Here is a 276,277-nt window from a genome sequence, read left to right as displayed (position 1 = left end):
TAAAGTTCTTTCCTGCCTCGAGGTTTTAACATTGTGAGTTAGAAGGAAAGAGGAACTTCTTATGCTCCCAGGGCACAAATAAAAGGAGTCAGAGTCCTTAGTAACAGTGGTGTTTATTGCCCTCAGAGAGCCAGGCCTGGCTTGGGCTTCGCTGTGACTGTGTGATGCTGGGTCAGTGGATCAGCAGTCACTTGGGTGCCTCACACCTTGGGCTCTTCTACCCATACATGTGGGCTGGGAGGGCAGTGGGTGGGGCGCTCGTGAGGTTTTCCCCCCAAGTTATAGTCTCCCCCCCACACATAGTATCTCCCAATCTTCTACCGTCCCTCTCCTGTGGAGACACTGCCTACAGAAGGAGGCTGCTTCTAGCTCATGACTCCTTTCTTGCAGCAGGAGGAATGGGAGCTAGAAAAGGACTTCCTAATAGTGGCCAATCATCCTCTAAAAGGAGCACATCCTCTCGGGCTGGCAGCAGGTTAGGCCTGAGTGTCGGGTTCCTCCACCCTCAGAGGCTCCTGGGCTGTATCCTCATGCTCCCCAGGCACCTGGAAGGCAGGAGGGGATGGCAGGGGTAAAGGGGCAGCTCCAGGGGGCTGGAGGCCATGGCTCAGGGGTGTACCCTAGAGAAGGAGCAGGCAAGGAAGGAAGAGGGCAGGTTGGGCCACAGGAAGTGAGGCAGGGAAGGGAGGGTCAGAGGGTCCAATGGCTGCAGCTGTGCTTCACCTCCCAGTAAACCTGGTCCTCGTAGCACTGGGAGTCTGAGGGGTAGTCCAGGCAGGGCAGCTTCAGCAGGAGCCCTGGTGTCAGTAGGGGAAGAGGGATATGTGAGGCTTCTCCACCCCCTACCGTGGGGATATTTCCACCCACACAACAGGGCACAGAGGGGCTGGGATGCATGAGGTCAACATGGTGCCTGGTGCAGGCAAAACACAGCTGTATTTGTTGAGCACCTACTATGTGCCAGGCCCTGTGCAAACAGCTTGCCCAGCACTGCCTTCCTGAGAAATCACAGCAACCCTGCCAGGTGAGTATTATTCCTGTATTACAGACAAAGAAACCAAGACTCAGAGAAGTTAAATAATTTGCTCAAGTTTGTATAGTCAGTAATAGACCAAATCATGATTCCGTCATGAACCACAGCTGTTGAGCATTCTGTGGCCTTGCACACAAGACGAGTACAGAAAATGTTTATTGAATAAATCAATTACTAAGTGAATGAATGAACTGAACCTGGTTAGAGAAGGAAAATCTCTGGATGAAAGCAGGAGGGTGGGGATGCTGAATCAGGTTTTGTTTTGAAGGTCAAAAAGAATAAGGCCAAACTTGAGGAAGGACTGCCTGACCCGGGTCCTGGGGACAGTCTGCCTCTGTGTAAGGTTTCTGTGCTCGGGTCTAGTGGTGAGCCAGGCAGCCCTCTTCCCGCCCTGTGCTGGTGGGGTATAGCGCAGCCTACCCCGGCTAGGCCTCAGCCTGAGGCTGGGCTGCCCTCTAATGGGTAGAGGGAGCAGCACAGGGGAGCCACAGATTGGGAAGGGAGGGTCTCACTCAGCTCCTAGTGGCTCCCCAGCCTCCCTTGGCACCTAGAAGGAACAGGCACCAACCTGCATCTCCCCACTGAAAGGAGATTACCCCTGAACCCAAAACCCAACCCCTCACCTGGCACAATGTAAGTGCTCAATAAAAATCTGTGAGTGAATGAATCAGTATGGGGCGTAGGGTCCAATGGTCCATCCTCCAGAGATTCCCCTTCCTCTGTCTTCTCCTCTCCCTGGAGCTCCTGCCAGCCCCCCACCAACAGCCAAGATCACTCAGGTCACTCACCTCCAAGGCCCCCACCCACAGAGGCAAATATCAGTGTGACAAACAGCCCAAACAGCTGGTGCATGGCCTGTGACGTGGCACTGCGCTGGCCCTCAGCTATGAGTGAAAACACATTCTTCAGGCTGCAGGGAGACCAGATTGCGGAGAGCTGGGAGTAGGAGGGTGCAGGGTAGGGGAAGACAGGGATGGAGCACAGGGCCAGGGCTGGTCATTGCACTGGCACTCGCACAAGTGGACATGAAGCAGCCGAAAGGCCTCAAGGGAGTCTGAGTCTCACCTCCAGGCCTTGGTCAAGCCAGGCCCACAGCCTGGAACACCCTCCCACCCCCATATCCCAGCAGACACCCACACACCTTTCAAGACTCAGTTTGAGGGTCGCTTTTGCCCACCCACTCCTCTGAGCCCTGATATGCAAAAATAGACCTGAAGGGTCATCATCTGTAACTGACCATGTAGTAACACTTAACACTCTTGAAATCATTTGTTCAATGACCTTCTACCGCACTTGACTGAGGACCAGGAGGGCAGTCCCTGGGTTGATCTTGTTCACTCCAGTTTCCGTGGCTCTCAGAATGTGGATGAATGAATGAATGAAAATACACACTGCTTTTTTTGTTGTCCCATGGAGAAGGAAAGTGAGGGCAGTCATTCCAAAGGGAAAATGACTGCAGTGTTGGTTGGGGGAAACTCACCCATCTCCATAAGCTTCATGGGTGGCCAGCCCAGCCACAAGGACCCCCACGAGGGCCCCCAGGATCCCTGGCATCCCATGGAGGTTGTGGACACCACATGTGTCTTGGACTTTGAATTTTGATTCAAGGATGGGCTGGAGGACAAGAAAGATGATGAGTCCCCTGTGCCCCCTCCCACCTGTTGGGCCTGTTGGAGAGGTGGGAGGAAAGGTACTGAAGCCTCCATGTTCTTCCCAGGGCCCAAGAGGCATCTATACCGTGAAGAACTTGTACCCCAGTGTGGAGACCATCCCAGCCAAGAAGCCAGCTGCCAGAGCCCCAAAAGGTGTCAGCATCATTTCACTTGATGTCCCCACTACAACCCCTCCGGCCAGCGCTGCATTCTGGATGTGGACCTAAGGGAATAGGGGAGAGCAAGGCATTGGTGGCCCTTTCAGATCATCACTCCACCCACACAGCCCAGTCCCATCCAACCACAGTGACACCTACTACTTCTGGATGTCTCCCTGCAATCTAATCTCTAACTGTCCTATCATATCATCTCCTCCCACTCTGAACCCCTCCCCCCCACCAGTACCCTTACCTTTTCCCCTGGAAGATCTTCCTTGCAGGGTCTCAGGCCTCTCCTCCCCCCACCCAGGCCATCCCTCTGCCTCTCCCAAGACCTCCCCCCAATACCATGTCGAGCCGCCCATCCCTGCTGACGAGGGCTGACAAGGCGAAGGTGCTGAGGGTGCTCGAGGTCAGGGAGTAGTATGTGTTGAGGGCCGTCCGATGCTGCCCGTCCCCCAGCGACGTGGGTGCAGAATTGAAGCTGGGCCAGAAGATCCACAGGAAGATGGTCCCTAAGTGGTCGGCGGGCAGAGGGAGAGGGAGTGAGTGGCTCTCCCACAAGGTATGAACTGTATAACTGCAGACAAGTCACCTGCCCCCAGGAGCCTCAGTTTCCTCATCTATAAAGTGGGATTGATAATAATACCACTTCATAAAGTGAGGATTAAGGAAGGCAATGATTAAATGTATAGTCCACAGCCCAGCAGGTGCTAAATGCCGACAAATGGCAGCTATCAAAGGCACTGGCACAGAGTGTTGAGAGAAGGGAAGGAAAAAAGCAAAGGCCACTGCATGTCAGGCACCACGCTGGGTATTTGATATATGTATCAGGAAAACAATGTGTTTTATAACCTCAATCGCCTCCTAGAAAGGGTGGATCCTGCAGTGTTCCAGAGAGGCCTCTGTTTGCTGAGCACCAGATGGGCTGGCTGGGCCTGCATGTTTTCAGGTAAGAACTGGGAGTCCATATACCCTGCCTGCCTGTGTGAGGTTCCCAGGTCAGTCCTGGAGGGAGAGGGAGAAGAAGCCAAAGGACAGGTGAGGGAGAAGGCTAGGGAACCTGTAGAGTACGCCAGCAAGGTGGGAGGCTTGGGGACTACTCCTTAGTCCTGAGTGGTTCGTGGGGGGTGGGTGTGATTTCTCCCTACAACCCCACACTCTTTTTTTTTTTTTTTTTTTTTGAGACAGAGTCTCGCTCTGTTGCCCAGGCTAGAGTGCGTGGCATCAGCCTAGCTCACAACAACCACAAACTTCTGGGCTCAAGTGATCCTCCTGCCTCAGCCTACCAAGTAGCTGGGACTACAGGCATGTGCCACCATGCCCAGCTAATTTTTCTATTTTTAGTAGAGATGGGGTCTCACTCTTGCTCAGGCTGGTCTCAAACTCCTGATCTCAAGCGATCTTCCCACCTCAGCCTCCCAGAGTGCTAGGATTACAGGCGTGAGCCACCGTGCCCAGCCAACCCCACAGTCTTGTGTGAACTCTACCACACACACATATGCATTCTATAGGTGGAGAGTTTGTGGGAAACTCAAGGAAGACTGCGTGAAGTACACACTAAAAAACAGGAGCTGGCAGGCAGAGATTGGAGAATATAGATCTCCAGGAAATGCATGGAAATCTTGCTGAGGCCTTTGGACTTCAAAGCAAATTTATCTGGGTCTCAAAGTGCAAGGAGGCCTCAGCTGACCTAGGGTTACTTGTGCTCTATTTCACAACAAGCCCAGAGGTGGGTGAGAAATACAAAACCAGCCTCTTTTTTCAAATATAAGAATAGGTAGCTCAGTCCCTATTCAATACCCTCTATGAAAAAGTGAAATATGGATTTCCTTTCCTGCCTGAAGTTTGGGAAGGTAGGGAGAGGAGCCAAGGCCAAGGTGGAGGTACATGCTTAGAAGAAACAAGTGGTGGTGATGGGGCTCCCAGGTCAGACCCTACTGCTTTGCAAAGTGACCCAAGACCCACACCCCAACCCCATGCCTGAGAGTACAGGGGCTTCCTGGGGAATTGCATGAGAGGAAGTGTCCTCAGGAGGTGAAAGGCAGGCAGAGGTCATCTGTTTGCTGGGAAGCAAACATGCAAAGGCCTGGAGGCAAGGGGCGGGCAGAAGCTGAGGCTGGCTGGAGCCCAGAGTGAGGGGACAGTGGGTGAGGAGGAGAGGGAGAGTGGCCAAGACCTGCTGGAGCCAGTGTGCTGGGCAGAGGAGGCTGGTTCCTATCACGTGGGTGATGGGGGCTCAGGAAGGTTTTAAACCGGGATTGAAGTGGATTTAGAAAGGCCTCTAGGAATGAATGTGGGGCATGTGCGTACCCCAGGGCTGAGTTCTAAGAGCCTGTCTCAATGAGGAGCACGGATCCCAGGCTCTCCCAGCAGAATCCAGTGGGAAGAGAGTGCTCAGCCAGAACCCTGAGGACGCAGAGGAATCTAGAACGAGCCCCCATGCTACCCGACCTCAGCAGGCCTCACCAATCATGGCGAAGAGGTCTGAGTGGTAGACAGAGCCCTGACGGTGCTTGCTCTTCTCCAGCCGGGGCCTGTAGAGGACCCGTGAGAGGACCAGCCCGAAGTAGGCACCAAACGTGTGGATAGTCATGGAGCCGCCTGCATCCCGCACCTGCGGGGGTGGAACACAGCTGGACAGCAGCCCCCAGCCTGGCACTGACCACCCCACACCCAGCCCTGCCCAGACTCTTACCCCCAGGAGACCGAGAAGCACAAACTCGTTGACACCGAACAGCACCACCTCCAGCAGGGCCATGAGCAGCAGCTGTGCAGGCCCTGTCTTGCCCAGGACGGCACCAAAGGAGATGAGCACAGCCCCAGCACAGAAGTCAGCGTTGATCATGCTAGGGGGATGGGGCAGGGAGGGGGAAGGGTGGCTTCTGGGCTTCTGCCAGGCAGGAATTGGAGGCAGCACGAGCGGGGGAGTGGGAGGGAGATCCCGAGAAGAGGCAAGAAGCTCAAGCTCTGCCCCAGGAGTCAGAAGGGATGACCTGGCCCTTTTTTCAGATTAGGAAACCAAGTCTCGGGGAGGTTCTGTGACTTGGCTGACAAAGCCCATAGTAGGTGGAAGAGCCAGAACTTGAGCCAAGAGCTCCTGGAAACTCTGCCCTTCCCATTAGGCTATCAAGCCTCACAGCTCTCGGGTAACGGGGGCCCTAAAGAATGAGGGGGTGGGGCTGAGCGTGTGGGTCAAGGATGGGAGAAGAAACCAGGCAATGGGAATAGGCAGGGCACCTAGAGAAATCAATTGATGGGTCAAAAACATGGCTCTGGAAGCAGACATGAAGGACAGGGTTTGAGGGGCCTCTCAAGTGGGTCTGGGGGAGCCAGGGAGGCTGCTGCTGCCCACCTCTCCACGCCAACATGGATGTGGCCACCATGGAAGGCATGGAGAAAGCCCTGAATCAGTGTGGACCACTGCAGGGCAAAGGCAGCCAGGAAGAAGGTGAAGCCCACACTGCTGAAGCCGTATCGCTGCAGGAAGGCCATGAGGAAGCCGAAGCCCACGAAGATCATGACGTGCACATCCTGGAAGCCTGCAGCGGGCAGGGGCACGCGGGAGCATTCAGGGGCTGCTCTGGCCACAACCTATAAATTAATCAGCCACCCTGCCACAACCAGTGTCCCCAGCTCTCACTAGCTAGGGCTGCCTTGAGCCGACCCTATAAAACTCTCCAGGCATGGCAGGGCCTTCCAGCCCTGAGCCAGCCAGCTTGGATCAGTGGGACCCAGACAGTCCCTGCTGTCCCCATGTTGGAGCAAGGGAGTAGAGCCTTCTGGTTACTCATTTGCTCATTCTCTGCCTCACTCACTTGCCCCATCCCCAAGTCTCTTACAACTGACTGGCTGAAAATGCAGCTTATGCTCTTTACCACTGCAGTCCCTGCCTCTCCATGCTCAGAGTTCTCTTCCCTACAGGCTTCTTTTCAACTTTTCCTTTCTTCTGGAAAGTCCTTCTTGATGTCTAACCTCCACACCTCATATTTTAGAGTCTATACCTCTTTGAGAATTTTTATTTTTAAAAAAATAACTTAGGTAATAGCTTTAAAATGTTAACAGAGATGACCTTAGGGAAAAGAAATTGAAGGAAGGGGGCAAGGTTGCTGTGTTGCACAACTTCAATAACAATGACGCCCCCTGGAGTTGTACAATATGGCGACTCTGGGAAGGAGAATTTTACTTTTTAGTTTGTTTTCTTCCATAGTCAGAATATTTAGCTTTATAGATGAATCACTTGAATTTTTTTAAAGACTCAGTGGGGTTTATGGGCAGGAAGATTTGGGGTCTTTTGTGTTTGCTTTCTATTCTGTACCATTCTGCATAAAAAGCTAAGCCAATAAAAATAACATACAGTAATACTGAAAATGAGATAAATACAAATAATTGCTTTAGTTTGTTCTATAACAGCTCTCCTCCCCCATCTCTTGTAAATGGGGTTTGAAACAACCCAGTCTCACATTCAGCCAGTCCCTCTGGTCCTATCTCCTTTGTCGTAAGCCTATGTATGTAGCAATGCCATGCTATACTTTTGGCTTCAATCAAGAAACACTAGAGAAAGAATATCATGAGTGCTGTTATCACATTTGTTGAAAATTTGTTATTGAGAAACAGGGTCCATCATTACCCTAAACTCCCGGCTTAGGGCTCCACACGAGAAATTTCTCTTGCAACTTAGTACTAGGAAATTTCGCTTCCCCTGGAGGAACCTGTCTATTTTCCACATTCATGGGACAGATGTGCAGAGTACCCGTGGACCAGGCTCTGGGAATGTAGCTGGCATCAAGGCAGTCGCAGTCTCTGCTCTCACAGAGCATGGAAGACAGACATTGAAGAATCAGAGAATCACAAGTGTGAGGCTCTCTTAGTTCTGATGAGAACAACATAACTGTTCATATCTCCCTCTTTTCTTGACTTCCTGGAAGCTCAGAGTGACACTGGAATCTCAACCACAACGACCATTGGCCCTTATGGAGTTCATTATTTGTGTCTGCTTTGCTGCTTTTCTTTTATTATATACACATTTTTGTTGTAAATGATCTCAAATCTCTTGTAGAAAAAGGTACATAATTAAATAAAAATCGTGGTCACCTTTTTTGTTTAATCTGAAGAGGCATCAACAAGTCAGATAATTATTATTGAACTTTGGAATGCAATCAATAACTGAAACACACTTTCGTGCTTTTTTGTGCCATATATATGGACAGATAGGAAATGATTTTGCAAGCCCCTGGCAGAGCGTTGGGTGTGTGCTGAAATTACAGATCTGCAGCTCAGCTGCCAGCCCCCATGGCTGAGGGGCATGAGGGTATAGAGGCCCACTGGCCTCACCAAATGTCCCCAACCCTGCTTCTCTAGTCCGCCCACTCCCCAGATCACCCAGATCTTAAAACCCAACAGTAACAGATGAAAGGAGAAAGCAAATGTGGAACATAGACACAAAGGAGTATTATTCAGGCATAAAAAGGAATGAAAGCTGTCATTCGTGGCAACATGGATGGAATTAGAAGACATGATGTTAAGGGAAATAAGCTAAGAATGGAAAGTTAAACACTGCATGTTCTCACTCATGTGGAACCTTAAAAAAATTGATCTCATGGAAGTAAAAAGTAGAATAGAGGATTCTAGAGGCTGAAAAGAATAAGGGGAAGGGAGAATAGGGAGAGATTTGTTAAAGGATACAAAATCACATTGAGATAGGAGGAATAAGTTCTAGTGTTCTATACCACTGCAGGATGACTATAGTTAACAATAATACATTAGTTTCAAATAGCTAGAGGGAGGATGTTGAATGTTCCAAACACAAAGAAATGACAAATGTTTGAGATGGTAGGGGGGAAAATCCCCAACAGAAAGGGAGAGGCATCACTTAAAACTCAGTTTAGCCGGGCATGGTGGCACAAGCCTGTAGTCGCAGCTACTCAGGAGGCTGAGGCGGGAAGATCACTTGAGCCCAGGAATCTGGGTTGCTGTGAGCTAGGCTGACGCCATGGCACTCTAGCCCAGGCAACTGAGCAACACTCTGTTGCAAAAAAAAAAAAAAAAAAAAAAACCTCAGCCTGCACCCTAACTTCTTTTGGGTCTCACTACCTGACTTCTTTTCTCCTTGTACAAACAGTAAAGGGAATCCATGTCTATTCTTGTGCTCAAGGACAGCAAGATAACAAAGCACGCTGGGTCGAAGGGCTCTTGTCCATTACATGCCAAAACCACTCTAAAACTTGTCTTAAATGGCAGTAATCTTTACATCTCCCACCAGGTTTGTTTGGAATCAAAACTCAATCCCTTGCCCTTTCAGCTGGAGTCTAAACATCAAGAAATCTCCTTCCTTGGGGAACATTCCACACAGAGAGATTCTGCTTGGGCTCTGATGAGTGAGGGGCTATTCCAGCTGGAGGCAGGGGGATGGATAAGATGACCTCTCAACATTCCCTTTAGAGGGTCCCTATGGGGGTGGGAAGGAACCTGTTGCCCACCCTGTCCCACCCCCACCAGACCCATGCACCTTTGATTGGAGAGAAGACACAGCCCTCTAAAGCCACCTATTACCCACCTCCCTTCCCTTACAGCCCCTTCCCAACCCTACTAGATGACTCCTGGACAAGACAAGATTATGGGACAAGGCAGCAGTTAAATCTGGGGCTTTAGCATCTGACAGAGTTGGATCCAAACCCCAGGTCTCCTCGCCCCCTTCTGACCCTATAACCTTCGACAAGCCACTTAACTTTTCTGAGCCTGGATTCCTCATCTGTAGTGTGCGGATATAAAAATATTAATATGATGAGCAAGGAAAAGAGAAGGGGAGCTGCGGAGGTCATCTTCCCCAACTCCCACCCACCGCACCCACCCCTAGGAGGACAGTGGGGCTGCACTCTCCTGGAAGAGGTCACAAGCCACTCTCATCCTGGTCACATCCCCCATGGCCCCCTCTTCCAAGAAGATTCTGATTCCATCTATCCTAAATCCCCTCCCTGCAAGTAAGGTCTCTGAGATGTATAAAAAGGACCTGTCCACATTTTTTTCTTAGAACATTTTCTCATGTTTGCATCTGTGCCGCTTGTAGCCCTGGCTCTTTTCCTCTCTTTCGTATTTTCCATCGCTTGCCTCATGGCATTAGAGGCTTGTAGTGTAGGGAAAAGGCCTCAGATGGAGAATCAGGAGACCTGGTTCTAGCTTGGCTCCTTCTGTATCTTGCTGTGTGAACTTGGACTCTCTCTCTGTACCTGAGAGGGGTAGACCAGATAGGCTCTGAGGGCCCTTCCTGTAAACAGACAGACCATCAGAGCAGCCATGCCCTTGGCATTGGCCAGTCCCAGAGCTCAACAACAGCCACAGAACTCCCTTTCATCTCCCGAATCAAAGGGCAGTGGCTACACCTCCCTCTGGCCCTGACCCCTTCCCCTGGACAAAGGGACAGGTAAGGACCCGGCTCATCAAAGGCCCAGGCTCTAGGGACCTCACATCTCCCTCCTCCCCTAACTCTTCTCCCACAGCACAAAGTCCACAGGGATGGAAACCTAGGGCAGAAAAAGAGGTAGGAATCCCACCTCTTACATCCCTCTTATTGCAATCCAGGAATGGAAAGCCGTATATCCGAGGAGAGCCCACCACTGCAGGAGAGAGGGGCGAGAAGTTGGACTCCAGGTAGGGCTTTGTAACAAGCAGGGATTTGAAGCCCTGAGTGAAACCCGTGGGAGAAGCAAGTGTAGGCTTCATGACAAGCATCCAGGTCAGACCCTTGGACAAGGGCTACTTCTTTCAGCTACTTCTTTCAGGCTACTACTTGTTCCTTCCCAACTCCCTACCTCTCCAGACAAATGAGTGACCCCTGCCATTCCAGCCCTGTGGCTCTGATTTTGATCCCAGCTTCCATGGCTCATCTTTTCTAGCCAGGGCTGGAGATAAAATATGGGGAGGGAAGAACCATAGTCCCTTCTGCCTACGACGGCTGGGGGATCTGGTGCTTCATGCCTAAGTCCAAGTTTTCACCTCACCCTCTACATCCTTAGTATTGTGAGCTTCATTTTGTTGGGTCTGGAAGAGGGCAAGGTGGAGTCAGCCTGCCATCAGCTCTGCACATAGAAAGTAGACTAATAACAGCCTGGGTTTGTTTTTTTTTTTTTTTACAAGAGACTAACACTCTAGGCCTCATTGAATGTATAGCCTTCGAACTGAGGCATCCTTTTTTCTGTTGCTCAGATGGAGAAAACTAATGCTCAGAAGTATTTGTGATGAATTTTGGGAGGTCAGGTGTTCTTGGTTCCAGCTGCCTAGGTCCTAAGTTACAAGGCAGGGCCCACAACCTTGAAGGAGAGGCTCTGTTCCCATGGTTGGGGGTTAGGGGGAAGGAGGGGAAGGTTAACTCTCTCCCTCTTGTACCTTGTCAGCAAGAGGTGACTTGTGAAGCAGGAAGTTTAAGGTGCCTGAGTCCTAAGCTCTACCACTCACGTGATGGGTGATCATGAACAAGTCACAACCCCTCTGAGACTCAGCTTCCTCCTTTGTGAAATGGGCTAATGACCCTGCCGTGCTTTCTGTCAGGTCTAGGAGCTGCTGCTCTGTGGTTAGCTGGTAGGTAGTTGCATCATTTTCTCTCTGATTTTGGAAGGTCCAAATTTGGAGGATCGGGGAAGAAATGTCTGATCTCGCCCAGTCTTGGCTGCCTCAGGTATGAGGGCTTCATACCTAACAGCTGCCATTACTGCCTTTAGCACCCCCTCCACCTGTGGTCAGGATGGAGCCCCCACCCCCCAGGAAAGGCAAGTCCAGTTAGGCCAACTGGGAGGTGGGACAAGGGAGTGGTTAAAGCTAGGGCTTCAGATCTGGATTTGAATCCCAGCTCCCTCACTTCTGACTGTGTGACCCTGAATCAGCCACTTAACCTCTCTGAGCCTCAGTTTCCCCACCTTTGTTTATCTCATAGACTAAATGAAATAATGTATGGGCCGCCCTTAGCACTGTACCTGGGATATGGCAGACACTAGTGAAAGGGTTTCGTTTTAAATCAGGGGCCCCTTCACCTCAGAGGGAGAGGGTTGCCCACCTAGACCCAGGCAGATCCGGGCACCCAAGTGCCCCCTCCCAAGACACCAGAGAGCTTGAGGTCTTGGCTTCCCGCACGCCCTCACCCCGCACTCACTTGGGTAGCGAAAGTAAAATTCATTGGCCGCACTGCTGTGGTTGCCCCAGTGCCAGAGGGCAGCGTCGGTTTCGTGGTTGTAGCGGACGAAGACGGCAAAGAGGATGGCGGTGGCGCCCTGGAAGAAGAGGCACAGCAGGGGCAGCAGCAGCCGCCGGCCTGCGGCGCGGCGGGGAGACCCAGCCATGGGACAGGGACTGCGAGTTGCCGGCTCCCTGGGCTCCAGGCTCCGGCTGACAGTCCTGGGGCTGCCGGGCAGGGTTGGCCCGAGCTAGGCCCCGCCCAGCGGAGGCCCCGCCCACACGGAGGGCCCGCCCACACGGAGGCTTCGCCCTCTCCCGCCACAGGCCAGCGCCCTGGGTGTGAGGAGGGGGCCACGAATGCCTGGGCCCTCGGCCTGAGGTGGGGATGTGTCAGCCCAGGCCATGTCTCCCTTGGCCCAGCTGACCCTGGTGCTGTTCCAGTTGGGACAGATCCTTGGAAGTGACCCTGGAAAGGTGCCCTGTGTTCTGTCCTGCTGTGGCACAGTTGCAGGACTGGTGGTTGGAGCAGGGGGTGTGAGGGAGGGGACGCACCCCCTCGCACAGGTGTTAGTTTACAGAGGGTCTCCCAAGAAAGAAGGGGCCCTTAAAGGCCCCGGCCTGGCCCCTCCACAGTTAACACGGGAGTTGAGGGATTACTCAATCTTTCCCTACTGAAAAAGCAGAGATGAAGAATGGAGATAAGCAGCTCTCCTGGCATTGATGATTAACCCGGCTGGGCTCTCTGGGCCTCCGCAGTGGAGTCTCTTACCCACTCTGAGCCTCCTCTGCCACCCCAGCCCCAATCTGTGCCCACCACAGTGCAGCAGGCTGGACAGGGGCCACACCCACACCTGGGCTCCCTGCAGCCCCAGGGTGGATGTGAGAGGGCCTGGGCTGCCTCTGCAGCTGGAGAGAAGGGCAGCTGGATGGAAGGAGTGTCTTCTCAGTTAGGAGTCAAGAGTCCCTCTTTACACAAGCAAGATCTGCATGCACTGGGGTCCTGGTAGGCAGACAAGGAGACAGACATGTATTGAGCACTCACTGTGAGCCAGGCTGTGAAGATGGACCAGTTGGCCTCGCCCTCCAGAAGCCACTGTCTAGTCCAGAGACAGACACTTAGGAGGGAATCTAATTACCACTGGGGTAAGTGTGTGACCCAGAGAAGCACAGGGGCCGTGGGAGTCCAGGAGACGGCTGCAGAGTCCCCAGGGATGGGGGTAAAGGAGGGGATGGAGATGGAGAATTGCTTCCTGGGAAGGTAATGTATGAAGGCAATCTGTAAGGACAATCAAGGAACTGAGTGAGCGAAGGAGAGGGGACAGTACAAGAAGTGGGAGCCCCCGAGCCTGGCAGTGTAAGCACCCAGTGTGTTTGGGAACTGAGGCTGGGGGTGGGGGAGTCCGGGGAGGCCTTGAAGGCCCTGCTGAGGCACATGGCCTCTACTGCTAGACCACTGGAGGGCTCTGAACAGGTGGGGGACCTTCATGTTATTGGTTCTGACACCTGACACCTGTAGTCCACAAGGGGCTTCAAAGAATAAAAGCAGAAGGCAGTTTCAGTAGGGCTGGTGGGAGGGGAGGCCTCTGTCTAAACTGCTGCCCACCCCAGTCCCACCTGTCTGAGGGGGCTGTTGTGTGGGAGGGGCCCGAAGGTGTTTGCAATGATGATGTCCCAAACCCTGCCCTGAAGGAAAAACTGCCACTCCCAGCAGGCATGGTCTCCGTTCATAGGGGCCAATCACTCCTCAGAACAGACTCAGGGTAGGGCTCCTCCTAGGAACTGGGCTTGCCTCTTCTCAGGAATGGGCAGGGTTGGGGTCAACAGTGGAGTCCCTAACTCTCCTCCTTTTCTCCCTTTTGCCCCTTCCCCAGTTCACCTCCCCCCCACCTCCTCTCAGAGCTTGAGCCTCCAGCCCAGCTATGGGGTTGGATTCTAGTTGGATTCTAGGAATCCAGTTTTCCTCACTTTAACACCCAGCCAGGGCACAGTGGGGAGCAGGGGTCAGCCTGTGGGTAGCAGCCTCCAGCAGCCCTGCTCCCAGACGGATGAGCGGGCTGTTGGGACCTCCGTAGCCGCTCTCCCAGAGACTCTCTGTCCTTACTTGGTCAGCAGGAAGTTTGTTTTCCAGCCCCTCCTGGGACAAGGGGGGATGTCTGGTCAGCAGCCTTTGGAAAATGATTCAGCATTTGGGAGCTCCACCCAGGCCTGGGCTTCAGCCCCAGAGATGCTTCCGGAGTCCCGTCTGGGACCGGACAGGCCCAGGAGGGAAAGAGCCATCAAGAGCTGCAGAACCACGGGCGGGCGTGCGGGTGGATTGTTTGAGCTCAAGAGTTCGAGACCAGCCTGAGCAAGAGTGAGACCCCGTCTCTACTAAAAATAGAAACAAATTAGCTGGACAGCTAAAAATATATATAGAAAAATTTAGCCGGGCATGGTGGTGCATGCCTGTGGTCCCTGCTACTCAGAAGGCTGAGTCAGAGTTTGAGGTTGCTGTGAGCTAGGCTGACGCCACAGCACTCTAGCCTGGGGAACAGAGTGAGACTCTGTCTCAAAAAAAAAAAAAAAAAAAAAGAGCTGCAGAACCAGGGAGGACAAGGAAGAGTGAGCTGGCCCTTCCCAGGGTCTTCTGGGAATTGCCTCCCTGATGCCAGCCTCCTGCATCTTTGTCTCACCTCTTGTCTCCCTTAGTATCGCTGAATTTCTCTGGGTCTCTGATAGTCCCTCTCCTCCATTGCGTTCATTTGTTCAACAAATATTCTTTTAGTGCCAACCCTGGGGCTACAACCATAGGTTCTAGTCAAGGTTGTTACAGGCCTGGGTTCTGGAGGTCCCCTGCCTGTCAAGTGTTAATCCTTTAGTTGCTGGATTGTGGGGAGGTCTAGAGGAGCCCCCCTGGAAGGGCCAGGAGAGCTGGGCCACTCTCTGGAGAGTACAGTTAGAGACCTTTGGACAAAGCTATTTACCAACCTATACAGTATGATCTTGACATTTTAACAACCAGTGGATACCAGCTGGTATCAGCCCTGGTCCAGCACAGAGCAGGACCCTGACAGCCCTCCCCTTCTCAGGGTCCCCCCTGGGTCACCTTCCCCCTCTGAGGGCTCACCTGCCAGGCTGCCACCTGAGAGGGAAGGGCTCCCCTGGGCCCCCACCCACCAAGCAATATGGAGAGGCTCAGTCCATGGTTTTCCTTTGGATCGCCAAGTGATGTCAGAGCCCTTGGTCCTCCCTCCTGCCTCCTCCAGTCCTGGAATCTCTGATGGAATGGTGGAGTGGGGCTCCATCTCTCACTCCTCCCTCCACTCCAGGCCTCCTCTGAGGGGGCCCTGACTCCATCATCAGCTCTCATGCTGCCTGGCCTAAGGTTTGCCCAATCTTTGCCCTTCCATCTCCAGTTTCCAGCTGTGACCAGCTGAGTGCCTGAAGGGTAGCCAAGGAGAACCAGTGTCTGCTGCCTGCCCTGGCCCAGGCTGGCCAGGTTGTCCCTGGGGACCAAGTATCTGAGGTTACTGAGTAACTTCGGGTTGCTCGGAGGTGATCTCTACTGCGGTCAACTTCTGCTTACTCCCTGCTCCCTTGGCTCAGGAGACACTTGGCTCCTTTAGTTCCATGGAGCCATCCCCAGTGTTTATGGGAGAAAAAAAGAGAAGAATAGCAAAGCACCAGAGTTATCAAAGCACTTGTTTGTTCATTCATTCATTCATCCACCTACCACATCGTTACTGTATGACCTCTGGCAAGTTACTGAGCCCTCTTTGAGTCTGTTTTCTTATATTTTGGCATAATAATATTTCCTTTGTGGAATTGTTATGAGGATTCCAAATAATTGATATAGATCGCTGGCATTTTTGTAAGCATTCAACAGATGTGGTGATTATTATTGTTCTGATTGGCTGAGCAGGAAGGGCAAATGGGTCACTGGCTCCAAAACACTACAGGGTGCACGGTGTCTCTGAGGACAGGAACAGATGAAGGAGACAGGCCCATCTCCATGTGTTCTCCTGTCACTGGCTGGAGAGGGTGGGCAGCAGGGCCTGGGGTCCTGGGATAGGTACATTCAGGAAGGGCCATCAGACCAGCAGTCCCAATGATGTAACAACTGTTGAACAGAGGAGATTTGGAAAAAGGCAAAGCCTTCCTTTATTCAACACACATATATTGAGCATCTACTGTGTGCAAGACACTGTGCTACGCACTGGGGATTCAATGGAACAAGATGTATCCCCTGCCCTGGGCAGAGGTTCCACCCAGGGCAGATGTTCATACTGCAGAGGGCTATAATGGCAGAGACAGGTCCACGTGGGGACACTCAGGAGCAGCTCTTAACCTATGATGGGGGTGGTCAGGGAAGGCTTCCCAGAGGAAGTGATGCTTATACTGAGACCTGGCCTAATTTCATAGCTAGGGTAGAGAGGAGAACAACTTTTTGTCTGAACACTCTGGTGTGAAAATAGAAAAGAGGCTATACTACAGAGTTCCACCTTCTAGGGGTAGACAAACCCCAGACTTTAATTTCCCCTGAAAACCACAGCTACTGCAGTACTATGCAAAATATTGTTATATTAACATACTTGACATGGTAAAAATTTAATATGCCTTTTTCTCTCCAAGGGTTCACCACATTAGCCTCCATGTAAAAGTTTGTCAGAATCAGATTACTTGTGTTCGTTAAGCTTTCTTCATCTGTAAAATAAAAATGACAGTATCTTAGGGAAAAGAAGTTTGTCAGAAGGCAATTATCTCAAAGCAACTTCTTTCCCATTCCCTTATTCATTGAACACAGTCTGTTTGCGTTCCTGGTATATGCCAGGTGCTGTGCTAAAGTCTGGGGAAACGTCCTCCACACTCTGTCACCATCAAATGGAACAGAACCACGCTCTGTTTTCAGGACATCAACATGAATGAGACGTAGTCTCAGTTCCTGAGCCCCAACAGCAGCCCTGCTTCAGTGATAAAAACTCACCTGTCCTGTTGAGGGTCTGTAGACAATTCCTGACCAGTAAAAGTTTGGAAAGACAGCAAAGTCCAGAAGGTAAGAGCATGGCCTCAGGGTGAGAGGAACGTAAGTCAGAGTCCCAGCTCTGTCCCAGAGAGATTCTGGACAAGTTGCTTAACATACCTTGAACCTCAGTTTCCTCATCTGTTACATGGAGAGAATAATAGTACTTACCTCATAGGAGTTGTTGAGGGGAGTGATGTCCACAAAGCACATGATGTGTAGTAATAAATGACTTGCGGCCATTTCTTTCTTTCCTTTCCATTCCTCTTGGCCTCTGTTAGTCTTTAGCTGAGTGGATTTTAAGGGTCGGGTTGTTTTTATGTCCCTGAGAGGCTACTGGCCTTAGAAGAATTGTGTTAACTTCCTAGGCAGTAGGAAATCTGGGCCTCAGTCCTTAGTTTTGTTTTTTGTGTGTGTGTGGTTTTTGTTTTGGCAGAGTCTCGCTCTGTTGCTCTGGCTAGAGTGCAGTGGCATTGTCACAGCTCACCACAACCTCAAACTCCTGGGCTCAAGCAATCCTCCTTCCTCAGCCTCTCGGGTAGCTGGGACTACAGGTGCTCACCATGACGCTTGGCTAATGGTTTTGTTATTTTTGGTAGAGACAGGGTCTCACTCTTGCTCAGGCTGGTCTCAAACTCCTGACCTTAGGTGATCCTCCTACCTTGGCCTCCCAGAGTGCTAGGATTAGAGGCATGAGCCACCACACCCAGCCTCGTCCATAGTTTTGAACATAAAAAGAAGTGTGTTTGGTTAATTCTGCAGTGCCTGACTGGGGCCCCTTCGGGGAAGAACAGGAAGGAGTACCAGGGTGTGGTGGGCTGCTTCTAGGAGTGGGTTACATGGACATGACAGCAGCCAAAGGGGAGCAGGCCACAGCTCCACCCCAGGGTCTCTTCTCCAGTTCTCAGGATCCCTGAGCCACTGTCCCTGGCCTATACTATACTTTCTATCATTATTTTAGAGTGTATTCCTTCTACTTATTAAAAAAAAAGTTAACTGTAAAAATAGCCTCAGGCAGGTCCTTCAGAAGGTATTCCAGAAGGCACTGTTATCATAGAAGATGAAGCTCCATGTGTGTTATTGTCCCTGAAGACCTTCCAGTGGGACAAGATATGGACTTGGAAGACAGTGATATTGATCACTGTGACTCTGCGTATGTGGCTAATGTGTGCGTTTGTGTCTTTGTTTTTAAGAAAATAGTTTTAAAAATTTAAATAGAAAAAAGCTTATAGAAAAGGATATAAAGAAGGAAAATATTTTTGTACAGCAATATAATGTATTTGTGTTTTAAGCTAAGTGTTATTTGAAAAGAGTCAAAAAGTTGTAAAATTTTAAAGTTTATAGAGTAAAAAAGTTACAGTAAGCTAAGGTTAATTTATTTTTTATTTTTATTTTATTTTTTTATCTTTTTGAGACAGAGTCTCACTCTGTTGCCCAGTCTAGAGTGCCATGGCATCAACCCAGTTCACAGCAACCTCAAACTCCTGGGCTCAAGCAATCTTTCTGCCTCAGCCTCCCGAGAAGCTGGGACTACAGGCATGTGCCACCATGCCTGGCTAAATTTTTCTATATATATTTTTAGTTGGCCAGATAATTTCTTTCTATTTTTAGTAGAGACGGGGTCTCACTCTTGCTCAGACTGGTCTCAAACTCCTGAGCTCAAACGATCCACCTGCCTCGGCTTCCCAGAGTGCTAGGATTACAGGCGTGAGCCACCATGCCCAGCCAATTCATTATTGAAGAAAGAAAAAGGTTTTTCTGTTTGTTTGTTTTTTTGTTTGTTTTTTGAGACAGAGTCTCACTCTGTTGCCCGGGCTAGAGTGAGTGCCGTGGCATCAGCCTAGCTCACAGCAACTTCAAACTGCTGGGCTCAAGCAATCCTTCTGCCTCAGCCTCCCGAGTAGCTGGGACTACAGGCATGTGCCACCATGCCCAGCTAATTTTTTCTATATATATTTTTAGTTGGCCAGATAATTTCTTTCTATTTTTAGTAGAGACAGGGTCTCGCTCTTGCTCAGGCTGGTCTCGAATTCCTGACCTCAAGCGATCCACCCGCCTTGGCATCCCAGAGGGCTAGGATTGAAAGAAAAAGTTTTAAAATAAATTTAGTGTAGCCTAAGTGTACAGTGTTTATAAAGCCTACAGTATTGTACAGTAATGTACTTCACATTCATTCACCACTCACTCAATAACTTACCTAGATCAACTTCCAGTCCTGCAAGCTCTATTCATGGTGAGTGCCCTATACAGGTGTACCATATTTTATATTTTATGCCATATTGTTGTTACTGTATCTTTTTTTTTTTTTAAGAGACAGGGTCTCTCTGTCACCCACGCTGGAATGCAGTGGTGCAATCATCGTTCACTGCAATCTTGAATTGCAAGGGATCAAGGGATCCTCCCACCTCAGCCTCTGGAGTAGCTGGGACTACAGGCTCATGCTACCATGCCCAGCTAATTTTTATGTTTTTTGTAGAGATGGTGGTTCGCTACATTGCCCGGGCTAGTCTCGAATTCCTGGGCTTAAGCAATCCTTTGGCCTCCCAAAGTGCTAGGATTACAGGTGTGAGCCACCACACCTGTTCTCTTTTCTGTGTTTGGATATCTGTAATTTGTGTTATAGTTGCCTATATTGTTCAGTACAGTAACATGCTGTACAGGTTTGTAGCTTAGGAGCAATAGGCTGTACCATATAGCCTAGATGTGTAGTGGGCTATACCACCTTGGTTTGTGTAAATAACTCTATGATGTTAGCACAGTGACAAAATCACCTAATGATGCATTTCTCAGAACATTTCCCTGTCGTTAAGTGACACATAACTGTATTTTGTTATGGCAGCCTGAGCTAATATGAGTCAAAGATGGTACCCAAGGTTTCTGCCTGAGCCGCTGGTGGAATGGTGATGCCAATTGCCAAGCTTGGGGAGCACTGAGAGAGAAGCAGTTCTGGGGGCCATCAGGAGTTCCATTTCAGCATGTACAGTTTGAGATGTCTAATAGATGTCCACATGGAGATGGACAGTAGGCAGTCAGATACAGGAGTCTGGAGTTTGGGAGAGAGGTCTGGGCTGGGATAGAAATGTGGCAGTCGTCAGTGTGGAGCTGGCATTTAGTACTGAGACTGGGTGAGAACTTGAAGGTGAGCAGAGAGAGAGAAAAGAAAAGAGGGGGCACCCCAAAACTTAGAGATCAGGAAGAGAGGCAGGCTCAGCCCAGGAGACTGAGAAGCAGCAGCCTGTGAGATAGGAAGAAAATCAGGAGAGGGTAGGGGTCACAGAAGGCCACACGGGACAAGTATTTCAAGAAGGGGATGATCAGCTGCTTAGAGTGAAGACTGAGAACTGCCCATTGGATTTGACAAGATACTGGGTCTGGAAACCTTGGAATGAACGTGGGCTGGTGATGGTAAAACCCTCATGGCAATGAGTTCAAGGGAGGATGGGATGAGAGAAGGGGAAACAGAGAGCTTAATCATCTTTTTTAAGGAGTTCTGCTGTAAGGGGAACAGAGAAATGAGGCAGTACGGGAATGAGGTGTCATGGAATTCTTTTCTTTTTTTAAAGATGGACAATGCTTTAGCAACTAGCTAATGGACTAAGGGAAATACAGCTAGTCCTGAAAGAAACCAAATGCAAAAAAAGAAGGATGAAAAATACAGTATGAATCTGCAGTTCAGCTGGAAAAAAAAAAAAAAAGAAAAAAGAAAAATCCAGTGTAGTGCACTGGTGCCTGTGGTTTTTTGTTTTTTTCTCATTTGTCAAGTGAATTGTTACACACTCCTTAGCAGATTCCAACTTCCATGGGCACCAGCCTGCTTGGTGCCTGTATTTTTGTTTGTCTTTTTAATTAATTAATTTTATTTACTTATTCATTTTTTTAGAGGCAGGGTCTTCCTCTGTCACCCTGGTTGAAGTGCAGTGGTGCAATCATAGCTCACTATAGCCTTGAACTCCCAGCTTCAAGCAATCCTCCTGCCTCAGCCTCCCAAAGTGCTGGGATTACAGGCGTGAGCCACCGCACCCGGCCAGGCTTGTGTTTCTTTCATGTGGAACATAGCCAAGAAGTGCTTTTGAACTGGTAAAATGCTAGAATTTATCAAAACCATTGTTCATAAACTTGGTTACTGAACAAATGAGAGCAATAAAGACTAGTCAGCAGAAATGTTGGAGGAAAACATTTTCTGAGTAGTTTACATACGGCAGCATGAGTTATGGGCCTAAAATCTTTAAATCCTAGTCATGAATTTGGGAGTAAAGTAGCAAAGGCTTAAATCTCCACAACTTCCCCAGATCCTAAGGATCCTGATGACACACCATATAGGAAGATGCAGTGCAACTGCAAATACTCAGAAAATATTTCTGTTCCTTGAAGCATATATACCAGTGGCTAAAGAGGAAAGTAACTTCCAAATAGAAATTATGAAGATAAATGAGCCTGTTGGTGGCTCTTGGGGGAAGAGCCGGTCTGAGTGGATACAGCAAACAATCAGGAAGAGGAAGAGGCCTGGGAAACAGCCGGCTCCTCTCTCAGAAAGAAAGAAAGGGGAGTATATATTCAGGTCAACTTGAATCTATGCTCCCGAGAAATAAAAATTTCCTTTTAAATTTTTAAAAAATAAAAATAATTTTAAAAGAATTTTCCTAAGAAAGAGGCCGGGCGTGGTGGCTCACGCCTGTAATCCTAGCACTCTGGGATGCCAAGGCGGGCGGATTGTTTGAGCTCAGGAGTTTGAGACCAGCCTGAGCAAGAGCGAGACCCCATTTCTACTAAAAATAGAAAGAAATTAAATGGACAGCTAACAATATATATATATATATATATGTATATATATATATATATATATATATATATATATATATATATAAAGTTAGCCGGGCATGGTGGCGCGTGCCTGTAGTCCCAGCTACTCAGGAGGCTGAGGCAGGAGGATTGCTTGAGCCCAGGAGTTTGAGGTTGCTGTGAGCTAGGCTAATGCCACGGCACTCTAGCCTGGGCAACAAAGTGAGACTCTGTCTGAAAAAATAAGAAAGGAAAGGAAAGAAAGAAAGAAAGAAAGAAAGAAAGAAAAGAAAGAAAGGAAGGAAGGAAGGAAGGAAGGAAGGAAGGAAGGAAGGAAGGAAGGAAGGAAGGAAGGAAGGAAGGAAGGAAGAGAAAGAAAGAACTTTCCTAAAAAAGAAAGAAAGATAGCCCCTGCCTCTGCTGGGTCAATTCCAGGCAAAAAGATTTCCAAAGACCTGGGTGAGCCTATTGCCATGGAGACCACTGGGCTGAGTGGCTGAGGGACTAGATGGTCCCTGAACACGTGAGGTTATTTGCTTTTCCTGAAATACAGGGCACCTGGCCTCTGATGTCCTTTCTTTGGCTTGGAATCCCCCTTCTCCACCTGCCTCCAACTCATTCTCCAAGCCTTCTCACCCCCTTGGAGAATCGTCCACTGACGCCCATTCCTGTGCCTTCTTCCCAAGCGTGGACTCCTTAGGTAGGAACTTATGGTACAGTGGAAAGAGCACAGTTTGGGGGCCAAACAGAACTGGATTTGAATCCTGGCTCTATGCAAATAAACTAGATGACCTTGAACTAACTACTTAATCTCTCTGAGCCTCAATTTCTCTATTTGTTAAAAGAGGATACTACACACACACACAAAGGAGATATCAATACAGGGTTAACCAGTTGGTTGTGACTCTAAGATGACATGTGTAAAGTATCCAGCATAAAAGAAACAATGAACAGAACTGTTGCTATTATAGTTTATTATGTAGTAGTATAAGGAATACTACATAATATGAATTGAATTGTTTGTATATCTTTCTGGGTAGACTGTGAACCCTTCAAGGGTAGGAGCCCTCTCTGATTTACCTCTATCTGGTGCCTAGTGCAATGCCAGATGGAGGTAGACGCCCAGTGAATGTCTGTGGAATGAATGAATGAATGAAGCAACTGGTGGGGGATGCAGAACCACACCATCCGGTCCCCAGGTCTTCCATGACCATTTTGGAACGTTCCTTCCACCTCTCATTCCTAGAGATGCTAAAGAGCCAGCCACGGTCAAGGTGCAGCTGGAAAGCAAGGTCTGCCTCCACGCCCCTTCTTTGCTGCTCTGACACATGCCACACACAGCCCCACCACCACCACCTTCCCACCTCCAGCCACCAAACCTCTTCCGACCGAAGCCTGTGGGCAGGCCCATCTCCAGCAGGGAACTGAGAAGGCCCCTCTCAAAAGCAGCCCGTTTCTCCTTCCAGGTTGAGAGATTCACTTACCTCAGGCTCCGTACTTTAGTTCATACTACTACCTGCATGCCCTTTCTTCTGCTAAAGGACTCCGTCTTAAGGCCCACCTCAAGTACGATTCCCTTAGAAAATGACCCCTGCCTTTGGACCCCTTGCTGTATTTTCCCCAAAATTAGAGCATAGGATGCCCCATTGGGAATTATACGGCCATCCCTTTCCCTTGACTGGGGCACCTTGAGGGTGACACCGCCTCATCCCCCAACCCCGCCCAATACTGAGCGTCCACTGAGCATAGCATGGTCCCTGCTCCCAATTCCTGAATGAAATATTTGGCTGAGAGGCTGCAACCTCAACTCCACCCAAGTGAAGCATCCCCCAGCGTTTTGGGGAGTCCTACGCAGACCTCCACGCTGCCCCTCCCTGCTAGGTTCCTTTCCTCCCGCTTTCGCTGCGGGGCCCACCCACCTTGAGGCAGCCCGCCACCTGGCGGCGGAGCGGAGTCAACACACCGCTCTCCGTCCCCCAACACCTTCACCTCAGGCAGCAGCCGCTCAGCCCACGGCAGGTGAGCTGGCGGCGGGGGGAGGGGAAACGGGTGCACCTCACACCGTTGGCTGGGCTGTGCTCCCTTGCTGGCTCTCTGTTACGCCTTCACCTTCCTTTCTTCAGGTTAATTTGTAAGCAATTATCCTTCCCACTTATTCAGTCAATATCTTTAAATATTTAATTTTATTAGTCATCTTAATATGCAGCAACTATTTGTTGAGCGACAACTATGTGCCAGGCTACGTTCTATGCTGTATTGGTTATACAACAATAGAAAAAACTGTCAAGAACAGGAGAAAAAGTCAGGTGTGGTAGCCTGTGCATGTAGTCACAGCTACTTGGGAGGCTGAGACAGGAGGATCCCTTGAGCCCAGGAGTTTAGGTTGTAGTGAATTGCGGTGATGCCACTGCACTCTAGCCCAGGCAACAGAGGGAGACCCTGTCTCAAGAAAAAAAAAAGAACGGGGATAAAAAAAAAATCTCTGATTTTTCATTAATGTTAAACTTATTAATGAAAGTTTTTAAATTTTTTTTTTAAATGTGTCACTCCTTGAAACTGGTGATCTGACTTTACACCATACTCCCACCAAGTGGTTTACAAATGTTAGAAAATGAAAAGTCCCAGAAGATCCTGTTTTCAGAAAGGGCTGGGGGTGGGGCTGGACCCTAGACCGAAGGGAAGATGCTCCCTGGAACATGCCTCCAGGGTTCTGAATCTCTCCCTTCAAATTCCGTTTCTTCCAAACTCTGAATATACCTGGAGCTGTGGACTCAGTACTGCCACATCTGATTTGGGCAATAAACAGAGAGGCAGGTTTGGATGAAAACTATAGGAGGGTGTTAAAGGAACTGGAGCTGCTTAATCTGGAAAGCCCTTGGATGGGAGCGGGGAACACAACTGGTCCCTGTCTTCATGATGGAATTGGTTCACCAAGAGCTTGGAGAAAGCTGTGGGAAACAGACCTGGGTCCAGGTATGGGAAGAGCCTTCTCACCCAGACCTGTCCTGGCTGAGAGCCAGTGACTCCCGGCAGGAGAACCATGGACCCAGAGGGGTAGGGGCCCTAAAGCACACTCGCCAGAACCACTGGGGGCATGCTGAAAAAGCTCAGCCGATGATTCTGAGAGATCCCACATAACAGCACCCACTCTCCCAAATGAACCACACTGGCCTGGCAGACTCTGGATCAGGGTCCTCAACCCTGACTGCACGTTAGAATCACCTGGATTGGGGGAAAGTACTTCGAAAAAATACCAACACTTAGCCCCACCCCCAGTAATTTTGATTTAACAGGTTTGGGTGGAGTCTCAGCACCAGTATTTTTTTTTTTAATCTCTCCAGACAATTGCAACGTGTAGCCAGAGTTGCAGATCACAAACCTAGAGTAGCAGCAGCAGCCCACCCCCGGCCTCCACCCGGGAGCTTGTTAGAAAACAGAGTTCTCGGCCCCATCCCAGTTCCACTGGATCAGAAACTTTAAGAGCATGGTCCAATGGTCTGCTTTTTAAGAAACCCTCTGGGTGATTCTGATCCATGTCAAAGTTTGAGAACCACAAATCTAGAGGAACTTTGAGGCCCTTTTAGCTTTGAGAGTCTAGGAACCTCTGGGAAACAAAAATCCATAATTGCCTACTCTCTTAACCAAGAGTATGTATGCATGGCTCAACCTGTGTACAGGACAAACCAGTCAAACCTGAGATCACAGAATGGTTTCACTTCTTTATTATAGGGTCATACATCATTAAAAAGCAAAACAAAACAAAACTACCTGTCTTCAGACTTTCTCAGTAAGTGTTCAGTTTGGCAGTAAGCAGCAGTACTTGAGTTGGGCTTACCCCTAGCCTGTCTCAGAAAATCTACTGCTTGGGCTTTGGGTCCTACTGTCCGCTTAATGAGGTCCTCACCTGTGATACCTTGATATTCCCTTGGTTTTCATCCCATCACCAAGAGTTAGGCTTCAGTGCAAGGAGAGAAGGACCCGCCCAGAGGAGAGTTGGCTCAGCTCAGCAGGGAAGAAAATGGTGGTGAAGTGAGCTTGAGCAGTAGTCCAGTCCCTGGGGTACAGTTTCATGCAGTGGCAAAAAGCCGATGTGGGATGGGAAAACCAAACCCCCATGTCAGAGAGAGCCCAAAGCAGAGGGCTTATTTGGGAGGGAGGTAGTTTAGAACCTGGCCCTGGAGGCTCTGGGTGAGGCTAGCAGGCTGTGAGGATCCCAGGGTTTCCAACCATGGGTCATGGATTCCACCAGGAGACACAGCAGAGGAGGAGAGAGCTGGGCTTCTCTCAGAGCTTTTCTCTGGGCCTTTCTCTCAGCCTCAGAGCAATTAGAAAGCCCCCAGAACTGGAAAAGAAGTCAGGACCTAGAAAGGAAGGAGTGGCAAAACCTGGGACTTCTAAGATAACACATTCAGGTAAGAGGAAGAGGAACAGTCATTAATGAAATCTCAGCTTCATTGAGGGGAAGACCAGGAGGAGAAGGACACTGTCCAGGAATCCTGCCTGGGCACAGCAGCCATCTTCTCTCTTCCATAACCCTCCTTGCAATTAATTCCCTCTGACACACTGCCATGAGGATGTCTCAAAGGTACTATCACGCATTATAACAGACACCTATTCTGTAAATTCTCTGGACTCAAAAAGCCTCAAACTCCTGGGCTTGAGCAGTCCTCCTGCCTCAGCCTCCCGAGTAGCTGGGACTACAGGCATGCACCACCATGCCCAGCTAACTTTTTTTTTTATTTTTTATTTTTGTAGAGACATGGTCTTGTTCTTACTCAAGGCTGGTCTTGAACTCCTGGCCTCAAGTGATCCTCCTGCCTTGGCCTTCCGAAGTGCTAGGATTACAGGTGTGTGCCACCAAGCCTGGCCTGCACTATGTACTTTCTCTCTCCTGCCCTGGGGTTTCTTTGCAAGAACCCACAAAGACTCATGCATGTACAACCTGGAAGCATGGAAGAGTTAACAATAGTGGGACCACTCTTGCCCAGTGGGGGTCAGGAGCCAATAGATAAACTTTCCCTTTTTCATTCCCCTTGGCTGGTGGTTCTGAGATGCATTTCATAAAGCCCCTGAGAAGGTCCTGTGGGATGAAACACCAGTCACCTATGGTGGTAGCCAACTCAGTGACACATCTTTATAACATCTTTCCCTTATTTCCTATGCCTCTTCCCTTGTTCTGTATATCTGCTCCCTTGATTGCATTCCCAAATAAACTAATGCATGCAAACCTTTGACTCAGGTTTTCCTTTGGGGAGAATCTGAGTAAAGCAATTGGTTCTAGACTTTCAGGATGGGAATTTGGAACTGGATCACTCTTTAGTCAGATGGCAGAAAAAGACTCCATTGCTGATAATTCCTGGTGTATGATAGCATCAGGTAACTAAGATTCTCACCAGTGGTGGATTAGAATGAGGTAGAAGTTCAAGTGTTGGGAAATATCATAGCTATGACTCTTAAATGGCATAGAGACAATGGTAATTATAAGGATCTACTGACTTTTGTTAATTGCTTTGGAAGTCTTGAAAAAAAAGAAAATTACAGGCTCAGGTCAGCCTGCTATTAACTCAAGCCATGCTGTGAAAGCCACAGAGCCTCTATGGCAATGTTTAAGGAGACTCTCTTCTCAGTTGCAAGGCAAACTGCACTGAAAATCAGATATGGGATCTAATTGATAGGTGTCAGAATTACAAAGAAGACTGAATGCACAGTGTCAACAGGTCTCCTATATCAAAGTCAGGACTCTGACAGGAGGAGTAAGACCAAAAAACCTGGGAGGAGACATTTGGGTGCATGAACCTGAGAATCTTGAACCTCCAGATTCTTTTTAATATTCCAGGTCAGCAGAAGCAACCCTCTCTCCTTGCTAGAGAAAAGCAGCCTTCCCTTGCATGGAGACCCTGCAAAGACCTCACATGAGAAAGATGTCTCAAATATGTTACTTGTTTTTATCAAGTACCCCCTCTGCCATTCTTTTTTATCTCCAAGGAGATAACTAAAATTAGACCTCAACACAGCTCAGAGATATGCAGTTCCATGAAGAAGTAGTTACATATCAAAAGAATTCCATGACCTGGCTAATATGAACCAGTTGGAGCTTGGAGAGCACATGGAGTGAATCTGGAATGAGGGGGAGGGTATAGAACATGATGATGGATAGGGGAGAATTTACTGACATGAAACACTCACCTATATTTTGGGGTTCAATGTGCTGGCAAGCACATCTGGAGCCAGTACTAATCAAGGAGATGGTTCCTTGGAGCTTGGACTCAATGACAGCCTACAGTAGGTGAGGTAGAAATGCCAGAACTATCTTGACATGCTGTTGAGGGTTAGGGTTAGGGTTAGGGTTAGGGTTAGGGTTAGGGTTAGGGTTGAAGGTTGAAGGGTTGAGAAAGCTCAAAGAGGTGGGAGTTTTATAATGGATTTGTTATGTGAGACCCCGAGGACCACCACCTGACTATATTCTCCTAAAGGGCCCAGCATGCCCTTTACTAAGACAAGATGAAATGTGACAGGGGCCTCAGCACCTCTGTGAAACTTGATGGTTGCTGTCATCCATATGCCAGAGTTGACAGTAGGAGATACTTAAATGGAACCAGGATTTCTAGTATTAATCAGTATTAATTAGAATGATGGACTTCCAGAAAGTCAAAGCCATAGAGCCCTTAACCTTCAGAGACAAAATAAACAAAAGTATCATAATGTTCAACAAAGCTAGGATAATAATCAGGGTGCCTTAATGTACAGGTATCTATGGCAATGGCTTGTAGGTAAACAAGTTTCAAGGGGCATAAACAGGTATCAGAGAGATAAACAGATGTTACTTGTAGAATTGGGGAAAAAATCACAAGAAGTAATCAGAAGTCACCACAGTGGAAAATCACAGTCCTTCCCTTTATTTTCAGAAGTAAGTCATTTCACAGATCCAGAGTCCATTAGCTGAAGGGGAGACAAAATTCCTCTGAGCAAAGACCCTACAACATCATCACAAGTATTTCTGACAAATTTTCCTTGATCCTTCCCCAAAGTAGCCTGCATCCATTTACAAGGATAACTGTGCACTAGAAAAGGGGGGAATGCCCAGACATTTTGAGATTTATTATACATGAGGTTTCAGCTAACACCAATACCCAAGGACCTAAAATGTCATTCATAGTTGTCTGGTTAGAATGGGAGCTTATAGATTCTGGGCGGTAAGTGGAATTCTGGTCCAAGTCTGCCTTAGTGTGTCAAATGGGTTCATGGATCCATCCTGTGGTTTCTCACCAGTTTCGGAAGGTACAATTGGGATAAATATATTTAGTAGCTGGAGTAAGGGCCATCATGGTAGGAAGAGCCAAGAAGAAGTTCCAGAAACTGGCCTCCCCAGTTGGAGACTGACAATAGGAGATACTTAAATAGAACTAGGATTTCTAGTATTAATTCGTAGAAGACAATAAATCAAAAGAACCACTTGTCCTGGGAAAAACTGCAGAAATTAACACCACCACAAAATACAGGGATGGTGGTTTTGTTGCGACTGAGCAAGGGATACATAAGGGACTGAGCAGGTCCAGAAGACACATGTTAACTGCATGAACTGGTGGTCCAGACATCCACGGCACCTATCTCCCTTGCACCAGTGCTTTTCCTCAACTCACACCTATGGTCTCGTGGGAAACTTTTCCAGACCAACTGCCAGAAGAAGAAAAATTCAGGCCTGATTTTGAACACTCCCTAGATATTTGATATTAAGGTATTATTGTTATTTTCAGGCATAACCATGATTTTTAAAAATAATTCCTAGGCTGGGCGCAGTGGCTCACGCCTGTAATCCTAGCACTCTGGGAGGCCGAGGCAGGTGGATCGCTTGAGGTCAGGAATTCAAGACCAGCCGGAGAAAGAGCGAGACCCCGTCTCTACTAAAAAATAGAAAGAAATTATCTGGACAACTAAAAATATATATAGAAAAAATTAACCGGGCATGGTGGAGCATGTCTATAGCCCCAGGAGGCTGAGGCAGAAGGATTGCTTAAGCCCAGGAGTTTGAGGTTGCTGTGAGCTAGGCTGACGCCACGGCACTCACTCTAGCCTGGGCAACAGAGCGAGACTGTCTCAAAAAAATAAATAAATAAAATAATAATAATAATTCCTTGTCTTTTAGAGATACACATTAAAATATTTTCAGTGAAATTATATGTCTGGGACTTGTTTCAAGGTAATATGGGTGGGGAAAATGAATGGGACAGAAATGGCTGTGGTTTTAAGTCTGAGTTATGGATAGATGGGGGTTCATATAACTATTCTGTTTAATTACATGTATGTTCTAAATTCTCTGCAAATCAAAGTCAAAACCAACAAGTCAGTCTGGTCCATAGACAGGTCAGCATGATGTATTTGCCTTCACTGTAAACAGGCTGCTGCAGCCTTATAGCCTCATTCAGCATGGCCCTAAGGGACAGGGGTGAGGGGAGACGCTCCCAGGGGCAGGCTGGAGCATTACACTTGGTTGTCCACTTTGTATGGTGGGAAAAGTGGCCTGAGGTAAGACTGTATGTGGCATTCTGGAGAGTAGTAGTGAATGGCTGATTGGCCAGGGGCCTGGAAGAAGAAAGATTGGAAAATTAGAGGCAAAGAAGTATGAGAAAGAAATTATTGTCATCTCTAACCTGCAGGGAATAAAAAAAAAAAGAAATTATTGGTGGCCATTATGGAAAAATAATTAAGGTGACATTTTCTCTCAGTAATCAAATTATATTTCTAACAGTGAAAGAAATGTGATTTGGCTCTTGCATTCGTGAACATGTTCTCATCTAACACTACCCTAGTTTTTCCAACCAAAGCTTGGGAGATGAGAGACAGAGAGTGCCTCTTCCTCTCATGGAACTCTTAACATTGTGGTGCCCAGAGCTCAGTTCTTTCTCTCCTCATTCCCTAGATGATCTCCAGTTTTGTGGCTTTAAATATTATCAATATACTGATATCTACCAAATTTTTACCTCCTGCCCAGGCCTCCCATTGTATTCAAGTCATGTATCTAACTACTTGGTGGACATCTCCACTTAAATATCTAACGGGCATCAAAAACCTAACATGTTAAAAAACTAACCTCTGTATCCCCACCCCTACCTCCTCCCTGAGGTTTCTGCATCTCATAAATGAAAACACCATCATTCCAGATATTCCAGGAATGATTTTTTCCATGTAAAAATCTTGGGGTCATCCTTGTCTTCTCTTTCTCTCACATATTACATCCATTCATCACCAAATCCTGAGAGCTATACTTCCAAAATATATTCAGATTCCAAGTATTTTTCACCATCTCTGTGGCTCTACCACCCTGGTCCCAGCCCAGATTATTGAAGAAGCCTCTTCCTTCTTCCTTTGCCTCTATACAATCTACTCTCAACACAGCAGCTAGAATGAGCCTATTAAAAAGTTTTTCTGGCTGGGTGCGACGGCTCATGCCTGTAATCCCAGCATTTTGGGAGGCTGAGGCAGGAGGATAGCTTGGGCCCAGGAGTTTGAAATCAGCCTGGTCAACATAGCTCAAAAAAAAAAAAAAAAAAACTCAGCCAGGCATGATGGTGCACATCTGTAGTCCCAGCTACTGGGGAGGCTGAGGTGGGAGGATCTCTTGAGCCCAGGAGTTCAAGGCTGCAGTGAGCTATGATCATGCCACTGCACTATAGCCTGGGTGACAGAGCGAGACTCTTTTTTAAAAAAAAAAGAGTATTTCTGATTACCTAACTCTTTCTTATAATTCTCCAATGTTCCAATAGCTTCCCATTTCACTCAAAGTAAAAGCCAAAGTCCTTAAAATATCTTAAAATATCCTGCAATGCCCTACATATGACTTGGCATCCTCACCACCTTTCTGATCTCATCTTCGCAGTCACACCATTGCAACCATAGTGACTTCTTTGTTCTTCCAGAATTCCAGACAGTCTTGTGCCTCGTGTCCTTTACATTTACTGTTTCTTTGGCCTGGAATGCTCCATTCCCAGAAATTCATATGGCTCATTCCCTCTCTTCAGGTCTCTGCTCAAATGTTACCTTATCAGCAAGGCCTCCCTGCCTCCCATAATCTCCTCCCTCCCCCCACTACACTACACTGGTGGTTCTCACAGGCTTTGGTTTTAGGACCTCTTTACAATCTTAAAAATTATGACAGTGCTCACTTTGGCAGTACATATACTAAAATTGGAACGATACAGAGAAGATTAGCATGGCCCCTCCACAAGGATGACACGCAAATTCGTGAAGCATTCCATATTTTTTTTTAAAAAAAAAAAAGTGTAAAAAAAAAAATTATGACAGATCCCAAAGAGCTCTTGTCTATGTGGGTTATGTCTATCAATATATTTCTTATTAGAAATTTGAACATTGAAAATATTCATATGTTCATTTAAGAAACAATAAACCCATGACATGGTAACATAAAATATTTTTAATAAAAAATTTGATATTAGACTAAACTGGCCAAGGAAAAAAAAGTTTAAAAAAATAGCTATATTATCCAAAATAAAACACAATTAGTAAGAGCACTACTTTACATTTTCACAAATTTCTTTAATGTCTGGCTTATTAGAAAATACTGAATTCTCACATCTGCTTCTACATCCAATCTCTTATACATCACATGCCATGTAGTCTCTGGAAAACACTGTATACTCATGAGCGAATGAGAGTGGGGGCAAATGATGTCTTAGCATTATTATAAAAATTGTTTTGACTTCATGAACCCCCTAAAAGGGTTTTAGGAACACCCAGGAATATCTGGCCCCATTTTGGGAACTACTGTACTATGCTATTTTTTTAATAATCATGCCACTGCACTCCAGCCTGGGTGACAGTGAATCTGTCTCAAAAAGTAAATTAAAAATAAGAAAATAAAAACTATTCTTTCTCCACTGGATTGCCTTTGTTCCTTCATTGTGTGAGTCTTTTTCTGGACTCTCTATTCTGTTCCATTGATCTATGTCTATTCTTTTATGAATACTACACTGTCTTGATTAGTGTAGCTTTATATCATATTATATTATATTATTATTTATTACATTAAAGTCTTGAAGTTGGGAAGTGTCAGTCCTCCAACTTTGTTCTTCTTCTCCAACATTGTGTTGGCTAATCTGTGGTTTTTGCCTTTCCATATACACTTTTTTTTTATTTTATTTTGTTCAGAGACAGGGTTCTCACTGTCACCGAGGCTGGAGTACAGTGGCACAATCATATTAATAGCTCACTGTAGCCTTGAACTCCTGGCCTCAAGCAATGCTCCCATCTTGGCCTCCCAGAGAGCTGAGATTACAGGCGTGAGCCACCACCCTAGGCCCTCACATAAACTTTAGAATCAGTTTGTCAGTATCCACGAAGTACTTGCTGGGATTTTGACTGGGATTGCACTGAATCTATAGATCAAGTTGGGAAGACAAAGGGAAAAAAACACACCATAACTTTGTTCCACAATTCATTTACTGAATTGGGGCAGGTGATTTAACAACAGATGATGAGATGAAGATGGGAGAGAAGGGTAAGTATGAATAGCAAGATCATCAGACAAGTGAAGAGGGGATCCAGTTAAGATTTTATTCAAAAACTGCATTTTAATGAAAGTGATGGGATAATGGGACTAACAGAAATTTCCAGATATAACTTAACTTTCCCTTTGCATCCAAGCACAGTTAGGTCCACACTTATCTACAAATATGGGGACCTCTTCCATTATAAAATTATTTTAATTACCTCCTTTTCTTCCTCCATGAGCAATAACCTAGATAACCAGAATTTCTTCCTAAGTGCCAAGCTCTAATTCCTCAAGCTTCACTGTCAGCCTCATTCTTGCTCTGTTCTCTTTAATGGTACAGAATAAAGAGGTCTCTCTGGAAATCCTTTCAAAGAGTTGAAGGCCAATGTAAAGTTCTCTTCTCCATCACTGCTTTCTCACTTCTTCCTCACCTCCTCCTCACCTTTGTATTCAAGCCTAACTTGCGTTTCATCTTCACATTCCACATAAAAATATGGCCTCTGTGGAAAGAAAGACTAATTTGCCAATAAACCTATAAGAGAAAGTGGTGTCCTAATGTATCTCAAATTGCTAAGTCAACCTGAGTTGTCTTCTCAAACACTGAAAACTTACCACTGAACTTGAACCCTCATTAAATTCACTTCACAACTTAGAAATTTCAGGACTCTGTCTCTTGGTGTTTCAAGCTCAAGACTAATCCTTCTCGAAAATATAGCTCAGATTTACCCATTGCCTATTTTCATTTCTAACCCCTTTATCCAGACCATGGTGGTTTCACATCAGATTACTATTATTACTTTATGCAGATCTCTCAACTTCCATTTTCCCTCCACGCCAAAATGTTTTGCCCACAGTGTTTCTACTATCTTATGTGTGTCTCACTGCTATCCAAAAGCTCCAATGGTTTTCCAAAGCTTCTAAAATTTGCTATCTGAATAATTCTGCAGGGAAAGCTGACTTGCCTGCCCTCAGCTCCTCTACATTCTACTTCATGCTCTATATACAAGGGGATAAAGTTTTTCCCCTTACTTCTGATGACTTATTCTCCTAACTCTAGGTCTTTGTCCAAGATTCCCAACTGACATGGAACTATGTACATGACTCCATCTGTCCATGCCACCCAATCCCTCCCTTCTTCAAGTAGCATCATATGGTCACTTTCTTCAGCAAGATTCCAAGATTGATCCAGTTGTATCTTAGTAACTTCCATGTTACCTCTTAACCTCCATCCCACCTCAGAACACCACTAAATTTTGCAATGAATTATCTGTCTTATCTGCCTTGGTAGACAGTAAATCCCACAAACCTGTCCCATCTGTAATATGTAACCACAAGTGCCTTGTATAATGCTTTACACTCAAGGAGCACTTATTATGAACTTGTAAACTACCCATATGTAGAATATACATACCTAAATTCCAACAAAGGCTCACTGAGAAGACAAAGGGAAAAAACACACCATAACTTTGTTCCACAATTCATTTACTGAATTGGGGCAGGTGATTTAACAACAGATGATGAGATAAAGATGGGAGAGAGGAGTTCTTACTTTCCCTCTCAGGAGCCAGTTGTGTCATGGATGCTTGCAAATTTTCCAAAATAGCCATCTGTTGTTGGGCGAGCTGAGTCTGAAGCTGGAGATTGGCATACATACATTCTAGGAGTCCTAGGCATTCCTTGGGCTTGTGGCCAACTCCTGAAGGAAGAGCAATGGAGGTGCAAGGGGACAAAGGAGAGAGATTTTATAATTGTATGAGGTTGGAAGAGCTCTAATAAAATGACCTCTCTAATCCTTCCAGGCACAACCAAATCCAGACACCTTTCCTCAGCTATCACCTTCTCAGTGATGCCTAGCTGGCTATCCTATTTTAATCTGAAACCAATCGTTGAAACTCCTTATCCCTCTCCCTTGTTTTATTTTTCCCATAGTATTTATGATCATATGGTATATTCTGTAATTGCTTCTTTAATTTTTGTCTAAGTCCCCCTTCTAGAATACAAGCTCCAGGAAGGCAAGCAAGGATTTTTGTCTGATTTGTGTACTGCTTTATCCTCTGCACCTAGAAGAGTGCCTAGCACATAAGTATTCAACAAATATTTGATGAATGAATGAAATGGCCTGGAAGTGAGGCCTAACTTCCCTTTCAAGAGCTCAGGGATTACCTTAGCCTCTTTCTCTTACCTGACATAGTGTTTCATTAGCAGTGACTTGAAGTTCTTCCTGTTGTCTAACTTCAACCACTCTCGCAGCACTTTTTCTGATGTTTTCAACTACATTATACACAACCAGCTCTTAGTTAACCTTGGTAATTATATTATCTGTTGTTTGTATATTTATTCATCTTGGCTTCTTTTTTCAATTTTTTTTGAGACAGTCTCTCTCTGTCACCCTGGCTAAAGTACAGTGGCATCATCATAGCTCACTGCAACCTCAAACTCCTGGGCTTAAGGGATCTTCCTGCCTCAGCCTCCCGAATAGCTGGGACTACAGGCACTCACCATGATGCCTGGCTAATTATTTCTATTTTTAGTAGATGGGGTCTCACTTTTGCTCAGGCTGGTCTTGAACTCCTGACCTCAAGCAATCCTCCTTCCTGGGCCTCCCAGAGTGCTAGGATTACAGGCATGAGCCACCGTGCCCAACCCATCTTCACTTCTTTGTTAGAATCTAAGGTCCTCAAAAACTGCCTGGTGCCCTGTTGGGCTCCCCATAGGTCATCCAAATACCCATGACTTCCCCAGGGGAAGATGAATAATGGAAATCAAAGAAACTGAGCCTCCTTCCTTTTAACAGGCCCTCTTTTCCTAACATTACTAGCAAGCAACAAAAGTTTCATTTGACTTCTGCCTAGTCTAGCAAAGATGCCAATAAGCAAGGAAGCAACACAAACTGGTAGAACTGGGAAGAAAACGAAATCAATAGACCTGAACAATCAACAAGCTACCAATGAAAAACCTAGAGGTCTCTTGACACAGAGCTGGCACTAGATCAACAGCAGAAAGCTCAGGTCACCTTCTCCATGCAACCCCTCCCTCTGCTGAGTCCCTTTGGGAAACACTCCCTACATCCTTACCTGAGGGCAGCTTTGTTGTCTGGATGTTCAAGAAAGTAGCTGGTGGGGAACTTGCTTGAAGATTAATATAGCTGGGGGAGGGTTTTGCTTTACAAAGAGGCACAGCATTACCCTCCTCTTTGGCTGGAACTAAATCAGAGGTAACTAAATCAGAGCTCATTCCAACAGGGATAGCCTTTCTAATTAGATCCCTGTACGTGGTCTATGAAAGCAGGTGCTGAGGCCCTGCCCTGAATGCCTTATATATCAGAAAGATACATAAGACAAAAAGAAATCATAGTGGGATTAAGTAGGAGTTGAATAAGCTAATAAAGCTAATAAAATCTCATTTGCTTACATTTTACAAGTCCTTATTGATAGGCACTACATGTTTACTATTGTACTAGATGCTAGGGCATAAATGAGATGTGTAAGACATAGTTTCTTAGGTGCTTATTATCTAGTTAGGGAGACAAATCCGACACAGGTGAAACAGTGATAAAACAACACAAGGACATAAACAATGAGTCTGATGGTCTAGGGTAAAAATAAGCCTTTCATCTGTTAGTTATACCAAGTATGGCATTAAATGTAAAAACAAATGTTTTTGAAAAGGGAGAAGAGATCAATATGAGTGCAATACTCAGAGAAGGCTCCATGCAGGTGGAGGATATTTATTGAACCCTGAAAACTTGGGAAGTTTTGATAAACAAAAAAGATACTTCAAGTGGGAGGAAAAAGGATGCCTTAAGCAAAGTTAAGGAAGCAAGAATATGGCTGGAATGTTGAGAAGCCCTGGAAAACTGGCCAGAATTAGGAGTGGGGAGAGTGGGAAGGCAGGATGGGCCATGGAAGACTTTTTACAATAGCAAATCTGAGATGTTTAAGCTTTCTCTTCAATACAATGGAAAGCCATTGAGCATTTTAGGATTAGAAAATACAATTAAGATGGTATTTTGATTAATCTATAGGTATTAAATATAATGGGTTGGACATGGAGGAGATTCTTAAATGGGTGAATAGATTACCTTTGGCAAAAATAGTTAAGTGAGAAGAAAAAGCTCATCTGTAGGAAGCTGATGAGTCCTGCAGTAGACATATATTATTTTTGTCTACTGAGCAACCTTTCCTCAGGGAAACTACTGTTTCTCCAGATTTCAGGACATACTAGTGAGACTGCAATCAAGGCTGCCTCCCCAACAAGGATGGGCCTGTGACCCAGTACAGGCCAATCATGGTATCCTGCCCCCTTTGGCAACTGTGACTGATCCAAGGGGGTAAGCACATGAGGTAAGTTGGGCCAGAGTCATTCTTGGGATCAGTATATAGATTCTTTGTCAAACAAACATTCTTTCTTTTGATTTGCTATGTTGGGAAAATGTAAAATTGGGCCCAATGAAAGCTACCGAATTGGACAGCATACCATAAGAAGTGGATAAAAGCAAGAGATTAGGCACAAGAGAGAGGGTAAGAGAGATAGATGTATAGACAAATATTAATACCAATAGGCACGCGATCCACAGTTCTAGTCCCTGAGACCCTGTTTTTTGCAGCTCCTCTTCCTATTCTGTGAGCTCCCTCAGCGTCTCTCCCAACTGCACAAGCCCCTGAATTACTTTTGTTACTCAAGGGAATTTGAGCTGGGGTTCTGTCATATTAACATAATCACATTTGAATACATTGAATCTGAGTTAATTGTAGGAAATCCAAATAGAAATGCCTAGAAAAACAGCCAGAGAAATGGCACTGAGCTCAGGTGAAAGGTCAGCTGCCAGGCCAGCCCCCAAAAAGGACGAAGAAGCTGCAAAAATAAATTTGGTCTTCAAGGTAAAAAACTGAGAGAGAAAACTGGACCTTTGAAGAAGTCCTGCTCAGGAGTCTGGGAAATGAAAAGGAAGTGGCAAAGTAGACAGAACAGCAACGGATGGAAAGTCAGACAGCTGGGCTAGGAGAGAATTAAAGGGCTTAGGACAGTGGGGAGTCAATGATCCAACTGTCATAATGAATGAATGTCTCATTCACACACATAAGAGACAGCTAAGTGCCTACTATGTGTCAGTCACTGAGGATACCACAGTGAGCTAAACAGATGTGGTTGCTACTCTGCTGGAATTGTCAGTCTTGCAGTGTGGACAGTCATTAAGTGATCAAGTACGCACCTTATTACACTCCAGTAAGTGCTATGAGAGCACCTGACCTAGTCTGTGGAGCCAGGGAATGTGTCCTTGAGGAAGTGATATCTCAACTGGGATCTGAAGGATGAAGATAAAGAGGGGGCCTCTTCATGACAACAAGTCTGGGGGCAGAGGTGTGACAAGTAGGTTGTATGAAGGAAGATGTCTCATTCTTGTCTTTTACTCAGAGTGCCACCAAAGGAATGGCCTGGTAAGAGGATGAAGTGCTCATATGTGGGTGCCAGGGTGAGGTGCTTTCTGTCTGGAAGGTCAATGAGCCTATGAAAATTGAAATCTGTTAAGTTCCCTGGCAGTTACTCTTGGTGAAAGAAATCTGGATTTTTTTCCCCCACTAGGTTTGTGGATTTTCCAAGCTACTGTGGGTCCTCCATCTTCTCCTCCCTCCTGCTCCAGAGTCATCAGTCATTTGATGGCTCATGCAGAGTGTGGTAAGGAGACAGAACCTGAAACTCAGGTCTCAAGATGCTTCTTACCATTTGAAAAATGTGTTAATTTCCCTGCAAATGCACTTCTAAATAATTTGAGCCCTTCCTGGACATATGAAGATGCATTTTCTACTGAGTCACTAATATAAGGTTTGAAGAATACACACAATCTATACTAAAGGAACCATATTTCTGACTAGAGAATGTATAACAGAGGATGAGGCTGGGAGCAGCAAAAGGAGGCAGAATAGAGAAAATAATAATAAAAGTTGCTTTACATACATTCTCTTATATATTTCTCACAATGACCCTGAGAAGTAGGTAGCTTTTTTTTTTTTTTTTTTTTTTGAGACAGAGTCTCACTCTGTTGCCCAGGCTAGAGTGCCGTGGCGGCAGCCTAGCTCACAGCAACCTCAAACTCCTCAAAGTGATCCTTCTGCCTCACCCTCCCGAGTAGCTGGGACTACAGGCATGTGCCACTATGCCCGGCTAATTTTTTGTATATATTTTAGTTGTTTGGCTAATTTCTTTCTATTTTTAGTAGAGATGGGGTCTTGCTGTTGCTCAGGCTGGCCTCGAACTCCTGAGCTCAAATGATCCTCCCGCCTCAGCCTCCCAGAGTGCTAGTATTACAGGTGTGAGCTACTGCGCCCGGCCAGAAATAGGTAGCTTTATCCACATTTTATTTGAGGAAACTTCAGCTAGGAAATTTGTTCAAGATCCCACAATTAGTATGTGTCAATGCTGGAATTAAATTCAGGCCCTGTAGACTCCAAAGTCATGCTCTTTACCACTGTACTATATACTCTGTGAAAACAGCTAGTTAATTTATGTCCAGCTGTAGTATAGTAGGTCTCTCACATAAAATAATCACTCCACCTATAATTAAGTGGATAGGCTCTAGAGTCAGAAGGTCTCAGGCATTTCCCTGGCCCAGTGCAACTGTCCCACTCAAACTGAGTATCTGTTCACTCTAGTTAATACCATGTCTTCTAAGTCCCTGTCTTGTTCTAAGTATTAAGAAGAAATACAAAGAAAGAATGAATTCATTCAACAAATAATTATTGAGCATCTACAAATTTAACAGAGTTCTAGGCACTGGGAACACAGCAATGTTCCCACTTAGTGGGTAATGCAGAACAAACACACATACTTCCAATTAAGTTTCCAAGTACTTTCCAAGTAATAGGAAAAAATATATGTACAACTAGAATAATTTTCCCAAATGCTGAGCAATTAGGGAGGTCTGGCATTTAAGGGAGGGGAAGCAGGGCCTCTGACACACACCTTTTCTGTTAGTTGGATGACTAGTGTCCTGCTCCATCTGAACACCAACAGGTGTGGTGCCTGGGGAAAAATCATAGCATCACATGATCAACAACCCACGCTATTATTTGTACCATGGACAATTTCATAAGTTCTCTCCAGCAGATCTCCAATTTGGGTAGGAAAAAGGAAGAAAGGGTGTACTCTATTTCATGGCCAAACATAAGTGACTATTCTTGAATTGTTTGTGCTCTCATGGACCCTTCACTAGTTAGGAAAAGTTATTTTTATTATTATGGTTTCCTTTCCTTCTGGACAAAATAGTTATTTAACCAAACCCAAACCTTAAGAGTGTCCTACGAAAGGGCAATTACTCTCCGTCCTCCCTCCATGCTTAATTTCTCCATTATCCGTCCTTTTCCTATCCTGTTTGGTAATTTTAAAACTCTGGCTCCCCATTATCTCTAACAACGAAGAGTTGAGTGAGGAGAGCAGGAGAGAGATGGGTGTGGGTAAAGAAAATTTCAAAACACTACAGGAAATACTTGAGAAAATGTTTTGGATGGGATAACTTAGGGAGAATGCAAGCCACCATCCTCTGGTACTGCTCACAGCTTCAACAGAAAGTATTTGCCTAAGAAGGTAAAAGTACACACACAGCAACTAGTCCAGAGAGAATAAACCACAATTCCCAGTGTGCCCAGGAAAAAAAAAAAAATCGTTGCCACCCAGCCCTGCCCGACGGGACTACAACTCCCATTTCACCTTGCATCTAGCCAGCCAGGTCTTTCCTCAACTGCCGGCTGAATTCCCGCCCCTCTATTCCACCCCGTAGCTAAGGCTGGAATAAAAGAATAGAAACTGTCATGCCTTTCTTGACTTTCACAGTCCCATAAGAGCCGAGGAGCAACGCAGATTTTAATGTCCTCACCTACGGTATTAATCGAAAGCCTCAACCCCAGCACCCACCCCTGTAGTTGATACGCATGCGCAATAGCGCTCCAGCCAACTGCCCGAGCCTTAGCGCTTGCGCTGATGTTCGCGTCGCACGCGGCCGGGAGCGGCCACCATATTGCGCAAGCGCGTATGCCTTCCTACGGCCATCATCGCGCTCTCTCTATCTAGCTTGCCTGGCCGGGTTTTTTTTTTTTAGTTGGGGGCGGGGCTATGGTAGCCATTGGTCTGTTTTCGTGCCGGTCAATGAGGTGGGTGCGGTGATTGGCGGCAAGTCCGAGAGTAGCGGGTTTAGGTGTAAGCCCTGAGGAGGTAGTGTTTCCTGGGCTTCTGTCTGGTTCTCTCTCTCCAGAAGGTTCTGCCGGTTCCCCCAGCTCCGGGTACCCGGCTCTGCATCGCGCCGCCATGATGGGCCATCGTCCCGTTCTCGTCCTTAGTGAGTTCTGGGGAAGCTTGGGGAAGGGACCCCCTCCTTTTCGCCCTCCCTCCACACTTTGCAGTGCTGCCTCAGCCCTGTCCCACCCTGACCCAGCCTCTGAGCCTTTCAGTCATCGTCTTCGTTTTGGAAGACTCTTCTCCCGCTTTCTTCTCTTCCCTTAACCTATTCCCTTCTCTTCACAAACGCAAACTGACTTTCCCCTCGCAAACCTCTTTACATGTGCTCATCTTGGGAAGCGCTTTCCCACTCCGTGTTCCGTTTCTCAGCCCCCACCCTTCCCCCTGCCCCTGCACCCTTTCTAGCATTATTTTCAACGTGTAGCTGAATGAATAATGCTTTTTTAGTTAGGCCTGGCTTTATGTCCTTGGCCCATCCCTTAGTAGCGGTAATTTAAGTGCTTCCTTGTGTGTTATAGAGTTAATAGTATTTTCTTGTAGAATTGTGAGAATTAAATGAGATAAGTAGGCAAACTGCTTAAATAGAGGGTCTGACAAATAGCAGGTGGTATCCTTGGCCGTTTTACTTTACATTTCTTTTCAGTAACAGTCGTTCAGTAACCTCTTGTTCCTGAAGTAACCATATTTCAGCACTGATCTTAGATGTAATCCATTCCCTCAGTGTCTCCCACGTTGTAATCTTTCCCATTAACCAGTTGAGTTTTCCCAAATTTCTCGACTGGTTATCTTTCCCTTTGGGAATATCCCTTATTTCTTTCTAATGAGCACCACCTCCATTGTCTTCCCTTGATATGTTTCTGTTCTGTGTGTAATTTCTGTACCTCATCTGCAGGATCACCTAGGATGCCTGACTAGCCATTTCCCCTCCTTTGCCTTCTGTATACCGAATGCTGTTCCGAGTTTTTATGCATTATCTCTGCACCTGGGAAATAACTCTCAGGGAAAAAAAGATTTCCTTAACTCTCGAAAAAAAAAATCCCGATTCTGATGAATTGTAGGTCTTTGCAGGTTTTGAGTTACCACTGCCTGAGATAGAAGTGTGAATCCTGAGAGTTGTGGGTATTAGATTTGATGGGACTGTGTTGAAAGATTTACAGACTTAAATTATAGGGGAATGTAAGGGGAGGGAGATAAGCATCGTGTTGGGTTGACTATAACCACTGGCTTGTCTCTACTGAGAGGGCCCTGGGATAAGTGGTGCATTGACAAAGCTTTTTTGGGGTCTGCATTAATCTCTCCCATTAGTGTCTGTAACCAGTTTAGGATTCCTATTAAAATATGTAGTCAGCTATTACTGATAGTGAATGGGTTACTGAGACTTTCTTATTACATCCAAGTATGGGGTGACCATATATAATTTGTCATGCAAACTTGGACTCTCTTGAAAGTGTATTGTAATTCCACAGTACGCTCTGGGGGCACTGTCAGTGATTATGCATGGTAAACTGTCAGAGTATGATCCTCCTATCCAAGCAGGAAAATGTGAACCCCCAAACTCTTTCCCTGTTTACATAAAGCAATGATTGATACTTTCTTAGGGTCATGTGCCCTTTGAGAATCTGATGATGACTATGGATCCTCTTCCCAGAAAAAAAATTGCAGGCTCTCATTTTCTCACACAATCTCAAGGAGTTTGCTATCCCATTGAGGCCCATTCATGAATCAAAGTTATGAATCCCTGCTGTAAACACATGAATGTTTAGTTAGAGGGAAGGTGTTGACCAAGGTTCCAAAGTTGAGGCATTGTGGGTTATTTGTTAATATACCAGGGGTTGAAATAAAGAAAGAAGTAGATAGCCATAAGTACGTACATACAGGAACACCAGGCACAGTGATTCATGTCTGTAATCCCAGCACTTTGAGAGACCAAGGCAGGAGGAACACTTGAGGCCAGGAGCTCCAGACTAGCTTGGCCAACATAGCAAGACCTCATTTCTACAAAAAAATTTAAAAATTAACCAGGCATAGTGGCACATGTCTGCAGTCCTAGCTACTAGGGAGCCTGAAGCAGGATGATCACTTGAACCATAAGTACAAACGTTAAGTTTTTTTGAGGTATAATTGACATATATAATAAGCTTTGCATATTTAAAGTGTACAATTTGATAAGCTTTGATCTATGTATACACCATGTGTGCTTTTTTTATTTTCAAAGGTCAGAGAGTAAATAGCTTGTGTACAGTGGGGCATTTCTGGGTGGTGTTGACTTCTGTTTTTATCTGCTTTAGGCCAGAACACAAAGCGTGAATCCGGAAGAAAAGTTCAATCTGGAAACATCAATGCTGCCAAGGTAGCATACCTTTTAAGTGTTTATTTAGTTTGCCTCCAGCTGTCTTCCCTATTATATTCATATTTGGTCATAGCTGTGTTTCCCATGCATGTAGACTTTAGAATGTGAAATTAGACAGAGGAAAAAGTTGACTTCTCTTCTTTCAGGACATCTCCCTGATGGTGGCAGGAGGAAGGAAACCCTACCCATCTGAAGACTAATAATCTCATATTAACCCACACAGAATTCTATTGCTGTATATTGTTTTATAATCTATTTGTGTTTGTCTCTCATACGGGACTGAGATACATATCTACCTGAAAGCATTCCCAAGCTGGGGGAGGGGTGTGGGGACAAAAAAAGGAGCTAGCCACATAGTGTGCTACATGTAAAGTGGTTGCCAACCCTACTTTAGAGGTGTCATTGTTTTTTGTGGTTGCTTTTATTTTTTTTTTTTTTTTGGGAGACAGGGCTGTTGCCCAGGCTAGAGTGAGTGCCGTGGCGTCAGCCTAGCTCACAGCAACCTCAAGCAACCTCGCTTAAGCGATCCTACTGCCTCAGACTCCCGAGTAGCTGGGCCTACAGGCATGCACCACCATGCCCGGCTAATTTTTTCTATATATATTTTTAGTTGGCCAGATAATTTCTTTCTATTTTTAGTAGAGATGAGGTCTCGTTCTTGCTCAGGCTGGTCTCGAACTCCTGACCTCAAGTGATCCACCTGCCTCAGCCTCCCAGAGTGCTAGGACTACAGGCGTGAGCCACCGCGCCCGGCCTAGAGGTGTCGTTGTTAAATTGGCTCTGTAGGTTGCTCATGCCCTTCTCCCCTAACACTCCAGCGTACACTATTCTGATTTATGCTTACACGTTTTATGTTCCCTTTCCATTAGACTATTGCAGATATTATCCGAACATGTTTGGGACCCAAGTCCATGATGAAGGTAGGCTTATCTTTTGTTGAAATTCTTAGACTACGTATTTTTCCCTTCTGTTATCTAGGTCACTTAAATACAACTTTTGCTTTTGTCTTAGATGCTTTTGGACCCAATGGGAGGCATTGTGATGACCAATGATGGCAATGCCATTCTTCGAGAGGTATGATTGTTTTTTGTTTTTTGTTTTTTTTTTCCTTTCTAACAGTTTTAAAAACTTAAAAGGCCCATTAAGGTATATGTAGACAGTGATTAGTTTCTAAGGGCTGCTGTAACAAATTACCACAAACTGATTGGCTTAAAACAATAGAAATTTATTATCATATAGAATGAAGCTAGAAGTCTGAATTCAAGGTGTCAGCCGGGCCATGCTCCTTCTGAAGGCTCTAAGGAAGAATCCTGTTTTGCCTTTTCTAGCTTCTGATGGTTGCCACCAATCCTTAGCATAAACTCAGTCTCTGCCTCATTTTTCATATGGCATTCTCCTGGTGTGTCTCTTACTATGACATGAATGATTGGATTTGGGGCCCACCCTAATCCAGTACAACCTTATCTTGACTTGATTGCATCTGCAAAGATCCTATTGCCAAATAAAGTCAAATTCATAGGTTTGGGGGGTTAGGACTTCAGCATATCTTTTTGAAGGACATATTTCAACCACAGTGGTGCTTCAAGTAAATAAGATACTGTTCTGTCTTCAAGAAATTTTAATAGTTAAGTTTGTGTGATTCATTTTTTCCCAAAAGAAGAGGACATGGAAAGGTGGTTTACTTAAGATATTTTGGGTACCATTTTTAATTTTTCAAAGTATGATAAAACAATAAAGGGAAAGGAAATAATGTGTGGAAGCAAGAAGCTCAAGAGTTAAGGCCGAGCAAAATGAGTTAAGAGGTCTTTGAATAGTGTTTATTCAGCGGTGATCTTTTTTTTTTTTTTTTTTTTTTTTTAGATTCAAGTCCAGCACCCAGCAGCCAAGTCCATGATTGAAATTAGCCGGACCCAAGATGAAGAGGTTGGAGACGGGACCACATCAGTAATTATTCTTGGTAAGAGGAGAATGGAAGGTTGATAAGGAAATATAAAACGTCCGTATCACATTTTAAGAAGGAAATTCTGGCCAGGCGCAGTGGCTCACGCCTATAATCCTAGCACTCTGGGAGGCTGAGGTGGGTGGATTGCTCAAGGTCAGCCTGAGTAAGAGCGAGACCCCGTCTCTACTAAAAAAAAAAAAAAAAAAAAAACAGAAAGAAATTATCTGGCCAACTAAAATATATATAGAAAAAATTAGCCGGGCATGGTGTCACATGCCTGTAGTCCCAGCTACTCGGGAGGCTGAGGCAGTAGGATCGCTGAAGCCCAGGAGTTTGAGGTTGCTGTGAGCTAGGCTGACGCCATGGCACTCACTCTAGCCCGGGCAACAGAGCAAGACTCTGTCTCAAAAAAAAAAAAAAAAACTAATCTGTTTTTAAAGATCTTTTAGAGTGGCTGGGCGCAGTGGCTCTTGCCTGTAATCCTAGCACTCTAGGCCGAGGCGGGAGGATTGCTTGAGCTCAGGAGTTGGAGACCAGCCTGAGCAAGAACAAGACACCGTCTCTATTAAAAATAGAAAGAAACTAGCCAAAACAACTAAAAACAGAAAAAATTAGCCGGGCATGGTGGCGTGTGCCTGTGGTCCCAGCTTCCAGTGAGGCTGAGGCAGGAGGATCACTTGAGCCCAGGAATTTGAGGTTGCTGTGAGCTAGGCTGACTCCATGGCACTCTAGCCCAGGCAAGAGACTGAGACTGTCTCAAAAAAAAAATCTTAAAGTGACTGGGCTCAGTGCCTCATGCCTGTGTTCCCAACACTTTGGGAGGCCAAGGTGGAAGGGTCGCTTGAGACCAACCTAGACAACATAACAAGACCTGATTTCTACAAAAAATTAGTCATGATGGCATGCACCTGTAGTCCCAACTACTTGGGAGGCTGAGGTGGGAGGATCACTTGAGCCCAGGAGTTGAAGGCTGCAGTGAGCTATGATCATGCCACTGCCCTCCATCCTAGACAACAAATCAAGACCTTGTCTCTTTAAAAGAAAAATCTTTAAAAGTGACTTTTTTTTTTTTTTTTTTTTGAGACAGCCTCGCTCTGTTGCCTGGCTGGGCTAGAATGCCGTGGTGTCAGCCTAGCTCACAGCAACCTCAAACTCCTGGGCTCAAGCAAGCCTCCTGCCTCAGCCTCCTGAGTGGCAGGGACTACAGGTGCCCACCACTATGCCTGGCTGATTTTTTCTATTTTTAGTTGACACGGGGTTTCTTGCTCAGGCTGGTCTCGAACTCCTGAGGTGAACCGATCCTCCCACCTTGGCCTCCGAGAGTGCTAGGATTACAGGCTTGAGCCACTGTGCCTGGCCCTAAATGATTTTTAGAATGCTTTTGTCCTTCATTTTGAGAATGGTGAGTTGGATAGAAATTTGAGAGTCACAACCAACTAATCACATCCTTAGATCCAGTTCTCTTAGGGATTAAAAATACATATGGCTAGTTCTGGACTTTAAAGAAAAAGTTGGAGGATGAAGAGGGAGGAAAGATTTTATATACTTTTTCACTCATTTTGGTAGAACATGAGCTTTAGATACCAGGCAGAATTTTCTAGTTGATATAATTTTAGTTGAATCACCTGGAGATACTAGGTATGTTAAATTGCCATGAGTCTAAGTATCTTGGAAGTAGATGGCTTTAAGAAAGAAAAAACAAGGCCGGGCGCGGTGGCTCACGCCTGTAATCCTAGCACTCTGGGAGGCCGAGGCGGGTGGATCGCTCGAGGTCAGGAGTTCAAGACCAGCCTGAGCGAGATCCCGTCTCTACTAAAAATAGAAATAAAAATTATCTGGACAACTAAAAGTATATATACAAAAAATTAGCTGGGCATGGTGGCGCATGCCTGTAGTCCCAGCTACTCGGGAGGCTGAGGCAGTAGGATCGCTTAAGCCCAGGAGTTTGAGGTTGCTGTGAGCTAGGCTGACGCCACGGCACTCACTCTAGCCCGGGCAACAGAGCAAGACTCTGTCTCAAAAAAAAATAAATAAATAAGAAAGAAAAAACAACAAAAGTTGGCATCCCTAGAGGTAATCGTCAATTACAGTGCTTAGTATTTCTTAACAGGGCATGTCCTTTTATCTAAGTATATGTAAACATAGGAAAGGTCCTTTAAAAAACAGTATTAAAATCCTAAGGGACCACCATGGTATATGTGGTCCATTGTTAATTGAAACATATTATGGGGTGCATGACTATTCTTACTGATTGACTTTCTGTTTATGTATGTTGGGCACTTAGGAATGGAAGTAAAGTGTTGAATTTAAACATTGGAGCGCATGCTAAAGCGTATAACATGAACTCGGGTACCTTTGTGTACATTTTAAAAATTAGTGTCAGAAAGCAGGTAGTACAAGCAATTTCTGCAAAAGGCTTTTGACAAGAGGGATATTTACATTTTTCTAACCTTTTTTTAAAACTTGGTGTTTGTATCTATTAATATTTTGTATATATTACTTATAAAATGAAGACAAATTTTGAAAGGTGACCATTCTTTCATCTAGAAGATAATTTTTGTAGATATTCTTCCAGGTGTATAAGGTTTTATGTGTTTTGTACAAAATGTAAAACTTGGAATAGTATTAGCCAAATGGTATATCTTTTGTGAGAATCTGTTTTAGGAAAAAGGGGTACTTTTTAGAAGTATAATGACGTTGCTTTGATATCTAGGTGCTTTTAAAAACATTACTGTGGTGCTTATATCTCTTTTCAGCAGGGGAAATGTTGTCTGTAGCTGAGCACTTCCTAGAGCAGCAGATGCACCCAACAGTGGTGATCAGTGCTTACCGTAAGGCATTGGATGATATGATCAGCACCCTGAAGAAAATCAGGTATTGAGTGGGGCCAGAAATGGGTAGTATCAAATAAAACAAGCCTAGAAAACTCACTGATCTATTCTTAGGTTGTAAAAAGGTCCGCACATCTCTCTTGCACACATGTGCATGTGCACACACACACAGTGGCTTATACCCTGGTGTCATTTTGTGAAAAGGAGAAACAGAAGAGAAATGTGAAGAGGAGGACATGGAAATAAAAGTTGAGAAAATGGCAAAGGATACAAAATAGACATATTAAAGTAACTGCTAGAATCAACTCTCATGTTTTGGGCTGGGCATGGTGGCTCACGCCTATAATTCTTGAATTTTGGGAGGCTGAGGCCAGGAGTTCAAGGGATACCCCGTCTCTACAAAAAATTTTAAAAATTAGCTGTGTGTACTGTGCGAGTGCCTATAGTCACAGCTACAAGGCTTGGGCATTGTTTAATCCCAGGAGTTTGAGGTTGCAGTGAGCTATGATAACACTACTGCACTCTAGGCTGGACAACAGAGTGAGACCCTGTCTCAAAATATATATTTGGTGGAGGAGGGGAAGGTTACATGCTATCTACATATTCCCGTGTTAGGTGCTGCTGTGGGAAATGTAAATAAGTCTACTTCCAAGATTTCAGATTCTAGCAGGGGGAATAAGTTAAGGAATTAAATAACTATAATTATTCAGGACTTAGTATTAAAATATCCTACCATCATGTATGCTTGTAGCCAATTCAGTACTCTGATAAAGTGCTATGAGGATGTTAGCCAGTAGTTTTCCACTGAAATCAAAAGGACTAGGACTGAGAGTGGCCACTTGAACCTGGTAATCAAAGAACTTGCTGTTAGTCTATATTTGCTAAGTGCTAATAGGGCAGTGAAGGGGGTATAAGAATGTGTGACTTCTAACCTTAGGGAATTTTAGTTAAGTTGTGACATAATGCAGAATCACAAGTGTTTTGAATAAAAAAATTTTGTTCAAAAAGTAAAAGTCTGTGATATTCTACTCTTTTATATGGTTGGGTGATTGGGTGTATGAGTAATTAGTGATTTGGTGACCTTTATATTGTACTGCCTGCTGTTAAGAAACAGCATTCAGTAATATCTTTGGCACATTTAGGGAATGAAGTGTTTGACTTAATTAATGAAATAAGCTCTACAAGAATATACAGACACCCGAAAGTTTTATTTGAGCGTGTGGTGCTGAATCATTAGAAAGTTGTTCTTATTTTTTCAAGCAATAACTGCTTGCCGGGAACCCTTTATCTTAGATAATGCTTTTGAAGTAATTGCCTCTTCCCTAAAGCCCATAATTCAACAACTATTTAATAATTGTATGTTATGTACCTTACACTGTTATAAGAGGGGTTTTAGCTATGTGAAAATATCTTGTGAGGGGAGACTAAAGTAACACATAAAAACAATGGATACTGTGTGGCACACCGTGAGTTACAGTGCTAGATAGAATAGAATTTGGTTTTCTGAGTATTCAGAATGGATAGTGAGACTATGATTTGCTATGAAGAGAAACTCTTAAAATTGTCTAGTTATGGGAGAAGGTGTCAAAGAAAAAATGTGTCTTGACCCAAGTTGTAAAAGTGGAAGAGTTTGTTTTTGGTTGAAGCAGAAGATGAGGTACAGATTACTTCACTGCAAGCTTTGTATGTAAGTGTGGAGAGTTGTCAGACATGGGAACAGATCGCTCAGAGAATTAAGGCACCTTTCAGGGATGGGTTAGTTGTAATCTTGGCAGAGGCATGGACAAAGATTATTTCTTGGTGTCCGTTTTAGTTTTCTACAAAAGAACAGATCCCCATATTCTTCCTCTTGGTCCATTATTATAGACATCAAGATATAGATGAGGGACTTCTTCATCCAATATGCCTGCTGAGCATATTAACTCGTTTTGTCTACTCTAGTACCCCTGTTGACGTCAATAACCGTGATATGATGCTAAACATCATCAACAGCTCCATTACTACCAAAGCAATCAGTCGGTGGTCCTCTTTGGCTTGCAACATTGCCCTGGATGCTGTCAAGACTGTACAGTTTGAGGAGAATGGTCGGAAGGAGATTGACATCAAAAAATATGCAAGGGTAGAAAAGGTAAACCTTTTCAGTGTGTATTTTGCAGACAAATTATTCTCTAGCATGAATCATTTCACTTGTGGAGGAAGTAGTTTTAAATCAGAGCCAAGATATCTTTTAGAAATATGAAGAACTGTATTGATATCTGGAAAATAAAAACCTAAAGAGGCTACCGAGGAGAAATTCCTGAAATAATTTTGATACTTTCACTGCTGTCCCTATACAAAGTTTACAAGGGCAAGGGAAAGGCTTATTGGAAAGCTTTCGCCCATCTCTACTAATTTTTTTGGTTTTGTCTTTTTTTTTTTTTTTTTTTTTTTTTAAGAGAGAGTCTCGCTCTGTTGCCCGGGCTAGAGTGAGTGCCGTGGCATCAGCCTAGCTCACAGCAACCTCAAACTCCTGGGCTTAAGCGATCCTACTGCCTCAGCCTCCCAAGTAGCTGGGACTACAGGCATGCGCCACCATGCCCGGCTAATTTTTTTTTTTCTCTATATTTTTTTAGTTGGCCAGATAATTTGTTTCTATTTTTAGTAGAGACGGGTCTCGCTCTTGCTCAGGCTGGTCTCGAACTCCTGACCTCGAGCGATCTGCCCGCCTCGGCCTCCCAGAGGGCTAGGATTACAGGCGTGAGGCACCGCGCCTGGCCTAATTTTTTTGTTTTTTAAGAGAGAGGGGTCTCACTACGTTGTCCAGGCTGGTGTTGAACTCCTGGCCTCAAGCGATCCTCCTGCCATGGTTTCCCAAAGTACTGGAATTACAGGCATAAGTCACTGCACCCAGCCTCTACTGAATTTTTTTTTAAATCAAAAAGTAAAAGTAACTAAAAACACTAACATAGTGGCCTACACCTGTAGTCTTAGCTACTCTGGAGGTTGAGGTAGGAGGATCGCTTGAGCCCAGGAGTTTGAGGTTACTGTGAGCTATGATGATGGCTACTGCACTCTAGTCCTAGTGAAACCGTGTCTCAAAAAAAAAAAAAAGGTTAACGTTTATGGCCTGTAGGTGGAGCCCCAAGCCTAAAATGCTGTGGGAATATCTTTAAGGAAGTAGGAGAGACCTAAGCCCTTTAAATCTTTGGTTAAGTCACTAAATTTCTGTGGGTCTTATCTAACCTTCAAATTGAGTGATCCAAGATTGATGTGTTTTCTAGAGGGAAAAAAATACAGTTGCAACCAAATTTTGTTTTTGAGCTTCATGGAAGAAAGCAACTTTAGAAACTTGAAATATTGGTCATTTGGGAAACATGAACATATGGGAAGGGAGTTGAGAGATTGTCTCCTATTAGTTGTGAGTTAAACTGGATTTTCTTTTGCTCAGATACCTGGGGGTATCATTGAAGACTCATGTGTCTTACGTGGAGTCATGATCAACAAGGATGTGACCCATCCACGAATGCGACGCTATATCAAGAACCCTCGCATTGTGCTGCTGGATTCTTCTCTGGAATACAAGAAAGGAGAAAGCCAGGTAAGGTTCCTGGCCCTGTTCCTTAAGGTGGATGCAAGAATCTTGGGACATTAAAGGTATGTTTATTGCATGCGTACTTTATGCTGTTTACTGTTCTCTTACTCATAGAACAATCCTTTAAAATAATTGACTCTATTTTATAGATGAGGCATCTGAAGCTCAGAGAAGTTAGGTTATAAACTCAGAATTTCCATGCACACTGGTAGGACAGAGATAATGCTGAACTGGGTGGTCAGAGATCTCAGAAGGCCAAACTCACCACTAATTGCCATTTGACTTTGAATTCCAGTTGTTTGGTATTGAAGAAGTTAAACTAGATGATACCTAGAGCTAAACTGGCTTATGGAGGTGTGAGGTCATGGCTTTAGCAATTCTGACTCTTTTGGGGATACATAGGAGGGCTGGGTAGAAGGAATATAGTATGAAACTGAAGAGCTTATCCAGTCCAGGAATTTTTAAATCAGAATGACTTTTCTTTGCCACACAGACTGACATTGAGATTACACGGGAGGAAGACTTCACCCGAATCCTCCAAATGGAAGAAGAGTACATCCAACAGCTCTGTGAGGACATTATCCAACTGAAGCCCGATGTGGTCATCACAGAAAAGGGCATCTCAGGTAGGACATTGTTAATTTTTCCAGCCTTTGAGAGGTTGATGAGGGTGGGTGATATTTTTTCCCCCTCATGTTTGCGTAGACATAATAAACATGATGGTTAGAGTACTTTGAGGATCAAATTAGTTCAGAACCCAGCTTGATAGCCCTACTCTTGGATTTGCAGATTTAGCTCAGCACTACCTCATGTGGGCCAATATCACAGCCATCCGCAGAGTCCGGAAGACAGACAATAATCGCATTGCTAGGTGAGTAGGCCAGGTAAACATAAGATTCTTAATCCCTTCCCACCCACCCCCAGTGTGTTCCTCTTGGTAGCTTTGTAATGTAGTTATCATTACTTGAAAAGGTGTAATACATGGTACAGTAACAGATAAAAATAACCTGGGCTTGGCTGTCTGCCCTCTTCAGAAGTCCTCTAGTCCAGCATTTACTTCTGCATGAATCTCTTCTATACTGCCTTTAACCATTAGTGAGCAACTTGTACTTAGACATCTGTGATTGCTATCTTGGTAGGTGTCCCTTACATGTCTAAATAACTACTTATCAAAGAGTTCTTTTTTTTATTGTCATCCTGATGATTTTGAATGAACATTTCCACTGTAGTCTGTTTCTATTTTTTGTAGAGATGGGGGTCTTGCTGTGTTTCCCAGGCTGGTCTTGAACTCCTGACCTCAAGCAGTCCTCCTCCCTTGGTCTTCCAAAGTACTGGGGTTACAGACATGAGCCATAGTGCTGGACCCCCACAGTAGTTTGTTTTAACTGGCTCAGATTATAGCAGAACCTTCAGTTTCCTTGATTGGGTTTCTCAGCTGCTGTTAATGCAACTCTAGATTATATTCACTACTTATGCACTAATGTCTGTGCTCAGAGACGTTTTTATTTTACTTATTTTTTTTTAAAGAGACAAGATCTCACTATAGTATCCAGGCTGGTCTCAGACTCCTGGGCTCAAGCAGTCCTCCTACCTCAGCTTCCCATGTAGCTGGAATTACAAGTGTGCACCACTGTGCCTGACATAGACCATTCATTTTTAATACTATTTATTAAAAAGCAGATAAATTCTGCCCCAACATATATCACAGATCCAAATTGAATTTTATACTTCTGCTCCCTGTGAAATGGTTCTGAGCATACATGCATGCATGTAGTTGACTCCACATGCCTATGAGTTGGGGGGAAAAGTGAAACATAAGCCATTAGCCCTACATTCATTAAAATTTGGTCAGGCATATACAGTTGTCCCTTGGTATCCACAGGGGACTGGTTCTAGGACCTCGTCTTGGATACCCAAATCCAAAGATGTTCAAGTCCTTTATGGAAAACGGCGTGCTGTTTGCATATAACCTACAAACATCATTCTGTACATTTTAAATCATTTCTAGATTACTTACAATACTTAATAGAATGTGTTATATAAATAGTTGTTATACTGTGGTTCTTGCATTTTAATATAATATTATCTATAACTACCTACCCCTGGATATTTTTGATCCATGGTTGGTTGAACCCATGGATATAGAGAGATAACTGTACCTTATGTACTCATTCACCATCCTCTTTGCTTAACATTTGCATCTTTTATACAGTCCTATTGACCTTGAGACCTAACTGGGTAGTACAGGATGGGTTATATCTAGAAATGACTATTATGTTAGATGTACATAAGAACTCATTTGTCCACATTTTAGTAACCACAAAGTATACTTTGAATTCAACTCTGGTTTTAGTAGCAATGACTAGTTGACTTAGGTATACAGTTGACCATTGAACAACACCCATACAGTTGAAAATCCACACATAACTTTTGACTCCCTAAAAATTAAACTAGAATCCTCACCAATAACATAAATAGTTATACATTTTGTATGTTATATGTATTATACGCTGTGTTCTTACAGTAAAGTAAGCTAGAGAAAAACATGTTAAAATCATATGGAAAATATATTTACTATACATTAAGTGGAAGTGTATAAAGGTCTTCATCCTCATCCTCACATTGAGAAGGCTGAGGAGGAAGTGGAAGGGTTGGTCTAGCTGTCTTAGGGGTGGCAGAGGCAGAGGAGGTAGAAGGGAAGGCAAGACAAGCAGGTATACTCAGTGTAATGGAAATACATCATAATCCGTATCTGAGTTTTTGCTGCTTCATTTCTCTAAAAATGTTTCTATTCAATACCAATCCTACTTCTAACGTTTACTTCAGTTACATGGCCCCTGTCATAGAAGGATCCATGTCATAAAAGAGTCAAAGCCGTCTAGAATACTTAGAACCCTCTGCCAGATTAATGTCAGTTTGTTTTCTCACTGCTTCTTCTACGTCTTCCTCATCTTTTGCTACTGATTCAGAGGCACTCATCTCCATCAAGTTGTATTCCATTACTTCCTTTGGTGTGGTGTCTATTAGCTCTTAAATTTCTTCAAGGTCTACATCTTGAAACCGTTCACCTCCCTCTCTACCTTTTTTTGCCATATCCATAATCCCTTTCATTATTCCCTTGATTGACTCTGTTTTAAATCCTGTGAAGTCATGTACAACATCTGGACAGTTTTCTCCTGCAGGCATTTGTTTCAGACTTGATGGCTCTCACAGATTTTTCTATGATGATGGCATCTTCAGTGGTACAATTCTTCCAGATTTTCATGATGATTTTCTGTCTGTTAGGGTTCTCTTCCATAGCGTTGAAAATCCTTTACATGGACTACCATGTGTAATGAGCTTTACAGGTCCTTATGACCCCTTGATCTAGACACTGAATTAGAGATAGTATGTTTCGGGGCAAGTAGACCACTTGGATGCTTTGAATGTTGAACTCTTGGGGTTTTGGGTGGCTAGGGGCATTGTCCAGTCTCAAAAGAACTTTGGTTCTGCTGTGGAATGTGACTTGGCTACAAAAAAAAGAACTTTTGGAAGGCAATCCCTTTCTGTCAAGATACTTCTTGACTTCAGGGAAAGAGCATCAGTGGAATCAATTCAGAAAATGGGTTCTCGTCCAGGCCTTCTTATGCAACCAGAAGACTGACAGCTGGTATTTATCTTTTCCCTTCAAGGTTCCTTTCAACTCAGTAATTTTCTTAGTGGTGTCTGGGAACTCATCTGCTGCCTCTTGGTCAGCAGAAGCTGTTTCTCCTGTTATCTTGACATTTTTTTAAACTAGACCTCTTTCTATAATTATCAAACCATCCTTTGCTGGCATTGAATTCTCCAGCTTTAGATCCTTCGCCTTCCTTTTGCTTTGTTATGTGAGGACTTTGCTTTTTCTTGAATCAGATTAGAGTCTGTAGGCATGCCTTTCTTACGGTGATCCTGTACCTACATAAAAGCTGCATTTTCAGTACAAGATAAAAAGGTAGTTTTGCAAAAAGTGCAAGGTTTTGGCACGTGCTGGCATAGCTACAATGATAGCTTCACTTTTTTTTTTTTTTTTTTTAAATAGTGCTCCTTACACTGGATTCATTTATCTTGAAATGGCGGGCAACTATAGCCGCAGATCTCAATCTATAGTACATATAAGCAATTCAGGTTTTTCTTAATAATGACATGACTTTTCTCTGTTTCTTGGGAGCACTTCCAGCATCACTAGTGGCACTAGGTATGGGTCTCATGGTGTTATCCAAGGTTTACAGTATTGCACTAAACACAGTGAAAAACACATGAGAACCACAAGAAATTACTTTTTATTGCAATATGCAATTTACTGCAGAGATGAATTATTCACATAGAGATGATTAGCATCACATTATTTTAAGCAGATACTTGCAACATGTGAGCTCACCACAATAGCAACGGGATAGCTACAAAATTATAGTAGTACAGAGTATTACTACAGTTAATTTTCTGCAGTTATGATTTAATACTGCATCATTTTATGCATTTGTGACATACCTTTTTCTTAATTTTTTCAGTATTACTAGGCTACACAGTGTGTAAGTTTTTTCTAATTGTCACAAATCTCATAAATTTTCCCATATATTGGGAAAAATCCACATAAAAGTAGACCTGTGCAGTTCACATCCATGTTGTTCAAGGTCAGCTATGCAGTTTCATTTATTAACAAAGCCTTACTACTTTAAGGAAACTTCACCTGTTTATGTTTGAGAATCTTTCACCATGTAGGCAAGACCTCTCAAACGATGTTTCTAGCAATCTACTTTTGCCCTTATCCCCAGCTATGGACCCTAGGAATTAGGGAGATGGGTAAGTATCTGAAATCATCTGGTTCTCCCCACCCCCTTCCACCTGACAGAGCCTGTGGGGCCCGGATAGTCAGCCGACCAGAGGAACTTAGAGAAGATGATGTTGGAACAGGAGCAGGCCTGCTGGAAATCAAAAAAATTGGAGATGAGTACTTTACATTCATCACTGAGTGCAAAGACCCCAAGGCCTGCACCATTCTCCTCCGAGGGGCCAGCAAAGAGATTCTCTCGGTAAGTCAGCCTTGGAAATGTGACCAGATGGAAGTAGGTCATTCTACTTTAGAGTTTTCTAGAGGGCCTAAAATCATCCTATTGCCCATTTATAGCTATTGAATTTGGATCTGTAACCACAAATGCCTCTCCTGCTTCCTTTTTTATTATTTTAAAAAAATTTTTTTAATTGTGGCAAAAACAAAAAATTGCCATCTTAACCATTTTTAAGTGTTCAAGTGTGCGGTTCACTAATGTTAAGTATATTCATATCCTTGTGCAAGAGATCTGCAGAACTTTTTCATCTTGCAAAACTGAGACACTATATCTCTTGAACAAGACCCCTCATTTCCTCCCTGGAAACTACTGCTTCCTTCCCCACCCCCAAGACAGAGTCTTGTTCTGACATCCAGGCTAGAGTGCCGTGGCATCAGCCTAGCTCACAGAAACCCCAAACTCTTGGGCTCAAGTGATCCTACTGCCTCAGCCTCCCAAGTAGCTGGGACTATAGACTTGCACCACCATGCCTGGCTAATTTTTTCTATTTTTAATAGAGAGGAAGTCTCATGCTGGTCTCAAACTCCTGACCTCAAGTGATCCTCCCACCTGGGCCTCCCAGAGTGCTAGGATTACAGGTGTGAGCCACCACGCCTGGCCTGCTTCCTTATTTTTTATGTTGAAATTACAAATAATGCTTTTTTTTCTCAGTGAAGTTAGGGAACTTTCCCAAAGGCACATAGCTAGTAAGTTTCCGTAACACCGTGTAGCCTCTGAAAGGACACAACTAGAAAGGGACAAAATAGGGTATAGCTCCAAAGACCTAACTTCGTGGTCAGAGTGACACCTCCCTGCTCTCTTCCAGTTATGAGTTACACATTCTTCCCAGCTAAATAGCATCTGCCCTGCACAATAGGTTCCAAGGACCTGTCCTAGTTGCCCTCCTTGATGGTTTACTAACCTTGGCAGTCAGGAAGTCCTTTGGTACCTTTGATTTCTCCATGAGTCATTGAGATTTGGCTTCATACTGTCTGTCTGCTTTTCCAAGGAAGTAGAGCGCAACCTCCAGGATGCCATGCAAGTCTGTCGCAATGTTCTTCTGGACCCCCAGCTGGTGCCAGGTGGTGGGGCCTCTGAGATGGCTGTGGCCCATGCCTTGACAGAAAAATCAAAGGCCATGACTGGTGTGGAACAATGGCCATACAGGGCTGTTGCACAGGCCCTAGAGGTCATTCCCCGTACCCTGATCCAGAACTGCGGGGCCAGCACCATCCGTCTGCTTACCTCCCTTCGGGTAAGTTCCTCTTCATGCCATTACCTTGATGGGATAGGGAAAGCTGTGTTTGGTTAGTTTGCATTTGTCTATCCAAGTTCTCCTTCTAGTTTGTTCTCTTAAAATCTTTTTCTCCTTTTGATCTTTGACTTGTTTCCAGTCACTGCCATTTTCCTTTAACTACTTCTGCTTCCTCCATTTGCAGGCCAAGCATACCCAAGAGAACTGTGAGACCTGGGGTGTAAATGGTGAGACAGGTACTTTGGTGGACATGAAAGAACTAGGCATATGGGAGCCATTGGCTGTGAAGCTGCAGACATATAAGACCGCAGTGGAGGTGAGGCACCTTAAGACGTGTGCATGCTATTTATTTTCCGATAACCAGAAACTAGTAGTTTGGTCTAGTCTTGAAGGGAGGAGTATAGAAGGCAGAGTATTCCACAAAGGTCTCCTAAGGAATTCTTTAGGGGAATTCTTTAGGAGATTTCCTAAAGAATGCTTATCTTTAGCTCATACTAAAAGCACGGTAACATAGCACAAGCTGCATCTCTTGCTTAGGGAGAACTCCATTTACATTCAAGACTCTAAAAAGGTAGATTTCAGATGAAACAGTAATTCTATGGGAGTAGCTAGGTGATACGTCTGAAAGAAAACAGAATCCTTCCCTTCTCTGCTGACCTTATTGAATCTGTTTTTTTTTCCTAGACGGCAGTTCTGCTGCTGCGGATTGATGACATTGTCTCAGGCCACAAAAAGAAGGGCGATGACCATAGCCGGCAAGGCGGGGCTCCTGATGCTGGCCAGGAATGAGTGCTGGGCGAGGTGACTTCAACGCACAAAACCAGCGAAGTCTCCCCCTTTCCTGAGCTAGAGTGCCAGGAACACTGTGGACGTCTTTGTTGGGAAGGGATCAAGTTGAGGGGCAATCCCAGTCCCTTTCTGTCCCAGCTCAGTTTGCAAAAAGCCACTGACATGTAATTCTTCTCTATTGTAAGGTTTCCATTTAGTTTGCTTCCGATGATTAAATCTAAGTCATTTGAGAGAGTTGTGTGTTTTTCAACCTTGAGTCATATCTCTACCTCCTGACAGAAAACCTTACTAGGGAGGAAGAGAGATGAGAATGAGGTCATTCAGTCTCTCTTTTTTGCCTTCTTGAAGGGGTATTCTTCAGACTTCTCAGTAGGTCTTGGTTGGGAAACCCTTTTGGAGTTCAGAGGATGATGCTGTAAAGTTTATGAAGCACCACTTTCCATTCGCCACCCAAAGAACAAGAGGAACCTGGCTAAACCATGGGTGTTCCCTATCTGTGGTTGTACGTAGAACAACATTCAATATGTGCTAGGGCTCTGGCATCTAAAGGACATACAACATCTTTTTTTGTATGGCATAATTTTCAGAATTCTCCCTACCTTACCTGGAGTTCTTTTTCTCTGCCCTCTCCCAGTGTTTCTGATTCCAGTCTATATTTTGGCTTGCTGGCTTATTCTCATGCCAGGATTATGTCACAGTCAGACCTCTGCCTTTCCTGATAGCAGAAACAAAATTCAATCTCATTTTATGCTTTGCTTTTATCAAGGGGGGAAGGGAGAAATCTGAATAGTGGCTGTGGGATGGTAGAAGCTAGGTGGGGCCAGCCTTTAATTTCTTCTGTGTCCTTCCTCTTAGTTACTGGGCCTTCCACCCTACCCTTTGTCCCTATGATTCATACATTCAGCCTTGTTTATGACCACAGGACTTAGTCAGACTAAGTTGAATACTTGGTGGTAGAATAACAGTAAGTACTGTATAACAGATGTGTTCTAGTCACTTTGCCTATGTTAACTAACTGATCCTTACAACGACCCTGTAAAATAGGTATTAATATCCCCCATTTTGTGAGGAGGAATCTAAAGCTTAAAGTAAGCTGTTCAAGGGTCTCAGCTGGTAAGTGACACACCTGGAATTCATATGTAGGTGGTCTGGCTCTGGAAGCTGTGCTTTTACAGCTGGCTGTCCTGACTGAACTCAAATAGGGGATAGAAAAGGGCTTGTGAGAGTGCCCCTGGAGACCCTTTCTGCTCAGTCTAAAACCCTCAGCTTTTACTCTTTTACAAGGGGCTCAAGATTAAGCCTGCCTGCCTTTTGCTGAAATCCCTGCCTCTTGTAGTGTTAATTCCCTTGGAGCTCTAACTCTTTAAAGAGAGATGATGAGTTAATTCTCAAATAAATTAGTAAACAAATAAGATCTTGAAGAAATACTGTTCATAAGACCTGAGAAATGGAGGTCCTAAGGAAGCTATGGATTCTTTCCTCCCGTTTGTCCCTTGTATAGGTTAGTTCTGGTTTCAGCAATAATGTTAGACACTTGGATAGCATAGTTGTCTTTCCTATCATTGATAACCTTTTTTTTCTTAAAGCGCCTATAATATTTTCTAAACCTACATAAATAATGTGTACTCAGTCTAGCTTTCAAAGCCCCTCTTTGCTTTTAAAAATTTAACTTAGTAAATAAAGGTCACCCAGGCCACCTTTTTGTATTCTCCCTTATCGGGTCCAAGAATTGATACCTTAGAAGGTACAAGTATAGTAGTCCATCAGTATCTGAGAGATTAGTTTCAGGACATTCCCGCATATCAAAATCTGTGACTGATCAAGTCCCTAATATAGATAAAATGGTGTAGTATTTGTATATAACCTATGTACATCATCCCATATACTTTTTTTTTTTTTTTTTTTTTTTTTTGAGACAGAGTGTCACCTTGTTGCCCTGGGTAGAGTGAGTGCCGTGGCGTCAGCCTAGCTCACAGCAACCTCAAACTCCTGGGCTTAAGCAATCCTACCGCCTCAGCCTCCCGAGTAGCTGGGACTACAGACATGTGCCACCATGCCCGGCTAATTTTTTCTATATATATTTTAGTTGGCCAGATAATTTGTTTCTATTTTTAGTAGAGACGGGGTCTTGCTCTTGCTCAGGCTGGTCTCAAACTCCTGACCTTGAGCGATCCACCCTCCTTGGCCTCCCAGAGTGCTAGGATTACAGTTGTGAGCCACTGCGCCCGGCCGATCCCATATACTTTAAATTCACCAGGCGTGGTGGGTCATGCCCATAATCCTAGCGCTCTAGGAGGCTGAGGTAGGAGTATTGCTTGAGCTCAGAAGTTCGAGACCAGCCTGAGCAAGAGCGAGACCCCATCCCTACTAAAAATAGAAAAATTAGGTGGGTGTTGTGTGTGCCTATAGTCTCAGCTACTTGGAGGCTGAGGCAGGAGGATCACTTTAGCCCAGGAGTTGAGGTTGCAGTGAGCTGTGATGACGCCACTGCACTCTACCCAGGGCAACAGAGCAAAAAAACTCTTGTCTCAAAATAAAAAAGGAGGCCGGGCGCGGTGGCTCACGCCTGTAATCCTAGCACTCTGGGAGGCCGAGGCAGGAGGATCGCTTAAGGTCAGAAGTTCGAGACCAGCCTGAGCAAGAGCGAGACCCCCGTCTCTACTAAAAATAGAAAGAAATGATTTGGACAACTAAAAACATATAGAAAAAATTAGCTGGGCATGGTGGCACATGCCTGTAGTCCCAGCTACTCGGGAGGCTGAGGCAGAAGGATTGCTTGAGTCCAGCAGTTTGAGGTTGCTGTGAGCTCGGCTGACGCCACGGCACTCTAGCCAGGGCAAAAGAGCGAGACTCTGTCTCAAAAAAAAAAAAAAAAAAGGAAACCCATATACTTTAAATCATCTCCAGATTTCTGATGACCTAATACAATGTAAGTGCTATACTGTTGTATTTTCTATTTTTTTTCCTCACATATTTTCAATCCCTGGTTGGTTGAATCGGTGGATATTGAACCAGCAGTACAGAGGGTTGACTGTACTTTTTTCTCAAGAAAAATGAATTTTTGAGGAAGCTTCTGAGAGTATATAATTCCTAGAGTAGCCATTTAGGAGAAAAAAAATAAAATTGGATCCCTACTTTATTTTTTTATTTTTTTTGAGACAGAGTCTCACTCTTTTGCCTGGGCTAGAGTGCTGTGTCGTCAGCTTAGCTCACAGCAACCTCAAACTTCCTGGGCTCAAGCAATCCTGCCTCAGCCTCCCGAGTAGCTGGCACTATAGGCATGTGTCACCATGCCCAGCTAATTTTTTCTATGTATATTTTTAGTTGTCTGGCTAATTTCTTTCTATTTTTAGTAGAGACGGGGTCTCGCTCTTTCTCAGGCTGGTCTCGAACTCCTGACCTCGAGCGATCCTCCTGCCTCCGCCTCCCAGCGTGCTAGGATTACAGGCGTGGGCCACCGCGTCCGGCCCCTACTTTATTTTTTTTTTAAGAGAAAGGGTCTTGCAAAATTGCCAGGCTGAGCTTGAACTCCTGGCCTTGAGTGATCCTCCCACCTCAGCCACCCAAAGTGTTGGCATTACAGGGGTGAGCCAACCTGGCAGGATCCCCACTTTATTACAGCAAAATTAATTCCAGGCAGCTGAAAGCTTTAAATAGAAAATTAAATCATAAGAGTATTAGAAAATTGTATTTAAAATGTGTCAGTGAGGGGTGGGAACCACATACATAATTTGCATGGCAAAAGACGGGAAGGAGAATGTTAGCAACAACACAAGAGTTAATTTCCTTAAAGGACTTTTAGAACTTGGCAAGAAGAAAAGGCCTATAGAAAAATAGACAAGGTATAAATACCTTCAAATACATGAAAATTAATGACTAAAATATGAAAATATACTTAACCTTTTTCATAGGGAAATATAAGCTAAGTTTGGTAAACACTTGCAATGGACATGCACATGGGTTGAGTGTCAATTGATAAACCTCATAAAAAGGGCAATTTAACCTGGTGATTCCACTCCTGGTTATTTATCCTACAGAACTGGTTCAAATATATGAAGTGGGATTGCAGCATTTCTCGTTGGCTGAGTCCATTTCAGTCAGGACCAGTACTGTTTGCCACAGGAAAATACTACTTTATCAACAGAATTCTGGTTAAATAGATCCATGAAAAGTTTGAGGTTACAGTGTGCTATGGTCACACCACTGCAATACAGCCTGGGGGACAACAAGACCCTGTCTCTAAAATAGATCAATCCATGGAACATGCCACTACAAGGAGAATGAGACAACTCCAAGGGCATTCATAAGGAACGGTCTTTATATATGAGTGAAAAGCAAATGAGAACAGTGTTTGGATACCAAATGTGCAATATTATATACAGTATTCTTAAGTAGAATATCTTCAGAAGGATATATAAGAGCTGGGCATGGTGGCTTATGCCTGTAATACCAGGACTTTGGGAGGCTGAAGAGAGAGGATTGCTTGAGGCCAGGAGTTTGAGACTGGCCTGGGCAACATAGTAAAGACCCCTGTCTCTACAAAATATTTTAAAAATTAGCCTGGCATGGTGGTGCACACCTGTAGTGCCAGCTACTCTGAGGCTGAGTGAGGAGGATTGCTTGAACCCAGGAGTTTGAGGCTGCAGTGAGCTATGGTTGCACCACTGCACTCCAGCCTGGATGACAGGGCAAGACGCTGTTTCTTTAAAAGAAAAAAAGGACACATAAGAAACTGGTAATGGTGGTTGTCTTGGGGAGGAACCAGTTGCTGGGGAATATGGGTAATACCTTTTGAATTTTGTACCATATGCGTTTATCAGTAAATACAATTTAAGATTAAACAAAAACAAAATTTGCATTCAACCAGACTTGACCTCTGTCTTTTTTTTTTTTTTGGAGACAGAGTCTCGCTCTGTTGCCTGGGCAAGAGTGCCGTGGCGTCAGCCTAGCTCACAGCAACCTCAAACTCCTGGGCTCAAGCAATCCTTCTGCCTCAGCCTCCCGAGTAGCTGGGACTACAGGCATGCGCCACCATGCCCAGCTAATTTTTTCTATATATTGTTAGTTGTCCAGCTAATTTCTTTCTATTTTCAGTAGAGACGGGGTCTCGCTTTTGCTCAGGCTGGTCTAAAACTCCTGAGCTCAAACGATCCTCCTGCCTCGGCCTCCCAGAGTGCTAGGCTTACAGGCGTGAGCCACCGCGCCCAGCCGACCTCTGTCTTCTGACAAATACTTGTATTGTTCTCATATCCTATTTTCTGAGGTATCTTTTCTCCACAATAAAATTGTGGACTCTTTTAGGACAAGAATCTGCATACCTAGGTGTTCAATAAATATTAGATTGACAAAAAGAACCCTCCGGTGCACTGTCTCATGTAATTCCTTCAAATTCCTCTCTGGACCTTTCAACCACAAAGTTGTATTATTGGGATCCCGTTTGAATCTTGCCTAAGATCCGTAACTGTTCAGAGGGACCAGCTGGGTAGGAGAGGCTGGAAGTATGTCTGCACATGTGATCTTGATGTCTTGCTTGCCAGCCCAGTTAGGGATGACATACTCCCAACCTTTCTGATTCTTCGATTCTAATTTATGCTGGAATCTGGGTTAAGGGAAGCGGTCTCTTTAAGAACTGGTGTGGGGGCCCCGCCCTTGAAGGGGATCAGCTGAATCTGAGTCACATGACTCTCTGGTGTCTCTCTTCCGCCAACTGAAGTTGGGGCCGCATGTGCAGCCATGGCCAGCGATGCTGGGGTTAGGGGTCATCGTGCCCCCAGCCCCATGCTCCTCTTGAGTCTACTTCTGTCTGCAGCCCCATTTGGCCTGCTGGGGGAGGAAACCCGCCAGGTGAGAGCTCTGGAACTGGAGCAATAGAGGTTTCAGGAAATGCTAACCTTACAGCGTGGCTAGAATCTGGGGAATCCAAAGGGTGGCGGTGGAGGGTGGCTGCCAAAAGGAGGGTGCTTCAACCAGGGGGAGGCGCGGGGGGACAGCCATGTGTTCTGGGACGGGATCGTGGAGTAGGGCAAATGTGAGGGTAAAGTCTGGATCCTGACACAGCCTTGGGTGACCTAGGTCTAGGCAAATGTTGATTTTTTCTTCTTCCCAGCTCTGTGTCCTGACCTCCTCCTCATCAGGGTCAGGGCAGTCTTGGCTCTACACCCACCCCTCTTCTCCATCCCGCCACTGCCCCTTACCCCAGGATTCCTTTAGCTCCTTCTTTCCTAGAACCCCAAGGTCTAGGTAAGACTTTCTTACCTTTCCCCAGCATTTCCCAGACCCTCTGCCCCCAACCCTCAAGTTTCTCCTTTGCCTGTGTCTCTCCCTGATCCTGTTCCCTCCACCCTCCACTATTCCATGTTCCAGGTGTCTCTGGAGGTCATCCCTGGCTGGCTGGGTAACCCCCAGAACCTGCTTCATATCCGGGCAGTAGGCACCAATTCCACACTGCACTATGTGTGGAGCAGCCTGGGGCCTCCAGCAGTGGTGCTGGTGGCCACCAACACTCCCCACAGCACCCTGAGTGTCAACTGGAGCCGCCTGCTATCCCCTGAGCCTGATGGAGGCCTGATGGTGCTCCCCAAGGACAGCATCCAGTTTTCTTCTGCCCTTGTCTTTACCAGGGTGAGGAGGTTGGGGAGCTCCATGAAGAGTGCAGAGAAGGGAGTTCATCCCAATCAGAGGGAGGAATTGAAGAGGGGGGTGGGTGAAATAAATATGAAAGCCCTGGTGGTGGGGGAAGGTGAGTGGGAGGGGTGATTCAGGAGAAAGCTAGATCAAGGTAAGCCCAGTTCCACCCTACCCCCACCTTCCAGCTGCTTGAGTTTGATGGCACCAACGTGTCCAATATGGCACCAGAGCCCCCAGGAAAACCGTATCCTCCGTACTCCTTGGCCGAGTTCTTCTGGAACAACATCACTGACTCATTGGATCCTGCCACCCTGAGTGCCACATTTCAAGGTCGCCCCACGCACGACCCTACCAGGGCTTTTGCCAACGGCAGCCTGGCCTTCAGGGTAAGGGATGGGGAATTAGAAGGAACTCAAAAGGCTGACCTATGAGGGTGGGAATTAATGATGGGGTGGCCCTCAACCACGAGCATCCAGCTGTTTCCCATATCTCCCATGCTTCCTTCCTAGGTCCAGGCCTTTTCCAGATCCGGCCGACCAGCCCAACCCCCTCGCCTCCTGCACACGGCAGATACCTGCCAGCTAGAGGTGGCCCTGGTTGGGGCCTCTCCCCAGGGAAACTGCTCCTTGTTTGGGCTAGAGGTAGCCACCTTGGGCCAGGGCCCTGATTGCCCCTCAATACAGGAGCAGCACTCTATTGACGATGAATATGCACCTGCTATCTTCCAGGTCAGGCTTCCAGTGGAGAGGCAGATGGGTGGGGAATGTGGGTGTAACTCCATTAGGACCTGACAGAATGGTTTGACCATTTACCATTTAGCAAGTCCTTTTAAGTGTGGACACTGTACTAATGAATCTGACCCAGTCACTGCCCTCCGTGGAGACAGAAGGCAGTACAGTATGAGTCATGCTCTGGCAGGTAGGGATCTGCAAGGCCTGGGGGCCCTAAGGGGGGAGCTGGGTGCAAATTTGCAGGGCTAGAAAAGCACTCAATGCCCACCCAGTCCAACTCTCCCCTCTTACAGAGGGAAGATTAAGGCTCTGCCTAGGACTCAGGACTCCTCTGCCCTTAGCACACTGCCTGTCAGTACTAGTGACAGATGGAGGCTGGGAGAGGTGGGGAAGGGAGGGTTGGGCACAGGTTGGTCCTCCTCACTCTGTCTTGTTTGCCTTTCTCCCCAGTTGGATCAGCTGCTCTGGGGCTCCCTCCCACCAGGCTTCGTGCAGTGGCGACCAGTGGCTTACTCCCAGAAGCAAGGGAGCCGAGAATCAGCCCTTCCCTGCCATGCTTCCCCTCTTCACCCCACCTTGGCATACCCTCTCCCCCAGTCACCCATTGTCCGAGCCTTCTTTGGGCCCCAGAACAACTTCTGTGCCTTCAATCTGACATTCGGGGCTTCCACAGGCCCTGGCTACTGGGACCAACACTACCTCAGCTGGTGAGATCCAGGGCCCGGCCGAGGGCTTGGGGGCTGAAGTGGAGGGCTGAGCCTCCCAGCCTTCCCTCCTAAGCCTGCTTACGTCTCTCTCTCACTCTGCTTGCTCTAGGTCGATGCTCGTGGGTGTGGGCCCCCCTCCAATGGATGCCTTGTCCCCACTAGTCCTGGGCATCATGGCGGTGGCCCTGGGTGCCCCAGGACTCATACTACTGGGAGGAGGCCTGGTTCTGCTTCTGCGCCACAAGCAGTCTTCAGAGTACCAGTCCATCAACTGAGGCCCACTCTCTGGACGTAAGGACATTACTGGACCTGCCTTGCTGTGACTGAGACCTCTGGAGGTTGGAGGGTTAGTGTTCCAGCCAGCCCCTCCCCTCTCCCATCTTGCTTTTCTTAGACCCTCATGGACCAGCCTCAACTTCCTGGGGACCCCCAGGTGGGGCTTCCTTCATACCTTGGGGAGGGGCCCGTGACGGGGTTATTGCTAAAGGAAGGAAAGAAGGGTCCCTTGGTGTTTCTTTCCTGTATACCCAACACCCCTGTTTCCTTTGGATGGGATTCAAGGCCTCAAGGAGAGGTCTTCTGACTGGGTGGCTGGCTGCCCTGGAGGGCATGAAATAGACTTATTTTTTTCACAGGGCTCCAGTCTCTTAATGTGTGAATGTTGATGGGCTGGTTTGGAGCTGGTTCCAGGGAATGGAAGCGCTAAGTTTCTGTTTGAGACTCCATTTCCTCACCAGGACTTGTTCTCTCCCTCATCATGGAACCAAGCCTTCTGTCAGCCCTCCACCATGTGGAGCTGGGAGGTTTCTGTTGTAGTGTGAATCAAACAAGGAAGGGACGCTTGAGACCAGGGTACAAACTGGAAAAAAGAGTCAACAAAGACTGTGGTAGTAATTTATTCTTACACATACACACTCACACTGGGTTAACGTCAGCCACTGTGCCTTCCAGCCACTCCCCAGCCACCACATGCGGGCACACGTTTGCACACACACACACACACACACACACACACACACAGACACCACCCCCAACCCCTCTTGGGAGGCAGATTTCCTTGTCTACTCCTCTCACCTGTGGGAGGGGTGTGACTTCTGGGCAGTTTAAAGGTGGGAAGTTAGAAAGGCCTAAATAGATTGGAAGAGAGAAGGCAGCAGCCAGGACTGGGGCAGCTATAATAGTCTTGAGTGAGGCTAAAGGGCCCTTATTGCCAGTCGTGAGGGTCCTAAACCCAGACTCCCAAGGAAAGTTTTCACCAAACGTGAAAGTCCTATTTGATCTGATGCCCAGCCTCTATCCTGGGGCCTCTATACTGGCATGGGCAGTATTTCCAGTCTCCTTGAGGTCCTCTGCTTAGACAAATGACACAGAAATGATCAGGGTTTTGGCTGTGGCCCTGCCGCACAGAAAGCTGGGGGGAGTCTGGGGGGTGGGGCAGAGTCCAGCATTAGTGAGCCCTAATGGCCGTGGTGGGAGGCTGCTCAGCAAGGAACCATGCCTCTCCCCCGGTCCTGGCCCCTGCCCTCAGCGTCCTTAAGGGACATGGGTGTCCACCTCTTTCCCTGCAAGAAAACTAAGGCCATCCTCTATGACTGTCCCGGGCCCCACTGATGAAGGGCAGCCTGGCTAGGAAAGAGCTCCGATTGGATGGGTCCCCTGTTGGGTCAGCAGCAGGGTTCCCCCTACCAAGGTCCCAGGGCTGGGGGCAAAGTCCAGATCTGCAACCAGGTTCAGAGAAGTGTCCCGAGCCCACCCGGCTCGCCCCGCCCCGAGGCCGAGAGGGCGGAGCGGCTCAGCCCCAGGGGCGGGGCCTGTAGTCGGAGGCCGAGCGGGCGTGGTCTGGGTAGTCCAGGCGGCTCTCGGCGGCAGTGAGCATGCGCTCGGGTTCCACGACGAACATGTAGTAGAGGTTCCACACCAGCATGGACAGCAGCGGCAGGAACGTCAGGCCGTACCCAAAGCCACGGAAGGAGCGGCCCACGGCGAAGGTCAGCCAGTATATCAGCCTGTGGAGGCAAGAAAAGAGTCTGGCTACTCTGAGGGAAGCGGTCAGCTGATTGGCAATAGGCTGACGGTGGGGTAAATAGGGAGGCAGATGGGAGGGTGGATATGGCTGGTACTTCTGAAAATCGCCAAAGTTTACGCATTTAATATGTGCCAGGCATGGTGCTAATTGCTGTAAGTGAACTATTTAATTTTGACTTCCCCACATCTCTATGAGGTTGAGTACACTATTCCCTTTCATTTATTTACTTTTCAAATTTTAATTAAACAATTTTGAGTGGGCAATATACATTCACATGGTTCCAGATTCAGTAAGTAGAGTAAAATATCTTCCTCTACTGATTCCCACCCTATTCTCCTTCCCCACCCACCCCCAGGCATACAACACTATGGCTTCTTGTGCATTGGGTGATTTTTTGGCATATATGAGCAAAAAGTTTTCTTTTCCCATTTTTTGAAGTATGGTAGCATACAATATAGAGTGCTCTGCATGTCGATTTTCCCCCCATTTAATATATCTTGGAGATCATTTTATATCGGATATAAAGTTTTCTCATTCTTTTACAGTTGCAGTGTGTTCCATTGTATTTATTTTACAGTTTTGCAGATGAAGAAACTAAGATTCCAAAGGGATTAAGTAAGACTGGTCCAAGGTTACACATCTGAAAAATAGCAAAGCCATGATTTGAACCCAAGCCTGTTCATCACCCCCTCTTCTGCCATTTTAAAGCAGTAGAAGGAGAGAGGAGAGTAAGGAAGGCAGCTTCAAGAGGGCTTGAAGCCCAGAGGAATGGGTCAACCACAACCAAATTTCTCCACTTGGAAAACTCACTCAAAATCCACACCCTGCCAGGCACAGTGGCTTGAGGCTGTAATCCCAGCTACTCAGGAGGCTGAGGTGGGAGGATTTCTTGAGCTCAGGAGTTCAAGGCTTTTCAGCTATGATCAGGCCACTGCACTCTAGCCTGGGCAATAGGGCGAGACCACGTCTCTAAAGAAATAAAATAAAATACACACCCTTCAATGGAAGGAGGGGGAGGAACTTCCTCTTAATACATGAAGGACCACTTATTACATAATTGACATGCCTCTACTCTTTTTACCTGCGAAAGGGAGGGAAAAGGGAGTAACTGCTGCTCCTCTACTGTACCAGGAAGCAACATGGCATAGTAAGAGTGAACTCTTACCACAATGCCAGATTGTTTTTTTTTTTCCTGGTGCCAACAGTTAAAGCTGAAGTGCCAGATTGTTTTAAGCACTCTACATGAATTAACTCAATCCTCACAACTCCATTTTAGAGATGGTGAAACTGAGGCACAAACTGCTTAAGAAACTTGCCCATGAGGCCAGGCGCGGTGGCTCACGCCTGTAATCCTAGCCCTCTGGGAGGCCGAGGCGGGTGGATCGCTCGAGGTCAGGAGTTCAAGATCAGCCTGAGCGAGACCCCGTCTCTACTAAAAATAGAAATAAAAATTATCTGGGCAACTAAAAATATATATGGAGAAAATTAGCCGGGCATGGTGGCGCATTCCTGTAGTCCCAGCTACTCGGGAGGCTGAGGCAGTAGGATCACTTAAGCCCCGGAGTTTGAGGTTGCTGTGAGCTAGGCTGACGCCACGGCACTCACTCTAGCCCGGGCAACAAAGTGGGACTCTGTCTCAAAAAAAAAAAAGAAACTTGCCCATAGTAGAGAAGAAAGGACCCTGGATGGGAGAGGCAAGGGACCTGGATTCTAGTCCTACCACTGTTGCTGACTAACCTGATCAGCTCCTGTCCCCCAATCTGTTGTGGTTTCCTCTCTCTAAAATGGGAAGTCTGGGCCGGGTGCAGTGGCTCACAGCTGTAATCCTAGCATTCTGGGAGGCCAAGGTGGAAGGATTGCTTGAGCCCAGGAGTTTGAGACCACCCTGGCAATAGCAAGACCTCATCTCTACAAAATATAAGAAAATTAGCCAGGCACGGTGGTGTGCACCTGTAGTCCCAGCTACTCAAGAGGCTGAGATTGGCTGGGCACAGTGGCTCACACCTGTAATCCTAGCACTCTGGGAGGCCGAGGTGGGAGGATCATTTGAGCTCAGGAGTTCGAAACCAGCCTGAGCAAGAGCGAGACCCCATCTCTACTAAAAAACAGAAATTAGCTGGACAACTAAAAATATATAGAAAAAATTAGCTGGGCATGGTGGTGTATGCCTGTAGTCCCAGCTACTCGGGAGGCTGAGGCAGAAGGATTGCTTGAGCCCAAGAGTTTGAGGTTGCTGGGAGCTAGGCTGATGCCATGGCACTCTAGCCAGGGTGACAGAGCGGGACTCTGCCTCAAAAAAAGAAAAAAAGAGGCTGAGATTGCTTGAGCCCAGAAGTTTGAGGTTGCAGTGAGCTGTGATGACGATACTGCACTCTAGCCAGGCCAGCAGAGCAAGACCCTGTCTCAAAATAAATAAATCAAATAAAATGGGAAGTGTGGACCAGACAATCACTGAGTCTTCCTTTAGCTCCTTGCTGCTCCTTACTGCGTAAGCTAACTTCTATCTGAGACCAGTATTCCCCACAGACAGAGATGGGAGTCTCAGTTACCTGAATAGGAACATATTTATCTTTGCAAAATCTACTGGGAGAAAATACAAGACTGCATAATGGTCAGGAAGGAGGCTGGTGGGATAGTCAACTACTAGACTGCAATCAGAAGTAACATGAAGACTAATTTTAGCTCAATAGGAAGAATGTTTTAGCAATTAAAGCAACCTGGAATCCTGTATTGAAAGTAAGAAGAGGAAATGTGTTAGGGAAAAGTGGAAGACCTACATTTGGGTTCAGAAATTCAAAGGAGCCTTCTGGGTTATCAGTAGTTCACATGAAAACACCCCTAAGGATTTAGGTGACAGCAAACTCTGAATGAAAGGAGAGTAAGGAGGCTGCCATGAGAGCCAATGTGGCCTTGATTTGTAGGAAGAGGACAGTACCCTTGGACTAGGGCCTCCCCATTGACAAGAGGAAGAGAAGAGCAGTACCCTCAACCAGCCCCTTCCCGTTGTGAAGCAGGAGAATTTTCTGCCCAGAGGGGAGAAGCCAGGACAGTGAAGGGAGGAGGGCGATTTAACAAAGTAGAGACTAGGGGAGTGGGGGGAATTGAGGGCTGTTTCCACATATCTGAATTTGTCCTAGGCAATTCTGGCGGGCAGAGTCAGGGCAGAAGCACAATATAAAGAACTGTCTAACAATAAGGACCTTAAGAAACTGAAACATATTGCTTTATATAAAGAATTGAGCATTTGGTCACAGGAGGTGTTCAGCTAAAAGCGAAAAAAGCTACCTGACCAGAGTGCCACACAGGAGTGGCTGCAATGGGTGCATTGATTTAGATGACACCTGAAAGCCTTCCAGTTAGACAGTGGTATATATGTCTCTGAAATCAACTTCCTATGGGAAGACATGCAGCTGACCTCCTGCTACCAGGTGAGGTAAAGTGCAAGAGAGAAAGTGGACTCATCTCTCTAGGGCACACATTTGGGCCAGTGTGGAATCCAGAAAGCCCCTGACCCAATCTCTCCAAACATTCAGATTCCTGGGTCCTCTAGTATCATCACCTCTCCCGTCCCCCATCCCCAGCCCCAACTCACCGGGAGATGGCAAAGAGACCAGTGAGCAGAGGGAGCAGCTTGAGGGCATCCTGGGGCAGGTAGGTGGAAAGCACGGCCAGGTTGAAGAAGTAGAGGATGAAGAGCTGGACCGACTGGGACACATATCGCCGGTGGATCTCCACCTCCCGCCGTGGCTCCCCAAAGGGCCGAAGAGCAGAAAAGCATAACAGGCTCAGCCCATACACCAGGAGCCCTGGGTGGGGTTGGGGAACACAGGGTCAGAATAGGCAGGAGGGTGCAAGAGGCTATAAGCTGGGGGCAGGGTTCATGGTGGATGGTGCACAGGAATGGGCTATCTACATAGTGGGGCGGAGGTGGTCCTGGGAGGAGATGGGTATGCAGAGGGGCAGGGTACAAGAGGCCCTGAGGGGCCCAGGCCGAGTGAAGGGAAGCCCTCCTCCCCAAGCCAGGCAGGCCCTGCCCACCTCAAGTCCACTTCCCAGATGCTCCCTTTCTTCTCACGGGCCCAGGCTCACCCAGGATGATGGGGAAGGTGGCAAAGACCCCACAGCGCAGCGTGTAGACCAGGCGGGAACTCATGGTGGGCAGCCGTGGGGCATCAAAGGGCAGGAAGGCATATGCCCCGTACAGTAGGCAGGGAAAGAGGATGAGTGCAGCTCCCACAGACGCCACAGCCCTCAGCCCCTCACGGCCTCCACAGATCCCGCAGCCGCCACAGGAACGGCCAGGTGGCCTCACCACTGCCTCGGCCCACTTGCACTCGGGGGGCTCAGGATGGGTGACCCGGGTGGGCAGGAAGGTCCGGCGCTCGCCCTCGCCCGCCTCACAGCACACAATGAGGTCTTCCTGGGGCCGCCGCTCAATGCACTGTAGGTCGATGGGCACGAAGGCACGGGCTGCCTTCTCAGGCAGCAGGTTGGCATCATCTTCGGGCAGCTCCTCTAGCTTGGTAGTGGGTTCTGACTTAAGGGGCTCTGGCTCAATCTCCCGCCAGCCAGGGGGATCCGGGAATGGAGCGCTGGGCTGGGGGCCAGCCCCCCAGGGCAAGGTGGCAGCCTCGCTTACTGTACTATCCAAACCATCCTCGGTCCCCTCTATGGCCGTGGGAGACCCAGCTGAAGACTCCACTCTGAGGGACTCAGCCCCAGGGGACTCTCCTCCAATTTCCCCTTCTGGCTGCCGGCCATTGGGGACCAAGGCCTCGGGTGGGCTCTTCTCCGGGGCCTCAGACCCCTTCACTTCCAGCAGGGCCAGGCTCTCAGGTTCTGTCATCCTGGAACCTCTGTTCTGGGGTCTACCACAAGGTCATGTCATCCTGGAGGGAGGAGAGGAAAGCTGTTAGAAACCCCTGTCTTCTGGCCCATAGGACGGGTTGACAGAACTGGAACTCTCCAGGGCAACTGGCCTTATGGGCTTTAGCTCCTTCTGGAACCTTAGAGAGAACACGGTGCAGAGGAAGGTGTTGAAACAGGAAGGTGGAGGGAAATGAGCTGCTGAAATGGAGGCAGCCTTTCAACATCAAATGCCGCCCAGCAGGAGAAGGTGAGTCAGGGGGCACAGGCCCTGGCAGCTGTGACCTCAGTCAGTCCCCACCCATGCCTTCTACCCCCTCCACCAAAACCCCTGGAGTCATGGCCACCCTAATGCAGAAATGGGAGGAAGAGGAGGTGTCTACAACTTTGCCAAGAGTTTCTTTCCCACCAAGGATCTTCCTGTGGACAGAGAAGTTACCCCTCCACCATCCCATTTCCCCTTCTTTCTGCAGATCCTCACCTGGAACCCTCCTGGCAACTGATACCAGTGATCTGCCCACAGATCTGTCCCAAGGAGCTGAGAGTTGCAGGGTACCCTGTCCTTTCATCAGTACTTGGTCAGTTTCCAAACTCCTCACTAGCCCACCTCATCCATCTCCGCAGGGCCTGGGTCTGTTCATTCTGACTTTTAGGTCTAATCATGGCTGTTTCCCATGCCTTCTCTCCTGTTTTTCTCCCCTCCCTGCCGCCCTCCACCTCACTGCTTCTGGATGGGGCTGATTCCCCTCCCTTGTCTCCTCAAAGGCCCTCCTACCCTTGCCATTTGGACCCATGACACCCTCTTACTTTTCATCTGGAGAGAGGCGAAGGGTCCCCAGTGTCCGGGAAGGAGCTGCCCAGCTCCCTGCTAGCTCTGTAAGTATTTCTCTCCGTCTCCCTCCCTTTATTTACCTGTGTCTCCAAACCTGTCTGACCAGAGCAGGTGGGGCCCAGATTAAAGGGGCAGGCCCCGCCCTGCTGAATCTGCCGACAGAAAAAGCATTGGAGGAGGACGTCATCCTTTCTGAAAGTGGGGCTGCAGCTGGGTATAAATGCAAGTTCATATTCTAGGCACCTGGAATGCTTAAAAACTCCCAGCCCAGGAAAGCAGAGGGGGAAAAGTGGGTTTGTGCACCAAAGGGTGCTTGGTGTAGGTTGGGAGACCCAGAAAAGAGATGGAATTTGTATATTTATTGAACATCAGATTTTAGATAGGCACAGACACAGAAAAGAACAAAATGACAGTCAAGGTTTCTGCCCTCAAGGAGCTTATGTTCTATTGGGGTAACATAATAAAGAAGCCTAGCAACTAAATCACCAGACAATTTCAGTAGGAAAGACCACTTTGATAAAATGATATTTGAGCTGAGACCTGAAGGGAAATCAGGAGTATGAGTGTTTCAGGCAAAGCAACAGCAAGTAAAGACTAACGGATGGGAAAGACTTAGGCTGTTTCAACAACAGAAAGAAGGTGGGTGGCCAGAGCCAGGAGCATAGTGGTAGAAGACAAATTTATATTCCTGTTACAATGTGTACAAAGGCACAAAAACCCCTTGCTTTTTAGCTCAGGTTTAAGGGTAAGAGAGCAATAGGAATCCAAGTTAAACAGGAGGTGATCTTTCCAATGTGAGGATCAACGGTCAGAAATGTGAGGGAGGGCTGGGCGTGGTGGCTCACGCCTGTAATCCTAGCGCTTGGGAGGCCGAGGCATACAGATCATTTGAGCTCAGGAGTTTGAGACCAGCCTGAGCAAGAGCGAGACCCCGTCTCTACTAAAAAAAAAAAAAATAGAAAGAAATTAGCTGGACAACTAAAATATATATATATATATATATATATATATATATATATATATATATATATATATATATATATATATATATATATACAAAACTAGCCGGGCATGGTGGTGCATGCCTGTAGTCCCAGCTACTCGGGAGGCTGAGGCAGGAGGATCGCTTGAGCCCAGGAGTTTGAGGTTGCTGTGAGCTAGGCTGACGTCACGGCACTCTAGCCCGGGCAACAGAGTGAGACTCTGTCTCAAAAAAATAAAAAAAAAGAAATGCGAGGGAGTAGTTTCTCATTCCTATGAGACCTTATACCTAAAGTCATTTGAGCTTTGTGAGGGCAGGGACAGTGTCTAGCTTGATCATCTCTGTGTCTCCAGAATCAAACACTGTGGGTGGAAGACAGCAGGAGTTCAATAAATGTTTGCTAGGCTGGTGAGAGATGGACATATAAGCTGGAAATCTTTGGGAGGAGCTGAAGGGCGGAGGCGCTTGTACAAGAGGCATGTCTTCCAAGGCTTTAGTCCTATATGATGCTTAAACCTTTCCAAGGAAACTGTCACATGCATTTTTTTGTTTGTTCAAATTATGGGGAAAAGGGAGAACTGGAGTCATTTTCGCCCGTAACCTGAAAGAGGCTTGGCTCAAATGAGGGAATGGGGCGGTGACGGAGCAGAAGGATGGACCAAATGACCACTATAGCGCAAAGCAATGTCACGCTCCTAACTGTGAGCATCTGCCCCGATATACTTTAGCTTCGGCCGCCTCATTGGGTCCACTGTCAGGTTTTTGACAGCTTTGCCAATAAAGTTTTACGCAAGGGCTTGGAGAAGCCGGAAAGAGGCCACTCTGCCCAGAGTTAGTTCTGGCAACTTCCCGAGAGGGAAAACTAGTTTCGCGAGATTTGGTAGCAGCAAGCCACTGGCCAGCAACTGTGCGGCTGGTGTCGCGAGATTTGGCAGGCAGAGGAGGAGCTGTCGCGGGCAGCCGCCTCACAGCGATGGCGGCCGAGCAGGGCCGGCGGCGGCGGTGGCGGCTGCGGCTCCGGCCGGAGACGGCAGTGGTGGCGGTAGTGGTGGGTGGCGGGGGCCTGTGACCGGGACCTGCCCCCGGATCCGGGCACCATGAGCCAAGGCCCCCCCCCAGGGGAGAGCAGTGAGCCCGAAGCAAAGGTCCTCCACACTAAGCGGCTTTACCGGTGAGAGGGGCCAGGGCGTGAGTGCAGGCGCCGAGGGAAGTGGGGGGACGGCAAGGGGCGGGGCCTTACGGACGGGCGGGCGGGGCGCGGGTGCCCGGCGGGGGTGCCAGCGAGGAAGGAGGGTGCAATTTTTGAGGAGGGCGTAGGGCACTGTAACCCGGGCTGGAGCTGAAAGGAGCAATTGGGTGGGTGGGAGGTTTGGAGAGAAGCACGTGCAGGAATCTTCTCCGCAGTGAGCTTGGGGCGGCACGAAGCTGTGCGGAGTTGGGGTAATGGTGTGGGAATTGGGGCTGGAAAGATTGGGTAGGTGAGGTGGCGGTCACAGATGGAGGAAAACCTGGAAGGGAACGGTGCTTAGAACTCTGTAGAATTTACGGGGAAGAGTCCTGGACTGAAGTCAAGAGAGCCTGGTTCAGGTCCTTGCTTTTCCCCCCTCTCACTGTATGACCTTGGGCCTCAGTTTCCTTATCCTTAAAAGCAGAGATTTGAGTTGAATGTGCTCTGATGTCCCATACGGCTCTAATTTTTGCGAGTCTGAATGAGAAGAAGGAAGCTAGAAGACTAACTGTGTTGGCCTGGAGAGCCATGAAGGCCTTTGGGTCCAGAGTGTTCTTAGGACAAGGGAGCCTATTGCAGGGCACCTGGGGACTCCTAAGTCCTGCCTTCCTCCCAGCCTCATGACTACAGTCTCTTGCCAGGCAACTTCCATTCCTGGTTTCTGATTTCCATAGTGCCACCCACACTCCTCAAGTCACATCTTCAGTCCTTCAGCCCTCTGTTGGGAACAGGCCAGTAGGAGCTCCTCCCACCCTGGGTGGAGGATTTTTTTTGTGTAGGTCAACTAGAACATGGGCTCCAGAACTAGATCAAAATAGGATGAAACATAGAGATTAAAGTGAATTTTTTGCCTTCTAGTAGGGAGTGAGGTTTGGGGTTTTCATTTCGCTCAGTCTATATAGAACAGGGTGTTCACATGAGAAGACTACCCTCAGAGCCTTGGGCCCCATCTTGGCAGTGAAAGAGTCAAGAGCATATTGTCTTTTACTCCTTGAGTAGACATCCTGCCTGTTCTGGCTTTGTAAGCTAGAAGGCAGAGGGGACTATAGGCTGCTCCAAAAATAGAAAAGTGATCCAATCCAGCAGCCCCTGAGCTCCCACTGTGGGATGCCCCAAGCAGTCCCCAGGCGGGTGAGGAGTTGGCTGGGGGTGGCACGTGTGCCGTGTCAGTGCTGCCTGTCAGACAGAGCGAGGGCAGTGTCTGCAATGTTCCTTACTTGTTTATAGCTTTTGGGGCTGGCTCTGGTCATCCTTCTAATTGTCCTCAAATCTAGTTCTTTCTCAAACCAGTCACAGAACTGACTGACCTGAGCTGGCATGTGTGTATAAATGGCTTACCTGTGTGAACATGGGTATCTGCCTGTAATTGTGTGTTGTTGGCTTTGAGTAGGGTAGGAATTTGAGGTAGCCAGTCTCTGTTTTTATTATTTATTGTAGCAGTGGTGATTGGTGGAAGGAACTGGGAGAAAGGTCTGATTTCTCTCCCCAAGATAATTGTATTGTTAGACTATAGACTTGTCACTCTGAGCTTCATAAATTTGGGAAACTCCCACACCCTGCTGTTTACAGATATGAGATTCTGAAATGTTTTAAGCCAGTCAGAAGAGAAGGCAGCAGGAGAAGGGATGCTGTTAGGGACACAAGCACCAATTAGTTAATTAGGCCAGTTAATTAGTTATTTGTTTTTAAAAATATTTTTTTCAACACTGTGCTAGGCCTGGAATTACAGTAGTGAATGAGACACAAGACTAGTTTTTGTAGTTTTTGTTTAAAGGCAATTATAGTTTAGTGGAGGAGCTTATAGTCTGATGGAAAATGGAGGGAAAAAGTGCTGAGCCCACTCAGATTTAAGCATTTGCCATTAGAACTTCCTAGAGTAGTGGTTATTAACCTGTTTTTGGATTGAGAATCTAAGGAGGGCTCTGGAGCCTGTCCGTAAAAATACACACACTCCCATTAGACCTGTCCATGGCACTAAAGTTAAAAGCTCTGCCCTGGGGACTAAGCTGGCATAGAATAAATCACCGATGCTGCTCCTGGCATGGAGGGCCAGGCTGCTGAAAGGGCCTGGCTCCCATTTCTAGGTCGCCCAGAAGGTGATCGGAAAAGTGCTGAGCTCTCCACATTGCCTGTAAGAAGGCCTCGAATACCACCCCACTCAGCTGGGTGCTGGGGCCCACCTTCCCTGGCCCAGGAGCACATCTTGGTTTGTTCTGGAAATCATTACTCCCTGTCTTTTGTTGGTTTTATGTCCACAGCTGTGCCTGATGCACCTGTTCTTATAGCTGCTGCCTGGTGTCCTCTGGGTTTTACCCTTCCAGATATGACACCTACCTCTGGGACTTCTTGGCCATTCATTATAGAGTTTCTGTGGTTTTTTTCTTTGCTGTAATGATAGACTTACTTCTTAGTGTCTGGAGTTTCCCCCTCAGCCTTAAAACAAGAAAGATGGAGACTAACACTTGTTGAACGCTCTCTGTGTACCAGGCACTGTCTTGGGTGCTTAATGCATTAGCTATTATGACTTAATCCTCAGAAAGTAGATGGTAATATTCCCATTTTATAGTTGGGTGAATTGATACATAAGGAAGTTAAATATTTTGCCCAAAACCACATAGCTGAAGAAGTAGAGCTAGGATCTGAACCCAAGCAGTCTGGTTCCAAGTCTACACTCTTAACCACTATGCTAAATAGTTTCTTCAGCAGAATCCAGGAGACCTTACAACTAAGAAGCTTAGGAGTTCCCTCTACTTTCCCATACCCCACAATTCCAAAGCAGAATTTTATACTAGGAATGCCTTTCCTTTATGTCAGAGATAATAAGCCCTTACAGAATAGTAATTCACTCATTCCACTATTATTTATTGATTGCTTACCATATACCAAAGCTGTACATAAATTATTTCATTTAATCTTAACAACAATTCTCTGAAGTAGCTGTTGTTATTGTCTCCATTTTTATTGACTTGATAACTAAGGCTTTACAGTGTTAGGTAATTTGCCCAAAGTCACAGAGTTAGTAAGACACAACCAGGGTTCAAACCCTAGATTTTGTGCCTGGCATCACAACCTGCGATCTTTGCATTAGGAGAGTCTACCCTCCCATATTGCAGTTTCTCTGCCTTGACACTGTTGACATTTTGGGCAGGGTAATTCTTTATTGTGGTAGGCTGTCCTGTGCATGATAGGATGTTGAGCAGTACCCACTAAATGCCAGTAGCAACCCCCTTTCTCCCCAGTTGTGACAACCAAAAATGTTTCCATCATTGCCAAATGTCCCCTGGTGGAAGGAGGGTGCTGTATCAGGATGGCAACTGTGTTCGTCTTGTTTTGTACAGAGCTCAGCTTCCAGCCTTCTCCTGGAAGGCTTCTCTTAGGAAGGCTTCTCCTCACCTCTAATTCTTTAGCTTTTTCTCTATAATCGGTGCCCTAAGCATCCTGGTAGACCATGCACGTGGCTCGCTCAGGGGTCGTTTGCCTGTATTTCCCTGCAGGGCTGTGGTGGAGGCTGTGCATCGACTTGACCTCATCCTTTGCAACAAAACCGCTTATCAAGAAGTGTTCAAACCAGAGAACATTAGCCTGAGGAACAAGTAAGCTGGAGACTCTAAACCACAGATCCTTACTGTTTCCCTGCCCGTTTCCACCAGAAACCCTGTCAGATACATAAACACACGTTCTCTCTTAGCTCATGGGGCCATAATGGACTGTAAAGTCTCTGGCCTTCCTAAGAGAGGAGATGGGGCTCCCTCACTCCATCTGCAGCTTCTATGTCAAATAAACTGGTGCCATAAGAATGGCATCTGAGTTGAGGGAGTTGGCAGTACTGCAAAATGAAGGGAAAGGAGGGGATAAAAAGCAGAGAAGGAAGCAAAGAGTTCAGGAGAAAAAGACATGAAGATTATTAAAATTCTTACTGATTCCTGCTTCTAGCTTTTGGGGCTCCCACTGCCTTCTTAGACTGCTGTTGTCCTGGGTTATATTGACCCTGGATGTCTCTTGAGAAGCACAGAGATCTGTTGGTGGGGTTATTGGCACATGACTCCTTGCCCTTAATTCTGTGTCCCCCACCAAGGGATGGTCAGTCTGTCTCATGCTCCCCTGCCACCCTCCCAGGCTGCGTGAGCTCTGCGTCAAGCTTATGTTCCTGCACCCGGTGGACTATGGGAGGAAGGCTGAGGAGCTGCTGTGGAGAAAGGTATACTATGAAGTTATCCAGCTTATCAAGACTAACAAAAAGGTAAGGGGAGGTCCTAGAACTTGGGAAGAAACTTGTCTAAAGAGGGGAAGCCAAGGATGTAAGAGCTAGGAAAGTGGGCCCAGAGCATGGTTGGAAGTAGGAGAGCCAAGGAAGAGATGGCAGAAAGGAGGGAGGAAGTTAAACGTAATTAGGATTGGAGAAGGAGGAGAGCCTGGTCCCAGATGGGAAGACCAGAGAGGTAGATCTAAGAGTGTGAGGGTAACTTGTGAGTGAGAGGAGATGTAGATGGAGTTTCAGAGCTAAGAAGATACGTTTATTTCCTCAGTGAGATGAACAGGGTAGGGAAGGGAGAGTGGGACTCTGAGCTTTTTGCTTAGCCAGCCCCTTTCCTTTCCCAAACTCCAGCACATCCACAGCCGGAGCACTTTGGAATGTGCCTACAGGACACACTTGGTTGCTGGTATTGGCTTCTACCAGCATCTCCTTCTCTACATCCAGTCGCACTACCAGCTGGAACTGCAATGTTGCATCGACTGGACCCATGTCACCGACCCCCTCATAGGTCAGTGAAACCTGAAAGGAGGACTTGAGCAGGCTCTTAGTAGTAGTTTTCTCTTCAGCTCAGCCACCCTTTAGAGCTCCTTCCCCAGCTCTCCTTGCTCTCTGTGTCTCCTTTCTCCACCTATATTCATGCCCCTGTCCCTCACCAGGACAGATATTCTAGGTAAGAGATGGAGGTTGTGTCCATGCCACCACATGGCAGCATTCTCTGGCCAGAAGCAGAGCATCTGGGTTTTATGCATTTTACATTATCCAAAAACAAAACATTATTCTAAGACTGTGTCCATAGGCTTTACCAGATAGCCAGAGGCGTCCACATAGCTCAGAAAAAAGATTACTTCAAAGGATCAATTCCCCAAACCACTTTAGTTTTTCTCTTCATTAATGTTTTCTCCATTCAGCCAACTGCCAAGTGTCTGTAGAGAACATTAGGAAGGGCTTCTCAGAGTGGGAGCTGTACACCTAGGAGAGAGGCTATAAGGTGGAGTGGGTAAGAGGATGGTCTCCGAAGCCTCTTGGATGTTGGCTCTGCCACTCACCAGCTGTGTGACTTTGATTTCTTCAACTGTAAAATGGGAGTAATAAGAGTAACCTCATAGGGTTGCTGTGAGGATTAATTAGTTTTAATACTATAGAACACTTAGACCTGACACATGGGAAAACTGCCTCCCAAAGAGCTCAAGCTCTCTGAACTGAAGTTACAAGGAAGTTTGAGTGAAGGGAGAGATGAGAGCTCAGGCATATTTGACTTTGGCCATCACCAGTCCTCAGGCAAGGCAAGCTCACTTTTCTCCTTTATGGCCAGACTCTCCAATGGGCTGCCTTCTCCAGGGCCCTCCTCCACTAGGCAGAAGCAGGAGCATGTGCACTGGCCTCATTCATACTCCATTCCTCTCGGGCAAGTTAGTTTTCCATCTTTACCCGCACCTTTTACCGCTATGTAGGTAGCTTCTACCCAAGGGACTCATGACCTTCTCAACACTTGAGCCTTATCTCTTCCTCCTTTCTGGAATCCTTCTGACGATGACCTTCTCCCAGGGTGCTGTCCTGGGTTGAGGGCTCTAGCCCTCCTCTTTCAGTTCCTTCTTGTCCTGTGATTGAATCCTACCTGTGAATCTGTGTCCCTGTCTATGTCCACCTGTGATCGTCTGTGTTTCTATGTCCTGGATGAGTGTCTTCTCTGCCCCAGAAGACAGTGTTCCAGAGCTGGCCTAGGATTCCTGATTGCCTTTCTCTGCTTAGGAGAGGTATTCCCTGTAGGTTGGGGGCAGAAGAATGGGCTCATAAATGTTGTTCTCTTTCTCTCTCAGGTTGCAAGAAGCCTGTGTCTGCCTCAGGGAAGGAGATGGATTGGGCACAGATGGCATGCCACCGATGTCTAGTGTACCTGGGTGATTTGTGTAAGAATCTGAACTTTCGGTTTTCTCTTTAGGCTACGGGACAGGCCAAGCTGCTTCAGTTGTTGGTACCACCCTTTACATGATTAGAGAGCAGGAGGAATAGCTTGGCCCCTGGTAACTTTTTCCCTCCAGTCTGCCTGTGATCCCTTCTTTTCACTGCCCTTCTGCCAGTCAGAGAGGATCAGTGAATACAAAAAGAGGGAAATGTCTTTGAGTTTTAAGAAAGTGAGGATGATATCTCCATTTCACTAATGGGTTAGGAAGATTTTAATTTGATATCACTCTCCTTCTTTGAGGGTTTCTTTTGTCTTTATGGACTCCTAGATGAATAGGAACTTCAGCAGGACAGGAATTGAAGTTAGACCTCAGGAAGGATTTATCTGCCTGACAAATATTGCTAAGGATGGAAAAGTACTCTCTTGCCTTATGGCTCCTGGGTCTACAGTCCTGACAGACAGTGGTTCCTCATTAGACTGCTAGTGTGTGGCTGCTGGGTGCATTATCTTTTATTGACTTGAGAATCCTATCCCTGCCCCCAGCCCACTCCTGGACCTCTCATGGCAGTGTTTGCAGAGAGTCAGCTGTTTCATGTTAGATGGACCAAAGCGTCATTAGTAATGTCTTCTTTCTAGAACTGAGCAGTTGCATTCCAGAACCAAATATCAGAGGTCTCTGCAAGTAATTACATATACTGCAGCTCCCCTTTATTAGGAGGAAGTAATCAAGAGAGCCTGTTTACAAACACTAAATATTCTTTACATTTTGAACCTACCAGCAAGGAAGAGTTGAACAATTTGCCCATAGTCATGCAGATTTAGGACTGTGCCAGAGACCCCAGCAATCTGCCTCCTAGCTCAGGTACTTTCTTCCAGGCTCTTGTTATAGCTCCTCAGAGTGGACTCCCAGATGAGGGGGTGAGGGTTTTCTGAAACTTGAAATCATGACATTTTCCTTCCCTCTCTTCTGCAGCGCGATATCAGAATGAATTAGCTGGTGTAGACACTGAGCTGCTAGCCGAGAGATTTTACTACCAAGCCCTGTCAGTAGCTCCCCAGATTGGTAAGTGGACCCACTTTGGGGCCTCCCAAACCAGCAGGATTTTCCAAGAGGAAGACAGTGTTGTTTTTTAGATGGCAGACAGGTCATGTTCACTTCCCCCAGCTCCTCCTCACCCTCAGCTCTTGTACTTCACCTTGGTTACACATTTTCCCCCTTGTAACACACTCAGAAGATGGTGGAAGGGAAAGAGAAATGGGAAAGTTTTGAACTAAGAAGGAGGGAGGCAGAAGAGAAGGAAGAGAGAAAATAGCTTCCTTCTCCCTAAAGTCTCTGTACAAAGAGGAGCAAATACAGCTGCCTCACAGGACATGCAGTGAGTGAGAGAAGGGGTAAGATTCCTTTACCAGGAGAGGTGGGAGTTTGCATGTTGAAGGAGCATCCAGAGGTGAGAAACTGAGCTGGGATAGAGGAGAGGGCTCCATGGAGTTCTGTCAACCTTGGAAGAGCCATAATGGAAGCTGAAGGGGTGGCACCTAATCAGTGCAGGTAACCCCTGGCAGACCAAGCAGACACAAGCTGATGGGAAGTAAGAAGCAGTCAGTAATCCCCTAAAGGAACAAGACTAAGCTGCTTGTCACCTGAGACACCAGTGTCACCTGCAGACCCAGCATTTTCCCCACGAGTTTTCTGATGGTTAGCATTGGTTGGGCCCGGCATCTTTGAATGAGTTGTGTCCTCAGACTGCATGGATTCTCTTTCTCACCAGGAATGCCCTTCAACCAGCTGGGCACCCTGGCCGGCAGCAAGTACTATAATGTGGAAGCCATGTATTGCTACCTGCGCTGGTGAGTATTTGCCAGCTCTTTCCCCAGCCCTGCTTTCGTGTCCGTATCATTCCTACTTTGTCTTCAGTCTTTGCTTCCTCCCTTCTCCAGCTCCTGGCTGAGACAGATAGGAGAATGCTGCAATTGAGGGGGCCCTCCACTCGGGGACCTTGACACAGTCCTGCTGCTGTTCACGTAGCCACTTGGAATTGTAGGCATTGTGGCAGCTAAAATAGCTATTCAGTATCATGTGCAATATACAGGATTGCTGTCTTCCTGAAGAAGGAAGTAAATTTGATATAGTTGGTAAAATGTTACCAAAGTGGCCTCTGACAAGAACCTCAGAATTCTAGAGTTCCATTGTCTTAATGTGCTGTCAAGCACATGGAAGGACCAGTTAGCAGGCTAGGTCACTGCTTGCGTGGGTCTGACCTTCAGCTTTTAGAATAAAAAAAGTTTTCAGAGCACCCAAAATCCATTAGGCTTAGGGTACTTAGTCACTGTAACCAAGTGCACATGAGGCTGATAGGTAAACCAGAATACTGTTAAGTAATAGTGATTCAGGCCGGGCACAGTGGCTCACTCCTGTAACCCCAGCACTTTGGGAGGCCAAGGTGGGAGGATTGTTAGAGGCCAGGAATTCAAAACCAGCCCGGGCAACGTAGTGAGACTCCATCCCTACAAAAAATACAAAAATTAGCCAGGTGTGGTGACATGCATCTGTAGTCCCAGCTATGCAGGAGGATCCCCCTGAGCCCAGGTGTTTGAGGCTGCAGTGAGCTATGATTGCACCACTGCACTCCAGCCTGGGTGACAGAGCAAGACCCTGTCTCAAAAATAAGTAAGTAAATGAAACAATTTGTGGCTATCTTCAATTTACCATGAACATATTTCTTTTTTTTGTTTTTGTTTTGTTTTGTTTGAGACAAGGTATCACTCTGTCACCCTGGATAGAGTGCAGTGCAGTGGCATCATCGTAGCTCATGGCAACCTCAAATTCTGGGCTCAGCCTCAAAGTCTGGGCTCCTGCCTTGCTGAATAGCTGGAACTACAGGCACACACCACCATGCCTGGCCTATTTTTTATACCTTGCTTTTTAAATTAAAAACTTGTCTTTAAAAAACAAGGCACAAAAAGACAGTGTCAGATAGTGTTAAGGTCACTGGTTTTGTAATAAGGCGGAGTTAGGTTGTAGATTCAGCTCTTCTATGTGTCAGCTGTGTGACCACGATCAATGTAAAACCTGACACAGTGGGTGCTCGCTCAATACATGTTAGTGTTTGGGTGTTGGGAGGATTAACTGAAATAGTGCATGTAAATATTCTTGCACATGGTAAATGCTTGTTAAGTGCTATCTATTGGCCGGGCGCGGTGGCTCACGCCTGTAATCCTAGCACTCCGGGAGGCCAAGGCGGGAGGATCACTGGAGGTCAGGAGTTCGAGACCAGCCTGAGCAAGAGCGAGACCCTGTCTCTACTAAAAATAGAAAGAAATTAGCTGTACAACTAAAAATATATAGAAAAAATTAGCTGGGCATGGTGGCGCATGCCTGTAGTCCCAGCTACTCGGGAGGCTGAGGCAGTAGGGTCACTTAAGCCCAGGAGTTTGAGGTTGCTGTGAGCTAGGCTGACACCATGGCACTCTAGCCCAGGCAGAGTGACACTCTCAAAAAAAAAAATGCCATCTATTATAAAATGCTCTATGCTTAAAAAAAGATAGATAATGTATTTTGAGGTTAGTAACTAAGTTAAGTTTTTAACATAGAGCAGGATTGTCTCCTTTCTAGATACAGAGGAGAGTAATACATCATCTGTACTCAAATTAATCTGGAAGTTTTGTGTGTGTGTGTTTTATCAGGAAAGATAGCTCAGGAGTCTTTTACCCTGAGTGTGCTTGTAGAAGGTGAGGCAAGGGGTGGCCTATATGTACTAGTAATGTTCCTTAAAGCCTCAGCAGAGTGACATTTCCCATCTCCACCTCTTCCCCTGCCAAGACTCAATACCTCACCTCTGTATCTCCTTCAGCATCCAGTCAGAAGTGTCCTTTGAGGGGGCCTATGGGAACCTCAAGCGGCTGTATGACAAGGCAGCCAAAATGTACCACCAACTAAAGAAGTGTGAGACTCGGAAACTCTCTCCCAGCAAAAAGCGGTGAGTGGGGCCTGTGGGAGGGAGGGGAGAGGGTCTTTCTGCAGTTGGTGCAGTAAGACCATAGGGACTTTGGAGGCGTTCAGCGTTTACTTTGGGCTCCTTTCATTTCAGATGTAAAGACATTAAGAGGTTGCTGGTGAACTTCATGTATCTTCAAAGCCTCCTGCAGCCCAAAAGTAGGTAAGTAGAAGCCTAGAAGAACTGTCTTATGAGCCCCAGCCATAATGGTTCCTTTACTACCTTGAAGGGAGTAGACTGTTGAGTTCTGCCCTCATTTGGAAATTCTCTAGCCAGTTGGTCCTTCCTTGGCATCCCTCGTGGTTTCACTCAAGGGTTCTCTGCCCATCCTCCTCCCAGCACCTCTCCCTCTGGCACAAAATGGGTGCTTAAGAGATGCTGAGGAGGGAGGGACTGAATGGGAAGCCCACCCACACCCCGTCCTGTGTTTTGACTATTGTGGGGATCAGTCCAGCACTGCCCTTCCCTGCTGCTCTCTCTGAGGTCTCCCTGCAGGATCCTATAGTTCTTTCTCTGAATCTTGTATTCTCCACTCCTGCCCTTCCATAGCTCCGTGGACTCAGAGCTCACTGCACTTTGCCAGTCGGTCCTAGAGGATTTCAACCTCTGTCTCTTCTACCTGCCCTCCTCACCCAACCTCAGCCTGGCCAGTGAGGATGAGGAGGAGTATGAGAGTGGATATGCTTTCCTCCCGGACCTTCTCATCTTTCAGATGGTCATCATCTGCCTTATGGGTGTGCACAGCTTGAAGAGAGCAGGTAACCTTCCCCGTGTTCCTCTTCTCTCTGCTGGCTTCTGGGATCCTCACTACCCTTCTCTGTAGTTCCTTATTCATAAACTTGCTTCCACAAGCAGTCCCTTCACTGCCCGTGTCACTGCCTGGCTATGGGAGCGTAAGGGCCAAGGAGCCTTACCGTAAAGGAGCTCCTGGTGAATGAGCACAGGCCACGGCACATTCTGTTCCCCACTCCCTCCCCACTTCCCACAGACTTGCACACCTTTGGCCAGGACCCAGGCAGAGAGCAGGGTCAGGATGTTTAGCCATCATCCATACAGAATTCAGACCTTGCTGTTGGGAGCACTTAGGCAGTTCTGGAAACTTTTCTGGCCAAGGTGTATGTAGAGCAAGATTGGAAAGGAGGCAGGTAGGAGCAGGCTGGGTGTGAAGGCACTTGTGGTACGGGAAGGAGCCTCAAAGCCAGAAAGGATAAGACAGGACAAGAGGATATGCTTACATGAGGGAGCACAAGGTGAGCTGGTACACGGTAGATTACAGGAGGGATAAAAGAGCAGAGACCTGGGAAATTTACCGATAATTTTTACTTAAGAAGCTTTGAGGGGTAGCTGGATCCTTGGAAGAGTTGAGAATGGGTAAGCGGGGGTTGGAGTTGATGGTGCTTACTCTTCATCAGGGCCCCGGGCCCCTAATGCCTGGCTTTCCTGGCTTCAGGATCCAAGCAGTACAGTGCAGCCATTGCCTTTACCCTGGCCCTCTTTTCTCACCTCGTCAATCATGTCAACATACGACTCCAGGCTGAGCTGGAAGAGGGCGAGAACCCCGTCCCTGCATTCCAGAGCGATGGCACAGGTGGGAGAATGGTGGAGGTCGTGGCTGGGAAGGCATGGGGCATGGGAACAAGGAAGGGAACAGACTTGGGGCGGAAGTGTTGGAGAGCACGGTCCCGCCTTGAGGCTCCACCTGCTTGTTCCCTAGGCCCCACCTGACTTTCCTCTTTCCACAGATGAACCGGAGTCCAAGGAACCTCTGGAGAAAGAGGAGGAACCAGATCCTGAGCCACCTCCCTCAGCACCCCAAGCAAGTGAGGGCCGAAAGAGCCGTAAGTTCTCCCGCCTCTCCTGCCTTCGCCGCCGCCGCCACCCACCCAAAGCTGGTGATGACAGTGATTTGAGTGAAGGCTTTGAATCAGACTCAAGCCATGATTCAGCTCGGGCCAGTGAGGGCTCGGACAGTGGCTCCGATAAGAGTCTTGAAGGTGGAGGAACAGCCTTTGATGCCGAGACAGACTCGGAAATGAACAGCCAGGAGTCCCGATCAGATCTGGAAGATATGGAGGAGGAGGAGGGGACACGATCTCCAGCCCTGGAGCCCCCTCGGGCCAGATCAGAGGCTCCCGATTCCCTCAATGGCCCCCTGGGCTCCAGTGAGGCTAGCATTGCCAGCAATCTACAAGCCATGTCCACCCAGATGTTCCAGACCAAGCGCTGCTTCCGGCTGGCCCCCACCTTCAGCAACCTGCTCCTCCAGCCCACCACGGAACCTCACACCGTGGCCAGCTGCAGGCCCTGCGTCAATGGAGATGTGGACAAGCCCTCAGAGCCAGGTATTTGGGCCTCTTCTTCATCTTGCTCTGGTACACACCTTCATGCTATAGGCACTCACCTGAGAGAGATTGCTTCCTCTCTATGTGAGTGGCCTCTCGTCTCTACCCTTGCTGTCGTGCCTTTGGCACTCTGCTGTAGTGTACCCCAGAGTTTTTTCCCCAACTATCCCTCTCCTGCTTACGTCCTCATTCCTAGCTCCCAACCCATTTCTTGGTTTTATTACTTTCCCACTCCACCCTGTCCTGTGGGTTTGGAGCTTTCCTCCCCACACAACAATTGCAGCTGCAGTTTCCTCCCCTGGTGCCATCCTAGATCCCTCCAGGGCTCCTAGAAGCTAGAAAAACCGGCACCTGCCCAGGCAGGTGAATTAGAATGAGACTTCTCTCCTCAGCATCTTGCCTGCAAAGGAAGTACCTGTTCAGTAGCAGCAACCATTTGTTAAGCCTACTCTATGCCAGGCGCTAGGCTGGATTGTTCTATAGTATTATTTAACTTTCATGGCAACCTTGTGGTAGAAGAGTTTTTTTTGTTTGTTTGTTTTGTTTTGTTTTTGGACAAAGTCTCACTCTGTCGCCCGGGCTAGAGTGCCTTGGCGTCAGCCTAGCTCATAGCAACCTCAAACTCCTGGGCTTAAGTGATCCTACTGCATCAGCCTCCCGAGTAGCTGGGACTACAGGCATGCGCCACTATGCGCAGCTAATTTTTTCTATATATTTTTGGTTGTGCAGCTAATTTCTTTCTATTTTTTACTAGAGATGGGGTCTCACTCTTGCTCAGGCTGGTCTTGAACTCCTGAGCTCAAACCATCCGCCCACCTTGGCCTCCCGGAGTGCTAGGATTACAGGCATGAGGCACTGCACCCGGCCGAAGAGTTATTGTTAAATATTACTTTAAATGCTGTCTTTTACCTCCAAACTTTTTTTTTTTTTTTTTTTTTTTTTTGGTGAGACAGGTCTTACTCTGTTGCCCAGGCTGTAGTGCAGTGGTGTGATCACAGTTCACTGCAACCTCCAACTCCCAGGCTCAAGTGGTCCTCCTGCCTCAGCCTCCTAAGTAGCTGGGACTACAGGCATGAGCCACCACTCCTGGCTAATTCTTTTATTTTTTTGTAGAGACAAAGTCTCATTGTATTGTCCAGACTGGTCTCTAGCCCCTGGGCTCCAGTGATCCCTCCACCTCGGCCTCCCAGAGTGCCGGGATTGCTGGTGTGAGCCACGCACCCAGCCCCTCCAAACTTTTGTGTGTGGTACTCCCTGTTTGGAACATACTTCTCCCTTGACCAAAACCTGTCACTTGGCTAATTATTAATTATTACTTGCCCCCAGATTTTAGCTTAAAAGTTAACTTGGTCTAGGACTCCTTCAAAGACAGGTTAGATTTGCTTCCTGTGGGCTCCTGTGGGTGTGTGTAGCCTCCAGCCCTTTTCCACTTCAGGGAGGTTTATTGACTCATCTGTCTTCCCAGCTAGACTGTGGGCTTCTTTTTTTTTTTTTGAGACAGAGTCTCACTCTGTTGCCTGGGCTAGAGTGAGTGCCGTGGCGTCAGCCTAGCTCGCAGCAACCTCAAACTCCTGGGCTTAAGTGATCCTACTGCCTCAGACTCCCGAGTAGCTGGGACTACAGGCATGCACCACCATGCCCGGCTAATTTTTTCTATTTATATTTTTAGTTGTCCAGATAATTTTTATTTCTATTTTTAGTAGAGATGGGGTCTCGCTCAGGCTGATCTCGAACTCCTGACCTCGAGCGATCCACCTGCCTTGGCCTCCCAGAGTGCTAAGATTACAGGCGTGAGCCACCGCGCCCAGCTGACTGTGGGCTTCTTGAGGGCAGGACAGAATATGTCTTGTCTATTGCTGTATCCCCAGTACCTAACACAGTACCTGGCACATAGGTGGGACTTAAGAAATATTGAATGAATGAAAGAAATGAGGAAGCTGATGCTCGGGGAGGTGAAGTGACCTGCCCAGTGTTCTGACTTACAAAGTAGAAGAGCTAGGAACTCTGTCCCCCTGGGTTTTCTCCCTCTCCATATAGCTCCCCTCTGTTTGCCCTGCCTTCCAGCACAGAGTAGGCACTTGATAAATGTCAGTTGAATGAATAGCTATAGACCAACCTCATTTAGCTTGAGTCTGAAAGAATCACACTGAAGAGGCACTAGGCTCTTGGTTTAAAAGCAGTTAGTGGGCCTGGAAAAGTTGGGCAAGGGTCTGTAAGTGAATTCCCCACCTCTGTCATATCAGAATTCCTCTGAAGAGTCCAGGCGAGGTGGGGGCATGCTCCTCCCATAGAACGAGGCCTGTTGGTTGTTTATCCTGGTTCTCTCTCCTCACCCACCCCCAGCATCTGAGGAGGGCTCTGAGTCGGAAGGGAGTGAGTCCAGTGGGCGCTCCTGTCGGAATGAGCGCAGCATCCAGGAGAAGCTGCAGGTCCTGATGGCTGAAGGCTTGCTTCCTGCTGTGAAAGTCTTCCTGGACTGGCTGCGGACCAACCCCGACCTCATCATTGTGTGTGCACAGGTGTGTTAGTCCTCCACTGCCCCGCAGGTCCCACGGTGGTGGAGGAGGGGATGAGCCAGGGTGGGGCCTGTGAATCCCCTCAGATGGTTTGATCAAGACAAGAGTTGTTGCCAAGCACTTGTCTGTGCTGGGCCCTTATGCTTTTTATAGGGAAGGGTTAGGCGTGACCTTTGTCCTCAGAGAGCTTGTGGCCAGGGAACAGTGAGAAAGCTGTTTATTCTGCTTTGTGTCCCCAACGTCGAGCATAATACCTGCCATTATGAGCAATGCCAATGAAAGTATGAGTTCAAGGGCTAAACTTGATAGATAAATACCGAAAATCCAGAGAAGGGAGAGAGCATTGAGTAGAGGATAGTGACAGAAGAGACGGGAACGTGTGACAAGGGCTGTGAAGGTGTGCTAGGCAGGGGAACGGTGTAAGGAGAGTCATACGGCAGGACTGTGGGGTCAGGCCAGCTGCTGTGCCGGCTGGATGGTGCCGTGGCAGCTTTCTCGTCCTTGGGCCTAGAGTCTCAGTCTTCAGCCTCTAATTTCTAAGGCATTTACTCAGAGTGGTGTTTTCTTCTAGTAGCACACCTGCCCTTCTGTGGAAGACTCTCTTCCATGAGGGTTGCCCCCTTCCCCAGAGAGTTTGGGTCAGGGCCAGGCACACCCCTGGGTGTGTGTGTCTGATGACAGCTGGTTACTCAGTCGTTAGTCATTGAGGGAGGTGTGGGAAGATGGAGATGCTGGGTCACATCCCCAGAGAGGTGCCCCAGTATGGGCACGTGGAGGTCTGAAGGGAAAGGTTTCTGCTAGACGTGGAGAAGCCACCTCTTCCTGCACTCTAGCTTTGCCCACTGCCCACATCCAGAAAGTCTTTCTTGTGGTCTCACTGCCTTCTCCTTTCATGAAGCATTCGGCTGATGAAGAAGTTCGGCAAGGCTCCGTGGTCTCCTTGTTCATTCCTCATAGGAGCAGCCTAAGTCTTCATGCGTTCTGTGACCTCTTTTGTTAATTTTTTTTGGTCAAATCCCTCCAGGCCTCTGAACATAGCCCCAGATCTCCCAGTATGGTGCTTTTCTTGCTCACAGAGTTCTCCAACACTGCCCCTGGCTAAAGGCCTCCTCTTCCCTCTCTTTGCCCAGAGCTCTCAAAGTTTGTGGAACCGCCTGTCTGTGTTGCTGAATCTGTTGCCAGCTGCTGGCGAACTCCAGGAGTCTGGTGAGTGGGTCCCTGGCACCGCCCTCCCATCCCCTCTTCCTTTTTGACCCCTCTAAGCCCATCCCCCTCCTGGTAACCTGGCCCTTGGGGTAAGGAGGTTAATGGGATTCACTGCCCAGCTTCCTGAGCACACAGCAGTCATTGTGTGGTCTGGGCCTCTCCGGTTTCCCACCCCAATACTGCCCCACTGTGGGCGGGTAGCCTGGCCTGCAAGGGAGTGTGCTCCCTGGGGAAGGTAGCAGGGTGGGCAAGCGCAGAGTAAGAGGAACCTGGGAGCCAGGCCCAAGCACTGCTGTCACACGGATGCCTGTGGTCACTGAGAATTGACTTTGACCTCCAGAGCTCATCCATCTGGCTCATCCCCTCCTGCCACCCTCCAGCTAGAAAACTCTACCTGCTCCTACCTCTTGAGACTCACGAAGGGCTATTCACTCCCCCAGAGCCCTCGATTTCATTTCCATCCTTCCGTCAGGGAGCCCTCCTGTTATGAGCTATCCTTGTTCTTCCACCTCCCTGTCCTATCCTAGAGTTCTGCCTCACTGGCTCTTTTATATCCGTCTCTCTTTCCTTCCCTCCTTCCATCTCTCGCCTACTCCTTTCCTAGGGGTGTGTCCTGTCTGCTTGGCCTGATAATTTCCACAGGGAAGGGCTGTGTCCCTCTGACTGGGACCTCCCACGGGGTAGATGATCTGATGTGTCCTTTTTCCACCCAGGCCTGGCCTTGTGTCCTGAGGTCCAGGATCTTCTTGAAGGTTGTGAACTGCCTGACCTCCCTTCTAGCCTGCTGCTCCCAGAAGACATGGCACTTCGTAACCTGCCCCCGCTCCGTGCTGCTCACAGACGCTTTAACTTTGATACAGATCGGCCCCTGGTCAGCGCGTTAGAGGAGGTGAGGTGTCATCTTTCATGCCATGAGCTCTGTTTGTTAGTCATACACAGAAGCAAAGCAGGGGCTGTGGGCTAGGCAGGGAGCGGCAAGACACCCCCTTCACCCAGACAGGAGAGTGTCCCTAGGGTGACAGGCTGTGCACCCTTCATTCAGTGCCATTTTAGCTTGCTTCCCTTGCCTTGGCAGGGTGTCCTTCCAAAGGTCTGTTGTTGGTAGTTTCTGCTTTTGTAGAGCAACCCTCCCTTCCCCCGCCTTCTGTAGAGGACAGAACAAGTTTATTATTAGGGCTTTGAAACCTTTACCAGTCTCTTTTCTTTTTTTCTTTTTTTTCCGGGTGAGCTTCACGGGTCCCAAGAGAGGGGCCCGAGAAGTCGCCTACTAGGCTCTTTTCTAACTCTGGGCCCAGCCTTCTCTGAGCTGAACATCAATCAGAGAAAGTTAGGACTGGAATGGAACGCGCTGCCCACTTAGTCCAGCAGCTTTCACCCTTGAATCTGTGTCACTGCATGGGCCGTGTGGGGGCAGCAGAGGGCAGCCAAGCAGACAGGCCACCTGGTTGCTTCCCCTGACACACACACCCGCCCTGGCTGTTCCCTCTCTAATCAGAGCAGCTTGGCTGGAGTCTGTTTTTTCCCCCAAGTTTTAAATATTTTATTATTCCTACAGTATGAAGGTATATCATGCAGAAGAAAACTAAACATTCAACATAAACCACCCTATCCTCTACCCACCCCCACACACAAACTAAAAAAAAAAGAATAGAAAAAAAACCCTCATTCCCCAGTAAGGAAATAATGTTTGCGCTATTCTTCTGTAACGCTAGCCAAGATATGCACAAGCAAGAGAAATAGAAAGCATTTGCTAAAATATTTGTAACAAATACTTATATACAAAAAATTCACAGAAGACTAGCTCCCCCTTGAAGCAGAGCATGTGGCAGTTGACACTGGAACAGATCAAACCGCTGGCTGGGATTATGAGCCATGTACCGATCCAGAGGAAGAAAGTTACATGTAGTGGAGATTTTCAGTTTGAACATTAACATTTCCAAAGTTTGGCAACATTATCTTTTAAAATTATGCAGGCTGGGCGCGGTGGCTCACGCCTGTAATCCTAGCACTCTGGGAGGCCGAGGCGGGTGGATTGTTTGAGCTCAGGAGTTCGAGACCAGCCTGAGCAAGAGCGAGACCCTGTCTGTACTAAAAATAGAAATTATATATGGACAACTAAAAATATATATATATATGTGTGTGTGTGTATATATATATGTATATATATATGTATGTATATATGTATATATATATTGCCGGGCATGATGGCGCATGCCTGTAGTCCCAGCTACTCGGGAGGCTGAGGCAGTAGGATCGCTTGATCCCAAGAGTTTGAGGTTGCTGTGAGCTAGGCTGATGCCACGGCACTCTAGCCTGGGCAACAGAGTGAGACTCTGTCTCAAAAAAAAAAATTATGTAAACAAGAGGTACATTTTAAATTAATCTATATGCAGAACTCCATGTCATAAAAGGACACCCAGCACCGGGATTTTTCTGTCACAGAGTCCATGACGTGCAGCACTCAGCTGAAGGAACAGGGGTGGCAGGCAGGTGTGCTCATTTAAGATTCATTCACCTTGATTCAACCTGCCCTTTTCCACTCATGATTATAAAACCAGTTTTTATAGAAAAACTATGTAGAGAAAGACTACTGTCATACAAAGCTAACCAAAATGTTTTTCTTGCAGCCAGTAGTACCTTTGCAGACAAGGGAAGGGATAACATGAAGTGGTAGAACATGATATACTGCTTTTATATCACACAAGTTTATTAAGTTATCATCCATTACCAATTATATGGGTACATCAAGGAAAAACCATCATGCATTCTCTATGCCTTACGGTAAGGAGAGGTATAAATTTGCATAGAATTTTGCTCTTCTGTGGCATATAATTAGCAAGACTTCTCCCACTTAAATCACAGATATATGTGGGTGTTTAGATACATACATGAACATTAAATATCACCAGATTTTTAGATTTGCTACAAGCCTTTTGAAACACAGAAGGGAAATTCATGGTTCAAACATGAGTTTAATGACAAATTTGTTTTATGTAATGAAACAAATGGATCTCCTAAGCAGTTACATGGTTACTTCAGGTATTTTTCATTGAGTAATGCATACAGTAAGTCATGATTGGGTAAAATAGCTTCTGGCCTTTATGTATAAAATCACAACTGGTAACTTACATTTATTCAGGGACATTTAGTAAATGCAATGGCTCCTAGTTACAAAGTAACAGAATGAAGCACCCATATTTATATTTTGGGGTTCTAAGTAAGATTTTTATTTCAGGGGAAGAATGGTTTTACTGACTGCAAAAATCAGTTGGAAATGTTGATGCAGTTCAGTCTCCTTATTTTACATGTGAGGAGTTGAGATCTAGAGGACAGAGGTGGTATTAGAGCCCAGATCTCTTCACTGCCAGCCCAGTGCCCTTTTCCCTTTCTCTTCAGCCTCACTCCTGATTCCCTGTCCTCCTAGGAGCCTCCTTGCCCTATCTGCTTACTCCTTTTCTGGCAGCTAGAGGCTCTGGGCCTCAATGCTGCTCTTTCCCACCCCACAGACACTTTTCAGGGAGCCCTTGTTGCTGAGGTGGCTGGGCCACCATGGAGGTGGGGGGAGGGAGTCCTGGCAGGCAGGGTTGGCCTGGAGGGCCCTGCTCAGCTGGCCTGCCCCTATCTCCCCACAGGCAGTGGTGCGCATCTGCTGCATCCGCAGCTTTGGTCACTTCATCTCCCGTCTGCAAGGCAGCATCCTACAGTTCAACCCAGAGGTCGGCATCTTCGTCAGCATCGCCCAATCGGAGCAGGAGAGCCTATTGCAGCAGGCCCAGGCGCAGTTCCGCATGGTGAGTCAGGCCCACCCCTCCCTGTGGGCTCTGCTCCCACTGGGCTCACTGAGAAGCCGGGGGAAGAGGCTCAGGCACACTGGTGGTCTTCACCTGAAGAACGTGGTGGGAGGGGTTGGGGAAACCGAGCCTAGGGAGAGGGGAGGGGAGGCTGGGCTTCCAGAAGGAGGCCTGGGAGGGACTGAGGGATGGAGCTGACAGCCAGGGAATGAGAGGTACTTTGAACAGAGGCTGTGTGGCTCAGGACCTGCACCCAGGCTGACTTGGGGTTGAGGGCCCTCTCTGTTACTTCTTACTCTGTGAATTGAGCAGGGCACTTAACCTTACTAAGCCAGTTTCCTTAGCTGTGTGAGAAAAAACAGATTCAACTTTATGGGGTTTTTATGAAGATGGAATGCTGGTGCGTACAAAGTACCTTGCAGTGTCTTAGGGAGCTTGTGCTGCTCAGCACACTCCCCTTCCCCTTCCCTTTGGATAACGACTGAGGACTGGAAGGGAGAGGAGAGCTCTTAGTATCAGGCACCATGCTGAAACCCTGCCGTCCCAGACATGATCCCATCCCACAGGGGCCAGCCCCAAAGACTAGGAAGTGGCCTGTGCTACCTCTTCCATTCAGTAATTCATTCCACAAATACTACTGAGAGTCTGCTTTGTGTCAGACACGTCGATATTCTAGGCACTGGGGTTATAGCAGTGGACGAGACAGTCCTTCCTCTTGTGGGGCTGATACTTTGTGAGCAACAATCTTGTTTCCACAGTGGGGCCTGCACAGCCCTGGGCATGTTGTCCTGGCCGAGCTAAGTGGCACCAGCACACTTGGGGTGTTAGTGTCTGGCACAGGAAGTACGGCCCACGGGCCTCAGCAATCCGCAGAGTTTCTTCATCCCAAGCCAATCCTCTCCCCAACATTCTTTCTTCCCCTCAGCCCCGGGCTGGCAGCTTCCCCACCCTCTGAGCCCCCTTTCCTGCGGACATTCTGCTTAGCTGGGAGGGGACATAGGCTTTACAAAAACTCCCTTCCTTGCCGTCTTAAAAACAAGCACATTTTATTAAAAACAAAGCTTTTGTGGCCAGGCACGGTGGCTCACGCCTGTAATCCTAGCACTCTGGGAGGCCGAGGCGGGCGGATCGTTTGAGCTCAGGAGTTCGAGACCAGCCTGAGCAAGAGTGAGACCCTGTCTCTACTAAAAATAGAAAGAAATTATCTGGACAGCTAAAAACATATATATAAAAAAAATTAGCCGGGCATGGTGGCGCATGCTTGTAGTCCCAGCTACTCGGGAGGCTGAGGCAGGAGGATTGCTTGAGTCCAGGAGTTTGAGGTTGCTGTGAGCTAGGCTGACGCCACGGCACTCACTCTAGCCCAGGCAACAGAGTGAGACTCTGTCTCAAAAACAAAACAAAACAAACAAAAAAAAAACCTTTTGTGTTAAGGCTTTTATTGCTATTACATAGGGGAAAACACAGGGGCTTATAAAAATAATCATGGGGAAGTTACACAGTTTGAAAAAATGTTAAGAGTTTTTACAGACATTTCCTTCAGCCTAAAGCTCCTGAAGACTCCTGCTGAGGGGGAGGGAGTACCTGAGCCCCTCGAGTGTGGTGCTGAACTTACAGGCTACTGCCTGCTGGGTCTGCTTCCTGCTCTGCTGAAGTCACAGACTTCCGCCCCACAGGGTTTATCCCCCAGCACCAGGAGTGTTGTTGTCATGCTGCCACCCCCTGTCATTTACTAGAGCTTTCTGTGTGCAAAGCCTGGTTTGCATGTGACATCTCATTTAACCCTTGCAGCAGCCCTATGAATAGGTGCTGGCATCCTCATTTTATGGTTGAGAAAATGCAGAAAGACAAGAACATTCCCAAGGTCATAAAGGTACAGTCAGTGGTAGAGCCAGGCTCTGGAGGTGGGCAAACCTGAGTTCTTATCGTGGCTGTTCTATGCTGCTTTAGGGACTTAGCTTCTCTGTAGGCTGGGCAGACACCAGGAGCCGCAGCACACTCTCACAGGGGCTCCAGTGTCTGGTTTGGGGACCCCTGCTTCCTGATGGGACCTCTGAAGGTAAGTTTTGCCTCTGAGGAACATGTAGGCCCACATGCGTTTGAACTGTTGGGCTGGTGAGATCAGAGCCTCCTGGTCCGGGTGGGTCCCACTCACCTGTGTTAGTTCTCTGGCAGGGCTTACCCAAGTGCCCCCAGCCCGCTCACTTGAACATGAGGTTTCACAGTCACAATTTCAGCGTAAAAGTAAGACTAACAGGCATGATTGCTACAGTGGGAAAGAGGGCAGTTTGTCCACAGTGCTGTCCTTCCTTGCCAGTCACCCACAGGGCCCATAAGGAAATGACTTTCACCTGGGCTCTGCTCTGCTTCCATTCCTTCCTTCCTCTAGCAGGGTTTCTCAAAGGGATGCTACTGGTGTTTTGGGCAGGACAATTCTTTGTTATAGGACTCTGCAGGGGGTGAGGGTGGATCCTGCATAACTCTAACGTAATTATCAAAACTAAGAAATTAGGCTCAGTACAATACTATTTATTAACTACTGACTTTATTAATATTTCACTAGGAGGCCGGGCATGGTGGCTCACTCTTGTAATCCTAGCACTCAGGGAGGCTGAGGTGGGAGGATCACTTGAGCTCAGGAGTTTGAGGCCAGTCTGAGCAAGAGCGAGACCCCGTCCATCTCTACTAAAAAGTAGAAAAATTAGCCAGATGTGGTGGCACGTGCTTGTAGTCCCAGCTACTCGGGAGGCTGAGGCAGTAGGATCGCTTGAGCCCAGGAGTTTGAAGTTGCTGTGAGCTAGGCTGACGCCACGGCACTCACTCTAGCCTGGGCAACATAGCAAGACTCTGTCTCAAAAAAAAATTTTTTTTTTCACTAGTTCTCCCACTAATATCTGTTTTGTCTTTTATGATCCAATCCAGGATCCCTTATATTTGATTGTTACGTATCCTTTGTCTCCTCCAATCTTGGACAGTTCTTGATTTTTCCTTGTCTTTCATACCTTTGACACTTGTGAAGAGTACTGGTCAGTTAGTTTTTGGTTCCCTCAATTTGGGTTTGTCTGGTATCATCTCTTGATTAGAATGAGATTAATATATTTTAAAGCACCACTTTGGGATGTCACTTTGTTCATCGAAGAGCCTTCAGTGGCTCCCCATATCTTAAAGGATAAAGTTGTCATCCTTAACCTCATCTTTTAGACCATATTAAGGAATTTGGACTTCATCTAGAAGACAGGGAAATAGTCAAAGGACTTTTAGGCAGGGCTGTGATGAACCCCAGAAGGTTTTTGAAAGATTGCCTTCATTGTGGGAGGAGAAAAGGGGCTGAATTAGAGGCAGAGACCAGTAAGGAAGTTGTTACAATAGTCAGGGAGAGATACTGGCTTTCACAGTGGAGGTGGAGGGAGGCGGAAGGATTCACATGCTGTATAAAAGGCACAATTGACAGGACTGGGAAGCTGATAACTTCTGGGGCTGAGAGAGAGGCAGGACTCAAAGCCAGCCCTGAGCTTTCTGATTTGGGCAGATGGTGGTTTAGTTACCAAGCTAGGGAACACCAGAGGAAGAGAAGCAGGTTCTGAGGAGCAGATGGGGCTGCTGAGGAGGCAGCGGGATGTGTGGGTCTGGAACTCAGGCTGGTCAGGCCTGGGCTGAACCTGCAGATCTGGAAGATGCTGGCAAGTGGATGGGGATAGAAGGTGAGGGGTGTGTGTGGGTGGCATCTCTTGGGACGGGAGACCAAATTAGGAAGAGCAGAAGAGTGGAGATTGAACCCTGAGGCACAGCCGGGCGGTGTCGTGCATGGTAACCATGCGTGGCTGTCTGCTCCCTCTCCCACAGTGCCGGGAGTGGCCGACCTGCAGTGGGCTGGTAGTGGAAGTTGTTCAGAGTGCAGCAGAGGAATATTTTTTCTTCTGTCCCTCTCTTCCCCTTATTTAGCAGGAGTGATAGGTGACTTTACATGAGGCCACACGTTTCAGACCCAGGAATTCCTCTTGGTCCTTTTGACCAAGAGAAGGAAATATACTCCCAACTCCCCCCAACTTGTTTTTTTCTTTCATAGGCACAGGAGGAAGCTCGTCGGAACAGGCTCATGAGAGACATGGCTCAGCTGCGACTTCAGGTAGGAAATCAGGGCCCACGTGCTCTTTCTGCTCTTGGTCTAGCTCAGGCGTGGGGAACGTGCAGCCTTGGGGCCACGTGTGGCCTTCTGGATCCTTGAGTGTGGCCTTTTGACTGAATCCAAATTTTACAAAACAAATCCTGTTAATAAGTTAGACTGTAGCTTTTGCTTAAACCCCACTGGCAGATCTTTCCTGCTTTTGCTGCAGTCCTGCTCTGTGCTGCTACACGCCTCGGCTTCTCCCGGATCCCCCTCCCTGTTCGCTCTTTCATTTGCCCCCTTCTGCCTTCACTTCTCTTTCCCTTCACTTTTCTCTTTCCCTTAACCCTTATTTCTGTCTCCTTTTCCCCCAAGGCCACTGGTAGAAAGGGTCTCTTGTCCCCCTTAGCAACAGGAGGAGCCCCATAAGAGCCGCCTTGAGCACCACTGTCCCCCTGCCCAGGCTGCAGGGGCCCCACACAGCTCTGCCCTCTGTGCCTTCTCTCACCAGCTTGAGGTCTCTCAGCTGGAGGGCAGCCTGCAGCAGCCCAAGGCCCAGTCAGCTATGTCTCCCTACCTCGTCCCTGACACCCAGGCCCTCTGTCACCACCTCCCTGTCATCCGCCAGCTGGCCACCAGTGGCCGCTTCATTGTCATCATCCCAAGGACAGGTAAGCATATTGGGGAGGTAGGGGGACAGATTGAGTGTGGCTAAAAGACACTCTGGGCTTGGGATTGGGAGACCCTTATTTGGGGTCCAGTTTATACACAGAAACCTTAGTCAAGATCTGTCACCTCTCTGAACCTGTCACTTTATCTGTGAAATGGGCATAACAATCCCCGATGTGCCTCACGAGACAGTTGGGAGACAGCTGAGGAAATATGTGAGAGCGTTGGTAAGTATATTGCTGGCAGAAGGTCACATTTTCAGAGAACTTTGGGAGCCGTGTTTGGAGCCATGGTCCCTCTCTTCCTGTAGTGTGTTCTGAGGTGAGCTCAGATACTTCCTGCAGAGCCCCATGTCACAGCAGTCTGAACTCATCTGTTTTGTCCTTTGCTGCCCACATTGCCCACCAGTGATTGACGGCCTGGATTTACTGAAGAAAGAACACCCAGGGGCCCGGGATGGGATCCGGTACCTGGAGGCAGAGTTTAAAAAAGGAAACAGGTAAGTGCAGGCCTGGCTAGACCTGTGCTGAGGTCTTCTGGGCAACACGTGCTTATGAGCTCCTTGCTCCCTGTAGGTGAGACACAGCCCTCAGCCCCCACTCCCAGTTTGCTCACTGCCTGGGGAGGGATACTAAACAGAAAATTAGAAGTCAAGGTCCTAGGTGCTAAAATAGAGCATGCCCAGAGGAGCCAGGAGCCCTGTCGGGAGCACTGAGCAGCTGTCCTTTTACCTCTGGGGCAAACCTGTGATCAGCACTGACTGAGGAGAAAGGATCAGATCCCCCCCTTCCCAGCTGGACACTGTGGGCTCCTTTGCAGGAGGAGTTCTCCTGCGTTGGGGTTGGCAGGCCATCAGTTTCCCCAGGGCGGGAGTGCTTTCCTCGGGCTGCCCAGGGGCTTCCCACCTCCCCACCGAGCTGAGGCAGTGGTAAGACTGAAGCCAACCAGGGACGAGCAGATGGCACCATGGACAGGTGCTCAGTATAGGCCTGCCCTTCTAGCCTTTGGGGCAGAGGGTGTAGGGGATAGGGAGAGAGCGTCCCCTCTCCCTGCCAACTGGCCCTCCTTCTCCTCTGCGTCTGCCCTGACTGGCCAGGAAGCTGCACAAAGCCTGGTTGTTTGGACTTTGCCTCCAGAAGTCCCAACTTGAAAAGCATCTGCTGCTTCTCCCCTCCCAGCTCCTTCCCTGGGAGGAACCAAAGAATTGATGTTATCAGGAGGAAAAGCAAGCTGGGCCCAGTGGCCAGGAAGCCACTTTGAAATGGCTCCAGACAGAGACCTGATGGGAGAGACATGTTCCCCACCCCCTTCTGCAAAACTGGGTTCCCAGAGCCACAATGGCTTGCTTTGTGTAAGATGCCCTCCTTATCCTCTGTCCCCACCTCCACTCTCACGTCTCCTTTGCAGGTACATTCGCTGCCAGAAAGAGGTGGGAAAGAGCTTTGAGCGGCATAAGCTGAAGAGGCAGGATGCAGATGCCTGGTAAAGCTTCAGCCCTCACCCCTAGAACCTCAGTCAGGCCGCCTGCCTTGTTCCACCATGGGCACTCCCACGGGGAGTGGCACAGGCCTGAGAATCCTGAAGCTTCACGCTTAGCCTGCCAGGGCCCTCCTGCAGGCCTCAACTTGGAGGAGTATGAAGTTGCTCCAGCACCTGTGCTCTTCCTTCTACATGTGGGGTCAGCCCCTTTTGGCCCCGAGATGCGTGGGCTTGGTGCTCTGGCTTAGCACACCTCTGCCTGCTCCCCACAGCACATCCTCCAGAGCCAGCGTCAAGGGCCCGCTGCGGCCGGCTGGCTTCTCTTGCTTTCTCCAGAGAGAGCCCTCCCAGCCCCCAGCTTTCCCTGTCCCCTGGAGATCTTGGTGTTTAAGTGGTGCTGATGCTGGGTCTTGGCCCATCTCACCACCCACCCTCGCCCCACCAGGACTCTCTATAAGATCCTAGACAGCTGCAAACAGCTGACTCTGGCCCAGGGGGCAGGTGAGGAGGATCCAAGTGGCATGGTGACCATCATCACAGGCCTTCCACTGGACAACCCCAGCGTGCTTTCAGGCCCCATGCAGGTGGGTCACGGGTGAGGTGGGGGGATGGTGTGGAACAGGGAAGAGGGACCAGAGTAGACACCATCCTCAGACCCTCCATATAGCTGCCCTTTCCTCTTCCGTCACTCCTTCCCCAGCCCCTCAATGACTTGTCCCTCAGTACAGGAGGTCAGGCCCTCCCCATCTTTCCTTCCCCCCATTTCACAGGCAGCCCTGCAGGCCGCTGCCCATGCCAGTGTGGACATCAAGAATGTTCTGGACTTCTACAAGCAGTGGAAGGAGATTGGTTGAGACTGCCCCCCAGGCCCTGCAGTGGGGCTGACTCCAGATCTCTCCTGCCCTCCCTGGCAGCCAGGACCACCACCTGTAGTCACCCCACCACACGCAGACTCATGCACGCACACAGGAAGGAAGCCTAGCTGCGCAGAGGCTGCAGGGAGGGCCCAGGAGCCAGCTGGGAGGGTGGGGTCCCCCTGTTGCCAAGATGACGTTAGGAAAGCGAGGAAAGTGCTTGGAGCAGGAAAGATCTGTGGGCCCCTAGCCAGCCTTCCTGCCTCAACTCCCCTGCTCTCCCCAGGGGCAGGTGGCAGGCATGGGTGTCTGCATTTCATTGGAATGGTTCCTGGACCTTTGAGCAGAAGGAACAGCGGAAGAGGCCCTTCTTCCTCACCCAAGATGCAGGGTGGTTGGGGCCAGGAGTTTGGATCCTCCAGGCCCTGGGGGAAGAGTTGGGTAATACCAGGTGTCTGACGGCTGGTTCTCTGCAGATCTTTCTGCCACTCAAGGACCACCCCTCTTCCTTTCATTGCCCTTTGCAGGGGCTGGGCAGCTCTGGAGCCAGCCATGGGGGCTCTTACAGGAGTGAGGCCTGGAGTGGCCTGCACTGAGTAGCAGAGTCAGGGTTTGTATACCCCCTCTCCTACCACAGGGGCTGCACACCCAGTCGCCCCACTTGTGTCTCCCTCTGTCTGGCTTCCAGGGCAGGGAGCAGGCCCCACCTAGGGCTGCAGGCAGTCCGGCCTGTATGCCAGTGCGGGTTCCTGTGCCCACTGGCCCCACAAGCACTGCGCTTTGTGCTCTTGGCTGCTATGTGGGGACAGAGTGAGATGCCAGTAAGAGAAGAAAGGGGTGCAGTCTGGGGCTACCCCCCTTACTATCTAGGAAGGGCTGAACACAAGAGGATGGCATTCAGTGGCAACAGAAAGGAGAGGTCCCTTGAGGCTGCTCAGGCAGGGGCCCTCTGTCCTGAAGGACTTCCCTCCTCCTGCCCTCCTTAGGACTAAAGACCTGGAGGGGCTGCGTGTGGGGCTGGCTTTTGGAGTGTCGAGGTGAATATGTGGGAGCAGAGATCATGAATAGCTCAGGGCAGTGAATGGCTCGCCAAGAGCAGGGCTACGTGTGGGAGGATTGCCTCAGCCCCTCTCCTTCAGGCTGGAAGTGTAGCACAGGCTGGGGGCGGGGGTGGAAGATCTCAGCTCTGCTGCCCCCACCCCACCCCAAGCGCTAGCCTACCTTCCCAAGCTGCGCTTAGAGGAGAGCTGGCTTCCCGCTTCCATCCTCTAAGACAGCAAGTCTGAGAAAACCTGGGGGAAGTGGCAGTTCCCCCAGTTCCTGGCAGAGACTGAGACTAAAGCATCACTTTAATAAAGACCCTCCCCAAGCCCACTCCCTGTCTCCCAGTGCCTGTCTGTACAGAAGTGTTACTGGGAGAAGAGGGGTGTTGAAGATGCCATGCTGCAATGCATTTTGGAAAAGCTTCTTTGAAGTGGATGGAACAGAACAAGCAGCAGGCAATTGGAGTGAAAGCCTTGGAGATGGTTTTGTGATAGAGATTGTCAAGTTCATTGACCCTGTGAACTGAGGTGGTACCTCTGCAAATCTGATAGGTGAAAATATTTTGCCAGCAACAGCGCTGCCTGGGGTGGGGTTGCTGTCTCCAGCTGGATCCTCAAGGAGGTGGGGAGGTGAGCCTTGACCAGCCTCCGAGCCCTCAAATGTGTGTCCTCGAATTATGTCTTTGGTGGGTAATAAGCTTGGCAAATCCCTTGTGGTTGAACCAACAATTACCAAGGGAAATTTGCTCTGAACCCTACCGAGCACTAAGTGCTACGAGGCAGCAAAGCATGGTAAGAGATTTCTGAAATCCATCAAAATCTGGGGATTTAGATTCTTCTGCCCAGCCTAATGCAGAGCTGTCCTTGACTCCTGGGAGAACCTGCAACTGGGGTGCACTGCTCTGAGGTGGGGTTGGACTCCACACTACGGCCACGTCCTGGCTTGGGCCTCTAGCCTGTTCTAGCCAGTCAGCACAGGGATGTTGGGTCACACTGGAGAGGCTGGCTGTGTACAGGAGGCCGAGTGAGCTGCCTGCTAATGGGCCTGGGCCACCCTGTGCAGCTCCCTGGAGGCCGGACAAGGCTGGGATTGTTCCCTGGCTCCCTTTGTCTCCCCACTCCCCTCCCAGGCCTGGCCCGCCTGCCTGGCCACTCTCCTCTCCCTCCATCAGCCCAGCTGGCAGGAGCCTGGGCCTCCACCCGTGGAGCCCCAGGCTGCTGACCCACCAGCTTAGGAGCACCTGTCAAGCTCTGGGTAAGGAAGCTCACCTTCTGGGACTCTGACACTCCTCTTCTGGGGAAATAGAGGTACAGCACCTGCTCCAGCCCCCATTTCCACTGCAGCTGCACACACCCCATTCTACTCAGAGGTCTCCAAATCCTGCTAAGGCAAGGGACCCTGAAGGGAGACAGACCCCAGCATCTTCCTCTCACCCTTCTCCCAGATTAAGGACCAAGTTTGCCTTGTGCCCAGCAGGGTCCCCAGCACCCAGCTCAGGACCCGAGGGCCCCCAAACTGTTGAATGACAGGAGCGGAGGTGCAGAGTGTGTGTAGCAAAAACAGGCACACAGATGGACAGTTGAAGCTGGCGGCAGGAAGAGGGGTGGGGCTAGGCTGTAGAGTTGCTGGGAAGTTTGGGCCTGGGAGGTGGGGGAGTGTCCCATTTCCTTCCTCTTGGGGCGGCTCCGCCTACCGAGCTGGCCCTGCCCCTCCACTTGTGCCAAGGAATGTGCCTGGAGAGGCGGGCGGGGCAGCAGAGCCGGCACCGGAGGCAGCGCGCAGGTCTGGGGGCTGAGGGGCACGGGGCTCAGGAGGGGCAGGGACCCCAAATGCTACCAGGGGGCACAAATGTAGTCCTTAGAGAAGAGCCAGGCATCCCTCTAATTCTTTGCACCACCTGATGGCATCCTGCTTCTCCAGGAATTCTGAAGAGCCGGGAGTTTTCTGTGCTCAGCTCAGGCACTGTGAGCCAAAGCGCTTTCTGGTGGGGCGGGGGTGCTTAGGCTCTCTGCTGGCCACCAGGAATCAGGGTTCTCCCTGAGACAAAAATTGGGGGCTGGGGAGCTGGGATTACTAACCGAGGCAGCCTCCTAACTGGGTAGGACCATCCCCTCCCTGCCAGGCTGAGGCTGGCAAGCCCTTGTCAATGGGGGCTGCCAAATGCCCCCAGGCTAAGATGGGGGGCTTGGGGTTATGTGATGTGACTGGGGAAGCTGGGCCACCCTCCCTGGCTTGAAGGAAGCCACTCTGGCCAGCCACCTCCCACACGTGTGGGCATGCCTGTGCACACGTAGCCCACCCTGGGGCTCAGTGACCAGGTCCAGCCTGAACCTGGGTAAAAAGGGGCCTGTGGCTGGGGACAGATACCTGATCCCCCAACCCGCCTCTGTTTCTAGGTCAACGTGGAGGTGTCAGGCCACCATGCTCAGTCTCAAGCTGCCTCAACTCCTTCGAGTGCACCAGGTCCCCAGGGTGAGGGGCTCCATCTGCCAACCCTGACTCTGCAGAGGACTGGGGCAGAGGTCCTGTTAGCTATTGGGGAAGTGCCTCCCGGAGGTTCTTATCCCTCACATTCCAGTGAGACTCTTCCTCTGTTCTCTAAGGAACAAGCATGTGACCCCCTCCGACAGCCCAGAAGGTCCTTCCATCCAGACTTTCCTTCCTCAGAGTGCCCAGTCTGCGCTCCTCCTCCCCAATCCTATCTTGTCCCCTTACTCTGGCTCTTCCGTTTCTTAGCTGCCCTGTGGGTACTGGAACCTGTGGTAAGATGGGGGTCGCATTTAGTTTGGCTTTGGGGCCACTGTGATCTCCAGCCCCTCCTCAACCCTGCTTCCAGTGATCTCTCATGGAAGGAAAGGGTCCTGGCACAATTACTTCCCTACTCTCTCTCCCTCCCACTATTGCCCCAGGTGTTCTGGGAAGATGGCATCATGTCTGGCTACCGCCGCCCCACCAGCTCGGCCTTGGACTGTGTCCTCAGCTCTTTCCAGATGACCAACGAGACGGTCAACATCTGGACGCACTTCCTGCCCACCTGGTGAGGGGAGGCTCTGCCCCAGCCCACACCTTGAGCTCAGAGGGGGTACCCAGGTGGGCAGGAACCGTCCAGGCCCATGGGCTGCAGTGGCAGTCGGGGGTCCGCGGAGGCCTGAGCACATGCCCGCTGCAGGTACTTCCTGTGGCGCCTCCTAGTGCTGGCGGGGGGCCCGGGCTTCCGCGCGGAGCCGTACCACTGGCCGCTGCTCGTCTTCCTGCTGCCCGCCTGCCTCTACCCCTTCGCGTCGTGCTGCGCGCACACCTTCAGCTCCATGTCGCCCCGCGCGCGTCACATCTGCTACTTCCTGGACTACGGCGCGCTCAGCCTATACAGTCTGGGTGAGCCGAAGGGCGGCGGGCCAGGCGCTCGGCATCCGGGTGGCGATGGGGGTGACGGGGTGACGGTTGGGGGGACGCATGAGGGAGGGGCGCGCCTCCCGGCCTCAGCTCCACGCCCCAACCTCCCCACAGGCTGCGCCTTCCCCTATGCCGCCTACTCCATGCCGGCCTCCTGGCTGCACGGCCGCTTGCACCAACTCTTTGTGCCTGCCGCCGCACTCAATTCCTTCCTGTGCACCGGCCTCTCCTGCTACTCCCGGTGGGTTCTCAGGCACCTTCAGTGGGGACCGGGAAGGTGGAGGCACAGGACAGAACACACCTCACTGCTCTTGAATAATGTTAGTAACAGCGGGACCACGTATTGAGGACTTACTCTGTCAGACCCTGTATGCTAGCATCATAACCATGCTGGTCTCCTTTGATTCCCACAGCCCCCTGACAGGCAGGTGTCTTTATCCCCACATGCAGAAGTGCTCATTTACAGAGGGGGCCACTGCCTAAGGGCTTTCTTAGGTTAAGCTGCATTGACATTCCATCTTGGCCTTGCCCTGGCCCTGCTCTTACCCCTACCCAGAGCACAGGGATGGTGACCAGCCTTTCCCTCCTACTTCCCAGGTTCCCCGAGCTAGAAAGCCCTGGGCTCAGTAAGGTCCTCCGCACAGCAGCCTTCGCCTATCCCTTCCTGTTCGACAACCTCCCACTCTTCTATCGGGTAAGGGTGCCTGGGGCCCCTGCCCTAACCGTCCCCGTGCCCACTTCCAGCCCTGCCCCCTCAGTCCCTGATCTGAGCCCTGCTGCCTTCTCTTCAGGCCCAGCACCCAGCCTGTGCCCACCCCTCTGCATCCTCACCAGATCCCAGACACATCCCGTTTCCACTCCTGAGCGCCTCCCCACCAGCCCTGCTTTTCCTTTGCCAGCTCGGGCTGTGCTGGGGCAGGGGCCACAACTGTGGCCAGGAGATGCTGAGCACCAGCCATGGCTACCACCTCTTTTGCGCGCTGCTCACTGGCTTCCTCTTTGCCTCCCACCTGCCCGAGCGCCTGGCACCAGGACGCTTTGACTACATTGGTGAGAGCACACATGGCGTGGCCCAGGAAGGGGCGGGGAGAGACAGCTTCCCAGAGCAGAGTGAACTGAGTAAATGGGGTATCACAGCCCGAGGATGGAAGCAAACTATAGGAAGGGTTTCCCTGTCTTCCTGTAACTAGAGAGCATGGCTGGAAGGGTCCTCAGGTCCAGGCCCATCTTCCACCCACCCTTCTCAGATGAACAGCAAAACTAGTAGCACGTATACTAGGGGCTTTATGCATATCAGCTCATTCACTCCTTCCAGTAACTCTGCAGTCAGGGTTTCTTGCTCTCAATTTATAGGGGAATAGCAGGCCCAGAGGATGGGGTGACTTGCCCTGGGACTAGGTACGTGCCCTAAGCCGCCCATCCTCCCCACAGGCCACAGTCACCAGCTATTCCACATCTGTGCAGTGCTGGGCACCCACTTCCAGCTGGAAGCGGTGCTGGCTGATATGGGATCTCGCCGAGCCTGGCTGGCCACACAGGACCCTCCCCTGGACCTGGTGGGCACAGTGGCCACACTGAGCTTGGCAGTGGCTGGAAACCTACTCATCATTGCCGCTTTCACAGCCTCCCTGCTTCGGGCCCCCGGTACATGCCCTTTGCTGCAGGATGGCCAACCAGAGGGGGGTACCCAGGCCAAACAGCAGTGAGGCCCCATTCCTAACCCTGCCCTGGAGGAAGGCAGAGGCCAGGCCCCACTGCTGGGGAGGAGCCCAGACCTGGGCCTGATAAGGTGGAGACATCTCAGCCTGGAACCAAGAGTGGCTGAGGAGAGAGGGCTGAGGAGAGAAGGCAGCGGAGAAGAGGGGTGTTCAGGGGGTTGGTGGGGGGACCAGCAGAGAGTGAGAGGGACCATGAGGGGGCTCTTGATGGGAGTGGGGGAAGTGCTGAGGGTCTGAGAGGGGAGGTGTGTGTGTCCAGGCTGGAGCTGTACCCATGCCCTATTGGAGTTTGGGGTGGGGACATGTGGGGGCCCTTTCATCTGGCCCCATTTCTGGCGCTCCTGGAAGTCTCTGCTCAGCCCAGGGAAGAACTAACATGACTAACCCAGGCCTACCCTGAATGCTTGTTAACCAGGCCGGGATGCTGCACACTTGGCCCCCACCCCCAAACCAGGTAGTGCCCGGGTTGCCAGCAGCTGTTTGTCTATGGTGATGAGTCTGTCTGTCTTGGTCATAACTGCGTACTTGAGGAGTCCAGGCTTTTGGGGACTGGGTCTATCTGGGTGTGTCACTGACGATAGACTGGATTGTGGTGGGGGGAGGGGAGTGCTAGGCTGGCTGGGGGGAACCATAGTTAGACTTTAGGAAGCCATCCTCAATGCTTTCTGGAACAAGGCAGGTACAAATAAATAAAGAAATAACAGACTTTGGGAAGCACTTTCTGGGACCGCAAAAGGTAAAACCTTTCCACCCCCATCCTTCTAACACCTCCCTCCCACACTCCATAGACTGGACAGACTCATAGGCCCACCAATTCCTCTTCTGGAGTTTATTCTGGAGCAGCTGGGATGATGGGGACCCCACACTCGTAGGGCAGGGAGGTCAGGGTGAGGGGAAGGGAAGGGACACGGTGAGGAGCCAGAGCTGGGGCTGCCAGCTGGGCCAGCAGGACGGATGCCCTAGGCTGTGCCATAGAAGCGCCGATAGGCCTCCTGGAAGCCGATGTGGTCAGCCAGCTCGTCACAGTCCGGGTTGAGCTCACACACCTCCCTCTTGGGCTCCAGGGGATCCGGGTATGGGTAGGGGGCTGGGGCTCTGAGATACCAACAAAATGGCATCAGCCCCTGTGCAAAATGCCCACCCCCTCCTCCCACTGCACATATGGGGCACCAGTCCCCGCCAGAGAGGACTGCCTATACCCCGCCAGCAGCCCATAGAGACCACTCCCCACTGCAGCTCCTCCCCAGCCCACCCTGCGGACGCAGGGCCCTGCCCCAACACCTCCCTTTCTCTTACCCCAGCCAGTGATACAGGTAGCGCTTGGGTCTCTTTATCACCTCACTGCCCTCCTGCTTGGACATGAAGGCTGTGGAGCAGAGGGGCAGGGATCAGGTGGGGAGCAGGCTACTTTCCTGACAGCCAGGCAAGAGGTGGCAGGAGTAGGGAATTGGGACTGAGGGAACCAGGGTGAGAGGGGTGGTGCTGGGAGCCCCTACCAGGCCCATCCTCATACCTGCACCTTTGTCAGACTCTGCACTGCTGGGCTTTGCACCTGCAAAGGAAAGGAACCCGGTTCACCTCTGCTCATCCCTAGGGCCCTCATCCTCCTTCCCCTGCCTCTCTGGCAGCTTGCTCTTCCCTCCTCTCCGTCTACAAGGATAGGGCTGGGGGTAAATAGATTGAGCCTCCAAGAGGGTGGTTAGACTCCAGAAGGGACTGCCAGTGGAAGGAGTGAGAGAGAAGCCACGGCACTTTCCCCTCATAGCCCCCAGTGAAGTGCATCCTGGGCGGAGGTGGGGCACTCACCTGCCAGTCCAGCGAGGCAAAGCAAGGCCAGGGCCAGCAGAGTAAGCAGTGTGAGGGCTCTCATGGTGTGTTCGCCGGTGGCTGCGTTAGGGCTGCTGTCCAGGGCTCAGCTGGTCTGCCCCTTCCAGCCTCCAGCACTCTTTATACCCTCCGGGCTGTGCGAGGTGGGGGGGGGCACCTGACCATGTTGTGGGCGGGTCACAGGAATCTGCCAGGGCTATTTGGGGGTCATCCGCCCCAGCTCTGTAGGCCAAACCCCAAAGGATGTTGTGGTCGGGAGCTGTGGCTGCCTGGGCAGGGGCCTGGGAGTGATGGAGAAGGATGGGCCACTATCAGACTTCCAGGCTCTCGACATTGCCCCTTGGCCCTTCCCCAGGGCCTCTAACCCCTACTCACTCTTCCTCGGAGACCCCCAGCCTGGCTAAGCACTGGCTGGGTTCTAGGGGGGCCTAAAGAGAAGAGGGGCTCAGAGTCTGAAATAGATTTGAGGAGAATTTGGCTCCAGCTCTCTCACAGCCTGTGATTTCTACTGCAGCCCCATGGGCAGAAGCCAAACCCCAGGGAGGGAGTGCCGGGCAATGCCCTCATTCACCCAGCGACTCACCAAAGGCAGCCAGTGCGGGGGCAGCCCCACTGCTCAGGCCCTGTGCGTCAAGACGGAGAAAGAGTCCGGGCAGCACGGGGCCAAGAGCCAAAAGCCAATATAGGTGGGGGCAGGTGTGAGATAAGGAAGGCCTCTCGATCTCTGGAGGAGGCCAGGTGGCTATGACTGCCAGGTATGCAGGGCACAGGACAGGGAGGTGGGTCACTGGGGTGGGGAGACAAGGCCTGTGAGGAGTGGGAGATGGAGTGCACCTCTAGGCTCCTGACCCTCAGGTTCTCCTCCTGTCCTTGCAGCCTCCCCAGTGGTAACAACCTTAGGGGGAGACCTGCCCTCCCCGTAGTGCTCCCATAAGTGATACGAAGGCCTATCCTTTATGGGACATAACATCCCAGCCCAGAAAAACCCCATCCCACACCTAAGAGCCACCACTGCCTCAGGTCAGCCTGGAGAGGGAAGGGTGTCCTGGCACCTTCCCCTCTGTCTGACCTGTGTCCTCACTCACCTACCCACCCACCAGGGCTCAAGACTGTCTGCCCCACCTGACAAATAAACAAAGCACTCAATGGAGCATTCTGGACAGGAGTGCAGCGTCTGATGCTTGAGTTTTGCAGCTCCACGGTGAAGAGGCGGGCAGAGGGGGACAGAGCCTGAGCTCAGTTTACGGTGGTGGGGGTGGCAAGCACGGGCCACCTGATGTCTCCCTGTCTGCCCCCCCTGTGCCTCAGACAGACCCAACCAAACCTCTCCCCAAGGGGTTAGGGTGAGGCCCTCACCATGAAAAAAATTTTGCCATGCGTTCCCAACCCCCTACCTCCTCTGGTCTGGGAAGCACCATCCTGCCTTTGGCTGGCCCTGGCTGGAGAACGGTGAGGCAGCAGCAGCAGGAGGACAAAGTGGCCGGCTATTCTGGAGGGCCCACCTTGCTCTGTGCACTGTCCCCATGCACAAACGTCAAGTGAGGCCCACCATGGACACTCTTTGCCCAAACGGCAAAGAGAAGTGTGGCTTGGGCTAGACAGAGGGATACCCCCTTGGCACTCATCCTGGCCACAGGGAACCCAGGGGTTCTGGTTTCTGTACTAAGAGCTCTGCTGCCCTCTGCACATGATGGTCAAATACACCCCCTGCCAACCCGCGCAACCTGGAGGCTTTCAGAGGACTACAGCTGAGGCCTTGACTGGCGCCAGAACTTGGAAGCCCAACAGTAGGTCTTGGCCCCAGAAAGGCCCAGGCAGAGGAAGCATCCTCACAGATTACAGTGTAGTGGAGGAAGTTTATTTACGGATGTGGGGAGAACGTGGTAAGAGCCCTTGGGCTGGCCAGCAAGGGGACAATCAGTGGAGATTGAAAACAGATTCCCCAAGCGAGGTCCTAGGGAGGGCTCAGGAACTAGCAGGAGCGGGTTGGCAGAGTTGACCTGAACCGGGAGGAAAGAAGCTAGTGCTTGATTTCCAGGTGGGAGCTGGCCAAGAACCCTCCAGTTCGAAGAAAATAGGGAGGAATCTGAAGGTGGGGGCGTGTTTGAGACCAACCCCAAGGGAGCCCCAAAAGGCACAGTGGCAGTGGGGCTTGCTCTAGCCTGGTCCGCTGGCAAATTCCATCACTGCTTAAGGACTGGGCACCATTTCAGCTGTTCTTGGAGGACAGGCCCAGGCCCAGCATGCTAGACCACAGGCCCTCGACCTTGACTGCCCTCTGCTTCTGGGCCCAGCCATCTCCTCACTCAGGCTCTCTCAGCACAGCCACCAGCTCCCTCTGTTCTCTGTGTAGAGCCTGAAATCAATAGGAGAGAACAGACAAATCGGGATAGGAGAAAACCCAAATCCTTTCCCTCCACTGTCCTTGACTCCAGGCCTGGGTTTCCTCCAGGACAATATGGATGGGGTCTGTGGCTCATGTCACTGGCCCAGCCAGGCTTGTTAGGACGAAGGCACATTAGCAAGTCCCCACCACTCAGCAGATACTTATGGCAAGCTGGGTTGTGACCACCTGGGCTAGGCCTCCCCTAACCTGAGCCCTTCTTCAATAAGGGCCTCCAAAGTGGCCCTCCAATCCTCTGACTTCTCCAGAGCTTTCTAGCAGAGAAATTTTCTTGAATTAAGTGAACTTTCAGTTAGGATACCGACATGGAAATTGTGGTAAAAAATAGCTCTCTGAAGCTGCTGCACAGGGCTCAGCACTGAACACTCAATCCAGCAGACCCACTTCAAGCAATGTGAGGATCTGTAGCTGGAATGGATGAGGGATGGCTGTAAGAGCAGGGGGCTTTATTCCCCCTCTTAAAATGCCTGCCCCAAGACAGCCCCAGACTGAAGGCCTTGGTCACTCCCACCCTCATGCCTATTGTCCAGTCCCCCAGGACTAGTCTGTGACATGGGGAGACTGCAGGGGGTGGGGACAAGAGGGAACAGAGCAGGCTGCCAACCTTCCACCTGCTGCCACCTCCCCAAGGCTTGGGACCCTTGCTGAGCTGGGCAGGGCCTTTGGGCTACAGCTAAGTGGTCCTAGGAAGAGAAGACCAGGGGATCTGGGAACCACAGATCTGAGGCCCTGTCCCCCTCAGGAATAGGAAGGTCTGCCCCAGGAAGGGGGCTGTCAAATAGCTCTAAGTAGATATAAGTTGGACATCTAAATGCTGGATGGACAGAATCCAACAGGGATGCTACCACTCAAGGCCTGCTGGAAACCTTCTCTTGGAGCCACACCTCAAGCCAGTAAGAAAATCCTTCTCATCACTCTGCAGGCACACCTGTTCCTTGTGTCGTCCAGCTTGATCACCTTCACCCACTTTGGCCCCAAGTGACTTTGGGCTACCTTCAAAAATTAAGTTCACCCTCAAAGGACACACATTTCTTGCATGGAAGATATGTTTTACATGTGGTGAAGACTCTAGAAGTCATTCTAATGTATACATTTAAAATGTATTGGGCAAAGGTCACATGAAGTAGTAGAACGACCACTGGATACAGAGGGTTTAACTCCAACTCTGATATGGAGGAGCTGTTATCCTGGGCAAGTCACCTGCCCTCTCTGGGCCTGTGTCCTCACCTGCTGCAGCAGGGGAACGCATGCCTGCAGCTAGACTTCAGCCAAGAGCAGGTGTGCCCCAGGGAGAGGAGAGGATTTGGGAAGCCTGTCTGCTGAGGTCAGCAAAGAGACAACTGCACATGTCCAAGGAGAGGTGATAAGACTGTCCTGCAGCAGCAGACTCTCCTACTCCCTACAGGGATCCCTTATGTTGGAATGGAGGAAGCCACCAATTTGGGGATCTAAAGGGCCTATTAGGAAAGGAAGAGAAAGCAGGTAGGGCTAGGACATTTACCTGCCAGGCCTGCTGCCGCGCCTGGACCTGTAGCTGCAGCTCCTCCACCTGCCTGCGCCCAGCCAGGACGGCCTCTGCCAGCTGCTGGTTCTCGGCCTCCTGTTTCTGCACATGGCGCTGTAGGGTGTCCCGTTGCTGCAAGAGGTAGGGTGCCATGGCGCTGTGCAGGTCTTTCTCTGGGATCCCACTGGGGCGCCTACAGAGCCGCATGGAACACAAGGGATGAGGGATGGGAGGATTTAGGGGGGAGAGTTCCACTTCCAAGCCCAATCAGTGACATTCCCACCTCCAGTCCAAGCTGGGCTGGCTTCCAAGGCCTCTCCTGCAGTCTGTCTCACCTCCCAAGACCTGCTCTTGATGGGAGCATTCACCTCCTATCCCTCAGCTTCAATGCCTAGGGGTACGCCTCTCCCCCTTCTCACTTCAGCTCCTGTCTTAGCCTTCCCAACCACACCCTACATTCTCCTCTTCTCTTCCACATATAGTCTCTCATCTAGAACACTCCAGGGCAAGAGGTGACTTTTCAGCCCCTGCCTCTGTCCTTGTGACCATGTGCCCTGCTGGTGCATCCACTCCATCAGACTGTGAGCCGGAGAGATTGTGGGTGGCTGGGAGGCCCTGGTAAGTGTTGGCTGATATAGGAAGATAAGGAAAGACAGGTCTAAGGAGGCAAGACTATTGGTGGTGGTGGTGGGGGGGGGTTAAGAAGCCACTGTGGGTTCTTTTAAAAATTCTTTTTCAGCTGTAAAACTTAATTCTCTCAAGTATTAAGGTCACAAAGCATAACAAAATTGGAGGTACAAAAAATATATCTACTCCATCTGGCCTAGTATTCCATTGAGGGAGGGAGGGAGGGTTGTAGGAGGCAGGTGCTCAGGCCACTGTGGTCTTGATGGCCTCTGCTCTCTACTCCTTGCCCCAGGCCCCACTTCTCCATCTTGCACTTGACCTATACTAGGCAGCCAGGCTGCCCACTGAAATGTCAGCGCCAGGAGAGCAGGTGTTTTATCTGTTTTGTTCAATGCTAAGTCTCTGGCATCTAAAACAGTATCGAGCATACAGTGGTTGCTCCCTAAATATCTGTTGAATAAACGAATGAATAAAAGCCAGTTCCAGGCAGGGCATGGTGGCTCACACCTGTAATCCTAGCACTCTGGGAGGCTGAGGCGGGAGGATCGTTTGAGCTCAGGAGTTCGAGACCAGCCTGAGCAAGAGCGAGACCCTGTCTCTACTAAAAAAATAGAAATTAGCTGGACAACTAAAAAATATATATATATTTAAAAAATTAGCTGGGCGTGGTGGCACATGCCTGTAGTCCCAGCTACTCAGGAGGCTGAGGCAGGAGGATCGTTTGAGCCCAGGAGTTTGAGGTTGCTGTGAGCTAGGCTGACGTCACGGCACTCACTCTAGCCCGGGCAACAAAGCGAGACTCTGTCTCAAAAAAAAAAAAAAAGAAGCCAGCTCCTCAGCCAGCCTACTCTACACATGATTCCAAACCTTGCTATTCTGTCCCTTCCCACACCCCCCCGCCTGCCCTTTCTCCCACAGGTCCAATAGGTCCTCAGATGAGCTCCCCCAGGAGGGCTTCCTCAGTCTTGTCTCAAACCACTCCCCTCCCTGAACCCCTGGACAACATGCTTGCCCTGGGGCTCCCCTCCCCCGGTGAGAACCCTGTGGGTTTCAACTGTTCTTGGTTACTGTTTGGTGTCTGTCCTTTCTACTTGTCCCTGTCAAAGGGTCCTCTCTCAGGGGCCAGAGCCCAAAGTCTCACAGATGTGGGTCAGTCTTAAAGTCTCCTTCAAGAAGCTGAATTGCTGCCCCTTCCCCAGGCACCTTCTGTCACTCTTCTCACCTCCCCGCACCCATGCTCACCAGGCTGGTTCCTTGCGGGCTTTGCCTTCTTCCACAACTTTATCCAAGGCATTCAAGACAGCTTCCAGGTTCCCTTCCTCTTTGATTTCGGAAATTTCTTCCTGAAGAGAAAGGAGGAAAGAGCTGTAATGACACTAGACAAACCCATAGTGGAAATATGCTAAACTGCTAACAGCACTTAGTAAGATTTTGGCTAATTTCTGTTCTGTCTTTGTACCTTCCCAAGCATTCCAACTTTTCTACAACATGTGGCTTTTATAATTAAGAAGATAAAATATAAAATGGGAAACATTTAAAGAGCCTGCAGCAAGCCTCTCCCCTCCCCTGCTATCTCTGAATGCTGCACCCTTGCTGCTATCCCCACTCCCCAAGCACTCTTTGCTGAAACCACACATTTTGATGCTTAACAGGACCCGCCTGGAGTGTAGCAGCATGGAAGTTTAACTCTGTACAGATACCACAGTTACTTAAAGACAATGGAATCATATCCTTTTTTGTATTCCCAGTAGTACTCAGTTCCTCTGAATTCAAACAATTTGTTAAATGCCTTCTTTGTGCCAGGTATCCCACCAGGAACTGGAGGTACAAAGATGAATGAGCCCCCATCCTGCCCTCACTGAGCCCGCACAATGGGGCAGATACATATAAACACGTAATTACAATACAGGACAATGAGAGAAGGGGCATTTAAGATATCCGTAACACTAGGAGGGGAAGGATGACAGATGCTGCAGCCTGCTGGGCACCAAGGAAGTTCTAGGGGCTGAGAAAACAGGGACAGAGGGTGGGGTCACTGCCCCCAGGGGATTGACAGAACCCAAGTCAACAGTACCTGCTGGGCTTCTTGCCACTCACCCGAATAGATGCCTGCAACTGAGTTATAAACTTGTCATAGATTCGCTGTGTCATCTCAGGCTGCAACTGGTAGAAGCGCTTGTAACAGTCAGTGAATCTCTGGTAGCTGGTGGGAAGGAGAGAGAGCAGAGGTGGGGAGGGTCAAGTGCACAGCCAGTCGCCAGGCTACCTGGGCACCTCTGCTTCTCATCACAGGACTCTAAGCTTTGTCCACTTCCTGGCTCTGGTTAAAGTCAGTGGATGCAAATCTCTCATCTGCTGCTCGAGTCACTGAGGATGGCTCAACCCCACCAGTGCCCATCAGCATCCCCACTTCCGTTCAGGAGAGCCCCGAGTGGTGTTCAACTGTTTATCTTTTAAAGATCACTGCCCTCAACCCCCCAGTTCTTTTTTTTTTTTTTTTTGAGACAGAGTCTCACTCTGTTGCCTGGGCTAGAGTGCTGTGGCGTCAGCCTAGCTCACAGCAACCTCAAACTCCCGGGCTCAAGCAATCCTTCTACCTCAGCCTCCCGATAGCTGGAACTACAGGCATGCCCGGCTAATTTTTTTTCTATATATACTTTTAGTTGTCCAGCTAATTTCTTTTCTATTTTTAGTAGAGACAGGGTCTCGCTCTTGTTCAGGCTGGTCTCGAACTCTTGACCTCAAGCGATCCTCCCACCTTGGCCTGTCACTCTGTCTTCCTGGGTAGAGTGAAATGGCATCGTCCTTGCTCTCTGCAGCCTCAAACTCCTGGGCTCAAGCCATCCTCCTGCCTCAGCCTCCCGAGTAGCTGGGACTACAGGCCCACACCATAACACCCAGCTCATTTTTGTATTTTTAGTAGAGATGGGGGGGGGTCCTCACTCTTGCTCAGGGTGGTCTCAAACTTCTGGCCTCAAGCAATCCTCCTGCCTCAGCCTCCCAAAGTGCTAGGATTACAGATATGAGCCACCCAAGTGTGTGCCTGGCCCGAAGCCTGATTTTCAATCAGGTCTCTGACACTAACAGCTGAGACCTCCTCATTGCTATATCCCTGGTAGCTGGAAGGATCAAAAGGGACCCAGTATATTCCCAATGGCTTACTTCTCTTGGATAAAGAAACTGAAACAAATTAAAGGAACTCTCTTGGTGGTTACCTCTCCCTCCCCCTTGTTTTCCTGCCAGTCTCTCTGTCTGCTCTCTCAGGCCCTTCCACTTCAACAAATATTCACTGAGGGCCTGCTGCATGCCGGTCACCCTCCAGGAACTGGGTATTCAGGGGTGAATGAGAGCTTCCAGTGGGGAGGGAGAGATGGCAGCAAATGCAGAAACTCACATGAATATGGTAATCACCACTTGTGAAAGAAAAGGGCCAGGATTATGGGGCTGAGAGAGTGTATCATAAGGATCATCTTTAAGTTGGGGGGAAGTGGTGTCAGATGAAGCAATGTTCAAGTGACCTATGGAGAGTTTCTGAGCTCAGGAAGAGTCCTCAAACACCCAAAAGCTCACACCTGTGCTCTAGTACGGGTCAGGATGTGCCTCAGCTGTGGGGATCAGGCTGGTGGGCCATGGGGTAAACAGGTCATTAGGTACCAGAGCCCAGTGCAGAGCCCCAGCCAGGGAATCACTGCTGGGTCCTCCCTTTCTCATGGCTCTTTAGGCCTCCCCCATGATCCCCACCCCCACACGATGTTTTTGGAAACAGGTGCAGACTAACAGCAGTGATGTGGGGGAGCCAGGTCATAGTGGCTTGCAAAGGACGATTGCTAAATTTTCAGGAATTTTGTGAGCCAGATGTCAAATACAGTCATTATTAAAAATTAAATTATATAAACTTACAATAAATTATATTTAAAAAAAAGGTACTAACTACTCCAAACACACCACTTCCTAATCCCTCTACCACATTTTACTCTGCTTATGAGGTAATTTATATCCATTGTCTGCCTGGTGGAAATACCATGTAAAGGTGGGCTGCTGCCCATCTCTTCTCAACTCTGTATTTAGTGGTGCCATGTTGGTAACTTAGGAGTATTTACACCTTGGAAATTGGCAAATGCTGAAAACCAGGGCTTTATTTTCAGAGTTGGTGGTAAGCACCCACCAGCACATCCCTGAGTCAGGGTGACACAGTCTCCCACCTTTTCAATGGTATACATTCCATATCAGTACACCTTGGAGGCTAAACTAGGAGGGCAATACTGTACAAAGAACAGATGGTGGGTGTCCTTTCAACCCTCAGCAGAGTCCCAGACATCTTGTTTTGCTGCTGGCCTCACCAGCCACGCAGCCTGTGGCTACCGGGAGGAATGTGGAGGAACACATGATGCCTGACCAAGCAAGGCTGGAATTGAGACTGGGTAATTGTGGCTTGAAACAGGTCTGGCTTGGACACGAGAGATCCTGTTCCTCCTCCCAGCCCCCTCAGCAGGCGGAGGGTCTGAGCTGGGCGCATCTCTCCCCAGCTCAGACGGGCCAACAGGGCCCAGGGCAGGGGTGAAGAAAACTCTAACCACTAGTGCTGCTTGTGAACTCTTCTGGGGTCTCCTTTATGGTTGAGAATACAATGAAAGTGAAGGACCCCAGAAACATGCACATTCATACAAATACACTGGACAAGAATATGTGCTGAACAGGACAGTGCAGCTTAATGAAGGAGAGAAGGCAGCCAGATTGGGGCTGGTGTCAATGAGTACAGGAGGAAAGTCACCCCTTCCTTGAGAGCCAGTGCAGACTTGGAAATAGTTTGAATGCCCCTGTGGATTTCCTGAAAAATATACTCAGGGAGAAGCAGGAAAGCAATATATTTTATTTAATAGAAAACATTCAAGACCATCTGTCCCCCAAGTGTCAAATCTTACCTTCTCGTGCAAACTGTAATATCTCTGTGGCCAGGACGCCCTCTGCAGTGGTGCTGGAATCTCCAGTGTGCCCAGAATAGTGTTAGACGCACAGCAGCACACAGGACACCCCAGAGACTGCGCAACTGGGGCTGAGGCGAGGCCTGGGCTACCCAGCCCTAGACCTGCCCTGCTCCCACCCTGGACCCCAGGGTCCCGCGGCCTGAATTGCTTGGGCAGAGGAGTCCTCCTCCCCCAGGAGTCTTCCCCACATCCTCTCTGCCAATAACCCCCTTCACCCCATGAAGGAATGGTCTCCTGGCCTTGGCCTTCCAAGGGTACACAAGAGGCCACCCAGCTATGCACTGCATAAGGGTACTGCTCTGAAGAGGGACTGCCTGCCCTTTTGCCTGGATTCAAATCCTACCTCTACCACTCATTAGCTGAGTGACCTCAGTTAACTTCTTTACCTTTGTAAGTCTCAGTTTCTTCCTCTGTCAAATGGGGATAATAACTATCTATACCTCACAAAATTACTATGAGGATTAAATGAGGTTACATATATGAAGTACTTAATACACTGCCCAGCACATTGAGATGCTCCATGTTAGCTACAATTATTTGGTCCTGTGGCCCCCTCAGAGGGGTAGAACAGACAGTAACTTGGCTCCCCAGAGCAGAAAAGTCTCTTCCTCTATGGAAGGCAAAGGCTAGTAAATGTGGCTTGTGTACAACTGCACGTGCAGAAACCAACCCAGCAGCAGGAAGAACCAGCCATCGGGATTTGTCCCCACCACTGAGAAAAGGCTAAATTGTGTAAAAAAAAAAAAAAAGTATGTGTGGGGGGGGAGCTAAATTTATCATCAATGAAAATAACTTTTAAAAGCTACATTTAGGTCGGGCACAGTGGCTCATACCTATAATCCTAGCACTCCGGGAGGCCAAGGCAGGAGGATCGCTTGAGTTCAGGAGTTGGAGACCAGCCTGAGCAAGAGTAAGACCCCCATCTCTACTAAAAATAGAAAAGATTAGTCAGACAAGGTGGTGCGTGCCTGTAGTCCCAGCTTAATGCTTGGGATGCTGAGGCAAGAGGATCACTTGAGCCCAGGAGTTTGAGGTTGCAGTGAGTTATAATGACGCCACTGCACTCCACCTAGGGCAACAGAGCAAGACTCTGACTCAAAAAATAAAAATAAAAATAAAATAAAAACTACATTTACTTAGTTTCAAAATTGAGATGACTATATTAACTGATTTTTAACCCATTATTTTCTCTTAAATATTTATTATGCAATACTGAGAAGCCTTCACTGTTTCTGAACTCACTGAAGAAGCATTTCATTTATTGCACTGAAAACTCATTGTAAATTACAATATAAATTTGACTTCTAAAAAATTGAACTTCAAAATATTTAAGTACAGAATCAAGCTTTGGTGGGTTGTCAGTCTTTTGGTTTATATATGCAAATAAATTACGCAGGACACCATGGAAAGTTAAAAGAGGCATAGACAAGACAAAATAGGGCAATGCCACAAGTGTACCGAATGCTAAGGGAGCCAAAAAGGGAGGCGGGGCTTGCCTTCCTCCCTGGTAACCCGCCTGCTGCCCAGCTGAAAGCCTGTTGCACAGGTTGTCCAGCAGAGGGCAGGCGGGGACTGGCACTTCCATCTCTATTAAGGAGCAGAGGGCTGGGAAAGCTGAGAACAAAACAAATAGAAGCTGGGGATCAAAGTGACAGAAATTCATGCTCTTCATCCCACACCCACCAACTATGCAGCTGCCCATTTCATTAGGAAATGGTTTTCTGTTTGGTCTTTTTCTCTCTCCCCTTTCTAGGCCTGTGTACACTGCGCAGCCCCAGGTCTGAGAAAGGGAAAAGAGAAAGGACCAGAGACATGTTTCTTAATGAAAATAAGAGGAAAATGAAAACCTCCAGGTCAGTGATTCAGGATGAATGGCTGTATTAAAAAGTTACCTTGGGGCTGGGTGTAGTGGCTCATGCCTGTAATCCTAGCATTTTGGGGGGCTGAGGCAGGAGGATCACTTGAGCCCAGGAGTTGGAGACTGGCCTAGGCAACATAGCGAGACCTCATCTCTACTAAAACTAGAAAAATTAGGCAGGTGTGGTGGCGAGCACCTGTAGTCCCAGCTACTCGGAAGGCTGAGGCAAGAGGATTGCTTGAGCCCAGGAGTTTGAGGTTGCTGTGAGCTATATGAGGGCACTACTGCACTCTAGCTGGGGCAACAGAGCAAGACCCTGTCACAAAAAAAAAAAAAAAAAAAGTACCATGAGGATAATTGTATTCATTCATTCATTTAATAAACACTTGCTGGCCGGGCATGGTGGCTCACGCCTATAATCCTAGCACTCTGGGAGGCCGAAGCAGGTGGATCGCTCGAGGTCAGGAGTTCAAAAACAGCCTGAGCAAGAGTGAGACCCCATCTCTACTAAAAATAGAAATTATCTGGCCAACTAAAAATGTATATAGAAAAAATTAGCTGGGCATGGTGACGCATGCCTGTAGTCCCAGCTACTCGGGAGGCTGAGGCAGAAGGATCGCTTGAGCCCAGGAGTTTGAGGTTGCTGTAAGCTAGGTTGACGGCACTCACTCTAGCCCGGGCAACAGAGCGAGACTCTGTCTCAAAAATAAAATAAAATAAAATAAAATAAAATAAAATAAAATAAACACTTGCTGAGCACTAACCATGTACCAGGCCAAGTTCGGTGGTATAAACTCAATATGACTCCTGCTCTCAGAAGTGTTACAGATCAGTGCCCAGGAAAATGAGTATAGGACAGCATGGTGGCCTGACAGGGGCTCAGGGAAGGATCCCTGGAGGAAGCAATGTCTGAGAGAGAAAGAAGCAGGAGCTGGGCAGAGGGCAGGAGAAAAGCAGTGTGTACCAAGGCCCAGGCAGCATAGCGTGGCGTGTGTGCGTGTGCACATATGTGCATGTATATGGAGATATGATAATAAGAAACGTTTACTGAGGATTGACTAGTACCAGGTCCTGTTCTAAACACTCTATATGGAATAAGTCATTAAACTCTCACCACAACCCTATCAGGGAGATTCTATTATCCTCACTCCCATTTTTCAGATGAAGAAGCTGACAGAGCCAGCTGAGACTCAACGCAGGCCATCTGGTCATCTTGGCTTCCACAGCACATGGCCTGCAGGCTGGTGGGGCAGGGAGGGGTCAGATGCATAGAGTCTGGACTGTATCATGACCAGAATAGCCAGAAGCGGGTTTGGAGCAGGGTGTGATATGATCAGATCTGCACTTGAGAACGCTCACTCAGCTGCCGTGTGAGGGTGGATTCAGCAGGCATAGCGGAGACAACAGCAGCCTCGAGCAAGGCAGAAACAGTGGGGATGGTCTGGAAACATGAGAGAGCATTAGCATGTAAGGCCTGAAGCCACACACCACAGTCTGATGAGTCACCCCCCACACTTCAGAAACGAATCACCACGAGTAGCACGCATTACTTGCACAATCAAAGAGGGCAGGGTATTTCCAAGGCATTTATAGTCAGAATAGTTTATGTATTAAACCACTCTTTTTCCTGTGAAGAACTATTTCCTATGAACACTAACAGTCTAGTTTAAAATTACCAGTTCATGTACAAATCCAATTAGCTCTCTTTCCTTGGTCACTGTCAGATGTAGGCTTTGAGTTACTTTACACAAATCATACCCTGCACAACACATCCCAGGCCAGAATACTAGACCAGAAGGACATCTGAGTATGGCATAGGCATTGAAGAACTTAAGAACTGTCAATCACCTCTTGCTCCCTCAGCCCCCGTGGGCCCAACACCACATGTGGCACAGCAGCCAGGGTATCATGGGTTCCTGTGGCAAACCCAGCTTTTCTCTGAATAGTACCAATGATCTTCAACCTGGGCCCCACTAACAAAATCTGACTGTCTCTCTTGGCAGGTCCTAATTTGTCTTTTTCTTTCTCTTTCTTTTTTTTTTAATATTTTTTTCTCTTTCTCCTTCAATGAAGATAGGCAGGTCCTAATTTGTAACAAAACACAGGAAGGGAGCATCCTTGTCAGCTTGCTTTAGCTCAACAGGAGAATGGCTGTTTTCAGATGATTCAGGAGGCCGTGGGGGACAGAAAAGAACTCTTCATTTTCAGAGAACAAGGCTGAGGTTGCAAATGGTAGGCTCTGATAGGGCCATGTTTCTCTATTCTGAAGCCTGAGGGAGGACAGATTTGAGAGTCTTTACCACAGCCAAGACAGTGAAAGGAAGATGCCTTAACTGATGACAGTGGGGTGTGGATCCCCAAAATCTGAGAGCCCAGCACAGCAGATAATCTTCCAGTCACTCTGGGGTTTATCACATAATTTGCCCTTCTACTCAAGCTGATATTTACACTGAAAATATGCTGAGTTGTGAGGAAAGTCAATCTGGGATTTAAAATATCCCTTTGGATAAGTGACATATGAATAAACCAGCACTCACTATGTATAGACTCCTGTCCCAGGTATAAGTACTTCATCCTTGGGACTGAGGACTTTAAGCATCTTTAATTTAGTGGCTTGAGGCTGGAAGAGTGTCAAGTATTTGCATACATCTTAAAAGCCTGTATTCATATATGACATTTATTAAGTCCTTACTATGTGGAAACCAGCTGTAAGTTCCTATTTAACCAAATGAGGGGATGGATGTTCTAGTGAGGAGAAGCAGCAAGTGAAAAGGCAAGGTGGCAGGGATGGAGGCAGAGGGGCAGCACTTGACACAGAAGAGCTTACGTGCATGTGTGTGTGTGCAATGGCAAGCAAGTGTGCACGTGCTAAACGCCCAAGGCCTTGACTTGCAGCTGCAGAGATGGGGAGGGGCCGAGGAGTGAATTCCCTTGCATACTGAGCTACGGAGCTTGCATCTGATCCTGGAAGCAACCCTGAACCAATCAAACACTGTAAGCAGAAGGACATGATCAAAACTGAACTGTAGACTGGAGGAAGGGGGCAAGACTAAGGCTGGAGGGCCACTTTGGAGGCTGGTGCAACAGTCCAGTGAGAGACAGGGAGGGCCTGAACTCGGGTAGTGGTGGCAAGGGTGAAAGGAGGGGACCGAGGAGAGAGAGGCTGGAGCCAACAGGGCTGGGTGGTTGACAGGAAGTGAAGGGGAAGGAGGGATCAATGAGGACTCCCAAGTCTCTGGCCTAGACAATGGGTAGACAGTGGTTCCTTCAACCAAGTTAGGGACCACAGGAAGAGAGGAGGAGGAGGACAAATGCTGCTTCCACTGTGCTGAGCTTGATGGTTCTGTGGGACACCAAGTGGAGATTTCTGGTAGCAGACTGTTGGAGACAGAGCTCTGAAACTCAGGAGATATATGGCTTAAGAATCCTTGTTTATTACAAAACTATTGAGTGTCTCCTGTGTGCCAGGCACTGGGATAAGCAATCAGTAGAAAGTGATGAACAAGACAGACAAGATCCTGCCCTCCAGGACCTTACATTTTATGTACAGACCACAAAGCAAGCAAGCAGACAACAGAACTGCAGACTGTGATAAGTGCTATGAAGGGACAAATAACCAGGGGATATTATGACAAATAACCAGGGCATAAAGACAGCTTTAGGGAGGATCAGGGAAGAGATGGAGGAAGACCATTCCACACAGAGCAAACAGCAAGTGCAGACACCGTGAGGCAGGAAAGCACATGACACTCTAGGCAAGGAGGAGGTCAGTATGACTGAGTGTGGCTGGACGGGGGCAGAAGAGGTAGGCAGGAGCCAGAGCGGGCAGGGCCTGGAAGCCATGGTAAGCAGCAAAGAACAGTCTCTGAAGGGCTCCAGCACCCTTGAGACATCAGATGGGATGTGATCATTCGCATGTGGAGGTGAAGTAAGGGCAGGGCAATGGTCACACACTGAAAAGACAGAAGCGGGGAGAGAAGCCCAAGAAGGAGCTGCTAGTGAGGTAAAGGGTCAAAGAATGATGTCAGAAGCTAAGGGGAAAATTCCAAGGACAGAGAAGTGGTTAACAGTGTCAAATGCTGTTAGGAAAGAAAGTAGGTTAAAGATTAAAAAATATCCACAGTATTTAGCAACAAAGAGGTTATCAATGACCTTGAAAATAGTTTTAAGGGAATGACGCAGACTGGCCTGGGCTGAGGAAAGCACTGGAGATGGGGAACTAGAACCTGGTAATGTAGAACCTGAAGCTACAGCCTTGGATGTAAAGGGAAGGAAGTTGATAGGGAGGTAGCTAGAAGGACACAGCATTGGGTATCTCTCAGGCAAATTTACAGATGTGGAAATGTCCACCTGGTGGCCTTAATTTTTTCTATGAGCCCCAAATGTTGAGGTCATTTTCACTAAGAGGGTGCAGGTGTCCAAAAACGGCCTGAGGGCAGGGCATGGTGGCTCACGCCTGTAATCCTAGCACTCTGGGAGGCAAAGGCGGGTGGATCGCTCAAGGTCAGGAGTTCGAGACCAGCTTGACCAAGAGCGAGACCCCGTCTCTACTAAAAATAGAAAGAAATTATCTGGCCAACTAAAATATATATAGAAAAAATTAGCGGGGCATGGTGGCGCATGCCTGTAGTCCCAGCTACTCGGGAGGCTGAGGCAGTAGGATCGCTTAAGCCCAGGAGTTTGAGGTTGCTGTGAGCTAGGCTGACGCCACGGCACTCACTCTAGCCCGGGCAACAAAGGGAGACTCTGTCTCAAAAAAAAAAAAAAAAAAAAACGGCCTGAGGGACATGATGAAGATTTGAAATAGCTGCTGTGCAGAAGGGGCAGAGCTGGCTGGGGGCATGATGATTGCAGGCTAACTGAGCACCACGCGAAGTCCAAGCCCATGACTTTGTGGAGGCATCATCTTCCACCACGGGTAAGACTCTACAGAGCTCTCAGCAGGCTGGGTGTGGGGGCAGAGGAGTGCAGACTTGGAGGAGGTTGGAAGGATGAGGGCTCAAAGGAGCTGAGAAACAGGAGTGTGGCTGCCGTCCATCTCCAACAGAACCTGGCCAAAGATATGTCTTGATTTCCACTCCAGTCCCATTTCTCTCCCCCAGCTCTCACCTCCGGTATTCCCCATCTTAGTAGGTGGCACCACCCTCCACCCAACCACTCTCATGAAGAGGCAACATCCTCTTGGTGTTCCACTTTCCCTCGTCTTCCCTTCCATTCTACCCCCAATCAGTTCAAATCCACCCATGTTCTCATGCGCACTGTCTCTTGCCTGGACCATGGTGACAGCCCTCTTTGCTTCTGCTGGGGCCCCGACCACACAGTTGGCTCCCCAGGCACAGGGCTTTGGACTGACAAGTTTCTTAAGAGCAAACAAAATACTTTAGACTTAAAAAAGGGGAATGGCTTCAAATACAAAAGCTCCAAATAGAACTAATAATTGTTATCTTAAATGAATATAAATGTAACATTACATAAACTAGTCAACTGCAATTTTAATATAGTTAGATAAAAATTATATTTAATGTGAAATGTGTATGCTTCCCCCATAACCTGAGTTTTTAATTTCTCATTACAACAGATCATTGCCCCACAACTCAATATTGTTCAAAATGTAATTTTAAATACCTGCATAGTATTTATTATAGTTATCGTACTTATATGACCACCATTCTTCAAATGTTGGACACCTTAGGTGGTTTTCAATTATTTTCAACTAAATACTGTGCTAAGTATTAATACATATACATTTTTGAACTTTTTATTTTGAAATAATTATAGATTTGTAGGAAGTTGTGAAGAAAAGTACCCTTCCCAATGTTAACATCTTAAACAACTATAGTACAATAGCAAAACCAAGAAGTTGACATTGGTACAATCCACAGAGCTCATTCAGATTTCACCAGTTATATACGCATTCATTTGTATGTGTGTGTGTATATGTACGTCTTTGCAATTTTATCACATGTGTAGCCTTGTGTAATTACCACCTTAGTCAAGATACTGGATGCTTTTTTCTTTCTTTCTTTTTTTGAGACAGACTCTTGCTCTTCTCATCTGGGCTAGAGTGCAGTGGTGTTATCATGGCTCACTGCAACCTCAAACTCCTGGGCCCAAGCAATCTTCCTGCCTCAACATCCCAAGTAGCTGGGACTACAGGTGTACACAACTACATCTGGCTAATCTTTTATATTTTTAGTAGAGATGGGGTCTCGCTCTTGCTCAGGCTGGTCTTAAACTCCTGAACTCAAGCGATCCTCCCACCTTGGCCTCCCCGAGTGCTAGGGTTACAGGTGTGAGTGAGCCACCGCACTCAGCCTGGATACTTTTTAATAGATTTGACATGATGTGGGCTGGGGTCTAATAAAACAAATCTAAAAAACTAATAAAGATAAGCCTAGATTCCAAAGACATAGAGAACAACAATAACCTCAAATAGAAAATTAAAAAAAAAAAAAAAAAAGCTAATTCTTTAAAAAGATTAAGATAGACCTGTGGCTAGATCAAGTCTAAAAAAGAGAAACAACATACAATGGAAAAAGGGGAAATAATAAAATTTAAATAAGTAAAAATTTTTGAACAGTTATAAGTTATAAAATAAAACAGACAAAAGAGGCAAATTTGGGGCAGGCAAATCTGTCATGAGAAGAAATAAAATCTGAAAAGACCTGTAGCCATTAAAGAAGTATTATATACCAAAAACCTGTAACAAGTATTATGGAGACACTTTGAGGCTAAGACAAGATGCCTATTAGCATCATTACTAGAAGTTCTCAACAACCCCCAAAAGCCCTAGGTCTAAATGAACTCTTCTCAACAACCCCCAAAAGCCCTAGGTCTAAATGAACTTTTAAGGAATCTACTGGCCAGGCGCGGTGGCTCACACCTGTAATCCTAGCACTCTGGGAGGCCGAGGCAGGCGGATCGTTTGAGCTCAGGAGGTTGAGACCAGCCTGAGCAAGAGCGAGACCCCGTCTCTACTAAAAACAGAAATAAATTATATGGACAACTAAAATATATACAGAAAAAATTAGCTGGGCATGGTGGCGCATGCCTGTAGTCCTAGTTACTCGGGAGGCTGAGGCAGGAGGATTACTTGAGCCCAGGAGTTTGAGGTTGCTGTGAACTAGGCTGACGCCACGGCACTCTAGCCTGGGCAACAGAGTGAGACTCTGTCTCAAAAAAAAAAAAAAAAAAAAAAAAAAGACTGGTTTGAGACTACCACTTTACACCTTAATCCAGACAGATTAAAGGTTTAAAGTAAAAAGTTAAAACAATGAATAGAAGAAAACACTAGATATTATCTTTGTGGCCTACGTGCAAGTACAGCTTTTATAAACAAGACCCCAAAAGCCCAAATCACAAGGAGAAAAAATGAATGGAAGTAATTATATGAAAATTAGGATTTTAAAAAATAAATCAATTAGGCAATATCTAGCATTTTATTATGGCTCTTTGAGTTAGTCTAGAGGCTGAGAAAAGGAGAGTCATGAGGATCCATACAGCTTGTGAGGGGTCCTCTGGCATGATTGCATTTTTCTTCTGATTCATCCTCTTAGGGTAAAGTATAAACAATTAAATTCTGTGTTGCTTGCTAATTAGTTATCCACTCATTCATTCATTTATTTATTTTTGAGTCAGGGTCTTGCTCTGTCACCCAAGCTGGATGCAGTGCCACGATCATAGCTCACTACAGCATTGAACTCCTGGGCTCAAGAGACCCTCCCACCTTAGCCTCCCAAGTAGCTAGAACTACAAGTGCATGCCCCCACACCCAACTAATTTTTTAAAAACTTTTTGTAGAGACAGGATCTCACTATGTTGCCCAGGCTGGTCATGAATTCCTGGGCTCAAGTGATCCTCCCACCTTAGTCTTCCAAAGTGCTGGGGATTACAGGCATGAGATGAGTCACAGCACCTGGCCACTTTTTATTTAATTAAAGATGTCTGTTCCTCAATAGAGTTAACACCTGACAGAAAGATATTTCCTTCTAGAGTAGGAACTCCAACCAGTCGACAAGATAAAAACCCCCATTAAAAAAAAAAATGGGCCTGAAAAAAAGGTGGAAATGAGCAGGCAGTTCACAGAAGAGGAAGCCCAAAGACAAACAAGTACATGAAGAAATGCCCAAACCTACCAGGAATCAGGGACATGCAAATTGAAACAATAATGAGATACCCCTTTCAGACCTATTAGAATGGCAAATATAAGAATGGTAAATATCCAGTGATGGTGAAGATGTGGGGACAGAAATAGCTTTTCTGGAAAGCAATCTGACAGGACACAAGTAGTATAAACCCTGGGATCCAGTGATCCCTCTCCCATTTATAGGCCTCAGAGAAATTCTAGCACTAGCCCATAAGGGATGTAAAAGGATATTCACCCTGAATAATTCGTGGAGGAGAGAGTTGGAGGCAACCAGGTGTCCATGATAGGAAATGGATAAGAGGTAGATGCATATCATGGAATGACAAGCAGCACTGAGAAGCTATGAACCATATGCACTGATAGGACACGGTTAGATTTTTAAAACAATGGTGTTGAGTGAAAAAAGACATATGTAACATAATATCATTTATATAAATTTAAAACATACACAAACAAAAAAAACAATCTATTTTACAAGGATACGAACATATTCAAATGTCACTTCTTCACTCTTACCCTAACCCTGACCCCTCCCTACTGCTCTCTCTTCCTTTACCTTGATTTATTTTTTATTTTTCATTTTTATGGCACTAGAATGTCTACTCCATGAGGACAGGGACCTTATCTCTCTTGATCACTGCTGTATCTCCAGCAACTCGAACAGAGCCTGGGACACTGGTGATGGTCAATAAATATTTGTATTAGGAATAAATGGAAGACATACAGCCAACAGAAAGTGAGGCCTAGAGGGAGAGGAGGGCAAGAATGAGCAGGGAAAAATAAATAAGACAAGGGAGGGACTTTGCCTGAACGTGTTATGATGACGTGCCATGACTGGTCCATAAAAATAATTACAAATTATTTTATCACATTATTATGCCAAACTAGGCCCTGCATGATAAGGCTGTCACCTGCCTCCTCCAGCTTCCTCTGATTTTACTTTCTTTCTGACTACTATGCTGTAGTCAAGAAGGCTTCTGCCAGTTCCTAGAACATTTTATCACCTCAGGCCCTTTGCACAAGCTGTTCCCATTGCCTAGAAGCTTTTTTTCTACTTCTTCAAAAAGCCAGTTCTGTATCCTTCAAGTTTCAGCTGAAATGTCAACTCCTCAGAGTGGGCTCCCCTAACCATCCTATCTAGTGCTCTCGATCACATCTTACCACATCTTACTTTGTGATGATCTTGTTGGTGTGTGTCTCTACCCATTGAATACAAGCTCCAAGACAGAGGCCTTGTCTGCTTTATGGTATTCTCAGCACCCGACACCGAGTAGGCACTCAAATATTTGCCAAGTCATGAGTGAAGAGATAGATCATCAGGTAGGAAAGGAAAGTACTGACCCCAGGTGGTACAGAGAGTGGGAGAGGATGGGAGTCTCCTTGTGGCCAAAGAACAAAGGAAGTGGGGATAGGGAGAGCTGGAGGGAGAAGAGGCCATGGTCAGGGCACCAAACTCCTGGAGTGTTTCAGCATTAATGTGCTGGGGCAAGGGGATCATGGGCAAAATTCTCCTTTAAGAACCAATAGGCCAAGCAAGGTGGCTCACACCTATAATCCTAGCACTTTGGGAGGCTGAGGCAGGAGGATCGCATAAGGCTAGGCGTTCCAGAACAGCCTGAGCAAGAGCAAGACCCCGTCTCTACAGAAAGTAGACGTGGTGTCCTGTGCCTGAAGTCCCAGCTATTCGGGAGGCTGAGGAAGGAGGATCGCTTGAGCCCAGGAGTTTGAAGCTGTAGTGAGCTGATACCCCTGCACTCTAGCCCGGGCGACAGAGTAAGACCTTGTCTCAAAACAAAAACAAAAACAAAAACAAAAAACCCCACCAGTACATCATACAAAAATCAAGACAGGAAAATGTTCCTTTCCATGGTAATACATTTAGTCCTTGCAACCTCCCAGTGAAGATACTACCCTCCACGATAGCTAACAAAGCTTTCTATGTGGCAGGCCCTGTCCTAGGTATATTACGTATATTTACTTATTTAATTCTCAAAACGACCCGATAAGAAAGGCACTATCGTCACCATTTGACTTCTGAGGAGCCGACGAGGCACGGGGCGGTTAAGCGTTGCTCAGATAGCGGTGGGCCCCATGATTAAACCCTGACCTAATTGCAAAGGCTCTGTCTTTCCTTGCAACCACTTTAACTTTTATTCAAAACAAGGCTTCCTGAAGAAGGAACAGGTAATTGTCTGCTACATGTTATCTGTGTTGGTAAACATCCCCTGATTCTCTAAGCTCCAGATTCGACACCAGCGTCTGATCAGGTTGCCACCCAGACCCGCCCCCGCCACGAGACCACGCCCCCGCGCCGCCGGCGGCTGCCGTCCCGGTCGCGCGGGCCTTGGACTTTCGTGAGACAAATCTCATTACCTCTACTTCTCACTGTCCTCCACCTTACCTCCCAGCGGCGACTAGCTTCTGGAGAAAAGTGTCCACCATGGTGTCGAGGAGCTTCACCCTCGAAATGGTAGTGCCGGGTGGCACAGATTCCGAAGACGACCCCTCAAGCCCTTTTTCCTCATAAGCGCCGTCTACATTAGCGTCGCTCGCTTCGGCCATCTTGAAGTCGAACCGCCAAATCTAACTGGCCCGGCCGCCCCGCCCGCCGAAGCTCCCGATTGGCCGCTCCCGCACTGGGCGCCTCCGATTGGAACTGGCGGAATGTCTATCACCGAGCCCGGCGGGGGAGGGGAAGTTGCCGGAGGCTGAGGGTTGAGGGAAGATAAAAGTGAACAGATGTATCTCGGCAACCAGAAAAATACGCGCAAGCCAAGGCTCAGGGGCTCAATAAAAACTTTTAATTACACTTCACAGACTTCGTACAGTGTAACAGTGAACATTCACTGTTATATTCACAAGAGTCCATTTTATCGAATGTGAAGAGAGTGTGCATTTTCATTCCCCTGTCCCTTAATACTCGAATCAGGTTTCCTGTCTCACCCAGTGTTCAGGAGTTTCTTGTGGTTTTGGTTACCGACCAATACATCAAACATTCTGGCTGCTTTGGCCTCCAGTTTGGGGAGAACAGAAGTCCACTGTCCCATCCACACCAAGACATGTTTTAATCAAACCCAATCCCAATCCCTAAACTATTAGATGAGAAAGTAGGAGCCAAGAGTCTTCAACTATACACACATCATAATTTAAAACTGTGTGTGTCCACTCTGTTCTGAGGGGTCAAAATAAAATAAAATAAATAAAACTGTGTATGTATGAGAGAGAAACAGAAACAGGTGAAAGGCTGTGAAATACTGTATAAGATAATAAAACCGAAGGGGTCTTGGAGGGAGAAACACACAGACATGAGAGGCAAGACACTACCTCCTGTCCCTGATACCTTACCCACTTTGCCATGGTGGGGAAGGATTGAAGACAAGTCTCTAGGGAAAGGAAGGTGTGGAACTGAGAACACCAACCTCCAAAGTTCTCACTAGGATGAAAGAGAGGAAGGGCCTGGTGCTTCCATTATATTGGTGGTTCTTAGGGTAAAGAGGTGAGTAAGGGGCAGGAGGATTCAGATGATCTGTGGGCCCAACCCTTTGGATATGACCATTTGTGGATAGAAATTGGAGGTCTCACTTGACAAAGGGAGGGACAAATAAAAATAAACATTAAGATAAGTGAAAGGGGGAAATCCTCAAAGATAGAGACCAAGATGAGTAGTGGTGGTGGTGAAGGTAGAGAAGTAGGGTTTTCAGAATCTGTTCTGGCCAGGTTGGAAGAATGTGCAGCAGCCATAAGAAATATCAAGGCTTCAGGTAGCTAGCACCTTTCAAATTGGCACCATGGCCTTTCCCAGGGTATGGGACCAATAAGAAGGGAGGATCTTCCAGGCCAAATGTCTCAGGAGGAAATGCAGGGTTTGGCATGTCTTCTTCTCTTTCAATTTGCTGCACCTCTCTGCCTGCAACACAGGCTTGGGGGTGGGGCAGGGTAGGAAGGATGAGGCAGGGAAGGAGTGCTCATCTCCTAGCTCCTGAGGAGAGCTTTAGCAGATAATCTTGGCAGTATCAGGCTGGTAAATGCAGTGGTCCTAGTATTGAGTGACTTCCTGAACTACTTTTTATTCTCTTTCTAGTATCCCGCCACAGGGTACACATGACTGGGACGATTTCACATCCAGAGAGAAGAAAAACACAGTTCCACATCTTAGAGATTCCCATTGTGAGACAACACCTGTTGCCATGAGTCTGAGTGACTGGGGTATAGACTTGTATGTCATGGCCATCTGGGGCTGAGAACCTCCACTTCCCTCTCCTTGTCTTGGCTCAGCTGGCTTGGGGAGATGTGCCAGGGAACACATATCCTCCTATTGCCTTTCAGATCAAGTCCTTTCTTAGCCTGACTTTTCAGGGTAGTGCTTCAAGTCCAGTGCACCCCAGACAGCCTGATCCGCGTAGAACTGTGCCCACCACTGTAGTTATCTGGGCCAGGGGAAGCCCACAGCTTATATTGTCTTAGGGCTACTGGGACTGAAGGGAGAGGGAACTGGGGTTGAGGAAAAAGCTACGTTACATTTTTCCACCTGTCTGAGGAAGGGGTGGGCTCTGACAGTAGGATTGGTGCTTTAGCAGGACTAAGACACTAGCTTGGTTCACAGATGTTTAAAAAAAATACACACACAAAATAAAGCACCCACATTTCTCCCCAGTCTATTAACTCCTCTAAAGAGAAGACAAATGCTCTGGAGAACCAGAGGTTTTTGCTGCTCCTGCTCCCTGTGCAAAAGTGCCTGGCACCTTAGCCCCAAGTGGCAGGGAAAAGCAGAGTAGTCTGGTGGGCAGCTCAGTCCCAAAATAAAAATAAGCCTAAGATACGAAGAGGGAGAGGGCTCATGGCAGCTGCTTGGAGCCTGGGTGCAAAGCCCAAGAGGAAGAACCAGTGGTAGGAAGCAAGCTCTATGTACAGCTCTTCTCAGGGTCTCAGGGACACAGATGGAGGGGGTGAGCCAAAGGAAGGGTTAGCAGGATGGGGTCCTTAAGGCAGGATTGAGAACAGGGACTGAGTGAGGGAGCCCAGCTCAGCAAGAGAATTAAAAATAGTGGGGGCAAGGAATCCAGGCATGGATCCTCTTCAGCAAGAGCAGTTCAAAGTCTCTGTCCCTGTCCCAGATAGGCCACCTGACCGAGAGCAGGGCTCAGTATGCAGTGGGGGCACTTGGAGAGGGTACTGTCCTCCCCACTCTGCCTCCAACCCAGAGTAGTGTGGAAAAGAGCAGGCTTCTCTCCCCACCACTGGTTACCAGTGTCTTGAGTCCACCAGCTCAGGTCGGAGGCTGAGTTTCTTGAGGCTCTCATAGCCCACCACGATGACAATGGTGGAAGGTGTGGCTGAGATGATTCTGGCCGAGAGGCCCTTCATGAGGCCCCAAGGCCCTTCTTCTGCCATCAGCTGTCTGAAGGTCAGGATGATGGAGTTCTTGCCCTCAACCTGGAAAAGTCAACACAGTGGAGGGCCATTGTCTGTAGTCAAAGCCCCTCTGCTTAATCTCCCTCTGCCTTAGGCTAAAGCAGGGAGAACTAGACTTGGGAAGTCCAAAGGCCTGGATTCTGCCTCTGAGAGACAGTACAGCACAGTGGTTTAGTATGAGCTCTGGCACCAGACTGCCTGGGCTTGAATTCTGCTGCCCAACTTACTAACAGCATAGCCTTGGGTAATTTACTTAATTTAACTTTGTGCCTCACTTTCCTCAAATATAAAACTGTGATAATAGTACCTACACCATGAGGTTGTTATGAGTAAGAAAGAAAATAGTACTCACAAATGCTAACAACAGTGGAGGCAGATATTAAGTGTTCAGTAAATGTTAGTTATTATTAATATCATTAGATAAGCTATGTAGCTACGAGTCTTTGCACTGGGTGCCTCTCCCTGGTCTTAGGGAGGCTGGATTAAATCTCCTCTAAGGTCCTCTGCAGCTCTGCTAGTCCTAGTCCATGATTTTGACACTGGTCATCTCAATCCCTCTGAAGCCCCAGGGCTAGAACTGTCCCCTCCAACCCTGTCATCTCTCATGTACTCCATGAATGAATACAGGCAACTTCCCTATTACACTGGAAAACCTGGCCAAGGCAGGAATCTCTTCCTTCTTCCTCAACAGTCCCACCTGCTTCCCAGTCCCACCCCTAAACTACCCCTTTAGAGACCACCCCATTCAGCCTCTGAACCAATGTGGGACAGATGCATTCCTTGTTCCTGCCTCCCCCTATAGGGTATGACCTTCAGAAGGTAACCCAGCTATTGCTAAGAATATCTCCCCATTCCACCCTGTCTCCTTTCAGCACCCTCCTCCACACTCCCTTCTTGCTCTCCAGTACTCTCTTGTCCACCACCTCTGCTCCCCTAACCCTCCCATTTATCCACAGCACATCAAGGGCTTTTCCAGCTTTGTCCCTGGTCCTTCAGCCTGGAGCTCCTCAAAGTAGAGATCTGTCCTTTCCCTTGGATCTCCTCCTAGAACACCCAGGACAAGGCTCAGAACAGAATGGGGACTGAGCCTGTGCACTTTATTATCTGCAAACCAACAAGACTCCAGTGTATTTATTTTCAATTGGGGGAGGGTGGCACACTTTGCTAGGGACAAAAATACCTATATTTATTATGCATCTCCTTCCTGATATCCTGGTACCAGGGAAGCTGATTTTATCCCCAACCTGTTAAGGTTATTTTCCTTCCCTTCTCTCCTCACCACAACCCAAGGACCCCACTCTCCTGTATACCTTTGATTCTCCTTTTCTCTTAAGTTACCCAAATAGGACATTAAAATCCCCCATGCTTTCTACCTAAAACTTTATACAGCAAAACCTATCAATGGCATTTTATATATCATCATTCAGATTCTATTTCCTTGGTCTAGGTGCTGGGTAATTGTCTTTGTGCTGAATGAAGATGGGGACTATAATTTCTGGACAGCACCACCAAGGGCTTTGTCAGGGTTTTTGCTGAGTTCACACAGTACAATCTGTGAAACCTATTTGAGAATAGTCACTCTCATAATCTGTAGAGAACTCATAGCTTAGTGGAAAAACCAGACAGATTTACAACATTAACTGAAATCAATATTTCTAATAACCACAAACCTGCAAGGTAAAGGAAAGGGTGGTTGATAGACTATGTTAATAGGCTGTGGAATAGGATTCCTGTAAAGGCTGGAAGAAACCAGTAAGGTTTCCTGGAGGCGTGGGCATGTAATGGAGTAGGAGACACATGCAAACTAGCAGACAAAGTGAGAGAAGCATTCTAGGTGCTTCCAAGTGCTCAGCTGGTGTCTGTAGATTGTAAGCTCAAAGAAGCGGTTTGGATGGCCAGAAGAAGCCTGACTTTACAGGGCCATGACACAAAGAGGGCAGGGGAAGACTGGAGGACCTGGAGATCACACTTCTAATGGCTTATCCAGGAGGCTGAAGGAGGCCAGTCTTACCTGCACACGGGTTCGGATGACATCCATGGGATTGGTGAGGATGGAGGCAGTGGCTGCAGCCAAAGGCCCTGAGATGGCTTGAAAGACAATGTGAGGGCACTCCTTAGGAGACAGGTAGGAGAGCTGCTCTGGAATCCAGGGAAAGACAATGCCTCAAGACATGTCGTATCACCCACTGTCCCTCACTATGCTTGCTGCTTCTACCAGTTGGCCTTTCCTCCCATGACAAACCCTCCATCCTCTGCCACCATAGACCCATAACTCCCATCATTTCTTTTCTCTGCTTCCATCTGCATCCAAAAAAATTAAATTATAAATATCAGGCCCCTTTCAGAAGTCATCTTGGTGACATCACCCATTTAAACAAGACAAGATTCCTCTGGAAGAGGATTTCAAACCTCTTTGCTTGCTGACTCCTTTTACTTGCTGGATAGAAAATCCTTCCTGATATAAAAACCTCTGTCTCTTGCTCTGTTCCTCCCAACTCATAGGCTAGGAAAGCACACACTAAATATTTGCTTACATACACATTGAATAACTCCAGTAGGATACATTAAAAACTGGTACACCCAGGAGTTTGAGGCTGCAATGAGCTATGAGGGCACCATTGCACTTCATGCACTCCTTCCTGGGCAACAGAGTGAGACCCTGTCTCTTTTCATTGCATCCTCAAACTCCTGGGCTCAAGCAATCTTCCTGCCTCAGCCTCCTTAGTAGCTGGGACTACAGGCACGTGCCACCAAGCCTAGATAATTTTTCTATTTTTTGTAGAGACAGAGTATCACTCTTGTTCAGGCTGGTCTTGAACTCCTGGCCCCAAGTAATTCTCCTGCCTCAGCCTCCCAAAGTGCTAGGATTACAGGCGTGAGCCACCATACCCAGCCCCTGTCTCTCAAAAACAACAAAAACAAAACAACTGGTGACACAGATTGTCTCCACAGAAGGGAACTGAGTGCCTACAGTAGGTGAGGATACTTTGCACTGCATATTGCATACCTTTTCCTATCTTTTGAATTTTGAACCATATAAATGTTTTTAAAAATAAAAATAATTAATATTAAAACAGAAAGTCATTCTACAGTGAGAACTTCTCTCCAGCCTATATCAAGAAAGAAAAATTCATTTTCCAAAATGCTAATCAAGATAAACTGGCACCCAGATTCATCCACTCCTAGTAACACTGGGAAATCTACCTGTAATTGAATTTTTGCTTTACCCTCTCTGGAGGTGAAAGATAAGAGTTCATTCATTTATTCAACCAAGATTTATTGAGTGACTACCATGAGCTGATCATCCCGGGACCTGACGATTTAACAGTGAATAAAAAAACCTCAAATTCCTGCCCTTAGGAAATTTATATTCTAGTGGGAGAAGACAGATCATTAACAAATAAAAAGCAAAATATATAGCTATGTCAGAAGGTATGTGCTATAGGTAAAAATAAAGCAGAAAAGGGAGATAGGGAATGCCAAGGGTAGAGGGTAAAGGGACTGCCATTTTAAACAAGGTAGTTATGGAAGCCCATTCCAAGAAGGTGAAGTTTGAGCAAAGGCCTGAAGGAGGCAGTACAAGCCACATGCATCTATGGAAAGAGCTTTTCAAGGAAGGTATAACATTCTATGCAAAAGCCCTGAGGCAGGAGCACCCAACAAATATTTGAGGGACAGCAACTCCAGTAGCCTGGAATAGAATGAGCAAGGGCAAGAACAGTAGATGAGATCAAAGAAGTAAGCCAGTTAGGGTTTTCTCTTCTATAGTTCAGTTGCAATACCTTTAAGAACTTTTTTCTCATGCTCCTAGTTTTGGTAGTTTGTGGCCAGAGAGAAGTAGAGAGGTAGAGGTTGGCAGGGCAGAAGTAAAGGCTTCTAAGTCCCAGCTCACATGGTTAAGCCCTACCAGAACCACCTCTCCCCCAGTTTCTAAACACTTTCTCCCCAGAATCAGCACACAAACAGAAACAAAGTGTACTGTGGCAATGCCTCATGGGTGTCTGGTTTCTCCTGAGAAGGCATTTTGCAATTATTAAAAGGTAGCATCTGGACTGGCACTGCCCACCTTCTTGGGCCTGTCTACACTGGCACCCAGGCCTGCAAGCTGCAGTGGGAGCCAGATTCCAACTCTAATCATGCACACAAGCCATTTTCTTGGGGCTTAGGGAAAGGATGAAAACACAAATGCAAGAAGGTGGGGGAAAGAGCCCCATGTTTTTCCTCTTCCTCCGTTATTCATTCAGTAAACATTTATTTTAAGAACCCCTTATCTATAAGGTAGAAGATAACCCCAGACTTGTTTTAAGTCCTTTCTGGCTAAATGACTTTGGACAAGTGCCAAGGCAGGAGGAGAGCTGGAGGCCAGGAGTTTGAGACCAGCCTGGGAAACATAGTGAGACCACATTCTCTGAAAAAAAATTTTTAAATTAGCCAGTGTGGTGGCACATGCCTGTTGTCCTAGCTACTTGGGATGGGAGGCTGGGCTGAGGCTGAAGCAGGAGGATTGCTTGAGCCCAGGAGTTCGAGGCTGCAGTAAGCTATGATTACGCTGCTGCACTACAGCCTGGGTGACAGAGTAAGACCCTGTCTCAAAAAAAATAAACAATAACAACAAAAAAAAAAACCACAACACAAAGAAATGGACAGGGAAATGCCTTCATGAAACTTTGAAACTTGCATTCTAATTAAGAAACTGGGAATTGAGGGTAAAATAATTGCAAATTATGATGAGTGCTAAGACAGAAACAACGTGCTGAAATATAAAACAGAAAAAGCTCTCTTTCCAATAGGGTAAATAAGTCATCTTTGCAAAGGTGGCACATAAGCTGAGGCTTGAAGAATGAGGAGCCAACCACACAAAGATTAGAGGAAAGGGTGTCCCAGGTAGAGAGAACATTTATCTGCAAAGGCCTTGAGACAACAGAGCTTGCAGTGTACTAGGAACTGACAGAACAGCACAGATGGACCACAGTGAGGAAGGGGTAAGTGGCAGGGAATGGGGATGGAGAAGCAGATGGGGACCAGATCAACAGAGCTGTGTAGACCATGGGAAGGAAACTGGATTTTATTCTCCATGCCCATAAGGCAGTATTAGCCAATTTTAAGCACAAGGGAGTGACAAAAACCAATCTACTCATTCAACAAATATTTATTGAGCACTTACGATTCACCAGACCTTAAGCCAGGCATTGGGAGGTACATGGTCCCTGTTGCTATAGAACACCTACATCACAGAGTTATGAGATATGTAAGCTCTCACATGGAGCCTGGCACACAGTGAACATTCAATAAATGTTAGTTCCCTCCCCCTTCCAAGAACTTTCCCATGTAGTAGAAGAGATAAGACACATAGAAATAACATCAAGGCAAATGTTACAACTGTCTTAAGAAACATTCAAGCAATGTCATGGGGTTGAAAAAAGGAAGAATCACTTCTGGGTTAAGGAGTACATGGAGAGGATGGGAGAAGAGGCAGTAAGTAGCACTTAAGGTAAGTCATGTGCTTTGGGAAGCTGAGGCAGGAGGACCGCTTGAGCCCAGAAGTTGAGACCAGCCTGGTCAACATAGCAAGATCCCATTTCTAAAAAAAAGTTTTTAAATTAGCAGGGCATGGTGGTGCATGCTTGTAGTCCTAGCTACTTGGGAGGCTGAGGTGAAAGGATCGCTTGAGCCCAGGAGTTCAAAGTTATACCGAGCTATGATCATGCCACTGTACTCAGTCTGGGTGACAGAATGAGACCATGTCTCTAAAAAAAAAAAAAAAAGTTAAGTCGTGATTTACGACTTAAGAGTAAGCTAATCTGGAAGGCATGTAGGGAGAGGGATGGCACAAACAAAGCACAGAGGTAAGAAAGAAGATGCATGGTTGAGGAATTGTGCATTATCTGTCCAGACTGCAGCACAGACAGCCTGTACATAGGGAAGCAATAGGAGATTTCGCTATAAAGGGAGGATGAATCCAGGCTGAAGAATTTGGATTTTATTCAGTAAGCAGTGGGAGCCTCTGAACACCACAACTAGGGTTTAAAAGGTTAATCCATTAATATGTGTGCAATGGATGGGAAAGAAGAGAAGTTAGAACAGCTAGAAGGCTGATGCAGCAGGCTAGGAGGATGGTAACACAGGCATGGTTTCCAGAGAAGGCAGTAGGAATGAAGAGAAAGTTGGGAGAGGCATTTTAGAGTCCCCAGGACTAGATGTGGGAACAAGGAAGAGGGAGTGGTCAAGTACAATCCCCAAGGCTTCAGTATCAGTGATTTGGAGAATAACAAGGCCATGGACAATGAAAGTAAGTCAGAAAGGATAGCCAGCTTGGACAAAGAATAGTTAATTGAATAAAATTTCACACATAAGTAGATGCATTCGAGTGGAGAGGTCCAACAGTCAGAATGTCCGTCTATGGCCGGGCTCACGCCTGTAATCCCAGCACTCTGGGAGGCCGAGGTGGGCGGATCGTTTGAGTTCAGGAGTTCGAGATCAGCCTGAGCAAGAGCGAGACCCCATCTTTACTAAAATAGAAAGAAATTATATGGACAACTAACATATATACAGAAAAAATTAGCCGGGCATGGTGGTGCATGTCTGTAGTCCCAGCTACTCGGGAGGCTGAGGCAGGAGGATTCCTTGAGCCCAGGAGTTTGAGGTTGCTGTGAGCTAGGCTGACACCATGGCACTCTAGCCTGGGCAACAGAGTGAGGCTCTGTCTCACAAAAAAAAAAAAAAAAAAAGAATGTCCGTCTAGAGCTTTGGAAAGATTAGTCTGGAGATGGAAATAGAGGTGTTGGACAGATCTGAAAAGTGTAGCTGTAATTATAAATAAAATCAAATGAAGAGAGAAGGCTTAAGACAGACTCCAGAGAAGATGCCCACATTTCCCAAGAAGATTTTTTTTTTTTAATAATTAATTCTAGCCAGGTATGGTGGCTCACACCTGTAATCCTAACACTTTGGGAGGCCGAGATGGGAGGATTGCTTGAGGCCAGGAGCCAGGAGTTCGAGACCAGGCAGAGCAAGAGTGAGAACCCGTCTCTACAGAAAGCAGAAAAATTAGTCGCACATAGTGGCATGCACATGTAGTCCCAGCTACTTGGGAGGCTGAGGCAGTAGGATCGCTTGAGTCCAGGAGTTTGAGGTTGCAGTGAGCTATGATGACGCCACTGCACTCTAGTCTGGGTGACAGAGTGAGGCCCTGTCACAAAAAAAAAAAAAAAAATTAATTCCCCACTGGGGAATCAAACCCCAGTCTCCCACTTGACGTCAGAAGCTTCCAGGAATCTGACTTTTACCAAATACTCTAGATCAAAGATTATGCTACACAGAAGAAACAGAGCCGGCAAAAAGAAGGTTTAATCAGAAAAACAGAAGGAGCACCAGAAAAGCACAGTGCCACAGAAACAAAACGATTACAGGTTAGGAAGTCATTACAAAATTTGGACAGAAAAGACAGGGAGTGGTGGCTCACGCCTGTAATCCTACCACTCTGGGAGGCCGAGGCGGGAGGATCACTTGAGGTCAGGAGTTCGAGACCAGCCTGAGCAAGAGCGAGACCCCGTCTCTACTAAAAATAGAAAGAAATTATATGGACAACTAAAAATATATAGAAAAAATTAGCCGGGCATGGTGGCACATGTCTGTAGTCCCAGCTACTTGGGAGGCTGAGGCAGGAGCAATGCTTGAGCCAGGAGTTTGAGGTTGCTGTGAGCTAGGCTGACACCACGGCACTCTAGCCCAGGCAAGAGAGTGAGACTCTGTCTCAAAAAAAAAAAAAAAAAAATTTTGGACAGAAAAGTTCTAGATGGGTACTCTCAGCTCAGACATGCTAAAAATAAGAAAAAAGAAAGAAAGAAAAATTCCAGATGGGATGGAACATAATGCCAATTCCAAGGGTTAGGAGGCAGAAGCAAGGATTAGGGAGGGTGCAAGCGTAGTCTGCCCTAACAGAAGCTCGGTCGTTACTCAAATAGTGGAGGGACATCGCAGGGTAGCAGGCACACTCAAGTCCTGCTCTTCACAATGTACCCTGCCCTTTCAGAAGGTAATCTGGCACTATGTCTAGGGAAGCCCTCAAAAATATTCTCTTTTGACCCAGTAATCCCATTCTGGGAAATACTTAAAGTCTTATGAACAAAGACACATTATAGTAGAGAGGTTCAAAGTTATGTTACACCTTGAATTTAACAATGCTGAGGGAAAATATCCAACTTAAAAGCTCACTATTATCTGTCAATTTTATCTTCAAATTCCAAACATCTCATGGCAGCTTTTGTCATCCCCCAGCTTCCAAAGATCTGCCAATATTCTGTTAATCTAAATTGATTCCAATGCACCTAGAGCATACATTATATACTGTTTTATAGTCATCCATTTCACTTGTCTGCTTCCCCTCACTATGTTATAAGATCTTTGAAGGCAAGAACCATGTCTTATTCATCTTTGAATCATCTTGAATTCAAATATTTGCTGAATGAATGACCCATTCTCCCCGCTAAATCCCACCTCCACTACAACATGTACAAAGCAACAGTATCTCAGCCTCGTTGATAACGCCGCTCTCCTGCCCCACTCTCATGGCCCTGCTTACCTGCGTAGAAGTGATAGAAGGGCCACCAGACAGCACTGTTTGGGATATAGGTAAGCAGTGAAGCCACGTAGCCTCGGTAGAAGCCGCGAAGCCCATCGGCCCGCAGGATCTGCCTGATGATGTCCTTGGTTTGGCCAAAGGCAACAACCCCTTGTCCCTCTGGGTTCCCCCGCACCTGGAAGCGGCCCATTTTTTCACCTTTGCGCTGCATCATCAGGTGCTGAGAGACTACATCAATGGGCACCGTGATGCTCTGGGCTACTAGGGAAGCCGAGCCACCAGCCACCAGGGATTTGACTGTGTTGCTCTGGCTGTAGTCAGCTACAAACTTCCGGGTGAGTTCATAAGTGGTGACGTAGCACTGGCCAGAGATGAGGGTGAAGGTGTTGACTAGGAACCCCCGGTAGAGGCCAGTCACACCATCTGCTCGCAGGATTTTGATGAAGGCATCAAAGGTCCCATGGTAGAGGCTCTTGCCCTTCTGAACCTGCAGCCGGGTGCGGATGAGAGTGAACGGGTAGACGCTGACACGGATCATCATTGTCATTGCCACGCCAAACACGTAGAACTTCTTCTTGTCCAGGTGTTCCCACTCTATGATCTGGATGTTGCGTTTGTCCTCCATTGTGACTGAAGACCTGGGATATGAGCAGGTTGGAGGGATGTGAGGAAGGAGGTAAGAAATTTGCACGTTCCCCTCCTGGCTAGGTTCTGAAGCCACATTCTCAGGCTTCCTCTCCTGGACACTCACCTCAATAAAGCTTAGACTTCACCCAGCCTGGCTCTGCCGATCCCCACCTGAGTCGTCCTTCACAGATCAGGATACTGCCCCCTTCTCTGTCCATGCCCAGTCCTTCCCAACTCCAGTTCCCTCCTCCACAATCGTTCCTCACCACAGTGATTCCCCTGGCCCACCTCAGCTCCGTGCCCCCAGCTTACAGGATCTTCTAGCCTGACTCTCTGTCTCTGCCTGGGCCTGGGCCCTGGTGTCACCACCCTGGCCAGGGACCATTCTCCTTGTCTGGCTCACCCAGGCAGAGCTCAGGATGCTGTGGACAAACTGACTACTTGGTAGGATGCAGGGCCTTTAAGTGTGCTAATGGGATGTTACTGAGTGACATTTAGAAGGTTCCCAGAGGCTGAAAAGGAGTGCTCCATTTTTGATACTCCTGGGCACACTGAAGAGGCACCACCTTGGCCCTTCCTCCTCAGCAGGACGTTTCTTACCACCATTTACCAGTTGACTTGTTTCATTTCTGGTTTCCTATGCTGGCCCCTCTGAGCTCCCCTGACCCACACTCACTACACTTCTACAGTATTTTCTCCAGTCTGCATTAGAAGAAAGCGTGGGGAAGAGGACAAGTGGGGCTTTCACACCATAGGGCACCCCCCCTCCCTCCAATGAAAGGAGTTAAAAAGTCAGGAACAGGCCAAAGGTCAGAGTCCTCTTTGGTTATTAGATAACTCACTCTGAGAAAGAGAAAAGAACTACCTGAGAGCCTATTAGTTTCCCTGAAGTCTGGAGAACTACAAAGTAGAGGATATGTTTGACCTCATGCTTTCAACTCTAAGAATATACACCACACTCCCAGCCCTAGACAACAAGGGAGAGAAGTGACAGATAAGATAGACTCAGGCTTTGAGAAACTCAGTCAAGGAGACAAGTATCGCACTGGGAATGGGTATAAGATACAGAGGGAAAGAAACCAGGACAAGTTAATGTACATGTGGCCCTCATGTTAAGTGTATCCAATGCCTAGGATTTCAAAAAAACTAATAAGCTTACTAATGTAAAAATTGTATAAGAAAGTGTCAAACAGGAGGACATCATATATTAGACATATACTTAGTGGTAACGTAATGTGCTCCAGTGTAGCCCACCCCCGTTCTTTACGATAATGGAAATTTTTGGCCAGAAAGGGAGAGTAGGAAGATAAATTCCAGGAAGTAAGAAGCAGGGGCTCCCTAGGCTTTAAGAAAGACCCCTAAAGGCAGAGAAAGCAGGTGGCCACATCACAGGGATGACCCCAGAGGTCTGAAACATTCTATACCATTAATTTTAGTGACAAACCTCTTGCCAAGTGCCTAATCAGAGTTCATCCTCAACCAGCTTCCCCAACCAAAGGTCCCAACTCAGGCTTTAGATAGCTTTTGTCCCATGGGAGTCAGTGAGGAAGCAAGGTTGGCTTTTTGGGACTCCCTGAGCTGGAGTGTATCATTTTCATTAAAGTATAGACTACCCACAGTGCAAATTGAGTACTTGAGAGCTGAGGGAAAACCTTAGCTTCAAGGTAAGGAATGAATAGCCTGGACAACATACAAGATCCCATCTCTACAAAATTTTTTTTTAAAAATGAGCCAGGCATGGTGGCACACACCTGCAGTCCTAGCTACTCGGTGGCTGAGCCAGGATCGTTTGAGCCCAGGAGTTCAAGGTTACAGTGAGCTATGATTATGCCACTGCACTCCAGCCTTGGTGATAGAGCAAAACTCTGTCTCTTAAAAAAAAGGGGGGGGGTGGGGCGAGAAATGGGTAAGGTGCTCCTAATCAGGTCAGACTGTCTGCAGGACAAAAAAGTTTGAATGAAAGAGGAATACATATAGACATTGAAAGGGAGAGAGAAGACAAGGTCAACTGGGTTGGCCAGAATGGAAAATCTAGGCTGTGGAAAATGAGCTAGAGGTAGGGTTCAGCAGTTAGGAGAACCCCTGGAACACGGATGTACCACTTGCTGTAGGCAAAGGTGGACTTCATCCCCAGCCTTAGCCTGGGACAGCCACCAAGTCCAGTGGGGCAATCTTCTCCTCTGAGCCCTTCAACCAAAAGGCCACTGACTCTCCTGCCCCAGGATGAATGTCATCCAGGTTCCCAAGATCATGTTTCCAACATCACTGAAGTGAGAAGATACAGAGAAACACTAGGATTTACTGAATAGCTATTACTGCATGTAATCCTTACAACTTACCCATGTACAGTTAAAGACTTCTGATAAATGAGGAAATGGAGGGTCAGCTAGGTTAAAAGTAACAGACTCAAGGTCAAAGAGCTGGTCAAAAGTAGAGGGAGGATATGAGCCAAGATTTCTCCTCTACTCTACCTGCCTCCTACCCCATGGGGTTGAGGAATTCTAACACAAATCACTGTTTAAAGCCAAATCATTCCCACCCCTCGGAGGCAAAATTAATGCTCTCATGACTGCAGGTCACTCAAGGGTTAAGCATAACCTCCTGGCCATGCAGATGCCCAAGGCCTTCTCTCAGTTTTGTTCCAGAGAAACCAAGAACTGCCTCTGCTTTCCCAGTGTGTTTGTGGAGGGACTGAGCTCAGTGGCTGAGCAGTCACATTGTCAACACAGGATACAGCAGGGCTCAAGCAAGAGAGCTTCCTGGTGGGCACATGCAAACTGCGTGTTCTATAGGGCAGAGGGTCAGAGAAACTGAAAGACAGAGCAACGAAGGGTTCTGTTCCAGGACCTGGCTTCATGACACCATCTCAACTTGTCAAGCTGAATCACCAAGTACTAGCATCTCCTGATGAGAAATCCTAGGGCAGGACACACTGCCCCATTTCCCCCATGCCTCCATCTCGCACACATGCCAGTCTATTTGAAATTCCCAGAAGAAAACGGGGACTCTCTGAGGCAGTTAACTCCTATATTGTCGTGGTGACAGGAGAAGCCACTAAGGGTCATGCCTCAAAGAGGTAAACCACTACAGTAGAAGAGGAGAGGGCACAGCATCCACTCCCTTTACCCCCTCAAAAGGGGGAGGCTGCTCCTAAAAGGTGGGATCTCAACCTGCTCTTTGTTATGTAACTTCCAAACTTCCTGCTGAAATATCAAAACCAGTTCCTCTTGTTTTACCCTCTGAAAAATCCTCTTTGCATTTACCTGTAACCAAAGTTCCTTCAGCCTTCCTCTTCCCCAACTCAGTCAGCCCAATTCTTTATGGCTCTTTCCCAGACCCTTATTTGTGTGCATGGCTCCAATTCTGGATTTTCTCCCACCTATTAACATTGCTCAGGCACAAATGTTGAAGTGCTTCCTGTGGGGACCCAACAGGTGACTAAGGATTAGTAAACATTTTGTCCTGAAGTCAACAAGTGAAATGTTACAGATGGAGCTCCCACTAGTGACCCTGCCAATGGGAAAGGACAAATACACCTCCTCTCCACTGCCATGCTCCTTGTACGAGAAAATTCACATGGAACTATTCACTAGGTTCTGAGATAAGATTCTAGCTTGGGAGAAGACAGTGTCACTTGGAAGGCAAAGTCATACAATGGAAAGAACATCAGTAGTCAGGAGATCTATATTTGAGTTCCACTTCCATTACTTACTACTGTATGATAGGACCTAGTCACTTCACTGAAATTCAGTTTCCTCATTTAACATGAGCTAATAAAGCCTGCCAATGCTACGTAACAGTTGTGGTACAACTCATATGAGCTAATAATTACGAAAGTGTTTTGTTAACAGTAAAGCATTTCTATCATTGCAGAAAGTTCTACTGGACAATGATGCTCTAACTCCTTGCCACTCAAGTGGTCCAGAGACCAGCCACATGGGCACCACCTAAGAGCTTGTTAGAAATACAGAATTTCAGGTTGCACTCCAGACCTGCTGAGTAAGAACCAACATTTGAAGATCTCTGAGTGATTTATATGCATATCAAAATTTGAGAAGCATTGCTTTAAATATTCAGGATTTTCAGTATTACAAGAATTATAACAACTACTCTAGAAGTCCGGGACCATTAAGACTAGGTTAGGAGCCCTCTGACTCCATCCTGACTTGTCACTGGAGCTGAGCACAACAATGACCACTTCTTCCATTCTGATCTTTTCAATCAATCATTCCCACCAAATCAAAGCACCTTCTACAACTCCTGACAAGACACCCATGGGTTCCCACTTATCAGCTAGAAACAAGGAGCAGAGACCAGCATCTTCTATTCCTTTGGATCTCTATTGCATCTGCATCAAGGCTCTGCATCCTGGGAGCTGTCCACCACATGAATGTGAATATATTTACAGGCCTGCCCTCCTGTCCTACTGAACATACATTTCCCCATGTGAGGTCCCTGGCCATGCCTCCAACTCCACCTTTGAGACAATCTCCTCCCTCCCTCAGACACGGTGAGATTCCCACCCAGCCTTCGTTTGATCTCCCATAGGTTCCAATGTAATTCCCTCATCACAGACACCACATGACAATCTTCTCCACATGTTGTTCCACGTGACACTCCCTTTATGCAGCTTCTGTCCTGGCCCCTGCACAGCTGACTCTGGGTCCTGGAACATGCCTCTCGGCATGCCTCTTGCCATGCTTCTTTCGCTGTCGGCGAATTTCATGCTCCTCTGCCAGGTAGATGCCTCGCCGGAGTTGTCCTTCATTCCCAAAACTGCATGACACCGCAACCTGGCACCGCAGCTATCCTTTGCCTCCTTGACAAGTCCAGGTCTTCAGAGACCTTAGTCCTCAGGCACCCCAAGCCAGTGGCTTCTTACCTTCTCAGACTCCGGCAGTTCCACCGCGTCTGAGGCGAACTCCAAGCCCAGGCCTCTAGGCCGCAGGCCCCACTCTCTCCTCCCTTCCCAGCGATTGCCGGCCTCCGCTTGCATCTTCCTCCATCTCGAATCGCCTCCCGGTACTGCCGGAACCGGAAATTGGGACGCTGTCATTACTGCGTCCTGCAGGGGGCGGAGATGAGCAGTGGACAATTCTGCCAATGGCATTTGAGCCTTTGAGCCTCCCCCAGGAGCAAAGATGGGCGGTTCTCGTGGTCATCTTGGATTTGGGCAATAGCCACGCCTTCTTTTGCTTCGCCATGCCCTCAGCCTTAGAGCATGCGTGTGGTCGGCTTGGGCGCTTCTTATAATTCAAGAAAATTGAGTAACCCGGCGCTTCTCGAAGATCCAGTTGTAAATGCATCACCTTGTGTTTGGAGATCTATTGGAATCTTTATGTTCATATCTAATGTGTGATTTCTTTTTCAAAATTTTTTAATTCTTTTTGAGACAGAGTCTCACTCTGTTGCCCGGGCTAGAGTGCTGTGGCGTCAGCCTAGCTCACAGCAACCTCAAACTCCTGGGCTCAAGGGATCCTCCTGCCTCAGCCTCCCGGGTAGCTGGGACTACAGGCATGCACCACCATGCCCAGCTAATTTTTTCTCTATATATTTTAGTTGTCCATATAATTTCTTTCTATTTTTAGTAGAGACGGGGGGCGGGGGGGGGGTCTCACTCTTGCTCAGGCTGGTCTCAAACTCCTGACCTCAATCGATCCACCCGCCTCGGCCTCTCAGAGTGCTAGGATTACAGGGGTGAGCCACCGCGCCTGGCCCTAATCTGTGATTTTTTATGTAACTTTTCTCATTATTTATAGAGCGAAAATAGTAGGGGCCAAAGTGCAACAGGAAGGACTGAAGTTAGGTAACCAATTTTGAGATTTGGGAACTTAAAAAACTGCAGGAATGGGGGACATCCTGGTGGCGGAGAAAATTACATTAAGGTTCTGAAACTTTCAGCTCTGATCTGGAACTATTTGTCCGTATACACACACACACACACACACTTACTTAAAAGAAGAGAAGGAGCTCTTTAAATGAGCTGGGAGGCCTGAGGTGGAGAGTCAATTCATTTCAAAATTGGTATCTCTACAACTCAACAACAAAAAGACAAACAACCCTATGTATTTTATTTATTTATTTTTATTTTTTTCATGTCAGACAGGTAATGTGCCAACGTCGTAACAAGGTTTGAGGGAGGCACATCTCACGCATGCGTGTGAAAACCCAATCGTACTGCTTATGAACTACAAAAGGATTAAACAACCCTATTTAAAAATGAGCAAAGGTAACCTTCTATGACTTGGACCAGGAAAAATTTAAAAATTTTTTTACTTTTTTTTTTTTTTTTGAGACAGAATCTCACTCTGTTGCCCAGGCTAGAGTGAGTGCTGTGGCATCAGCCTAGCTCACAGCAACCTCAAACTCCTGGGCTTAAGCGATCCTCCTGCCTCAGCCTCCCGAGTAGCTGGGACTACAGGCATGCGCCACCATGCCCGGCTAATTTTTTTTTATATATATATTTTTAGTTGGCCAGATCATTTCTTTCTATTTTTAGTAGAGACAGGGTCTCGCTCTTGCTCAGGCTGGTCTCGAACTCCTGACCTCAAGTGATCCTCCCACCTCGGCCTCCCAGAGTGCTAGGATTACAGGCGTGAGCCACCGCGCCCGGCCTAAAATTTGTTTTAATTTAAAAAAATGAGGCCAGGCGAGGTGGCTCACGCCTGTAATCCTAGCACTCTGGGATGCCAAAGCGGGTGGATCGCTTGAGGTCAGGAGTTCGAGACCAGCCTGAGCAAGAGCGAGACCCTGTCTCTACTAAAAATAGAAAGAAATTATCTGGCCAACTAAAATATATATAGAAAAAATTAGCCGGGCATGGTGGCACATGCCTGTAGTCCCAGCTACCCTGGAGGCTGAGGCAGAAGGATTGCTTGAGCTTAGGAGTTTGAGGTTGCTGTGAGCTAGGCTGATGCCATGGCACTGTAGCCCAGGCTAGAGAGTGAGACTCTGTCTCAAATAAAAAAATAAAATAAGATAAAATAAAAAATAAAAAAAAATGAGCAAAGGACTTGAATAGATTTTTCTGCAAAGGAAATATACAAGTGGCCAATAAGCACATGAAAAGATACTCAACATGATCAGTCTTTAGGGAAATGCCAATCAAAACCAAGTCGATGTGATACCACTTCACACCCACTAGGATGGCTAAAATTAAAACAAACAAAAAACAGAAAATAATAATCATTGGTAAGGATGTGGAGAAACTGGAGCCTTCAGACATTGCTGGTAGGAATCTAAAATAGTGCAGCTGCAGTGGAAAACAGTTTGGCAATTCTTCAATAAACTAAGCATAAAATTAGCATATGACCCAGAAGTTTCACTCCTGAGTATATATCCAAAAGAACTGAAAACAAACATTCAAACAAAACCTTGGGCCGGCACAGTGGCTCACGCCTATAATCCTAGCATTCTGGGAGGCCGAGGTGGGAGGACCGCTTGAGCTCAGGAGTTTGAGACCAGCCTGAGCAAAAGCGACACCCCATTTCTACAAAAAATAGAAAAACTGGCCAGGCATGGTGGCTTGTGCCTGTAGTCCCAGCTACTTGGGAGACTGAGGCAGGAGGATCGCTTGAGCCCAGGAATTGAAGGTTTCAGTGAGCTATAATGATGCCACTGCACTCTAGCGCAGGTGATGGAGTGAGACCCTATCTCAAAAAAAAAAAAAAAGTCATAATAGACATAGACAGGATTGTTTTTAATTTTTTAGAGATGGGGTCTCACTGCGTTGCCCAGGTTGGAGTACACTGGCTATACACAGGCATGATCATAGCAAACTACAGCCTCAGACTTCTGGGCTTAACCAATCCTCTTGTCTCAGGCTCCCAAGTGGCTGGGACTACAGGCACATGCCACTGTGCCCAGCAATAGACAGGATCTTGAAGAGATATTTGCCTATTCATGTTCATTGCAGTATTATTCACAATAGCCAAGTGGTAGAAGCACCCAAATATGCATTGATGGATGAGTGGATAACAAAAATGTGAGATATATATACACATAATGGAATATTATTCAGCCTTAAAAAAGAAAGAAATCCTGTCACCTGCTACAACATGGACGAACATTATGGAGGACATTGTGCTAAGAGAAATAAGCCAGTCACAAAAGGACAAATACTGTATGGGATATCTAGAGTGCTCAAAATCATGGAAACAGAAAGTATAATAGAATGGTAGTTGCCAGGGGCTGAGAGAGGGGCAATGGGGAATTGCTTTTCGATGGGTATAGAGTTTCAGTTTTGCAAGATGGAAAAGTTCTAGAGATCTGTTACACAACAATGTGCATATAGTTAATATTACTGAACCGTACACTTAAAATGGCTAAGAGGGCAAAGTTTATAGTATTTGTTTTTTACCACAATTAAAAAATTTTGAAAAAAGAACCCATAGTAGAAAAAATGTTGTGGGAATAGGATGGCCAAGGTGTGAAGGCTACACAGAGGTCAGGGTCAAGTTTGGCAGTTAGTGGCTTATGGGTAGCCTTGGAGAGAGTCCGGTGAGCAGAAAGGTGGGGAAAGAAGCCAGCCCACAGGGGATTAAAGAGAGCTGGGGGAACTCTGGGGGGCACTGGGGGCGGCCAGAATGGACCCTCTCTGGTGAAAGAGACCGAATGGGCATGGTGAATGGGTAGGGTAGTAGGAAGGGTTGTTGTTTTGCTTTTTCATACAGAGAACACCTGAGTACACCTGTAGGTGGGAGAGGTGAGATTAAAGTTGAGGGAGGGGGTAAAGTGAGGGGGGGAATGCTGGGGGCATATAATTTATAGAAAAAATTTGAGCAGCGATAGAGAGGAGGGTGCAACGTACTGGCTGGCCTCGGTTGGAAGAGGGACATGTGCCTTCATGACAGGGGAGAGGAGGAAGGTGGTGTAGAGGTGTGGACAGGGTGTTATTTGTCAGATATGGGAAAGGATGTGGCCAGGATGGGGGTGGCTGCACGGTCTTTCTATAAATTCATCTACCAAGAGTTGATGCCAACTGCTGCAGTGGGGAAGGGGGCTGAGCTGGAGTCACGAGAAGTGTGGGAGAGCTGGGGACAGCAGCTGTGGGGGCCGCAGTAGGGGAGTCCGTGATGCATGAGGTGTCGCCTGTCTAGCAGACACAGCTGAGGCTGGCCAACACCGACCTGTGGTTGGCCCAGTGGGGGAAATCTGAGGCACTCGCTAGCAATGCTTGGCGTGCAGGGAAGGGCTGCGGGGCTGGCTGGCTCCGGGTGGGGAGCTGGCAGGGCAGAGGAGATAGTCTGGAGTTGGCGAGAACAGTCACCCACAAACCGAATCTTCTTCTATGCTCTCGAGCTGCTTACTCCCTTCACATCCTGGCAGAGTGCTCCAGCAAAAACAGCACCAGTCATAAGTTTTGTCTTTTTAATAAAAAATAAACCGTCTGTGACAAGCAGTTTTCTGAATCTCAAAACAAAGGGAAGAGGAGAGGAGAGAGGTCAAGGGGTCAGCCAGGGGAAACAAGTGAATGAGGCTCAGATTACCCCTGCCATTCTAGCCAGAGCAGAAAGGATCCCAATCTGCCCCAGCTGAAGCAAGAAGGAAGGTGGTCAGACTTCAGCAAAGACTTCCTGGGAGTCTGCAATGCATGACTGCTAAGGGGAGCAGGAGGAAGCAGATCCCTGAAGAACCCTAGAAACCCCTGGGAGAGGGAAGTGTCCAAGGTGGTGTCTTCCGAGTGACATGTCCAGGAGTGGCAAGTTAGCTTACGGTTGTTTAGATGTTTGGTGTCTATTACCATAGGGTCCTGGAACAGTTAGGTTTTTTTAGGGTCTCCTGGAACAATATGTTTCTAGAGGGTCCCTGGAATGGCCAGAACTAAAGGACTCTCCCCAGGTCCCCCTATCACCGAGTAGGTGCAGTTCTGGGGTAGCTCCCTGTTAGAGAGCCATGTGCTTGGTAGAAGGGAGTCAGCCCCACAGGGGAGGTGGGCTGCTATGGTGACCCTGCTGAGTGCTACCAGTGGTGCAGAGTGGCAGGAGAAGCTCCTCTCATGGAAGAAAGGTGGTTTTTTGTGCCACTCCCACCCTAGTCAAGGCTGCACTGCTCCAGGGGTCCTCAGCAGCATGGCCAGGTGCCTGCCCTACGCTGCAGCCCCAGCCTGTGCCCAGAGTTTAAACCACCTCAGTACCCAGGCAGTTGTTGTCAGCGTCCACATCACTGGCAGAGGTCCTGTGTTCCTTGGGCGGCTGGAGGTGCTGCTCCCTGCTCAATGGGGCCTTCTCCCTAGGGGGCAGGGTCCCGCAGCCCTGGACCTTGCCCCGAGCCCTGAGTGCCCCCAGTGGGGAGGCCAGGAGGACGATGAGGGCTCCTGAAAGCACTAAGGCAAGGAGGACAGTGACCGTGAGAAAGTGGGGCCAATAGGACCGCTGAGCAGCCAGAGCGGTCCCACCACTGACCCTGGTCAGAGGGACCTCCACATGCTCCCAGGGAATGCCTGCCAGTTCAGGATCCAGGGCCAGGGTCTGGTCCTGGCTGTCCACCCAGTAGGAGACCACAGGGTATGAGAAGCCATTCTCAGTGGCCCAGCACTGATAGAGACCCCCAACTCCATCCTGCAGTATCAGCAAGAGGGAGCCATTGTAGACCGTGGAAGAGGTTTCTGGGGCTGGGGCTGTGCCACGACTCCAGTGGTAAGAGGCCAGGGCTGATTGGTGGGGACAGGGGAGCTCCAGGATGGAGCTGGGGACAGCCAGGACTTCTTTAACTGTAGGAGAAGGAAAGGGGCAAAAGGGTTAAGAGAGGGGGAAGAAGAAAGACAGGAGAGAGTTGCTAAGCCACCTTTGGACCCCAACTCTTAGCTCCAACTTCCATTGCAACTCCCAAACTCAACTCTCACCACTCTCAATCTCCAGTTTGGACCCCAGGCTAACCCCCAGTCCATCGAACTCCAACTCTGACGCCAAAACCAGTTGCAACCTCAAACCTGAATCCCAGCTTGGTCCCCAGCTCAGAATTCCTCTCTCCTCCCTACAGCCAGGACTCAAATCCATCCCAATTCTAGAGTTCAGATCTCAAGCCAGGCAGGTGCTGGGGGAGGAAACCAAAGCAGGAATGCCCACCCCTGCCCAGAAGTCCTGCAGAGCCTTTGTCCTCCCCTGGTTCCACACTCACTGATTTGCGGGCGGATCTGAGGCCGGAAGCTCCTGCCCATGGGGCCATTGGCACATGCCCACCCTGGGTTCCCTTGCTCCATGTCCTGCTTCCAGGAGTTCCTGAGAGGGCAGGAAAACAAAAATCATCCCTTGAAACAGCCTAAAGTGGGAAGAAGAAGGAGGAAGGGAGGGAAGTGCAGTGGGGAAGAAGACAGCCTGGAGTAGACAAGGTAGAAGAGAGAGAAGAGGAAGAGGAACCCAGGATGGCAGGAGCAGCTTCAAAACTGCCTAGTGACACTCCATCCCTGGAGGAACCACCATGGGACAGGTGGACCCTTAGAGTAAATGTATTGGTAGCCCCTGCAGAGAGGAAGAACAGTAGCAGAAGCTTGGTAAGAAGGGTCCTGGCTGGCCATCTTCAGCCGCCATCCAGGAATGACACTCACAGGATGGGGGAAGACAGGAGGCGACAGATTTGGGACTGAGGATCCCAGGCACAGTGGGGGTCGCGGGCAAGGACACAGTCCACACAGCTCTCATAGACACTACAGTTGGCTCGGGGCACCCTCCAGATGCCTCCTGAGAAGCCTACAAACACTGCGCCCTGGAAGAGAATTGGAGAATGTCAGGGAGCCCCAGCCACAACTGTTAAAGTCCTGGCCCAGGGAGCCAGCCCAACCTGCCCCCAAGGCCAGCCCCACCAGAAGGCCATTTAATGGTTGAGTCCCTTCCTACCTGGGTGGGGGCCAGCAGCAGGTTGCGGACAGGTTCAGGGTCAGGGAACAGCTGGATCTCTTCCACCAGATGAGCACTGCTGTCCCCACTCACCACAGCCTTGTGAAGGGATCCTGTGGCTGTGGGCAGATGGAGAGAGCTGAAGTCATCTCACCTCATCCACACAGCCCTCTCTGACTCAGGTGGTCTCCCCAGCTGTCAGAAGGCTCCTTCTGAAGTGTGACATGCACTGGCACAGGTCAGCCAGACCACTCCCTTCCCCTTGTGCCATGGAGATGGAGTTCTCTCGCAAACGCCTCGGCCCCCGTCCTCCCTTCGCATCCCTGGAGAAACCCAACTGTCTACGTTCTCCACAGGCATGGGGCAGCGGGAACCTGAGTGCTCCTGTAGAAAGTCACGCCACCAGCCTCCCTCACTGCTACCAAGTGTCTCTACTGAAAGGCATTTTAGGGAGCCTTTTAAAACTTGCAACCTCCCCAACTGGCTTCCTGATTCCCCCGCACACTGCTCTACTTGACTTCCAAATCGCATAACGTACTATGCATTTACGTACTCGGTATGCTCATTGTCTGTCTTCACCCACTTCGCTGTGGTTTTTGTGTGTATTGCTCTCTACTATATACCCAATATATGCACAGCTGATAATAGTGCCTAGTAACACGGCCTGAAGGAATGAATGAAGTTGGTGGGTTTCTTCCATTAAAGCTCAAGGTCATCCCCCTCAGCGAGGCCCTCAATATGCTTGGCATTTGTCACATTCCCGCTGACTCTCTCTTTCCACAATGACCATTTGAATCTACCCCTCTCTCCTCAAACTTCCCACCTTTCCCGCCCCCGTCACTCCCAGCTGTGTCCTCCTACTTCATAGAGAGAAGACCTCCCTTGGCTTCCAGCCCCCTGAGTCTACACACTCACCAGGTCTCACCCTCTACAACTTCACTCCCACCCATCAGAGGCCTCTGCCAACCATGGCTAATTTCCTCCTGCGTCTGGGACTGCAGCCTCCTGCTCCCTCCACAATTTTATCTGCTCATTATCCCCTCTCCTGCCCATCTCTTCCCCATCTGCCTGTCTAGGAGGTCCTCACAGTCTTTCCCATCTATAAAACAAGAACCCTAGCTGGGCACCACACCCCTTTCCACTCACCCCCCAATCTCCTCTCCCCCTTCACAGCCAAGCTTTCTGAAGGAGTGATCTCTACACTCACGGTTTCCAGCTCCCTCTCTACCCACTCACCCTTCACCCCTCTAACGTGGCTCCTCCATAACGTAAGCAGCTCTTGCTAAGGTCACCAAAAACCTTCCTGTCTTTCCCACCAGACAAAGCTTGGAAAGGGTAGGGACTGGACTGTTTTGCTCCCCTGATGTATTTTCAGAGCCAGCAGAGTGCCGGGCACATAGTAGGTGCTCAATAAACAGTTGTTGCATGAATGAGTGAATGAATGAGCTCAAGGATTTCTCTCCTCAACCTGAATGCAGCCCCTGCCCTAGTTCTCTGAGGATGTCCTGGAACCCTTTACTCACTGGTACCCAGGTACATGACCAGATGGCTGCGCCCATCAAGGCCCTGGGCTGTCTCCACCGCAAGCTGTGTGTACTCCACACCAGACTTCACCAGTAGAGGTGTCCCCACTACCTGCTCATCCATCAGGAAGTGGTCCTTCATGAAGGTCAAGGCCTTATCAGAGGAGGGGCCCACCGAGCACTGAGGGAAGAAGCAGACAGATCAGAGGGGCTTGCCCCTTCCCTTCAGCTCAACCACTGCCACTTCCTTCCCCTTGCCTCCCCCTCCTCAGCAGTCCTCCATTGCCTCCCTTCCTCCTGGCAGTCCTCATCGCAGGATAAAGCTCAGACTCTGGAGCTGCCTGGCTTTGAATTCCAGGCTCTGCATGCCTGAGGTTCCTCACCTGTGAAGCGGGCATATTACCAATACCTACCTTATAGGCTCGCTGTGAAAATAAAATGCACTAATACATGAAAAATAACTAGGACAGTGCTTGGCATGAGGTGAGTACTCAGTAAAAGTACTGTTATTACTGCTCTCCCTGCATGCAAGGACCAAGTTTTACTCATGTCTGTGGTCCTAGGCAGAGCGTAGGACCTGGCACACACTTGGTGCTCAATAAATGTTTGCTTAGTCATGACTGAATGAAGGTCACAGCAAGGGGTGGTATAGCAGGAAGTGTTTCTTATCAAGGTTTTACATGAACTTGTTGCATGACTCTGGGAGAGTCCTTTCTCCATTGCAAACCTCCCCTTTCTCATCATAAAATGTGGGGGTTGGACCAGCTATTCTGTAAAGGCCCCACTAACATGAATGTGCTGTGGCTCTGGGACACCTGTGTCCTGATCTTTGGTCAGGATCCTTGTCCTCTATACCCAAGAGCACTGCCTTAGGGCCAGCCCCAACTCTGTCACCCTCAAGTTGTGCCCTTAGACAAGTTACTTTACCTCTCTGAGCTTCACCTTCTTCATTTAAAAAGTGAGGTAGTAACATCTGCAACTCATTTTGATGCCAGAATGAGCACATGAGCCTGCTCTCACGTCCTCCCAAAGGGATTTTTTAAAAAGATATAAACCAGGGATGAGGAGAACAAGAGACAAGTACAAAAGCATTCACATTTTGGAAGCTGGAAAGCAAATGAACAGTAAATGACTTGAGAGATAGAAAAAGAGAGAGAGAATCTTCTTTAGTCAGTACTGAGGAAGCCTCAAACCATGTGATTTATAAGGCAGATTCCTAAAGTTCATGAATTAGTGGCCCCAGTTACCTTTGGAAATGAGGTTAAAGGGGAGGCTAAATAAGGAGGATTATTTGAAAAATCTGTTTAAGAAATAGACAGATCCCCTCCAAGCTCCACACAGCTGGGTGACTGCCCCTTCCACATCCTGGTCCAAGGTTTACCCTCTGGAGAGGGTAAAATGGAGGGTTTCTGGCTGGAGAACAGCAGGCACAGTTGAAGGGGACAGCATCCTGAGCACAGGGAGATTAAAGACAGGTAGGCACACTATGTGATGAGACTCCTTCCCCAAGCCCAACCCTCTTCCCCTGTGGCTCCCAGACACCAGGAGCCAGACTATCTACCTCCAAGCAGAAGACTAGAAGAGTCTGCTTTGGGAAAAGTGACTAGAGGTCCAAGAGAAAAGACCTAAACATACTGACATTGAAGATACCCAACAAAACAGCCCAGCCAGGCCGTCCTCAGTGGGAACATAATGGAACCCAAATTGCCAAGCCTTACTCATGGGCACAGAGATTCCAAACAGCATCAATGTCCTCATTTTTTGATATGAGTAGATAGCCCAAGGACTTCAAGACATGTGGGTAGAAACAGGAACATGAAAGAAAGAAACCGAAACAAACAAATAGAAAAAACAAATAAAAACCTAAGAGGAGACTGGGCGCGGTGGCTCATGCCTGTAATCCTAGCACTCTGGGAGGCCGAGGCGGGAGGATCTCAGGAGTTCGAGACCAGCCTGAGCAAGAGCGAGACCCCGTCTCTACTAAAAATAGAAAGAAATTATCTGGCCAACTAAAAATATATATAGAAAAAATTAGCTGGGCATGGTGGTGCACGCCTGGAGTCCCAGTTACTCGGGAGGCTGAGGCAGTAGGATCGCTTAAGCCCAGGAGTTTGAGGTTGCTGTGAGCTAGGCTAACGCCATGGCACTCACTCTAGCCGGGGTAACACAGCGAGACTCTGTCTCAAAAAAAAAAAAAAAACCTAACAGGAGATCAGGCAAGGTTGCTCACACCTATAATCCCAGCACTTTGGGAGGCCAAGGCAGGAGGATCACTTGAACCCAGGAGCTGCAGACTAGCCTGGGCAACACAATGAGATCCTGTCTCAAAAAAATAAATGCATGAAATAAAAATTTTTAAAAAAGAAATTTGAACACTGAATGCATATTAGATTAAGTAAATATTAATTTTCAAAGATGTGGGCCGGGCATGGTGGCTCACACCTGTAATCCTAGCACTCTGGGAGGCCGAGGCGGGTGGATTGCTTGAGCTCAGGAGTTCAAGACCAGCCTGAGCAAGAGCAAGACCTTGTCTCTACTAAAAATAGAAAGAAATTATCTGGCCAACTTAAATATATACATAGAAAAAATTAGCCAGGCATGGTGGCGCATGCTTGTAGTCCCAGCTACTCGGGAGGCTGAGGCAGTAGGATCGCTTAAACCCAGGAGTTTGAGGTTGCTGTGAGCTAGGCTGATGCCATGGCACTCACTCTAGCCCGGGCAACAAAGCGAGACTCTGTCTCAAAAAAAAAAAAAAAAAAAAAAAAAGATGTGAAAATGGTACCATGGCTATGTTTTTCTTAAAGCCCTTCTCTTTTGGAGATACTTGCTAAAATATTTATGTAAAATATTTATGGATGAGCCAGGCGAGGTGGCTCACGCCTGTAGTCCTAGCACTCTAGGAGGCCGAGGTGGGTGGATTATTTGAGCTCAGGAGTTCGAGACCAGCCTGAGCAAGAGCAAGACCCCGTCTGTACTAAAAATAGAAAGAAATTAGCTGGACAACTAAAAATATACAGAAAAAATTAGCTGGGCGTGGTGGCGCATGCCTGTAGTCCCAGCTACTCAGGAGGCTGAGGCAGAAGGATCATTTGAGCCCAGGAGTTTGAGGTTGCTGTGAGCTAGGCTGAGGCCACAGCACTGTAGTCCAGGCAACAGAGTGAGACTCTGTCTCAAAAAAAAAAAAAGAAAAAGAAAAAAATATTTATGGATGATGTAGCGGGTTGAGAAGATAAAGTCCATTCAGAACCTGTGAATGCGACTTTATTTGGAAAAAGGTCTTTGCAGAAGTAATCAAATTAAAGATCTCAAGGTGAAATCATTCTGGATTAGCATGAGCCCTAAATCCAATGACAAGTATCCTTTTAAGAGGAGAGGGGATACACAGAGGAGAAGGTGAAGTAACAACAGAGGCGGAGATTGGGATGATGTGTCTATAAGCCAAGGAACAACGAGGATTGCTGGTAGCCACCAGGGAGCAGGAGAAAGACATAGAATGATTCTCCATCAGAGCCTAGAGAAGGAACCAATCCTGCTGACACATTGATTTCAAACTCCGGGCCTGCAGAACTGTGAGAGAATAGATTTCTGTTATTTTTAGCCACCAAGATCGTGGTAATTTGCCATGGACACCATAGGAAAATAATAACAAATGAAATGATATGATTTCCAGGATTTGCTTCAAAGTAATAACGGGGGCTGTGCATGGTGGCTTACACCTGTAATCTCACAGTTTGGGAGGCCCAGGTGGGAGGACTGCTTGAGGCAAGCAGTTCAAGATCAGGCTGCGCAACACAGTAAGACCCTGTCTCTGCAAAAAAATTAAAAATTAGCCGGGCATAGTGGCACAAACTTGTAATCCTAGCTACTTGAGAGCCTGAGGCAGGAGGATCACTTCAGCCAAGGAATTTGAAGTTACAGTGAGCTATGATCGCTCCACTGCACTCCAGCCTGGGCAACAGAACAAGACCCTGTCTCATAAAAAAAAATAATAATAAGGGAGGAAGTGGGTGGGGTATAGCTGAAACAAGTTTGATTGGCTGTAAGTTGAAGCTGGTCAATAGAAAGTCCTCTATATTATTCTTTTTTTTTTTCTTTTGCGACAGAGTCTCACTCTGTTGCCCAGGCTAGAATGCTGTGGCATCAGCCTAGCTCACAGCAACCTCAGACTCCTGGGCTCAAGGGATCCTCCTGGCTCAGCCTCCCGAGTAGCTGGGACTACAGGTGCAGGCCACCACACCCAGCTAATTTTTCTATTTTTAGTAGAGACGGGGTCTCGCTCTTGCTCAGGCTGGTCTTGAATTCCGGACCTCAAGTGATCCTCTCCCCTCAGCCTCCCAGAGTGCTAGCACTATACTATTCTGTCTACTTTGTATATGTTTGAAATTGTCTATAAAATGAAATATTTTTATAAAAAGGATATTGGAGGCTCAAAAAATCCAGGAAAGTAAACATCTCAGCAGAAATGAAAAATCTGATAGAAGGATTGGAATATTCAAGTTGACAGATGAGGAACAATACTATTAAAAAAAAAAAAAAAAAAAGAAGGATCAGAAGATAAAGTTGAGGGCCATGCGCAGTGGCGCGGTGGCTCACGCCTGTAATCCTAGCACTCTGGGAGGCCGAGGCGGGTGGATCGCCTGAGGTCAGGAGTTTGAGACCAGCCTGAGCAAGAGCGAGACCCCGTCTCTACTAAAAATAGAAAGAAATTATCTGGCCAACTAAAAGTATATATAGAAAAAATTAGCCGGGCATGGTGGCGCATGCCTGTAGTCCCAGCTACCCGGGAGGCTGAGGCAGGAGGATCGCTTAAGCCCAGGAGTTTGAGGTTGCTGTAAGCTAGGCTGACGCCACGACACTCACTCTAGCCCGGGCATCAGAGCGAGACTCTGTCTCAAAAAAAAAAAAAAAGAAGATAATGTTGAGACACTCTTCCAGAAAGTAGAACAAAACCAAAGACTTAGAAAATAGAAAAGATTCTAAAGAGTTAGAGGACCAGTCTAGAAGTTTCAGAAAGAAGAGATAAAAACACTCCATTAAAATGTAAGCTCTGCAGTGGTGTTTACAACTAATTGATCACAACCAGTTACAGATTCTTTTGTTCCTTCTCCACTCCCACTGCTTCACTTGACCAGCCTTAAAAAAAGAAAAAAGAAAAAGAGAAAAGAAAATGTAAGCTCCATGAGGGAAGGTCTTGAGTTTGTTTTGCTCACTGCTGTATCGCCAGTGCCTTTAATAGCATGTATCGTTGATAAATATTTGTGAATGAAAAGGAAATAGGAAGAAATAGTTCAAGAAAACTTCTCAGAACTAAAGGAACTAAATTTCCAGGCTGAAGTGGCCCACTGAATGCCCAGCACAATAAATGAACAGAGTTCCATCGAAGCACAACACCATGAAATTTCAAAACAACAGGGACAAAGAAAAGACACTGTAAGATTCCAGTGAGATAAAAACAGGTTACACTCGGAGAGTTAGGGATTGCAATAGCTTTAGACTTCTCAACAGCAGCACTGGAAGCTAGAATAGAACAGAGCAAGACCTTCAAAGTTTGAAGGAAAATTATTTCTATTCTAGAATTACATATACCCAGCCAAACTATCAAATGTGAAAGTAAGACATTTTCAGACATTCAAGGTCTCAAAAAATTTTACCTGCATGTATCCTTTTCCAGGAATCTGTGGAGGGTAACCTCCACTAATATGAAATAGTTTTTTTTTTTTAAAGAAAAAAAAAAAAAAGAGGAAGCCATGGGATGCAAGAAACACGAGATCTGTCACAGGAAAGAGGAAAAGGAAATCCCCCGGATGATGAAAAAGGGAGATTCTAGGGTGGCAGCTGTGCTCTGGATATAGAGGTGCCCAGTGTAGACTGGAGCCGATAGATATATAGGATCTCCAGAAAGATGATACTGTTAGAACAGCCAATAGGTGCTGGGCACAGTGGCTCACACCTGTAATCCCAGCTACTCAGGAGGCTGAGGCGGGAGGATCACTTGAGGCCAGTTCAAGACCAGCTTGGACAAAACAGCAAGATTTCATCTCTAAAAAAAAAAGAATAGCTAATAGGTCTGCCTTGAGAAGATAACCAGATAATTCTGGAAGAGTTTGGGGTTGAATTAAAGATAAGAGTTTAGAAAACAGGCTGGGCGCGGTGGCTCATGCCTGTAATCCTAGCACTCTGGGAGGCCGAGGCAAGTGGATTGCTCCAGGTCAGGAGTTCAAGACCAGCCTGAGCAAGAGCAAGACCCCGTCTCTACTAAAAATAGGAAGAAATTATCTGGCCAACTAAAAATATATATAGAAAAAATTAGCTGGGCATGGTGACGCATGCCTGTAGTCCCAGCTACTCGGGAGGCTGAGGCAGTAGGATCGCTTAAGCCCAGGAGTTTGAGGTTGCTGTGAGCTAGGCTGATGCCACAGCACTCACTCTAGCCTGGGCAACAGAGTGAGACTCTGTCTAAAAAAGAAAAAAGAGCTTAGAAAACAAAGCAAGCAAAAAAAATCAAGATAATTACTAACCCCAAGGAAAGCAAAAAATTATGCAAAAAGAAAAGTAATCATGGCTTACTACCTGGCTCAGCTGTGAATAATAAGAGTCATAATATGAATATTGATCTCACCAAAATTACTATAAAACTATGTTGAAGATTGGGGGTGGGTGCAGTTATTGTATGCTGGCAAGCTAGTTTGGTGGGGGTGTGGGGATATGGAAACACTGATTTGCAGTGTTTGTGGATTTCTGCGGTATATACTTCCACCACGACTAATTTCAAGCTACCAGTGTGATGTCACTGAACACGAATTTGGAAAGAGATGTGCCAAAACAGTTCTCGCTAGATGCTGCAAGCTGGTTCCAGCATGCCACTGAAAGCGGGTGGGGTGCAGGTGGGGTGACACAGTTAAATCTTCCCCTTCTAGAATGAGAATTCAACAGATACTGTCTGAAACTGAAATATCAAGAAGTAGCAATAAAAGCATGGTATTACATATTTTGAGATAAATACAAAAAGAATCAGTTAAAGGAGCTAAAGGTAGTTGGGGAAAAGTGGAGGATAGGAAAGAGGGCTGCTTTTTGTAACCTACAGAACTATTGGATTGTTTAAGTCATGTATATATATAACTCTGATTTTTTAAAAAGTTAAATAAGAAATGCAAGTAGAGATGCCCAAGACAGTCCTTGGCAGACAGCCCGTGTTCCCTTGTTTCCTCAGTGACATACCCAGATACTGGTGTGCACTTAGCCTTGTGGGGGACGTGGTTCCAACAACTGTTCTGTGTATAGGATGGTGTTGGCCACTTGTGGAACGTGGGCAGCTGTACCAGGGGTATGTCTGAGCAGACAGGACTGATGCGGTGTGAGCACCAACATTTACTGGGCATTTACTATGCCATGATAGGAGCTTTCACATGCACATTATGTGTGTGTTTGTGTGTGTGGACTTCGCTCAGTGCTGCAGAGTGGGAGGTGTAAGTACTCACGCTGCCGGGCCGGGGGTTGGTCTCAGGGCCCCTATAAGTAGTCCAGCGTGAAGTTTCTTTGTTCAACTCCTTGTACTTCCCCTTGAAGACACGCTCAATGTCAGTGAGAGAGAAGGCACAAACTGCGGAGCTCCTGGTCCCTCCGACCTGCCTGGAGATAGCCAGAGGGACATTGTCTGTGGTCTCCTCTGCCATACCAGGCAGCTCCCCCTCAGTGAGAAATCCCCGGAGGTTAGGAGTTCTCCTTGCTGTGGTGATAAGGGCTAAGAGAGCCCCATGGAGTTTCCTGATTCTGGCCCAGGGCCTGGCTCTATGCCTATCGTAGGATCTGAAGTATGATTATCCTTAATGAGAATTAATTGGGGCTAAGCCCCTGGGGTGGCTCCTACCTGTCCCGCATAGGCTGGGCTGTACCCACAGGAGGGGCAGTGGGACCTGCTCCAGACTGGCTCTACATGAAGCCCTCCTTCTCTGAGTTCCTTGGATTCCTGGTCGTCGGAGAACTGACCAGAGCATGACTACCAGACTATTTTTATTTCTTCAGCCCCTGTCTGTGGGGACAGAAGGTCTGCCCGTTTGTCTGTCTGTCTGTCTGTCTCTCTCTTTTTTTAAGATACAGATCTCACTGTGTTGTCCAGGCTGGGTTTGAACTCTGTGGGTTCAAGTAATCCCCCTGCCTCAGCCTCCCGCGTAGCTGGGACTACAGGCACGTGCCACCATGCCAGTCTCTCTCTCACTCTCTTTAACTGACTGTTGAACACACCAGGTTCTCCGTTCTGGATTCCACTTACACCAGATACCTTTGGTACCTGACACCTTGTTAGCAGGTACCTAAACACCGCAGGGCTAGACCATGGCTGTGGGACCTTGAACAAATCAGTTAACCTTTCTCAACCTCCATGCAATAGCTTTATTTTTATCTTATGATTCTGATGGTGTTTCCCTCTTTGCCCTGGCCATTAGGAAGTGCAGAGCTAAATTTCCCAGATGTGAGAGCCTGGTGTTCTGCTGGCATCCAGGGACTATACCAGATCTATGACTAGCATTTGTAATGTGCTGACTCTATCCCTGGCTTTTCGCATCCTCCCTTTATTCCCATTTCCTTATCCATTTTATTGATTTTAATGCCTGCCTTTGGTAAACCGCTTCCCACCCCTTTTTGGAACCAGGCAGACTATAAATTAGTCAGAACCTCCCTGAGCTTTATTTTTCCCAGCTACATAAAGGGCATGGATCAAATTCCTGGGAGGTGCAGAGTAGGAGTTCGCCCACGTCCGTTCCTGCCCCCGCTTCACAAGCCAGGGCCACACTGGACTCAGACCCCACGGCCAGCTTCCCGCGCTGTCGCTCACCACTGGGAGGTGAAGACTGCGTAGACGTGGGGAACTGTGGAGGAATCGGCGGGCAGCAGGACCGCGTGGCGGATGACGTTGAAAGGCAGCTGCCCCGGCTGGGTGCACAGCAGCTGGGCCTTCAGGAAGGTGGTCCACTTCTTCTGCAGCAGCTTTTCGCCGCCCACGTCGTTCTGTGGGCACCGGAGTCAGCCTCCCGCCCCGCGTGTCCCCGCCCCCGCCCCCGCAGGGCCCCCAACCACTCAGCCCCGCCTCCCTCGCAGGCTGCAGACCTTGCAAACTCGAGCCACCCTCGATGTGTGGAGCTTCTCGAAGAAGTCAAATTCGCTGGCGGTCTCCTCGAAGAAGAAGTAGACGACCTGCGTCGAAGGGATGGCTGCCACGAAGGCGGCGTCCGCTGCGGGGGCGGGGCAGAGGGACTGAGCACCGGGATGCCCTGGGTCCCCTTGGTGAGAACCGTTGGGGTGGCTCTAGAGGCCAGGGGACAGGCTGTCGCGTATCCCATAGCTTATCCAAGGCTGGTGAGGGGGGATGGGGGCGACTGGTACTTCTTCAATGCATTTGTATAAGACGAAAGCTTCATGAGGACCAGAAGCTTCGTCTTCTTCCCTGCTATACCCCCTAGCGCCTAACAGTAATGCCCCTAATGTGCCCTCAACAAATGAGAGTTGAGTGAATTAACAGCAATTCACAGAGCCAAGTCTCCGGGGCTCAGGAAATGGGGCCAGACCTGTGCTGGCTGGGGGTCAGGTCCTTACGATGCAGCCAGCGGAGGAAGGTGTCGGTCTTGAGGACAGGCTGGGATCCCAGCGTGCGCATCAGGATGGGCTCACTGCCCAGGAAGTTGTTCATGGTGCCAGAATAGAGCGTCCCATCTAGGGTGGGGGAGGGGAGGAGAGGACAGCCTATCAGGTGGAGGCCTCCCCTGCCTCCTCAGACCTGCCTGGGCCGCCAGCGTCAATATCAGTCTCGAAGGCCTGCATTAGTTCTACGCCTTCCCGAGGAGCCCCAAAGCCCAGTTCCCCCCGACCACCACCACTGACCCCGCTTCTCAGGTCCCTCTTTCCACAGGAAATGGCCAGCCCATGTGGCACTTTTCCAGCCTTTCTCTGGCTACTCCCTCACACGACCCCCTGAAACACTTGCCAAATAGACTCACTCATTGATCTCAGAAAGTGACTGTGTTTTCTGCTTCTACACCTTGGACCCTGCCCTTCTCTTCCTGGAACACCTTTCCTGCCCATCTATCTACCTATCTTTCAAGGTCCTGCTCAAAAGCCAAAGGACACCTCCTCCAGGAAGGCCAGGGTGGGAAGTCTGTAATGGCTGGTGTGAAGGAGTGCCGGGGCCATGATTTCTTCTTTGTGACTCCTATGGTAGCCAGCACGATGCCTGGTACACCAGAGGAGGCATTCGCTCAGTGCACATTTGTTTAAAAAATGACCGAATCTCAGTCCTCTTCTCTACCTGATACTTTCCCCGACCCTCATGCCTCTGTGTCTCTCCACATCCGCCTCTCTCCGCCTCCTTTGTGGCAGTTTCAGCAGGAGCTGGTGGCCTAACTCTCCCTCTGATCTTGTGCTCTGAGGCTCCTGGCTTCCCTCGCTGTCCCCCACCTTTTAGGAAACTCTGTAACAGTCCATATTTCACAGAGTGACTAGAGAAAGCAGATACTGAGATGGACCAGGAAACCTGATACTCACCCACCAAGACAGCTGTGTGCTTGTGGGCAGGGTCAAAGGGGCTCTGGCCTTTCCCCTCCATGACCTTGTCCTCTGAGATGGGCAACAGGTAGGAATCTCGGAGTTCCTAGAGGGGGGGAGAGGCTGGGGGGCCAGAACGCCAGGGTCTCACATCTGGGAAATGAGGGGCACGAGGGAGGAAGGGAGAGGGGCATAGAGGGAAATTGGTCTGGGGCCAGGAAGCTCATGAGGGTCCTGAGTCTGGAAGACCAGACTTTTCCAGAGCTACAGAGGAAAGTCTGGGGGTAGACGTGAGAAGGGATGCTTGGGAGCTTGAGAGCTAGGCACCAGGTAACTCACAATGAAGGTACAAGCAGGGCTGAAGGCATAAGTGCCGCAGGCGTACAGATGGGTGGCATTGAAAGGGACCAGGACACGAATGAAGTTGAAACACTGTGTCTGGGGGAGACAGAGAATTCAGAACACTTGCCTCAAACTCCTGGGCCCCCCAAGGCTGCCCCTTCACTTCCTAGTGGGGAGAAGGGCTAGGCAATGCTGGGGCAGTCCCCGTACATCTTTATAGAACATAATCCAAGTGACAATCATGACAAGTGCCCTCCACTGCCTGCCCAACCTGAGGTCACCCACTGATGGTCTATGGAAACAAGGGCTCTCCACACAAACCCCCATGCCCCCACCTCCACTTACCTCATTGCTCTTCTTCTTGAATGCACATTCACTCTTTTTTCTGTCACTGGCTGGCCAGGGTATCTGAAAGTGGGGAGTTGGGGAGGGAAGGGAGATGAAAAGAAATGAGGTCTTCAGGCCGGGTGTGGTGGCTCACGCCTGTAATCCTAGCACTCTGGGAGGCCGAGGCGGTGGATCATTTGAGCTCAGGAGTTTGAGACCAGCCTGAGCAAAAGTGAGACCCCATCTCTACTGAAAATAGAAAGAAATTGGCTGGACAACTAAAAATATATAGAAAAAATTAGCTGGGCATGGTGGCGCATGCCTGTAGTCCCAGCTACTCGGGAGGCTGAGGCAGTAGGATCCCTTGAGCCCAGGAGTTTGAGGTTGCTGTGAGCTAGGCTGACGCCACGGCACTCTAGCCCGGGCAACAGAGTGAGACTCTGTCTCAAAAAACAAAAAAGGTAAAAACAAAAAAAAAGAAATGAGATCTTCAGCTCTGTGACCTGCAATCCCCTCCTCAGCTCTGGCATGAAATGACCAGCAGGCATGGGGGTTAGTGACATGGTGATGGGTGGTAAGAACACCAATTTGTGACTACGGCTATCACCCTGATGATACTGATATTGATCAGACACAGCTCCATGGTCGAACATGGCCTAAGGAATCAGACAAACCTGAGTTTGAATATAGGCTCAGACACTCACTGACTGAGTGATTGTGATCGATTTCATAGGCTGCTGGTGGGGACAATTAGGTGGCATATGTAAAGCACCTAATACAATGTATGGCATACACAGGAGCAGTTGTCAAACCACACATTTCCTGAGGAAATTGTTAAAAATGTTGGTTCCTGGGTCACACCTTAGAGAATCTGCATTTTTAACCAGCACCTTATATGTGCAGGTGGCCGACAGACTACACACTGAGAAACACAAACCACAGAGGTGATCAGTATTGCTAGCTCCCTCTCTCCCTTTTTTCCTTCCTGCTCCCTCTCTCCCTCACATTGTTCATATTGGTAGAGTGACTATAACACACAAGCCGCAGTGATTTCTACCCAGTGGGTGGATATCAAATTATTGATATAATTTGAGTCAAGGTTGATCTCTTATGTCAATGATTTCCATGTCAGCCATTTTAGCAATTAATATTATTCAACCAGTATTCGTGATTCCAATGAAGAGTGAGGCCACTATAATATTTTGTGTCTGTTATATTGTCAAGATATATATAACAAGAACTGCTGATTGCCGCTGATTATAGATAATCGCAATTGGCCTGTTAGTTACGCTTAGGTGGCCCAGGGGCAGGGTGGCTCCTGGCCCCTTTCTCACTCCCAGCCCACACCCTTTGTTTGTCCCTGGCCTCCTCACCATATTCTTCAGCCTTGGGACCCCTGGATCCTGGATGTTCAAGGCCAGAATGGTCTCTCGAGCCCCCGCATAGAGAGTGTTTCCATCAGCACTCAGGAGCAGAGTGTCAAAATCCTGGAGGCCCTTCTGGTGGAAGAAGCTAAGCGCCCTGCCTCCATCCCCTGTGGGAGGTGTGAGAGAGAGTGGTGAGGAGTTGGTGGGTGGGCAGCTGATTCCTGGGATAAAAGTGGGGGAAGGGAAGGGTTGGCAAAGTGTCCTCGCCAGGCCCTGGCAGCTGGACCCACCCTTCTCCACCAGCAACTTTCCTGTTCACCCCACTTGGCTGGCAGCTGCGGGAGCTTTATGTGTTGAGCCCAGAGTAGACAGGAGAGGCAGCCAGAGACAGGGTAAGGACAGCCTGGGGCTGGGGAAGAGTAGCCCTGCACCCATGACAAAAGGGATAGGAAATAAAGTGAGAGACAATGGATGCTCTTCCAGGCCCAGGGGTGCTGCAGTGGGGAGGACACCTTGGTCCCCACTGGGAGGGGGAACAGCAGGCAGACCAATCGACAGGAAGGTGTTAGCAGCCACAGCAGGAAAGCTAACCTTAGACAAGACTGTATGTCACAGGGTCCCTCTCGTCACCCCACCACCAACCCCCGCTTCCTTCCCCTCCTGTTACAGGAAATTTCCAGCACCAGAATCACTGCAAACAGAAAAGAAGCATGTTTCTTCAAAGGTCTATGTAGACATGCTATGTGGCTAGGGAAGATGAGCCTGTTGTCGGAGACTCACCTACGTCCTCTCCATTATCGTGGTGCAGCAGTGTGCATGTGCGTTTGTGTGTGTGCATGTGTGTGCGTGCGTGTGTGTGTGCATGTGTGTGTGTGTGTGTGTGTGTGTGTGTCTGTTCCTGTCCCACTAGCACATCAGCAAGGGGGAATAAAAGGCGGTCCTCAAATCCTCTTCATTAGCATCTGTGTGCTTTTGCATGAGTTAAGAAGACTGACTGGCTAATTGTTATCTTTGCAGGCTCAGGGAGTCTTAAATAGGACCAAGGGGAGGAGCTGGGGAATAAAGATAAAGTGTGACAAAGTGCTGGAAGGACCGGCCTGGGGGTGGGGGTGTCTCCTGGAGGCCAGGCCTCTCCCAGAGATGTATAAACCCCTCAGTTACTGACTTGATCACCCTGCGGTGTGACTGCTCATCTGCCTCTGCCTGAGACTGTGAACATTTTGAGGGCAGGGGCTGAATCTGGTCCATGTTTGTATTCCCAGCATCCAACACACAGGAGGTATCTCCATCAATGGGCAACATACATTTCCTTTACCGGGCTGCCCCAGAAAGATGCTAAAGACACAGCCATGCCCACAAGACCCTGCCCCTACAACGCCTGCAGCGTCTGTATCCTTCCCGAAATCTTCTCCCTGGAGGGGAGAGGGCCAGCAGTCCCCACAGCCTCAGTAAGAAACCAGCCAAGCCGTGCCACAGTAGTGGATTCTTATGGTCCAGCATGACCTGTGTGGTTGGCATGGGCCTGGCGTGCCCTGGGTCACTAGGTCCACAAATGGTCTTCTAGCATGGGCCTTGACTTTGGGGCGCTTGGGAGTAAGAAAGCAGTTGGGATTTAAAGTACCCAGCTTGATGACAGTGACATTTAAGAAGAGAAAGAGAAATCACCAGCTTTGGAGAACTAGAAGGAGCGGTGCCCTGGAAAAGCCCCCTCTCTTCACTTTTCTCAATCTGTGTCTTAAGTGGGTTTCCTCTCAGTTTGAATTTCTATTTCTGGCTGTCTCTTTCTGTTTCTCTGAGGCCCTCTGTTTCTCCCTGGCATCTCTCCGTGTGTCTCTGTTTCTCCATGTCCATTCCCGCCCACCCCCTCTCTCTCCGTCCTCCGCCCCCCTCCAGCTCTGTGCTGCCATCCCCACACTTCCTGGCCATCAGACACTTACCTGCATAGTATCTGACCCTGGGCACTGGCCCCTGCCCCCCTCCCTCCGCGGTTGTTGTTGGCAGCAGCAGCTGGAGAAGTTGAAACAGGAAAAGGCCCAGGAGGCTCCAGGGGTCCAGGCCCAGGGCTGGGAGGGCCATGCTCAGCCAACGGCTGTCACCAGACGGCTCTGGGGAAACAGGCACCCGGGTACTTTCTGGGTGAGTAGTCCTTACCACATCCCCCTGGGGACCAATCAGCGAACCCTGGGCAGCAGAAGTGTGGGGGCAGGGGGGAGCACCAGGCGGGGGTGGTTCCCTATCTGGAAGGGCCCTCGCAGAATCTCACTTCCATCACCCTCGCAGGCCTCAGCCTGATGCCTCACTTTCCCCTCTGGGCAGAAGCCCAGGTATTCTCTACCCTGCCTCCTGTCCTCTGCTCTGCCTGTTTTCGCCTTACTCCCAGGAAGTCCTTCGTGCCGTCCCTCGTTTGCCTTCCCTGTTCCCACAGCTCATAGCCAAAACTGTTGCCTGGCCCTGAGCAGGAGACCTTCTGGGGAGTGGGTACCTATACTCAAAGCATAAATTCCTCAGACCTTACTCTCCTGCCACTTTCAGATCTCTTGATACCTTGTGCCTCATACTCACCCCTGATCCAGACCAGCAGACCAGGTCTGAGTCAGCCTCCTCTAACCTCTCCCCCAGCCCCAGCTGGGCTCAGGGTCTTTCATGCTCAGGCCTACCTGACCCTCTTCTTCCATCCCAACAGATTGGCTGTCAGCATTTCCCCGGGAGTGGCCTGGGCAGGGGTGGCTGGCTGGCTCTCAGCCGCTGCGGCTCCCCGTCTCCTTGTCTTTGCTCCTGCTGTCTGCTTCCTTGGGCCTCTGCATAATTTTCCCCCAAGTCCACCAACCCCAAGCCACCCACCACACCTCACATACCCTCGAACCAGCCACAGTGGGAAATCCGGGTGTTCAGACTCTGGGGCAGGGGTGCCATCCAAGGGAAAGAAGGAGGAGGGTTCCCAACCCCCAGAGGCAGGGGGCAGAAGGCTCAGCCTGGCTGGAACGGGAGCACGGCCCTCCAGGTGCCCATCGTGCCAAAGCCAGCACTGGGAGCTCTGGGCTAGGGAAACCAGAATTTCCACCTCTCGAGTTGTGACAGATCCTGGCTTGGGCGGAAGTTGGTGAATTGGGAGGGAATAAAAAGAGGCTCACCCGCCTCTCAGGAGACACACCTCTCTTTCTGCCTCCTTTTGCCTCGGTCCATCCAGAAGGTTTAAAAGACCCTTCTCGGTCGTTTCAGCGAGTCCCTTGCCCCTCCATGTCACATCCAGTCTAACTAGCCTGGCAGTGGTTTCTCCTCTTGCTCAAGATTCCCCAGATACGGGACATAACAACGTCTTTCCTATTCCTCTTTTCATGTAGCCACAAGGTGGGGTCTTTCCACTTTTACCTACTGGGAAGTCCCTGCAGTGCTCTAGCCTTCAAACCCCCTCTCAGCTGGGCCATAATCTTTTAAAAAATAAACAATTGTATTAGCCTCTTATCCTTGATTTTGCTGAGGAGGTCTCTCCTGTAGTCTAATCTCCATCACTCTTAGGGTGGCATCAGGCCAGTAGGAAGTCCCGAAAACTTCCCGTCTGAGCTCATGCTTAATGGAACACACTTCTGAGGCACCCAACCTCCAGTGGTGGCTGTTCACCCCTCCCCAAAGGCTCTGGGGGAGCCTCATAATGCAGGGTTAATAAAGCATCTGGCGCCAAGAACTCCATGACCTATAAAGTGGGTAGGCTCCTGCCCACTCAGCCAGTTCAGCTGACTGCAGGTTAAAGAGCACAGACAACCCAGGGCTAATCCAACTCTCATAAATAATCCACCTCCATCTTAAACACACATTTCTCACCTCCAGGAAGTCCTTCCTGTAGTATAACTTCCATCCCTCCTGCTCCAGCACCAGCCAACACGGGTGATGTTACAGCCCAGGCTAATCCTTAGAATTCCTTGTCTGAGCCCACTCAGCCTTCTTTCATCTCAATTTCCCCAGGGGTTGGTCTCAGACATGCCCCTCCTGACAACTGTTTCTGTCAAGACTTGCATAAGACTTCCCCACACTCTCCTGAAGGCTGGTTGCCAGGTCTCTTTCAGGTTCCTAGAATCAAGGGAAACTCCCATTTACCCAGACCCTATCTTCTGTATATCCCCAAGCCCCAGCCCAGGTTTGGGAAGCCACTCTGCCCCTGGGCCTCTCTGCTTAAACAGATTGGCTTATCTGGGTCACCGGGAGGAGTTCCGATGGCGGGAAGAGGGGGAGGTTCCAACCCCACCCTCCCAGCCCAACCTATTCCCGCCTCTCTGGAAGTGGCAGACTCAATGGCCTGCCCCCAGTTCATTCTCCAGAGGCCCAGAATCCTCCCAGCCCCGACATCCTCTTCCCCAGCCCCTCCATCCAATATGAATGGTTTACACTATCAGGTTTTGGTCCTCCCAGCAATTTTAGCAGATAGGTACCACCATAATCCCATTTACAGATAAGGAAGGGAGGTTACACAGCTAGAAGCCAAGCTAAATTCAGATCTACCTCATTCCAAAGCAAATCTTTCATCTACACAGTCTCTGCAGAGTCCTGCTCCCTCCGTCCTGCCTCCTGCCCAGCTAGGAAACTCAGTTCTGGGCCACTTGGATGGAGAAGGCGAGTGTGAGGGGTGGGAGTGTAGCAAGCTGTCTCCTCTGGGCTAAGAAACAATATCTCTGGGGTGATCCCTGACTCAGAGGAAACAGCAGCCTCACTGAAGAAAGGCCATCAAGTACCACCCTCTGCCTCCGCAGCGCCTCCTGGTCAAGGAGAGCCCTGTGGGGAGGAAGGGCACCCTGCCCCTCAGCAGCGCCCCAGAGCTCCAGAGTCAGGTCCACAGTGTCACTGCCATCTCAGCAGAACTCACAGCCAGGGCTGGCTTCACAGGTGCATGACCTGTGCAGTCACACGGTGGCCTGTGCTCAGGGGGGCCCATGCTTGCTGTGATGCTCTGCTGTTGCCCTCTTGAAAGTCTTAATAATTTTTAAACAAGGGACCCCACATTTTCCTTTTGCACTGGGCCCCACAAGTTATGTAGCAGGTCTTGCTGACAGCATCAAGGAAGCTCTGAGCTGAGAGGGTCCCACCGCCTCCCTCGCTGTACAAATGAGGAAACCAAGGCCAAGGAGGGGAAGTACCTTGGCTGGGGTTGGAGTCAGGCAGCATGTCTGGTGGGGTGGTGGAGGGAAGGGGTCAGATGTTCAAGGACCAGGTCATAGGGGTCGTGCCACCTTCAGGGCACCTATCTGGGGGTTCCCCCAGCCCATTTCTCCACAAGCCCTGGAGCTCAGCCTGGGGAGCACCCATGACAATAAGACTGAGTTCAACCTCTCCCTGCCAAAATCCAGCTCTTCCCGAGACTCCTCCCCCATAGCCCTTAGACCGCATGGAACAGTAGCCCCTTCCTGCCAGGATTTATCCCCCCGAGCAGAGGTCTAGATGTGGGGGTGCAGGTGGGAGGGGAGAAGGAGGTTGCTTCTCATCCTTACTCCATGCCACCTCCGAGCCCCACTACCCCAGGTGCTCTGCCTCGTCGGAGCCCTGCGGAGCTTGCGTGCCTCACTGAAGGAGGGGCTCCTGGAGCCGGGAGAGAAGCCACTTCTGGCTTTACCACCAATGACCTGGCAAATCCGGTGTCCCCCACCTCCTTCTCCCATCCAGCCTCAGGGGCAGCTGCCAGAGGAGCGGAGTCCCGGGAGCATGTGCTTCCTGGCTCCCCTTCCTTAGCCCTACCTGTCCTCCCCTCATCTGCTCTCTTTGTATGATCACAAGTAAGTCAAGTCAACTTATATGTATTGAGCGCCTACCGTGTGTAGGCGCTAGGGATGTCCCCAAGCCTCCACACCCCCAGCGCCCCCCACCCCTTCCCACTCCCACTGTCTCCCAGCCTTCTTGTCACCGGCCAGCCCAATCCCTCCTAACTCCTTACCCAATGCCTCCTAGGTCCCCTCCTCCAGTCTGACTAGCACTGGAAGGCTGTGCTGAGTATCGTACACAATGGCCCGACCCCTCTGTCTGCCCCCTCCTCAGGCCAGAGCCAGCACCAGACAATGCCCGCCCCCTCCTTTCAGAACTGTCAGCTCTCCCGCTCCCTTACCTGGAGCCCGGGGATGCCGCCACGTTTCCCTCCCGCTGGAATGCCAGGCGTACTGGTCTCCCAGTGCCTCAGTCCCTGCCACACCCCCACCCCCATTCCCAACCCCATCCCGCCTCACTGGTCCTCAGTCACCATGGCAACTGCATCTCTAAGTAGGAGGGACTAGAATCTCCCCATATTCTTCCTCCTCCTACCCGTGTCCCACTGCGCCCCACCTTTTATGGCTCCTGGATCCACATGTGTGGAGAGGAATGGCTCCAGATGTGGGGAGAAGGTGAGGAGGGGGTACACTGGCCCCTAGGTCCCCGCTCAGCTCCCTCGCCCACCTTCAGGCAGGCGCCACCGTGTAGATATCCCCAGCTGGGTTCAGGAGGTCAGCTGAGGCCAATTCCCCTGTACGGCCAGTTTCTCTGTGTTTCCCCTTCCCCGGGAACTGCGTGTGTACAGGGGAGACACACCTGGATGCTGGCCTGACACTATGCAAATTGAGTTAGCCAATGAGAGTGAAAATGAACACATGAATAACTATGCAAATAAACCAAGGGACAAAGTCTCTGTCAAGAAGCCCAAGAAGCCCTCTTCTATTAATATTATCCTGACTTCTGAGGGAAGGCATCCACTGCCAGGTTCAGGTTCTGCCTTTTCTTCCTAGGCCACCTTGCAACGAAGGTGCCACCTCCAGAAGCCTTCTTTGGCTAACACCCCCTGAGACCTATTAGGAGGGAAAGGTTTGTGCCATAGGAGGAGGGGTGAAGGGCAGACTTCAGAAAGGACTTTCCAAAGATCTAGACTAGATCAGGATAGAAAAAGAGACAAGACTGAGCTGGATTCTTTTCCCTCTGGGAAGGAGCAGAGGCAGGCAGAGGTTTGGGTGAAGACTTTGGGAGCTGGGCCTTGTGTCCTCTTCCAGCCCTGATACTAAGCAACCCTATTACTGGAACTCCCTTCTGTCCCTGCTGAGCCTCAACTTATGCATTGGTAAGCTGAGTTGTTGAAACAGCCCCTTCCAGGGTGGCATTCTCAGCTTGCGAGGGGACTGAAAAAAGCACCCTGAGACTGGGAGCGAGAGCCCTGGGTCCCAGGCCTGGTTGCCTGTAACTTCCTCTGTGATCCTGGGCAAGGCATTTCCCCTCTGTAACTCACCTAGGTAATATAATGGCTTTGCAGCCTACCTGGGAGTAGCTTGGCTCCTCTCCAGACATAATAGCATTTTTTAGAAGAAGGAAATGAGTATGCCAGCCTGGTGCAGAGGGTTTCACAGGCCAAGTTTGGTTCCCTTTTAGGTTGGAGTAGTGGTTGAGCATTTCCTCTTAGGGTGGGGCAAGGAGGGCATGACATGTGCTGAAAGCAGAAGTGGACCCTGAACAGAGCTGCTATCACATCCCCCCACTGCTTCCTGGCACTCCGTCCTTGCTGCCCCTCAGCACCTGGGCCTTGGGGACTCAGACAATGCCTATTTGTCCAGGCTTCTCTCCCCCACAGGACTGGGACACAAGGTAGGAGGGGAAGAGATTATTTGGGATTAAGATGGCTGGGACTAGAGGAAACTGAATTTGTACTGTAACAGGAAGGGAGAAGACTGAACTGTACAAAGACTTCACACCCCCATTGGATGTACTTGGGTCCCAGCCCCCATTTTCTTCCCTTTGAGGGGAATTGGGCCCAGTCTCTGTGGCAGAATTGGAAGAGGTCACATTTCTGCAATAACCCAGGGAATCGGGGAGCCTACAGATCTCCCATGGCTGCACTTCACTCCAGGTTACCCAGCCGGACTTCAGGGGGCCTCTCCTGGCTTTCGCATATGAAAGTCAAAACTTCCAGAAAGGAGCTAAGGTGTCCTGATGAGAGAGCAGGGACTTGGTCCCTGGTGGTGGCCATAGCCAGGGCTAGAAACCCGCCAGAGGGAGCGGGACACCCAGATCCCCTGTTCCAGTCCTCTGGGGTAGAGAGGAGGGAGAGAGCCTTTCCGCAGGCTAAGCTCCATTTCTCCTGCTGCACTAATTCACAGTTGGATTTCCTCTGGTTTGCTTAGCCTCAATTTCCCCACCTGTGGGAAGACAGGGGGTCAGGGCCCTGTGTCTTTGATTGCGGGAGGGGCAGGGAGTGGCTAATACAGTTTAGCAAAAGAGGGTCCGGGGGAAAACAAGATGGGGGAGTGGAAGGTGAGGAGACCCGGGCATCCTGCTCCTTAGGATTTGCCCCTCAAGATCCCCTGGGCTGCCCTTCCCCCAGCCTGAGGCTGGAGGACCACTCCCTACATTGTCCATTAAAGTTGGCACATAGACACTTCATGTCCTTAGTCCCAGGACTCTGGCACCCTGCCCCTCCATCCCACCCCAGACACCACGGTCCCCCTTCCCCTCCACTTTCAAGCCTTACCCCCAGCCCAGCAGTGGAGACCCTAACCCAGGCGTCCAAGACTTCCAGCAGAGTCTGCACCGGACAGGGGGCGGAGCTGGGGCAGGCATGGCAGGGAGGGGGATGGGGGTGCTGCCAGCCCCCTCCAGTGCCCCAGTTCCCAGGCAGTTCTTAAAGGGACCAAGAAGAATTAGCCAGGGGCAGCTTAAGGGGTGAGTGTAGAGGAAAGTAGGTGGTGGGGAGAGGAATGGATTTGCCAGGAGCAGGAGTGCCAGAATGGGGGCCTGACACCTCCCCTACTTCCCCGGAAGCTCCCAAGCCCCTCTGCCTAGCCTTTCCTTCATCCCACGAGACCCCCAAGTGGCCACCCAGCTTCTGACTATCACCTCCTCAGATCCTGCCCCTATTCCCCTTGGGCCCCTGCCCACTTCCTTCCCCTCCCCCATATTCGTGCCACCTCAGTCTCCGGTGAGAGCTGCCAGCTGGCACTGCCTGGTACTAGGCACAGAGAATCAGCCCAAGAAGTGTCGGGGGCCTGACGCCTGGCCCTGGAGGGGGAGGGGAGGCCAGCACCTCAGAGTCAATAGGGGGGCAGCAGGCACCAGTTGCCTCCCAAGGCTTGTTTCCTCTGCCCCTCTGGGGGTAGGACAAGGGGGGTCTGAGGAGGCTGAGAGACAGAGGATCCTGGCTCATCTCTTCCCTCTCCTTATTCCTGATGGGCTGTCAGGGTTGTGACATGGAAAAGGAGAATGACAGTTAAGAGCCATGGAGGGGCTGGAGCAGCTGAGAAACACACAGTGAAGGAGAGGGACAAAGGAATAGAAATGGAAAGATAGCAGACAGACAACAGAAAACCTCAATTTTCTTTTACCTTTTTCTTTTTTTTTTTTGAGTCAGAGTCTCACTCCGTTGGCCTGAGTAAAGGTACAGTGGCATCATCATAGCTCACTGCAACCTCAAACTCCTGGGCTTAAGTGACCCTCTTGCCTCAGCCTCCCGAGTAGCTGGGACTATGGACACACGCCACCAGGTCCAGCTAATTTTTTCTATTTTTGGTAGAGATGCGGTCTCGCTCTTGCTCAAGCTGATCTTGAACTCCTGACCTCAAGCGATCCTCCCACCTCAGCCTCCCAGAGTGCTAGGATAACAGGCGTGAGCCATAGTGCCCAGCCAACTTTAATTTTCACATTGTTCCTCTGCTCCAAATCCTCCCTGGCTTCCCAATAGCCAAGGAATTGATTTGAAATTCCCTGGCTGGTATTGCAAGCCCCCTCCCATCCCGCCAGTGTGGGAAGGCTCTATCCCAGTCAACCTGGACCCCACCTCCCTCCAACTTTCTGTTCATACTATATCTCCCACCCGGAATGATATATTTCTTCTCATTCCTACTTGATAGAATGCTTCCTGTCCTTTCGTGCCCATCCCGAAAGAAGCCCTTCCTCCGTAAAGCCTTCCTGAATCCTCCCACAGTATCCTGGATGGCCACAGTATTTTCTGAAATTTGGAGTCTTGGGTGACTGGGCAAACCTCTCACTGGGTTTCAGTTGCCTCACTTAAAACGGGAGTAGTAATGACCTGCCCACTAGTGGTGAAAGTGTAAATTAGTTCTGTCCTTTTGGATACAATTTGGCAATAGGTCTCAGCTTCTGAAAAAGTGCTCACGTAGCCAGGCGCCGTGGCACGTGCCTGTAGTCTCAGCTGCTCAGGAGGCTGCCAGGAGTTCAAGGCTGTAGTGAGGTATGATTGAGCCTCTGAATAGCCACTGCATTCCAGCCTGAGCAACATAGCCAGGCTCCATCTCAAAGATAAAAGAGAAAATGCTCACATTGAGAGATTCCATTTCTAGGTCTATGCATTTGCTTTAAATACTTATAAAGTACATACTATGTAGTTAGGCACTGCACTAGGTCCTGGGGATTCAGCATGAACAAAACAGACAAAAATACCTGGCCTCCCTCAGCGGTATGTATTTTGGTGGAAGACACAAATACACAACCGAAATACGTCCAATGGTGTTAAATACCCTGGAGAAAAATAAAGCAGGGAGAGTGGCTCAGAAGCAGTAGGAGTTGGTGGGGGGGGATGCTGCTGTTACAAATTTGGCCAAGAAAGGCTTCACTGGATGGTAACATTTGAATGGAGACCTAAAGAAAGAGTGGAGGCCGGGCATGGTGGCTCACGCCTGTAATCCTAGCACTCTGGGAGGCCGAGGCGGGCGGATCGTTTGAGCTCAGGAGTTCGAGACCAGCCTGAGCAAGAGCGAGACCCCGTCTCTACTAAAAATAGAAAGAAATTATCTGGACAACTAAAATATATAAGAAAAAATTAGCCGGGCATGGTGGCACATGCCTGTAGTCCCAGCTACCCGGGAGGCTGAGGCAGTAGGATCGCTTAAGCCCAGGAGTTTGAGGTTGCTGTGAGCTAGGCTGACGCCACGGCACTCACTCTAGCCCGGGCAACAAAGTGAGACTCTGTCTCAAAAAAAAAAAAAAAAAAGAAAGAGTGGAAACAAGGCATGTTGATATTTGATGGGAAAAATGGCCCAGGCAAAGGGAGCTGCTAGTGCAAATGTCCCGAGGCAGGTGTGTGCTTGGTGTGTTCTAGGAATACGTCAGCAGTCACTGTGGCTTGAATGGAGTGAGGAGGGGGAATGGTGACATATGAGGTGGAAGGGGTTATCATGCCTGATGTTGCATGCCATTGTGAGGACTTTGGCTTTAACACTGAGTGCTTTGGGAAGACTGAGGGTTTTGAGCAGAGGAGTGACCAAATTGTTAAAGGATCACTGTGCTGCTGTGTGGAGAAAAAACTATATAGCGCAAGGGCAAGAGACCAGTAATGAAACTAATGTCATAATCCAGACAAGCAATGACAGGGGTGGTGGCAGCTGTGGTGGTGAGAATGGACTGGATTCCAGACATATTTTAAAGATGGAGACACGTGTGACCACCCTAGAGAAGATGAACTTGGAGCCCTGCAACTGCCCTCTCTGTAGAAAAGCTGCCTGGAAGAATGCGCACAAAGTAAGACGGGGTCTTTCTATATTGCCCTGGCTGGAGCTGCAGTGGCTATTCATAGGTGTGATTGTAGTGCACTGCAACCTTGAACTCCTGAGCTCAAGTGATCCTCCTGCCTCAGCCTCCCCTGAGCTGAGACTACAGGCATCTGGCTAACCACCTGTTTATAACGTTGTTTCTTTGGGAAATACATTGCAAGTTCCAAATGATTAATTTAAAATTTGCTGCCTGCTTTCAAAAAAAAAGATGAAGCTTTTTCTAATGGATCAAATATGAGGTATGATAGGACAAGAGGAATTAAGGATGACTCCAGGATTTTTGGCCTGAGCAAATGAAAAGAAGGATGGTGTTGTCATGAGTTGAGATGGGAAAAAGATTATAAACAGAGCAGATTGGGGGTGGGTAGAAATCAGGATATCAGTCTTGGACATGTTCACTTTGAGAGGCCATTAGACCTTCAAGTGGGGATTCAGTTCTGGAGTTCTGGGCAAAGGAATGGGCTGAAGGTATAAATTTGAGAGTCACCAATGTATGTACAGTATTTAAGGCCATGAGCCTGGAGGAAGTCTCTTAGGGCCTGAGTGTAGACAGAAGGGAAGGGGTATTCGATCTCTTAGAGGCCAGGGAGAAGAGGAAGTATGAGAAGGACGAGTCAGCTCTGAGACAAACAGGGTCAAGCAGGATGAGGACTGAAGAGTGGTTAGCAATGTGCAGGGTTAGCAATGTGCATTGGGGACCTTGACAAGAGTAGTCCCCTGGGTATAAACCAGGAAGCAGGTCAGCAGCTGAGAGTGCAGGGGTGGGGAGTTTGAAGAGAGGCAAAGGGGTGAAATAGTCCTCTGGAGAATGGGGATGACTGGCTAGGGACAGGAGTTCCAGGGCTGTGTGAGTGATCATCAATTGAAAGATTAGTCAGCAGGATTCCATCCTAAGAAATTATCCAAAATATTTAAAGAAAAGGCATTCACTGTGGCATTATTTACAGTCAAAAAACTGAGAATCAATCTAAATGTCCACAGGGGATCGGTTAATTAAATTGTTGTATTAATATATACATTCAGCCATTAAAAAGTATGTTGGTGGGGAGGATAGGGGGATGTTGGCCAAAGGGTATGAAGTTTCAGTTAGACAGGGTAAGTAAGTTCTGGAGTATAGCATATACACAATAGTGACTATACTTAATAATAATTTTCTTTTTTTTTTTTTTTTTTCTTTTTTGAGACAGAGTCTCACTTTGTTGCCCGGACTAGAGTGAGTGCCGTGGCGTCAGCCGAGCTCACAGCAACCTCAAACTCCTGGGCTCAAGCAATCCTTCTGCCTCAGCCTCCCGAGTAGCTGGGACTACAGACATGCGCCACCCTGCCCGGCTAATTTTTTCTATACATATTTTTAGTTGTCCAGATAATTTATTTCTATTTTTAGTAGAGACGGGGTCTCGCTCAGGCTGGTCTCAAACTCCTGACCTCGAGCGATCCACCCACCTCGGCCTCCCAGAGGGCTAGGAATAATTTTCTTTTTTGAGACAGAGTCTTGCTTTGTCGACCTGGGTAGGGTGCAGTGGCTTCATCGTAGCTCACAGCAACCTCAAACTCCTGGACTCAAGGGATCCTCCTGCCTCAGCCTCCCGAGTAGCTGGGACTACAGGCAAGTGCCACCATGCCCAGCTAATTTTTCTATTTTCTCTAGAGACAGGGTCTTGCTCTTGCTCAGGCTGATTTCGAACTCCTGTCCTCAAGCGATCCTTCTGCCTCAGCCTCTTAGAGTGCTGGGATTACAAGTGTGAGCCACCGTGTCCAGGCAATGATAATGTGTTATATACTGGAAAATTGCTAAGACAGTAGATCTTAAATGTTCTCACCACAAAAAAATAAGTGAGGTGATGGATTAAATTAGCTTGATTTAATCATTTTGCAATGTGTACATATATCAAAACATCACATTGCACACCATAAATATGTACAGTTTTTGTCAATTATATCTTAAAGCTGGGGAGAAGATGTATGTTTATATAACAAACATCCTTTACAAAATATTTGGGGTTTTTTTGTTTGTTTCTTTGTTTGTTTTTTGAGACAGAGTCTCACTCTGTTGCCCGGGCTAGAGTGAGTGCCGTGGCGTCAGCCTAGCTCACAGCAACCTCAAACTCCTGGGCTTAAGGGATCCTCCTGCCTCAGCCTCCCGAGTAGCTGGGACTACAGGCATGTGCCACCATGCCCGGCTAATTTTTTCTATATATATATTTTTAGTTGGCCAGATAATTTCTTTCTATTTTTAGTAGAGACAGAGTCTCGCTCTTGCTCAGGCTGGTCTCGAACTCCTGACCTTGAGCGATCCACCCGCCTCAGCCTCCCAGAGTGCTAGGATTACAGGTGTGAGCCACCGCGCCCGGCCCTTTATAAAATATTTGTAAAACATATGGCTTAATTGCTATAGAGAGATAAAATCCAGAGGGAAAGCTTTCTCTCTTAAGAACCAATATTAAGCTGGGCAAGGTGGCGTACACCTGTAATCCTGGCCGCTGGGGAGGCTGAGGCTGAAGGATCACTAGAGCCCAGGAGTTTGAGGCCAGCCTGGGCAACATAAGGAGACCCCATCACTCTCTAAAAAAAAAAAAAATATATATATGCGTGAAAAAGATTATCTTCCCAATAAAAAATGAGCAAAGGGATAGAAATATGTTATTCACACCAGAATAAATGCAAACAACCAATACACGTAAGTGAAAGAAGATTTTTCACTTTTTCTTCAGAGAAATGCAATTTGAAACAATAATGGACTGTAATCGTTTTTCTATCAAATTGGCAAAGATTAAAACCAATGAAAATTCTGGCATTGGGAGGAGTTTGGGGGAAAGCGTGCCCCCTTTTGGGTGGGAATGATAAGAGAGAACACTATTATTACAGCAATTTTATTGACAGCCTTTATAATGTGTATACCTTTGACTCAGCTATTCCTTTTCTTGGAGTTTATTTCATGGAAACATCCAGAGATGTGTGCAAAGATGTATATTACAGGAAGCATTATTTATAACAGCCAGCAAAAAATTGTATGTGTTTGAATTATATATTTGAAAATTGAAAAAAAATATATAAAATGCCAAAAAGTGTCCCATCATTATGATATTAGTGATTATCACAGAATTTACTTTTTCTTTCTCTTTTTCCACCCTTTCTGTAATGGCCAAATATTACTTACATAAACAGATAGAAAAAGAATCAGTGTTATTTAAAAATAGTGTTTATATGCAATTAATGATGTCCAGCTAAAAAAAGACAGTGTTTGTAAACTTTGGAATAACATTGGAAGAGCTTATACATATTAGCTGAGAAAAGCAGAATCAAAATTTAAACCACAGAGAGATCTTAACTATGTAATGTATATGCTTAGACAGAATATATCAGGAAGGAAATCAGTGGTTGCCTGTGGGTGATTGAAAAGAGGATTTTCCTTCTTTCTTTCTTCTTTTTCTCCATATATCATTAAATTTTTTTTCTTATTTGTATTTATCTGTGTTTTCAGTTTTACTACATATACAGTATTACCACATTTTTAACATTTTTATATTTTAGAGACAAGATCTCATTCTGTTGCCCAGGCTAGAGTGCAGCTGCAGAATCATAGCTCACAGTAACCCCCGCACTCCTGGCCTCAACCATCCTCCCACCTCAGCCTCCCAAAGCGCTGGGCTTACAGGCCTGAGCCACGGCACCAGGCCTACATTTTATTTTAAAGAGACGGGGTCTTGCTATATTGCCTAGGCTGGCCTCCAACTCCTGGGCTCAAGCGATCTTCCCACCTCAGCCCCCCAAGTCGCTGGGACTACAGGCCTGCGCCGCTATGCCCAGCCAAGTATGTACTATATTTTAACAAAAAAATTGTTTTACATAATTATACGTGGCCTGCTGAGTGCTGAATTGTGTTGTGAGCGTCACGTGTGCTGACGCACTAACTGCAGAGTCCCCAGCTGCCACTCTACCGCAGGCCCAGCTTGCCGCAGTGTTTGCGTTCTTGCCTTATCCCCCTCAGCCCTGCTCCTCAAGCGCCCGGAACCTCGCCAGCTGGTCCCCAGCCCGCACTGGCCGCACAGCCTCCTGAGGTCAGAGCCAGCGCAGCCCACCGAGGTTCAGCTAAGCTACGAAGGACCCTCGCCCGGGATGCGCGGACGCCTCGCCGGCCGTGGTGGGGCTCTGGCGCCTCCAGGTGCCCGGCCTGGGAAGTGCACATAGACGTCGTCGCTTTGAGGACAGGAGAATCCTTCGCTGACATCTAAGACCCGGTATATGCGGGGCCTCGGGGTCTTCGCTGAGGGCTAGGACAGGGAGGGTTTCCTTCTCTGAAGCTGTCCAACCCAGGCAGCGCCCCTTCCACTTGGCATCCCCTCCCCAGAGGCACCATGGGGTCTCAGCCCCTGGGGAAATCGGGAATTTCCAGCATGACCTTAGAGCCCTTCCTCCTCTCAGTAACTGTGCTTTTTCCAATCTGTTTTTCCCACAATCCCAGACATGCCTTTTTTCTCACTGACTTCTGACTGCAAGCTCAACTCCTCCGCCCAGGGAACATAAACTTCCAGAATCTTGGGATTTCTGCCACCTGGTAGCTGTGTGGCCTTGGGCACATTAACTGAGTCTCCCTCTCCAGGAGCAAAGGAGACAATAAGGACCTCTCAAGACAGTAGGAGGGTCAAATGAGATAGTGTGGAAATGCTTCTCAGAAACTAGAAAGGGCCAGAGAACGGTTGGTTCCTAAAGCTCACTGTCCGTTTCCCTCAGTGGGCTCCTCACGGCCCGGTTATAAGCCGTCTCCCCCTCAGAGGCTCCTGCTTTGCCCCGTGCCTGCAGCAGTCACATTTTCTGACTCCCACTGGCGTGTAATTTCTCTGAGGACACTGAATTTTTCTTGCTCATTTCCCTGTCCTACAAGCTAAGCACAATGAGGCACAAAGGGACATTAATTGCTCCTTTGCAAAGGAAGCCCTACTTTCCTGCTGCCCTCTCACCCCTGAGATGTCACCACCTCAGACAGGTCCCATATCATATGTCTTCATATTCGTGCTTAGCTCAGGGCCCCAGAGACGGGCTTGACAAGTGTTGGTAGGATGAAAGAAGTCAGGAAGGAAATGCCCTCCTTCGGGCTCTACTGCTCCGAAGGACTTCCACGGGGAGAGGGCCACACAGTGGGTGAGTGACGCTTAAGTCAACACCTTTCCCCATCAGCCACCACTGAGTGTCCCGATATGATATGTGCCTGAAGTGCTTCATTTCTTCTCGTCTCCCCTAGAGCAGGGGTGAGGCTAGCAGGAATGAGTGCGAGGGTGCAGTGACCACGCGGTGTGTGTGTGTAAGTCTGCCCCTCAGAACACCCAGTGATGCCCACCAACAAAGACACCACAGCAGCCAGGGATAGAAACAACTAGTGTATTGATTTGGGGAGAAGGGGCGCAGATGGGAAATGGGGAGGCCAGGGGATCCTTAGTGTTTGCCAAAACCACTGCCGCGCCTCCCTACCCCCTCTCACCTTCCTCTGGGGTGGGCCCCAGCAGGCTCTCTCCCTCTCCAGTGGCCTCCCTCTCCCTTCTCCCTGCACCCCACTTAACTTTGACCTCCAGTGACTGCACAGAGCCCACCCAGGCTCTAAAGCTGGGGAAGGCACCTCAAACTCACCTTCTTCCCCCTTCTTCTACCTCCCACCTCATTCCCATCTCTTGTCTAAATAAAATACAGAAAAAGCAAGTGCAGCTGGTACCTGGGAGAATGAACTCACCCCGGGGCAGGGGGCAGGGGTGGGGACTGGGGGTGGGGCAGGCAGAGGAGCCTCAGCCAGGTGTAATGGGACCAACTGTCCTCTCTCTCTCTCTCTCCTCCCCCTCACAGAGGCTGGCCTGGCAGCGGCCTGCCGTACAGAGGAGGCTGGCAGAGACCCCTCCACGCCTGCCTCTCAGGCACCATGTCACGGGGGCCCCGGGGCGGGGGCAGCAACCAGGGCAGAAAAGCAGCAACTAGGCTCTGTAAAAGCACCCCTTTCCCTTGGCTCCCAGAGGAAGCCCTCTTTGGTTTTAAGGCAGATTTGGAGTTTCCTGGAAGCAGGGAAAAGGCAGGCAAGAGAAATTAGGATTGAGATAGATGCTTTTTTTTTTTTTTGCTTGTGTTTTTCCTTCAGTATAAAACCACTGTAGAAAATAACTTCTTGTAGAAAAAAACAAAATACAGAAGAAAAAAACCAAAGGGGTATTTTTCTTTGGCTTCAAGCCCCCTCCCATGAGGTGCAGGGTAGGGGGTGGGCATGAGGTGAGGAGGAAACAGGAGGCCTCTGCCCCCACCCCTGCCTGGCAGGTCCCAGATTACATGATGCGGCAGTTCTGGGGGGTCTAAGAGAGAAGAGAGAGGGGAGAAGTGTGAGCGGCAGTGGCTGGGCCCAGACCCTCCCTCCCTGGCTGCCAGAAGGGAGGCAGTGTCTCCCCTCTCCTTCACACCCCAGCCACGCCCTGCCCTCCAGTCTGGGGCTCAGACGAGAGGGGCAGGATGCAGGAGTGGGCTGTCTAGGACTCGGGCTGAGAGGAGGAGGCTCCCACTCCCCCGGGCTGCGGAAGAGAAGGCCCTCCCCCCACAGAGGGCCACTTTGTCCTAACCCTCAATGACCAGGGTCCTGACTGCAGGGTGTGGAGACAAAGGGACAACTCACCTGGGTTCGGGGGCTGGAGTTGCCCAGGAGGTAGGAGCGGGTGACCAGGTTGTCCCCGAAGCTGCCACCCCCACTGCCCCCCACACTGCGGTAGCTGCGAGTGACTGTGACACTGGAGGCAGAAGAACCAGAGGAGATGGATCCGCCCACTTGGGCTCCCGAGCCGCTGGCAGACGCCTTGTCGGCAGGCTGCCCGCATGTCCCGCACAGCACGGTGCGCGAGCGCAGGTTGTACTCAGCGGGGTCCCCCGAGCTGCTGCAGTGGGAGCCCTGAGGAGGGAGACAAGGCTCAGGCGGGACGGCGAGCCTGGGACTGACGGCTCAGGCCCAACGCCCAGGCTCGGGGCTCCTGCAGGCTTCTAGTTGCCAGGCAGGAAGGTGGGGTTCTGTGCCCAAGGAGCCAGAGGGCAACAGGGGCTGGGAGGCCAGGGGCTGGGAGATGGGAGAAGGGAAGACATGAAAGGGAAGAAGGGTCAGGAAGACTTGGGGACAGAGAACGGGAATTGTGCCTTTGACTCTGTTTTAGCTACTGGAAGCTTAAGAGGAAAAGGAGAGAGAGAGGGAGCAAGCTTATAGGGCAGCAGGCATGCAAAATTAATTGGAGGGGGCAGGAATTAAAGAGACCATTCTCAGGAAGAATGAGGGAAAGGAGAGGACAAGCATGCAACAGGAATGGAGAAAGGACAAGAAAAGAACGGCATGCAATAGAAATGGGGGGAGAGAGGCAGGGCTAAGGTGCCCCACGTCTGTCCTCCCGTCCCCTTCCCAGGAGACAAATCTAGACCCTTGTCCGCTGCTCCCATGGGAATATTCCATGGCATCAGAAAGTTCCCACTCCCTTCCTTACCAGAGTAGGGTACCCAGACACTTGGGTTCCCTGTTCAAGGTATAGGGAGGAGAGAGAAGAAAGGCCAGGGCAGCAAGTGACGTTCCAAAATATTCTTTAATGAAAAGATTTTTGGCATGGGAAGGCTGGGGAGAGGCTGCCCCCAGGCCTGGCTGGGTTGCCCCAGTGCGGGCTCAGGCTGGGCCTCAGCGGCGGCTGCCACTCACATGGTGGTGATGGAGCAGGTCATCTCCATCCTCATCCTCATCGTCCTCAACCACAGTCACTGAGCGCACCAGCTTGCGCATGGCCACCTCCTGCCAAGGACAAGAGACAGAGTCCAAGGGTCAAGGGCTTAGGGTCAGGGGAGGGGTGGGGGTACAGCATATCTACCCACAGTGACCACCTGGAACCTTTCTTGTGGTCCGCCCCTTGTCCAGCCTGCTGCTTATTCTGTCCTCTGTGGTGTTGGAGCTAAGGAACTCATTTCTGCCTTAGAGGAACACCGTCAAGCTCTCTGGGTTGGAGTATGGCTCTACCTTTAACAATCCTTGCTGTCTGCCTTCCACCCCTCTTGCTGCTGGGGGAGGCATCTTTTGGTTTGCCCACTAGGGGGGGAGTCTGGAGCCTGCACCAGAGAGCTCTGGAAAGTGGCCCTGAATTGGTTGGTTCCCTTGGGTTGGGGGCAGCTGGCTTTGATTTTGGCCACCAGGGGGAGCCTAGTCGGGCAAGAGGCCAGCCCGAAGCACACTTACTTCCCCAGTGGAGTTGATGAGAGCCGTGCGCAGGCTGTTACCGCAGCCCCACGTGTTCTGTGCCTTCCACACCAAGTCAGTAGGGGGACTATGGGTGGCCCCAGCTCCTGCAGCCCAGATCTGGAGAGAAGGGATTAGACAAGAACACTCACTCCGGCACTCCCTTTCCCACCCAAGGCCACCCCAGAGGCCCAAGCTCCCTGCCACTCACCGTCACCACCTGCCCCGCCTTTAGGGTAAACTTTGGTGGGAAGCGGTAAGTCAGCAAGGGATCATCTCCGTTCTGGCGCTTGATCTGCCAGTTGCCCATGGACTGGTCCTGCCAGCAGGATGGGGAAGAGGAAGGTGGGTTTATCTTGCTCAAGGGCCTCTCCCTCCATCCCTCCCCTCCCCTCCTACCTGCCCGCCCCATCACTGCCCTTCCCCTCAAGGATAAGAGCTATGATTCGTGGACACTTATGCTCTACCAGACACACTGACACTTTCTTTCCTCGTCCCAAAACTCAGAGTTAGGGACTATTATTCATCCCATTTTACAGATGTGGAAACTGATGCTCTGAGAGGTTAAATAACTTGCCCTAGGTCTCACAGCCAATGAGTCCAGGAGCCAGGACTGGAACTAGAGTGTGGAGGAGATCCACACAGTCGCCCAGGGCCACCCTCGAGGGGAGGAATACTCTCTCTCGAAGCTTCATCCCTTCCTCTTGCCGGTTTTCTCCTTGAGGCAATTGCCTGCCCTTAGACTCCGACCTGGGAGCCTACCTCATTGGACTTGTTGCGCAGCCGCACGAACTTGCCCTCCTCGTCCACCTCCTCCACGGCCACGCGCCCGCTGGTGCGTGCATGCTGCGAGAAGCTGCTGCGGCTGCTCTCGGCGGACTCCAGCTTGCGCTTTTTGGTGACGCTGCCCCCACCCTGCGTCTGGGATGAGTGGGAGGAGGCGCGGCCACGGCTGCGCTGCGAGGTGGGGCTGGGGGACAGGCGTAGCCTGGGGAGGGGAGACCAACGGGGGTGCCCAGTCAAGGCCAGCCACGGGCCAGAAGCCACCACTAGCACCTCCCTGACTCCTCCCCAGCCCACCTCTCCTCCTCGCCCTCCAGGAGCTTGCGGTAGGCGTGGATCTCCATGTCCAGGGCCAGCTTGATGTCCAGCAGCTCCTGGTACTCATCCAGCTGCTGCTGCATCCTTGCCCGCATTTCGGCCATCTCCCGCTCCTTCTCTGCCAGCAGCCGCCGGCTGGTGTCCCGCTCACGGGCCAGGGAGTCCTCCAAGTCCCGAAGCTTCGCCTCCTTGGCTGCCAGCTGGGGTGGAGGTGGGGGGGCAGGAGTCCAGTGAGCTCTCAAGGGCCCCGAGTATGGAGAGATAAGGATGTGGGTAGGTGTAAGGGACACCCAGCCACGCTCTCCAGGATCTCCAGGCCCTCATCAGAGCCCATCATAGGCTCTAAACATGGTCTTGGCTGGTGACTGGGAAGTCCTTCCCAATATCTAGCTGAAATCTTTCGTTCTGAGGCTAGACCCTATTTCCTGCGTCACAAATGGCGCAGCCAGCTAGAATAATACTGATGCTTTTAACGCTCAACAGTGCAGAGTATCATGACAAATCTGTGAGCTGAGGAGGGTAAGAACAATCTCCATTTTCAAATGGGAAAACCAAGGCTCTGAGAAGCAAAGGCAAGGTAAGAGGGAGTACTGGACAGCGACAGGCCTTCGGACTCCAAATCCTGGGTCCCTTCTCTCAGTGCATGGTTCTGGGGCACATTCTGTCCCTCACCTCTACCTCCCCATCCTCAGGAAGCCCCCTGGGCTTCCGGCCTACATCCTGCCCAGACCGTTGGCCTCTGGGGGACAGAGTGAGGGGGGCATCACCTGCTTTTGGAGCTGGCTGAGCTGGGCAGAGAGGCTGTCAATGCGGATACGGGACTGCTGCAGCTCCTCATGGGCGGCCCCCGCCAGGTTGCTGTTCCTCTCAGCAGACAGCCTGGCATTATCCAGCTGGAGGGGAGGACACAGGGTTAGGACTGCAGGGACTGGGAGGGACAGAGGGGGCCGGTCCTGAGGAAGGCATCAATCCCCCACGGAATATCCCAGTGTGGGCAAGGGTAGGGCTGCTGGGGGCAGAGGCAGTGAGGGAACAGTGGAGAGCAAGCACCTTGGCAGAGTAGGTCTTCTCCAGCTCCTTCTTGTACTGTTCCACCTGGTCCTCATGCTGGGCCCGCAGGTCCTGCAGGGCGTCTGCCAGCCGGCTCTCAAACTCACGCTGCTTCCCGTTATCAATCTCCACCAGCCGAGTCTCATGGCGGCGCTTGGTCTCACGCAGCTCCTGGAAGGGTTGGAGCAAGGACACAGAAACCCAAGTCAGAACTAGTTCCTTAGAGGCCAAGACTCAGATGGCCAAGCTCCCTGCCCAGCCCTGACCCCCCAAGCTGCTGTCAGCCCCACTCTAACCTGGGAGCTAGGTGCTGGCCCCCACTCCCTGTCCACTAGAACAAGGGACTCAGGCAGGTGAGCCCTGCACACAGCTGATCCCCCAGCCCAAGACTAATGTCTGTTACCACCCAGCCCAGCCCTCTGGCCTGCAAAGCACAGTCCCTACCTCACTGTAGATGTTCTTCTGGAAGTCCAGTTCCTCCTTCAGGGTCTGCAGCCTGTTCTCGGCATCCACCCGCCGCAGCATCTCATCCTGAAGTTGCTTCTTAGCCTCACCCAGGGCTGCCTCAAGCTGAGAGGAAGCAGGTAAAGATCAGGGTGAGGGTCACAGAACATGAGAGCTGGAAGGAAGCTGAGAGGTAAGTTCCCAGCACACCCCTTTACATGTGTGGAAACAGGTCCAGGGGGAAAGGAGGGCCTTGGATGTCCACTTACTCACAGAAACTACCCTGGGTGGGTACTGTGCTAAGAAATAAAAGATAACACTTCCCCACAGCCATAGAAACGCCTCTCCCTGGCACAACATAACGATTGCTACAAAGGAGGTGTGTACAAAGTATTGAGGGGATATGAGAGAAGGAACCAAAGTGTACCTGGGGTAGTGGGGGCTGGGGGGCCTGGGAAGGCCTCCAAGAGGCTGAGATCCAAGGGACAGGCTTGTGGGGACTGGAAAGGGGGACTGTCGTGACTGCAGGAGCAGAGACAAGCACGTGCTAAGGCATGGAGGCACGAAGGCACACGTGTTCTGGGGGCTTCAGGAAGATCAGTACTGCTGAAGCCTGAAGTCTGGGGTGGGGAGAAGTGATGGGAGAGAGGGCCAGGCTAGTAGGCAGGGGCTGGCTCATGAAGACACACCCTCATCTGCCACAAAAAGAACCTCTGAAGAAGTGTGAGCAGGGGAGCACCTTGCTTAGATTTTCATTTTAGAAAGTGCATGCTAGCTGGATGCGGTGGCTCATGCCTGTAATTCCAGCACTTTGGGAGGATCACTTAAGGCCAGGAGTTCAAGTCCAATCTGGGCAACACAGTGAGACTCCACCTCTACAAAAAATAAGAAATATTAGCCAGACATGATGGCATGTGCCTGTAGTCCTGGCTACTCTAGAGGCTGAGGCAGGAGGATCACCCTGAGCCCAAGAGTTTGAGGCTGCTGTGAGTTATGATTGTACCACTGCACTCCAGCCTGGGCAACAAAGCAAGACCCTATCTCTTCAACCTGAGAAAGCTGCTAATTAAAGAAAAAAGAAACAAAAGACCCTCTCTAAAATAAAAAGAAAGAAAGAACAGACTGGTCAGTGCAGCTGAGAAGGACTGGGGGGAAGGGTGGAGCTGGAGGCAGGAGACCTGGGAGGAGAACGGCCCAGCCTTGGTTTGGTAGTCGACCTGCTGGCTTCTCCTGGTCTCCCTGGTGTACTGGGGTGGCAGGGCCTGGGAAGCAGAGAGCCCAGGATGGAAGCTTGGCCACTGACTCCAATGCTGGTCTTGCTCTGAGCAGATGAGGCAGTGAAATTGGGAACAAGTCAGCTTCTTCGATTCTGTTCCCTTCCTTTTAACATGAGAAACTGGAGCAAAGTGTTTTGAAAGTAGAGGCCACCATATACATGCAAAGCATTATTAACACATGTCTCATATGTAATTAACCATTAGCTCCCAATTATAGGCTCAACAGATGATTGAGAAAGAAAGAAAGAAAGGTCTCCACTCGTCCTTGTTTCCAAAGAAGTCACAAGCTGTCTGTAAGAGGGCCTAACTGGGAGGAATCTAGGGCCAGGCACAGTTCATTGCAAAGTTAAATGGAAATGGCTTGTAGATTATTTCAAATTCACTGTGCTAGATCCCGTGAGTGGCCAAAGAAGGATGAGATATGGTCTGAATGGGTGAAATGACGCTAGGACAGCTGAATAGCTGAGATCAGACCAGGCCAGGACAGGTCAGACAGGGCACCTCCCGAGGGCGGGTCAGGGTAGAAGAGCAAGTGCGCATGTGTGAGGTGGGGCTGTGGGCGGCCCTGGAGGGTGGCCTCACCTTGGCCACCTGCCCCCGCAGATCGTGCAGCTCGCCCTCCAGTGTGCGCTTCTCACTGAGAGCAGTACTCAGCGCGGCCTCCTTGGAGTTGAGCAGAGCCTCCAGGTCCTTGAGCCGGGCCTGAGCAGCCATCAAGTCACCCTCCTTCTTGGTATTGCTAAAGAAGAGAGAAAAGAGTGGGTTTAAGAAGAGAAGGAGTCCACGTCCCTAGAGAGGAACAGGTTCCAGAGAGGTCAGCCATGGGAGCTGGCTCTGCTGTCCCCCCAGCTACCAGGAGAGGGCATCCTTGCTTTAGGTTCATTTGCATCTGCTTGACTCTGGTGCTGGGCTCCCACCTCCCCCAAGGTCCCCCCAAACCCCCTTCTTGCTTCTACACCCTTCTCATGACTCAGGGCTCAGGAACGTGCCTGGGGCTAAGGGCAAAGCTGGATCCCATGATATGAATGCTTTCCCTCTCTCCCCTCCCATTCCTTCCCAATCAGACAGGGGCACCTTTGTCTCCTGCCCCTTCCCACACAGGGCCTTAAGGCTCTCCTCCCTGGACTCCACCCACCTTCCTTTCAGCCAAGCTTCCCTCCCTCCATGGAGCCAGACAACTAAGCTCCCAGCCTGGGGGTCCACATGTCCCTAAACCTCAGTTTGAGTCCCAAAGGTGTTGGTCACCCTCCTAGTCTCTTTTACACATGCGGGACTGTGGGGAAGGAAAGTCCGGTTATAGCTCAGGGAGATGTAGCATAAGGACAATCAGGCATGGTATTGACCTTTTCTTTCTCAGGACCTGGTCTGCCTCCCCTGACCTAGGCCAAGCAGAGAGGTCTCAGCCTCCCTCCCTCTGGCTTCATCAGAGCCTGAGAGAATGCTGAGCCTGCCCATTGGCACAAGCCTCAGCATCTGGCTCCAGATGTGGCTCCCAGGCCTTCAGGTCCATCTGGGCTCCAGTTTTGAGCCTCCCTGCTCCTCACACTGGGTAAAGCTTTAGCCAGAACCAACCAAACGGGGCTGCGTCTGCCACCTCCCTCACCTTTCTGGGCCCCTGATTATTTTTGCTAGTGAACTGGAAAAATACAGGGGTCCTATTTTCTTAAAAATCTCCAGGCAACCCAAGAACTTTCCAGATGTTACAATCCCTTCACAAATACAGGGTGTGAGAAAGCAGTGGACTCAGGGAGTGGAGGGAAAGAGCCCAGGGGCCTGGTCATCCCAGCGGCCATCTGTAACTCATCAGTCCTTAAGCACGTGCCCACCACGGCGGATGGTAAAAAGGAAAACCAAACGTGGGCAGTGGGGGGAAAATCTATCCTGGAAAGGAGAAAAGTGGCCCTGCCAACATTTTTCTTCTGCCACAGAAGCCCTAAGCTCCAAGAGGCCCAACGATTCACTCTAAAGTGGGACAGACTGACTCTTGGAAGCTCCTGAGTGAGAGGATGAGACCCAGGCAGAGTTCTCCTGCCACCAGCTTAGGGGAGTCCAAGAAAGGAGTCACCCCCCTCCAACTGGGCCTACGGGACTGGGAAAGGGATAGAGTGACACCCAGAGGGGCAAGGGAAGGGGGGCAGGGAGCTCCCCTAGCCTGCATGCTTGCTCAGTGCAAGCCTCTGGCCACACCTTAGAACAGGTTGTTTAATGCAACAATGTCTGTCTCCTGCAAAAGGAGGCCCTTCCAGAACTGGAAGATGCCTCCCCTCCTCCTTCTCAGTCAGAAAAGCTAAAAATAAAGTCAAAACCCAGCTCAGGTTTTGGCTGCCATCCGGCCCAGCCCCTGGCTGGGAGCACAGCCCCAACTTTCCATGACTTCAGAACTTTTCCGAAGCTAAAGCAGCTGCAGGGGGAGGAGGGTGAATGAAGAAAAACCGCTGGTAAAATGAAGCGACGGGGCAGACTTAGATTCTGAGCTTCTTGGGCCGACTCCCAGGCTGGCAGGGGCTTCCCAGAAGAGGCCTCTCTGCCCTGGAGGCTAACAAACGGCTGCAGCTGGCTGTACTGGGAGAACTGGAAGGAGCCGGGCTGTACTTAGAGACCTGGAAGGAGCTTAGAGTCGGTTTAACCCTCTCCTTTTACAGATGAGGAGCAGAGGAGGAAGGTGAATGGCCCAGTGTCAAGCACTGCAGGCCAGCAGCAGGGACAGTGTCCCAGTCTATTCTGGCTATTGATCCAGGACTCCTCCTCCTTCACCTCACTGCCTCCCAAAGCCACAAGGTCCAGAGAAAACAGAGAAGCCAGGAGGAGGAAGAGGGCAGCCACCACGGCACAAAACATTTCCCAACCCAGCCAGCCTGAGCTGGAAGGAGTGGGGAAGGAAGATGGGCGCTTTCAGAAGACGTCTCAAGGGCACCTCTTCCCTAGTCCTGCCTCTCCAGATCTCCTAGGTGCCAGAGGAGGAACTCCAGGAGCTCCCCTTGGTAATACCCTTTCCTTGCCAGTGCCTGGCAGACAGTGACTGAGGAAAACAGAGGTGCATGGTCCCTGTCTTCTGGGAGCTTGCGGTCTGACAAGCACAGGAGTTTTTTCTTCAATCTAGCCTCTTTACTTTCTCCTGCTCACAAAGGTGGTGGTAGTGGTGATGCTAATAATATTAATAATAGCAAACACTTACATAGAGCTTATTATATACAAGGCATTGCTCTAAATATTAGTGTTAACTCACTGAATCTTCACAGCTACCCTATGAGATAGGTGCTATTACTATGTGATTGAGGAAACAGACACAGAGAGTTACGTCCAGGGTCCCGCAACAAGTAGGAGCAGAGCCGGAAAGCAGTGCCATATTGCTTCGGTACACACATGATATATGGCCTCCAACAAAATTAAGGGGGCTAGTTCCCTTTCCCTTCTGGAGGTTCTAACTAGTGCTGGAAAGAGAAGCAATTCAAGGACTAAGACACACTCTGCAGATGAAAGAAACCACGAGCAAAGAGAGGGGAGCAAGGAAGAGACTTTGCGGTTTTCTTAGTCAGGCATGGGGAGCTCCCATCTGTGGGGAAGAAGCCACTATCACCCATAGGCTCATGACTCACACTGTGGGAGCTCTGCGGCCAGGGAGCCACATGCACACCCCAGAGATGGCTGGGGGTAGGGCAGAGCCCAGGGCCTCTCCTCTCTCCTCCCTGATCCTGTCTGCCCACCACCAAATGCCATTTCCTTCCTAGGAGGGGTCCTCAGACCTAGCAGGAACCAGAGCAGACCCTGGCCAGGAATTCAGCCCCAGGGTGGTGGTGCTGCCTGCACCCCAGTCCACTGGGGGTTGGCAGCAGGGAAAGCTGGGCACGTGCCCCGTGCTGGGTTGGCAGGGATGACAGGGTGTGGCAGGCCAGAGGAGCTAGGAAGGGTGGGAACCTGGGGCCCCTCAGGTGACTCATGCTCAGGCAGACAATACCCGGGCAGTGGTCGGGAAATCCTCTAGTGCTCGCAGGGGAGACCCTGGCTCTGCCCGCGTCCTGCCCGGGCCCAGTGCCGTGCCAGCTGAGAGCCAGCTCTTTTGCTTGCATCCTCCAGGCTCCCCAAGCACAGAAATGGCTGCATCCCAGTGCAGAGGCAAGAAGGGCTGGGCATCCTGTTTCTAACTTCCCACAACTGGCAAATCTGATCTCAGAAAGAGAGGTGGGATGGGGGGGGGGGTTAGGGAGGGGGAGGGGGAGGGGAAGGGAGGGGATGGGGAGAGGGGAGGGGAGCAGAGAGGAAAAGAATAAGGTAGAAATGAGGGCTGGTGCTGTGGGTGTGACCCAAGGCTGGGGGTCTGTTAGGCTGAGGCTGGCAGGTGGGGGAAGCCTGGCTCTTGGGCTGCTTTGGGGAAGAAAGGCACCAGCACAGCCAAGGGGCTGGGTGGGCACCAGGCCAGGCTCTGACCCGCCCGCTGAGTCACCCTCCTCAGCCAGGCTCTGATGCCAGATATGGAAGCCAGGGCCACCGCAGGCCTGTTTGGGCCTGGTTGCTGGGAGCAACATGCAAAGCCCAGAGGGAGGGGCCTCCATTTCCTCTCCTGGCCTGGGGGAGAGGCAAGAGGGACTGACGCTAGACTGAGACTAAAAATAAGAAGTGGGAGGGGAAGACAGACAAGGAGGCGTGGGGGAGCAGGCCCCGCCTTGCAGGGGGCTCCTTCCGACCCACCCCAGTCCCCTGTAGCCCTGCCTCACCAGCCCTGGGAGTTCCCCATCACTAGGCGGCGACACCAGAAAGGAGGCAAGAGGAGACAATAGAGCAAAGGTCTCTGAGTGCCTCGGCTTCTCCTGCCTCAGCGAACGGTGCCCCCTGTGGCTGGGAAGGGCCGGTAGCAGGGAGTCCCTGCACTCTTGGCAACTGCCCTCCTGTATCCTCCTGGGCATCTAGACCTCTCCGCCCAGGCTAACTTCCTGCCATGGATGGGGTGCCTCCTGCTGCCCCCCCAAACCTGCCTGCATGTTCCTACCATCCTTCCTTTTGTTCCAGCAACTCTTCCCACTGCAATATATCCTCCTTCTATTCTCCCTCCATTTATCCAAATATACCTCACATTCTCCCCTTGAGCCGGCCTCTGCCCTGGCCTGCTACTTTCGGCCAATGTATTACCTGTTGGGCCTCGGGGCTTTTCCTGCATGGCCCTCCAAATGCCCTGAGACTAGGCGGTTCATATGCCGAGTGCGCAAGGCTTCTAGAGGGCCTTCCTCCTGGACCAACTCCTGTACTTTTATATACGGGGAAACCAAGGCTCAGAGAAGGGGAGGCTTGGGCACTAAAAACCTGCCCACCAGGTCACTTGAGGACACTCACAGTCGACTGGGACAGAACACAGCAAATGGCATGATGCACACCGGCGGTGCAGACAATAACACAGAGAGACCCAGTAAGACAGCCTGGAGATGCGTCGACCTCTGCCTTGCATGCTGGGAGCTACACCAGTTGGGGAGTGACACAGAGGCCTAGTGAAACCGCCACTCCCACCTGCCCTCGAACATCACACACGCCCCCGCAACTATGTGTGCAGCTAGCCATGAGGTCTGACGGCCTCCCACTTCCCAAAGTAACTACTGCTTGGTTTATTGGCTAGTCTGTGGGTCTGCAACCACTTTCAGGTAAGGGCAGGATGTGGGTAGACTGGGACAACTGGCTTCCCCTCCCTGGCATTCAAGGCACCATCACTCTCTAGAAAGAAGACCTTGAAGAGAGAAGGGGGGGGGGCAGGTGTTCCAGGGACTTAGAAGCCTCCTAAGCCTTCCCCAAACCCCACCCTATTAAGTTCTAAGTGTCTTACACCTGGGGAACCCACACTAGGTGCCCTGGTAGGGACCACCCCTGGCCTCCCCACACAGGCACATGCACCCACATCAGGCATGGCTCTGCTTGAACACGCCTCGCTTGGGCGAGACACCTGCCAAACATGCCTGGGGTCTGAGGCCCCTCAGATCCCCTTCCAGAGCTGCCAATCTCCCAGCTGTCCTCCCCCAAGACAAAGGCAGGTCTTAATTCCAGGCAGAGGGAGGGGTTGGGGTGGGGACACTGGTGCTGAGAGGGGGATAGGAGGCCTGTTGACATGTTCAGACCCAACTCCGGCAGAAGAGCTGGGCCTGGCAGGGGGCCAGGCCTGAGTCACAGCTGCTGGGTGCATCAACGTGGCATTGTACAGAGGCAGGAGAAGCCTGGGGCCAGAGGCCAGAGCACTGGAGTCCAGGACAACAGGCAACTAGCTTCCTCACCAGCCACCCCCTGCAAGATCCGCTGCCAAACTCCACTTTCTTTCTTCCTGGCTTATCTCTCCAGAAGTCATTCCTGTGTTGTCAAAAAATGCAGGGGTGGGGCCTGGGACAGACCAAAATAAGTAGGGGCGTGGAGAGGGGAGGGATGGCCTAATAAGAAGAAGGTAGAATGTCCTGAAGGGGGAAGGGACAGAGGTCACTGGCCAAAGAAAGGGACATTTAGGGGATCCCCACAAGAAGCCAAATCAGCAGTCCCTTAACCCTCCATCTGGTGGCGCATAGTAATTAACCCTGACAACACCCGGATAGAGCAGGAGCCACACCCCAAGGTCAGGAAAGGAAGTCGGGGAGGACCTAGGGTTCTGGTCCCACTGCATTCCAGCTCTAGCCTCAGAAGATGCAACTCTCTCTCCCAGCCGGCAGAGGGTGGCAGCGTTAGAACTCCAGGAAGAAGGGGGGGTCTTGGCAGTCCCAAATAGGTTCCTCTCAACTGCCCAGAAACTAGACCCCTTGAAATGATGAGTCTCCAGCTCCTCTGAGCCGGCCTTACCAGGACACATGTGTCCTGTCCCCACCTTCTGTTTGTCTGCCACTAAATTCAGATCACTGTCCCTTGTGCTGCAACTTGAATATAGTTCTCAAGAAAAGGCCACCCCTCAGCCACTTCTTCCCTGACTGGACAAACTTAGGGTCTCCTGTCCATTCTTCATTCTACCCTCTACCGTGACTCAGCTCCCCTGCCAGGCCTGGGATCGCAGCCAGAATTATTCCTGGCTTCAGCAGGCAGGCGGGATTCCGGCTTCCTCTCTTACAACTGGGTGGGGGTTGGGGGGGCCAGGGAGGCCTCCCCTTCCCAAACTCTGACCCCCTCCTTAAGGGATTGCTAAAGGCAATTTACCAATCGCAAGACTTTCTCACAGCCCAGCCTCAGGCTGGGGGGACCAGTATGGGTGCAGGAACAGTGGAAGGTGGGCAGTTCAAGGTCACTGTGCACCTCCCCCTGGCTCCAGGCACATGCTGTCTAATCCTGCCCAGCTCTCAGGTACAGTCCTGCCTTTCCTTCTAGCCCCCAACACAGGTCAATGCAAGTCATTCCTGTGCCAACTCTTCCTTTCCTACTACACGATACAGCCCTTTCCACTATCCTGAAGGGAGAGGCCCTGAAAACCAATTGTGCTTCTCTACTGGCAACAAAAACAAAGCATATGCCAGGAGGGTAATGTCAAAATAATTAATCATTTCTAACAAACTTTCTTTGGGAAATAGAGAAGTGTGTTAGTATTTTTAATCTCACAGTTTGTGGGAAATATTTCTATTGAGAACAGCATTCATTGGCTATTAACTGTATTCACATTAATTATATTTGATTTTACTGTTAACAGCTTGGTATTTTAGAGGACTTGTTTTCTTAGTTTTTGGGTCATTGTACTACTTCGGAACATAAGGGCTCTCCGGAGATTTTCTGCTCTAACCCCTTTCTCTTACAGCTAGGGAAATCCAGACTGGGGAGGTGATTTGCTCAAGGTCACACAGCAATTTAGTGGCAGGGCCAACCTAGAACTAAGAACACCAAGGGCCAGGGCTGTTTCCACTTCCTCACACTACCTGTCACTTTTTTGATGGGCCAACTTGCCTCTTATTAAGGGATAACAGACCTGCAACCTTCCCAGAGATCTCCAAGCTTGGCCTGTGTCACTCTCCGTACACTGGGCCCAAGGAGGTAAGAATGGGATGAGCCCTGCCCTAGTGTCAGGTCTCTGAACAAGACTTGGTCTTGGCTGCTGCAGCTGCTAGAAGTGGTGAGGGGCTGGAGAGGAGGGAGGTAAGGGGGAGGAGAGCAGGGGGCACAGTTGGTAGGGGAAGGCATCTCCTATCAGTTGTCTCCCCAGCTGTCCCTGGCTTCAGCCCTGACACTGAGCCACTGTATCACTGGGGGTGGGACTGGGAGTGGGAGCAATGGGCACATCCTATGTAAGAGTAAGTCTCAGATTCCTGGAGGCCAGGGGAAGTGCCAACCAAGGCATCGATAGTGGGAAGGCAATAGGAGCTCCTAGTGAGGAATTATTCCCTCTGTTTCTCTTGTGCCCCTTAAATATTTCTGAGCCCCTGGGTTTAGCTGCACCTTCTTCTTTCCCTTTGATTCAGAATGTGGACTTGGGAGAGGGGGTTGGAGAGATAACACCAGGAGGTACCACTCTTAGGTAAAGCCTAGGGCTGAGGCATCCTCAAAGGCCCCTACCCCCATTAATCAAATGGCTCTGCCAAAAGGCATAGCCTCCTTCGGATCCAGGTAGACAATTCCCATGAGAAGTCTCAAGATGTGAATCACCATCCTCCCGGAGCTCTGATCCCAGAGCTCTCATGATCAGGGGCCTGGGTCTTTCCAGGTACAAGCTGGAGCAAAGGCTATTGACCATGTGTTTACAGACCCTAGCAGGTCAGCAGAGCATTAAGGCATCACTGGCCCCAAGGCTACACCTCACCTCACCCTCTAGATCCTCCAACCTGTCCCCTACACTAAAGAAGTGAGGTTTAATGGTAAGAGTACCGACCTGGAAGTCAGAAGGCCTACGCTCAAGTCCTGACCTAACACCCCCTTGCTGTGTGACATGGGACAATGCCTGTGCTCAAGTCCCCTTTGCTGTTCTCATCCTGATCATAGCCTGCATCACCCCGTCTGTCCACACTGGGGCTGCAAAAGGCGGGTAATCCAGGAAGTTGTCGAGCACCAGGGCCTCCTTGGAGTGGAAGAAGCGCTTCTGCTTTGTGGGCCTGGGATCTCCCCACTTCTGACTCAGACTTCCTCCATCGGTTTCGCATGGCAAGGCATAGACTCTGGCACCATCCTGCAGCCCAAGCCCATAACTCTGGACTCAACCCTAGATTCTAATCACTTGTGCATATCGCCTGTTCAGAGCCCTGCTTCCAGATACCACCAGAGGTTCTTTTTTGTTTGTTTGTTTGTTTTGGAGACAGAGTCTCGTTCTGTCACCCTGGCATCATCATAGCTCACTGCAACCTCAAACACCTGGGCTCAAGCGATGTGCCTGCCTCAGCCTCCTGAGTAGCTGGAATTACAGGCACGCACCACCACAGCCAGCTAATTTTTTTCTATTTTTAGTAGAGATGGGGTCTCACTCTTTCTCAGGCTGATTTCAAACTCCTGAGCTCAAGCAATCCCCCTGCCTCAGCCTCCCAGAGTGCTAGGATTACAGACATTAGCCACTGCACCCGGCCTCCACCAGAGGTTCTAAGGAAGGAGGCAGGAATGGGACCCCAGGAGGCAGTGGGGAGGAGGGCAGAAGATGCAGACATTCAGGCCCCCATCCCTCCCTTTAAGACATGTGCTGTCTCCACCCTGTCTCCTGCTGTCTCCTGCAAAGCCACGAGGGTGGAAAGGAGGGGGGCAGCATCTGAATCATCCACCCAGCTGTCCTGCCTGGGGTGGGGCCTGGCTCCAAACCTAGACCCCAGACGGGCCTTCTCCAGTGCTTTCAACCTTCCTATTCTCCCTGTACTTAGGTGTCTAAACCCCTTGGGCTTCAGGGGAGAGAGAGAGAGAAGCGAAAAAGTGTGAGTCAGGGGAAGGGGTTTCTTCTTGGAACCTACAACAACCCATAAAGAGAGAGCCTGGTTGTGGTTGAGGTACCCAGGTTGGGCCAAGGATTGCCACAGGGTCTTACAGACAGCTCTGGACCTCAACTCCAAGCCTGGCCCTGAACTCTGAACTCTAATTAAACATTAAACCAGATAACACCTTCTCTCCAGGCTTGGTGGGAGGGGTTGGGATAAGGCCTTTCTTCCTCTCCCAAACTTTTCATTCTACCTTCACCTCACCCTGAGCACAGCAGACAAGCCTGTCTTCCTCTCCCAAACTTTTCATCCTCCCCACTTCACCTCACCCTGAGCACAGCAGACACAAAAGGGAGCAACCAATCCTGACTCCTCCTACTGTGGACACAGAGGGGAGGTACAGTCTGAGTCCCCTTTGTCTCCACCCCACCTCCCTTCAGCCTGGGATCCAGGTGTGCAAACCCACCCCGCTTTTCCGGAAGCCCAGCCTCCCCAGCCAGGATCAGTGGGGGAGAACAGAGGCAGGTGGCTAAATATAACAAGTACACACACCTCCCCCGTCCCTGCCCCATGTGCACACACACCCGCCTGGTGTCCCAGGCCTGGACAGCTGCACCAAGAGGCAGAGGAGACAGACTGGCGTGAGCAAGAGACTATAGAATCCACTCATCCTGTTCCCTGATCAGTGTTTTCACCAGATCTCCTGAGAATGTCCTTCACAGCACTCTGCAAGGGGGGCTTTGGTAGTTGAGTGGACTAGTTTAGAACACAACTAATTCTCTGGGGCTCCCCTAGCTTGCCTCTTATCTGTCTCGCTAACTAAGTTATTTGTATCACTAGTAGAAAAAAGACAGGCATGATCCCTTTCAACAGAAATGAAGGTAGATCCTGTCTCACATACAACTTCCATGGACTTTTCAGAAGGGGGATGGATCTGCCACACTTGCCGCACCTGGGGCTGGGGGCTAGCGACCCCCAGAATACGCAGAGGGTTTCGGAGAAGAACATGAGTTTGGAGTGGATGATTAAAAGAAGAGAAGGAGGGGAAGTGAAAGCACCAGCCCTTTAGGGATCTTCAAACACCTTTAATGCTCTTTGGCTTGGGTCTTCATAGAGGAAAGGGGAGCAGGGAAAAGGAGACCAAATTCCCCGAGGACTGGAAGAAGAGGGCCTAAACTTCCAGGCTCCCAAAGGGTTTTTTAGAAAAGAAGGTGGAGCTGAGTAGGGTGGGGTAGGGTGGGGCAGGGATGGGTGAAGTGGGAGTGGCCTGAAGCTTCCAACGGCTGGATTTCAAAAATGTCACTGTATTCCAGCATTTTAATAAGGCAAAGATCAAAACGTCAGCAGCCGAGAGGATGGGCCAGAGCAAAGACTGCTCTGGTTTGGCTGGGAAAATGAAAACGGCTCACCCTGAGGAGGGCAAGAGAGGGAAGGGCAGAGCCCCCAACCCTCGAAGACACCAGGCAGAAGGCCAAGAGAGAGGTGCTGCCAGACCTGGACATAGCACAACTTCCTGTGCCAGGAGTCTCTGCCCTCTGTCTCCCTCCCTCCCTTGCATTCCTGGGCCAAGGGCTGTGGGAGCTGCGGGGGAGCCAATCTCCGGGAGCTGTTTTGGTGGGCCTGTCAGAGAGCCCAGGAAAGGTCCCAGACAAGCAGGGAGTGAGAGAGAGCTTCTCAACTCTGAGAAAGAAACCCACGAAAGGTCATGCCAAGGGGCCCACCACCCATCCCCTGGAGGGGAAAAAAGGGGCCACTCTGTGCCTCCGTGACCTCTCTCCAGCACCACTGGACAGACGCCAGCTTGGTAGCTCTGTCTTTGTGGACACCATGTGTTTGGAGCCAGCCTAGGCAAAGCTGGCACAGTGCCAAGCCTGCCAGGAAAGTCCTAAGAGGACCCTTTCACCCACTCCTGTGTGTCCTGAGTGCCCGGAGTTCTTAGACCTGGCAGGGCCAGTTCTGCTTTGCTCAACACCCTCCCACAGGCTCCAAATGGCTGGCAAATCCCATCCTAACCGAATGCGGACCTGCTGCCAGCCCCGACTTGGCCCCAATGCCCCCACCATTCCTCATATCCTCCCACCCACTCCAGAGACCCCTCCCCTCTCTGTCCTGTCTTGACGATTTCCCTTGGCACTGCCAGTTACCCGTCGCCGCCGGCAGTTCCGGGGAGGGAGGAGACTACATGGCAAAAGTTATCAGCCGTCCGGGGCCCTCCCGCTCCCTTCCTAACGCTGGCCAGGGGCGCCGGGTCAGCCGCCCTCTCCGCTCCCACCTGGGCGCACTCACCGCGCTTTGAGCTCCTTAAACTCCTCACGCACTTTGCTCAGCTCCAGCTGCAGGCGGGCGCGCTCCTTCGCCACCGAGTCGAGGGTCTTGCGGGCATCCCCGAGCTCAGCCTCGTAGGCGGCCTTGATGCCGGACACCTCGCGGCTGACCACCTCTTCAGACTCGGTGATGCGAAGACGCAGCCCTGCATTTTCCGTCTCCAGCGAGCGCACACGGTCGATGTAGACCGCTAAGCGGTCATTGAGCTCCTGCAGGTCCTCCTTCTCCTGCAGTCGGGTGATGCGGGTGGGCGACAGCGGGGTGGAGCTGGCCTGCGCCCCGCTGCGGGTGGCGCGCCGCTGGGACGGGGTCTCCATGGCCGGCAGGGTGGCAGCGCTGCCCGCGGGGCAGGGGTCCCGGAAAGGGCGCGGAGCTCGGGCCGAAGGACAGAGACTGCTCGGGGTTGGAGTGCGCCGGCCGGCTGGCTGTCGGCTTGCTCCTGGCAGGCGTGCGGATCTGGGCCGGGCGCTGTCAGACCTCGGGATCTGGGTTGGCTGGTGTAGATGCGGCGCTCCAGCGAACACTCTGAGTCACCGGCGCGGGGGCAAAGGCTCTAATAGGTCCTCCTCTAAAGGGAGGAGGGGCCACTGCTCTTAAAGGGGCAGTCGCTTATCCATACGGGTAGGGGCGGGAGCGGTGAGGAGGGGCAAGGATCGCCGGGCTGTGGCAGCGTCCGGCCCCACCCTCTCCAGCAAAACCCAGTCTGCCAGAGGTTTGCTGAAGCTTCCCCATCTTAGTTCGTGCCGCCTCAGCGCTCTCAGCTCCAAGCTTATCCCGACAGCCTCAGGCCTTCTGGGGTAGAGGGCAGAGCCAAGGGGGAAGAGTGGGTGGGCAAAGCGGGGGAAGAAAGGGGGAAGTGGGTGCAAACCAAGGGAGGGGGCCAGGCGGGCAGAGCTGGAGAGCCAGGAAAGTGGGGGGGGGGGGCTGAATCTAGTGCCCATCAGTGTGACTCACCCTCCTTCCACCGCTGGCTCCCCCTTCCCTCCCTGTAGTAATAGTGAGTCACCCCTACGCCCCTCGAGATGTGGGCAGCCCATTCAAAGCTGCATCTCTGTATGCCAGGGGTGGGGTGGAGAAGGAATGCCTGGGTTCCCTGGGGAGCAATGAAGTTCTGCAACCTGAGTTCCTTTACGCCCTCAATTTTGGGGCAGGAATCAGGGATTTGGGGTTTTCCTATTTTCTGCCCCAATTTATCTCCCTTCAAAACCAAGCATTAGGTGTTAGGCCCAAGCAACAAGCTGCAGTTATCCAAAGCAGACCAAGAATAGGACCCAGGCACTGCCCCCTCCAGTCTCCTGCCCCCCATCCTTTGGACCCAAGCAGTTGGAAAAAGAGACTGCCTGGGTTCCTCCTAGGTTCCTCCCCCCTTCAGTCCCTTTCTACTGCTTACCCACCCAGTCAACTTATTTTTTTTTTCCAGAACTGTACTTATTTTATTTTAATGGATAATTTAAAACAGATACCAGAGCTGTGTGTGCATTCATCACGTTGCCAGGACACCAGAGCCCAGATTTTTGTGGTTCCCAGAGGGGCCTGAATAGGGGAGCAGGGCTGGGCGCTGGACAGCCAGTGTGGGGTCTCTATCTGGTTTCAGCCAGAAAAGTGGTAGTGGGGGTCAAGAACTGCAAAGACCCCACAGCCTTGGTGGCTGCAAAGGCCAGCATCACAGTATCTCTACTTTTCTCTCTGGCCAGGTCTGCTTTGCATTCGGCTCCAGGGAGGGGCCAAGCCCTCTCACAAAACAGGATCACCCAAGTTCCCAGACTTCCCTACTCCAGGCTCTGGAGCCTCTGTCCTCAGGCCTCACCAAGGACTCCTTTGATTAGCCTCCCATTCCCCTCCCCTAATCTTGGCCCTGGCCCCACCAGCCTCTCCTCTGTTCTAAGAGGTGACAGTGCTGACAAGCCCCATCCACTTGCGTGCCTTGCCTCAGTGCCTCCTATAGCTTATTCTCTGATGAGGAAGCAGGGAAATTAAATTATGTTGCTAACTCCTACAGCTCAAGGATATCGGAGCTTCTCTTAAACACAAGGGAAGCAGGGCTGGACAGGTCCTCAGTTCTGGAGCTAGGCCTCAGCATGGACAAGGGGCTGGAGTGGGATTAAGGCAGGAACTTTGGCTATTCAGGAAGGGTCTCACCTCTGTGTGGGTGACTGGGCAGTGTGGTGAGCATCCAGGATGCACTCAGGTGAGGGGACCCAGGATATGGCTTTTCTCCCCTAGGCATGGCACCCACCCTCAGCTTTCAGACAAAACAAAATGTCTTATTCTGCTTCTCCCTTTTATGTTCCCCAAACCAGAAGGAGAGGTGGGACGGGTGAGCCAGAAACGTGAGGGATAGGGCTCGTGTTGTTCCCGCTGCCTCAGCCCTCTTCCTGGCACTGAGCATCCCTCTTTGCCCCACCCGGCTGCCTGGCCTGGCTTCCCCTCTGGGCTGGGGAAGCAAAACCACACTTAACCCTTCCTATCTTAGACCTCTCCATATTTGGGGACAAGGTACTGGAGAAAGGAAGAGAGCTTTCACCCCAAATTTCATTCTGAGCTCTTTCCAAAGGGTCTCCACCACCACCATCAAAATGGCCTCAATCCTAAATCTGAATTTCAAAATGGGCCTTTATCCCTAATGTTCAATCCTGACTCTGGACCCCAAATGCCATAAGTCTGCTCTCCCTATGCCAGGACAGAGATCACTAACCCCAGAAGCAGCAGGAGGGAGTAGGGGAGGCCAGGTTCGGAGGAACTGGGCCTCCTGGGGGTTGGGGGAAGTTGTGACTCAGGGGTGATCATCTTCTAATCCTGCTTCTTACTTGCCATGTGATGCTAGATCTACTACTGAATTCTCTGCACTTCAGTTTCCTCATCTGTAACATGGGCAGAGTGGCTACCAAAGATGAAGATTGAGCTCCTGGCATGCAAAATCCTGCACACTATGCCACAGGACAATTGCAACACTGTGCTTGCTCTTAAGGGAGGCTTCCACTGGTGGGGAAGACAGAGGGAGAAGCAAACCCAACAGGCACAAATGATTAAAGAACAGTACATGCCGACACAACTATAGCTCCAGCTTACTAACTTACTTAAACTAACTAACTAACTAACTAAATAGCAGCGCAGGACTCTGAGCTGGATAATGAATACCAAATGGATCCCAGAAGCCTGGGGGTTGGAACATTCATGATGAAATCATAATATAGTGGTTGAGTCCAAGGGATGGTTTGGTCACTTGTCTTGAAAACCAATGACCTTGAAGTGGGAATCTCCTCTGTGTTCTTACAGCATCTTGGGCCTCTCACTGTGACCCCTCCTCCTGAAAGTTCTGTGAGGGACAGGAGGGACCAAGTCTTGGTCATCTGTGTCCCTAATACCTCGTCCAGTGCCTGGCACACAAGAGGCACTCAGTGTTTCTTGGGTGAACAAATGCATCTGGCCCTGACACTTTTTCAGGTGAGTGACTCTGGGCAAGTTATTTCATTTCTTTCAGCCTCAGTTTCCTCATCTGTAAAATAGGGATGCTGCAATAATTGAGATAATATTCATTTGAAGGAAGGCTTCTTGGAAAAGGTAGATTTAGGGGCTTTACAAAAGTGCCTTATACATAGAAAATTCACTTATTCGACAAATATTTATTGAACACCTACTATGTGCCAGGAAATGTTCTAGATACTAATGATATGGCAGTGAATAAAACAGACAAAAATTCCTCCTCTCACAGAGCTGACATTACAAAAGACAAAATTATAGTTTGTTAAATGGTGGTAAGTGCTATGAGAATAAAAATATAAAGCAAAACAATGCTCAAACAGTGAATAACTTACCCTTTTATGATCTTATTGTTGTCTGTTTTCACATACATTCTCAATTTGGTCCACAAAACACCTTCAAGGTTTGGAGATTACTTCCCTGCTTTTTTGGTCCTTAGCAATGTGCCAAAAGAAAGAAAAAGAAAAAAAAAACATTTCCCTGCTTTACAGATGAGGCTGACTTTCACAAAACTAGACATCAAGTAACAGGCAGAGCTCAGAACTGGGACCAGGCAGCCTGGTCCAGATCCAGGATGTGCTTCACTATCTCCTGCCACTTTAGCTGGACATGTGGGAGGTGCAAGGGTGGACTGGTGCCGGGAGGAAGTCTGCGCAGAGGTGCTGAAGTGGGGAAGAGCTGAGTGTGCAACTGGCCTGCTCAGGGGCACAGGGAGCCACTAGAGTGAGACAGGAAAGTGTGGGGAGAGAAAGAGGAGGGGAGAAATGGGAGGTGCAGGCAGGGATGGGATGTGAAAGAGAGGCTTCTAGCCACTTCATAGGGCCTGAGGTCAAGGAGAGAAGGGAAGCATCAAGACCAGCAGGAGCATTGGCAGGAGGTAAGCCAAACCAGGTGGACTGTGCTCAGCCAAGGGCTGAAACCAGGAGGGATGCTGGAGGCATACTAATAACGATTAGTGTAGGGAATATTTATGCAGTACCTACTATTATTAGGCACCTAGGTATTTATTTGCATTAACATGTTGAACCTTTACGATAGCTTTACAAGGTAGATACTATTATTAGCCCTATTTTACAGATGAGGAAACTGAAGCCCAGGTTAAATTATTCATTTAAGGCAGGGTTTCTCAACCTTGGCACTATTGCCATTTTGGGCCAGATAATTCTTGGTTGTTGGGGGAGGTTCTGTGCACTGTGAAATGCTTTGCAGCTATCTGTAGCTTCCACCCACTAAATGCCAGTAGCATCTCCATCCCCAGTTATGACAATCAAAAATGTGTTTAGGCACTGCCAAATGTCCCTGGTGGGGGGTAAAAAAATCACCCCCAGTTGAGAACCACTTGTCTAAAGTCATATGGTTAGTAGCAGAAGTGGAATGAAAACATACAACTATAAAGATCATAAAAGTGTAAGTTATTCACTGAGCATTGTTCTACTTTATGCTTTTATTCTCATAGCACTTACCACCATTTAACAAACTATAATTTTGTCTTTTGTAATGTCAGCTCTGTAAGAGTGGAATTTTATTAGTAATACAAGTTGGCCTGACTCTGAAGGCCCAGATCTTACCATCAGATTATAATCCTGGACAGGTGGGAGTCGGAGAGAGGAGTCGTCAGATGGGATCTACTGGGGAGGCAGTGTGCTCCCCCATGGGAGCAGGAAGGGGTGATTCTTTGGAGTAGGGTCTGGGGAGGTGAGGGTGACTTGGAGATCCTAGGCCATGGTTTGGGAATCTCTTTTTAGTGAGTTCTTAAGGGGGGGTCCTTGTCTTATTCATCCTTTGATCACAGAGTCTGGTACTACACAGCTGTTGAACTGCTGAGTCACTCATGCACAGGTGAGAGTTATAACCTTGACTCTTGAAGACCTTGCCCATTCTTTAAGTGGCTGCCATGTGCCAGGCACTGGGCTAAGGGCTGAATGGAAGTGATCCCATTTAATCTTCACCTCAACCATATGAGGTAGGCATTATTATCTGCATTTTATATACCCAGAACCCAAAACTCCAAAGGTTGTGTAATTGGCCTGAGGTAGCATAGCTGAGTAGACTGTCTTCTTCCCACCCAGACTCAGCGAGGAGGAATGGTGCAGGCTCCTAGCTGGCTGGGGGGTTGCGGGAGGCCCTTAGAAGGAACAGTGAATGGCAAGTATTTGTAAAGTCAGAGAATCTCTCCTTCAAATGAAATCTCACCCAACATACTAAATGACAGAGGCAGAGCCTCTCTAGTCAGGGGTCTTGGGGTGATCCCTCCCCCCATCCCAGGAGGCCCCCCCGGGCTCTGAGGAATAAGACCCTCTCCTTATAAGTAGGCTTCTGAGGCCAGAGGAAGGAAGACTTGCCCAAGGTCACACAGCCATGCAGGGCCAGAACCTCCAAGATAGCATTCTGATCCCATACCATGCCACCATGGGAGACTGGGCAGCACGCTGGACAGATTTTAAGGAGCTAGTCCACCTCAAGGGACTGGCATGACTTTTCCTATGATGTGGTGACGTGGCTGAGCTCACCGCTTCAGCCAGGTCGGAAGGGCAGCTGGATAATGAATAGAAAACCAACCCCTCACACCTGGGCAGGTCTCCCTGGTGACAACCCTTTCACAATCAAGATGACTACCTTAATCTTCTCAAATCTCTTTGAGGTACACAAGCAAGCACCATTATCCCCATATTACGGATGAGGAGACTGAGGCTTGGGCAGGTTAACTGATTTGCTCAAGGCTGCACAGCTGGTAGGTGACAGAAGCAGGCCTAAACCCCAGGTTTCTGCCTTCAGGTTAACTATACCCCACCTCTCTTCCGCCCAGGCCCTAAGTAGCCCCATCCAACAGCAAAATCCTAGAGTCTGCCCCGGAGTTCCCTTCTCAACACTCCAAACTACCTCCCCCCTCCCAACTGGGCCAAAAGAGCCACCCGACCTGTGAGTCTAGAGCCAAACAGAAATCAGGCAGCGGGCAGAAGGAAATTCAGCAGTGACACATCTCTCTTCTCTCCAACCCCTGCCCCCCAGCTTTGGATCCTCACCACCCGGGGGAGGAGTTGGGGGCGGGAAGGGGCGGGACACCCGGGGCTTGGGTGGGGCCGTGTGCTCCGCGGGGCGTCCCCAGGCAAACCACTTGGGGCGGGTCCTCTGACTCGCCTCGGGCGGGGTTGTCTCCCCCTCCCTCCACACCCGGAGTCGGGCGACGCCGGCCGGCCGGCCGGTGCTGACGCAGGCGGCTGCGTGTGGGCGGCTGCGTATGTGTCTGTGTGTGTCTGTGTGTGTGGTTGCTGGGGCCTCCCCGGCCTCCTAAATGGGGGTTTCCTTTCCCTGTTGTCAAGGAAACAAACAGAAGCGCCACAACTCGCAGGCTGGCACTGGAGAAAAGGGTCTCCTTGCCCCACACCCCTACACATTTCCAGTGAGCGAGGCAGATTCCTTTTCTACCTTACTCCCATCCAGGTGTGGACCCAGCGTTTGTGGGGCCTGAAACTAGGATGGCCGATTGTCCTGGTTTTCCAGGGACTGAGGAGTTTCCTAGAATTAGGGACTTTCAGTGCTAAAATCAGAACGGTTGGTCATCCTATCTAAAGTGCATACAATTTTGCAGAGAGGCCCTCTTTACAAAATACAAAAATGTCTTTTGCAAATTTTATGGACATATGACCGTGTGGAAACATTGGCAGGCCCCCTCTTAGGGCCTTTGCAACTGATAGGCTCTGAAGCTTCGCCTTCCTTAGCTTTGTGGTAAATCTGCCTCTGCCCCCAGCCCCTGCAGCCCCCACACTCCTCAGGGTCCCCTTTGAAGGCTCTGCCCTGGCACTCAGCACCACTTAGCAAGGAGGATGGTGGTTAACCTGCAGGAGATTTTCTGATGGGAAGGGGGGCTGCTAAGTGGGGTAAGGGGATTGCCAGGGTCTCTGCCCCAGTGGGATAGGGAAGGGACTGTGCTTGAGCCAGTTTAATCATTCATTGCCTAGAAGCTAGAGCTGGGAGGAGTCTTAGGGCAGCATGCAGCCCAACCCCCTCATTTCTAGAGCCACATTAGTGCAACTCCCCAGGTTCCCTGTCCCCTATCCCTAAGCCAGCCCACAGGCTGGCCCCAGAGGAACACCCCATTTGTCCTGTTTGTCCAGTAAGCTCAAAGCTCACATGGCACCCTGAGAGCCCACCTCACTTTGGCCTTGACCCCCCGAGGGGTTCTCCATCAGCGACAGGTAATAGGGGAACCATGGAAGAGGTGCGGGTGGTGAGGGCCTGGCAGGGAGGGACAGGATACAGAGGCTAAGTCTGGTGTGCTCTCAGGCCCTGGCCTGATCCGGAAGGGGCCGAAGGGGCATATGTTTCCTCTTGGCCATGGTACCCTGAATCCCACCCCAGAGGAGATAAAAATGGTGCTGCCTTCGTGAAACAGATCTTGCTGGCCTGGGAACGGAGGATGGGGTCCAAAAACATTCCCACATACCTTCTCTTCTGTCTCCCTGAAGTTTGGTGGAGCTGAGCTAAGGTTTAGAGGTGGGAGACATATTTCCTGTTGGAGGAAAGAGGTGAGATACTGGTTTGTTAGGAAACAAGCCTGGCCATGCATCACCCCTGACCTCCACACCACACCCCAGCCCAAGAAACACCCCCCCATCAAAATTGTCTTCCATGACACTAGCCCCTGGTGCCAAAAATGTTGGGGACCGCTGCCTTAGTGAAAGTATCAAGGGGTGTAGGATGGACCAGAGGGTTGAGCACAGAGAGTGAGTGGGGATGAAGAGCAGAAAGGGAGGAAGTTGGGGAGGAGGTCTACCATGAGGGAGGGGGTGGGAACCACATCTGGAGTCCAGGCCAGGGGGCCCTGGAGTGGGGAGCTGGACAGAGGAGAGGAGTGGCCCAGGAATTGAGGAGAGGGGCAACTACCCTGGTTGATGCCACTGCTCCAGCAGATCCTGGTGGGGCAAATATTTACCCAATGACAACGGTTGCTAAGCTGGGAGGAAGGAGGAGGGAGGCCAGTAGCTGGAGGCTCTTCCAGGCTCCTCCCCAACCCACACAAAAGACAGCCTAAGAGAGGCTTGGGCCATACCACCTCCCACGCCCACCAGGCAGGCTCAGCTATACCCCTCCATGCACACACATCTTGGGGGTCACCCCTACCCCCCAATTCCAAGCCAACAACAAGCGAGAGGGTTGGGCTAGGGGGAATTTAATTCCTGGGCTGCCAGGCCTTCCTCCAACTCTGGGACAGCTTTGGGGATTCACAGCTTGCAAAATGCCCCCTTCCCGATCCGTTGTTCAGTGGTGGGGTGCGGTGCTGAGAAGGGGAGAGCCAAGTTATCTAGGGAATGGAGGCCAGGTGGAATGAGGGAAAGGAGGGACTCTTGGGCAGGGGAGTGGGGCTGGTGGACCACAGAAGGGGGTCCTGAGGGGAGTCCTGAGGCACCCTCCCCACTCTGGTCCCTGGGCAGAGAAGGGCTGGGGATAAGGGAGGGGGAGGGGAGGGTGTGGCTAGATGGAGCCAGATGTGGCCCATGTGATGTGGGCTGTCCCTGGCACAGGCACAGCCGGAGCAGGACATGCCACTGCCACTGGAAAGGATTAGTCAGAAACTAGGAGGAGGCAGCCCCCAGAGAGGGGGCAGGGAAGAGTCAGCCCAGGAGCCCCCCCCCACCAAGCAGATGGGGGAGGGTGAAAGGGCTCAGGGCCTGCAAGGAGGGGTTGGCTAGGGGTTTAGGTTGCCCTCTCCCACCCCTCCTCAAGGGAACCACCAACTGCCCGCCACCATTAAGGTTCCCACCCATTTCCCTGGCTGAGCCTCGGCTTCTGTATGCAAAATGGGGATCCTGACACCCATTTCCACTGCTGTGAGAGGAGTCCTGGAGACACAGGACTTGCCAAGGAATGGCTCAGGGCCCAGCACATACAAAGACATATTGCAGGTTCTCTTCCTTGCCTACCTCCCCAGGATGAGGCCTCTGCTCTGCACGGTGTCTCCCTGGGGGTCAATAGGTCTCACCCTCAGCCACAGGCCCCCTGGAAATGGGATGCAGAGATGGGAGGGAAGGACTGGTAAGGATGGTACAAAGGAGAAGCTGCTGGGGCCAAGAGGAGGTTCCTGGAGCCCAGAGCTCCCTGCTGCCAGCGGAGGTTCTCAAGGATTGGAGGGTTGGCCAGAGTGGCTGCAGGGACTTTGTCCCTGACTCCGCTGTAGCCCCCTTGGGTCCACCCTGAAGCAAGGGTGGAGGAAGGGCTATCAAAGGGAGAAGGGGAAGGGGATCCCAGGAAACAAAGCAGAACCCTAGGGTGGGCCAGGGCGCAGCAGTTACAGCAAGACCTATAGAAACAGAATGTGCGGGCCTTGCAGAGCCAGGTCCAAGCTGGCAATCAAAAGGCTGTTGTTTTCCAAACTCCCATCGGAAAGTTTGAAAAATACACATGGAAACGTGACTCACTGCCCCCTCCCCATGGCCTCCCTTTCCTGATTTCTGTGATTTTTCTCCCAAGAGTTAATTCAAGTCACATTCCCACAGAAACCAAAGCTTAATGAGGGAGGGCAAAGGGCAGGCTGCAAAGGCCAGAGGCGTCGGGGAGGGGCTGGAAATTAAGATGTGCCCTGGGCCGGGCAGGCGGACCAGGCTGTGGTGATGTGCCCACTGCCCACACCTCCAGTGGGGGAGAATTCAACTTCCAAACACTTAGACACTTAACTTAAGGGTGGAGGTGGGAGGGTGCATTCACACCTCCACCTCCTAAACCAAACCATGTTGAAGGTCCAGTGTTAGGACAAGAAGGAAAGCTGTGATGCTCCCAGTCTCCTAGAGGTGACAAAACCAGGACTGAAACCTGGGTGCCCTGCCTGACAAGTCTGTGGTATGTCCGCTGCACCTTACTGCTCTCTGTACCCCAGGCCCAGAGAGCTTGCTTTCTTGCTTTCTGGCCTCTTCCTTGGAACCCATTCCCCAGGCCACAACTGAGGCCAGAGGCCCCAGAAGGTGGGAGTGGGGAGCTCCCCTGTATGCACTCACCTCCACCGCCACCCCCATGTATCATGGAGCAGGCGTGCAGGTGTGTCCCTCCCTCTGGGCTGGGGAGGATCCAGGCATGCCTGCCCCAACAGGGTGTCTCTGGGCCAGGAACTCCCAGCCTGTCCCAGAGAGGCCAGGGAAAGGGAGGGCCTGGCACTAGGCCAAGAGTGAGTGACCTTCCACTCTTGAGAATTCTTAGAAGAGGACCCCAAGTATTCCCAGGCCAGGAGTGACCCCAAGCTTCCATACTTGCCATCCCTCCTTGGATGTCCCAGATGAAGCTCTTCATGTCTCCCCAACACCACGCTGGCCCCACTCTGGTCCTCCTTCCTCAGCCTCACCGGCTTCATCTCCCTTAGCCAATGAGCCCCTAAGTCCTGTGGTTCCTACCTTCAGAATTTCTGCATTCTGTGCACTGTCTCCAGCACCCTGGCTCTAATCACGATGAGCCCTCACCTGGGTAAGTACAGGAACCTCCCAATCAGTCTCCCTGCCTCCACCCTTGCCTCTGTCCCCCTCCTTTCTCCTCCCTAAACCACAACCATGTTTCCAAAATGAAAACCTCATTGTGTTTCCACAAGACTTCAGACTTACAGTGGATCCCCACTGAATTTGGGATAAAGTCCACATTCCTTGACCTGGCTTTTAAAGCCCTCTGTGACCCAGGCTGTGCTTGCATCTCCAGGCTCATCACTCGCTCTCTAAATTCCAGCAGTCCTGGCCCCTCTTGGTTCTTCCTTGCTAACCTTTCTAGATTTGGCACATACTTTGCCCTCTGCTCAACTCCTGCTCATCCTTCAGGTTCAGCTAAAAGTGCCACTAAGTCTGGGTTAGGTGTCTCCACTGAGCCTCCAATATCCCTTTTCACATTGTATCTGTGACACTGTCTGTACACCTGTCTTCCCCTATTATAGGGGGTACACAGAAGGTACTCAATGCACGCTTGAGCCGAGCATCCTCATCGTACCTCCCTCGTGAACCAGCACCCTCAAAGCACTACCTTCTCCCTCTACTCTTTCCACACACTCGACTCCTCAACACCTGATAGGCTCACCTTGCTCTACAGGCCCCGCCTTCACTGCCTTCCTTCATCTGAGCTCCATGTGTGCACTGCAACTAGGCCTCTCCCCATACCCAGCCGGGGCATAATCACAATAACAACAATAGTAGCAAGAGCTACTGTTTATAGAGCACTCACTATGTGTCAGGACTTGTTCTAGGCTCTTTCTATTCATTGGCTCATTTCATACCCAGTAGGAGCTAAAAACAGGGGTTGGCCCAAGGACCTAACTTGTCTGATGGTTCAGGACAGATCTCTCCAGGAGGTTATTAACTCCATAGTCACTGTCTGTAAAGGAGAGGTATGTGCTAGGCCTTCAATAAATGCTTATCAAGGGAAGGAACAATATAATTGCCTACCTTTATAGCAGGTCTTATCACTAGTAAAACATTATCTCAGGGAAGCCCTGGGAGGTGAGCATGGCAAGGTCATTATGCTCATTATATAGAGGAGGACTCTGTCCAAGTGAGTGGGGAGGGACCTGCTTCCGGCTGCACAGGTAGTAATGAGCTCTCATCCAAACTGCAGCGCCTTTGGGGCTATGCAGAGGGGTCCTTTGTGGTATGGGACTGGGAGGCGCTGTGCCAGGCTCAGGGGAACCCTTTGAGACCATCCATCCAGTGATCTCAACCCTTACTGGGCATCAAAATTGCTTGGGGGAGGGGGCTTTCAAAATTGCCAATATTGGCCAAGCTCAGTGGCTCATGCCTGTAAACCCAGCAGTTTGGGAAGCCAAAGTGGGAGGATCACTTGAGGCCAGGAGTTCAAGACTAGCCTGGGCAACATAGCAAGACTCCATCTCTACAAAATTGTTTTTTAAATTAGCTGGGCATGGTGGCATGTGCCTATAGTGCCAGCTACTCGGAGGCTTAGGCAGGAGGATCGTTTGAACCTGGGAGTTGGAGGTTACAGTGGACCATGATCATGCCACTGCACTCTAGCCTCGGTGACAGAGCTAGACCGTATCTCTAAAGTAAATAAATAAACTGCCAATGACCAAGTCTTGGATATTTTGATTCAGTCATTGATCTGGGGTGAGACTAAGGCATGTTTCAGTAAAAAACACTCCAATTTGTCATCTTACAGATGAAGAAGCTGAGGTTTGGAGTGGGAATTATAATAACAGCTGATACTTGTTGAGTGTTTAGAATGCCAGACGCTCTTCTAAATAGTGCATGTTCACCTGATCCTCACCATAACTCTCTTGTTATCAACTCCATTTTAGAGGTGAGAAAACAAAGCACAAAGGATCCAATGTCACACAACCAATACACGGTGGTTCTGGGATTCAAACTCTAGAGACCTGGCTTCAAAGCCCACATTCTCAACCTTGATCCCATAGCTGTCAACCCCAAAGTTGCAAAGGAGCCAGTGGTAGAGCCAGGCCCAGATCTCAGGTCTCCTCTGGGCAGAAAAGTCAGAGAGCCGGTGAAAGTAAGGTCAGAGAAGCCACAGGCCAGGGGAAGGCCTGGAGGCTCTGGGCCCCCTCCCTCACAGGGGCAGAAGGGGCTGGGCACTGGGGCAGCCTCCCTGTGGGGCCACCCTTCACCTGCCCTCCCCTCCCCTCCAAAGGGGAGCCCTGACCAGCCCCAGCTGAGCTGTCACCCTCCCTGTGCTAATTGAGGCAGCCTCCTAATTGCCCATCACAAGGAGGCAATTAAACCCAATTAGAGAGCCAGAGCTAATTAGTGCTCAGCTTCCCACAGCCTCTGGGCACCCCAGGGGTCTGCAGGAACCTGCTGCCCACCTCCCCTCACCCCCAGGGAGAATTGCTGCTTGTATCAAGTATGTTGAAAATTTATATTCCTCCCTTGCTCTCCCAGGGATCAAGGGTCGAGCATCTTGGCTTATTCCCTACCTTTGCACTGCAGGGCAGTTTCCTGGCCCCACTTGCCTTCCCTGACAACTGACAACATTCATGTCATCCCACAGTTCTCAAGTACTTTCCCGTCATCCCCTCCATCCTCTCTGCAAGCCTGGAGGTAGGGTACCCTGCACTATCGCTGGGGCTTAGAGAGCGTAAGTGATTTGCCCAGGATCACACAGCCTGCTTTGACTCCAGATCTTGTACCCCTGACATACATATGTGATAAGTCCTTCCAATGATCTCACCACCATCGTTCCTGATGTAACATGGTAGACAGGTGGGGCATGAATTATGCACCTTCTTTCCACATGCTGCTCTATAGCTAGGTTATCCCATTTAATCTGCTTTCTGTCTGTCTGTTCATCTACCTGACTCCATTCCCAAAAACCCAGTGCCAAATTCAAGATCCTTTCTGGTATCATAGAACTTGGAGTCTGTAGACAAGGAATCTAGTTCACTCTTCTATTAACATGCTCTGTGACCCTGGAAAAATTGCTTCCCTTCTATGGGCCTCAGGACTGGAAGATTTCCAAGGTCCTTCCAATCTCCGCTCCTTCTGCTGCAGGGGAAGAGATGGTGAGGGTTGGACTTCCCTCTTACCTGGCATCAAGGCCTGGAGGTGGTATGGGGATACCCCTTTTGTACTGAAATTGTGAGGGCCCCAAAGCGGAACAAGAATGAAACTATCTTGACAGGGACCAGAAGGGGCTGGGAACTCCCTGGCTCTAGCAGGAGTTGGGGGATGTTGGGGGTGGTACAGATATGATGATCACATACACGTACACACACGTGCCCACACCTGCCCCCAGCACCAGAGCAGAGAGAAAGTGATGGAAGATGTTGGATGGACCAGAATTGGGGCCTGCTCTCTTGGGCTTGGAGGAGAGACAGATGAGCTGGGTGCAGTTTCTGGCCTACATCAGGCCATGCAGTTTGTCAGACTCCCTCACTCCCTATCAGTGTTGGACTCGCACAGGGCAGACAGGGAGGTTGGGGGGAGCTCATCTCCACAGGGGTCTTAGCTATACTCTGACTCCCCTGCCCCATTCTTCCTTTTCTGCTTTCTGGTCATACCAAGCACTGTTAGAGTCAGACTAGCCTTGGTTCTAATCCTGGCTCTTCCACTCATGCCTACCCATGGCACCCTGGGCCACGGTGACAGTCTTCTCTTCCATAAAATGGTATAAGAGCCATTCCATAGGGCTGTTGTGAGCAGTAAGTGAGATGAGCATGTGTGGTGTGGAGCACAGGGCCTGCCCCTCCTCAGGGCTCAGTTTTTCCATCCCTCAGTTCCCCTCCCAGTACCTGGCAGAGCAGAGGGCCAGGGGCCAGGGCTGCAGAGCGTGTGCTGAGCACCGAGAAGAACCACAGGGCATCCGGTCCCTCTGCAGCCTTCCCTTTCCTGTGGTGAATCACTGTTCGTGGGCCCTGGGGACCCAGGAGTCCCTGGCTTGCCACAAACACTACCATTGTCATGGAAACCAGGCCTCCCCTTCCTCTTTCACTGATTGATTTCACTCATCATCTCCCACAGTGTCTGGTTCCTAGATCTCAGCTTTTGACTCATTGATTGACTTAACCGCCTCTCATTTCGTGTCCCCAAGACAGCATCAGCCCCACCACGACTCCCATGGTCTGCACCCCGAACCCCTCAGGCTGCCCCTTTCCCCAGCAGCGCCCACTCCTTTCCCTGTCAAGTTAGGCTGGGCACCTCCCAGGAAAACATCTTTTCAGAAGGGGTGAGTGAAAGTCATCCCCGCTGCCTGGGGCCTGGAGCTTCGCTCAGGCCTCAAGACCCAACCCGTCCTGCCCCAGCTGAAACCCCTCAGCGCTGGGCATGAGAAGGACAAGGGCAAGGGAGGTGGCCGCGGGAAGAGACCAGCGGGCGCTGGCGCCACCTGCTGGCCTCGGGGGGCCAGCCCCACCTTTTCCGTACCCATAGGTGTGCCCAGGCTAGTCCTGGGTGGCAGACGGCCCTGGCTCTGTGTCCACATCATTCGTTCACTCATTCATTCATAAATATTTACTGAGAACCATCTGTGTGCCAAAAACGGCTCTAGTCGTCGTGGGACAAGTAATTAAAGTGCGATGAGTGCCTGAGAATGCCGGGGAGCAGAGAATCAGGCACCTAACCCAATCTGCAGTTGTGCAGCAGGCTTGCCTGATGAACAGATGATTAGGCTGAGCCCTGAATAATAATAATCAACATTTATTAAGCACCTTCTGTGTACTAGACGCTAAGTCAGTACTTTACATGCCTCTTCCCACTAATTGCACAACAATCCCATGAGGTAATTGCTAGTATTATCTTCATTTTATAGATGGGGAAAACAGGTTCGGAGGTGTCAATCTGCATAGGGCTCGCAGGTAGTAGGCAGTGCACTGCCGCCCACCTACAGGCTCCTACTTGAATAGCCATGCGGAAAGAGAGAAGGAAGTGTGTTCCAGGCAGAGGAAACTGCAGGTGCGGAAACACTGGCTGTGTAGACATAGTAGGATAGCTGGGCAAAGGAGACCAAAAACAAGCACCGAGGGAGATAGAAGAAAAGCCAGGGAGGGAATAAAGAATTCTGAGAGGAGAGAGGCAACAACAGGACCAGAGGTGAGAAGTTAAGAAACATAAAAACTGAGACTGGACACAGCCCCTGCTCTCAGGGAGCCCCAGTCAGTGTGGGAAGGTGGGACACAGAAATGCAGGGGGGCCAGAGTAATTAGTCCCTCTGCACAGGTCTGAACATCACGGCTTGAGCCAACCAATATTCCTTGGGAAGCCTGTGAAGACTGCCTGGGAGAGACATGTACACTTCCCTACCCGGAAGGACACAGAAGTGCCTCTAGGGTACAGGCAACAAAGGGCACTAGGCAGCCTGGGTAAAACTCCCTACGCTCTGGGGCTGGACACAAGAAATAATTGGAAGTCTGGAGAAGTGATGAGAATGGGGAATAGCCTGACCTCTGATCTCCAGGCACCTGGGGGAGCTGGGAGGAGGCCAAGTGCAAGGATGTTGGAGCTAGAAGTACCTTGGAGGTCATCTGGCTCAAGCCAGTCCACCTGCAGTGCTGAGCTGGCGGTGGCTTGCACCTGCTGGTGAGAGCCCATTGTTCACATTGAAATCAGCCATGGTGAGAGAATTTACAACATGGAAATTGGCAATTGCCACAAACCAGGGCTTTCCCCACTCTGGTTATTAAACATTTACCAACACACCACTGTTCCCCACTCTCCTGCTCCCTCTTTCCAAAAGAGGAAACTGAAGCCCAACGATGGGAAGTGACTCGTTCAGTATCACAGTCATTTTCTTCCTTTTATTTATTCAATCAATCATTTATTCAAGAAATTTTTACTGAGTGCCTCCTTTATGCTAGGCTTTGGAGAGACACATCCCCTGTCCTGGGAGAGCTATCAAGCTGGTATAGCATGAAGGACATGTAAAGTGGCTTTGAAAGCACTGTAGGCTAAGTACTAACCAAGGGGTAAATACCAGGTGCCACAGTAGACTCGGGGGATGCACCTATGTCCATCAGCTTGGCCAGGAAGGCCTCTCAGAGGACATGACTCCTAATCTCAGGTCTGAAGGATGAGTGAGAGACAGCTAAGATGAGAGGGAGGGTTTGAGACAGAAGGAATAGTGTGTACAGAGGCCTAAAGGGTGGACAGGGCCTGGCAGGAGCATGCAACCCACATATATTTCTTTGTGCAAGACTCATTTTGCTAGCAGTGACTGAGGTTCACATACTTAGGGATCCCTTCTGAGCCATCAGCTAAAAGTCATGTCAGTGAGTCAGCAAGTTCTAGCTGTGTATGAGCCCTAGACTAGGCATGAGAGAGGGGAGGAACCCAGTGACAGCACACACCAAGCCTTATGCAAGCAGCATCCCCTTGGAGATCAGATGTAGGTGGGCTCTGATGACCCAGGTGTGGGAGTGGGGAGAGGTGGGGAGAGATGGAGCTAGATGTGGGAAAGAAAGGTATGGTGGAAAATCAGAGAGAAGTTAAATAGTTGGCAGTGTGTGGGTGAAGGAGAGGGTGTTCAAGAGGGAAGTATGGATGAACATGCATGGCTTCTAAATAGCAAACATTTATTGAGCACCTACTTTGAGTTGGGACTACAGGAGTAGAAAAGATCCAGTCCCTGTTCTCAAAGAGCTTCCAGTGTACTGTGAAACAGAAATGTAAACAGTTACAATATAGTGTGATGAATGGTAAAGGATGCCCCAAAGTGACCAGGGTAGATTTCTGGGAGAAAGTGACATTTGAGTCCTGCAAAATTTATGAAGGGTGAAAGGTGAGGGAACAGCAGGTGGGACTGCACAGGCCAAAGCCTTGAAAGAAAGCCCAGGTACGCGGGGCTGGAGTGAAGAATGGGAGGGAGGGGCAGGATCAGCAGGACAGGTGGGTGGAACAAGACTGTAAGGGACATTCTAACCACATTAAGGAGTTTGAATCCAATGATGGTGATGGGGAGCTACAACAGGGTTTTAAGCAAGGAGAGTTTTATGATTACATTAAAAAAAAAAGATCTTTCTGGCAACTGTGTGGAGAATAGTTTGAAGGGGGGAAAGGAGGCAAGAGTGGAAGCAAAGAGATCAGTTGAGGTTGCTGCAGGCAGGAGGTGATGATGGCTTTGATCAGGAAGGTAGCAGGAGGTGGGAAGTTGGTGGATTTGGGAAATGTCTTTTTTTTTTTATTGTTTTTTTTTTTGAGACACAGTCTCGCTCTGTTGCACGGGCTAGAGTGCCATGGCATCAGCCTAGCTCACAGCAACCTCAAACTCCTGGGCTCAAGCAATCCTTCTGCTTCAGCCTCTCAAGTAGCTGGGACTACAGGCATGTGCCACCATGCCCAGCTAATTTTTTGTGTATATATTTTTAGTTGTCCATATAATTTTTTTCTATTTTTAGTAGAGACAGGGTCTCGCTCTTGCTCAGGCTGGTCTCGAACTCCTGAACTCAAATGATCCACCCGCCTCGGCCTCCCAGAGTGCTAGGATTACAGGCGTGAGCCACTGCACCCGGCCTTGGGAAATGTCTTGAGCCATAGTTGAGAGGACTTGTTGATGGATTGGATGGGAGGAAGTTAGGGGAAAGGAAAGAATCACAGATGGCTCCAGATTTCTGGTGTGAGCAACCAGGTGGATGATGATGTCACTTACCGGAAGCTGGGGGAGGAGCTGGTCTGGACTGTTGTGGGCAGAGCCAGAACTAAAAACTCAGGGCTCCTAGTTCCCAAGGCAGCACCTGTTTTCCCTGTGGGGGTTGCCAGGAGAAGGCATGGAGAATTTGGGACAGAGGAATGGGAAGAAGTGGGGCAGAAGAAAAGGGCACAGACTAATAGTAACAGTTAACACAATGCCGGGCACTGGCATTGTCCAGTTAAATTCTCACAACATGACCAGCCTTTCTAAACAGCCACCTCAAAGCCTTCTACCCCTATATCCTGCTTTATTTTTCTTCCTAGCAATTATAACTACCAGAAAGTACATTATCTACTTGTTTACTGTCTGCCTCCCCTCCCCCATAGAATATTGGCTCCATGTGAGTAGGGACATTGTCTGTCTTGTTCTCTCGCGTATCCTCAGTGCCTAGAACAGTGCCTGACACAACAGGTGTTCAAAATATATTTATTGGATGAAAAGTTGTTTTTTTTTTTTTTTTCTTTGAGACAGAGTCTTGCTCTGTTGCCCGGGCTAGTGCTGTGGCATCTGCCTAGCTCACAGCAACCTCAAACTCCTGGGCTCAAGCAATCCTTCTGCCTCAGCCTCCTGAGTAGCTGGGACTACAGGCATGTGCCATCATGCCTGGCTAATTTTTTCTATATATTTTTAGCTGTCCAGATAATTTCTTTCTATTTTTAGTAGAGACGAGGTCTCGAACTCCTGACCTTGAGTGATCCTCCCGCCTCAGCCTCCCAGAGTGCTAGGATTACAGGCGTGAGCCACAGCACCTGGCCGAGGATGAAAAGTTTGAAATCCTCATGAGATGGACTTTATTATTAATCCCCTTCAGACCCAGGTCAGTTGGACTCAAAAGCCTGTTTCCTCAGCCTGTCCCCTGAACAGTGTCTCCCAGGGACTCAGCAGAGTGCTGGACACAAAGCCAGTCTTAAGTGGCTGGAGAGCTGGTCACATCCATGGGAATTCCCAGGTTTCAGCTATCCAGGTTTTCGTCCTAGGGTCAGGAATAGACTGGTGGCCTTATTGTCCCCCACGTGTTGGATGCCCACCAGAAGCCAAGGGCGAAGTGGAAGCTCGAGAGCCAGAGAAGGCTGAACAGGGCATGGAGCCCTAGCTGAGCAGAGAAGCCGCCCCTGGGCCTAGTGCCAGAGCCCAGAGGGGCGCCTCTCTCGGTAATTGGCCTGCAGCGCCACCTGGTGGCCGAGGTTCAGTGACGCGTTTCTCTGAACCCGTCCCCTGCTCCTCAAGATCCGTGCAAGCTGGCAACCTGCCAACCAGCAAGCCTCTCTAGGCACCTCCATCACCAACCTCCGGACATCTCCCTTTGGATGAACCTCACTCATCCCTCAGAGACTCCTTCAGATTTTCTTCATCCAGGAAGCCTCCCCAAGTTGCTCCAGCTTCAGCAATCACTACCTCCATTGCCTCTGTGGCCTCCAAGCACTCACCGGGTGCCACTGTCTACCTCTGGGGTCCCAGGCTCTGGAGTCAGACATCTCTGGTTTTGAACACTGGAGTCTCCACTTACCAGCTGTGTGACCTAGACAAGTTACTGAACCTCTCTGAGCCTCAGGTCCCTCATGTGAAGCAGAGATAGCAAGTCCAGCTTTACAGAGTTGTGAAGACAATTAAATGATGTCAACTTTGAAAAGGCTAGAAGAGAACCTGGCACCAAACAGGCACTCAGGAAATGGCAAATTCCTTCCTACTTCCTTCTCTCTCTCCCTCTGACTTCCTCTTCCCTTTCCTGAAAAAGGAGCATGATGGAACAGAAGGCAGAAGGGAGTCACAGGACCTGGGTTCTTTGGGCCTCAGTCTCCTTCTCTGTAAAATAAGGCCATTAAATAACTGATGCACTATTTATTCACTCACTCATTCGATTTCTATTCCAGCTCTGACGTTCTATTCGGTATGTGCCAGACTGTGTCTCATGCTTCAGAGTCCCCTCTTAGTACCTAGCACAGTGCCTGGCACAGAGAGGGCAATGGAAAAAACCTCCTCAACAACCTGTGAAGGGCATGTTTACTGCTGCCCTCTCCCTGCCCCAAGAGAACACTCAGCCCTGGCTGGCACCAGGTGCCCCTCCCCCTCCCTCTCCCCAGTCCGAAACTAGAGCTGGCGCCACTTGGTGAGGAATCTAGGGACCAACTGTCACAGCTCCAGTATCACCTGCCTCCTGGACGCCTGGGTCCAGCCCTGAGTCCCAGAGGGGCCCTGTCAGCCAGCTGTCCTAGGGGGCCCAGGCTCCACCCCGACCCCTCTGAGCTACTCTCCCTGGGGAAATCAGACAGTGCAGGGGACCTGCTAAGGAGAATAGTGGGGTAGTCCCAGGGGAAGAGCAGAGATGTTTGTCTATCCAGGTCCAAACCTCAGGCTGGGCCTGCAAAGCCCTTGGAGATCAGACCCACAACTGAAGGATCCATAGTGACCTATTCTCTCCTCCAATCTCTGTAGCCCTCCAAGTTCCAAAGACCATTTTGCCCTCACATATAATCCTAGTTGGTCATGTTCTCTGGGTCATGTAGGCTAGTTGCTGAGGGCAGGGATCAAGGCTGATATTTCTTTTGTGTGGCCTACAGAATTTTACCCAACATATTCTCATTGGTTGAAATTAGTTAATGACTGGAGTACATTCCAGCAAGAGAGAGAAAACTGGCTGCCCCCTCAGCAGGAGAGTTGGTGGTTAGGTAGCAAGGTGGACTTCCCACAGGAAGGGGTATTAAGAAAAGAAAATGGAAACCCCATAAAGCATGGAAGAGGAGGCTCAGCTGACTAGGACAGATGGAGAAGGTATCCTAAGAGTAGGAAGATGGGGGAGATAACCTCTACAAGGGCCAGCCTGCTTGGTGGGCCAGCCTTGGTGGCAGCCTCCTGTGTCTCCCTCCCTTCCTATGGGCTCTGAGAATAGGGCTGGGGAGGGGCAGGTGTTAGGTGTGCACCCCCATCCCTTGGTACCCAGTGTTTAGATGGTGATAACAGGTGCTCAGGATTGCTCAGAGGAGAAAAAGGACACAACTCCAGACACAGACAAGCACACAGTCTGGGTCATCCACCCCACTTGTCCCCCAGCCTCCACCCGAACCCTGGACTCTCTACTGGGTCACCTCTCCTGCCCCACAGCCAGGGATGTGTGTGTACACACTCAACAACTTAACAGGATCCTTTGTTCCCCAGGCGTAAGACTAGAAGCCTGGCTCATTTGTGTGTGTGTGTGTGTGTGTGTGTGTGTGTGTGTGTGTGTGACAGAGAGAGGGAGAGAGAGAGACAGAGAGAGAGAGAGAAAGTTTGTTAGTTTGTTTGCCTGCATTCCAGTGCTTAACAGGAATTATTTTTGGAATTATCTGCTGTTCATTTGGAATAATCTTATTTCAGCAAGTCTAGACCTAGAACTGACTTCAAGGGCTTCATGATGGGTCAGAATCTCTTCCAGCGCCTGGCATATCCTGGGAGCTCAGTGGGAAGTGATTGGCTGAATGAATGAATGAATGAATGAAAATTAATGAAGACCACAATCTGGCCTAGAGTCAACTGCAAGGGGAGAACAATGAGGGCCAGGAAAATAACATTGATTGAATGCTCAGGATGAGCAGGCACTGTGCTAGGGACTTGGCTTATTATCACCATCTTGGAGATGAGGAAATTGAGGCTCAGCAGTCAATGACTGCCCAGTGTGGCGGCACAAGCAGCACGTTTGTCTCCAGAGGCCTGCTCCTTCCTCTTACACCATGGAGCTTTGAAAATGCAGTTATATTTGACACACCCTTACCCTCTGCTCTCAGCAGGGCTGTGTGCTCAACACTGGGCAGCTAGGGTGGGGAACAATGATAAAGATGACAGGCATAGTCCTGTCCTTCAAGGTTCTGAAAGGGAGAGATATGCCACCTATGCCTTTCCGGTCATAAGGCAGAATGAGGAGTATTGTTTAAGTGAGGCCTTCTGCTCCCATAGCCCTAATTCTAGATTGGGCAGACAGGGGCAGCAGGGAAAAGGAGAGCCCGTGGACAGAAACCTGAAACAAAGGAGGCCACCAGCCTCCGGGGGAGAGTGAAAGACCTGTGAAAACCCCGCCCCGAGAACCCACGTCCTCAAGGTGCCCATCCTGGGCTCCTCTGCACCTGGGCACTCCTTCACACGATCTGCAGGCATACACTCCCATGTGTACCCGTGCCACACACCTAAGTGTGTTCACACACACCCCTGCCCTCCAGGTGCCACGTTCATGTTTGTGCCTCCTCTGCTGTGGAGGGTGTTTGTCTGGAGTCCCAGGGGTACGCTGAGGGTGGACATTAACTTATCCAGAGGGCTGATTCGTGTTGTAGGTCCAGCAGGGACTCTGCCTCACCCACCCCACCCCTCAGCCTGCCTTGTCCTCATCAGCAGCTGTCCCCTCCCCACTCACACACACTTGTTTCTGCCTTTTGTTTTCTTCCCTGGCCAAATCCCCTAGGCTTCTTTGGTCATTAACCTCTTGCTTTAATTAGCTTAGTGGGGAGGAAAGGGGAGACAGGGCCAATTCAGGGTGGGCATCTGGGGGAATCTGATTTTGGTGAGGACAGAAAGGCTAAAACCTGATGGTAACCCCACAAAAATGTCTGACCCACAATAAATCCTATGCAACTGTTTGCTATTTCTATTAATGTGAAAAACAGTCACCTGGTCCACAAAGTAGGAACCTTCACCCAATGAGAGCCCCATGGTCCCCAGTACCACGGTTTCTCCAATCCAGGTTCCTGGGGCAGACAGGGACAAGAGTCAGAACCAGCCCACTCTCCAGGGCCCTGTCTCTCCAGTTCTTCCTCTTCCACTCTTGCTCGGTGGCAGCAGGAGCACCCAATCCCACAATAAGGTTTATTGTTAATCTTATGTTAAATCCCCAATCCAGGAGGCACCCCTCCCTGACTCCCACTCCGGGTCCTTCTGGGGTTCCTCAGTTAAGGCTCTCCTTCCCTGAATCTTCTCCCTAGCAAAGGGGAAAGAGCCCTGCAATGTGCCATCCTCCCCCGGCCCCAAATCCTCAGCTCAGGTTCCCACCCTCCCTTTGGTGTGCAAATTCACTCTTTTCAAGAATCAATTTAGGGAACCAGAGCTAAATTGCTCAGCCCTCTAGGCTTCACTGTGCTAGGTCTGTGAGGTCACCTCATCCATTCCCCTACCTCTAAGGTAGGGGGCAGGACTTTACCTCACAAACTAGTTCAGATTTTCGGTTTCCAAGGCATTACAGAAAAGGACAATTTACCACTGTGCTTCACCCACCCACTCTTATAAAACTCTTTTGGGAAGTTCTTCTTACAATCTAACCTCAAGCCTTCAAGCTGCAGTGCCATCCCTTCTTCTTTTGGGAAAGATCAGGCATCAAAAGGGTAACAAAAGAAATGCTGAAGACAGGGGGTAAGGGGAGAAGAAAAGATTGCATTACACTGCAACTTCCCCAAACTCCTTCTCCAAGTGCCTAACTATCCAAGCTTTAAAAACTTATTTTCATTCTCACCAAATAAATTTCCAGAGTCAAAGGAGCCGAATTAGTGGGTTTTCAATGGGACAGAGGTGAGTGAAACAGAGTGGAATGATGGCCGCTAAGGAACAGATCACCCCCTAGCTTTAATCACAGCCCAAGCCTGAAGGATGCCTGAGTTCCCAGTCCATCCCCATCTCTCCTCCCTCCGTCTGTCACACGCAAAGCTTAAGGCCCTCACCCCAAACGGTTAAGTCACACCAGGCCTTTAAGACTTCTCTTGCCTCCCCACTCTCCGTCCCCCACTTCTTTCCTCCCACTCCCTCAAACTCCTCACCTCACCACCCACGGCCCTCCCCGCCCTCGCTCCACTGATCAGAAGGACGTGAACTAACTCACCTCCCGGTCGGTGCCTCTGAGATCTCCGAGACTGGGGGGCGGGGGGATGAGGCGAGATGGCTTGCCGCTTAGGGATGAGGGGACCCCATCCTTTGCTATGGGGTCCCACCCCCAGCCCAGCACCCCTTCCTGGCCCCCACAAAGGGCAGAGCTGGGTTCTCCCCCCATCACGGCTGCGGGCTTTGTCTGCTCTGCGGAGATCCTCTCCCCGCGGCCCGGAGCCGGGATAGACTCTGGGAGAGCGCGACAGGGAGGGGGAAGGGCGGGGGCAGAGGGGGAGAGAGAGAGAAAGCCGCAGTGACGGAGCAGGGGGCCGCTCCCCGCCCCTGTTCCCCCCTCATTACCATAAGAAAGAGGGCCCCCAGGACCGGCCTTGATGGGAAGAGAGTCGGTCTTGGGAGGGGGGCGCCCAGCATTAGCCTTTTTCAAACCCGCTGGGTTTCTGCACACTGCCCTGTACCCGCCCCTTAAAAATTAGAGACCTCGACTTCCATCCCACCCCTAGCTTTGCCTTGGAGCTGTGGGTAAAGACCGAAGGGCACATCCCTATCCTCGGGTCAAGGAATTCGTCCCCTCGCCCCCGAGGGCGGGAAACTACAACTCCCGGCATGCCCCGGGCGCCCCCGGCGCGCCCCCCTCCCGTCAGTTCCATGCTGCTCCATCCAGTTCATTTAAAACAAAAGAGTTTGAGCGCTGGAAGGGGTTGGGCTCTACTGGGGGCCACTGCGCGCCGCTCCAGGACTGGGACTCGGTGCGGGAGCCTAACGGGGGCGTCTGGACGGCGGGGGCTAGAGACTCCCAGGTCCGAGGCGGGAGGGGTGGGGGCAGAGATCCCGCAGCCCCCCGCCCCCCGTCACCCCCGGAGAGGAAAGGAGATCTGCTTTCTTGGTTTTTCTTCTCTTTCCCCCACCCCCACTCCGGGGGCTGGGGCGAGGGGAGTCGGGTTACAGGGTGTTTGGGGAGGGGGGCTTAGGGGGAGGGTCTATCTTTCTATCTCGCTTTCTTCCCCCCTCCCCAGTTCTTTGTTCCCCCCTCCCCACACACACCCCTCCTCTCTTCTCCCCTCCCCTCCTCTCTCCTCTTTTCCCTTCCACCACCTCTCTCTCTCTCTCTCTCCCTCTCTCTCTCCCCCAGCTTTTGTTTCGCCATGCCTAGTCTAGTGGTATCTGGAATAATGGAAAGAAATGGGGGCTTTGGAGAACTAGGATGTTTCGGGGGAAGCGCTAAGGACCGAGGGCTGCTGGAAGACGAGCGCGCCCTTCAGCTGGCTCTCGATCAACTCTGCCTCCTGGGTTTGGGGGAGCCCCCCGCCCCCACGGCGGGCGAGGACGGGGGAGGTGGGGGGGGCGGCGCCCCCGCGCAGCCGGCCGCCCCCCCGCAGCCGGCCCCGCCGCCGCCGCCCGCGGCGCCCCCGGCCGCCCAGACGGCGGCCCCCGCGGCGCAGACGCCCCAGCCCCCCACCGCCCCCAAAGGGGCTAGCGACGCCAAGCTCTGCGCTCTGTACAAAGAGGCCGAGCTGCGCCTGAAGGGCAGCAGCAACACCACGGAGTGTGTACCCGTGCCCACCTCCGAGCACGTGGCCGAGATCGTGGGCAGGCAAGGTAAGCGGGCGCCGGGACCACTGAGAGGGATTGGAGTTGGGGGACACCCTGTCCCCAGCGCGGAAAGTTCATTTCTTCCCTCTTTGCCCGCCTCCAGCTCTGTCCCTTCCCCACAAAGGGGGACCCGCCCCCTACCCTGATTTCCAAGTGCCACAAAGTTCCCTGCTACCCCTACTTGGGACGGTTGTCCAGATCCTTCCTCTCCCAGGGCTCTGCCCTTAGACAAAGAAATATCCTTGCTCTGGGAGAGGGAAAGGGGAGGGGGATCGGTCTCCCAATCCAGGGAGGCTGTCCGGAGGGGGTGTCCACTCCTAGCCAGAAAAACTGACGGAATGTGCAAAGAGTTCCTCAGAAGCCCCTACTCTGGTATCTGCTTGTGGGTTGGGGAGGGGGCACCCCTAGGACCCCCAGCCGCCGGGAGTTACAGACTTTGGGGGAGACCTGGTCCGCGAAGCCTGACTGAGTATCTGTCTCTTTGTTGGGCTGAGTGTAGGAATGGAAGGGGGTGTGGCCCAGGGAAGGGTCCCAGCCGTCGGGAGAGGTTGTGAGGAGGGCCACTGGGAGGAGGGGGTCCTGTGGTCACCCACACACCAAAGTTGGACTGTCTGTGGGGTTTTGGAAGGGGTGTCTCCAAGGAAGTGCTACGTCCTAGCATGGACCTCTCTTCCTCTCTCTCTGGCTTTTGTTCTGGGCTGGCCACGGCCTGGGGCCAGAGGCCTACGGAGGGGTCTCTGGTAGTGAAAGAGTAGAACTGGGCAGGAGGGGGTATGCTGGAGGGTGAGAAACCTTCACCTGGAAATTTGGTGGAGGGCAAGAGTCTGGGTGTGTTGGGGGCGGTGTAGAATTAATCCAGTGTAGTATGTCTGATACCACACCCTCCTCGGTTCCAGCATCCCTGGGTGGGTGGGTGGGAGTGTTGGTGAGCGTCCAAATTGAGCAGAAGGGATCTTGGGGACCCTTCCCTCTCTTGGTTTCCCAAACGGGAGTGGGGAGGGTGGGATTTGGAAATTACAAAGGGGCTGGGCTGGGGAGGTGTGGGGTGGGGGAGGAGTGGGGGAGGAGCTGTCCCACGGTGGGGAACAATAGAGGAGCTGCATTCCGGCTGGGAGTGAGGGAAGAGGCCAGCTCCTGGTGGAGGAAAAGGGGAGGTGGGCCGGGGGGGCCCTATTCCACCTTGCACCTCATCCACTGGGAGTGCTGGTGGTTAGGGGGATTTCGAAGGGAGATCCAGAATGGAGGAAGGGAAGATGCCACTCCCCTGCACAGCCCTCATCCCCCTGGGGCACTCCATCTCTTGAGATTTCTAATTTAGAAAGTTGGTTTTCCTCTTGTTGTCAGAAACTGGGGATCCAAAGCTCTGGAACTGGGTGGTGACAGACATTGATATCTTTTCTTGGGTGTGGGGGTGGTTTGGGGAGGCCCCAGGATTTAATGGAGTCATTCTTTCCTCTTCTGCCTCCTCATCAGATCGGCCTGTCCCTCATAAAAGTAGGAGGATTTCTCCTATTCAGAGAAGATAAGCCTCCCCCTCATTCCTTAAGTATATGAAAGTCCTCCCTCTTGTCTAACCTCCGTCCTGCTGCTGCAGTGTTAGTGCTCCTCTATTTGACCTCTAGGAAGGTGAAGCCCAGTAGGTCTTCCCTTCAAGAGATGCTTCTTCACAGCGTTGCAGAACCCAGGATGAGGTCTACCACCACTACTGCACCTCCAGGCCTCTAGCTGTTCTCCTTAGTCTTATGCCCTGGCCTGTTCACACCCCAGCCCCCATAGAGACCTAGCTCTCACTTCTGTTTATGGACCCAAAACTTAGAGCCAGATCTCAGGCGTCCATCAGATGACATGTGAATAGAAGTGGTAGGACAGAGGACTTCACTTTTTCTCAACCCTCTATGCCTCACAAATAGAACAATCATTTACCTTAGTACATTAAAGCAGCAAGGATGTGGGCCTGACAACAGGTAGGACTTCTTAACTGCCAGGGAAGAGCAAATTCTCCTTCCCGAGGTTCCTTAAAGGTGAGTGGAGTGGGCCCCCAATCCACCCTATCCTCCCCACCACCCCTCAGTCTGCTAAGGTTGGAGAAGAAGCCATCTGGAGTGGAGGAAGGAGGAAAAAAATGAGCTCATCTCAGGCTGTGGTTGGAGGGTTGGGGCAGAATCATAAAAGTAGGACCACTTGGTTTTGGAAAGGTAGCATAGTGGGGGAGTGAGAAAAGGAATGGTGAGTTGTGCCTGGAGAGGGGTGTGAATGGAGGCAAAAGTTGTGGGTGCATATAGGAATGTGCTGTTTGTGTGCTGGGGAGGATGTGCGTGGAAGAGTGGGATGTATGAAAGATTGAAACATAGGGACTTGCGTGTGAAAGAGGTGTATGAAAGTGTACATTAGGCCGGCCCTGCAAGTATGGTTTAGATAAAGGCACACAGTGCATCACCACTCTTAGGTATGGGTGTGCAAACTCACACACATGTGGCATGTGTGCTTGGAGAAAGGCTTGGTGTGAAGCTAGGGGCAGGTGGAAAGGAGGAGAGGGCTGTCCAGTCAGCCATCAAGGTGTGCAGCTTTTAGAGACGGTGTGGCCATCCCAGCCTCCCTCACTTTTCTCTCTCCCCTTCTCCCTCTTTGTCTCTCTTTGTCTCGCTTTTCTTCTTTCTCTTCCTACCTCTCTCTTCAACCTCCCAGCTTTAACCTACTTCAAAGCAGGAGTATGGGCCCAGAATACCCTCATCCTACTGGGCCCCTAACCCATCTCAGCTTCCCCAGGGCACAGGGGATAGGAGTGACATGGTGCTGGGTGCTGCTCCTTCACATGGGATTTCCTTTATCTTCATAGTCCTCCTTTCCCTCTTGAAATTCTGGATCTCAGACCCTTCCCAGTCTCATGCACTCCACTACTTGCTGCAAACGCATTATGAATTTGGGACCCACTGAGAGAGACTACTGGGTGGAAGGTATGGGGGGGGAGGTCATAGAACTGGTGGATGTTGGCAGTCTCTGAGTAGTTGGAGGACTCTTAATGATTGAGTGTCAAATGAGGAGATTGTGAGGTTACTGAGCACATTGGGGTTCTGTGGAAAGATTGGAGTTGGTGACAGACGGGGCGGGGGGGGGGGGGCAGTGATTAAATGATTTGAAAGTTTGTGAGTAGCCAGGGATCAGTAGAGAAATTGAGAGAACAGCAAACGTTTGGGGAGGAGTTTGTGAATAGCTCTGAGGTTAGCAGCTTATATGGGCGAATCAGTGCTTATTTTGGGGTTTCAAGGAATGAATGAATTTGGAAGGTCCTGAATGGAACTCGGGGGAAATTTAGTACATTTTAAAATCGACGTTGGGTAGATGTGAGGTCCGATGAGTGGACTGTGCGTGTAGTAGTGGGGGTTTCAAAGCGTGGACTGGAGTGTTCCTGGGAGGCCAGGAATCTGCATAAAGATCAGGAGCTTATTGGTCCCAGCACAACCCTTCTTGCCCTGTGAGTTTCTTTCTCTTTCCCCCTCCCCATCCTATCCCAGGCTGCAAGATTAAGGCTCTGAGGGCCAAGACCAACACCTACATCAAGACACCAGTGCGGGGCGAGGAGCCAGTGTTCATGGTGACAGGACGGCGAGAGGATGTGGCCACAGCCCGGCGGGAAATCATCTCAGCGGCGGAGCATTTCTCCATGATCCGTGCCTCCCGCAACAAGTCAGGCGCCGCCTTTGGTGTGGCCCCTGCTCTGCCTGGCCAGGTGACCATCCGTGTGCGGGTTCCCTACCGCGTGGTGGGGCTGGTGGTGGGCCCTAAAGGGGCTACCATCAAGCGCATCCAGCAGCAGACCAACACGTACATTATCACACCAAGCCGTGACCGCGACCCAGTGTTCGAGATCACAGGTGCCCCGGGCAACGTGGAGCGTGCGCGCGAGGAGATCGAGACACACATCGCAGTGCGCACAGGCAAGATCCTCGAGTACAACAATGAAAATGACTTCTTGGCTGGGAGCCCCGATGCCGCACTTGATAGCCGCTACTCCGACGCCTGGCGGGTGCATCCGCCAGGCTGCAAGCCCCTCTCCACCTTCCGGCAGAACAGCCTGGGCTGCATCGGCGAGTGCGGAGTGGACTCAGGCTTTGAGGCCCCACGCCTGGGCGAGCAGGGCGGGGACTTTGGCTACGGCGGGTACCTGTTTCCGGGCTATGGTGTAGGCAAGCAGGACGTGTACTACGGCGTGGCTGAGACTAGCCCCCCGCTGTGGGCGGGCCAGGAGAACGCCACGCCCACCTCGGTGCTCTTCTCCTCGGCCTCCTCCTCCTCCTCCTCTTCCGCTAAGGCCCGCGCTGGGCCTCCCGGCGCGCACCGCTCTCCTGCTACTTCCGCAGGGCCAGAGCTGGCAGGACTCCCAAGGCGTCCGCCGGGAGAGCCGCTCCAGGGCTTCTCTAAACTTGGTGGGGGCGGCCTGCGGAGCCCCGGCGGCGGGCGAGATTGCATGGTGTGCTTTGAGAGCGAAGTGACGGCCGCCCTCGTGCCCTGTGGACACAACCTGTTCTGCATGGAGTGTGCAGTACGCATCTGCGAGAGGACGGACCCGGAGTGTCCCGTCTGCCACATCACAGCCACGCAAGCCATCCGAATATTCTCCTAAGCCCCCTGCCCCATGCCTCCTGGGCCTACTCCCCAAGGGCCCGCCCTGGACCTGTTTTCCACAAGGGCCTTTTGGAAATCAGTGATTTGAGGGGCAAGGTGCTTAGAGATACTCGCTCTCTGGGGAGAGGGGAAGGGAGGCTGTGGTGGCTGGAGGGTGGGCCACTTTCAGAGCCTCTGGTCACCTTTTCCTGGAAAGATTGGGAGGGGGCCAGACTGAAAATACTAGAGTTACAACTCTGATACCTCAACACACCCTTAAATCTGGAAGCAGCTAAGAGAAACTTTTGTTTTGCCAGAGGTGGCCGCTAAGGCATTCTGACCCCCTCTGCCCGCCTCCCCAACTATGTGTCACTCTACCCCTTCCTCGTGTAGGGGATGGGGAAAAGGGGGAGGGAGAATTACCACCGATATCTAGAGGTGCTCTTTTGAACCCCCAAGCCCTCTGGTCGTGACCTCCAGCCTCCTAACATGACCCTTTGGCTCCCCCACCCCCATATCCTGTTGGAGAAACTGTTCCTGAGTTTCTCACAGTATAAGGGAGATGGAGCCCTATCAGAAGCCTGCACAGATCTGGGGAGTGGGGTGGAGGAGAATCATTTCAATGGATAAAGGGCTCAGAATTCATCTGCCCCCACAAAGCTGGGCTGGAGGAATCTGCAGAGGGGTGCTCCTCTCTGACCCCTTCAGCATTTCCCTTCACTCCCCCCATCTCTCCTCCCTCTGGGATCTTCCTTCTCCTTTGCTCTTTCCTTTCCCTCTACCTCTTTGCTTTGTTTTCCCTTGGTGGCTGTCACTCCCAACCCTGTCCTGCTCCTTCTCTTTGTCTTTCTTCCCTTCTCCTCCATCACTCCTGCCCCTTCCAGCCCAGCTTTGGGGACACCATCCCCCTGGGGATGAATAGAGGGAAAAACATTTTGATGGTCTCTCCCATTCCTCTTCAGGCATGTGGAGGCCCTCTCCCCTGCTCCTCCAAAGAAACATCTCAAATTTTTTATGGAATGTATCCCCATTCTCAGTGAAATTTGAGGAGGGGGACTAATACTGGGGTACGTAAAGGGTCAAAACCCCCACCTTCATCATCTATGGGCATTATATTTAGGGAGGAGTTCTTGGGCTGGATTTTCTGGTTGTAGAAGGGGAGCCAGGGTAGTGTGTCTGCTATTTCAAGGAGCAGGAAAGGGCCTGAGGCAGGAGGAGAGACTGGTGGAGGGGAGGGCTGCTGCCCCATACCCAGCACACCTCTCTGGACCTGACCCAAACCTTAATTGAATCCTTATTAGCTTGAATCCTTATTAGTGCGCAAATCATGAAGTCTCTGTCCCACCCATTGCGGTTGAGGAGAGGCCAGGTCTTCAGAGAGGGGTCAGCCCAGGGCAAAGCAGGATTGGGGCACAGCAGGGCCTGTTTGAGAGTCATGTATTGTTACAGGCCTTACACCCTCTTTGCTGCTTCCCTACTGCTCACTTGGGGTTGCCACAGCCTCCCACCCTCCTGGTTCCACCCTCCTGGTTCCACCCTCCTGGTTCCGCTGGCGGGCCAGAGAGGATGGGGGATGGGAGTACTAGGGGGTCCCAGGAGATCCTTGTATATAATGGGGTGGGACTGTTCTGAGAGATCGCTGAGCACTTAAAGCTCAGGAGTCCCATTCTTCCTGGATGGAGAAGAGGTGCAGGGTTGGAGATGCAGAGGGGATTTCCTCTTCTCCTTTCTCCTGTTGTGAATTAACTCACCTCTCCTCAGCCTTCCCCTCCAGACCACCAGCCAGGGAAGTGAGAGGAAGGCGGTCACAGTCAAGGAAACTGGCCTGTGACTGCTTCCCTCCTTCCCGCCAATGTGAGCCATCCTGAGATGTCTGTACAATAGAAACCAAACCAAATGGGCACCCTCGGTTGCCGGGGGCGGGTGGGGAGGGGGGTGGGAAGAAAGGATGTCTGTCTGTCAATCCCCCTCCCCCTCTCCACTCTACCCACAAAGGCAGAAGACTGTTACACTAGGGGGCTCAGCAAATTCAATCCCACCCCTACCAATTGAGCCAAGCCTAGAAACAAACGCAAAACACACATAGTGAGAGACAAAATAGAGGAGAGAAAGAGAGAGCATGAGAGGGAGTGAGACAGGCGACCAACACAGAGGAGAGAAAACAAAAATAGCAAAAAAAAAAAAAAAGCAGTTCTTTATAATTTAATATTCTATTTTAATAAAGGCGTTTATTACCGTATAAATGTAGCAAAGAACCTGGGCTAATATGAAAAAAAGACTTTTTATTAGGTAATTTATTATATGAAAAGGATATTTTATTTTATGATAAAGTGATCCTTAAAAAAATAAAAAAACTTTAGAAGGTTTAGAATATATGTAGGGAGAGAAGAAGAAAAAATACATTTGTATTCAGAGTTAAATCTTAAAAAAAAAAGTGTTTTTAATATATGTTCGGGTTTACGTTGCTTTTTTTCCCCCACTTTTTTTTGGGGAGGAATGTCATTTGCTTTTCTTGGGGGAGCATCCTGGGATGGATGGTGGAGAGAGGGGCTGGGGGAGTCTGGTCCCTTTTGGGGCCCTGCAAGTAGATTGGATTTCACTCCGTGGGCTCCCCCTCCCCTCTCCTCCTCCCCCTCAGGGGAGCCGGCAGAGCCAAACAAAGAAAGGGATTAACAAGAAAGGAAGAAGCTGTAGGATTTAGGACTGAGGATCCTGGGGTGTCCCCCCCTTTCCCCTGCCCTGTCTCCTGGGCAAGTGAGGAGGGGAACTCCAGAACTGAGGCTTAGCAGGCCTAGGGAACCCTCAGAGAGGCGTGAGATTTAAGAGAAATAGATTTTTTTTTTTTAACCAAAAAGACAGAGAGAGAGAGAAAGAGAGAGGAAAAAGAGAAACCGAGGGGTTTAAAAGAAGAGAATACTACAAAATAATAATTATTAATAATAATAATTCAAATTTATTTCATATAATCCTAGAGAAAGAAAGAAAGAATTACTAGTTACTTAGTAGATGATATTCAGATAGCTTAAAGTTTAGTAGCATTGAGGGCCCCTGGGTCCAGTAGAATGTATAAAAGTTGTAAGGAAAAGATAAATAGAGGAGGGAAGTGGCTGAGTCCACCCTGAGTCGCCCCATCTTCAGATATCAGGGTTGGAGCAGGTTGCTAGTTAAGATTGGGAGCTTCCAGTCTGCTGGGGTTGATTCTGAGAATCCTTGGATTTTTACATTGTAGGACAAAGAGATGAGGGGGCTCAGTTCCCAGGGTCTTTGAAAGGATGCACACTGATCAGCTCAATCAGATGGGGGTCTGGGCTGGGCTGGAGACAGCAGAGGAGACTGAGCACATTTGCCTGCACCTCCAGTACCTGGGGGCCTGGCCATCCCTCTGTCTCCTTTGGGCAGCCCTTACTCCAAAGTTCTATGTCCTCTCCTGGGGCTCTCAGGAAGGATGGGGACTGCTCAGCTCTGACCTCCCAAGCCAGCTTCTCCCAGGCCTAAATGAGGAGTCCTTCTTGAAGTGTAACCTCAGTCCACTTAACTACAGATTGATTACATTTCTCACCTTCAGAGCTTCAAGAGCACTGAGGGGATCAGTCCCCCACCCCTGTTCCCGTCCCACATTCCACTGAGTTTTTGACCTCCATGGCAGCAGTGGTGGTAACATCTCAATAATTGTTCTTTAAAGCTGTGATGTGCTTTACAGATTTGCAAAGTGCTTTATTGTCTCATATAAGTTAGATTCCAAGAAGGACTTCCCACCCAGTGGGGTGGAGTGGAGGCACTGGCACTGTCTTTGAAGGCCTGGGAGAAGGGGGCCACAAGGGTATGGAGGCAGGGGAAGGGCACAGGGACCTTGGGTGACCCCAACCAAGCCCTCTCTGCTCCAGGCCACCTCCATCTTAAGTGTGCAGGTAGTGGTTATCCACTGTCCCTGGCCTGGAGGCACATTGCCCTCCCCACAGAAAATTGGAGAAGCCTGGCTTTTGCATGCAAGAAATCAACATTTCTTAAGCACTTGCCTTCTCCCCACCCCAGCTTGCAATGAGATCTTCAGGGTCAGGTCACTTCTGGCCTTTCCCCTGCATCCAAGGGGGTGGGGAGGCCTCTTGGCTCTCCTTTGGGCAAGAGGAGCCTGCTCCATTACACCAATGACTCTGCCATGCCCCTCCCTGGCCCTAGACCCCAAACACATCTCCTTCTTCCCAATTTACTCTTCTTGCCCCACCTAGGGACAGATTTCCCCCTGCTCTTTTTGTCCTAGAAACCCCGCTAGTTTGGGATGGTAGAGTCTGGGGTGGGGAGGGCTTCCCCTTCCCCACTCGAGGGTGAGGGTGGGGTGGGGGGGTGGCTGGAGACAGCCCTGGGGCAGGGGGATGGTCTCTCCACTGTAGAAAGTAGAGTAGGATTGTGGTCAGACTTAATTTGAGGCATCTAGTGAAGACACGTACAAATCCACCAAGGAAAAAGATTTCAAAAGCAAAATAAAGGCGGGAAATAAAATGGACCCATGAATAATCAAGTCAAAGTGATGTTGCACAAAATGCAGAGAAACCAAGAAGGGGGAGGGTTAATGTATTAAATGTGCTATTAAGAACTTAATTTTATTAAAAGTATTATTACTTAAGGCTGTCTTTCTCTGCATATGAGTCTATACCATCTTGGGGTGAGTGGGAGGATCTGCCGTAACTCTGTCCTTACACACCTTGCAGGAAGTGGTTGTCTCCAGAGTTCCCTGCCACCCCTGGGCTCCCCCTCTCAGTTCCTCACAGCTCCCTACTTGAGTCTCCAAGCTCTCAATCCCCCCACCGCCCTTTTTTTTTTTTTTTTTTTTTGAGACAGGCTCTTGCTCTGTCACCCTGGCCAGAGTATAGTGGCCTCATTATATATAGCTCACTGCAACCTCAAACTCCTGGGCTCAAGCAATCCTCCTGCCTTAGCCTCCCTAGTAACTGGGACTACGGGTGCATGCTATTATGCCTGATTAATTTTTCTATTTTTTGTGGAGATGGGGTCTCGTTCTTGCTCAGGCTGGTCTTGAATTCCTAGCCTCAAGCAATCCTCCCTTCTTGGCCTCCCAAAGTGCTAGGCTTACAGGAGTGAGCCACCGCGTCCAACCCCTGCTTTTTGTCTCCATTTACTCCCTTCTCTTCTTTGGAGATATGGTCAGGCCTCCTTCTACCCTGCCCTGCAGAACAGGGGAAAATGAGGCAGGGTGACAGAGACCCTGCCTCGACAGCCCTCTCCTAGGCTCCATGGAGAAGGGGCAGAGAGCTGAGAGATAGACCCTCCCCACTCACCCCATCAGATTCAATCTATGCCTCTTCTTTGGGGTCAGGAAGAAGACTGGATGGAGGACTTGGACCTTCCACCTCTCAGGCTTAAATACCCTTTCCCCAGCACACACATACAGGGCTGGCCCTGACTCCCCCTTTTCCTTTGCATCTCCCCCTGCCTCCTCCCCTTGCCCCTGGCATTGGAGTGACCTCAGTTCTTGGCACCAGGGCCCTGGGCACCAGATGGTGCCCACCGATGATTTCCTTTGTCTTGCCTTCCAGATACCCCCTCCCCTCCATGATGTCCTCCCTCCCCCACCTGTCCTGGGCTTTGGCAGAGGGAAGGGCAAGCACCTCCCACCCCCTTGGCACTGTCCCCAGACCACAGGACTCCAGAGGCAGCCCCTCCCTAAGGGGCAGTCTGTATGGTGGGGAGGAGAGAGGATGTGGGGGAAGGGCATCAGGGACTCAGAGGAGGGGCCAAAGTTGCAGGGGGAAGCACAGACAGGAGGCAGCAGGATGGCCAGGCATTAATACAAAACACAGCTTTATTTGAGGGTCCTCATCTGTGAAGGGTGGAAAGATAATAGAGATATGTGTGGTGGGGAATGAAGACCTTAAGGCTCTGGGGGCTGTGAACAGGGAACCAGGCACTCTGACATCTGGAACCAAAGTGCAGGGAAGGGTCCTGAAGCTGGGGTGGGGATGAGGGGCACCAGAAAGCCAGTGGGGGCAGGGTTGGTGCTGGCCAAGGTCAGAGGTTGATGCAACAGGCCCTCTTCTCTCCAGAGCCAGGCTCCTGCCCAGCCTGGGCACTGCCCAAAGTGATGGCATTGCTCCGAGTGCTGTTCTGTCTCTGCTTGGACACCTTTGCAAAGATCTCTGAGAGGGCAAAGGTCAATGATCAGGCCCGAAGAAGATTTAGAGCCCAAGCCTCTCCCTCGCTACACATACACACCGCATGCCCCTTCTGAGCACTGGGGGTGGCCACGCTTGTAGGAGGTTTTGCAGGAAGGAAGTGGAGTGTGAGTACCTGGGTCCCTTCTACTTACCTGTGTGGAGAAGGAACCAAGACTGAGCTGCTGAGAAGTGTGGCCTTCTGCTTCCTTCCCTAAGCTCCAGGCTAAGTCAGGGGAGGAACTAAGGTGGTCAAGGGAGATAGGCAGTGGTGCCAGGACCCCACAGGGGAGCTGGGGAATCCGCTGGGGTGAGGGCTGGGTGTCTGCATTGCTACTGCTGCCCACAGAAGCCACAGGGATGGAATGGGGGTGACAAATGGAGGCTCTAACCTTTGAGGACAGTCTCAAAGGCCAGCTCAACATTGGTGGAGTCCAGGGCTGAGGTTTCCAGGAAGAGCAGACCATTGTTTTCTGCCAGGAAGGGAAACACACTGTTAATTGTGGGGGGTCAAAGGGCAGTAATAATAATATGAACTTAATGTTTACTATGTACATTTGCTATGTGCTAAAACCCTGGCATGTAGTAGCTCATTTAATCTTTAAAACAACTTATGAGGTAGGTTTAGTTAGGAAACTGAAATCCAGAAACACAAAAGAACAAATAAGGAACTTGCTCCATGTTCCGCATCTAGTAACTGGGCAAAAGGAGACGGGAGGCTGGGCCATGGGACTCCAGAGCCTGCTACCACATCATGATGCCTCTAAACCCAGGAAACTCCTGAGGAAAGTGTGACTGCAGATGGTTAAAGGAAGCTCACCCTCTACACAGGATCTTTGAGCACTGTCGGGTGGAGCTGTCTTAAAATCAATTATGAATAATTGTTGATGAAGGCAGTCTCAGGGCAAGTGGTAGGACATCACGGGAGACACAGGGTCCCAGAGGGGAATGGCTGGGAATTCTTGAGGGGATGGAGGCAGCGGACTGCATGGAGGAAGTTCAGGCTGGGGGCTCTAGGGGTGGGCATAGGCACTGGGGAAGCTGGAGTTGGGGGCTGTGGACAAGCTTGGAGGAATCAGATTGGGTGGTAACAGGCTCTCACCAGCGAACATGCGGGCCTCCTCAGTGGGCACTTCCCGGGCCTTGCTGAGGTCACTTTTGTTACCCACAAGCATGACGACAATAGTGGCTTCGGCATGGTCATAGAGCTCCTTCAGCCAGCGCTCCACCACTGCATAGGTCTGGTGCTTGGTTAGGTCAAATACCAGGAGAGCCCCCACTGCACCACGATAGTACCTGGGTGGAGGTGGGAGGGATGGACAGAGACAAGATCATGGCCGTTAGGCCCAGCATCAGAAAAAAGCCATTAAGCCGAAACACCCACTGTCAGTACCAGAGATCTGGAAATGCAGACACTGAGGTCCAGGGACCCAAAGCCCAACGGAGCAGCCCAAGGTTCTGTGCCCTCCAGGAACACTGGTCTTGGGACCTCCAAAGCTTCACCTCCCTACTCTAAAACCTCCACTGGCTTGCTCACAGCCCCTCTGCTTCCTCAGGTCTTTTGTCCTGATTTTAGCCTCTGCTATCCACCAACACGTATCTGGGCTCTGGGCAAGTCTGCCTCCTGGATGCCCCACCGCTGAGATCTTCCTCACATAGCTCCTCAACCTACAGTGCCCCCTTCCCTCCTGTGGCCATTTACCTAGGACTAGCCAAACATCTACCCTTGCAGCAGTCCCTGGCCTGACCATTCAAGGCATCCCTGCAAGGATCCAGCCTCCCTCTTGGAGTTGAAATGGGGCATCTTCAGACTGGTGATGTCTTATTATTCCCAATTTATTGATGAGTCAACTGAGGCTCATAAGAGGTCAAGTGACTAGGAGTGATGAGTGCGTATAACTGAAGCTCCAGACTCCCGCTTCCTGTCCCCACGTACCCCTCACCGGACACATAGAGACCACCTTTTTTTTTTTTTTTTTTTTAAGACAGAATCTCGCTCTGTTGCCACAGCTAGAGTGCCGTGGCATCAGCCTAGCTCACAGCAACCTCAAACTCCTGGGCTCAAGTGATCCTACTGCCTCAGCCTCCTGAGTAGCTGAGACTACAGGCATGCGCCACCATGCCCAGCTAATTTTTTCTATATATATTTTTAGCTGTCCATATAATTTCTTTCTATTTTTAGTAGAGACAGGGTCTCGCTCTTGCTCAGGCTGGTCTCGAACTCCTGAGCTCAAATGATCCACCCGCCTCGGCCTCCCAGAGTGCTAGGATTACAGGCGTGAGCCACCGTGCCCGGCCCATACAGACCACCTTTCACACACTTGGGCCTCACACTGACTAGGACACACTTTGGATATGGTGTCAGGAGGCCTAAAGTCCTGTGTGTCCTCTGAGTTTTCACAAGATGCCGATGCCAGGTCCAGGCCCTGGCATTTGTTACGTGAAGGTTGCCAAGTGCACATCAGTGTGCGGAAGTGAGAGGGCGCTCTCCGTCCACACAGCCTGTCCCCATCCCAGCTCCACCTGGATTTTACCTTGCTTGTATTTAAACAGGGGTGGTAATTATAGCGCCTTAGTCCTGTGGTACTTTAAGGTTTACATAAAATGCCAAAATATAAAGTGCCTTGCAACTTCCTGGGCACATAGCAAAGGCTTGGCAAATGGTGGCAATGATCCTTGGGTTTTGTCCTACTTGTCAGTGTTATTACATCCTGCCTCTCCCTATTTGCTGCTCACAGCACTGCTGTCTATGGTCCCTCCCCACCTCCCACCCAGGGGGAGCACACTGCTGAGTGCCCTTGCCTCCTACTGCACTTCCCCTCCGGAGGTATTCCCTGACTTCCCCAGGACTCCCACAACCCAGCAGACCCCCGGGCCCGGGCTCACGCTGAGGTGATGGCTCGGTACCGCTCCAGGCCGGCCGTGTCCCAGATCTGAGCCTTGACAGCAGCGGTGCCCAGCATCACAGTGCGGGTGGAGAACTCAACCCCGATGGTGGTGCGGCTGTCGTGGTTGAACTCATTGCGCGTGAATCGCGATAGCAGGTTGGTCTTCCCCACGCCTGACTCGCCAATCAGCACCACTGCAGGAGTGGAGACATAAGGGCTGAGTGCTGGGCAGAGTGGCCCCAAAGCCCACCTAAACTTGGAGGGTCTGTCCATCAGAAAATGGGAAATGGGCTCAGAAAACTGAGGAAGGAGCCGGGCGTGGTGGCTCAGTCCTGTAATCCTAGCATTCTGGGAGGCTGAGGTGGGAGGATTGCTTGAGGCCAGTTCAAGACCAGCCTAAGCAAGAATGAGACCCTGTCTCTACAAAAAAATAGAAAATTTTTGATTAAAGCATTATAAAACCTGTCCATGTAACAAAAGCATTTGTACCCCCTTAATATTTTAAAATTAAAATAATAATAATAAATAAATAGCCAGGCCTGGCGGTACTGGCCTGTCTCAGCTACTTGGGAGGCTGAGGGAGGAGGATTGCTTGAGCCCAGGAGTTTGAATATGTAGTGAGCTATGATGCCGCCACTGTATCTCCTGCTAGCCCAGGAGCTAGAGCAAGACTCTGTGAACGAAAAAAGGAAGAAAGGAATAAAGAAAGGAAGGAAGGAAGAAAGAAGGAAAGAAGGAAGGAAGGAAGGTAGGAAAAGAAAGAAAGAGAGAAAGAGAAAGAAAGAGAGAAAGAAAGAAAGAAAGAAAGAAAGAAAGAAAGAAAGAAAGAAAGAAAGAAAGAAAGAAAGAAAGAAAGAAAGAAAGAAAGAAAGAAAGAAAGAAAAGAAAAGAAAGAAAGAAAGGGAAAGAAAGAAGAGAAAACAAAAAAAGAAAACTGGGGAGGGAGCTCAGTCTTCTGGCAGAGACTGGAGTCTGCAACTCTGCATAATGCATCTGTCCTGGTGGGCAGAAGGAACAAAAGTTTAAAATAAACAAAGGGGCTTTAAGGTTATGACCTAGTCTGTTGAGACATGGTTGCAGAATTTCAGGGTGGAGTGACGTCTGTGGGCTGTTTATGCGTGTCCTTTGGAGAGGTTACTGGGGTGTGTGAACATGGATAGAGGGTAGGAAGATCTAAGGGTGTGTGTGCACATTTCTGGACTAGTGGGTATGAGACCATTGTTCACATCTTTTATGTATATGAGCTGGGAAGATAAGTGGAAGTTTGGGTGTGTTCAGTGTTTGCATAGAGAAAAGAGGTTAGAAGTGTGGGTGAGGAGAAAGTTTGGCAAGTGACACATCTGTGAATGAAAGGAAGGTATGTGTGTTCGTGTGTGTCTATGTGTGTAAGACGGTAGGTTCCAGTTGTCCCTATGGAGGAGCAGTCCTGCATGGTTAAAAACAGAAGGCTGGGTGTTGGACCAGTTCTGTGTCCTTCGGCGAGTTATCTAAGCTTTCTGAGCCTTTCTTTTCATAGGACAAATGGGAAAACATTAGTATCTACCTTATGGGTTGTAAGAAATAGAAGATGAAGGCTCTGACTTCACCACAATGCAATATATCAATGTAAAAAAATTGTAATTGTACCTCATGATTATATACAAATAAAAAATAAATTAAGAAAAAAGGAAATTGAGGACTTTGAAAAAAAAGGAAGAAATGAGATATGCCCAGGATATAGTAAGCATACAAAACTATTATTGGTATGATTGTTGTTGGCAGCCCAGTGCTTTTGTTTTTGAGTTTTTAGGGACAAGGGTCCACCAGAGGGGCCATGAAGACCCTTTAGGCCAGTGTGCAGCATCCAGGGCCCTGCTTTACCCACCACGGATGAGCTGGGGGCTGAAGCAGAGTGTGGGGAGCTGATGTAAGTACAACCCAGGACTACCGGCGGCTACCCAGGGTGGTTCTGGAAAGGCAAGCTGGTGCCCAAGGACTGGGGGCCACGTATTTTGGGCTCTGGTCCCTGCTCGGCCTCTGACTAGCTGTATGAAATTGAACAAGTGGCTCACCTTTTCTGCGTCTAACTTTCCTTGTTTGTACAATCTATAAAGGCCTCTTCACGCTTTAAAAATTCCTTATTTGTGTAGGGCAGTATGGAAGAGCTGGAAGCAGTGGGTAAGTGTGGGTAAGAGGATGTGCATATGTGTGTGGGGTGGGGAGAGTGTTCCTTCTTCTCTCCTATGGAGAACATCCCTCTGTCATCCCTCCCAGTGGGTGGGCTTTCAAGCCCCATCCTCAGACCCCAAAGGTGCTCAGGGAGAGGGCCTTGGTTGGGCTCAGACAGACTAGGTTTGAGTACTACTGACTTTGTGACTTTTTCTGAGCTATTTATCTCTAAGCCTGTTTCCTCACCTGTAAAATGGAGATACCAATGGTTAATGTTTACAATGTTTTGAGTGCTAACTATGTGCCACCCATTGTCCTAAAGGACATGTATTAACTCATTTAATCCTCATAACAATGCCATTAGGTAAGTACTGTTATTATTATCCCCATTTTTACAGATAAGGCACTTGGGAGGTCAAATGATTTGCCTAAGCTAATGTAGCTACTGTGGTAAACACAGAAATGTGGTGCCCAGATCCACCTTTTTCTTTATTTTTATTTTATTTTTTAATTGAGACAGGGTCTCACTTTGTTGCCTAGGCATGAGGGCAGTGGTGTGATCATAGCTCACTGCAACCTCAAACTCCTGGGCTCAAGGGATCCTCCTGCCTCAGCCTCTTGAGTAGCTGGCACTACAGGTGTGCACCACCACGCCTGGCCCAGATCCACCTTTAAGGAAGGACTTGCCCCCCAACTGCAGGGAGTGCAGGCAGCAGACAGGCTCCAGTTGTCAGCTCCTTCAGAGTCTATTAGGGCGGACAGTGGCTTCCCAGGAAGTCGTGCCTTTTCTGGGCAGCCCACATCCAGTGCCCCAGCAAGGTGAGGCTATCACAGAGCTCCCTGCCCTTGAACCAGGCTTTGTTGAGCCTGTGTTTGACTTCTCCCTCTGCCCAATCCTGCTTCCACCCCCTTCCTTTCACAGGTGTTGATCCATAAAAAACATCGAACACCCCAAACTTCTCAGTGTCTGCTTCCGGAGACCCCACCCTGCACTAATTTGTAAGTGGTAGAGCTGAGATCTGAACTCATTCTGGCTCCTGACCATTACGCTACATGGCTTCTCAAAATGAAAGATAATTTTGGGGGGTTGTTATGGTGATTATTGAGATAGTGACTTGGACACAGTTAGGGCTCAATAAACCTAGGTTATTTCCCAGACTATTGCTAACCCTCACTTTCTTGGGAAAGATGCTGGGAGTACAGGTTCCTCAGCTCAAGGGCGGGTGCTGGAGTAAGAGTCCCAGTGAGGGCAGGGCTGAGGCTGGGAGAGGCCGTGGGGTGGGGTGGCGGGAAGGGGAATCATAGCTCTATGTATCCACCTTGCCCTGAAGGAGGTGCGGAGGTGGGGTTGGGGAGCAATAGAGGGGCCAAACTTAGGGGCTGAGATAAACATACATGGTTGTCCTTCCAGGGACAGCCAAGTTGAACCCAGTGCCTGGTCCAAGGAGTCTGTCAAGGGACTGGCAGACAAGGATATAACCCCAGGAGACGCTATATTCTATCAGACCCAGCTCCAAATTCTCTACTCTTCCCTATGTCTTCCCTATGTATTTATTACCCAGTCCTATAATGGGATAGGTCTCTCCTTTCTCTATGTTCCTGTACACCTGCGCAGAAAGATGACTTTCTCCCACGTCTCAGGAGGGAAGTCCTGTCTGAAGTCTGACCTCCATCTCTCATGCTGCAGTAGCTGACTATTCCCAGAAATTTGGGCTTCTTTTAGAAACAGGGAAGGGAAGCCTAACTCTTAACACTATTAAGGAGTAATCAACATCATTATTTATAATAATAGAGCACACTCAGTAGCTCCCAGACTTCTCCCCTATAACCAGGCCCTGCCCCACTCCCTGCAGCTTTCTTTCTTAACCGGAAGGAATGATAAGCTTTGAGGGGTCTTGTTAAGAGATAAAAAATAGGAGGGGGCCCTCTCTAGCCCGGCCAATCTTTTTCTGGGTCTCTCTCAGGCTTCCTCTAACTTCAGGGACCCCAACTCACCCTTGAAGACAAAGTTATAATCTTCTTCAGTTCCGTTCCCCATTTTGGCTCCGCATGGAAGGTGCAGGTGTCTTCGGGGGCAGAGGTAACAAGCCTGTGTGTTGGCTCAATGTCCTCAACCCTCAGTTCTCAAGAGACCTGGACCCACACCTCCTCTCATTGGGGGTAAGGAGACTTCTGCAGCCAGAGGGATTGAGGGACAACTCAAGGCTAGGCAGGGCCTAAGGAGGCTCAGCTCTGGCAAGTGGGGGTGCTGTAAGGAAGCTGAGAGGACGGAAGCTGAGAACAGGAAGAGCGGCCGGCTGGAGACCTGGGGCCCAGGTGGGTGGAGAGATGATGACGTCAGACAGGTTAGACAGGTTGGGTGTTTGCTCTCAGCCTTGGGCTCCCAGAGGAGGAGAGCCAGCTCCAGGGAGTAATAGCCCGGGTTGAGGGGAAGCTAGAATGACAGGGACGGGAGCTTTGGAGAGAGCCTGCTGTAGGGCGACTGTGCATTGCTGGGCTTCTGGGATCTGTCGAAGGGAAGCCCCACCACTAGTGAGTGAGAAATAGCCCCTTAGAAACCCACTTGGCCTCCTGCTTTTTCTGCAAAGCCTCTGGTGCAGGGTACACTGGGGGCACCACTCAACCTGCTGCAATGCAGAGCTGTGGGAGCTGCATCTTGGCCACAGCAACTTCCGCCCCTCCCTGACAGCCCAGGGCCTGGGATGGGCAGTGTTGCTCATCCTGGGTGGAGCTGGGATTCACAAACTACCCAATTCCCTGGGATGGGTTCTTTCTTATGGCACTGGGGAAAGGGGCTGGTAGCTTCCTATACAGACCTGCTCTAAGGACACTGGGTCCTTAGAGGGGCCCAGGGGGAGACTTGGGGCAGAAACAGTCAGATGGAGTGAGTGGTCTGAGTTTAGGGGCAGGATCTGGAGATGAAGGAATCTGAGAAGTCTGGGTTTCTTCTACTCCCTGCCCAGGACCTACTGCCTCACAGCAAAGGCTTCAAGATCTGGAGAGGGTCTGTGTAAATATAAGTAGAAAAGGCAGCCCTACCCAAAGTCTGGAGTGAGGGACACTGAACCCCCATGGCCCTATATTCTTTTTGTCCAACGTGACCCCCACCAGGCCCTTGCTCTGCTGAGCTTACTTCCAAGGTTTTGCCTACCGGGTGGGTAAGATTCTGCCCTGAGTGGCAATGGCTAGGTGAGGTCACACCATGGGAAAGGCTAAGGGAGTTGGGGCACCATTGCCAAGAACCATTTGGTGGGAGGTCATGGGGAAGGAGTGGGTGGAAATCCGGCCTTGCAGAACAGAAGGAATCCTATAAGTGATCCCTGCTCCTTCCTATTTCCTCTGATTCCTTCCATCCAAGAAAGTGGACAAGACACAAGACAGGAGTTGAAGTTTATTCTTGCAAAAAGCAAAGTCCCACCCGCCCCTCATAGTCCAAGAAGATTTTCCCAGGGTGCCCTGCCCCTCCAGATGGTTATGTCTCTCCAGACCCCAGCTTTCACTAATGCCCATCACGATGCTGCTACTTGAGTGAGGGGCTCCTCCAGGTACTGCACCAAGGCCTGGGCCTATAAGAGGGGAAGGAGAAATCAGTCCCACACATGGCCTGCCACTAGAGGGATCCTAAATCCAGGTCTACTCTCAATGCCATACTGAATAACCAGTCCCCAGCCCCCACCTGCTCTTGGGAGTAGGCCTACACCCGACACAGACTGAGTAGACATGAGGATTCCAGAAACGTGGTGCAGGTGAGAGTGGACACAGTCATGGAACATGAAGGCTGGGCCCAGGATTGTGGCAGGATGGGCACATACACACCTTGGCCTTGAGCATTCCGAAGCCCACGGTCTCCTTGGCATACATACACAGCAGAAGGTTGGCCACTCGGGTGATGGCTACACGGCCCTCCTGGTGGGGGTGATATGATGGGATGTGATGTTCTGCTTGGTACCTTTATCTCCTGCCTTCTCCAAGGGCTCTTCTGGCCCCAGAGAGACTATATATCTTCCTTCTATGCCCTGGGCACAGCAGGAGGTTCAGCTGGAAAGCTTTGGTCACAGCCCTGGACGTGAGGTTCTGAGCCAAGGTTACAGCCTCAGCGCAGCCATCTACTAACCAAGTTACCCTAGGAAACTCAGTCTCCCAGAAACTCAGTTTCTCTTTCCATAACCCCTATCTCATCCCAGTTGGTGAGGGTGCTAATACACATGAAGAGGTTTTATACCTGCCAAGCGTTGTCCAAATGGGTGATGTTATTATTATGGGCTCAAGACAAAGACACTGACAAGGGAATGGGAGCAGTAACCTAACTAATATTTCTCCCTTCTCTTTTCCCATGGTAATTGTATGTGTATACCAGGCTCTAACTTAAAATGTATTTCTAGCTGGACACAGTCACATGTGTTTGTAGTCTTAACTACTTGGGAGGCTGAGGTGGGAGGATCACTTAAGCCCAGGAGTTCAAGGCCAGCCTGGGCAACATAGGATAGATCCCCCCTATCTAAAAAAAAAACAAAAAACAAAATGTATTTCTTATGGCTAGCTTGTGGTCAAAACGTTTGAAAGCTATTGCCCTATAGCACCAATTCTAGGCTAGGCATCCAGTAGGAGTCATCTGTTGAACTGAAATGGCATTGGTTGGGCAGGTGGTAGGGAAAGGTAGGCAGCTGAGTCACAGTGGGCATCCTTCCTGGAGAGTTCACCCTTAGTGCCTATTTGATTTGGTTTGGCAAACCTTCATTAGGTATCTGCTATATGCTGGGAACCGTGCATTGTACCCCTGCCTCCCAGGCCTCACCTTCTACCAACCTCCTCCATTCTTATGTAACTCCAGCCATACTAACCTTTTTGATCCTTGACCAGGCATCATTCTGCCACAGGGCCTTTGTACCTGCTGTTCTGTCAGAAATGTTCTGCTCCCAGATAGCCACAGTGGCTTGCCCCAGATCTTTGATCAAATGTCACCTGTTCAGTGAGACTGTGCCTGACAGATGCCCCCCCAATGCTCACTTCCCCACTTTATTTTTCTCCATTGCATTTTCAATACCTAACGTACTATATATTTTACTTATTTTAAGACATGTAAGACTGTAAGCTTCATTAGGGCTGGGGGTTTTGCCTGTCCTGTTTGCTACTTTTCCCCTAGTCCTGAGAATACTGCAGGGACCTAAATACTTGTTGACTGAACAGATGCAAAGGTGAGTGAGATAGTCCCTGTTTCTAAGGAGTTCACAGTCTACTTTCCCTTTTTGGACTTCATTTTCTTTCTTTGTAAACTGAAGGGATTGGACTAGAGTCTGGAGACTCTGCCATTGTTCTGTGAGTCAGTGAAGCTGGGATGACAACATTCTGTGTTTGTGCATCACTCTACAGTTTATATCCATTCTTTCATTTGATCTTCACAACAACCCTGTGAGGGGAAGGGGAATATTACTGTTTCCTCCTTAGAGATGAGGTAAGGAAGCTCAGAGAGATTAAGTGCTTTACCCAAGGTTCCACAACTGATAAGTGGATGGCTGAGACCAGAACCCAAGTCAGACCTCAGGTTCAGGGCTCTTTCCTCACCACCACTTGATGCATATGGTCCTGCCTATTACAAATGCTGCAGAGACCAACTTTTAATACTCTTCAGGATCCTGTCCCTGCCCCTCCAACCATCCAGGATGGGGTCCAGGTCGCCCCCTTGGGGTCCCCTTGGGGGACAGGGGAAGTCTCGCACCCTTCTCCATACCATGCAGTCCATGAGAATGAATTTGAGATTGTCTTCATTAAACGCTTGGTTCCCGTTTCTGTCATAGGCTGCCCAGATGTTACTGGCGATGGCCGCGGTGACCCGGGCGTCCGTGTCCCCATAACCCGAGTAGGCCAGCAGCGATCCCTCATTATTCAGCAGCCTGGTGAGGGACGGGGAGGGAAATCAATGTTCTCAGGCGGGGAGTAAAACGGCTAGGTTCCCATCCCAAGCCCCGCCACTGGCACTTCCAGGAAGCAAGGGTCTAGGCTGAATGTGTCCTGAAACCTGCCCCGAGTACCCAGCACGCCGGCTTCCCTTTTCCCTTGGCGAGAGGGGACCTCCTGGCCGGTTCACCCAGCTGCTGCCCCCTCTGCCGCCTCCTCCCTTCCCGCCGATCCTTCCCCACCTCTCCCTCACAGAGCCGCGCACCGCCCCACTGCAGCGCTCGCCGCTCAGGCCCTTGGTCCGCACTCACAGGGTGCTCTGGACGCCTCCAGTGTTGGCTTGGCTTAGCACCTGGGTCAAAGCTTTGGGACGCAGCATGCCTGTGGCTCCTAAACCTGAGCTTTTACACCCAGATCCTCCGAGAGGCCTCTTGCGGGCCGCTGCCTGATGCTTCCCAACGCCCTGGGAGTTGTAGTTCCTGGCCGGGTTATTGCGGTTCTGACTCAACCCGGCCCTACTGCGGAGGGCATTGGGAATTGTAGTTCCTTGTGGCCTCGCGAGGCACTCTGGGAACTATAGTTCGCTTTTCCAGTCAGCCCACGCGGTTATGGGGGAGAAAAAAGCGGGAGTGAAAGGACAGCGGCAGTAGTGGAAGGACATTTAACCCCTTAGTGGAGACAGAAGTCATCATGTCCGCTTGGCAGTCCACGATTCAATAATAAGAATAGTCATTCCTTGGATTTGTCAGGCACACCTTTGGTTATTTTCAAAACTGTTCTATCTTATGCACAATTCTGTGAGATAAGGCGAGAGGTGCAATTATCTTGAGGAAACCAAAGCTCTGCAAAACCCAGGTCTCTGGAACTGTACTTAATAGACAATTCAGGCCACGACCCTCGTAGGAATAGGGTCAATCCTAGAAATGAGATCTTAAGTGCACATATGGCGGTGGGAAAATCCGAGCTCCAAGTCGGGAGAGGCCCCAGGCCTGGAAGGGACTTGGGCCTCCTAAGAAAGACCAAGTTATCACAGGGAACGGAGATAAAGCAGCGACACAGAAAGTCCTTTGTCCCAAAGCGGGAGTTACCCGCGGAGGGGGCGGGGAGGCTTTGGGCTGGAGGGGACAGCGGAGCGCCTTGGGCGGGTTAGGATGGGCCGGGGTCTCTCTCTGGGAGCTCGCCCCCCGACCTTGTCGTGAAGGACACGCCCCTCCCCTGCCCAGAGCCCCTCCGGAGGCCGTCGCCTGGCGAGGCCGGGTCCCGACTCCCAACCCGGGGCTCAGCCCTGGGCGGACCCCGCTGCAGTGGCCCCCCCAGTCCGCCCGGGGCGCTGTGGCTGCGGCTGGTCCGGAGGGGGCGGCGAAGCCTTGGGGAGGGGAGGAGAGGGGAGGAGAGAGGGGAGTGTTGCAGGCGCCCGAGCGGAGCTGGGCCGGCCAGGCGGGCGGGGAGGAGGAGGAGGAGCCGGGCGGGCTGGCGGGCGGCCGGGTGGCGGCGGCGGCATGGCGGAGCCGAGCGGGGCCGAAACGAGGCCCCCCATTCGGGTCACCGTCAAGACCCCCAAGGACAAGGAGGAAATTGTGATCTGCGACCGAGCCTCGGTCAAAGAGGTAGTACTGCTGGCTGGGGACCGGGAGGAGCGCGGGGGAGGGGTCTGTGAAGAGATGGGGGGGCCTCAGTGACGGTCTGGCGTCCCGGAGGGCCCCGAGGGGAGGACGCGGGCCAGCTGGGACTCCGAGGAGCTGTAGGGAAGGAGAGGCGGGTAGGGGGCGCCCTTCAAGGGTAGATCTCGGGGAGCATGGCGCGTGTTGGGGGGGCGGGTTTTGCCTTGTGGCCAGGGCTGGGGGCGTGGTGGAGTTTGGGGAGGGAACACCTTGCACAGGGGAGGGGGAAAGACCGTAGGATTGAGGGGAGTATGCCAAAGTAGGGGGCCTGGGCAAGGTGCTGAACCAGGAACATGGGCTGGGGGCAGGCGGAGAACGCCAGGGCAGTGGGGGAGGTTTCCCCTCTACCCAGATCCTTCCCACTCTTTAAATGGAAGTGGTTACATTTGCCTCTCAGCTTTTCTGAGATTTACACAGTGTGCAGTAGGTGCTCAATAAAATTTTGTTGAATGAGTGAATGAGGGACTGTTGCCTGAGTTCGTCACCCCCCTGTGCTGCTCCAGAATTTCACAGAGGCGGGGCGTAAGATAGGCAATCTGGTTGGAAGAGAGGGATCTGGATCTGTCTTTGCTTAACAAGCGCACTGTTTTTACTTAGAACATGCGTTTTGTTTGTTTTGTTTTATTTTGGCCTTCCAAAACAAATAGACTGCTAATAGAATTTGAGCAGTCTAACTCTCCCCAGGCCAGCCCTTGGTGCTGTCACTGCTCCTTCCCCAACCATGTAAAATGACTAAATTTCAAAATTTAAATACTGTACTGTTCCTTGCAAAACTGAATTTGAAAACAGCTCTCACTGACAGGCAGTATGTCTGATTAAGAACCTGGACTTTGGTGTCAAGACCTGAGTTCCAGTCTTCCCAGGACAAGTTACTTAACTTCTCTGATCCTCAGTTTTCTCATCTTTAAAATGGAGATAATATGCTGGACCATTAACTTGTGAATAGTTAGTGCCCAATAACTGGGATCTTATTTGTGGTGGTGGTTATGAGAACACTGGAAATAGAGAGGAGAGAGACTTGGGTCTGAGAAGACAAAACTAAAGGGAGAGAGGACCTGGGTCCAAGGCTGTTGAAGGAGTTGGGATGCGGATGGCTGCCCAGGCAGTACCCTTACAGGGAACTAGGTGGAGGGACTGAAGCTGGTGGCAGATAGCAGCAAGGGCTTTCGAGAGTGGGAGACTCTGGGATGGAGCTGAAAGAAGAGCCTCTTACTGGTCCATCCTCTTGGCTAAGAAAGGAGATGCTTATTGCAGCCAGAGGGATAGAGTTGAGACTATGGAAAGGACTTCCCATGACCAGAGATGGGAGCAAGAGAATGCAGAGACTTTTGAAGAAGAGGCAGGGTCCCTGGTGGATGGATACCAGGCAGCCTCCACAGTGACCTCTTCCTCTTTATCACAGTTCAAAGAGGAAATCTCCCGGAAGTTTAAGGCTCAGCAGGATCAGCTCGTCCTGATCTTCGCAGGCAAGATCCTCAAGGATGGGGACACACTGAACCAGCATGGAATCAAGGATGGGCTCACTGTCCATCTGGTTATCAAGACCCCTCAGAAGTAGGTTCAGGAGAGAAGACCCAGCTTCTGATTGGGCCTCTCCATCTGATACTTTCTCACCCATTGCTCCACTGTACCTAGAAGGCCTATGCCCGGGCCCAGGGAGGTGGCTTCTGGGTAGATATGATCATCTCCAGGGGAAGGGAACCTGACTTACCAGTCCCAGAATGCCCTGAAGACAGATGATACTAGTTCCTCTCTTGTGCTCCCTGGTTTACTGATTGCCCTCCAGCATCACCACACCCCAGCCTCAAGGTTGCTCAGGAGTGGCTTGGGTTAGGGCAGTAGCTGCATAGCAAACACAGAGATCATTGTGGTACTTTCCCTCTTCTTGTGCTCACTCCAACTAGGATTCTCCTCTCTCTGTCCTCAGGGCTCAAGATCCAGCTGTTGCCACTGCTTCTTCCCCCTCCACTCCTGACCCTGCCTCAGCACCCTCCACCACGCCTGCTTCACCCACCACCCCTGCCCAGCCCTCTACCTCTGGCAGTGCCATTTCGGATGCCGGCAGTGGAAGCCGGAGGAGCAGTGGGGGGGGTCCCTCCCCAGGGGCTGGGGAGGGACCCCCCAGTGCTACTGCATCCATACTCTGTAAGCCTTCAAGGAGGAGAGCACAATCTTGTTTGGGGCTGGGGAGTGGGGGAGAGCCAAGAGGTGGGAGAAACATGGCCCTGCTCATGATCTGATGGGGATGGGGAATAGGGTTCCAGACATTAGTACTTGAGTAGAGCTGGGGAAGAAACCAGTCTGTGAGGACTTCCCAGAGGAGGGAAGCATAGCTAAGTGTTAGGAGTGAGGGGAGAAATGGGGCTAGAGATGTGAGGAACCCTGAGTGAGGAGATTGGAAGACCCTGTGAGTCTAAGGAAAAGGTGGATCCAATAGTAGCCAGATGGGGAGTATTTACGCATTTAACAGACCGTCGCTGGTTGCCTTTTCTCTGCTCAGTTCTGTGCCTGGGTCAGCCTCTGCCAGCAAAGAGGTCTCAGTCTAGTAGGCTCACATCTCTTTGCCAGTGGTGGATTAGGGCTGGGGCTGTGGGAGTGTTTGGAAGAGGGAGAAGCAGTTGGGGCCCATTCTGGATTCAGTGGCTCTGGCTAGGTGAGGGAAGGGCTCTTGTGGCAGAGTGTGACCCTGCCCCCCTCCCCACAGCTGGCTTTGGGGGCATCCTGGGGCTGGGCAGCCTGGGCCTGGGCTCTGCAAACTTCATGGAGCTGCAGCAGCAGATGCAGAGGCAGCTGATGTCCAATCCTGAGATGCTGTCACAGATCATGGAGAACCCCCTGGTCCAGGATATGATGTCTAACCCTGACCTGATGCGCCACATGATCATGGCCAACCCCCAGATGCAGCAGCTGATGGAGCGGAACCCTGAGATCAGCCACATGCTCAACAACCCTGAGCTCATGAGGCAGGTGGGTCTGAGATAAGGCTGGAGGGATGGACGATACCCAGCCGTGCCCTGCCCAACCTTTCCTACCTTATCCCACGTTGATTTGTTCATTCATTCATTCAGTAGCTGTGTTTTCAACACTGGACATGCAGTAATGAAAAGACTAGCTTTTCAGGAATTGCTGATCTCAAAGGGAAGTGGGACAAGTAATTATAATACTGTATGGTCAGTGCTATCATAAGAGTAATCACAGGATCTAGGAGCATAGAGAAGAGCTCTTGACCCCACCCTGGGGTTTAGGGGAGGCCTTCTGGAGGAAATGTCACCAAGCTGAGACCTAAAGGAGGAAGATGAATGAACTGGGGGAAGAAAACGAGAAGAGTGTTCAGGGCCAAGGGACAGCAAGTGCAAAGGCGTGGAAGTAAAAGTGAGATGTTTGGGGAGCGTTGTGGCTGAGTGGGGCCCAGTGGGGGAGGGAGCCCCAGGGGAGGCTGTTTTGGTGTTGGGCTTTGGGAGCTCCATCTCTTGGTCCACTCCACCGGGGGACAAAGATAGATGATCTTCTCAGCAGAGTTGTGAACACCAGTGCTGGACTCACTGGAAGATAACTTCTATAAGGGCAAGGACTTTCAGGTTTTTTGGTCAGTGTCTAGAACAGTGCCTGGTACATAGTTGTCACTCAATAAATATTTATTGAATGAAGGATTATGAGAGAAGAGATCAGAGTCTTGTGAAGCTGGGTATATCTGTCTATAAAGGTGTCCTAGAAAAGGCAAGTGTGGAGCAGATTTGAGAAGGAGAAGGAAGGTAATCCAATTTGAATGGGAACAAGAAGTAGATTTACTCATTTTTTCCTATCATGAACTCCCCTGGGGTTGATATAGATCACCCCTTATTGAGAATGAGTCATTGGCTCCAAAGAAGAAAGTGCCCATCCTCAGTGTTTCTCAAGGTTCAGTCAGCCCAAAGACCCGGAGGTGGGGATTAGGTTGTGTTGGTAGCATTGTTCCAGCTTGAATCCTTTCCCTCGTCAACTTGTGGTCATTTAGTAGAAATCACAGTATGGTCTTGGTCAGACAGACCAACCTGGCTTTGAAAGCTATCTCCACCTCTAATTGATTGTGTGTCCTGGGACAGCAGGTCAACTAACATCTCTGAGCCTATTTGATCATCTGCAAAGTAGGGACAGAAATACCTACTTGGGATGATTATGGTGGGGATTATATGACTTGAATTCTGTAATTACTTAGCTCCATGCCCATATGCAGTGGGTGCTCAATAGTTGTTAATTTTCTCTTCTGCCTCCTCCTCTTTCTCGTGTCTCTTCATACTCAATTTCCTTGTGCTCCCTGATACTTCTTTGGACCCCCTGAGCCTAAGGGAGGGAAGCTGCTGCCCTCCCCCCAATGGGGATCGTTGTCCTCCACTAGAAGCCAACGAAAATGCCCACAGGGAGGCAGGGTTGGAGCCAAGATTGTAATAGTGCTAGGAAGTCCAGTTTACTCCTTGCCACTGACTCAGACCCCCTCTCCAGGACCCACCCTTTACCTAGCTTGGTACTCCTCTGGTTCCAGGGCTCATCCTGTCTCTCTCCCTTCATCAGACAATGGAGCTTGCTCGGAATCCAGCCATGATGCAAGAGATGATGCGGAACCAGGACCGAGCCCTGAGCAACCTTGAGAGCATCCCTGGAGGGTATAACGCCCTCCGCCGAATGTACACAGACATCCAGGAGCCCATGTTCAGTGCTGCCCGGGAACAGGTGGGGCCAGGGGCTGGAGCAGTGAGCAGGGCTGTCTGGGCTCAAGAGTCCCTGCCCCAAACCCAGGCAAGCCCAGGTCTGCTCCTCTTTCCTTCCCCAGCTCCCTAAGGGGTGGGCATTGGCTTGAAACTTGGAAAGATAGCAGAGGTCCCTCAGGAAGTAGGTGAGATGTAGTATCCAAGGGATTTGACGTTGTTCTGACAAACTTCTTGCACCAGGGACTTAAAGGTCCTATAGCAGGCCTGGGGTCAAATGCCAACCCTAGTACAGCGTGTCTCAAATGTGGTCCGTGGATCACCTGCATCAGGGTCACTTGGGGAGCTTGCTGATACTGACAATCCTGGTCCCCACCTTTGAGTTACTTATTGATTCAATCTCAGGTCAGGCCATGAGATTATGTACTTTTAAAAATGCTTTATGAAGTCTATCTAAGTATACAAAAAATATAGATAAAAAATATAGCATTCTCTTGCATCCAAATTTCAGTGACTTTTTGGTTTTTTTTTTTTTAATTTAATTTTACATTAAACACATTATACATCTATATGTTTCAAAATTCAAAAGTTACACAAAGTGGCCAGACACGGTGGCTCACACCTACAATACTAGCACTCTAGGAGGCTGAGACAGGAGGATTGCTTGAGGTCAGGAGTTCGGGACCAGCCTGAGCAAGAGCAAGACTCCATCTCTACAAAAAATAGAAAAATTAGCTGGACGTGGTGGCACGCACCCGTAGTCCCAGCTACTTGGGAGGCTGAGGCAGGAGGATCACTTGAGCCCAGGAGTTTGAGGCTGCAGTGAGCTATGATGATCCCACTGTGCTGTAGCCTGGGAGACAGAGCAAGACTCTGTCTCAAAAAAAAAAAAGTTACACAAAGTAAATAAAAAGGTATCCAAAAAGTATGGAAAATAAGGTATACAAGCCAAAAAAAGGTATACAAAAAGGATCCCTCTATTTCCATCTCCCAGCCACCTCTTTTCTTTCCCAGTGATAACTGGTGTTGCTAGTATTTTGTATATTTTTCTGGACATATTTAATATTTGCAAATAAGACATTATGGAAGAGTTGTACCCTTCACATACCCCTCTTAAATCCTATTGTCTTCCTCTCTCCAGAGGCCTGAAGTTGGTGTTTATCATTCTGATTCACTCATTCATTCATTTGTTTATTTATTTATTAGAGACGAGGTCTTTAATGGCATTGTCATAGCTCACTGCAGCCTCTAACTCCTGGGCTCAAAGTATCCTCCCACCTTGGCTGGGTGCGGTGGCTCACGCCTGTAGCCCTAGCTTCCTGGGAGGCCGAGGCGGGAGGATAGCTGCAGCTCAGCGGTTTGACACCAGCCTAAGCACAGTGAGACCCCATCTGTATTTTAAAAATAAAAATTTTTAAAAAATTAAAAAAAAAACTATCCTCCCACCTAAGCCTCCTGAGTAGCTGGGACTATAGCTCTGTGCCACCACACCTGGCTAATTTTTTTATTTTTTGTAGAGACCAGGCTGGTCTAAACTCCTGGCCTCAAGCAGTCCTCCTGCCCCAGCCTCCCACAGTGCTAGAATTGTAGGTACTAGCCACTGCACTCAGCTCCAATTCTTTTATTATATATGTATATGCCTATAAACATCTGTAGTCTTGTTTTGTATATTTTTAAACCTTATAGAAATGATATCATGCTGTTCATACCATTTGAACCTGCATTTTTTAAACAACTTTTTAAAAATGTTTTATTGAAGAATAATGTAACTATAGAAAAGTGCCCATATCATTTTTTTTTTTTTTTTGAGACAGAGTCTCGCTCTGTCATCCAGGCTAGAGTGCAGTGGCATCAGCCTAGCTCACAGCAACCTCAAACTCCTGGGCTTAAGCAATCCTCCTGTCTCAGCCTCCCAAGTAGCTGGGACTACAGGCACATGCCACCACACCTGGCTAATTTCTTCTATTTTTAGTAGAGATGGGGTCTTGGTCTTGCTCAGGCTGGTCTCAAACTCCTGACCTCAAGTGATCCTCCTGCATAGGCCTCCCAGAGTGCTAGGATTACAGGCCTGAGCCACCATGCCCAGCCGAAAAGTGCCTTGAGCAACCTGGAGAGCGTAATCATAAGTGTACAGTCTTGGTGTCTGGTAGAGTGACTTCCCCACCTTATTCCTCAATATCATCTTGGTTATTATTAGTATTGCTCTTTCAAGTTTTATAAACTGCTTGTGGGGATCAACTATGAATTTTTGAAGGAATTTATTTGTTTATTTTACATTTTATTTAAGTATTTAATTGAAAATTTTTTTTTATCCAAGTACTAGATGCACCTGGTTAAAAAAATTAAATATGAGCCGGATGTGGTGGCTCATGCCTGTAATCCCAGCACTATGGGAGGCTGAGGTGGGAGGATTGATTGAGGCCAGGAGTTTGAGACCAGCCTGGGCAACATAGTGAGACCCAGTGTCCACAAAAAAATTTTTTAAAAAGTTAGCCAGGCATGGTGGCATGTGCCTGTAGTCTCAGCTACTTGGGAAGCTGAGGTGGGAGGATTACTGTAGCCTAGGAGTTGGAAGCTGCAGTGAGCTATAATTGCACCACTGCATTTCAGCCTGGGTGACAGAGCATGACCCTGTCACTGAAAAAAAAAAAAAAAACAGTCGAGGAAGGCTTATATGAAACAAAATACTCCAGCTAATTCTGATATATACTAAGGTGTGAGAACCACTGGTTTAGTTTAAAAGAACATAGCACTTGGCATCAACAAACTGGGGTTCATATACCTGCTCTACCATTTTTTAGTGGTGTGATTTTAAGGGAATTGCTTAACCTCTCTGAGTGTTAGCTTCCTTATTTTTAAAATGGAGGTGATATAGTAGTTGTTCTCAATCATTTTGGTCAAGGACCCCTTTATACTCTTAAAATTTAGGGAGGTCCCTAAGGAGTTTTGTTTGTGTGGGTTATATCACTGTGTCAGAAATTAAAATAAGTTTTAAAAATATTTAATTTAGAAATAACAGTCCATCGCAAGTTAACATAAATAACATTCTTTTGAAAAATAACTTCATTTTCGAAAACAAACAAACCTTTAGAGGAAAGTGTGGCCTTGTTTTACATTTTTGCAGATCTCTTTAATGTCTGGCTTACTACAAGACAGCTGGCTTCTCAGATCTGCATTCAGTTCATTACAACGTCACATGTCATGTAGCCTTTGGAAATTTCTACTGTATCCTCATGAGAGAATAAGAGTGAAAAGGGCAAATTAACATCTTAGAATTATGAAAACAGTTTTAAACCATGCATGGGTCCTAGAACCACACTTTGAGAACTGGTGTATTGAGGGCTATTAAAAGCATTAGAATAAATGTGTCAGGTACCTAGTAGGTGCTCAATAAATGGTGGCTGTTAGTATTGTAGGTAGTTTAGGAAAAGAGATTCAGTCCTTAGGGTGTACCAGGAAGAACAAAGCAGTGCCCAGAACTAGGTGGGGTAAAGTGCTAGGCAAGTTACCAGAGCAGGAAATCTGAAACAGGGACAAAGACTGAAACCATGGGGCATGGAACTGTGAGCCCTGTTATCTGAACATGTATCTGGTAAGGCGAAGAAATCACAGCTCAGAATAGGAGAGACCTTGATAAGCCCAATCCCCATGACCTACTTTGAATAAACAGGAAACGTGACTGGATATGAAACCTTATGGTAAGGAGGAGCTGAGGCTGCTCAGATACCTCCTGCTGAGGTTAGGACCACCTGGGAACTCAGAAGAGGGAGCTGCTGAGCTCTGTGGCCCTGAGGAAGGCTGAGGGAGAGAATAAGGTCTGGGGCTCCTTCAGCAAGCATCCACCTTAAATAGAGCTCTGTCCCAGGTGCTGCAGGGTCCAGAGGAAGGAGGTTCAGGTGTTGCCTTTGGGTAGCACACCATCTTGTGGGGTGCAGACCTGAGATGATCCTGGTCCTGGTGGGGTGAGGGGGATGGCAGGGAACCAAGGTCTGTTCAGCTAAAGCAGCCAGTGTGAGGAGGTAGGCTTTGGAGCAGGAGGGGAAGAAGACCTAGAGAGGGCATCTCCAGCCACAGGTGTGCTCCACTAGGGGCCACCATTGTGGTGTGCCTGGTTGGACAGAGAATGCCACCTAGGAGACCTGGGGAGTGAGGAAGAGGGTTCTGGGCAGTTAGGATTGGACCAAGAAGGCTGGGAAAAGATGCTGGGGGCAGATCAGGGCTGTAGTAGAGCGCCAGGCCTGAGAGCCCAGTCCCATCAAGCTAGTAGTTATGTATTGAGCACCTACTAGTGTCAGGGCTTGGGGTGCAAAGGTAAATCTGACATTGTCTCTGCCCCTTGAGAGCTATTGGAAAACAAATATCTCTACACAATGGGATAGGTATGTGTAAAGTGCTGTGGATCAAAGAGGAGGCAATTAGAGACCAAATAATTAGAGCCACTGGGGGAGATAGGAAATTTCCAGTTATGTAAAAGGTTCAGTTATCCAGTCATTAGCATCAGCCAGCTCCCACCCTGCGGTATGAGGGTGGAACTGTCAGTGTGGGGCAAAGAGTTGAGTTGAGTACCTCCGAGGTCTTAGATCTCTCTCCCTTTCCTAGGGAAGGGGAGGCTATTAAGTGAGAGGAGAGAAAGGGCCTAGCCCTTGTCCCTGATTTGTTTCAGTCCTTAACCCAAAACCTTTCCCTCCTCCCAGTTTGGCAACAATCCATTCTCTTCCCTGGCCGGGAACTCCGACAGCACGTCCTCCCAGCCTCTGCGGACTGAGAATCGAGAGCCCCTCCCTAACCCCTGGAGCCCCTCGCCCCCCACCTCCCAGGCCCCCGGGTCCGGTGGGGAGGGCACCGGAGGATCGGGGACCAGCCAGGTGCACCCGACAGTCTCGAACCCCTTTGGGATCAATGCGGCTAGCCTGGGGTCAGGTATGTCCTGGGGTGGAAGGAGCTTAGTTGGGTCACCAGGGCAGCCCCTCTGCCCCAGGACTGAATGGGGTTCATACTGCTCCAGGATATTGAAGACAAAGGTGAGACTGTTGAAGCCACAGAGGGGGCTCTGCAGCCTGGGGTAGTGGCCCAACCCATCACAGGGTGAGGGCTAGTTGTGGCCATGTCCTGATGTCCCTGGGAGTGACCTAAGTAATGGCTCGTGAATAAACCAGGCCCCACCTCTTAATCTCCATAAGCACCTCTAGTACTATCCAGTATAAATGGGTCAGACTGTGGTGGGGTGGGGGTGGGTTGGAGAGGAATAGGGCAGACATGGGCACAGGCAGGTGTGAGGCTGGGGAAAAGGGATGTGCAGGGCTGCCATGTACAGAAGTACAGGTTATGTACTGCACAACCCTAGGGAATGCCCCATTTATCTGGACTATGACTGTACACATGGCCCTGGGGATGTCTTGATCGGGAAAGTCCCTTCCCCTCTGTGTACTTCAGTTTCCTTATTTATAAAATAAGGACTAGAACTTGATCCATGCTTTTAAAATTGTGCTGAGTCCTCGGTGGGGGGTGGGGGGGGTGTCCTCATCTCTAGCATGAGGGAGGACCAAATGGGAGAGTCTCCCGGGCTCCTACACCAGCTCCAACCAGACCATTGGCATACTTGGTTTTTGAGGGAGATTTGGCTTGAGGAAGGGGTCTCTGCTCCTAAGACAAGTTTGAAAATCATTGATCTAGATGATGTTTAATCAATCCTTTCCAACTCAGACATATTCTGAGCTTGTGGCAGGAATAGTCCAGAGGGGCATAAATCAAACCCAGTTTCTAGCTGGCTTGTCCTTAGCAGAGGAGACGGGAAAGGGGCCAGGCCAGAGCAGGGTGGAGATGACCTTGGTTAGGAGAGACATGGACCCATGCCACAATACTTGGGTGCCCATTTGACCTTTGCCTGTCTGAGTTTTGTAACCATTCAGTATCTAAACAAAGGTATCTTTAGTGTAGCACCCAGTTTCCATCTGGACCCCTTCTCTCCTGTCTTGTTTTGTTTTTTCCTCCTTGTCCTAGGGATGTTCAACAGTCCAGAAATGCAGGCCCTCCTCCAGCAGATCTCTGAGAACCCCCAGCTGATGCAGAATGTGATCTCAGCCCCCTACATGCGCAGCATGATGCAGACGCTTGCCCAAAACCCTGACTTTGCTGCTCAGGTATCAAACTGGCGTAAGGGGAGTGTTGTTGGGGGCAGAGTTCCTCCTGGCTAGGGGCAGTTTCTTGTGGTCAAGACACTCTGGAGCCAGACTGCTTGGGTTTGTGTCCCAAGCTCTGCCACTTCCCAGCTGTGTGAGCCAAGCAAGTTATTTAACCTCCCAGTTTCCTCATCTGTAAAACGGTAAGAACAATGGTTCCTACCCCGTAGAGTTGTGAGGATTAAATGAGATAATACACATCAAGTGCCTAGAACGTGGCGTGGCACACATGGACTTGAAAATGTTAGCTCTCATTATCCTCACATCAGCCCCAGGGTTGAGCAGCCTGACTCCTGATACTCTTCATTGCCTAGAACATAGTTCCATTTCCTCTTGCTGTGCCCCTTAGGCCTTCAGGATGCTTTCAGATCCTTGGAAAAGCTGGCCAGATTTCCTACAGTGGTAGAGGGTGCTGAGGGAGTCTGAGGCTGTGGGGGAATTCTTAGGGTGGGAAGGCTCAAGCCTCCACTTCTACGTTCACCCTGGCAGATGATGGTGAACGTGCCGCTCTTCGCGGGGAACCCCCAACTGCAGGAGCAGCTCCGCCTGCAGCTTCCGGTCTTCCTACAGCAAGTGAGTGAGGAGCCTGCAGGGGTGGAGGTTGAGGGCAAGGGGTAGACCGTGAAGCCCAGTGGGTGGAAATTAAGGTGGGGGCAGAGCTCGACTCTGGACTCTGGGTTTAGTCTGCCTCCTCTTTCCTGCCACCACTCATTGCCTTTCTCTGCTTATGTCCCACCAGATGCAGAACCCAGAGTCACTTTCCATCCTTACCAATCCCCGAGCCATGCAGGCATTGCTGCAGATCCAGCAGGGACTGCAGACCTTACAGACTGAGGCCCCTGGGCTGGTACCCAGGTGAGAGTTGGGGCAGGTGGGCAACGAGGTTCTGGCCACTCCTTCAACTCTTCTGCCACTCTCTGAGCAACCTTTATGTCTCTGAGGGTCTGTTTTCCTGTTTCCTCCAACTGCTTTTCCTTCTGGATCTCACATTCCTGTCCCTTTCTTGGATGCCATCTCCCACTTCTTAGTCTCTCCTGCCTACAGCCTTGGCTCCTTTGGGATGTCCCGGACCCCAGCATCCTCAGCAGGCAGCAACACCGGCTCTGCACCTGAGGCCCCCACCTCCTCGCCAGCCACACCGGCCACATCTTCTCCAACAGGGGCTTCCAACGCCCAGCAGCAGCTCATGCAGCAGATGATACAGCTTTTGGCTGGAAGCGGAAACTCCCAGGTACATGAGGCAGTGGGGGCTGGTGTTGGAACCACCACTTGGATCCTGAGCGATGTCAAGGGTAACAATAGAGTGGAAGCAGCAGGGCAGGCTTTGAAGTCAGGTCCTATTGTGCCCCTTGTTAGCCCCAGGTTCCCAATTCTGAGTTCAGTTTCCACATATGTAAAATGTAGATAAGAATAGTAATAGCACTTACCATGTGCTAGGTATGGTTTTAAAGGCTTTATATATAACATAAGAGCTCATTTACCTTATGTCTCACAACAGCCTTATGAGAAAGCTATTATTATTATCTCCATGTTACAGATAGAAAATCTAAGGCGCAGAGAGGTTAGGCGGCTGACTCCCTTACATAGCTAGTAGGTGGTGGAGCTAAGATTCAAACCCGGGTGTTCTGTCTCCAGAATTTACACTTTTTAACTACCATGTTATATTACTTACTTATATCAAAGGATTCTTTTGATAATTAAAACAGCCTCCATCTCTGAGACTCTGGAGAGGGGGATTGTGAGAGGTGAGGTGACTAGAGCCCTGGGCCACAGAGTCAGTACCAGGGGTTGGGGAGGAGCAGAGATGACCTTGGGTGAGCCTCTTAATCTTTCTCTGACCGCCATGTCTCATGTGGAAAAGCCATTCAGCAAAAATGTGCCTGTACCCAGCTCTGTGAAAGGCACCTGTAGAGCTGGACCAGTAATCTCCAGCCCAGGTCCAATCTAGCTTAAATTCTGTGGACTGTGATGAGAAGCAACATGGAGCACTGGAAAGGGCTTTTGTACTGCAAGTCAGGGGGCCTCGGTGACTGACTTGCTCCGTGACCCTAGGCAAATCCTTTCTTGCTTTGGATCGTACTTTCCTCCTGTCAATGCTAGGTGGACTGTGATTGCTGGGCTTTTAGCTCTGAGTCTTCTGTTCATGATCTAGGCTCACGATAGATGTTTCCCAAACACCGCTTCGGAAATGTTTATAGGAGTGTCAAGAATGAAAAGCCTTCTCTCATAAATAACTGTGGTTTTTTTGTTTGTTTGTTTTTCTGAGACAGAGTCTCACTCTGTTGCCCAGGCTAGAGTGCTGTGGCGTCAGCCTAGCTCACAGCAACCTCAAACTCCTGGGCTCTAGCAATCCTTCTGCCTCAGCCTCCTGAGTACCTGGGACTACAGGCATGCGCCACCATGCCCGGCTAATTTTTTCTATATATATTTTTAGCTGTCCAGATAATTTCTTTCTATTTTTAGTAGAGACGGGGGTCTCACTCTTGCTCAGGCTGGTCTCGAACTCCTGACCTCGAGCGATCCTCCCGCCTTGGCCTCCCAGAGTAATCCTAGGATTACAGGCGTGAGCCACCGCACCCAGCCAATAACTGTATTTTTTGATCAGTTAAATAAAATTAATCTTTCTTTCCTGGGACCCTTCTCTGGCCTTTAATACAGCTGTATGTGTGATGATGGTCAGGAGGGGATGTGGAGGTAATGTTTTTAGTGTGTATCTTATTTGACCAAAGAGCATTTGGCTTTTGGAGTGCCTGTTACCATCTCCACAGTGTTCATGGAAAGTAGTTAGTTCCAACCTCAGCTGAATGTATTAATAAAAAAAAAAAATAGAAAGTAAGTAGTTAGGAATATAAGCTGACCTATGCCTATCAGTTACTTTGAAATTTTAAGAGAGAGATCCTGCCCTGTCTTATTATTACACAATTATTGAGTGACTTGGGACCTGGGTTTCATGGGCCCCTAATTGCAGCTCCCTCTTCCCCACCCCTCAGATTCAGATAGGTACCCCAGGGTTGGTCCTGTGCCCACTTTACAAGACCTGTCCCCTCCAGGTGCAGACGCCAGAAGTGAGATTTCAGCAGCAACTGGAGCAGCTCAACTCCATGGGCTTCATCAATCGTGAGGCCAACCTACAGGCCCTGATTGCCACAGGAGGGGACATCAACGCAGCCATCGAGAGACTCCTGGGCTCCCAGCTCTCCTAACCCCTCAATCCATGCCTCCTGCCTCTCCCCTCCCTTACCCTCTGCAGCTTGTTGTCCCTTCTGTCTTCTTTATCCTCTCCAAACAGCTGATGACTTTAGAGGAATGGGCCCCCACCCCTAGCTCTGTTTGAGAATTATGGTTTTACTGCTACATCTCTAACAGAATCTTCTCTCCTGGTCCTCCTTGAGCAGAGCTATTTAAGCAATTTTCAGTTTTGTTGATTGGCTCCACCTCCTTGCCCCACCCAACCTTTTGTATCTTCAGACTTCTCAGTGGCAGTGCAGAGTTGAAGGAGGAACCAACTCTGGTTTACTGGAACAGTCTTCCATCTGTACCACTAGAGTTTTTCTTGTCTGTGTTTACTTTTGATAACTCTCCTCCTTCTTTTTCTACCCCCACCCCCAATCCCAGCCCAACCAATGCTAGAATTTCACACTCATGAAGGAGAGGCAGGGAAAAGAGGCTGTGATCTTCCTCCTTAGCTCCTATCTGGTCACTTCATCCAGCACTTTTTCATGGGCTCTGTTGGGACTTCCAGCGTGAGGAGGAAGATGACTATTCTCCCTTTCTGAGGGGACAGATGAAATGCAGCTCTCTAGCCAGGAATTAACAAGCCCTTGACCAGCCCAGTGGAGATTGGTGTGGAAGAAGAGGGAATGAGATTTTGGGGGGAAGGAAATGGGGGAGATGGCATGAGTTAAAGGCTTGGAAGTTGGAATTGAGAGCTAGGGAGTGGAAGCTCTGATAGCTCTTTTAGGCAGGAGAGGCCTGGCAGAACAGACTTAGAGATGCTAATGGAACTTGAATTGAAGAAAGGGGGCTCAGTGAAGCTAAGCAATATGACCCACAAGGCTCATGTTAGCTCCATTTCCTCAAACACATGCTTATATGCACACACACACGTTTCCATGGACCCAGGACCTGCCTCTGTCCCCAGGCACCAGTAATTTGAGCACCCCTCAAAAGGCATGAAGCGGGGTGAGGTCTGTCTTAGCAGTGGTGAAGTGTATGTGTGCACACGTGTGCATGCACATGTAAGCTGGGTGGGGAGTGGCTTGTTGGTTTCTGGTTTGGAGCTCTCTCCCACCAGGGACAAGTGGGTAAAGGGCCAGTCCAGAGCGGGAATACATACATCCAGGAAAGCTAGCTCCCTTGGGCCTCTGGATGCTGGGCACCCCACAGGAAGTGTGGGTGCCTTTCTTAAGCTTTCAGGGAGGGCTGTGACCAGCGCCCTTGTAGCCCCTCACTGCTTTGGGGAAATAGTACAAGGGTTTTTCCCTCAGAGCCCCTGGCCTTTGCCATCCTGACCCCTGCCTTTAGTTCTTCACTATTTCCCACGAGGCCAGAAAGTTCTATTTCAGGAAGGAGAGGAGAGGGTGGCAATGAAGCCTTTGATCTGGAATTGGACATTGCTCTATTGGAGCACAGAGGAGGCTCATATCACCTCTTCCCTCTGCTACTTGGCCCAGCTGCTTGGAGGACCCCACAGCTGAGAATATGGAGGCAAGAGGAACAGATTTTGCTCCAAGTGGGGAAGGGTCCCAAGCAGTCCAGAGAGGATATCTGTGTGGCTTTCCCTCCCTGCCTCCCCCAACTCCCACACTGGCCTTTGTAAATAAATGGTGTGGTCTTGTTGTGAGAGTGTGTTGGTGTTTGTTTTCTGAGGAAGAGGAGGCTAGCTGAAGACAACTTCTTGCTTTTAGAGAGCGTAAGATGGGATCTAGAGGAATTTGAAGTTGGGTTCAGTTACCACAGGTATGAGGAAATATTGAAGATTAAGGGAGAACTGATCATGGGGTACCAATAATATGTGGTTTAGGAATGGGGAGGATTGCATTCTTTCATTCCCTATCCCTAGACCATAAAATATCTGAGATCTCCTCACCTTCCCCGTAGGTCAGGTCTGGGAGAGGAATGTGTTAAGTGTTGGGAAGATGGCTAGGTTATTACCTCCATCCTCTGATCTTTTGGCAAGACTGCCTTCTCCTTACCTCAGGTAAAAAAGTAAAACAAAACAAACCCTTGCATCTAGGTCATATGCAAGTGAAGTTTAGTAGTTACTAATCTTGAACTCTGAGACTAAACCTGGCTTTACCACTAAAGTGAACTTAAGGAAGTCTTCACACCTGTAAGATTTTATCTTTTGTACAGCAAAGTGCTACAGTTCTGTGATATATGAGTAACTATGACAGGAAGGTTCCATTTCTGATAATGGTAGACTAGATGCCTCCAACCAATACTCATTAGAAATTTTAAAAGCTGGGTGAAATATAAGAAAAACTTAAAAAGCATCAAAAGACCAATAAGATTGGCTGGGAACCCAGAGGGGAAAGAAAGCCCTAAAGGCTGCCTTTGACCTGGAGGCTTTGAGCAATTGTGAAAAGCTTGTTGAGAGGCTGAGTTGTATTTTTGTTTCTTTGGGATTGTTTTGTTTTTGGTTTAGAGATGGAGTCTTTGTCACTCAGGCTGGAGTACAGTGGCACATGATCACAGCCCACTGCAGCCTCAAACTCCTGGGCTCAAGCAATCCTGCCTCTGGAGTAGCTGGGACTACAGGCATGAGCTACCACACCTGGCTGAGCTGTGTTTTTGAGGGCCTTGAAGGACTGGGAGCCAAAGGGACAAGAAGTTGGAATCTGGGGACAGCTAAACATAGGAACCTTAGTAAACATCCAGCATTTGTACTGGGACCCCTAAGGATGAATCTGGACTAAACCAGCTTACTGGTTTATTCTCTCATATCCTACAGCCTAGCTTCCCACCATTCTGGGTGGTCCAGAAAGTCTCAAGTCTTGAACTTGGAATAAGATAATTAACAGATTGCTAGCATCTCTGGATGCTTGGTAAAAGCAAGCAAAAGTCCCTGGAGGAAGGTAGCATCATCCTAGACCTAAAAAGTATTGTAATAATTTTTCAGATATGACATCCAACTAACATAAAAACTAGTCAACCACTTGGAGACCTAAGGCAATATAAGTAACACCAAACAGAAACAAGAGACAACAAACAGGCCCGGCGCAGTGGCTCACGCCTATAATCCTAGCACTCTGGGAGGCCGAGGCGGGCGGATCACTCGAGGTCAGGAGTTCAAGAACAGCCTGAGCAAGAGCGAGACCCCGTCTCTACTAAAAATAGAAAGAAATTATCTGGCCAACTAAAAATATATATAGAAAAAATTAGCCGGGCATGGTGGCACATGCCTGTAGTCCCAGCTACTCGGGAGGCTGAGGCAGTAGGATCGCTTAAGCCCAGGAGTTTAAGGTTGCTGTGAGCTAGGCTGACGCCATGGCACTCACTCTAGCCCGGGCAACAAAGCGAGACTCTGTCTCAAAGAAAAAAAAAAAAAAAAAAAAGAGACAATAAACAGACCCACAGAAATTTAATATATTGGAATTATAGAAACTGAAACAACTTAGTATTACAAGAAGATAAAAGCCAAATGTGGGAATTTCAGCAGATCTGAAATTATAAAAACAGACCAAGCACAACTGAAAAAGGACCAAATAGAAATTTTAGTTGGAAAGATATAATAAATGAAATCAAGATCTCAGGCTGGGCATGGAGGCTTACACCTATAATCCTGGCACTTTGGGTTGCTGAGGTGGGGGGATTGCTTGAGGCCAGGAGTTCAAGAGTAACCTGAGCAACATAGCAAGACCTCATCGCTACAAAAAATAGAAAAATTAGCTGGGCATGGTGGTGTGTGTCTGTAGTCCCAGCTACTCGGGAGACTAAGGTAGGAGGATCACATGAGCCAAGGAGTTTGGGGTTGCAGTGAGTTATGATGATGCCACTGCACTCCAGCTTGGGCAAGAGACTGAGACCCTGTCTTGAAAAAAACAAAAACAAAATACCTCAATAGATGGGTTTTGTTGTTGAGACAGTCTCATTCTGTTGCCCACGCTTAAGTGCAATGTTGCAATCATAGCTCACTGTAACCTTGAATTCCTGGGCTCAAGCGATCCTCCTGGCTTGAATAGCTGGGACTACAGGTGTGCACCACCATACCTGGCTAATGTTTAAATTTTTTCGTAGAGACGGGGGTCTCACTATGTTGCCCAGGCTGGTCTCGAACTCCTGGCCTCAAGCAATCCTCCATCAAGCCCCGAAAAGTGCTAGAATTATAGGTGTGAGCCATTGCTTGTGGCCAATTGATGGGTTTAATAGCAGATTCAACATACCTAAAAAGAGAATTAGTCAATTATAAAGACAGATTGGAAGAACTGTACAGAATGAAACTTGGAGTAATAAGAGGATGAAAAATACAGAAGAGAAGACATATAAGAGATAAAGTAAGTTGGGTTAACATGTTTAATTGGAGTCCTAGAAGGTGTGAAGAGAAAAGGGAAGAAACAATCTTTGGAGAAACAATGTCTGAGAATTATCTAGAATTGATGAAAACCATCAATCCACAGACTCATGAAACCCAATGAATTGAAATAAATTTGCACTCTGTAAAAAGGCAAAAGCAAAGAAAAAATATTTTAAAGCAACTAGAGAATAAAGACACTTTACCCTCAAAGGAGCAACAGACTGTCACTTACATCTCAACAAAGCTGGAAGTCAGAAGAATGGAATGACATCTTTCCTGTCAAAGATGATAACTGCCA

The 276,277-nt window shown here is 49.5% G+C and overlaps 16 protein-coding genes and 2 non-coding genes across 39 annotated transcripts; 7 read left to right on the top strand and 11 right to left on the bottom strand.

Moving 5' to 3' along the window:
• Positions 1–94: 94 nt before the first annotated feature.
• Positions 95–12,223, bottom strand: RHBG (Rh family B glycoprotein). 9 transcript variants are annotated; one of them, XM_045545370.1, is made up of 10 exons: positions 11,986–12,223; positions 6,199–6,385; positions 5,542–5,692; positions 5,313–5,460; positions 3,192–3,358; positions 2,771–2,908; positions 2,514–2,647; positions 1,822–1,943; positions 724–797; positions 95–545 (listed from the first exon to the last, which is right to left on the bottom strand). In XM_045545370.1, the coding sequence occupies exons 1-10, from the start codon at positions 12,170–12,172 to the stop codon at positions 477–479; spliced, it is 1,377 nt and encodes a 458-aa protein (XP_045401326.1). In that variant the 5' UTR covers positions 12,173–12,223; the 3' UTR covers positions 95–476. The 9 variants fall into 9 exon arrangements, with proteins under 9 accessions (XP_045401326.1, XP_045401325.1, XP_045401333.1 ...); XM_045545369.1 differs by having other exon boundaries at positions 5,313–5,692; XM_045545377.1 differs by lacking the exon at positions 5,313–5,460 and having other exon boundaries at positions 5,542–5,624.
• A 19,715-nt stretch (positions 12,224–31,938) lies between these two features.
• On the top strand, positions 31,939–32,045 carry LOC123636129. The gene has a single exon (XR_006734340.1). It is a non-coding gene; the product is annotated as a U6 spliceosomal RNA (small nuclear RNA).
• Positions 32,046–34,757: 2,712 nt separating this feature from the next.
• Positions 34,758–41,242, bottom strand: TSACC (TSSK6 activating cochaperone). 4 transcript variants are annotated; one of them, XM_045545381.1, is made up of 4 exons: positions 41,163–41,242; positions 40,253–40,312; positions 36,367–36,495; positions 34,758–34,985 (listed from the first exon to the last, which is right to left on the bottom strand). In XM_045545381.1, exons 2-4 carry the CDS (start codon positions 40,287–40,289, stop codon positions 34,771–34,773), a joined length of 381 nt encoding a protein of 126 aa, XP_045401337.1. In that variant the 5' UTR covers positions 40,290–40,312; positions 41,163–41,242; the 3' UTR covers positions 34,758–34,770. The 4 variants fall into 4 exon arrangements, with proteins under 4 accessions (XP_045401337.1, XP_045401335.1, XP_045401338.1 ...); XM_045545379.1 differs by lacking the exon at positions 41,163–41,242 and adding an exon at positions 40,997–41,074; XM_045545382.1 differs by lacking the exon at positions 41,163–41,242 and adding an exon at positions 35,475–35,563 and having other exon boundaries at positions 34,758–34,988; positions 40,253–40,289.
• Positions 41,243–41,352: 110 nt separating this feature from the next.
• On the top strand, positions 41,353–59,552 carry CCT3 (chaperonin containing TCP1 subunit 3). The gene is made up of 14 exons (XM_045545364.1): positions 41,353–41,621; positions 43,810–43,871; positions 44,741–44,791; positions 44,883–44,945; positions 45,732–45,828; positions 48,570–48,687; positions 50,586–50,772; positions 52,072–52,221; positions 52,709–52,841; positions 53,005–53,086; positions 57,083–57,263; positions 58,288–58,533; positions 58,718–58,849; positions 59,218–59,552. Exons 1-14 carry the CDS (start codon positions 41,591–41,593, stop codon positions 59,320–59,322), a joined length of 1,638 nt encoding a protein of 545 aa, XP_045401320.1. The 5' UTR covers positions 41,353–41,590; the 3' UTR covers positions 59,323–59,552.
• A 5,455-nt stretch (positions 59,553–65,007) lies between these two features.
• Positions 65,008–68,024, top strand: LOC123634099 (glycosylated lysosomal membrane protein). The gene is made up of 6 exons (XM_045545365.1): positions 65,008–65,166; positions 65,686–65,943; positions 66,135–66,335; positions 66,459–66,677; positions 67,131–67,387; positions 67,497–68,024. Exons 1-6 carry the CDS (start codon positions 65,056–65,058, stop codon positions 67,660–67,662), a joined length of 1,212 nt encoding a protein of 403 aa, XP_045401321.1. The 5' UTR covers positions 65,008–65,055; the 3' UTR covers positions 67,663–68,024.
• A 243-nt stretch (positions 68,025–68,267) lies between these two features.
• On the bottom strand, positions 68,268–75,211 carry TMEM79 (transmembrane protein 79). 2 transcript variants are annotated; one of them, XM_045545366.1, is made up of 4 exons: positions 75,087–75,211; positions 73,503–74,302; positions 73,006–73,219; positions 68,268–69,393 (listed from the first exon to the last, which is right to left on the bottom strand). In XM_045545366.1, the coding sequence occupies exons 2-4, from the start codon at positions 74,257–74,259 to the stop codon at positions 69,180–69,182; spliced, it is 1,185 nt and encodes a 394-aa protein (XP_045401322.1). In that variant the 5' UTR covers positions 74,260–74,302; positions 75,087–75,211; the 3' UTR covers positions 68,268–69,179. The 2 variants fall into 2 exon arrangements, with proteins under 2 accessions (XP_045401322.1, XP_045401323.1); XM_045545367.1 differs by lacking the exon at positions 75,087–75,211 and having other exon boundaries at positions 73,503–74,482.
• Positions 75,212–76,977: 1,766 nt separating this feature from the next.
• On the top strand, positions 76,978–105,810 carry SMG5 (SMG5 nonsense mediated mRNA decay factor). Its single transcript, XM_045545353.1, has 22 exons — positions 76,978–77,264; positions 80,816–80,914; positions 81,438–81,561; positions 81,928–82,084; positions 83,394–83,483; positions 84,453–84,542; positions 85,249–85,327; positions 87,331–87,456; positions 87,568–87,636; positions 88,024–88,232; positions 88,925–89,062; positions 89,217–89,816; positions 92,160–92,335; positions 93,463–93,538; positions 94,252–94,427; positions 97,171–97,329; positions 101,396–101,455; positions 101,946–102,105; positions 102,512–102,602; positions 103,511–103,585; positions 104,028–104,166; positions 104,353–105,810. Exons 1-22 carry the CDS (start codon positions 77,191–77,193, stop codon positions 104,434–104,436), a joined length of 3,051 nt encoding a protein of 1,016 aa, XP_045401309.1. The 5' UTR covers positions 76,978–77,190; the 3' UTR covers positions 104,437–105,810.
• A 306-nt stretch (positions 105,811–106,116) lies between these two features.
• PAQR6 (progestin and adipoQ receptor family member 6) lies at positions 106,117–113,578 on the top strand. Its single transcript, XM_045545354.1, has 8 exons — positions 106,117–107,262; positions 107,877–107,952; positions 108,390–108,517; positions 108,650–108,855; positions 108,988–109,114; positions 109,471–109,567; positions 109,773–109,923; positions 110,305–113,578. Exons 1-8 carry the CDS (start codon positions 107,003–107,005, stop codon positions 110,577–110,579), a joined length of 1,320 nt encoding a protein of 439 aa, XP_045401310.1. The 5' UTR covers positions 106,117–107,002; the 3' UTR covers positions 110,580–113,578.
• On the bottom strand, positions 111,396–113,806 carry LOC123634097 (bone gamma-carboxyglutamate protein). Its single transcript, XM_045545362.1, has 4 exons — positions 112,398–113,806; positions 112,105–112,143; positions 111,888–111,957; positions 111,396–111,686 (listed from the first exon to the last, which is right to left on the bottom strand). The coding sequence occupies exons 1-4, from the start codon at positions 112,459–112,461 to the stop codon at positions 111,551–111,553; spliced, it is 309 nt and encodes a 102-aa protein (XP_045401318.1). The 5' UTR covers positions 112,462–113,806; the 3' UTR covers positions 111,396–111,550.
• A 448-nt stretch (positions 113,807–114,254) lies between these two features.
• On the bottom strand, positions 114,255–134,569 carry LOC123634096 (polyamine-modulated factor 1). Of its 4 annotated transcripts, none has more exons than XM_045545359.1 (5): positions 134,344–134,569; positions 123,435–123,543; positions 118,196–118,296; positions 116,324–116,519; positions 114,255–114,774 (listed from the first exon to the last, which is right to left on the bottom strand). In XM_045545359.1, the coding sequence occupies exons 1-5, from the start codon at positions 134,502–134,504 to the stop codon at positions 114,721–114,723; spliced, it is 621 nt and encodes a 206-aa protein (XP_045401315.1). In that variant the 5' UTR covers positions 134,505–134,569; the 3' UTR covers positions 114,255–114,720. The 4 variants fall into 4 exon arrangements, with proteins under 4 accessions (XP_045401315.1, XP_045401313.1, XP_045401317.1 ...); XM_045545357.1 differs by lacking the exon at positions 123,435–123,543 and adding an exon at positions 119,051–119,156 and having other exon boundaries at positions 134,344–134,541; XM_045545361.1 differs by having other exon boundaries at positions 114,735–114,774; positions 116,324–116,458.
• On the bottom strand, positions 134,556–151,711 carry SLC25A44 (solute carrier family 25 member 44). Of its 2 annotated transcripts, XM_045545355.1 has the most exons (5): positions 151,445–151,711; positions 145,936–146,573; positions 139,366–139,493; positions 137,188–137,375; positions 134,556–134,650 (listed from the first exon to the last, which is right to left on the bottom strand). In XM_045545355.1, exons 2-5 carry the CDS (start codon positions 146,558–146,560, stop codon positions 134,614–134,616), a joined length of 978 nt encoding a protein of 325 aa, XP_045401311.1. In that variant the 5' UTR covers positions 146,561–146,573; positions 151,445–151,711; the 3' UTR covers positions 134,556–134,613. The 2 variants fall into 2 exon arrangements, with proteins under 2 accessions (XP_045401311.1, XP_045401312.1); XM_045545356.1 differs by lacking the exon at positions 134,556–134,650 and having other exon boundaries at positions 134,730–137,375; positions 151,445–151,577.
• A 947-nt stretch (positions 151,712–152,658) lies between these two features.
• On the bottom strand, positions 152,659–152,762 carry LOC123636307. The gene has a single exon (XR_006734494.1). It is a non-coding gene; the product is annotated as a small nucleolar RNA U13 (small nucleolar RNA).
• A 3,155-nt stretch (positions 152,763–155,917) lies between these two features.
• Positions 155,918–178,957, bottom strand: SEMA4A (semaphorin 4A). 5 transcript variants are annotated; one of them, XM_045545350.1, is made up of 15 exons: positions 178,789–178,957; positions 174,426–174,593; positions 172,495–172,655; positions 171,140–171,202; positions 170,792–170,890; positions 170,453–170,558; positions 169,508–169,624; positions 169,022–169,146; positions 168,750–168,922; positions 167,398–167,548; positions 159,920–160,100; positions 158,397–158,515; positions 158,108–158,265; positions 157,681–157,781; positions 155,918–157,273 (listed from the first exon to the last, which is right to left on the bottom strand). In XM_045545350.1, the coding sequence occupies exons 2-15, from the start codon at positions 174,562–174,564 to the stop codon at positions 156,681–156,683; spliced, it is 2,286 nt and encodes a 761-aa protein (XP_045401306.1). In that variant the 5' UTR covers positions 174,565–174,593; positions 178,789–178,957; the 3' UTR covers positions 155,918–156,680. The 5 variants fall into 5 exon arrangements, with proteins under 5 accessions (XP_045401306.1, XP_045401304.1, XP_045401307.1 ...); XM_045545348.1 differs by lacking the exon at positions 178,789–178,957 and adding an exon at positions 176,308–176,636; XM_045545351.1 differs by lacking the exon at positions 178,789–178,957 and adding an exon at positions 175,640–175,876.
• Positions 178,958–189,348: 10,391 nt separating this feature from the next.
• LMNA (lamin A/C) lies at positions 189,349–208,793 on the bottom strand. Its single transcript, XM_045545346.1, has 12 exons — positions 208,187–208,793; positions 196,662–196,818; positions 194,803–194,928; positions 194,359–194,529; positions 194,076–194,201; positions 193,288–193,508; positions 192,970–193,195; positions 192,419–192,526; positions 192,208–192,327; positions 191,680–191,769; positions 190,627–190,896; positions 189,349–190,312 (listed from the first exon to the last, which is right to left on the bottom strand). Exons 1-12 carry the CDS (start codon positions 208,540–208,542, stop codon positions 190,286–190,288), a joined length of 1,998 nt encoding a protein of 665 aa, XP_045401302.1. The 5' UTR covers positions 208,543–208,793; the 3' UTR covers positions 189,349–190,285.
• A 24,988-nt stretch (positions 208,794–233,781) lies between these two features.
• Positions 233,782–243,464, top strand: MEX3A (mex-3 RNA binding family member A). The gene is made up of 2 exons (XM_045545343.1): positions 233,782–234,247; positions 237,754–243,464. Exons 1-2 carry the CDS (start codon positions 233,794–233,796, stop codon positions 238,860–238,862), a joined length of 1,563 nt encoding a protein of 520 aa, XP_045401299.1. The 5' UTR covers positions 233,782–233,793; the 3' UTR covers positions 238,863–243,464.
• A 1,179-nt stretch (positions 243,465–244,643) lies between these two features.
• Positions 244,644–252,361, bottom strand: RAB25 (RAB25, member RAS oncogene family). Of its 2 annotated transcripts, none has more exons than XM_045545344.1 (5): positions 252,042–252,359; positions 247,897–248,092; positions 246,113–246,306; positions 245,403–245,483; positions 244,644–244,995 (listed from the first exon to the last, which is right to left on the bottom strand). In XM_045545344.1, exons 1-5 carry the CDS (start codon positions 252,082–252,084, stop codon positions 244,868–244,870), a joined length of 642 nt encoding a protein of 213 aa, XP_045401300.1. In that variant the 5' UTR covers positions 252,085–252,359; the 3' UTR covers positions 244,644–244,867. The 2 variants fall into 2 exon arrangements, with proteins under 2 accessions (XP_045401300.1, XP_045401301.1); XM_045545345.1 differs by having other exon boundaries at positions 244,909–245,165; positions 252,042–252,361.
• A 1,063-nt stretch (positions 252,362–253,424) lies between these two features.
• LAMTOR2 (late endosomal/lysosomal adaptor, MAPK and MTOR activator 2) lies at positions 253,425–256,455 on the bottom strand. The gene is made up of 4 exons (XM_045545342.1): positions 256,253–256,455; positions 255,775–255,937; positions 253,863–253,952; positions 253,425–253,612 (listed from the first exon to the last, which is right to left on the bottom strand). Exons 1-4 carry the CDS (start codon positions 256,318–256,320, stop codon positions 253,556–253,558), a joined length of 378 nt encoding a protein of 125 aa, XP_045401298.1. The 5' UTR covers positions 256,321–256,455; the 3' UTR covers positions 253,425–253,555.
• An 861-nt stretch (positions 256,456–257,316) lies between these two features.
• On the top strand, positions 257,317–273,306 carry UBQLN4 (ubiquilin 4). Its single transcript, XM_045545341.1, has 11 exons — positions 257,317–257,548; positions 259,005–259,156; positions 259,530–259,747; positions 260,307–260,569; positions 262,151–262,309; positions 266,979–267,204; positions 268,285–268,424; positions 268,953–269,036; positions 269,203–269,318; positions 269,508–269,694; positions 271,514–273,306. Exons 1-11 carry the CDS (start codon positions 257,441–257,443, stop codon positions 271,664–271,666), a joined length of 1,806 nt encoding a protein of 601 aa, XP_045401297.1. The 5' UTR covers positions 257,317–257,440; the 3' UTR covers positions 271,667–273,306.
• The last annotated feature ends 2,971 nt before the right edge of the window (positions 273,307–276,277 follow it).

The sequence above is a fragment of the Lemur catta genome, chromosome 3 (assembly GCF_020740605.2).
Source record: "Lemur catta isolate mLemCat1 chromosome 3, mLemCat1.pri, whole genome shotgun sequence".
NCBI classification, from domain to species: domain Eukaryota; kingdom Metazoa; phylum Chordata; class Mammalia; order Primates; family Lemuridae; genus Lemur; species Lemur catta.
This window is presented reverse-complemented; position numbering and strand designations above follow the sequence as displayed.

Bases quoted from the DNA above. Each gene is read 5' to 3' on its own strand.
- TMEM79 (XM_045545366.1), bottom strand. From the start codon at position 74,259: ATGACAGAACCTGAGAGCCTGGCCCTGCTGGAAGTGAAGGGGTCTGAG. The intron at 73,220-73,502 runs GTGAGCCTGGGC...AACCCCACCCAG, and splicing joins CACCTTCCCCATCATCCTGG to GGCTCCTGGTGTATGGGCTG. The intron at 69,394-73,005 runs GTGAGTTGGGGC...TTGCCTCCACAG, and splicing joins GGTCTCTTTGCCATCTCCCG to GCTGATATACTGGCTGACCT.
- SMG5 (XM_045545353.1), top strand. From the start codon at position 77,191: ATGAGCCAAGGCCCCCCCCCAGGGGAGAGCAGTGAGCCCGAAGCAAAG. The intron at 83,484-84,452 runs GTAAGAATCTGA...TCTCTTCTGCAG, and splicing joins AGTGTACCTGGGTGATTTGT to CGCGATATCAGAATGAATTA. The intron at 89,063-89,216 runs GTGGGAGAATGG...CTCTTTCCACAG, and splicing joins ATTCCAGAGCGATGGCACAG to ATGAACCGGAGTCCAAGGAA.
- PAQR6 (XM_045545354.1), top strand. From the start codon at position 107,003: ATGACAGGAGCGGAGGTGCAGAGTGTGTGTAGCAAAAACAGGCACACA. The intron at 108,856-108,987 runs GTGAGCCGAAGG...ACCTCCCCACAG, and splicing joins GCTCAGCCTATACAGTCTGG to GCTGCGCCTTCCCCTATGCC. The intron at 109,924-110,304 runs GTGAGAGCACAC...TCCTCCCCACAG, and splicing joins AGGACGCTTTGACTACATTG to GCCACAGTCACCAGCTATTC.
- RHBG (XM_045545369.1), bottom strand. From the start codon at position 12,172: ATGGCTGGGTCTCCCCGCCGCGCCGCAGGCCGGCGGCTGCTGCTGCCC. The intron at 6,386-11,985 runs GTGAGTGCGGGG...TGCCCGCTGCAG, and splicing joins ATTTTACTTTCGCTACCCAA to GCTTCCAGGATGTGCACGTC. The intron at 3,359-5,312 runs GTGAGGCCTGCT...CCGACCACTTAG, and splicing joins AGACCTCTTCGCCATGATTG to GGACCATCTTCCTGTGGATC.
- SEMA4A (XM_045545347.1), bottom strand. From the start codon at position 175,401: ATGGCACCCCTGCCCCAGAGTCTGAACACCCGGATTTCCCACTGTGGC. The intron at 174,594-175,343 runs GTATGTGAGGTG...CTGTTTCCCCAG, and splicing joins CCACTGTGGCTGGTTCGAGG to AGCCGTCTGGTGACAGCCGT. The intron at 158,516-159,919 runs GTGAGTAAAGGG...ATCTGCCCACAG, and splicing joins GGTCATGTACCTGGGTACCA to CCACAGGATCCCTTCACAAG.
- MEX3A (XM_045545343.1), top strand. From the start codon at position 233,794: ATGCCTAGTCTAGTGGTATCTGGAATAATGGAAAGAAATGGGGGCTTT. The intron at 234,248-237,753 runs GTAAGCGGGCGC...ATCCTATCCCAG, and splicing joins CGAGATCGTGGGCAGGCAAG to GCTGCAAGATTAAGGCTCTG.
- CCT3 (XM_045545364.1), top strand. From the start codon at position 41,591: ATGATGGGCCATCGTCCCGTTCTCGTCCTTA. The intron at 48,688-50,585 runs GTATTGAGTGGG...TGTCTACTCTAG, and splicing joins AGCACCCTGAAGAAAATCAG to TACCCCTGTTGACGTCAATA. The intron at 57,264-58,287 runs GTAAGTCAGCCT...TGCTTTTCCAAG, and splicing joins CCAGCAAAGAGATTCTCTCG to GAAGTAGAGCGCAACCTCCA.
- RAB25 (XM_045545344.1), bottom strand. From the start codon at position 252,084: ATGGGGAACGGAACTGAAGAAGATTATAACTTTGTCTTCAAGG. The intron at 245,484-246,112 runs GTGAGAGCCTGT...CCTTCCTGGCAG, and splicing joins GGAGGCCCGCATGTTCGCTG to AAAACAATGGTCTGCTCTTC. The intron at 244,996-245,402 runs GTTAGAGCCTCC...TTGCCCTCTCAG, and splicing joins CTTTGAGACTGTCCTCAAAG to AGATCTTTGCAAAGGTGTCC.
- LAMTOR2 (XM_045545342.1), bottom strand. From the start codon at position 256,320: ATGCTGCGTCCCAAAGCTTTGACCCAGGTGCTAAGCCAAGCCAACACT. The intron at 253,953-255,774 runs GTATGGAGAAGG...CACCCCCACCAG, and splicing joins TCATTCTCATGGACTGCATG to GAGGGCCGTGTAGCCATCAC. The intron at 253,613-253,862 runs GTGTGTATGTGC...CCCCTCTTATAG, and splicing joins TCGGAATGCTCAAGGCCAAG to GCCCAGGCCTTGGTGCAGTA.
- LMNA (XM_045545346.1), bottom strand. From the start codon at position 208,542: ATGGAGACCCCGTCCCAGCGGCGCGCCACCCGCAGCGGGGCGCAGGCC. The intron at 194,202-194,358 runs GTGCTTGCTCTC...CCTCCCCTCCAG, and splicing joins AGAAGACCTACTCTGCCAAG to CTGGATAATGCCAGGCTGTC. The intron at 193,509-194,075 runs GTGATGCCCCCC...CCTCCACCCCAG, and splicing joins TCAGCCAGCTCCAAAAGCAG to CTGGCAGCCAAGGAGGCGAA.
- LOC123634096 (XM_045545359.1), bottom strand. From the start codon at position 134,504: ATGGCCGAAGCGAGCGACGCTAATGTAGACGGCGCTTATGAGGAAAAA. The intron at 123,544-134,343 runs GTAAGGTGGAGG...CAGCTTTCCCAG, and splicing joins AAGCTAGTCGCCGCTGGGAG to CCCTCTGCTCCTTAATAGAG. The intron at 118,297-123,434 runs GCAAGCCCCGCC...CTTTCTCTTCAG, and splicing joins GCGGGTTACCAGGGAGGAAG to GAAGAAATTTCCGAAATCAA.
- UBQLN4 (XM_045545341.1), top strand. From the start codon at position 257,441: ATGGCGGAGCCGAGCGGGGCCGAAACGAGGCCCCCCATTCGGGTCACC. The intron at 257,549-259,004 runs GTAGTACTGCTG...TCTTTATCACAG, and splicing joins ACCGAGCCTCGGTCAAAGAG to TTCAAAGAGGAAATCTCCCG. The intron at 268,425-268,952 runs GTATCAAACTGG...TCACCCTGGCAG, and splicing joins ACCCTGACTTTGCTGCTCAG to ATGATGGTGAACGTGCCGCT.
- LOC123634097 (XM_045545362.1), bottom strand. From the start codon at position 112,461: ATGAGAGCCCTCACACTGCTTACTCTGCTGGCCCTGGCCTTGCTTTGC. The intron at 112,144-112,397 runs GTGAGTGCCCCA...TTTCCTTTGCAG, and splicing joins TTGCCTCGCTGGACTGGCAG to GTGCAAAGCCCAGCAGTGCA. The intron at 111,687-111,887 runs GTAAGAGAAAGG...TTGGTATCTCAG, and splicing joins TACCTGTATCACTGGCTGGG to AGCCCCAGCCCCCTACCCAT.
- TSACC (XM_045545379.1), bottom strand. The intron at 36,496-40,252 runs GTGTGTGTCAGA...CCTCTGATTTAG, and splicing joins TCATCCAACTAACAGAAAAG to TTCCAGCCAAAGAGGAGGGT. The intron at 34,986-36,366 runs GTAAGGATGTAG...TTCCTTCAGGAG, and splicing joins GACAACAAAGCTGCCCTCAG to TTGGCCACAAGCCCAAGGAA.
- LOC123634099 (XM_045545365.1), top strand. From the start codon at position 65,056: ATGGCCAGCGATGCTGGGGTTAGGGGTCATCGTGCCCCCAGCCCCATG. The intron at 65,167-65,685 runs GTGAGAGCTCTG...TCCATGTTCCAG, and splicing joins TGGGGGAGGAAACCCGCCAG to GTGTCTCTGGAGGTCATCCC. The intron at 66,336-66,458 runs GTAAGGGATGGG...CTTCCTTCCTAG, and splicing joins ACGGCAGCCTGGCCTTCAGG to GTCCAGGCCTTTTCCAGATC.
- SLC25A44 (XM_045545355.1), bottom strand. From the start codon at position 146,560: ATGGAGGACAAACGCAACATCCAGATCATAGAGTGGGAACACCTGGAC. The intron at 139,494-145,935 runs GTAAGCAGGGCC...CCTGGATTCCAG, and splicing joins CTTCTATCACTTCTACGCAG to AGCAGCTCTCCTACCTGTCT. The intron at 134,651-137,187 runs GTAACCAGTGGT...CTCAACCCTCAG, and splicing joins CTGGTGGACTCAAGACACTG to CCTCCGGCAACTTCCCCTCC.